At 47.6% G+C, this 230,838-nt stretch overlaps 5 protein-coding genes, 4 long non-coding RNA genes and 1 pseudogene across 12 annotated transcripts; 5 read left to right on the top strand and 5 right to left on the bottom strand.

Annotated features, from left to right (window-relative positions):
• The first annotated feature begins 5,231 nt into the window (after positions 1–5,231).
• ANP32B (acidic nuclear phosphoprotein 32 family member B) lies at positions 5,232–30,401 on the top strand. The gene is made up of 7 exons (XM_086683578.1): positions 5,232–5,588; positions 15,331–15,480; positions 19,012–19,134; positions 24,525–24,714; positions 27,299–27,423; positions 28,896–28,965; positions 29,952–30,401. The coding sequence occupies exons 1-7, from the start codon at positions 5,535–5,537 to the stop codon at positions 30,017–30,019; spliced, it is 780 nt and encodes a 259-aa protein (XP_086539704.1). The 5' UTR covers positions 5,232–5,534; the 3' UTR covers positions 30,020–30,401.
• Positions 28,896–44,241, bottom strand: LOC147574925 (uncharacterized). The gene is made up of 3 exons (XR_015242861.1): positions 43,918–44,241; positions 41,480–41,598; positions 28,896–28,994 (listed from the first exon to the last, which is right to left on the bottom strand). It is a non-coding gene; the product is annotated as an uncharacterized LOC147574925 (long non-coding RNA).
• LOC147574926 (uncharacterized) lies at positions 31,148–33,134 on the top strand. Its single transcript, XR_015242862.1, has 2 exons — positions 31,148–32,318; positions 32,744–33,134. It is a non-coding gene; the product is annotated as an uncharacterized LOC147574926 (long non-coding RNA).
• Positions 44,242–44,250: 9 nt separating the features above from the next.
• Positions 44,251–66,884, top strand: NANS (N-acetylneuraminate synthase). 3 transcript variants are annotated; one of them, XM_086683577.1, is made up of 6 exons: positions 44,251–44,464; positions 48,903–49,118; positions 61,091–61,190; positions 62,002–62,156; positions 64,635–64,901; positions 65,640–66,639. In XM_086683577.1, the coding sequence occupies exons 1-6, from the start codon at positions 44,333–44,335 to the stop codon at positions 65,688–65,690; spliced, it is 921 nt and encodes a 306-aa protein (XP_086539703.1). In that variant the 5' UTR covers positions 44,251–44,332; the 3' UTR covers positions 65,691–66,639. The 3 variants fall into 3 exon arrangements, with proteins under 3 accessions (XP_086539703.1, XP_025791158.1, XP_086539701.1); XM_025935373.2 differs by lacking the exon at positions 65,640–66,639 and adding an exon at positions 66,654–66,884 and having other exon boundaries at positions 44,252–44,464; XM_086683575.1 differs by lacking the exons at positions 44,251–44,464; positions 65,640–66,639 and adding exons at positions 47,643–47,667; positions 66,654–66,884.
• A 2,211-nt stretch (positions 66,885–69,095) lies between these two features.
• On the bottom strand, positions 69,096–99,155 carry TRIM14 (tripartite motif containing 14). 2 transcript variants are annotated; one of them, XM_025912368.2, is made up of 6 exons: positions 98,680–99,155; positions 96,082–96,192; positions 84,562–84,795; positions 80,126–80,288; positions 75,948–76,040; positions 69,096–72,754 (listed from the first exon to the last, which is right to left on the bottom strand). In XM_025912368.2, exons 1-6 carry the CDS (start codon positions 98,893–98,895, stop codon positions 72,219–72,221), a joined length of 1,353 nt encoding a protein of 450 aa, XP_025768153.1. In that variant the 5' UTR covers positions 98,896–99,155; the 3' UTR covers positions 69,096–72,218. The 2 variants fall into 2 exon arrangements, with proteins under 2 accessions (XP_025768153.1, XP_086539700.1); XM_086683574.1 differs by having other exon boundaries at positions 96,082–96,177; positions 98,680–99,153.
• Positions 77,788–80,116, bottom strand: LOC147574927 (small ribosomal subunit protein eS1 pseudogene; annotated as a pseudogene).
• Positions 97,891–100,360, top strand: LOC147574928 (uncharacterized). The gene is made up of 2 exons (XR_015242860.1): positions 97,891–98,109; positions 98,419–100,360. It is a non-coding gene; the product is annotated as an uncharacterized LOC147574928 (long non-coding RNA).
• Positions 100,361–103,396: 3,036 nt separating this feature from the next.
• Positions 103,397–157,076, bottom strand: CORO2A (coronin 2A). The gene is made up of 12 exons (XM_086683572.1): positions 156,920–157,076; positions 129,209–129,409; positions 114,514–114,630; positions 111,872–112,021; positions 110,121–110,300; positions 109,244–109,360; positions 108,341–108,445; positions 107,513–107,609; positions 106,624–106,736; positions 106,185–106,275; positions 105,002–105,255; positions 103,397–103,748 (listed from the first exon to the last, which is right to left on the bottom strand). The coding sequence occupies exons 2-12, from the start codon at positions 129,407–129,409 to the stop codon at positions 103,617–103,619; spliced, it is 1,557 nt and encodes a 518-aa protein (XP_086539698.1). The 5' UTR covers positions 156,920–157,076; the 3' UTR covers positions 103,397–103,616.
• Positions 157,077–162,255: 5,179 nt separating this feature from the next.
• Positions 162,256–217,738, bottom strand: TBC1D2 (TBC1 domain family member 2). Its single transcript, XM_086683579.1, has 13 exons — positions 217,182–217,738; positions 212,698–212,839; positions 206,676–206,823; positions 197,709–197,842; positions 192,910–193,100; positions 184,317–184,709; positions 177,068–177,178; positions 171,707–171,894; positions 170,100–170,576; positions 166,098–166,218; positions 164,399–164,584; positions 163,515–163,636; positions 162,256–162,817 (listed from the first exon to the last, which is right to left on the bottom strand). The coding sequence occupies exons 1-13, from the start codon at positions 217,545–217,547 to the stop codon at positions 162,610–162,612; spliced, it is 2,787 nt and encodes a 928-aa protein (XP_086539705.1). The 5' UTR covers positions 217,548–217,738; the 3' UTR covers positions 162,256–162,609.
• On the top strand, positions 181,223–183,029 carry LOC147574929 (uncharacterized). The gene is made up of 2 exons (XR_015242863.1): positions 181,223–181,261; positions 182,474–183,029. It is a non-coding gene; the product is annotated as an uncharacterized LOC147574929 (long non-coding RNA).
• Positions 217,739–230,838: the final 13,100 nt, after the last annotated feature.

Consider the following 230,838-nt stretch of genomic DNA (forward strand, 5'->3'; position numbering starts at 1 on the left):
ATATTCAGAAAAAGAAAAGCTATTTTCATTTTGTAGAAGAATGTCCTCAAGGAATGTATATTGTGGAAGACTCTTCAGTTGCATGGAAATGTGTTCATAATATATTATTGTTAACCAAAAAAAGCAGGTTACAGTATCATCCCACTTATCAAAAAATTTTAATGTAATATATACAGCATTTCCTAGATACTATGATTTTTTTTTCACTATTTGCCATTTCTGAAATAAGGATGTCTCTCATAATCAATATGAATATTTAATGTAGTAGGCTCCCCCCTCTTCACCCTCCTTAAAAGCTGTTATTAATGAGACGATGCTTCTGGCAATCTGAGACTTTAGAAAATGCCATATGTGTGTAGAGAAAAGACTGGAGGAATAGACACCAAAACATGAGCAGTGCTTAGCCCTGAATTGAGATTTTAATTTTTTCTTTTCGTTAAATATAGTTTCCAAGTTTTCTATAGTGTGTACATAGATAAACATTAAAAAAAAAAAATAAGCCACCCAGGAACCTGACTGCTCTGCTTTTCAAGGAAGAAGTAGAGTGGGACTTACGGCCTTTACCAAAAAAAAAAAAAAAAAAAAAAAAAAAAAATCCTAGCAAACTAGGGAACACATATACTGCCAGAGTAGTGTCAGAGTCTAGAGTGAGGGAGGGAGGGAGGAGTACCTTGCGTGCCCACCAAGGGGCCCTGGCCAGGCAGGAGCTGGCAAAGCAAGCTTCAGAACAGATGGAAAGTTCAATCAACAGGAACAGGACTCTGAGATCAGTCTTAGTACTGTGTGGACAAGGAAATCCCTGTGAGGTAGAGGAGAGGGTCCAGATGGTGGGGACGCTGGCTAATTATGGAGAGGGATGCCCAACACTGTGGGGCCACTCAGATATTTTCCAGGCTAGCTCAGGGACATGTTCCCAATTCCTCACGAGAGACCAAGGACTGAGTCAAACAGAAAATAAGTCCACCCCCTTTGAGAGTGAAAACTTATGTAGGTTTGGGTGAGCCCTTCTCTCAGCCAAAGGCACAGGGTCCCTTCAGGAGATGAAGGACATGGAGCAGAGGTGAAGGACTGAAGGCCACAGCAGAACTTCAACAGCCTCTGAGGAGGCCAGCAAGCTCTGGGTCTCTGTTTAGGGTAAGGGAGGGACTTGGGCTTTGGGTGACTTGTGCCCGGGACACAGAGGAGAATGCCAGGCATTGTGCCAGGTAGGAGCTTCACCTACACGATCAGGTCTAATCCTCACAACAGTCCCCTGATGAGCAACCTGAGGCTCAGAGAGGTTATGTGGTTTGTTCAAAGGCACACAGCCAATAAGTGATAGAACACGATTCCCAACTCAATGGAGTCCCTCTCTGAAAAGGGAAAAACTGAGCAGAATTAATACTCATACTAAATATAGTTTGTTTACAAAAAATATGAATACACAGGTGGACAAACGCTGCAAGGATATATGCCTTAATGGTGGAATGGTGGATATGTCTCAGTGGTAGGAATTTAAATTTTAAATTTTATTGTCTGGGCTTTGGTGTTTTGACTTTTTTTTCTTTTTTACTTTTTTTTTTCCTTTCCACCTCCTCCATGATGAGCATGTAAATCTTCTTAAAGCAGAGAAAACAAAAACTTTTTTCAGAAGCAGTTGTGAGGACTAGTGGATCAAAGTAACAAGAGTGAATTATAGTGAGACCTTAATGACAGAGAAATCCAGGTTCTTACTGGCTACGTGAGTTCCACTTGGCTTCACTGAACCTGTTTCCTAAACAATGAAAGGGGATCATAATCTTGTCCCAGTGAGCTGTTGCCAGGATTAACTGAGATGCAATGTACATGAAAGTCCCAAGCACAGTACTTGGCATAAGGATGGTGTTTAATAAATATTAAACTTGACGAGTCATAGCTCTTCATGCTGCACCAGGAAGGCCTAGCACTTACAGCTGTTTCAGAGAGCAGAAAGGAATCTGGTTTCTTTGGCAGGGGCCCCTTACTAGACCTGCAGCTGCCTACACACCTGACACTCTTCTCCTTCTCTGTTGTTACCATCTGGAGACTAATAGGATCTCATTCCTTACCCCATTTTCATCTAACTGTTTGCCTCTTTCTCACTTTGTTTCAAGAATCTCAGCTGCCTAGACAGTATTTTTGAATACATGTGACATTCTTTTCAACATAACACACATTTGCAGAGCACCTGTGTCCTAAAGATGGCCCCAGATTTCTACTCTCCATACCCTCAGAAATACTTGAGCTCATAGTCTATTTGTATGAGCTCATAGTCTATTTGAGAATCTAGATCCTTCGACTCCCATTTGGGGTCTGACTGCTGTAGCAGGTACACACAGGGTGTTGTGGAAACCCAAAAGGCAGATTTGCCAGTGTACACACATATCCATGGGAGAGCAGGGGGAGAATAGAAGTATTCAGTATTTAAAGAACAATGATTTCTATATCACACGTCACACGTCCGCTTCATATAGTATCTTCACTAAAGAGAAAACGTGCCCATTCTGCTAAACTGGCTTCAAAGCCAGTCACACCAATGCTCGAGTGGGGCTGTTTCCTCCCGTCTTCAGATTTATTCAATTCTGTTCACAGCCACAAAGTTTGTGGAAGGCTCCGGTCATCTGATGATGTTGCTGAGGCAGTGGGGTGGAACAGGGCCAAGGAGTTACAAACTAGCTCAGAGTGTTCTTCTCGGACATTTTGGAGCTTATTGGAACACACATTCTGATTAACGGGCAGTTCTAGGACTCAAATGAGTGCCCAAACCGGGCATTATTTGACAGATTTTTAAAAACTTATTAGGCAAATGTTAACGTTAATGGGAGCAAAAAGAGATTCACCCATAGTACAGACTCCCTAAGAAACTAAGTGGTTTTCACTTTTGCTTATTCTCTTCCGGCCCTTGTTCAAATCCGTAAATTCCTGGACATGGTAATCATGGTAGATTAGATACAATTATATATTCTACTTCTTTCTTACACCCAGATGCATACTCAGAATGACGTTAAGTACAGCAACACTCAAAACTAGGGCACTGTGACAACAGCCCCTTCAGGCCTGTGGACTGACCGTCCAGTGGAAGATGTTGGCAGGGCAATGAGACACACCCTGTTCTGCCTGTGTTATTTATGCCTCTGGCAGTGAAGCCCCTGACAAAGAAGCATGTCACTGGAACACATGCTCTTTGTTCACAGAGGTGCATGCCAGCACCGGCTGTGTCAGAAGGGACAGTACCGGGTTTGTAGTCTCTCCTCCTTTGGCTCTTTTGCTTTCTTTTTATTTGCTTGCACATTGTGGCTATGTTTATTAATTACTTTGTAGCTTAATCTTATAAAACAGACATTTATCCTGTGAGCTATGTAGCATGGGGAAAGAGGCCTTCATAGCCTTGCGTTGGTTATAAAGAGAGGACAGGATCTCAAGATTTGCCCCTTTTCTCCCCAAGGATCAATACCACCTCTCCCATGGGCCACCAGGTTACTACCACTCTCTCTGGCACAGAGCTACCACGTTCCAGTCTCCTTCAGCATCTCTCCTTTGCCTGTGACATGGACACTTGCATGCTCCGTTTGGTGTTAAAGGCTGGCTACAATTGCTCTCAACCTCCTGTTCAAAGCAGGCCCCATGCTATGAGTTCATTTCAGTTGGACTGATGGTGTAACAGAAAAAAGATGGCAGACTTTGGAGTCAGACTCCTCTGGGTTTAAATCTTAGCTCTGCCTCTTAAGCCATGCAGCTTAAGGACCCAGAGCTTCAGTTCCTCATCTGTAAAATGATTAAAACAGTCCACTTCATAGGGTTTGAAGATTACATGAGACAGAACATATTCAAGCCCTAAAAGTGAATAGCTCAATTATTGCTTGTTAGCTCATGTAACTGATTTGCTAGTTTTTCATAAAAGCCTTTATTTTATGGCCCTGTGGTTTTCATAACCTTATAGTTACAGACCTCCTGTGCCATCCTGAAGACTACTTCCCTCACAGATTTTCCCGTCACAGAGATGTCTGCTAAGACTAACATTTTACATACAACACTCAAGAAGCAACGTACTAAAAAGTTTTTGCCTTTTCCCAAAATGCTTCTAAAACTTTTTTTGCTTTGAAATTTTAATTCGATACTTTAAAAATTGGTATAGGTGGTTTCGTTTGCCACTAAACGAACTCAGGTAAAATGGAAGAAAACTTCAAGAAAACTTTGTTAATGCATAGAATTGTGCATTTTTCTCCATTCATAAGTTGTTGTCAATCTTTGGAGTCTGTCTATTAAGATTGTATCTGACTTGACCCATGACATATTTACTTATTTTAAGCTGAATACACCCTGAAGTGACTCCCCGGAGGTCTGCAAAACAAACTTAGTGCTCTAACCTTGGCTCTCAGGGTGCTGTCTGAGCCAGACGATTACAAAGGCTACCTGCCAAGGTTCCCCGAAACGCAGCCCAGCAGCCCATCGAGAATTACACACCTCGCAGGGGTACCCTGAGGAATAAATGAGATAAAAGTGTGCGGAAAAACTTCGTAAAACTTCGAGACACCATTAGAAATGCTAATTGCTGCCTTGCTAGCCTATGTTTAAATGTTAGGAAACCCAGGGAGATTCTCCCAAACTCGGGGACGCTCGGTCCCTCTGTGGCTCGGGCCGGCGCCAGGGATGCCCTGTGTCCACAGGCCGCGAGGGCCAATTCCGCCCGGTGCCGCGCGGTGCAACGCGGGACGGCCGCTATTCCGCCCCCGACGGGGGTCCCCGCAGCACTGGCCTCCCGCCTCCAGGCCAAGGGGTGTGGGGTTCGGGCTGTTGGCTTCGCACCGTATGAGGGAGAGGAAAGCGAACCCGAAAGCCCCTGTCCCGCGCTCCCTTCACGTCTCCCGACTTCGCGGGCGTCGGGCCGGCCTGGTGGAGCCTCCCTGGACAGACTAGGCTTTAAAGACCCCCGCAGCCCTCCGGGCAAACGTCCAAGGGCGGGCCGGAGACCCGCCTCCCGGCGCGGCGAGGTGGGGCCGGGGGGGGGGGGGGGGTCTCACATCGGTTGCGGGCGGGGAAGCCCCCGAGGAAGGTCTTACATCAGCCACCCCACGTGCAGTCGGAGGGAGGGAGGAAGTCGCTCCAGTCCCCGGGGCTGCGCCTTTCCCCCCCGGCCTCCGCCCCTCCCGCCGCGCGTCTCCCCGCCCCGTCCTTGGTGCAGCCGCGGCCGCCGAGCCGAGCAGCGCCGCGCGGGGCCGAGTCGAGCCGAGCAGCCGCCCGCGCCGCGTCGCCGGTTTAAGCGCAGTGCGGGGCCGCGGCCGGGGGCGGCGGTAGTGAGACCAGCGCTGCGCTCCAGCCCCCTTTTCCCTCCATGGTTTCTCTCCGCTCCCGTGAGTAACTTGGCTCCGGGGGCTCCGCTCGCCTGCCCGCACGCCGCCCGCCTCCTGGGACCGCGCCGCCGGCCTCTGCCGCCAGCAGACCCCTTCCGACGGCCCTCGCTGCGCAGGCCGGGACGCCTCTCCCCCCTCCGCCCCCGCCGCGGAAAGTTAAGTTTGAAGAGGGGGGAAGAGGGAAACATGGACATGAAGAGGAGGATCCACCTGGAGCTGAGGAACCGGACTCCGGCAGCTGTAAGCAGAGACCCCGTCGGGCGCCCTCTCCCCCCGATGACTTGCATGTAATGGTGGCCACCTGCGGGGCCCGGGCCGCGGGTTCGCCAGCCCCGGCTCGTAGAAGGGCGCAGCTCGCGGGCTCGGACAGGGAAGGCGGGCGGGTTGGCGGGCGTGGAGGGGGGGAGCGAGCGCGCGGGGATTAACTCTTTGGCGCCCGCGGGCCCCCGCGGCCGTCTGGGGAAGGCAGTGGGGTGGGGGAAAGCAAACTTTGAGCTCTTCGCCCGCCGGGGTCCTTCCCCGGAGGAGCGCGTGTGCGTGTGGCCGGCGGCGAGGGAGGGAGGAGGGGGTTGTGTAACGCTGGGAGCCATGTTTGCAGCCTCCCGGGATGCGCGGCCGGGCGGAGGCCGGGCCTGCCGAGGAGCCGCGCGGCTAGCCGGGGCTGGGCCGCCCGGGCTCCGAGCGCTCCCGGACGGCCTGGGAAGGGGCTCGGGCGGGGCGGGGACTTCTCCGGTCAGGCCTCACGGTTGGCGCCGGCCGGGCTGAGGGCCGGGGCCGTGGGGGTGGGGGGGGGCTGTCGGCCTCCGAGGGGGGCAAGGAGCCCCCTCGCGCGTCCGGGGGGCTTGGGCGGGCGCGGCCTCGCGCGCGCGGAGCGGGGGAGGGGCGAGCGGGGCGGCGGAGGTGGCGCAACCGCCGCCCCTCCCGAGGCCAAGTTTGAAAAAAGGACGCGGTTCCCGCCATTTTTCAAGCCTAAAAATAAAACTTTCTCCCCCATTTCTTTCGCTCCTCTTTCGTCCTCCGGGCCTTCCCCACTCCCGGTCTCCCGGGACGCGCCCCGTTCGGCCCAGGCCAGCCGTGGTGGCGGCGGCGACGGCTTCGCCTTTACTCCTCGCCGCGGTGGCGGAGCCCGGGGCCCCTGCCCGGAGTCTGGCCCCTCGGTGTGGGCGGGCTGCGGCTCCTCGCGCCAGCCGGGGCGCGCCACGGTCCGACGCAGCGCCATGTTGGCGGGCGCCCGTCTCCCTCCGCTGCGTACACCGGCCTGTGGGTTCGAGCCGCTGCTCCCGGGCCCAGACCGTGGTTTGTTTTGCGCCCGCTTCGCCGGGGCTCGGCTCGTACTGGCGGGAGCCGCGCGCTCCGGCCGCCGCCGACTCCTCCGGCTCGACTCCTCCGGCTCGACTCCTCTCGGGCGCGCTGCCGTCCCCCTCCCCCGTTCTTAAAAGGGCAACGCCAGGCGGCCGCCTCCGCCCGGGCTAGGCAGCGGGGGTACGGGCGGGCCTCGGCTGGGTTCGCGGGCCGCGCAGTCCCGGCGGCTTCTGCCCCCGCACGTGCTCCAGGGAGGCCGGCACCCGCCGCGGCGGCTGCGTGAGCGGCGAGCGGGGCTTTGAGAATCGCCTCTTTCTTCTCCACTCCTGCCCTCGCGGCGGCCGGGCGCGGGGCCATGTTCCCCGGCGCCCGCGCGGTGTGGCCTTGCCTCCGCCAGACCGGGGCCTCGGTGAGTGGCGTTCCCTGGCCTTGGGGAAGCCCAGGGGAAGTCCTCCCACCCTGCCCCAGTCGAGCGATGGGCGCGCTTCGTGGAGGCAGGTAGCTGTGGGTAATAAGTTGCTAACTTGTGGAAATTCGTCAACCAGGGTTTGCCTGGTGTGCCCACAAACGGGGTACCGGGCGGGCCGCCCCGCAAGCCCCCCCCCCCCCCCAGCGTCCCCGGAGGATATGAGGGAGTTGGGCGTCTCAGCTCAGCACTCTGGGTTTTAAGGTTGAGGTTTGACCAGGGCCGTCCCTTCCGTCCACAGTCAGACATTTTGTGTCGGCCACGTGCTAGTGTAATGAACGGTTAAGCCTCCTCGCACCCTAAAACTTGAAGAGTGGTGTTCCCATTTTGTGGAGTTGTTAATTTCATACTTTTGCGTTATTACTGCGTAGCTGCACGTCAGTGCAATGTGTAGTAGTTAGATTTAGCCAACATTTCTAAAAGTATGCACATGGGACTTCAAAGCGCTTTAAAATCTGGAATTTGAATTCTTTGTCCGCAAACTAAAGTGCTGTTAAAGTAGTAAACTAAAGTAAGAGCAGTGTTCTTCCTATCAGGGAAGCACAGCTGGGATGATGTTCCCACTATATGGAATTTTTTCCTATGCGATATCTAATATGTTACTTCTTAGAAATGGGTATATAGGTGTAGGTTTTAACTTTTCAGGTAATCCTCTTAGGCCTTACACTCTTGCCAAAGACAGGTCAGAGTCAGGTGATTGTTTCATCAACGTTAAAAGTCAGTTTATCTTTGGCACTGTCCACATTTCAAGGGTTCAAAAGCAGCAGGTGATTAGTGGCTACTGTGTTGGACAGGACTAGCCTACAGCAGTCCACTGGTTTATTAAATAAATATTTGAGTACCAGCATTATGGCAGGGCCTGGAAAAGCAGGGTGAAGTAGAGAGCAGCCTCCTCCATTCTGAAGCCTCAGAACCCGGTGGTGCCTATTGCACTGGTGCGATTTAGGGGCTTTGGGAGCATCCTGGGAGCCTGCCAAGGTTGGGGGATAGGCAAAGAAAGGCTGCCCTAGGGAACCTGAGGAGGAGACAGAGACAGCAGGAGTCAGGTTCTTAGGAAAGCTTTGACCTTAAACTGGAGGCTTTTCAGGAAAAAAAATGCAGTGGATTTTGAAGGAAATTCTAAAAGAGGAGTTAAACAGTGTTTTGCGCAAAAGAATCATCCTTGCGGCAAATGAAAAGTTTGAAGATGATTCCTTTAAAACCAAACTCAGTCACATGGCTATTTTTGTTTGTTGTGGGGCCAGCAGTTACAGAGCAGACTTGGCCTCTGGGACCCTTGTCATTTGGGAAAAGAAAAAGAACCCTTTCTTCACTGAATGTATAACATGGACAGGAGCTCTTAAATGCATACATGCATCCCATAGTTGACCTTAAAATCATCAAATGAGAACTAAGACTTTGAGGAGGGTGAAGGTTTAATCACATTTTTTTTCTTTGTTTAGACCAGATGGGCTTTTATTGTGCCCATGGCTGTTTTTTTTGTTCGTTTGTTTTTGTTTTTGAGGTTTGAGTATGACCCTGGTAACACTTTTACCTTCTTAGGTTCCTTGCCAGAATACATGAGACCAAGATAATAGGTTTAGTTCACCTATTACCATATCCTTATTCCTTAAAACAAGTATGGACATTTCTTTAAGAGGGTACTTGCAAAGAAATGTATAATTCGTTTTTTTTCTAAGACCAAAAGAGCTCTTCACATCAGGTGTGTTTTCATAGTGGAAAAAATGGCTAAGATGGCATTTAAAAATAATCTACATAAAGAATGGAGATCACCATTTAAAACTATAGGCGAAGGTAAGAAATACTTTATGCAAAATATTTGTATTGTTAGTTACTTCACTGAGAGCAAATTGTGCAGTGCTGGAACATACCGTATACACTACAGAAATTGGTATTTTCAGATGTGAAATGAGACGCTGGCATTCAATAGTGAGATGTAATTTAGTTATATTCTAAAATTGGAAAAAATACGTGTTCTTTATGTGAGGCTCTCATCCTTCCATTACACCAAACATGACACTCTTTTCCAGCACACTTAGCCTTGATGTTAGCTGTTTTTGAGTTTTCCATTCAAAGTTAGAAAGCCCAGCAGTTCTGTGGTTCACAGTAGATGTCCATGTGGGACCCTGGTGGGCTGTGTGCGAAGACTAGGCACTTCTCACCCATCATAAGAATTGTCTTTCCTTAAGAGACGCATCTCCAGTTTCCCCACTTTTATGCCTTTTAAAATTTTTTCCCCAACTTTTGCCATCTTGTGTCTATTAATGTAATTTTGAGCACAATGGGGTATTCTGATTGGTTGCATAGCCAACTAATTGTTGGGGTTTTTTTTTTTCATTTTATAAGTAATCTAAATTGAAGAAAAAATTAGATACAGATAAGCCAAAAATCCTGGATATAGATAAACAGAAATAAAATAGGGTGGGCAGGTGTGTGTGAGATTTTTATCTAGGCATTCTGGTGTATGGTCTACCAGAATGTCTGTTTTTTTCCAAAGTCAAATTCTGTTAATGCATATATTATCTTATTACATAAATAGAGTAAGCTTCTTTATCTCTCTGTCACTATTATTTTACAGTCTTATTGTTAATGTCTGCATGGATCATAACTTATGGGGTGGTTAGAAGGGTTTTTGCCATTTTAAATAGTACTGAAATGAACTTCTTGTAATGTGAATCTTCTGTCAAATTGCTGTTTAGAATGGTTCATTTCTTTACCTACCCACCAATAGGATATGAGTGTTTCCTTCTCTCATGTTGACAGTTCTGTCACCTAAACACAGCTGAGAACCACTGATCTAAATTTGTTCTGTCATTTTGAAAACATTATTTTAAAATAATGGTAAGGAAAAAGTTGAACATTGGTTAACTCAGAAGAATGGAAATTGGCAAGGATGACAGAAGTTACTTATTCTACATTTTTGGATGATTTCACTTTCTGCAATAACCATGTATTACTTTTTTTTTTTTTTTAATTTTTTTTTTTTCGACGTTTATTTATTTTTGGGACAGAGAGAGACAGAGCATGAATGGGGGAGGGGCAGAGAGAGAGGGAGACACAGAATCGGAAACAGGCTCCAGGCTCCGAGCCATCAGCCCAGAGCCCGATGCGGGGCTCGAACTCACGGACCGCGAGATCGTGACCTGGCTGAAGTCGGACGCTTAACCGACTGCACCACCCAGGCGCCCCCATGTATTACTTTTCTAATTAAAAGAATTGGTAACTCTGTAATTCTTCCATGTTTCCCCCTCCTAACTTATAACTGAGGAAGATCACCCAAGCAATTTAAACCAGGTAGGTTTTGTTTTGTTTTGTTTTGTTTTTAAGTAGCCAGGAGAACGGGAAGTGAGAGCAAGTTGGAGAGGGTGAAAGGAAAATTGCTTGATTTTTCTCTGTGACCCCTAGCACCAATCGCCATAACTTGGCTACGGTATAGTTCAGATTTTTCAGTGAAAAAGTATTAGAAAACAGTACTGTTTTACTGATAGTTGCAGGAAACAAAAACACGAGTTAAATAGGAAATAATATGGATTGCTTTCAGTTAAGTGTTTATCCTGAATTCATGTTTGAAAAAAATATATATAGTTTAATTAGAAAATGGTGCTGATGAGTGAATTGACCTTAAAAGTCCCATCCATCTTCAAGCAGAAGTCCAGTTAACTTCATCTTGGACCAAACAGCTCCCTGACTTGTACACACAAATGTACAAGTGCCTGCCCATCCTTACCTCCTTAGATAGTAGCTCTGGGAGGATTTGGAACATCCAAAGGAGAAGCTGGGACCATTCTTTTCTTGGTTAGAATCCCTCATTTATTGAGAGGTCACGGGATTATCTATCCCCAACTCCCTCCCCACTGTCCCCTCTTCTGCAGTTGTTATCTCCCTTGCAAGTGAGTCAGGATCCCTTCATAGTCAAGGTGTAGAGGTGGAGGAGGCTTAGTTTTCTCAAATGCTGCTGACCCCATGCCTGAGAGCCGACACCTTTTGCCATGCTCTTGTTTAGAGCTTTAAACGGGCTGGAGGAAGGCTGCTGAGGGTTGACTTTCCAGACCTGTTATCCTGGGCACAGCCCCAAGTGGAACCCTCCTGTGACCTCTGCTTTCTCCAGTAATTCCCACTCTGCTCTGCATATTCCTCAGTGGCTGATCCTCCTACTGTGCCTGTGGCACTCTGTTCTAGCAGATAGCATGCTTTACTACATCTTCAGCTTCCTGGAAAGGTCAAGGGGCATGCCTTCTCTGCTGAGCCATACAGTCCTCTGCCCTACTACCCCCCCCCCCCCCCCCCCCCCCAGTAAATTCTGTTACCTTCTACTCATGGAGAAAATTAAAGGTCTCCAGTGTGCATTCCCTGAACTTCTTGCTCTCCCGGTTAGAAACTCCCCTACACCTGTATCCATCCTGACCTCTGTAGGAAGAGCTCCCTGCCTCCAACAAGAGTAGAATGATCTAATTTTTAATATGTATTTATTGTTGTAGTTGAACATCAGTTTTTTAATGTGATCTGTATTTTTTATGGCTTGTCTGTTTTTTGTCCATGCTTCTTTTGAGTTATTTTTTTTCTCACTTAGGGTAAAAACCGTATCCTTGAGCAAAAGATAAATAAATGCAAATACCTAAAATTTTCATATATCCAGAAAGGTCACATTCTGGATATATGTTTAAATACTTAAAGTATTTAACAGACGGGTTGGTTGCCATTTTAAGTTAGGAACTCAGAACTCAGTAACAGAGACTCGAATGTCTGTATTCTTTCATCTAGCAACAGATTGTGAGGAGAGAATCCTAATTACAAAAGAAATTTTACATGAAGGTATTGTGCCATTATTATGATAGGCAAAATTAGAAATATATTCAACAGGGAGGATTGTGAAGTAATTTTTGGTACATCCATATACTCTAATGTTTTTAGTCATTTAAAAAATATTCAGAGTTGTTAAAATAAGCTAAGTAATAGAGTTTTATTTCACTACATTTGAAATATACAAAGAGACTGAACTAATATACCAAAATCTTCATAGTGACAAACATAAATATTACTTGCATTGATGTGATTATGCTTGTGATCAGAAAGAGGTTCTCTTTATATCCCAAGTTTTCTATTGTATCATCTACTCAGTCCCCTACAATCCTGACACAAATCCCAATACAGTACTCTGACAAGCCTGTGACCAGTTTTCCTCATTTAACAGTTGTGAAAACTCTTTCTCATACTGAGATATAGTGGTAACTAAAGTAGACATCACCCTGCCCATCATGAAACTTGAAGTCTAGCAATGACTTTTAAAATTGTTATACTTGTAATAAGTTAACATTATCACCACTGAAATGCTAAATAAGGTTATGCAGAGCAAGCTCTCTCCACCACTCAGTTTCTCTTCCTGAGAGATTTTCTGTACATAGAAGAAAGTGTGTGGTCTATAGCATAAAGGATAATACCCATTCTGCACATTTTTCATCCCACAGTGTATCTTGGAAATATGTCCCTTGTTGATGGGCCTTTAAGTTGTTTTCTAATTTTTCAGTCCTTTTTCAATAACTTCTCATGCTTTATTTCCATAAGCCTTTACACGTGTTTGAAACTAATACTTCACCATTGGTACCACTCTCAGTTTTTCTTAGGTCTTTCTTGCAGGTTCCTCAGGGTTCTGTCGTTGGCCCTCTTCTTAGGGATTCCATCCTTCCACTATTGTCTCTGCCCTGATGACTCCAAATACAGAACTGACAACCCACCTCTATTCCAAACCACATTACCAAGGGAACCTTAAAGTCAGTAGCCTTCATGGTATTCATTACATCCACCCCTCAGAAAGCCATTCCCTGCTTATTTCCATCTAGCTACATGGCTCCCATTTTTGTAAGCCAGAACCTCAACTCCCCTCCACCATCTTTCATACCCAGCAACTAAACCTGCAGATTTGAACCATTTAACATTTTTTTTCTCCCAGTTCCTTCCTCTTGATTCCTGTTTTGCTGTTTGGTTCAACAAACCAGTTGAAAGAAATATCCAAAAGGTGATTTCACCCAGTGACCTGGGAGGCAATATGGCTAAATCTAACTCGTCCTCATTTGGCTTTTGGCATATAAGTGTTACTCTGTATAATTTGGATCCTCTGTCAGATAGTCATAGAAAATCCCCCAAACCAAGTGAGAACATTTTAGTTGTAGTGCTGTATTAGGTGTGTGGGCAATTACAGTTGACTTTATTTTTATGGTTTGTTGGTTTTACTTTTTTTTTTTTTTAATTTTTTTTTTCAACGTTCATTTATTTTTGGGACAGAGAGAGACAGAGCATGAACGGGGGAGGGGCAGAGAGAGAGGGAGACACAGAATCGGAAACAGGCTCCAGGCTCTGAGCCATCAGCCCAGAGCCTGACGCGGGGCTCGAACTCACGGACCGCGAGATCGTGACCTGGCTGAAGTCGGACGCTTAACCGACTGCGCCACCCAGGCGCCCCTTACTTTTTTTTTTAATACAAAAGAAATACATGCTTATAAAAACCTCATTACAAATATGAATAAACAGCAGAGGTAGGTCCCTGTCATACCCCTACTCCCTTTCCCCAGAAGTTACTTTTTTAGCACTCAGTATGTTCCAGGTGCTATTCCTCTGCAACTCCATGCGGTGAGTACTGTTATCTTCACTTTGCAGATGAGGAACCTGAGACACAGAGAGGTTAGGTGAGTCTTCTGAGATCACACAGGTTGTAAGTGGTAGAGCCAGGAGGATATGACTTCAGGCATCTGTTTGTAGAGCCCACCTCTCCTCATTTGACACCTTAAGTTTTCAGAAATACTTATTTTCCGTAAAAAGGGGGGAAATGGCAGAGATGTGTGAAAAAATGTGGAATGAAGGAAAGAAAGACTTAAAGGTGTAATAGGCCTGCATGCATCCTAACTGAAACCAGGGCTTATGAGGAGGAAGTAGACAGGGTAGTGAGAAGTAGTGAAGAAGCAACTGAGAAGTTGTGTTGTGTGTATCACGACTCTAAATCTGTTTCCTTCTCTGTAAATGGGGGGAGGGTGTTGTGGTGCAAAGAATAATGAGTAAGTTCTCTGTAAATGATAGCAATTACCAGAATACTATCCTTGGATTTTGCACTGGAGGATGAAGACATTATTAGCTCATATTTTTTAGAACTATGAGTATCTTACTTCCATGTACCTGCTTGATTAATGCTATCAAACATGGTAGATTCACCACAAGAATGCCTTTGGCCGTTACTGCCGTTAATTCTAATTTGCATCACTGTAAATTGACCAAAATGTGTTAAAAGTTGCAAGTTTCAGAGTCAACCACAGAACAGGAATGGAATAGGGATTATCATGGTAGATATTCACAGACTGTTTATTAATTGATCAGTATTTAAAATCATGGGGCACCTGGCTGGCTGAGTCAATAGAGCATGCAACCCTTGATCTCAGGGTCGTGACTTCAAGCCCCACGTTGGGCTTAGAGTTTAAATAAATAAATAAATAAACAAACAAACAAACTAAAATCTTCAGATGTGATACCCTTGGACAGATTGGAATTCTGAATTTCAGGATCCACAAAGGAGATTCTATGGCCTGAAAAATCTAATTTAATGTTTAACAGTTTTCTCCCCTGGAAATATCTTCATCACATGTAACCCAAATTGATCCTTGTTTTGAATTAAGGCCTCTTGTGTCTTGACCCCTTCTATTGTCAAGATAATCTTAGTAAAGATGAGTAAATGTATAGTGCAGAAACGTGTTGCCAAAATCTCTTAGCGATCTTGTTGGGAAAAGCAAATGTTTCCTCTTTTCCTGTGTCCATCTCCTGGGCGTTGAGGGAGACTCAGCCCTGGAAGGGGTGGGGTGGTCTTCTCTGCATTTATAGTTAAAGCCTCGCCTTGGGAGAATAGACTTGGGAAAAGGAATGAGGGAGATAATAGTTTCTTCACCTGTATCTTAAGAACTGTAGTTTCTGTCTCTGGAAAGTAAAGCGTTTAAATCTTTTTTATACCATGGTGTAACATTCCATCCTTGATATCTAGTAGTATATTGTTACTAAAGGCTTAATCATTTTTCATTTATTTATAACTGTGATCTTGGTTTAAGTAGAGGCTGCCCCTGTATGTGGGTGTTTTTGCTCCATGTTTATGGTTGTAGTTTTTGCTTTGTTCTTTGTTTTATGTATGTTTTTGAAAGCTTGGTTTTGTTTGTTTTCTTTTTTCCCCTTTGTCATTCACAGGTTCGAGAACTTGTTCTGGACAATTGCAAATCAAATGATGGGAAAATTGAGGGCTTAACAGCTGAATTTGTGAACTTAGAGTTCCTCAGTTTAATAAATGTAGGCTTGATTTCAGTTTCAAATCTCCCCAAACTACCTAAATTGAAAAAGGTAAGTACTTTTTCTTCAGCAGTAAAAGAGAGAACATTATGAGAAGGGAAACATAGGTGATTTTACTTGTAAGGAAGCATTTAGTGTAGCAGAAAGCACATGGCCTTTGGAACTGGGCATATCTGGGATTGAATTCCAGCTCTATCATTTCCCTGATGGGTAATCTTCCGCAGGTTACTTAATCTCTCTAAGGCTCAATTTCCTCACCTGTAAACTGGTGCTACCACCTGACCTTACAGAATTGCTGTGATGTTTGGAAATAATACATGTTGGATGATCAATAAATAGTTATGAAGAATAATTATTTTGTGAATAAGTTACTAATTGCTATAAATTTGTTGATATGTTAGCTATGTGTTTTTTCTTAGTATGCTCTGGTTTAGGAACCACAGGGGTCTCTCTTCATATTTTGTTTGTTGATTAAGGGTGAGTTTCAGTAAAGACTTCAGATTTGTAATCTATGATAATTCAAACCCATTACGAATTCTTAATGATTAGAAAGAAAGTTTAAAATGTGTTGTGATTAGGCGCACCTGGGTGGCTCAGTTAGTTAAGCATCTGACTCTTGATTTTGGGCTCAGGTCATGATCTCCCAGTTCATGGGTTCGAGCTCCACATCGGGCTTTGTGCCGACAGTGCAGAACCTGGTTGGGATTCCCTCTCTCCCTCTCTGTGTGTGTGCCCTGCTTGCACAAGCACATTTGCACTCTTTTTCTCTTTCTCTCCTTCAGAAAAAAAAAATTAATTAAAAAAAATAAAATGTGACTGCATGAAATCACTGTAATGAAGCTACTGTATTTCCCTATCCTAATTGATGGCTCATTGTTCATATTTTATTGGTCTAATTATAAACCAATCAGACCCCCCCAACTACCAATAAAAAACCCTCAAGGAAAATGTTTTCTCATGTCCTTACCCATGTAACTGTCACTAAGCTCCAGAATGTAAAAACTGGAAGAAACTTTGCTCTTCTAGTCCCTTATTTTATAAGCATAGCAATAGACCCAGAAAGGTATAGTAATTTGCCTAAAGCCACCTACAAAAGAGGTTTGTACTAGAGCCAAAACTAGAATCCATATCTCCTATTTCCTAAACCATGCTTTTCTTATTATATAATAAAAGATACGTGGTCACATAAATATTGCAGAATTTTCCAGTTTCGGTGTTCACGTTATTAGGGATTTTAAGCAGAACTGTCATCCAAAAGTACACATTGAAGTCTGGAATCAGAATTAGACAAAATGCAAATAGGCTGTTCCTGTAGTCTGTTTGAGTCCTGAGAGGAACTTGTTTTGGGTTAAGTATATGAATTAAAAACCAGAAATGTTTACTTATTTGCCTTAGTTAGGTAGTAAGTGTTCAGGCAGTCCTCATGAGTTTCAGGTAACTTAGCTTCCTATCAGGAAGAATAATCATGTTATATTTAAATTGGTAAATAGTTCCCTTTCTTCTGTTAAGCATCTACTTTAGAGGTTCAAGTATAATCTTTTTATATTTACATGGTTATTGGTGACATTGGGAGCTCTGATTAGCCCATTAAACAACTGGTGGCTTTCTGGCATGTATCTACATAAACTTGATGCTAGTATGATTCTAGTGTGTATTTTGTGTTGTTTTCCTAGCATCCTGGTACATTTTCCTGATGTACTGTGGTCTGTGTGCTGTCAGACTTAACTCAGAAGAGGAGTGAATCAGTGACCATCTATATAGGCTTTATCAAATTCTTCTGAAGTCTTGTTAATCACTTCCTTGCAGAGTTAGGGAGGAATGGAGAGATCCTACAAATCAAACTTAAAGGCAGATAAGATGTTCTCACAACTGATACAGACCTTATTTTCTTTCTGTCCTAGAGCACAGATTATTTTTTAACAAGAAACAGGTTCTGAAAGAAATTTTGTTGTACGAATGTCACAGGTTTCCTAAATTTACACATTGATTTCATTTCAAAATAAACATGTCACTAAATGCTTTGGCAGATTGCCTTGTTTCTCTGCTTCCTAAGATAGTCATGTTGAAAGGATACGAACATTACATAATGTGTGATATTCCAACTAACCAAGAGAAATGGTCTCTTTGTTTTGATTTACTAAAATCTCAGTAAAGCTAACACTTGAGTCTTTGTTGATTATAGACTTGTATTTTTAAATGTAGACCATGACTAGATAATCTGACTGGAATATCCCATGGGAAGGAAGAAATGTTTTGAAATGTTGCAGTTTCATCTTCTGAAATATTTAATAACACCTAAGTTGTTGAAGACTTGAGTTGTCATTTCAAGTCATTCTTCCAACAAATATTGAAGTTTTTAAAAGTTCCCTGTTCTGCATCATGTAGTTTATTTCATAGCATGCCAAAGACCAAATTACATGAAGTTTTCATGCTATTCTTTGTACGTAACATGGTGGGAAAGGCAAATTCTTCTGAAGCTAGCCTGCCTGGCTTCAGAATCCTCAGTCACCACCAGAGCTACTTTGTGATCTTGGCCAAGTTTTAGAGTCGTCTTTGTAGTTCATTTTTCCTCATCTGTAAATGCAGGTAATAATTCTACCCTACCCCATAGGGTTAGTAAAAGTAAATGAGTTCGTGTATCTCTAGTGCTTCAAACATTGCCTGGCACTTAGGTACTGTGTAAGAGTTAGATGTGGTTACCGTTGTTGTTGGCACTTAAAATAGAGAATTGAAACCAGTTGTATAGCCTAAGTTTTCTCATCTGCAAACTGAAGAGTTTGAATTATATGCTCTCAACTGTCTAACTTTTCCAGGCTCCAATTTCTTTCACTTCCCATTCTGATTCCTTGGTGAAGGCTCTTTCTTCATTGGCACACGGCTTGCTGTGCTACTTGACCTGCAGCTAAGAAATAAGAGTAGGTTCTTATAAAGGCTAGTGCGGCTTAATGCAAGAAGTGGCCTCTGGGGAGTTGGTTTCAGCAACCCTGAAGCTGTTGCTTCACTCACTTTTCTGAGGTCATGGAGCTTCTTTAAGGGCTTGTTTTGGGGCCTATCCCACTCCTGTAGCCTTCAGAGCAACATTCCCTGGTGGCTTCCAGGTATAGAACCCTACAATGTGTCAGAACTCTACAGACCAAATTAGGTTTCGAGTCGCCATAGTGAGCTTTGTTTGGCACACGGAATAAGCTGCTTAGAATGCACAGACCATTTACCCTTCCTGGCAGGTATAGAGTATTACAACTTCTCAAAGAATTCTAATTTGCTTTGACCCACTTTTTAGGTTAGAAAATGAATTCACTGATATTAGGAGCCAGATCTTGAGCAGACTATTACAATTAGCAACTGGTTAAGGAACTCTTAACTTCTAACACAGCTCTTCTTATCCATCCTGTTTCTCCTCTTCCCCTGAAATGCTCTTGGAATCTATAAACTATTTATCTGTGTTTAATCAAATAGAGCGAACAAACATGCCCTGATAGGAACAGAGATTATTTGATCTTGATAAATATTTAAAAACTGTATTTGGTACTTAAAAGTGTTTCTCTGTGTGTATTTGTGTGTATATTGTATATTCTCTTGCAGCTTGAGCTCAGTGACAATAGAATCTTTGGAGGTCTGGACATGTTAGCAGAAAAACTTCCAAATCTCACACATCTAAACTTAAGTGGAAATAAGCTGAAAGATATCAGCACCTTGGAACCTTTGGTAAGTATGTGAGAATTTGGAAACCAGGACTTATTGGTCATTTTCATTTTCATATTTCTTTATACTGAGGGAAATGCTTGGAAATAGTAATTGATCAAGAAAGTGGTGGTTCTTACTATAATACTTTCTAGAGAAGTTGTAAAGATCAGGGCCTTTCTAGTTCTGTGTTCAATGGCTTTGCTCTCCCTACCTGATACTGCGCTGGTGTCCTTTCACAGGGGAATTCTTTTCTTTTTTGTCTTTTTTGAGTTTCATATATTGACCATAGCCTTAAACATTTATCTTAATTTTTTTCCCCCCAGACTGGCCAGGCTATTCTATACTGTTATACTTTTATAGAAAAAGCTATTCATACTGGTGGCATATCTGAGTTGTAGGTGGAACAGTCCAAGGACAGCTGCAGTAAGTTTTAGGTCTTCTAATTGATTTTGTGCCCCAGCTGGATTGCTGTTGGCTAAAGTTTTGCATGGGAACCGCAAAATCCTTCTCAGTCTTACATACTAGGATAAGCTATGAAAAGATAAGTTTAAGTGTCAGTTGGGTTGCAGGCTCGCTGTGTGACCTTGGGCAAATTGTTTCTTCTCCCTGGGCCTCAGTTTCCTCACTTATGAAGCAGGAAGGCTAATAATCTCTGCCTTACCTTACTTAGAAGTTCTGAGAATAAAATAAGGTAATACGCTTAACTCTGCTTTGTAAGTCGGGAAACTGTACTAATGGGGGTCCAGTCCATGTGGAGATTGTAGGCCAAAAAAGAGCTGGAGAGAGAGGTTAATGCAAGGTATGGGGCAGCCTCCCAAGCTGTTCTGTTTGGCTGCCACCTGGAAATTTCTATGAATTTAAGATTGTTAAGTGACTGATTTCTCTAAATATGATACTCTGTAAATTTGGCATATATACAGAATTCCATTTTAATATGGCTAATGGAACTCCAGCTTGTTTCATACTATCCAAAGAAGCCTGTGGCTTCTTACTGTTTTTACGTATACATAAAGTCAAGTGTTTCCATTTGACTCACCTTACAAATGTTAATTGGAAGAGGTTTATGTAAGCATATAGGAGGTGTCTCAAGATCTGGAAGAGCAGAACCCAAGAGGATAAGGCATCTTTCTCTACTATCTCTTTCGATTCTGATGTCACAATACATTAAAATATTTGGGTTTCACATCACTTGTACAGAATGCTTTGTTAGTATTTCAAGGAAGGGAAGGTAGTTAAATTGTGACTTCTTTTAACAAAGGATTTCCTGCCAGAATTACAGCATCTTTTCCCTTCTAATCAATAATTAAGGCTCTACTCCAATGTAGGCTAAATTGCCTTTTATTGAGTCCCTTTATTTTTATGTTTCATTAAGTGGACCACATTTAGCTCATATTTCTCAAATGTTAGGAGCCTGTTTCTTAGCTTTGCTTCATGAATTTTGTCCCCTTTTCTGTTATAGGTACACCCCAGGTACTTGGGCTCCTTCCTTTTTTACTGGTTCTATTCTTTTCCTCCAAACCAATCCCCATTTCCAATATTTAAGCAAACATTTATTGAGTTTTGCTGTATTCGAGGACACTAACATTTGCCCAATGTGTCCTCCTAGAACCCAGAGAAAAGAGAAGAGCTGTACCTCTTTTAGAGATGAGGAAACCAAGTTTAGAGAGTTTAAATAATTACTCAGTGGCCACATATCTAGCAATTCAAATCCAACTCTGCCATTCTTTCCACTGCCTTTGGGACCTATTCTTTTTACCTACAAATTTATTTCATACCCAAATTGACCTTAAACTGGGAATTCCAACAGGAGTACTAAAGTAAGTGCTGGTGTCTCCCAGTTGACAGGCTACACCAAGCCTTTATTGTTTATGTGTCAATGATAGGCCTATCGATTCACAGTCATTGTGAGCGTAAGAACACCTTTTTTCTAGAACAGAGTGCCACACAGTACCTTCTCATGCTGGATGACTGGCTGTTGCCTAATTCTTATGCCAACTGGAGTCCTCTTTGATGTTTCACCAGAAGCCTTTGTCAGTGTCCTAGCACACAGAGGCAGAGCAGAAGCAAACCTTGTATGGGATTTGTTTTCTTGGGTGTTCTGACCTGGTCATTGATGAATGAGGGCCATTTGGTGGTTGTGAAAGTCTCAGTCCCCAAGGACAGTGAAGAATAAGAAATAATCATAATTGTATTTACCGTTTTTAGAGGATCTGTTACGTATCATACACTGTAGTAGATGCTTTATGTGTGTTGTCTCATTAGTATTCCTCAAAAAATATTTCTACAAATAGAATAGAAATAACGTGGCCCTCATTTTACATATGAGGAAGCTGAGGCTTGGGAGAGTCTGAATCCCTTGTCCAGAGTCACACACTTGGCTAGCCAGTGACAGAGCCACAGTGCTGCACACCCCGCGTGGAAAAGCCTGGGCTCCTGCCATTCTCCTGAACTTGTTGTTCACATTCCTAGGGGTGTTAGGGTAGGTCTCCGGAAGTTATATCCCGGAATAAAAAAAAAAGCTGTAGGAGAAGGTGAAGGGGGGGAATGTTGGGTCCATTTTGTCTTCTGAAAGTTTTCTTCAATGGGAAAAACACCATCCTCATCCTCATTAACCACGTACATTTTGAACACCGTCTACTTTGAGCCCAGTTCTTACAGTCAATGCAATGATTGTGAATGCCTCTGCTTGCTACAGGGACATTAATCGAGAGACAAAGAAGGCATCAATTCAAACTTCCTTGGACACCTTTTTTAAGAGACCTGGGCCATCCAAACCATCCCCCAAAGCCCTTCTAAATTCTAAGAAGGCAAGCAAAATTATTGTTAATAAAATGTTTAATGTTTATTATGGCTAGCCTATTAGTTTTAGGCCAAATTTCTGGTATGGTAGCATTCTGATTTTTGGGTTTCTTTTTTGTTTTTGTTTTTTTTTAGCAGTATTTACACATTACATTGGGGTCCTGAATAATCTGTGGGTAGTATATTTGGGGCCTTAAAGCACAATTTTAATATTTTAAGCAATTCTGGAGTACTACAATTACTTGGAATTTTGTTATTTGCTTTCACTTCGTTTTCTAGCATACTGTTTGGCATGTTTGAATTATTCATAATGGGTCCTTTTCTTAAGTAGCCAAAAACCTCACAGATACATGGAGTTTCAGTAATAGGTGAGCCTTGGAGGCCTGTCTACTGTGATAGTAGATGGAATTAGAGAAAGGGCTTGAGGCACTGTAGAACATTAAAGATTAGGGGTTGTATGTATTTTTATGCATCCATTTCCCGAGTATAATTTTGAGAAGTGAATGGCTCGTTCCTTGAGTAAAGAATTTTTAGACTTTGGGAAAGCTGCCTAAATTTACTTGTGGTTATATCTTAGCTGGTATAGAGTCAACCTTTTTGTGACGAGAAAAGAGTTCCCAGTGTGTCAGCTAGTTGTCTGGGGTGGTATTTCGACATTTTTTTCCTCTTTGGCAAGAAGTCCTACCTGGGATTCTGGAGGTCAGGGCCTGCCCAGTGGGGAACCTAATCTGAAAGCTACACAACATAAAAGCAGCTCTCCCTGTCATTAGAAGTTCGGGGACAGCTTTCTTATGACCTCAGGGGACTAACTTACATAAGCACATTATTTGATCCATAAACTCTTGGATCATTGTACATTGGTGTTTTGAGAAGTGTATTTGCCTGTTGCCGTAACCCTGTTCGGTGTTCCCTGCCTGGCTGTCTGTTCCCAAGGGCTGCTCAGTGAAAATAAAACACGTGTAGGAACCTCTTTGACCAGGAAGATGAAGATTCTGTAAGTGCAGGGGTCAGCCACCCTTTCCTCTACAGGGCCAGATAGTAGATCTGTTGGGCTTCTGAGGCCATACAGTCTCTGTTGCAACTACTCAGCTTTGCCGTGATTGTGGCACAAAAGAAGCTGTACATAATACATGGCCGAGTTACAATGAAACGTGTTTTACAAAAACAGGCAGTGGACCAGGATGGGCCAGTTGACTTTTGCCAAGCCCTGCTTTAGGGCAAAGATTTTTAAATAATTTTGTAACTCTCCAGAATTAGTCAGATACCTCAACTCCTGATGACAAGGTTTTTTTCATCTACATTTCTTCCCAGGTTCTTGTAAATGTTGAAATAGTTTTCCCAATAAAACATCAAAGCCTTCAAACGATGTTTATGTTTTCCAACAACTCAACTTTACACAGAGATCCTCTTAGTTTTTTTGTGTTAGTACTACTTTCTCAGAGAATACTAAGCTTTTTCTCCTGATTCAGAACCATTAAAAGTGACATTTATGAAGCTATATGTCATATGCCCTCCGGGCTTATTGGCCATATTCTAGAGGGCTCCAGGCTACATGCTGCTTCATGTTTTATGTTTGCTTTTTAAACACTTGTCCCTCTTCTCCTTCCTAAGAGGCTCTGCTGTACTTCTTCTGCTCTTTCCTTACTTGCCTATAATATACTACCTCTGCCCTCCCAATGTCTTCTTTCACCTTGAGTCACAACTTAGTAGAGCTGGGATAGAAATACTAGTACACAGTTGTAATAACAAATGAATCTCTGAGTAAAACAAATGGACAGTTTCTTATCTGCTTTGGCTACTCAGAGCACTTTCCTTGGCCCAAGCTTTAAATCTCAATTATTTTGTATTTCAGATAGAAGACAAAGTTCTAAACAAATGAGGTATTGCCACAAAATTTCAGGGTATGGTAAAATCAGAAGAATTTTATATCAGAAAGCTCTGGTAATAGTATTGATCTCCCCACCTCCCCCCAAATTAAAAAAGAGTAATGTTCCTCTCCTGAAGTTTCAACTCTGCGTGCCCCCCACCCTTTCCCCAGCCTGTACTGCCTCCTCTCTTCCTGGAGAGTAACCGTATCACTACACTTTGTGCTTTATTATATTCCGTTCTCTAGTGTTTCACATCTGTGTCTTTGAATAGAAATCTCAACTACCTTAAGATTGAATTGATTGATTGAGTGAATTTTTTTTCCCATCCTGTCACCCCAGAGCTTTGAAGACTAGGCTTGATATCCATCAAGTTCTTACTGACTATTGGGTTACTTAGATGTTAAAACTTAAGTTTTGAACCAAATTTATTGAACCTGTTTGATTTGTCTCATACAGTGAAAAGATCTAGTTTAAATTTTTTCAAATTTATTTTTCTTAAAACTACTAATGCTGCCAGAAAAAGACCATTCTCTGAGAAGGTAGATGTAGAAGGTAAATTGTAGAAGGTAAAATCTGGTGACTTACTATAAAGGTTGCAAAGGACTTGAAATGTTTTCCTGAGTATAAAACTGAGTCGGTAGCAGCTAACTGAACAGAGCCTAGAATTTTACCTCTTTGAGAGATGGGTTTTGTTGCTTATGTTCCTTTGGTTTAGAAAGTATGTTTTTTGATCCTTTTCTTCAGAAAAAGTTGGAATATCTGAAAAGCCTGGATCTGTTTAACTGTGAGGTTACTAACCTGAATGACTACCGAGAGAGTGTCTTTAAACTCCTGCCTCAGTTGACCTACCTGGATGGCTATGACCGAGAGGATCGGGAAGCGCCTGACTCAGATGCCGAGGTGGATGGTGTGGATGAAGAAGAGGAGGATGAAGGTGAGTGGCCATAACATCCAGTGAACCTAATTTTTGCCTTTCAAAGGTCATGAGGAAGCTCCAGAATGTTGTTGTTATGGAGAAAAATAGTATGCATGTGTATAGGCATTCCATTAATTTGGGATTAGGACTTCTGTTGAATTTTAAGAAGCCCTTGGGACATTGAAGCCTTCAAATGATTCGAAATAAAAATGGCTTGTTAGCTAGTTAGTCTTGAATTTGGAGAGATCATAGACTGTGCCCTAACATATTGAAGTAATTGTGGTTTACCCTTAACTAAAAGGACCATCATCTCTCATGTCTCCCTGCCTGTTCTAGTTATTCCCCTTTCTTGGTTACTGTCTGACTTAATCCTCACAAATTACGCTCTGTCAGCACTTCCAGATTGCACTTCCTGATGCCCGTGAGCTAGGTTAGGTTTCTGTGCATGCTAAAGCATCCCCTCATTTACTTCTTTCATAACCTGTCTCTCTGCTGTTCTTTGAGCTATGCTATTACGATCTTCTTGGGTAGGAACTATCTTTTTCATCTTTATTCACAAGGCCTACCACTTCGTAGATACTAGGTACATGTCCGTTATATCCAAATGTAAATAAAGCAGCTTTCCTTGCATGGTGACCCACTGATTCTGAGCCACTTAGGATAGTTTCTCGCCTCTCCACTGGCTTAAAAGGAAGCAGAGCGATCACTTTTCACATAAGTCAGCATGAAGAAAACTTACTCTCAGAATTCCTGATGTTGCTGGAATTTGGTATTACTGTATTTGAAGCATTATTTTAAATGTATTTTTCTTTAAAGATAAAAATCCACAAAAAGAAATGGGCAAGAAAAGTAGAGAAGGAAATCTATCAGGCAGCTTGGGTACAAATTAATAGTGTAGTACTCTGGTAGCACTTTTGCAGTTTTATGGCAGATTTGAGACAAGGTAATAAAGGATGGGATGTAGGTTGTAAAGTGGACACAGAATAGGACATCTCCCTTTGTTCCAGATGTTCACTTACTCCCTTCACTTGCAGGTTCTCCGTTATTCCTGAAAACCATTTGTGCCTTTTTGTCTATTTAATTAAGCTCACTTTAAACAGGTTGAATGGCTGTGTGTGCAGGAGCATGTAAGGAAATTACTTGGAGGGTGGAGAGCAGCTCCTGAGAGGGAGTATCAGTCAGGCAACAAATTTGTGCATTTCTTAGGTGTCGGGCACTGAGGTATATAGTTCTGAAGGTAAAAACCAGACTTGGTCCCTGTCTTCTTGGTGCTTACTGTCTACTGAGAAGAGAAATGTTAAATAATCACAAGTGAGTAAAGCATGAGGTAAGGAGAAGCATCAGGTGCTTCTGTAAGAGCTTGTGAGCTGGGATTAGGAGGTCTGGTGAGTCTACCTTGGAGAAGTGTGATGTTTAGGGGTGCCTGGGTGGCTCAGTTGAGCGCCCAATCCCCTGCTTTTTTTTTTTCCTTTTTTTATTTTTTTGAGAGAGATAGCAAGCAAGGGAGGGGCAGAAAGAGGGAGACAGAGAATCCTAAGTAGGCTCTGTGCTGTCATCACAGAGCCTGATGCAGGACTCAAACTCAGGAACTATGAGATTGTGTGACCCGAACTGAAACCAAGAGTCGGATGCTTAATCAACTCAGCCTCTGAGGCTCCCCGAGCGTCCAACTGTTGATTTCCGCTCAGATTGTGATCTCATGGTTTGGTGTTCAAGCCCCGTATTGGGCTCTGTCCTCACTGCTCAGAGCCTGCTTTGGATCCTGTCTCCCCCTTTCTGGCCCTCTCCTGTCCATATGCTGTCTCTTCAAAAGAAATAAACATTAAAAATCAATTAAGAAAAAAGTGATGTTTAACTGAGACCCAGGTGTTTGAATCAGTGTTAGCCAAGCAGAGAAGAAAGGGAAGAATATGCAGAGACTAGGAAGCAGGACAGCACAGCGAGCTTCAGGACCAGGAGAGGTAAGAACTGGTTGCCTAGAGGCCTGAGCCAAATGGAGTAGAGACACAGAGGGTGCAGGTACCTCTCAGCCTGCCTCTTATTTCCTTCCTCTCACAGGGTTATTACTCTCTTAGATTCCTCATCTGGCAGCTGGCTTTATGGTGATGCCCTTCCCTCAGAGAAGGAGCTCATTATTTATTTATTTATTTTGGGAGGGGGGGTAACTTTTTACTATGGAAAATTTCAGACCTAGACAAAGATAGGAATAATAGTAAAGTGAACTTTCATGTTCCCATCATTCAGCTTCAACAATCACTGATTTGTGGCTGATCTTATTTTATACATACACATCCCTACCCACTTCCCCCTTCCTTATTTTGAAGTAAATCCCAGAGATAATATCATTTCATCACTGACTGTTGTAGCATACATCTAGTCCGCCAGGACTCCTGGTCTCCAGATGTAATGGCATCATGATGGACAAAGGGACTGAGTTGCAGCAGCCTGGGAGAAAGGGGGCGACCAAGGGGCATGGGTTTCCTGGACGTTGGTGTAGCACAGCATTTGTTCTGTGGCTCAACCTGAAGTGCCCCAGTACTTTAGCAGGTGTGCCTTATGGGCCATCAAGGGTGTTTAATGAATTCCTTTGGACTGTTTTCAGAAGGAGAAGATGAGGAGGACGAGGAGGATGAGGATGGTGAGGAGGAAGAGTTTGATGATGAAGACGATGAAGATGAAGACGAAGATGTAGAAGGGGAAGATGATGAAGACGAAGTCAGTGGGGAGGTTGGTGCAACTATGTTTGCTGCTCTGTTTCCTATTTGTAGTTAAAAATGTGGGTGATTTTATTTTGTATTGTTTTTAAGAAAAAGGAAAGAAAAAGGACTTCCAATGCAATTAGTAAACTTGTAAATAGACCATTAACAGTTTGATGGTTAATTCCTGTTCCCCCCTTTTAGTAAATACTAAGTGAAATGCTTGGCTCTGTGGATTTATCAGTCTTGACCCTTTAACTTATTGGGAGGAAGTAGTGAGTTGGGTGTTCATTCCATAGGATGAGAAAACTGGAAATGTTGAGAGCTGATGTATGGTCTGTCCCTTCTGTTGTGTTGAAGAAGGGACGGGAGGGTATGTTTACCAAGTCTGAACTTGTTCCTGTATGTTGAGCCTAATTCGGTAAATACGTTCTACGATTGCCGTTTTCAAGATTTGGGGATGTAAAGTTAAACAAGAATGTGGTCCTGCCTTGAAAGAGCAGGTAGTCTAGTTTATGGGACACCCAGTAATATAGTATCTTTGAGGAGCTGACTGCCAAGGAGGACAGGAGAAAGGATTGACCTAACTTTGACAGACCTCAGGGAGGTTGTGAAGATAGGCAAAGAAAATGAAATGTCATCAAAAAGCATGTTCTTTGTAGTACAAAAAAAGTAAGGCTGAGCATTTATGTAATCTCACAGGTATTTAATGAAATTAAGTTCCTAAAAGGTTTTTATAAGGATGGGAATACAGAGAGTTTTGTCTGAACCTGTTCTAAAATTAAAAATTTTTAGGGGCGCCTCTGTAGCTCAGTCGGTTAAGCATCCGACTTCAGCTCAGATCATGATCTCACAGTTCGTGGGTTTGAGCCCGCAGCCTGCTTTGGATTCTGTGTCTCCCTCTCTCTGTACCCCTCCTTGTGCTGTCTCTCTGTTTCTTGAGGGGAAAAAAATGAATAAACATTAAAAAAATAAAAAAAAATTTTTAATCATTTCTCGAATTATCCATTATAAATAGTATATTAAATAAACATGTCTGGCAAATAAAATGCTTACTTCTGAAAAGCAGTTTTTTTTTTGTTTTTTTTTTTAATTTTTCAACGTTTTTTATTTTATTTTTGGGACAGAGAGAAACAGAGCATGAACGGGGGAGGGGCAGAGAGAGAGGGAGATACAGCATCGGAAACAGGCTCCAAGCTCCGAGCCATCAGCCCAGAGCCTGACGCGGGGCTCGAACTCACGGACCGCGAGATCGTGACCTGGCTGAAGTCGGACGCTTAACCGACTGCGCCACCCAGGCGCCCCTGAAAAGCAGTTTTTAAAGAAAATTTTAATTCATTTATTCAGAAAAACGAACAGATCTCAGAACATTAAAGTAGATAAAGATAATATTAAAGTTTTCTCCTTGGTGAATTTTTACATTTATTGGCAAGTTATTTTTCTCTTTGTACGTCTCAGCTTGGCAGATCAGCCTAATAGTGGTTGCTATTTACTGTTCTTTAGGAAGAAGAATTTGGACACGATGGAGAAGTTGATGAAGATGAAGACGAGGAGGATGAAGATGAAGATGAAGGTGGGTCTGATGCACGCATGTTGGTCCTCCTAAGTTAAAAGTCATGGGGAAATGTCCATGAATTTAGAATTTTAAAACTACAGGGAACAAAATAAAATTCCCTTTGCCCTGGTGGTCTTCACAGGGGCTTATATAGCCCTGTCAGTGAGCCTGTGCTGGTACAGGCCTCCTGCTCTACAGTGATTAATAATGCCTGTCTGCAGGCAGGAGGCTGGCCTTCAGTCCTGCACTTTAAATGTGTTTTTAGACCCCATCATTTGGGTTACTGCCACACAGGAGATTTCTGGTTTTGGAATTCTCTTTTGACAAAAAGTCTTTCTAATTGGATCATAATTTTTGCAGAGTATATAAATAGTACCTTTCCAGTTTTATTACAGTTAATTCTTTTTCCCTACCACAGCCAAAACCAGTGAAACACCTGTTTATTACTCATTGAGAGTATAGATTCTCCTACCTGTATAGGTTTCAGTGTACCAGATTATTTGCTCTGCTTTCCATTGGTTCATACTTTCTCAACATCTGCTCTCTGTGCCAGGTACTGGACCAGATTTTACATTGAATACAAGAGTTGGGGTCCAGTGCCTGCCTTCAAGGAGCTTTCTGAAACATAATGCAAATTTAAGTAATTTTATTGACATAGCCATGAATTTTTACTAATTGGAAAGAACAGGATGATGTATAGGTCTTTTTGGCTCAAATACCTAAGAATTCTAAGAAATACGTTTTGAGTTAATATTAACTTGCTACAATTTGAGTCATCTTTTAGATGGCAGCTTAAAGTTGAGAAAACTGGGTTAACCTTGCTGTCATTTGAAATGCTGCTGTGCATTTTGTCCTTCTTAAAACCGACAACCTACCAATTTGATCAGTCTTAACATTTTTTTCATCTCCCAACCATCAGAAGTTCATTGTTGTTACCTCCATTAGCAGTAACTTAGACAAATGCCTTTCCCATTGTCTTAAAGTGAATTTTTGTTATTGTACAGAGGAGGAAGAAAGTGGGAAAGGTGAAAAGAGGAAGAGAGAAACAGACGATGAAGGAGAAGATGATTAAGACCCCAAATAACTTGCAAAAAAAGAACTGTTCAGTATTGGTTGGACTGCTCATACGGATTTGGTAGCTGTTTAAAAAAAAAAAAGGTAGCTGTGATACAAACCCCAGGATACCCACCCACCCAAAGAGCCAAAGAATAGTTCCTGTGACATTCCACCTTCCTCCATTTAGTCCCTCTTGGAAATTCACCACCAAGCTTGGGGACTTCACCCCAACAAAATTGTAAGCGTTTGTTAGGTTTTCGTGTAAGACTCTTGCTGTAGCGTGGATAGCTGTGATTGGTGAGTCAACCGTCTGTGGCTACCAGTTACACCGAGACTGTAACAGCATTTTTACTTTCTGTACAACAAAGAAGCTTTGTAAATAAAATCTTAACATTTTGGGTCTGTTTTTTCATGCTTTTCTTTTCTTTTTAATGAGATTTTTTTTTACATTAGGACATTTTGTGTGTCAACTGCCAAAAAAGTATTTTTAAGAATTTAAGTGAAATAAACACGTTCCTCTTTGGTAAAGCCTAGTTGTATGCTTACATTTTTAAATTAGACTTTAATTGTAAGCTCATGTTAAAACACTACAGAACTGGTTTTTCTGGCATTTGTATGTATTAGGTGGTGGTTGAGAGGAAATGCACAAGTGTATAGGATCTTTGAACACTTAAATTTGATTCTCATTTCTCTACTGTGGGAGTAGACTATTACTTATTTGTTTATAAATTTTCATTTTTGAGAGAGAGAGCATACACAAGTGGGGGAGGGTAAGAGAGAGGGAGACAGAGAGAGGATCCTAAGCAGGCTCTGCACTGAGAGCAGAGAGCCGGACGCAGGGCTCAAACTCATGAACCATGAGGTTATGACCTTAGCCAAAGTCAGCCGCTTATCCAACTGAGCAACCCAGGCAGGTGCCCTGGGAGTAGACTGGTTTTTTTTTTTTTTAATCGTTTGTTTATTTTTAAGAGAGAGAGCATGAGTGGGGGAGGGGCAGAAAGAGGGTGAGACACAGAATCCTAAGCAGGCTCCAGGCTCTGAGCTGTCAGCACAGAACCCAACATGGCACTCAAACCCACAAACCATGAGATCATGACCTGGGCTGAAATCAGACGCTTAACCGATTGAGCCACCCAGGCACCCCTAGACTTTTTTAAAACAACATTTGAAATTCAGTGCTCTGGAGTCCCTGAAAGCCAATAAAAAATGTAAGGTTCAAGTAACAGGTGAGTTAAGAAAAAAAAAAAAAGTATAAAGGGAAAAGCCTTACTCAGGGTTCTGGGAGATCCTAATTCTAATTACTGCCTCTGCCAGTGGTTTTCTCTATAACCTTGTGTTGACCTCTGGATCACCTCCCAGTCTGTAAAATTGAGGGGGTGTGACCAAATGGCTTCTGAAGTCTCTTGTAGCACTGATGGTCTGTGACCCTCACTGACAGGAAGGTCTGAAGAAAAAAAATGGTCTTTGCATCAAGGCCAAAACATGTAGGGTTTGACTGACAAGTGAACAGAGTATGGTTTGTTATCAAGACAGGCGTGGTAAAGAGGAATGACATGTGAAAAGCCTTGCCAAGGAAGCGGGTAGGCACTGCCCAAGGTCAACTCAGCTTTTCCAGAAGATGGAAATTTTCTCTATTCTTAAAGATCCTAAAGGGATTTGGGGGAGGGGTAAGATGTTCGGCAGTCTGCGTGTTCAATGGCTCAACCATTTAATAGATACGTGACTTTGTTGTCAATGTTTTTTGTAGTAGAAGATTTGAGGATTCTTTTAGCAAATCTTAACACTATAAGCTACTGATATGAGTAGGGTTTTTATGCATAGAAGTAGTGTTAAAGATTGGAATCTGAGTGTGTAGAAAAAGTTACATAGTGTCAATGGTACTCCCAAATCGTGTACTTTAAAATTGAAGTCTCTAGGCTATAAAGTGGAGTTTGCTTCTTGCTAAGGAAATTCGAAAAAATTAAATTTTTATTTCTGGTTTAACAGGTACTACTATATATTCTTCAGCCTCAAGGCCTTTGCCATTTGGCAAATCTTCGAACATTATAAAGCAATTTCTTCCGTACCCAGGTTTTGCATATATTGCCAAATATCAAACAGTAACTTTGGATGATTGTTTTCCTGCCTCTTTAAGTTTACAGAATTTTTCCAGTATCTACTAAAGCACTTAGGCTGTGCCAGACACCCTAGCTGGACAAGTGGGAGAGGGCTGGGATGGAGACAAGCGAGCTGTTGGATATGCTCACAGTAACTAGTAGGGAAGAGAAGACAGATGCAGGAGTGATACTTAACTAGTACCTGCAGCTAGAGCTCCGGTAAGTGTGAGAGTAATACAGAGACTGGAAAGGTGGCATCCATCTAGAAGGATTGGGAATGTCTACTAGAAAAAATATTTCAGCTGTACATGCTGCCACTACAGGTTTACAAATAAAACGGTTTAGAAGAGGAATGGGGGAAGGAGGGAGGAGCATGATGAACAGGGGTCTGAGGTTGGTACCTGATTAAGTACCTTTAGATTCAAATGGGCAAGTTTGCCTAGAGGATGGGTAAGAATACAGGAATGGCAGGTGAGACTGCAGCACTAATTTGGGACTTCTAGGGGGCCTTTGAAGGTCATTCATTCTTGGGCATTCACTTTGTAAAATGTCAGTTTGACCTACTACATGTGGCCAGTAAAGATGTCTGGGAAATTACCAAGCCAGGTTTTCATTTCTATCATTTTTTTTTTTTTTTTAAATAGGGTTCTCCAGAAGTCTGCTGCCCTCTGGGAGGGCCTTGAGGCTCACCTGCTCTTGACTAAAGATTATTTTTAAATTGTTGACAAGCATTTTGGTGATGAGGCCACAGAGTGGACCCTATTTCTGGAGTTGTCTCCCATCTGAAGGAGACCCTCACTGAGCAGGTTTGCTTTCAGCTTTTGCAGTAAATGTGAGTTACCAACTGTCTAAGCTGGGTGGGAGCTGTATTGGGCTGGATGGCTGGTCTCACCTTGCTTGTGCGGGGCGTAGGTGGAGTGGGTCTCTTCCTCACACCTGCCCTCCAGCCACAGCAGCTGCTCTCTCCCTGTGTAATATGTTGGAATGTCTTGATTGCATCTGAAACATTTGTAAATAAAAAGGAACCAATACTCATTGTGGAGACGAGGAAACTGAGGCACAGGCAAGTGAATCAAGGACTAGCCCAAGGTTTCCTGGTGAAGTGAAAGAACCTGGCCTAGAAGCCACATGGCCCAGTTTTCAATTTGGTGCTCTTACCTTTAGTTTTCTCATTCTGCTCCAGGAATCCAAGCCCAAGAGTGCTGGCCACTTCTGACAGGAATGCAGAAGCATTGTGTAAGACGCTAGTCCCCACTCCTCACCAGCATGAGGACTCCTGACCAGTGCCCGCATGAGGGTAGTCAACGACAGTCCCATGTTTCCATTCTGGCATTCCTATTTGGGCTACACTACCCCCAGAGAAAGGTGAGACAGAACCATGAAGGTGGTTCTACCCTTAGGCCATGACCTTCCCTTTTCTCCAGCCCTGTCAAGTGGTGCTGACATCAATTTTAATGAGGCTGATGATACCGCTGTGCTGACAGTTTGAAAAGGGAGTCAAGTTACCAGCTGACTTAGACTTAAGCTTAGGTCGGCCAAACAGTTGCTCTGCAGGAAAACCACCAAGATTGCAGCAAGTGTAGAAATTCTTCCTAGAGCCAATTAGGTCAGCCTCATAATCTCTGACCAAGTATCTTATAACTTGTCCCAGAGGTATTGGGAGGGCATATAGAGAAAGAAAATTACCCTTGGAGCTATTCTGTCTGATGAAAGGGACTTTGCTCCAGGGCAGGAGGGATTTGTGAGGAGATGGGTATCCATTAAGGCACTGCCCCACCTCAACCCTAGAGAAGCAGGAGTGTTACTTGGTGAGGAAGGTTTCAGAATCCAGAGACCCTGTTTTAGCCCCAGCCTGGCCACTGGCTGGTATTTGGCCCCCTCCCCACAGCACTTCTTTCTATGAGTCTCCAGTTCCTCAGCTGAAATTACAGGGCCTGAACTAAAATGAGCTTACAGCTCTCTTCCAGCTGTACAGATCTGAATGGGGTACAATCCCAAGTTCTCTTCAGCAACAGGAATCCTTCAGTTACTCCTGCTTTACTCCGTTATCCCAGAGCCCTTCCGAGGAGTAGGTAAGGGTTTGAACTGATAGAAAATGTCAGCTTTGTTTTAGGCTGATGGAGTAAAAGGGATAGACCGGTAGCTGGAGACCAGTGAGGAGGCCAGATGTGGGCTGCACCTCTAGGACTGATGAGTGAGATGTCTTCCAAAAACTGCATTAGAAATACTAGCGGGACACCTGGGTGGCTCAGTTGGTTAAGCGTCCCACTTCGGCTCAGGTCATGATCTCAGTTTGAGCCCCGCATTGGGCTCTGCTGTCAGCACGGGGCCTGCTCCAGATCCTGAGTCTCCCCTACCTCTCCCTATCCCTACCCCCACTTGTTCTCTCTCTCTTTATCTTTCTCGCTCTCTCCCTTCCTCTCCCTCTCTCTCAAAATAAATAAACTTAAAAAAAAAAAAGAGAGAAAGAAAAATCCTGGTAAATCTGCCTTGACCAGTCCGACTACTCCGTGTTCTGGAAGTAACATTGCAGACTCATCAGCATGAGCAGGATGTATATCTGCCACTAGAGGGCACTAATGCTTCCAGTCAAGAAGCAGATGGCCATTTATTGCGAAAGGATTCTTTTTTTAATCCTCAAACCCTGTGAAATAATAAACTGTAATCTGCATTTTACAGATGTGGAAACTGAAGTAGCAGGAGGTGAAGTGCACTGGGGCACCTGGGTGGCCCAGTCCTCAAGGGTCTGACCCTTGATTTCGGCTCAGGTCATGATCTCAGGGTTTGGGATTGAGCCCTGTGTCAGGCTCCACACTGGGCATGAAGCCTACTTAAGGTTCTTCCCCTCTGCCCCTCTCCCCTGCTCCCATTCGCTCTCTCAAAACACACACACACACACACACACCAGAAGAGATGAAGTTCCTTAGCCAGAGTCATATAGCTAGTAAATAGCTAGCCTGGCTGGGATCCTAATCCAGCTATGCCCAAATCCAAAGCTTCTCCTCTCTATGAATGTGCCTCTTTAGGGCTCTCTGGCTCCAGACTCTGTTCTGGTAAGTGGGCATATTTCTTCCTCCTCACTCTGGGACAAAGTAGAGGCTGGCTAACCACACCCTGTTGGTTCCAGAGGTTCAGAACCGAGTGTAAGGTTTTCAGAGCTGGAGACGTAAAATGCTGGGGGGGGGGGGGGGGGGGGGCAGGCAGACTGAGCATTCTGCAAATACAGTCCCCATTTTTAACCATTTTGTGTTGTGGAAGGCAGTCCTGTCATATACCACTTTGGTGAACTTGCTAAAGACCCTTTGCAATCTTGGAATTCTGTTCTCCCATTTGTAAATTGTGCTTTGCTGTTCTCTCTGCTGAGTGAAAGTGCTCGATGCCCATGAGGGGTGACTTCTTCAGAAGACCTGGGAACAGCCTATGCCATTGGCCTCTGTTAGTGGTTGACTAAGCTAAGCGTGCATGTGACCAGCTGTGCACCTATGAGCTGCTGTAGCAGTTGAATGAGAAGCGGGCAGCTTAGCAGGGGGGTAGCCTGGCACTGAGGGATTCTGGGAGTGGATGGCAGGACCCTGGGGAAACTTGAGAAGTCCATAGGACCCCAGCCAGCTCCTGGGTTGGGAACTCCTGTCCAGCTCTTGGCTTTGTGCATTTCAGGGACCAGGTCATCTTCCACCTTGTCTCTGATTGGCCTTTAGGTTCCTCTCTTGCTGGGGCATCAGACCATTGTTTCCCTGCTTCCGGAGCCACCCAGTGCCCCCCAGGACTACCTGTCTAAATCCTACCAACAATCACCCTGCCACCCTGACCGGCTCCAGTCTGACCGGTCCTGAGCCCCACTTCTGACAAAAGAAATGCTGGCCCCAGTGTGTTCATGGCACACTACAATTTGTATGGCTCTTACATGCCCATTATCTTACTCAAGGAGGTAGCATGAGGATTCTGACCCCATCTTTCAGATGAGGGAATTGAGGCTCAGAGTGACTGTTGTAAGACCCCAGAGTGCAGAGCAAGACCGGCTTCTCTTCCCACTTTGTGCTCTTCCTGGAGAATAGCGGGCTGGTGTGAGAGAGCTGATGGGGGCTACTGGACCAGGTCCACTGGACTTGGGAGAAGGTCATGTGGGTGGTAACTTTTGAAATCCAGAGCTCTCAGTGATGCAGGTGCTTCAGTAGGTGGCAGATAGAGGGAAAAAGAAGAAATGAAGCTGAGGAAATCCATGTTCCCACGTCATGGGCCACTTGAGACCAATCTTTCAGTGTCCCACCCTGGACCTGTCATCTCTACGCTGCTCACCCCAGAGACACACACAAAACCTCCCCACCTTTCCAGCCTCACTCCCTGCCCCTCAGTCCCCACAAGTCCTTCCTGGCCCAGCCATCTGCATGTTCCTGCATGGGACTTGTTCATTCTTCCTCCACCTGCATGAGCAAAACCCACCCCATCTTCAAGAACCTCCACAAAGGTGTTAGCCTCCCCAGTGGCCTGCAGCCAGGGTTTCTTCCCTGGGGTCCTCATTTGATGGCCTTGGTGACTTGCTCTCACCATCCTGGCACTGGCTTCTCTGCTCCCTGTCTCCTTCCCTGCAGATAGTGGGTGCTTTGGCTACATGTGCACTAGCCATTGCTGTGCCTCACGCTGGCACTCCATGCACATTTCCTCAATGACCCAGTGTATTAGTGTCCTGGGGCCTCCATAATAAAATACCACAAACTAGGTGGCTTGAACAACAGAAATGTGTCATCTCACGGTTCTGGAGGCTAGAAATCCAAAATCAAGGTGTCAGCAGGGTTGATTCCTCCGACGGCAATGGGGAAAGGATTTGGTCCATGCCTCTCTCCTTGGCTTATAGACATCATCTCCTCCCTGTGCCTCTTTCCATGGAGTTCTCTTTCTGTACATGTTGGTGTGAAAATTCTCCTTTTTTATAAGGACACTAGTCACCTTGGATTAGGGCCCACCCTAATGACTTCATCTTAACTACTTGCATTTGCAAAGATGATATTTCCAAACAAGGTCACATTCTGAGGTGCTAGATGTTAGGACTTCAACAGACGCATTTGTGGAGGACACAATTCAATTCATAACACCAAATGAGTGAATTGTGAAAACCTCTGGGCAGAGAATGGCTGTCAGATGCTTAGTTCCCCCTCCCCCACCATCTCCCTTTGGGTGTTTGGATATACAAGCAATGTGATTAAAAGGAGGGCCTGAGAACTCTGGTTTTGAGAGCACAGTCAAACCCTGATTTGCCTCCCATCAATTTTGTGATCTTGTGTGACACTTATTTCAAACCACATTTCTCTTCCATATTAATTCACATTATTCAAACCATATTTCTCTTAAGCCGTATTAATTCACATTAATTATCTTACCCTCCTTTAAACCCAACCAGAAAAATGAGTATATTTTGAGGAACAGAGGGCCAAAGTGGCAGCAGATAATACAGATCAGTACAAGGAAGTCTTGTATTGACCCCAAAATCAGGGCCCACCAATCTGGAACTAACAAAGTTCTATCTCCAGACACCTATGGGAACCTAAAATGCCAAGAAATCCAAGCTCCCTAAAGTAGAAGAAACGAGATCTCTTCTACTTGAATCCCTCTGCTAATGCTGGAGCCCCCGCCTTGTAACATGCCTGACTTTAGTTGGATGCCTTGGTGATGGGGAGCTCACTCCTTATAAGCCAATATATTCCATCTTAGAAAAACAAAGTTCTTTATCTCTAGAATAATAAGGCATCTTTATCTTTTATTATTATTTAGTTAGGTAAGCAGACTTTGTAAAAAACTCCTAAGATTTAAAAAAAATTTTTTTTAATTTTTTGAGAGAGAGACAGAGCATGAGCGGGGAAGGGGGAGAGAGAGGGAGACACAGAATCTGAAGCAGGCTGTAGGCTCTGAGCTGTCAGCACAGAGCCCGATGCGGGGCTCGAACTCATGAACTGTGAGATCATGACCTGAGCCGAAGCTGGACGCTTAACCTACTGAGCCATCCAGGTGCCCCTATACAAAACTCTTGTTTTTCCAAATCTCTAACATTCTTGGGCCTATGGAGCCACCGGGGGGGGGGGGGGGGAACTAATCCAGCTTTTTCAGTGGAGTCCTGTAAATATTTGATGATATCCATCATGCCCCTGCAACATCCAACCTCTTTTCCCCAAAATTTATCTCATTTGAATGTTCTTGCAAGTTTCAACTAATGAATACCCCATGACGAGATCCCAGTGTCAGGTTCATCCATGTTATAGCATGCGTTAGTAGTTCATTCCTTTCTTTTCCCATAATATTCTATTGTATGGCTATATTACATTTTATTTATATTTGTGTAGACATGTTTTCATTTTCTTGGGTATATGTGAGGAGTGGAATTGCTGGGGCATATGTTTACTCTGTGTTTAACCTTCTGAAGAACTGCCAACTGTTTTCCAAAGCAACTGCACCATTTTACATTCCCAGCAGCAGTGTCTAAGGGTGCCTATGTCTCCATGTCCTTGTAATGATCTGTCTTTCTGATTCTAGACATCCTCATGAGTGTGAGTTGGAATCTCATTGTGGTTTTGTGGCTAATGATGTTGAGCATCTTTTCATGTGCTTATTTGCTGGAATAGTATCTTTTTTTTTTTAATTTTTTTAATGTTTATTTTTGAGAGAGAGAGACAGCATGAGTGGGGGAAGAGCAGAGAGAGAGGGAGACATAGAATCCAAAGCAGGCTCCAGGCTCTGAACTGTCAGCACAGAGCCTGACGCGGGGCTCGAACCCACGAACTGTAGATCATGACCTTAGCTGAAGTCAGATGCTTAACAGACTGAGCCACCCGGGTGCGCCTGGAATAGTATCTTTTTAAAAAAAATGTTTAGGGGCGCCTGGGTGGCGCAGTCGGTTGAGCGTCCAACTTCAGCCAGGTCACGATCTCACGGTCCGTGAGTTCGAGCCCCGCGTCGGGCTCTGGGCTGATGGCTCAGAGCCTGGAGCCTGTTTCTGATTCTGTGTCTCCCTCTCTCTCTCTGCCCCTCCCCCGTTCATGCTCTGTCTCTCTCTGTCCCAAAAATAAATAAACGTTGAAAAAAAAAATTAAAAAAAAATATTAAAAAAAATAAAAAAAATGTTTATTTGGGAGGGGGGAGAAGGGCAAAGAGAGAGAATTCTAGGTAGGCCCCATGCTGTTAGCACAAAGCCCAATGCAGGACTCAATTCCACAACCGTGAGATCATGACTTGAGCTGAAATCAGGAGTCAGCTGCTTAACCGACTAAACCACCCAGGCTCTCTAATATTTTTTTTTTTTTTTTGTAGTTTATTTATTTTGAGAGAGAGAGCAGGGGAGGAGCAGAGAGAGACAGGGAGGGAGAGAATCCCAAGCAGGCTCTGCGATGTCAGTGCAGAGCCCTATGAGGGGCTTGATCTCACAAACTGTGAGATCATGACCTGAGCTGAAACCAAGAGTATGATGCTTAACCATCTGAGCTTCCCAGACACCCCTGGGATAGTATCTTTTAGCATGTGTCTGGATCAATCTGGTTGTCCTCAGGTTGACAGTATCCATGGTTGAGACAGGGTTGCTATGGGGCATTCTGAGCTACTGGGCTGTTTTTAGAAATGGCTGTGAGCTGAGCAGACAACCAGGGAGAAGACTCTGTCTGGGCTGGTGATGAATGTCTGGGAGTTGCCCATGAGGACACATGAGATCTTAAAACCCAGTGAAGAGATAAGATTGCCAACATCTCTAAGTGTGAGGGGAGAAGAATTAAAGTTCTTAAAGCTTTGGGGACTCTTGGAAGTTAAAGGTGAGAAGAGCAAGTAGAGACACATCGTAGAGATCCACTATCCTAATTTGGGAGATAAGGCTGCTGACTGTCCGGATGAGGTCTGAGGGTAGGGAAGGTCCCAGGAGGCCACAGGCAGTGGAAACAGACCAGGGAATCAGAGTTCAGGAATGAGACCACTATCTGGGTGGACAGGTCTGGGTTGTTAGGGGTCTCACACATTTCTTCTGCTGCAATCCTCACTCCTGCCCTCTGGTGGTGTTTGCCTGCCTGTGGCAGGAAGTTGAAAAGTTCTTCCTCTGGAAGGGGCAGAGCTGAGAGTGGAACCCAGGCCTGACTTATTCCAAACCCTGTTTGGAATGTCCTGCTTTTTCCAGGACAATGTTCTGTCTCAGTCTCATGTGGTGACCCGACACAGGAAGAGATTGTTATCATTTGGAAGGAATTTGGGATGGGGGTTTTCACCTTAAATGTCAACTCTTCAGAAAGACTCTTCCTGGGTGTGCCTTGGTGGCTCATTTGGTTGAGTGTCCCCATCTTGATTTAGGCTTGGGTCATGATGTCACAGTCATGGGATCGGGCTCCGTGTGGAGTATGAAGCCTTCTTGAGATTCTCTCTCTCCCTCTCCCTCTGTCCCTCCCTCCTCCACTTTGCACTCTCTCTCTCTCTCTCTCTCTCTCTCTCAAAAAAAAAAAAGACTCTTTATGACTCCCCATGCAAAGAAGCCCCTCCCCTTGTTAGTCTTACCAGCACTCAACTTGTTTTTTTCATTGCCCTTATTATTATAATTCATGATTTTATATTGTTAAATAAAGAAAACCATAGGCCCCACATGGTGTCACATAGACCAAGTTCCCAAACCAGGGCTTAGTACCCAATCTAATTGCAGTTTCAAACCCTCCCCCACCCCCCACTGAAATATGGTCTTAACAGGTCAGGAAATTTTTCTTTCCATGAGAGGCAATGAAATCTGCCACCTGGGTTCTCTCCATCCCCCAAAGAAAGATGAGGTGATCGGCACGATAAGATACCTTGTTTTTCCCTAGCAAGCAGCCTTCTCTGGAGCAATCCTTTTCTTTCATGAGTACCTTTCTTGCCCCACTCTGTCTAGAAAAACCTTTCATTTTGTATAATTCCTCTACTTGCTAGAGGGAGTGCTGCCCAATTCATGAACCGTTTCATAAACCCCGGTAGATCTTCAAATTTACTTTTTAAAGATCTTTATTGTAAACTACAAGTTGCAAGAAAACTCTTTGTTCCCCATTTTATTCCTGGTGCCTGGCGAGGTGCCTGACATACTAGGCACTCAGAAATTATTTGTTGAATGGGGGGTGAGGTCGCATTTGGAAAACGGAGGCAGGTAAGATGTGTATACACAGGTCAAAATTCTCTGAGGGAGTCAGGATGAGCTGACTTCTACCTTCCATACCCCCCAGGGTGTGATGGTGGGCTTATTTTCTCAGGGACAGTAGAAAAATGATGTTTATGTCACAGGGATGGGGACCAAGGTTGAGGGAGCAGGAAGTAGGTGTGGGTGGGAGTGTGACTAGCAAGGGTGCCTGTAAATGGAACAACTGAGAAACTTGGGAGTATCAGACACTTTGGCCACTTACCACCAGGTCCTTGGCGGCTGGGGTTGGGAAACTTGGGTGGATCAACAATTCACTTCTTCCTCAGAGGAACTTTCCAGAAGGCTGACTTCAGGAGCAACCCAGGGAACAGTCATGTTTGCCTAAGATTGAATGTGGCCCGAGGAATAAACATATGAAGTCAGCTATGCCTCAGTATTCATGCCATCTTTCCTTTTCTGCACCTGGACACTGAGAAAATATTTATTGGCACCTATTAAGTGCTAAGAAATTGTGTGCTTGGTGCTAGGGATATAGTCAGAAACAGTCCAGGTCTGCTCTCAAGGAGCTCCTGGCCCTGCAGGACACTTATAATTCAAGGAAGGATCTAAGCAACATATGGGCAGAGGTATGGACTATCTTGTTCACCATGGTATCCCTAGGCTATTCGTGCTGAGCAGGTGCTCCAAATGGTTCCCAACCCAAAGAAGTTCACAATCTAAAGAGAAGACAGACGAGACGAGGCGCAGTTACCATAAGAGATAATAAGTGGGCAAATAAGAGTCTTTTGGGAGCCCAGAGAAGATTGTTGGGGAGACCCGAGAAGAATCTGAGAGGAAGTGACTTCTATATTAATGGACCAGAAGGTGGTCAGTCATGGCTCAGTACATGGAGGTGGAGGAGTGGGAAGCCTACAGGCTCAGAAAACAGCCTATGCCAAGGCCTGGAGGTAAGAAAACATGATGCTTTAGGGGAACCCAAAATAGTTCAGTGTAGCTAGAGCACAGAATGGCAAATGATTAGGTAGTATTACCACGTGGTAGGATGCTTTATAGGCACCAACTTAAGAAGGGGCTTAGCATAGTAGGGCTGACTCCTGGAGCCTCAGACCCAGGGGTCTCAGGTCTGGGAACTGGGTCTCCCTCCTTTACCTTGATCCCCATGACCCAGCACTCTGGGTTACCCCAGTTTCTGCAAAGCTAAGTTCTTCCTTGCCCTCTCTTGCCAATAACAGGAAAAAAAAAAATCCCTCATTGGTTTTAATTTGTTTTTAAGACCTTCCCACATGCTCTCACCCATTTCTATATATTGAACATTGATTCATTACCCAAGCAGAAAATGCCTCAGAAAGCTCTGGAAACTGGCTTTTTAAAAAGGGAGAATGAAATAAAAAATTTGTCTTTTTCTCCTTACTCTAGTAAGTTATATAGCACTACTTTAATTTACTGAAGGCTTTTATGTCATCACAAATGACATCAGCCTAATTTGCTTTTGTGGCGTGGTTGTATTTTTAAATGTGGTTTCACCTTTTTTCCCTTTAATTTTCACTTATTCACAAAGTATTCAAAACCATAATGGTTTTCTTTAGCACGAAGTTCCTGAGTTACTTTAGCGCTGCGTTTAATTTTCTCTGTAGTCAGGGTCTGTTGCTCAGCCTCACCCAGAGGTTGACTGTCAGTTAAACTTGACAGAACACATGTGCCATCCGGTCTAGCACACCCACATATCACGGATGAGTGAACCCCTCTTTCCTTTGGTTGCTTCCTCCTGGCCTCCAAAGGTGCACTTCTTCAAAACCCTTCAACTCTGGGACCCTGTTTAGCCCAGGGTCTATTTGCCATCTGCTTTAACAACCAATGTGACTCAGAAAAGGTCTATTTTTGTCCTGTCTGCTTCCTCACCTCCCTTGGCCAACAAATCTGCTATCTCCAGCAGATCCCCAAGTCTCCTGGTCTCTTCTTCCTTATTCTCCTGGACTGCACTGGGCCTTTGACCCTGTGGGTCTCCCCACCTCAGGACCACCCTAGTTCTATCACCTGTTTCTAGTCTCTTTTCTCCATTCCTGCCTTCCCATCTGCCCAGGCTCATTCCTCTGTACGCTCTCTCCGCCAGCAGTCTAACTACCCTTGGTCTTGGTCTTGCTCTGAATGGCTCAGGTTTATCTCTGGCCCAGACCGCTACTCTGAGCCTCAGCCCTGCCTTTCCTCCTACCTGGAAAGCAGTTTCACCTGCATATTTATACTAACATGTCTTCTCGCCTTCCACCTGGAGGTGCCACCTCCTTACCTTTCTCTTAGTGTTACTTTGCTCATCAGTTCTGGTAAGTCAAGCTGGAAATCAGTGTTTTTTTTCTTTTCTCCAAACTGCCTCTTATTTCTGAACTTTGTCTGCAACTTAACAACATACTGCAACAGCCCTAGACTGAGAGGTAGTCCAGGGTCCTGGTCCCAGCTCTGCTCAGGCTTTCCGGGTGGCTTTGGGCAAGTCAGTGGAACTTTTTGAACCTGTTGCCTCTCATATAACAGGAATGTAGACCACTTACTGAAACCTTACTACAGGCCAAGTACCGTGAGCAGGGCTTTCTATACATCATCTCACGAATCTATATCATTTTCCCATTTCATGGAAAAAAGAAAACGTTCAGAGAGACTATTCACGATCAAGAGCCGGTTAGTGGGAGGGGCTGTGCTCAAACCACCCACCTCAGTAAGTCCACCTCCAGAATCTGTTTTTTCCATTACACCGCAGGGCTCACTCTCCCCACGCCCAAGGCAGCCGTCACCTCCCCAACCCCTCTTCGGGAATATTTGCTAACGGGTGTACGCAGGGACGCTGCAACCAGGAGTGGGGGCCCTGGTTTCCTTGCCGTGAGCCTAGAGCCCAGATCTCGCGAACAGAGCCTGCTGGGTTTTCCCTTCCCACCGCAACGCCTATCTTACGGGTGGCTCCGCCCCCTGCCTCGATTGGCTGGCGGGATCGAGGTGGGGCCCGCGGATTGGCTGCGCGGCGGCGGGCTGACGTGGCGGAGCTGACGTGCCTGGGCAGGCCTGTGGTCCCAGCTGGGCTGCGGACCGGACTCGCGGCTGGCAGTGCGGCGCCGGAGCGCAAGCCGCCGCCATGCCGCTGGAACTGGAGCTGTGTCCCGGGCGCTGGGTGGGCGGGCAGCACCCGTGCTTCATCATTGCCGAGATCGGCCAGAACCACCAGGGCGACCTGGACGTGGCCAAGCGCATGATCCGCACGGCCAAGGTAAGGGCAGAGCCCGCGAAATAGAGGGCGGGGATCGGGGGCGGGGCCGCGGGAGAGCTGTCGGCGGGGAACCCGGACCACGTTCCTGTGCCTCTCGGTGCACCGTGTGCGACCTGGCGTCCAGCTTGCAGTTGCGTTTCTGAATCTTTGGAATTCTCATCCCTCTCCACGCTCCTGACTGCATTACAGCAGTTGCCTCCTAACCCGACCTAACCCCCTTCTGATGGCACCGTGATCTTTCTAAAACACAGGTTTGATCAGGTCATACCCCTGCCTCACAACTTCACGGGCTCCCCGTTGACCGCGGGTAGAGTCGAAACCCTTTAACATAGACTTCAAGACCTTAATGACCTGGTTCCTTCCTGCCTATCATTTTTCATCTCTGATATCTTTCAGCGACAGTGAATTACTTCCAGGAAGTTCTAGAAGTTCCTGGAAGTTGCTTTGGTCTCTCTCACTTGCCATTCTTTGTGTTTGGAATATGAAAGGGTTAAAATGCTAGGACTTTGGGTTCAAATTTGGACGCCACCACTTATCAGCTGTGTGAACATGGGTTAACGGTTACTTAACCTCTGTGATTCTCAGATTCATCATTTGAAAATCGGCTTGGTAATAGTACTTAACCTCAGAGTGGTAAGGATCAAATGAGATGATTTATGTTAAGCTCTTAGCACAGTACTTGGCACAGAGGACTCAATAAATGTAGCGATAGGAGGTTTATGCATATTATTAACTGCTCCCTCTTGGCAAATTTCTACCTCTGTACAGATCTACTTGGATACTTTTTCCAACCCTTCCCCTCAAGGATGGGCCCCTATCCTTGTTCCCACCAGATTGCATTGCCGTTGTCTAAGTTTCTTTCTCTCTTGTCTTAGATTGTGAGACACTTGAGTGGGGGGACTGTGGTGTTTTCATTGTGATTCTAGCCCCCAGCATGAGGTCTGCACTGTGATTCCTTGGTTTAGAGATTGCTCACTGCATCTGGTTTTTTTTTCCTCTTCCCTTCAGTCAAAGCTGTTCACCTGATGTCATCATTTGTGATTAGGTTTTCCCTTACTCTTCTTTGCAGAGTAACTCTGCTTTTATGGAAGTCTACTGAATCATAAAAACAGTTTCTTTTAAGCTTATTTATTTGTTTTTGAGAGAGACAGCAAGCGGGGTAGGGGGCAGAGAGAGAGGGGAGAGAGAATCCCAAGCAGGTTCTGCACCATCCGCGCAGAGCCCCATGTGGGGTTCGAACTCACGAACTGTGAGATCATTACTTGAGCCAAAATCAAGAGTCAGATGCTAACTGACTGAGTCACCCAGGCGTCCCCATAAAAAACACTTTTAAAGAGTGACAACTGCTGATGTTTTTGAGTGCTTACCCTATCAGATACTGGGCTAAATGCTTTAAATGCACCATCTCATTTCATTCCCACAATACAATATACATGGTAGATGCTGTTGGTCTCATTAAAAATTTTTTTTAATGTTTATTTTTGTCAGAGAGAGACAGAGCGTGAGTGGGGAGGGGCAGAGAGAGAGGGAGACACAGAATATGAAGCAGGCTCCAGGCCCTGAGCTGTCAGCAGCACAGAGCCCCACGCAGGGCTCGAACTCACAGACTGCGATATCATGACCTGAGCCGAAGTCGGTCGCTCAACCTACTGAACCACCTAGGTGCCCGTGTTGGTCTCATTTTAAAGGCTCAGAGAAATGACTTGCCTAAGGGCACACAGCTAGTAAATGTTACATTGCATAGCTTTGCTCCTAGCCAGAGGGCTCTAGCCTTTGTGCTATAACATTGTTTTCTAGAGGGAAAATTCCTGCTCTTAATTTAGGGAACAACCTGTTTGTGGAGATGTGACCTCTGAATGCTAAAGTTGTAAAAATACCTAGAGATGTTGAGGCCATGGAAAGAACAGAGTTGTTGTTGTTGTTGTTTTCCTGCTCTTTTAATTTTGGAGGTTAGTTTTGGGACGGGGGAGGAGAATGAAGAGGTTGAGGCTTTGGTGTAGTGGAAAGAACACTGGACTGGAGTCAAGAGAACCATTTACTAGCTGAATATTCTTGGGCGGGTGACTCCTCTCTAAGCTTCAGTGTCACTTGTTTCATAGCGTGTGCTTGTTTTTGTGTTTAAATTTACAGTAGTGGAATCTTTTGAAATCTTTTGTATTTTAGGATTTTTTTAAGTCTTTGTTGCCAAATAAAGTCACATTCCATGTTTAGTTACCCAGAGTTGCTCAGACCAAGAAAGAAACTTAGACAACGGCAATGCAATCTGGTGGGAATCTATTTGCAATATTAAAAGTTGAGTTCATTCAATTATTTTTGTTTTCTTACAGCAAAATATTATTGTAATTATATGCTATATATAAAATATAAATGTATTATAATTAGAGGTTGCCTAATTGAATGTACTTTTAATTGCCAAATTTTGCTGCAAATGGAGCATCACACCTTGGCCCGTCTGGAGTTCTGCCGCTTGTCATTTGCCAGGAGAGAATCCATAAAACCTTGAACAGAGAAACCATCAACATTTTAGTAAAACAGGCACGGGGATTGTGTTTTCTGAACCTGGAGTTCACCATAGAATTAAACAGTTAAAAGACGTCGCTCAGTTTTAGGAAAGAAGCTGAGGAAAGCAGAGGAAGGCCCTGCTCTCCTCCTGATACAACTGCTGTCTTGTGGAATGTGGTAGAACTTTCTCTGACCTCTTGTCTTTAGTAGTCTCTGCCACTTTACTTTTCTCATCTTGCTGTAAAGGAAACGTTTGCCCAGAGCAGACAAGCTATTTCACTTCTTGAAGGTAAGTCCACTCCTTGAGGTAGAGCTGAGAAGCAAAGGAGGCAGGAAGCAGTGCTCTGTGGGGCCCTACCCCCTAGCTTGCTGGAGGCCTGGCTGTCCCAGCGAGATCCAGGTTGCAGTCAGGTTGCAGTCGTGAGCCAGGAGACAGACCTGTCCTGCAGCCTTAGGGAAGCAGTCTGTCCAGTCCAGCCAGAGACTCGCTGTGCAGCTATACTCGGGTCACTCTGGGCCTGGGGATCTTCTGTGGACAATGAGAGCTCTGTTGCCCAAGGTCACTTTCAGTTCTGTGTTTTGAATCTTCCTGACCATGCCATCTTGTGGTCTTTCCAGGAGTGGGAGCAGAACTGTTAGCACAGATATTTCTGGAGCTGAGGTTTTCAGCAGCGTGAATAACTCTGTCTCCCTAAATGTCCGTGAGTTGAGACTTCAGAGGGTTTTCCTTCATCTTTCTATTGAGTAGTTTTTAAAAGCAATTTTTTTTTTCAACGTTTTATTTATTTTTGGGACAGAGAGAGACAGAGCATGAACGGGGGAGGGGCAGAGAGAGAGGGAGACACAGAATCGGAAACAGGCTCCAGGCTCTGAGCCATCAGCCCAGAGCCCGACGCGGGGCTCGAACTCCCGGACCGTGAGATCGTGACCTGGCTGAAGTCGGACGCCCAACCGACTGCGCCACCCAGGCGCCCCTTTAAAAGCAATTTTAAGAGCTTGGGGGCTGTGTGGCAATAGAATTATGACTTTTAGAGTCGGACAGTCCAGATTTTATGTTATAGCTTCTGATCAGTAAGACTGGAACTTAGTTCTAAGTCTTGTTTGTTTGCTTTTTGCTCCAGAACCTCTTGTTCAAACAAGATGCCATGCAAAACGCACAAGTGCAAAACAGCTAAAGCAGAGCTGTCTGTTTCCTGCCCCATAAGGGGCTCGTCAGAACGGTGAAGGGTCCTGGCGCTGGCCCAGAGCTGCTGTTTATGTAGATGGAGACGCCGAGTCCAGAGACAGGAAGTGATTTCTCCAAGGGTTAGCAGATTCTGACTTCCCCTCAATTCTGGCCTAGGGCTCATTTTGCTATCCTCTGCTGAGTTACCCAACTTAAAATCTTCTTTAGCTCTTGAATTATTTTCAATATTCTAATATAAAATAAAATTTAAAAAGCCTTCATTTTTTCCTTTTTGCATTTTAAGGGGGAAAAATAGGGGGAAGCTCCATCCCCAGCCTTTGTTTCAAGATTTTCTTCCTTCTGCCCCTTTTGCCACTGTCAGTCAACCTTATTTTTTTTAAATACTTACTTACTTACTTACTTACTTACTTATTTATTTATTTATTTATTTATTTATTTATGTATTTATTTATTTATGGAAGAGCACAAGCAGGGGAGGGGCAGAGAGAGGGAGGACAGAGGATCTGAAGCGGGCTCTGTGCCAGCAGGCTGGCAGCAGTGAGCCCGATGTGGGGCTCGAACTCACGAACCACGAGATCATGACCTGAGCTGAAGTCTGATGCTCAACCACGCAACTGACTGAGCCACCCAGGTGCCCCTCAGTCAATCTTTATATTTAAAGTTACTGATGTCAGAGCAGTTGCCCCAACATTTCTCTCCTCTGTGAGAATCCAGGACAAGTCACTGAAGGAGCCCTGTTGTGTGTTGCAGGAGTGTGGGGCCGATTGTGCCAAGTTCCAGAAGAGTGAGCTGGAGTACAAGTTTAATCGGAAAGCCTTGGAGAGGCCCTACACGTCGAAGCATTCCTGGGGGAAGACGTATGGGGAGCACAAGCGCCACCTGGAGTTCAGCCATGCCCAGTACAGGGAGCTGCAGAGATACGCCCAGGAGATTGGCATCTTCTTCACTGCCTCTGGAATGGATGAGGTGAGTCCTCATGATTCCCACTCTGTTACTTGCCACTTTAGCAGACTCAGGGGACAGCAGGCGGCCTGGTGGCTTTTGGCCTAGAGTCGGCTCCAGCCCTTGCTTGAGACTTTTGTGCTTTCTGGACCTAGAGCTCCCCATCACATTAACCATATCAATGCCCCACTAAATGGGAAGCCAGTGGGAGCAGAGGCCCAGTGAGGTTTTGTGGGAGGAATACCAGAAGTTTCCAAACCAGTTGTCTTTGGGAGTGGGGGCAGCCACACCGGAATCCCTGAGTCCCTCAAAGCTTGTGGGAGACCCATGCCAGACCAGCTTTCTCCCAGTGGAAAATGGCCTGGACTAGGAATCAGGAAACCTCCATTCTGATAGGGGTCCGGCACTTGCTGAGTGGCCTTTGGTGATTTGGATGGGGGACATTGGTGTCATCCTGTGTTGCTCACAGAATGGCATGCTGACATCCTGGAAAAGTCCAGCTGGTGCCAATTCTCAGGTCCCATCTGCTTTGTGACCTGCCTCTGTGAGATTCTTTCATGAATTCTTTTTTGAATGTAAAAACTGTAATTGTAAAAATAATAGATAATCACAGAAAGTTTAGAAAACTGACCCATAATCCCTATAGGGTGGTTCTCTTTGTAGATTTCCTCCTGAAGTCTTTTATATACATGTTTCATTGCCTGGTTGCTACATTTGTGAATATTTAGTTGTGCATGCTTTTCCCATTTACCATTATATCACCAGCTTTTACCCATATCTTGTTTTTTCTTTTTTCCAACTTTATTGAGATATAATTGACATATAAATCCCCACATCTTGTGCTTAAAATTTTTAATAGCAATACAGTGCTTCTTTTGAGGATTTATAATGTACCTAACCGTTTCTCTACTTTTGGACATGTGGGTCAGTTCTTTGTGCTTATAAATAATGCTGGACGTGGACGTGGACATCGTTTTTCTGTGTTTTGTGTTGTTTGCTCGGGATAGCTTTGCAGACATGGATCATTAGATGAAACCTATGAGCATTTTTATGACTCGAAACATCTGGAATTCTTTCAGTTGATCAGAATATTTGAAACACTTCCATTTCATTCTGTGGGCCTCTCTGACCATTTGTGCCACTGTTCCAACCCCAAAACAGGGCTGCAAATTGAGCTGAAAAGAAACGGAAGTCTAGCGTAGGCTGTTGGTAGTTTTTTTTTTTTTTTTTTAATGTTTATTTATTTTGAGAGAGCGAGCAAGTGAGCATGAGCAGGGGAGGGCCAGAGACAGAGGGAGAGAGAGAGAATCGCAAGCAGGCTCCTCACAGTCAGTGCAGAGCTCAATGTGGGGCTTGAACTCACGAACCTTGAGATCGTGACCTGTGCCAAAATCAAGAGTCAGACGCTTAATCAGCTGAGCCACCCAGGCGCCCCACCTGTTGGTAGTTTTAACAAGGGTGGGGAGGCAGAGAACCTAGGCATCTGTGGGAAATGACACATCCAGGCTTCAGTTCAGTGGCCCAAATTCATCCCTTAATTTGCAGCTTTCATAAGCATGACATTCTTCAGCTCCAGTTGTGCATTTGATAATCATAATTTTCTACTTTTGAGTTATATGTTACGGCTTACAGAGCATCTTCCCGTCCAGTAAATATATTTTATCCCTACTGTGCCCCATTCTGCAGATGAAGAAATAGAGGCTCTGAGGGGCTGGGAGGTTTGTGCAAAGTCACACAGCTAGGAAATGGGTCTTGAAGGCAGATCTGATGTGTGGTACCATGTGCTTTCTCTGGTCCTTCAGTTCTGCCTGGGCATCCGTGCAGGTGTGTGTGGTTTTGCAGAGCTCAGCAGAGCCTTTGGGCATCTCCCTTGCTCTTCGCCGCCTTGATGTTGATGGCCTGAGAGTCTCTAAGCCCAAAAGCTTTCCTGGGGACAAGGGGAGAGATTTTTTTATGGAAAATGTTCCTAAAGAGGTTGCTGGGCATTTTTCTGATCCCAGTTTATTTTTTTTTTAACTTTTTTTTAATGTTTTATTTGTTTTTGAGACCGAGAGAGACAGAGCATGAACAGGGGAGGGGCAGAGAGAGAGAGGGAGACAAAGAATCCAAAACAGGCTCCAGGCTCTGAGCTGTCAGCACAGAGCCTGATGCGGGGCTTGAACTCACAGACCATGAGATCATGACCTGAGCCGAAGTCAGACACTCAACCGACTGAGCCACCCAGGCGCCCCTTTCTGATCCCAGTTTAAAGAGCACTTCCTCTAGGAATTCTTCCTGTTCACTGGCTTGATTCAGGCCCCTCCAGATGTATTCTTCTGGTACTCTTGTAATTGCGTACTCTTGTGTGTGTACTCTTGTGTGTTAACTCCTCCCTACTAAACTCCGAGCCCCACAGCATCCCTGGTGCCTGGCGTGCAGCAGGTGGTTGGGAAATACTTGTTGAAGGAATAAATGAATGAACCAAACAAAAAGGGTTAGTGGAGTTTTTTTTGTTTGGTCTTTTTTAATAGTTCATTTTTGAGAGAGAGACAGAGCACGAGTTGGGGAGGGGCAGAGAGAGTGGGAGACACAGAATCCAAAGCAGGCTCCAGGCTCTGAGCTGTCAGCATAGAGCTCGACATGGGACTCACACTCATGAATGTTGAGATCATGATCTGAGCTGAAGTCGGCCTCTTAACCAACTGAGCTACCCAGGCGCCCTAGTGGATTTTTTTTTAATTAATTTTTTAATTTTATTTAAATCCAAGTTAGTTAACATATAGTGTAATAATGATTTCAGGAGTAGAATTTAGTTACTCATCACTTACATAGTTTTTATCAGATTCTTAAACGATCTGTAAATTAAAAAAGTTTAAGCAGGAAAGAATGTGGGCTTTAGGATCTGAAAGACTTGGGTGTTGTTTTTGGTTTTACTATTAGCTAACATTTCTTGAGTATTTACAATGTACCAAGTTCTGTGCTAGGTATTTTAAAAATATCAATTCATTTACTCCTCTTAGCCTCTTCAGATAGGACAATTTTTAAAAAAAAATAGTTATTCATTTTTGAGAGAGCATGAATGAGGGAGGGGAAGAGAGAGGAGGACAAAGGATCCAAAGCAAGCTCTGAGCTGACAGCAGCCAGCCCATGTAGGGCTTGAACTCCCAAATCATGAGATCATGACCCGAACTGAAGTCAGACACTCAACCGACTGAGCCACCCAGGCGCCCCGGGTAGGATAGTTATTATCCCCATTTCACAGGGAGGGTGTCAGTAGTTACGGATCAGCTAAGCCAGGCCGACTCCAGAGCCCTCCTGCCTGACCACACTCTCCTTTCATCTCTCTGGGCCTGTTTCCTCTTAAGTAAAGGGCCACGCATTGATTAAAATACAGAACATGCAGGCCTTGTTTTCTGGAACTGGTGAGACCGTATGTGTACAGCACACGTCTCAAGGCAGGACTAGGTCTGTGTGTTCACCGTGAACTCAGATCCTGACGTAGTGATCCTGGTACATGCCAGTACCTGCTTAGTCGGTGCCTTGGTGAAAGGAAGCTCACACCTAGAAAGTGACATTTGTTTTCATAACATGCCTGTTTCGCATTACTGCGGGTTCGTGGCATTTTGGGATTGCCCTTTAGCAGTCCCTAGGACTCAGGCACTCAGAGACAACTGAGCCCCGTCCTCAGAGGGCAGGTTTGGCTTCAGGAAACTACTCATCCTTCCTGTGCTAAACGTGAAACTTTTGGTCTGATTGACTTAGTAACAAGTCAGTAATGGGCAGGTTTGTTTCTGTAGGGCCCACAGAGCTCTGGAGAGAATTTCCAAAGAAGATTATAACAAATATTTTGGATCCCTAGTGTTGTCTTTGCAATAAGCACACAGCCTTTCCCAGAGTGGCTACTTTAAGAAGCACTGGCATTTGGAGGACTGAGTCCTGCCTGATCTTTTTGTTAAAACTAATTAGCCTCGGGGGTGTACTTGCCCCCCTCCTCCACCACATAATTGCTTCCCCAGGACAGTTTTCCTAAAACCTGACTGTATCCAATATTGAGTCCACAGAAGGGGGAAGTGGAAGAAAGGTCATTTGGGAATTCCGCAGCAGTGACACCTGAGACCAACAATAACACATGAGAGTAACGGGAAGAGTGTGGCGGCAGTTCTCAAAGTGTGGTCCAGGAACCGTGGGGGAATCGTGAGACCTTTCAGAAGCTCCACCAGGTCCAGACTATTTTCGTAGTGATACTCAAATGTGATTTGCCTTTTTCACTGTCATACTCTCCAACGTGTATAGTGGAGTTTTCCAGAAGCTGCATGATGTTCGATGACGCCATTCCGCTGGCAGTACCTGAGGAAAGGTATGCTGTATGCTCTGTTTTAGTAACATCTCTTTTCACAGACCATACAATTCACCAATTAAAGCTTACTTTACAATTCATTTGTCTTTATTGTTTTTTTAATGTTTATTTTTAAGAGCGAGAAAGTGAGCAAGTGAGTGGGTAAGGGCAGAGAGAGAGAGAGACACAGAATCTGAAGCAGGCTCCAGGCTCCGAGCTGCCAGTGCAGAGCCCCATGCAGGGCTTGAACTCACAAACCATGAGATCATGACCTGAACTGAAGTCAGACGCTCAAGTGACGGAGCCACCCAGGTGCCCCCAGTTGTTTCTCGCATATTCACAGAGTTGTGACTATCACCGCAATTGATTTTGGCGCTTTTTTATCATGTACCCGTAAACAGCCATTTCTCAATCCCCCCCAATTCCCTCAGGCCTAGGCAACCACTAATCTGCTTTCTGTCTCTATAAATTTGCCTTTTCTGGACATTGCATATAAACAGAACGAGACAATATGTGGTCCTGTGTGTCTGGCTTCATTCACACAGTAACATGTTCAAGGTTCGGCCGTGTTGTAGCGTGTATTAGTACCTCACTCCTTGTTATTGATGAGTAATATTCAGTATTATGGATATAGACTACTTTTTATTTACCCATTTGTCAGTTGATGGACATTTGGATTGTTTCTACTTTTTGGCTAGCGTGACTAATGCTTCCATGAACATTCCTGTACAGGTTTTAGGGACATGTTTTCATTTCTCTCCAGGATATATGGTAACTCTGTGTTTAATTTGTGAGCAATTGCCAGACTGTTTTTTTTCCAAAGTGACATTACCTACAATCCTCCTAGCAGTATATGAGGGTTCCGGTGTCTCCACATCCTCACCAACATTTGATATGATCTGACTTTCTGATTCTAGATATCCTAGCAAGTGTGAAATAGTATCTGGTCGTGGTTTTGATTTGCATTTCCCTGATGGCTGATCATGTTGAGCATCTTTTCATATGCCTATTAGCCATCTGTATACCTTCTTCGGAAGAATATCTGTCAGATCCTTTGCCAATTTTTAATTGGGTTATTTGTCTTTATATATTCTAGATAGGAGTCCCTAGTCAGATACAGATTTGTGGAAATGTTTTCCATTCTCTGGATCGTCTTTTCACTTTTTGATGATATCCTTTGAAGCACAAACATATTTAATTATGATGCTGTCCAATTCATCTTTTTTTGTGTGTGTGTGCTTGTCTGTTCTTATGATTTAAAAATTTCTCAATTTTAAACCACATTGTGGTCTTGCTACATAGCTGTGAGTCTGGCTAAAGCAAAAAGTGACAATAACACCAAAGGTGGGAAGGACGCAGAGAAAATGGATCATTCATACATAGCTGGAGGGAATGTAGAACAGTATAATCACTCTAGAAAATATGGGGCGCCTGGGTGGCGCAGTCGGTTAACGTCCGACTTCAGCCAGGTCACGATCTCGCGGTCCGTGAGTTCGAGCCCCGCATCGGGCTCTGGGCTGATGGCTCAGAGCCTGGAGCCTGTTTCTGATTCTGTGTCTCCCTCTCTCTCTGCCCCTCCCCCGTTCATGCTCTGTCTCTCTCTGTCCCAAAAAAATAAACATTAAAAAAAAAAAAAAAAAAAGAAAATAATATGGTAGTCTCCTTTTTTTTTTTTTTTTAATGTTTATTTATTTTTGAGAGAGAAAGAGAGACAGAGCACGAGCAGGGAAGGGCTCGAGAGACAGGGAGACACAGAATCCCAAGCAGGCTCCAGGCTCTGAGCTGTCAGCACAGGGCCTGACATGGGACTCAAACTCATGAACCACAAGATCCTGACCTGAGCTGAAGTCGGGTGCTTAACCGACTGAGCCACCCAGGTGCCCCGGTAGTCTCCTTGTTTTAAAAACAACTCTATTTTAATACAATTCACATATGGTGTCATATCACAATTCACTCACTTAAAGGATACTGGTAGTTTCTTATAAAACCGGACATGTAAAAGAATTTTGTACCTATGTGTGGGGATGGGTTATGACTGAACTAACCATTTCATAATATATATGTATATCAAATCATGTTGTACACTCAGAACTAATACATTGCTCTGTGTCCATTTTATCTCAGTAAAAAATAACCATTTATTGCATACCTGAAAAAAACACTACCACAAACTAGATGTGTGCTCATCATGTTGCTTGCCATGCGTCATTTGGTAATTTCTCCCAAAAGAAATGAAAACGTGCATTGACATAGAAAGCTGTACATGCATGTCCATAACAACTTTATTTGTAACAGCCCCCAAACTAGAATAACCCAGATAGTTCTCTGGTAGGTAGGTGAATGAACGGTTCCAGCCATAAAAAGGAGTGAACTGCTGATACATGTTGTGGCTTGGATATATCTCCAGGGTATTACGTTGAGTGAAAAAGCCTGTCTCAGAAGGTTGCATACTATACCGTTCATTTTATGGAGTAATCTTGAACTGACGAAATTACAAAGGTGGAGAGCAGAGGAAGGGTTATCGGGGTTAGGGAGGGGAAGGAAGGCAAGGGGATGTGGCTGTAAAAGTGTAATACATGGGATACTTGGAGTGATGGCACAGTTTTGGATTGTGACTGGTAGTCATGAGTCTGTGCACATGGTAAAACTGCATAAAATTAAATACACACACACACAAATGAATACATGTAAAAATGGTGAAATCTGAGTAAGATCGGTAGACTCTTCTCAATGTCAATTTCCCGGTTGTGATTTTGTGTTCTAGTTTTGCAAGATATCACCATAGGGGACAACTGGGTGAAGCGTACATAGGAATTCTCTGTATTATTTCTTAGAGCTTCCTGTTAAGCTAAATTATCTCAAAATTAAAAGTTTAAAGTTAAAAAAGCCCAAATTCCTTAGTTTTAATTTTAATTCAATAAATATAAGTAGCTAGAACCTACATAAACAAAAGCCCTGTAGAGTCCATAGTAATTTTAAAGAGTGTAAACCTTTGAGACCCCATGCCGAATGTCACATACCCAGGCCATTTGATCTCATGGTTAAGTGCATGGACTCTGGGGTCAGATTTTGAGTTTGAATGTGGTTCCGCCTGTCATTCTGTGTGGAGGTTGTTGAACCTCTTTGTGCTCCTGTTCCTTCGGCTGCTAAGTAGGGTTAGTACCTGAACCCATCTTGCAAGGTTGTTGTGAGGATGAAACCTGATTGTTGATATACAGCATAGCACACAGCCAGCACTTAGCAAACATTAGCTACGGTGAAGGTAGGCAACCTGCGCCGAGTGTCAGGATGCCTGGCTTCTTAGCCTGACTCTGCTCTGAGTTGATCTCAAGTGTGAGCTTGTGGAGACCCTTCCCTCTCTGGGTCTCTGTTTCCTTTCGAGTGTGAACCCGCTGCCGTCCAGGGGCTCTCCCAGCCGGAGAAGAGGTCCCTAAGGGCACTTACACCTGGAATGAGGACTTTCCTTCTCAGTCCGTGTTGCCAGGCATGTGAGCTCCAGGATGTGGACTCTGAAGGAGAGAGGGCACCTCCTTGCATCTGTGAGGCTGCCTGGGAAAAGTCACCTCTTTAGATCTTTAGATCGTTCGCTCGTAGGTGGCTTGGAGCTAGAAGCAGGAGCAGCCGGGGAGATGGAGGAGAGCCCGGGGATTGGTGGGCGGGGATTGGTGGGCGGCATCTGCCTCTCAGCCTTTCCCTTCGGTTCCTGTCCCTCTGCTCCCCAGGAAGCCCTTCTGTGTGTGTGTGTGCAGCGCGTGCTCTGCAGCCACACTGCCTGAGTTCAGGTTCTCAAGTTGACACTTTGTGGGTTCAGGTGCCTCATGTGACCTTTTTGAGCTGCAGGTGTCCCATCCGTAAAAACAGGATAATAAAGGTGCCCGCCCCACGTGGCAGTGGCGAGGTGTTGGGTGCGAGGGCCGTGCCAGACCTGCATCCACCGAATGATGGCCATTCTGTTATGCAGAACCCTTTGGGGTTGTTCTGTTTCACACTGTGTGGACAAAGAGGCTTCTCTGCCTTGGGAATGCCATTTGTTCCCAAGGATCCTCCCAGCTGACCTGGGCGAAGGCAGTGAGGGGAAATGCATTCTTAAGAGCCTTTACAAGAGTTCATTTGTTTTGCTTACCAGGTCCCTTTGCTGAACCTGCACATCCTGTCTGCCTGGCTGTTGGAAATAGGTTGGTCCCTTGTTCTGTGTTTACCTGGCAGGTGGCTCTGAGTATTTACCCACCTTAACTTCCTTGTGGACAGTAGCCATTTGTGGCGTGCCTGTTTTCTCCACTCTTTGTGCTGTCCCGAGGTGTTCTTCATATGCTGAGGAGAGGTTGTGATGTCGTGGAATTTTATTAAGGCTGAGAAAACTACCAGGGCACCTGGCCAAAGCTGCAGAGAGGCTCGTGGGATGGGGCTGAGATGAGTAGAGTTTCTTTGGTCTAAATGGAGAGTTCTATTGAGAAAGCAAATGGAGGCCATGATGGTCGAGGTGGCTCCTGAAGGACGTGCTGCCCTCACACACAGGCGCCCCATCCTAGCAGAGGTGCCCTTTGAGGCGCCCTCTTTCCTCCTCTCTTCTTTCCTTTGCCACCTCCACCAGCAGGGCACCCCCCTGCCCAAGCCGTGATGCACTCTGACAGGGCCACGGGGAGTCTCACATCCCATGCTTCCCCCCCCCCATCATTCTGTCACGCTGGGCAGCTTGCCAGGACCCCGTTCTCCATGACTCATCACTCTGGGCTGCTTTTTCCTTTTCCACAGGATCCAAAAGCTGAGAGCAGGGGAAGGGGCTTTAGAAAAATCCCAACTCCTCTTCTTGCTTTGGTTACCCCTCAGATCTGTGGGCCATGATGCAGAAAGGGGACTCTGTGGGCACACATTATCGATCCTCGTTGATAATAATTATTACCAATTAATTCTTGGTAATAAAGCCTCCCCCCCCCCCCCAATAAGCAAGGTTCTGAGTTGAATAAGTTTGGGAAGCACTGGAATTAAAACAATAAAATGCTAGACAAGTGATTTCTTGGGACTCTGTAAGAGGGAGCTCTGGCAGTGCAGCATTTCACTGAAACCAGGTTGCTGGTTGGGCCCTTTTCTGTGTATTAAGCCAGCTGGATGCCCAGGGAAGGTTTTGTCAGCAGAATTCCTTCCAGACAGACTGAAAGCCTTTGTGCTGCGGGGTGGGAGGGAGATGTGAGGCTGCCTGGCCTCGCTGTACCCCTAGATGAAAAGGGGATGGACAGCAGGGTGGGCAGGACTAGGGGAAGCCAGGGAGTCCCTGGAGAACGGGGTGGGTGGGGGGGAGGTGGCACCGGTGCTAACCTAGCCTCAGGGGGCCTGGGCACGGCAAGACAGCCTCAGGATGGAAGGGTAGGATCTTCCCCATTACTGAGGTTGGCACCCTTTTTGCAGAGATGAAGCCACAGTGGCAGTGTTCGGAGTGACCGCTAGGTGGGACTGGTTCTCCGGGAGGACTGCAGACAGGCCCCTTTCCCTTTGGAGAGGAATTTGTCCCCTTTCTTCACTTGAAAACTAGAATTCCAAGCAGACTTTCCAGCCTTCGTAGGTAAGCTTCTGCAAAGTGTGTTCTCCTGCATTTGGTTTTTCCTCGCTCCTGCTTGCCCTGTACCTCTCCTGAGTGGGCTCATCCTCTGTGCCCTTGGGGGCTTTTTCATCAGGAGCCATTTCTCTTAGAAGTTGAACATTATAGGGGCACCTGGGTGGCGCAGTCGGTTAAGCGTCCGACTTCAGCCAGGTCACGATCTCGCGGTCCGTGAGTTCAAGCCCCGCGTCAGGCTCTGGGCTGATGGCTCAGAGCCTGGAGCCTGTTTCTGATTCTGTGTCTCCCTCTCTCTCTGCCCCTCCCCCATTCATGCTCTGTCTCTCTCTGTCCCAAAAATAAATAAACGTTGAAAAAAAAATTAAAAAAAAAAAAAGAAGTTGAACATTATAAAGAAGAAAACTTAGCATAGGGTTTTCCCTCTTACAATAGAAAACACTCTATCTGCCAGATAGAATGAGAAAAGTGGGGGAAGTCAACTTTGTTCAATAAACACTTTAGAAGGAATGTTTTTCATCCTCCATCATAGGGCTGGTCAGCAGTGTGAGAGACACGTGAGCAGGAGAGGCCAGGTGGAACAACATGGAAGGGAGAAGAGCGGTGAGGAAGAAATATAGCAGAGGGAAGACCGTGAGAACCGCAGTACAGGTAGTTTAGCAGGCTTGGAAGTGAGTGGAACTCAGACCACACTGGATGGCGTCTGTTGGACCCAGGGGGTTGTGAACTGCCTTTGAACTGTTCACTGGCTGGTTACGCACCGGGTGTGGCTTTCTGGTGGCTCTAACCTTCACGATATTAGAGGATTTACAGATGAGGAAAGTTAGTCTCTGATTGCAGCCAGTGATTGGAGTAACTTATCACCTGCCGACAAGATGGAAGGAAGCTCAGGCAGCAGCGAGTTGACCTAAAGCGCCTGCTGGCCGAATGACCTCATGCTGTTCCTGGCCACCCTATGCCCTCTGGATTTTCAGGCACGGTGACCTAGCTCCTTGTAAAATAGGGTTCACGGAGCAGCCGCGGCGGTCTTACCCGAGAACTTAATGGAAACACAGACCCTCAGGCCCCACCTTAACCCAGCAGAGTCAGAATTTGCGTTTCATCTGAGCAAGATCCCCAGGAGATTGGCATCCCATATTAAAGTGTGAGAAGCAGTGACGTAGCTGATCAGGCCTTCCAAACCTACTTCTGAAACGCAGGCAGCATTTTACAATAGATCAAACTTAGATATAGGGAAACATTCTGAGATATTGATTCTCCCCACTTCTGATTTCCTACTTCAATTTTTAAAAATAGTAAAAAATGTAGTTTTTTGGGGTTTTTGTAATTTGATGACCAACTGAGACTTTTACTCTTAAAACTTGTGGCCCACTGATTCCTTTAGCAAGCGTTCACTGACACTTGCCAGTTTCCTGATCCTGAGTCTTACTGATGAATCCCAGTGGAGGTGAACGATGGTAAAGGGCCCTCCACAGGTAACCTCAAGCAGTGACGTTGTGTCAAAAAAAGTGGATGAGGTTTGTTTTTCCTGGGGGCAGCATGGTTTGGGGCTGAGAGGGTTTGGGTTTGATGGGCCCTGCCAGCTGTGGACCACTATGTCAGGCCTGGGCCATAAAATGCTTCATTTTTTCCCCGCTTTTGGCAAGGATTGAAATGGCCTCATTTCCTGGCTATTTGGTTTTGAGTAAAGGGTGAGGCCTTTGGGAGCCATTCAACTTTCTCGCCACCCAGTTTCCTGGGTCAGGATTAGGTTGTTCAACCCTTTTCCAGTTGTTCACTGGGCCCTGGGTCCCTTGGAAGGCAGCTCTTCTCACCACTATACCACCAACACACACTCCCTGGGTCCCTTGGGAAGGGACGTCTCGCCTGGGGTCTGAATCTTTGGCAGATCTCATCACCAGTACAGGCCAGCATGCAGTGTTGTTGGACAGATGGATGGGTGGCTAGGAATGAAAGAAGGTTTGAATGTGAATGAAAGGACTGGTAACACATCTTTGCCTGCTTTCAGGTTGTTGCGAGAGTCCCTCTTGCTGGGCAAGACCAGGGGGGTTTTCTGTTTGTGGCTCCTCGCCTGACCCGAGGGCAGTAATTTTGAACGGTGGTGAGAAAGAGCTCCTTCTTTGGTTTTTATAGATGGCAGTTGAATTTCTGCATGAGCTGAATGTTCCGTTTTTCAAAGTTGGATCTGGGGACACTAACAATTTTCCTTATCTGGAAAAGACCGCCAAAAAAGGTAAGTGTTTAATTTTTGCCCTAAAATGAGGGAGTCCAAACCTTCCCATTTTTATTCCTTTAGTAGAACCCGCTAATGAAGTCTCCTGAAGACAGACTTTAGAAACCTCTTTTCAGTTAGCATATACTTCCACAGTTGCATGTGCTGACTTGAAAGAAATTAAGAATAAGTCAGTTTTGATAAGAACTTTTAAAATTAAAAATTATTTTATTGTGTTGATTTATATGAAATTGAGGATATGGCAGTACAGAGGAAGTTCTGACTTTGAGAAATAGTCTTGATCTTGTAGAGTATCTACCCTCCTCCATTATGGTTTGGAAAGTGGGTTTGCAACCTGAATCATCTCGTTTGATTCTCATAGCAGCCCTGGGACTGAAGTTGGTTATTTGATTTTGATGCTTCATACTACTTCATAGATGAGGCATGCGAGGCCACACAGCTGGGAGGCGGCCGCTCCGGGGCTCACACATCTGCTCTCGAGTCGGGGGCAGTGCTCACCCGACCATGCTGTGCACACTCTTACCCCAATGAGATGCTCACCTTTCTCTGAGGAGTGTGAAATTCCTCTGCCTCCTTGATTCAGTTCACTTTGCTAAACAGTAATATTGAGGGTGAGGGGAGTCTCCATTTCCTCTGGGTTGAGGGCAAGAATCCACCAAGCTCCCCTCTCACCACGCAGCGGCTGGCACAGTGTTGGAGAGATGTCTGTGGAGTTCATTTGAATGATGAGACCAGCAATTGGGGTATGCTTGAGGGACAGTCAGAACCCCTAAAGAGAAAGTCATGATGGTGTTGGCGTTGGGTCACTCAGGCCGCCCAATGGTGATCTCTAGCGGGATGCAGTCGATGGACACCATGAAGCAAGTCTATCAGATTGTGAAGCCCCTCAACCCCAACTTCTGCTTCCTCCAGTGTACCAGTGCGTACCCGCTCTCCCCCGAGGACGTCAACCTACGCATCATCACGGTGAGCAAGCCGTTGTCTGACTGGGCCTTTTCTTGGGTCACTTACTGTGGGAAAGAGGGGGCCTTTGTTGTAACCAAAATTCTAACCCATCTTGACATGCTTTGTGTAATTTGACCCTCCATTCACAATCTCATAGTTATAGAATTAAATTAGAACCAACTGTGCAGTTAAGGAAGCAGATACATTCTAAAGAGGGTGATTATAAATTAAATTTTCTGAAAATCAATCTTAATTTTTCCCACTATGAAATTTTAGGTGTGAGTCCTCATAATTGCCTCTCTATATTTTCTGTATCATGTGTATTGGCCATTAGAGGTCCCTCTTCTGTAAACTGCTGGTTCATACCCTTTATTAGTACGTTATCTTTGGTGTCTATGTGTGTGGCAAGATACAAGATTTCCCATTTTAACCGTTTTTAAGTGTACAGTTCAGTGGCATTAAGTACATCCACACCGTTGTGCGACCATCACCGCCATCCATCTCCAGAACTTTTTCATCTTCCCAAACTGAAACTCTGTCCCAGTTAAACACGAACTCCCCATTCCCTTTACCCCCGGCCCCTGGCAGCCACCATTCTGCTTTCTGTCTCCATGAATTTGACTCCTGTAGAGACCTCATCTAAGTGCAATCCTACAATATGTGTCCTTTGTGTCTGTCTTTTTGCACTTAATATAATGTCTGCGAGGTTCATCCATATTGTAGCGTGTGCCAGTATTTCACTGCTTGCTGAGGCTGAAGAATATTCCATTGTGTGTATGTACTGCGTGTTGTTTACCCATCTGTCCGTCGATGGACATTTGGGATGTTGCCACCTTTTGGCTATTGCGAGTAATGCTGGTAGGAACACTGGTGTACAAATATCTGTCCGGTTTTCTTCATACTGAGTTGTAGGAGACCTTCTTGAAACTTCTGGCTTTTCCTTCTCTGCGCTGCTTGCCAGCTCTGTTGTTTTCTACCTATAATCCTGAGCCTCCCTGAGGCCCAGATGGGTTACAGTGACAGACTTGAGGGAGCTTTCTCTCTCCCAGGATTTGGTCTATCCACCTCAGTCATCTTACAGATGGTGAAATCCGGTCCCAGAGGGAAAAGGACTCTTGCCTGAGCTTTCACAGCGTCGTGGTGCAAAGCTGGGACTACAACCCTTTGTTTCTTGTTGTCTCAGGCCATCTCCATCCCTACGTGCTTTCGCCTCGTAGCACCTGAAGCTCCACTTAATTAGAAACATGTATATGTAATTATCATACAAAAACGCTGTAGTGATATTAGTGGAATTGCAAATATACACAGACACACAGTTAATTTTGATACTGCAATTAACCAGTGTCCTTTTATATTTTCCTTTTAGTAACAGTATTTGACATTCTGGCTTTTTCCACGAGAGTATAAACTTTTGTGCATGTTGCTACACAGTCTTCATATTTAACTTAAAAAAAAAAAATTAGCCTTTTTTGAAAACGGACACTGCTGTCTCTTTACCTAAATTTGTGTCTCTCCCAGTTGGTGGTTTTTTCTCCATTTCTAGCTTATCTCTAAACCATGTTATTTTAAAAATTTAAACATGGTTTTTAAAAAAAACTCAAACAGCTCTGAAAACATAATCTAGAAAGTAAACGTGCTCTGGAATCCCATCCCACAGAGATCACTATAATGGGCAGTTTACTGTTTGAGACTCCAGATATTTTCCTTGATTTTCTTTCTCTGTGGAGTGTGGCCCCTCTTTCCATTCTCACCCAGGCTGCCGTCATGGCCTCTCTCGATACCAGGGCACAGTGAGGATTCAGTTGCCCGCTTGCCCCGTCCCGGGCCCGGTACAACCATGTCAGAGCAGTCTGACCCCGTCACCTGCATTCCTGTGTTCATTATGCACCCTACAGCCTGGTTTTCGGGGCCTTTGCCACTCAGCTGCCCTAATCTTATATCAAACCCCATCTGGGTCTTCCTACTACTCTTAAGCTTTCTGGTCACCCTCAATGACAAGACTCACTTGACGAATGTCTTTTGTTACATTCAGTGAATTCTAGATCACAGATTAGTTAATTATTTAGCATTTCCACCAAAGGATTGTTTCGAGATTGGGCTGCATATATTATTGATGACGATGTGTGTGCATACAGCACACTTGCTTTCAGCAGCTCAGGCTAATTAAATGTGACGGCTGCTTTTTGAATGAGTTTCGGCAATCGGCCATGATTCTGTTATTCCTGGTGGTTCGCGCGGCGTGAAGCATTCCTGGAGTGCATTCTTGATAACGGTAGCCATTATTTTGGCAGCATTCCAGCGCGCTGAGTGCTTTTCGTGCATCTGGAGCAGCCCTGGACAGGTACCACTATTATCCCAGGAAGGAGAAGCTCAGAGAACCTCAGCATCTTGCCTGTAGTTGCACAGAGTGAGCAGCTCAACTGGGACTCCAACCTAGCTCTTCCTGACTCTGCACTGTATGCATAATTTAGCCTTTTCTCTTTTTTTTCTATTTTAAAGGAATATCAGAAGCTCTTTCCTGACATTCCCATAGGGTATTCTGGCCACGAAACAGGCATAGCGATATCTGTGGCTGCAGTGGCTCTGGGCGCCAAGGTTTTGGAGCGCCACATAACTTTGGACAAGACCTGGAAGGGGAGTGACCACTCTGCCTCGCTGGAGCCTGGAGAGCTGGCCGAGCTGGTGCGGTCCGTGCGCCTTGTGGAAAGGGCCATGGGCTCCCCGACCAAGCAGCTGCTGCCCTGTGAGATGGCCTGCAACGAGAAGGTGGGTTCTGCACAACTCTGCCAGGCTGCACTGCTCTGAGTGGGGCCGCAGTGGGCTTACGTGCCAGGGGAGTCAGTACCAACCCTGCCTGAGCCCGGGCCGACCGTCTGAGTGTCTCTGGGCTCATATCAGCCGCAGGAGAAGCTTGTCACTTAAGGGAGCCTCAGCAGTTTCTCCGGCCTCCTAGAATCACGTTACGGTTTCCCACCAAGTCTCTGAAGCTTGTGGCGCCAGTGCTGCAGACACCAGGAGATGTAAGGGGGTGGGGGTAGAAGGCACCTGGGTGGTCAAGCCTGGGGTCCCTTGGAGTAGGTAAGCCTTGAGAAACAGTTGGGCCGAGGGGTTCCGTGAGGCACTGGGAGAAGGGCCTGTGATACACGGAGGCACCCCTAAACGGAGGAGGCCCTAGATGGACAGGGCCATGTGTGGTGCAGGGGTTTGGCGAGGGGGGGGGGGGGGGGGGGGGGGCGGTGCGCGAATCTTCCCTCAGGAGCAGTGTGAGCTGTGCAGCATTGACCTTCAGACAGAGGGGACGCTGAGGCCAAGGACTGCCTGGTTTGCTGACCACCTGGGCTTCTTGGAAGCTGTGGCCTAGACCTGTCCTGGCCTCTAGTCATACAGCCCAGTGTCCTGGGGCTGCCAGGACTGCAGCCGCTCCTGATCTGCTGTGGCTGTCTGGGTCGAGGCAAAGACCAAACACCAGGCATGCGTGAAGAACGTTTTCATCTTTTATTCTAGTGGGGCCTGATTGCCTCCCTCAAATTAAAGATGCGAAGTACCAAGAGATGAAAATAACAGTAAAAGGAAACACACTGCCTCGCAGAAGAAAAAGAGAGAGAATCACACCAGAAATGCGGGAGAGTTGCGCCCTTACTTTGGTTTTGAGCCTCTTGGCTCCCTGGGCAAACAGCGATGGATGGTGGGATGCGTGATCGGATAACATCCGCTGACAGACCTTTTGTCCTGGCACTTACTTTTAGAATTGACTCCTTGGCCCTCACATGGTGCAGTGATTTGTTCAACAACATTTAGGGACAAGACATAGAAAGGCTGGTCATGAGCTTCTGGTACCCTTCATTCCCCTCGGCTGCCTGTCCTGCCTGTCCCTTCGTAGGCGGCCCCTTTTCCCGTCCACTGAATAACGGCACACTCGGTCTTTTGTGAGCCCTCCATATTCTTATTTTACCGAGCATGGTGGCTGTAAGGTTTGTGTCCCTTAAGAGCAGTGGGCCAGGAGTCAGAATCCCAGTTTCTTGCAACTTTGGCCAAGTTTTCTGCCCTCTATGGATCTCAGTTTAGTTTCTCCGCGTTTAAAATGAGATGTTGAACTGAATGATGACAAATCATAATGTTCACGTACTGGGAGCATGTTCCAGGTAGATGACATATATTATTACCACTAATTCTTGTAGTCGTCTGACATGCTGGAGGCACTATTATTTCCCATCTTACAGAGAAACTCAGGCACGGCTTGTACCCACCTGAAGGGAATTTGGACCTGGTTCTGTTTGGCTGTATAATCTGAGCCCTTTCCTTTACACTTTATTGTTAAGGCCCCTCTCTGAGTCTCTAAGTTCACCCCACACTGGCTAAGTCCCCACTCTGTGTGAGGTTCTGTTCTAGGCACCAGTGGGAGAACAAAGTCCCTGCTCCCAGGGTACCTGTGAAGACTGGTCAGGGACCTTGGGTATAAAACAACATGTTCCAGTTAACTTCTGGGAGGCTGGCACTGAGTCTTAATTTTATCCACAGCTGGGCAAGTCCGTGGTGGCCAAAGTGAAAATTCCAGAAGGCACTGTTCTGACGTTGGACATGCTTACTGTGAAGGTCGGTGAGCCCAAAGGCTGCCCTCCTGAAGACATCTTTAGTCTGGTGGGCAAGAAGGTCCTGGTCACTGTTGAAGAAGATGACACCATCCTGGAAGAATCGGTAGAAAATCATGGCAAAAAAATCAAGTCTTAAAATAAAGTGCCGTTCTCTGAATTCTGAATTGCCTTGCTCGTACTGTCGGGGGAGGTGGGGCAGGAGTGATGGTCTCCAGAAACCTGGCTTTCATCTACTCCTCCTCCCTAGACACACAGTTTTGGGCCAGGCCCTGTCTCAATCCCGTAGGAGGGATACAAAGAGCAAACATGTCAGTCTCTGCTTCATGTTGGCTGGCCCAGAAGGGGAGGTGGGCTCAAAAGCAAATCATTGTTGTCCAGCTGCTGTGTGGGTACACAGGGGCGAAAGCTCACCATACAAGGCCCTCTTCTTTAAGCCTTCTTTCATCCTGCCTATAAAGCCAGTCCACATGACCCCAGATCTCCCTTCCGTCCTGACCTCCAGCTGTCTCTTCGCCGTTGCCCTTATTCTCTCCCTGCCCTGGGCCTCTGTATCCAGTGAGCTGTATAGTGATTGGTGGGCATCAGAGAAGGGGTTGGTCAAGCATCTTGCAGGCAGAGAAATGTTAAAAGCCTGCATATATCTGTGAGCGAAGAGAGAGAAATGATGTTCATTCCTTTCAACAATATGGAGGTTCTGCTCTGTGCCAGGCCCTGCTTTAGGTACTGGGATTCAGCGGTGAGCAGCCCACATTTCTTCATGGAACTTCACTCAGATGGGGATAGATGCACAGCAAACCGTAAGCATAGTAAGTAAATCACGGTAAGTTAGAAGGTGCTATGTGCAGTGGGGGCGGGGGAGTGGGGAATAGGGCTGGGTAAGGGAGATGGGGGTGTGGGGCTTGGTGTATTTGTAGCTTGTGGTGATTTTTTAATACAGTGGTAATGCTGAAATCAGCCCTTCCCTAATCCATAATGAAACCCAGCTAACAAGAAAGATTCTCACTGCTTCATTGAACAACCGCATGACCCTTTCATAGGGAGTCCATATCGGACTCTCCTTTGTTCTTTTGAATGAGTGCTAAGATGAACAGTTCTTTTCAAATGTATTTCCAGATTCCTAATCTTTGTTCATATTTCTTTGACGTTGTTCACTATCACTTCTTGTTTCAAAGTGTATCCTTGAGTCTCTTTCCAGATGCATATAATTAGCCTTTTGAAGTTTCTTTAGAGTTTAGGGCCTCCCTCTCCTGTGGATCCCAAATCAGTTTCTGGAAAGGCACTGATGTTCGTAAGTGTGGGTGGGGTGGGGTGGGAATCCTGGGTTGTACTCATGTGTAAAAGAGAATGCGTCAAATTGATGTGCTAAGAATTGAAGTGCGATAGTATCAATTTCTGGCCGGTGTTTACTTCATTTCTCCCTATAAGCAGCCTTGAGAAGATCATCAGTGTTTCCGATTCCATAACCTTTTCCTCTACAGCAGCAGAGAAGGTGACATTTAGGCAAATATCTGAGACTTTCCTAGCAAGAAGAGACATGGGATGGTAGTAGAGGGATATTCCGGGGCCTGGAAACAGGATGTGGGTCTGGGAGGGAGGGAGGGATGGGCCTGACTTGGGCTCTAGCTGAGAATGTGGAGCATCTAGTTTCCAACAGGGACCCAGTCAGTTGCCTCTAGGTCCTGGCAGACATTCGGAGTGTTAAAAGGGTGGCCCAGGAAGCTCTGTAAACGTCAGCTGGATTTCCCTCAGAGCAGGAACCAGTAAGGCTCAGACCTGGAAGAGCCACTGAGGTCATGAGTCTTAACTCTGCCTTTTGTGTGGAGGACTGGATCGCGTGTTGGAGAGAGTTGCGGGGTGGGGGGGGGGGGGGGTCTGGAACACACTTCCTGTTGGGACACGTAGAAAAGATAATCACCTGTGTGTGACATGGGTGGGTAGACTCGGCGTGCCAAGTAGAGGGTAGAGGGACCACGCTGTGTACCCTCTGCTAGGCTGACATCACAGTCACTGCTCCTTGACAGAGTGGAATCGCAGAAACAAGAGATGCAGTAGGCAAGGAAGGGTCCCCGAAATCTCTAAATATTAGTGACCACAGGTGGCGTCAATGTGAAGATGAAAGATGCCAAAAGCGACATGGTATTTTCTTGGATAGAATAGCTGGAAAGTAGGACTTGTTTGTACATAGGGAAGAATTTCATAAGTTATCTTCAGAAGTGGTGAACTCCCCATCCCTGGCACTATTGAACCTGGGACCAGCGGAGCTGACTCCCACAAAAAAGTTGTGGAGGGGACGTGAGGTGAGTGAGGCCCTGTCCAGGCCTAGGTGCTGTGTACTTGAGGCAGCACGAACTCCCAATGAAGAGCATGGTTACAAGGTACAGTATTCATCTTTATTAAGACAAATCACATAATAGAAAATTAAGGTCATTTAAAAATATCTGCAGGCAGTTTGCTGTATTAAGAAATTTCTGATGGGGCGCCTGGGTGACTTAGTTAATTAAGCATCCGACTTCAGCTCAGGTCATGATCTCATGGTCTGTGAGTTCGAGCCTCGTGTCGGGCTCCGTGCTGACAGCTCAGAGCCTGGAGCCTGCTTCGGATTCTGTGTCTCGTTCTCTCTCTGCCCCTCCCCTGCTCACGCCTCTGTCTCTTCTCTTTCTCAAAAGTAAAAACATTAAAAAAAAATTTTTTTAATTTCTGCAAGTTCATATCTGAGAGAGATTTAGGTAAGTGACTTTATAGTCATAGACCCCAAGGAAGCTTTAGTCCTGTATGAGGAATAGTCAGGGAGGTTCCCGCTACTGCCGGATGGCTGCTGGGAGCTTCTGTTGCCCCCACACTATGCCAGGCACGACAGGAATTCCACTGGGGATGCTAATGGGTCCTGACATGGTCCAGTGCTGTATGGTTTTTAAAGCAAGTTCAAAACCGTTGGCTCTTTTGAGCCTCCCAGCACTAGGCAGGGTCATTACTCCCATTTTACAAATGATCCTCTGAGAGGTAAAACGACTAGCCTAAGGTCACTAGATTGTGTACCGAAACTGCAGTTTTCTGGCTAGTGCAAGTCTTGATACAGAGTAGGCGTTTGAGAAGAGCCAGTTTTTGTCCTTTATAATCCAGCTCTGTCTCTGATACATGAATTCCAAACTCTCAAGTTCCTCTCTGGGTGCAGGACCTCATCTCAGCCCAAGGAAAATAATCCAAAGCTAGGCCCACGTCCCACAGAGTAACTAGGCCAAAGCCAAGTATCACAGGCAAAACAGGCGGGAGCGAGCAGGCATTGGCCAGAGACTAGCTGTGTTCACCCAGAGAGTATGGCCTGATGGACCTGAGCATAGACCCCAACTCCACCACTGGCTGTGTGACCTTGGGCAAGTTACTCACTCTGTATCTCAATTTTGCCATGTGTAGAATTGGGGTAACTTTCCACCTCCTAGGGATGATGTAAGGATCAAATGAGTTAATAGTCGTAAAGCATCAGAACCGTGCCTGACAAAATAGCAGGTGCTGTTAGTGCTTGGCCCTGGCCGCCATGGGTCTGGGAATGTCTTTGCAGGGAGAGACACAGTATATCCATCTCCTTCTGTCAGGAATGCCCTGTCAGAATTCAGATCTGGCTCATCCCCAGTAGAATTCTTTTTTCAGGATTCCTGGAGCAATGTGCTTAGACATTCTGCTGTTTATCCAGCTAGTGTCTTAAGTGATTTAGTTAGAACTGAAGGCACTCTTAAGGTTCCTTCTGCCTTGTATCCTACTTATATTTCATTGCCCTATATGAAAGTGGCATTTTTAGGTCAGAAACTGTTAGAAATTGTCAGTTTTATGTGGTTCAAGCTAATTAATACCCTGAAACCGTAAGTAGGTTTCACCTTTGCATTTTCTTCACTCTGCCACTGCCCTCTTGCCAAGCACCTAAGAAGACACTTTAACACAGGATGGTTTCAAAACCATCTAGGGAATTGGACAAATAATGATGCTAAGTCTTCAGAGCTGAGGCACAGACCCAAGAAAGATGCTTTTCCCTTCCTGTTAGAGAAGCTGGCCTGCGAGGTCCTGCTGGTTTGGCCTTCTCTATTTCTGTCACTTCTCTTTTGGAAAGTGGTTCTCTGGGTTCTCTGGGTTTCCGTGGCAACACCTGGAACTGAGGGGCCTGAGGAGCATGGGGATGTCTGGACTGTCCAAACCTTACTTTCAGCTCCTCTTCTTTTGGTTCCAAGACAGTTGGGAAAACTGCCTATGGTTGCTAAGCAGCAGTCACCTGCTGGTTTTCTTCCCAACATCCCCTGAGGAATGAATAAGCAGTAAAAGCTCTCAGATCAAGAGCTGGGACAGGGACCAAGTAAGACACTTGCCTGGGGGCTGGAGCGGGGCATGGCCCAGCCCTTAATCACCGAGGGGGACTTTAAGCAACGTTCTTTCAGGACCTTGGTCTCCCCACATGTACAGTGAGGTCAGGCTGGGTGGTTCATGTGGACTTCTCAGCTCAACTGCTGAGTCAATGATAGCTGGCTGCTGGTCATTGCCTGCCTGGGAGGAACGGAACATTCTGAACTTTTCAGGGTGGGGAGAGTGTAGGACACAGCTGCCCTTGGGAAACTTCCAATCTAGTTGGAAAGCAAGGTCCCAGACTTGTGGTTCTAATAGTAAGAGAGATTCCTGTGGCTTGGGGAGAGACTTCCTGGGGCAGTTAAGCCAGGGGAAGCCTCAAACAGGCAAAGGAAGATGAAAGGGCTTTTCTGCATAAATGAGTGTATGGGGCCAGTAGCAGAGGGCAAAGGTGTAGACAGCTCTAATTGGAGGGTCTCTGAAAAGAGCCGTAGAAGCCAGATGAGGCATAAAAGTTCTGGGCATACTAGAAAGGCCTTGAATGCTAAGGGAAAGTGCCTGCTTTTCTCCCTGTAGTCCTTAGGAACCCATGGTAGTTCTAAGGTTAAGCGAAGTTTTAGGCACATGCCTCTGGCCTTACAGTGGAGGATGAGGACGGGAGAGGGTTCAGGCCATGAGGTGTTAAGATGCTCCTGCAGCTGCTCTGAAGGTAAGTGACATGGATAAGCTGAAGCAGAGCGGAGAGGAGGAGGCAGATCAAAGGGACATTAAGGGAGAAAGAGCTGGATGACTCTCACATATTTATTGTGCGCCTACTAAGTGCCAGGTATTGCTGACTGCTGAATGAGGGAGAGGTCCGAGGCCGAAGATAATGTATTCTGACACGGTCAGGATGCTTAGGGCTCACGTGTGGGTGGCACCCGGACTAAAAGCAGTGTAGTGTAAGTGCCCTGGTGGTGGGAAGGTCCGAGGAGACAGTCCCGGCAGAGGATCTGTGTGTGGGGCATGTTTGAAACCAACCTAGGAGAGGAGACCTTCAAAGCACCTGTGCATGACTGGCGGGGGAGATGATAGGCGTGCTTAGGGAGCAGGCAGACCAGCCGCATCGAGGTCGGGTGACACCACAGCGGCCGAAGGCCTAGGGCAGCCACTCCAGTCTCAGCCCCTAGGGCAGCCTGGAGATGCTGATGGCCCCTTCCCAGAGCCGCAGGGCCGGGTAGAGCGGCTCCTGGAAAGTGGCGCGGAAGGTGTGCAGGTGGCTCATGCCGCCAGACACGTCGTAGAAGGCGAGGACGCCGGCCTCGTAATCCAGGAAGACACCGAGACGGTCGGGGTCGTCGCGGGGCCGCAGTCGGCTGCGCTGGCCGTCGTGGAAGGCCCAGTACTCGAGGTCGTAGCGCTTGAGACACCAGGACTGGCGATTGCAGCCGAGGCGGGCGGCGGCCGAGGACCCGCAGCGCCGCAGGGAGGCGTAGGCCGCGCCCACCCACCAGCCGACGCCCGCCTCCTGCACGTCCACTTCCCAGTAGTGGCGTCCGGCGGCGAAGCAGTCGCGACCCAGCACCTGCCACAGCTTGTCAAAGCGCAGCTCGGGCGTGGGTCCCAGGCGGCCCAGCAGTCCACAGCGCACCGTCAGGCGGTCGGCGGACAGGCGCAGGCGTGCGTGCATGGTGTCCGGCTCCAGAGTGGGCGTGCGCGCGTCTGCAGGGGGCGGGGACACCGGGGCGACACGTAGTGGGAGGGGCAGCGCGGTGCCCCGACCCGGCAACCGACCAGGCTCGCACCCGCAGCCCAGATTGGGAATCACCAAAAGATAAATGAAAAACCACCCTTGTAACCCTGCCTGCCTCTGGGGAGGTGGCTGGGCCACAAGTGAAGGAGTGAAAATGTCACTGAATTTTGTATCCATGGAATTTGTTGCTGATGTCTAAAAATTTTAAAATCCTATCCCTTGTAACACGGGTGTATATCCTTCCAGTTTTTATCTTGCCATTTTATAGTTTTTCTTAACATTATCATGCCATACATGCTCTTGGGTAATCTTTTTATAATTTATTGACATACTTAAGGACATTTTACCCTGTCAAATAATATTCTTTCATCAGAACACTTTAATGGCAACCCTAAGATTTTGATGTATTGGATGTATTATAATTTAACCTATCCCTCCCCCTTTCCCATATTTAGGCTTTAAAAAAAGCTTCTGAAAATATTAATTACATCTTTATGTATCTGATTATTTCTTTAGGCTACATTCCTAAAAGAGGAATTGCTGGGTCAACATGGATAATTTTGCTTTTAAGGACTTTGGTAAATACTGCCAAATTGTGTTCCAGAAATGTGGTGCTAACTTAAATCCCCAATAATCGTTCTCAGTGCATTATACCACATATGCAGACATGAAGTGAAAAAAACAAAGTCTACGTGGTAGGATACATAGATGTTCCAGCTTTACTAGATACTGCCAAATTGTTTTCTTAGTAAAGTTCTGAAGTTTCCTGTAGTGAGGTTTTTGCAAGTCTTTTGTTAGATTTATTCCTGGTTTTTAAAAAGTGTTACTGAAAATAATATTTTTAAAAATTCAGTTTCTAGGGGCGCCTGGGTGGCTCAGTCAGTTAAGCGTCCAACTTCAGCTCAGGTCATGATCTCACAGTCCGAGTTGGAGCCTTGCGTCGGGCTCTGTGCTGACAGCTCAGAGCCTGGAGCCTGCTTCAGATTCTGTGTCTCGCTCTCTCTCTGCCCCTCCCCTGCTCATGCTCTGTCTCTGTCTCAAAAATAAATAAAAACATTAAAAAAATTTTAATTCAGTTTCTAGGGGCGCCTGGGTGGCTCAGTCAGTTAAGCATCTGATGGCTCAGGTTCATGAGATCGAGCCAACACTGCTTGGGATTCTCTCTCTCCCTCCTTCTCTGACCCTCCCCTGTTCATGCTCTCTACTCTCTCTGTCTCTCAAAATAAATAAATAACCTTAAAAAAAAGAAAAACATTCATTTTCTAATTGTTTACTGCCAATATATAGATATATGATTTTTGTATAATGATATTACATCCAACAGTTATTCTAAATACACTTAGTAGTAATTGTAATTTACCTTTTGATTATTTTAGATTTTCTGTAATCATGTCATCTGTGAATAATGATCTTTTTTCCTTCCTTTTCCAATCCTTATAGCTTTCGTTTCTTTTTCTTACCTCAAGGCACTGTCTAGGACATCTAGAATAATGTTGCATAGAAGTGGTTATAGTAGGCATCCTTTTCTCCCCCTCCTGGGTAAATACCCAACAGAAATGCATACATAACGTGCATCAAAAGACATGCACGGGAATGTTCATAGCAACATCATTCACTACAGGCTAAACCGGAAATAATCCAAAATGTCCTTCAACAGTGCTATATTCATACAATGGAATACTAAATACAGTAGTGAAAATGAACAAACTACTACTCTGCACAATAATATGGATAAATCTCCCAAATGTTATGTTGAGTGACAGAAGACACAAAAAAGTACAGTTTGAATGATCTAGTTATATCAAGGTCAAAGACAGGCAAAACTAACCTACAGTGTCAGAAATCAGGAGAGTAGTTAACCCTTCGGGAGTAGTGAATAGAAGGCCACAAAAAGGGTGCCTGGGTGGCTCAGTCAGTAAGTGTCAGTTTGGTTCAGGTCATGGTCTCTCGGTTAGGTTCTTGAGATTGAGTCCCCCCCCCCCCCCCCCCCCGTCAGTCTGTGCACTGACAGCGGGGAGCCAGAGTCTTGGAAGAGCCTGCTTGGGATTCTCTCTGCCTCTCTCTCTGCCCCTCCCCCACTCTTGCACACAGGTGTGTGAGCTCACATGCTCTCTTTCTCTCTCTCAAAATAAACTTAAAAAAAAAAAAGGCCACATGAGGAAGGCTTCTGGGGAGCTGGAAATTTCCATTTCTTGGTCCGAAGGAGGTTATAGAGTGTTTACTTTTTAAAAATAATTGAGCGGCACCCCTTTGACTTTTGTGCTTTTCTTTATGTATATTTCAAAGTTTACTTTAAAAAGTACATGCCCAGTAATTCCCCTTTTGAGAAATTTACTCCTATAGAATAATCCAAAAATGAGCTAAGGTGTATCCATTCAATTATTCATTAATGCAGCTAACATGTATAAGAGTGTTTATTATAGCATTGTTCATAGAAATGAAAATATAAAGCAGCCTAAATGCACAGCATTATGAATTGGTTAAATATAGCATATTCATTCAATGGAATACTATGCATCCTTTAAAAATAAAGATGATATTTAAATCTATTGAAACAAAACTGTTCAAGCTACACTGTTAAATAAAAAATTTACAAAAGAGTATCATATGATCCCAGTTAAAAAAAATCTGTACACGTGTGCTTTTAAAATGTCTGAAAAAATGTATGCCAAAATATTAATAGCATTTATCTTTGGGGAAGCAACGGTTTTCTTTTTGTGTAACTGTAATTTCTAATTTTCTGTAAGAAGCATGCATTACCTGTATAATTTTTTTAAGGGAACAGAGATTTTCACAACATATCCATAAATGAAAACAGGTTACAAAACAGTAGGTATAGGTGATACCATGTTTGTAAAAAACAATATATTAAATATATCCTTGTATGTATATATAAATAAACCAAAAAAAGCTAACAGGGCAAATAATACTAGTAGTTATCTATGAGAAAGTGATGGTCTTTAAAAAATTGTTTTTGTTTTCTAATTTTTCTACAATGAGTATGTATTATTTCTGTATTTAAAAACTAATAATAAAGGTTAAAAAACCCCAAGTTGGGTCTGTTAGGAAAAAAGGGGGGCCTCTATTTCTATGACCCTCTGTCTCCACTCCCACGCACCCAGCCCTCTCCACCCTCTCTTCGCTCCCACTCCTGGGGCTTACATTTTAGGAAGAGTGATCGCTCTGGTGAGGGGCTTGTTTTCAACAAGGAAACTAGCTTGGTGCTGGAGGAGCCTGAGAGCTGGCAGTTCAGGTCTGTAACAGATTGTGAGAAATGAGTGCCTGGTGCTCATCTAAGCAAGAGCAAACTACAAAACATACTAAAAATATTACAAAACTGGAGAGTCGCATAATCTCTCCCAAGAACCACATACAAATGTAAGCAGTTAATGCAAATTCAGGAATTTGCAACAGGAATACTCTAGGATAATACTTGGATCTAAGGAGAAGTGTACTTCTGAGGGTGGGAAGTGAATTCGGGCCAGGGTGAATGAGCCCTGAACCTGGGGAAGAGACCACAGGATCAAGGATGATCACGAGAATCAACTATGTGTTCAAATAGTTGAGAATGGGGCGACCACATGGCGGAAATGCAAATTCCAGGATAAGATGGAAAACAAGAAATGAAGTCATCAGAAAGGTCATGTTGGTGTCTCATTTGAGTGGGAGGGGGTTCAGGGGGAAACCCAAGCCATGGTCCCTGTCTTCAACAGTTCTGTCAGGTAAATGAGGTGCGCTCACTTGAGCTACCAGCCAAGGCACAGAGGGAAGAGAGGTGAATCAAGGGAGACATCATGGAGGAGGAAGCACCTTAGCTGGCCCTTAAAGGATCGGGAAGATTTGGACATCCAGAAAAAAGGATAGGAGGCTTTCCCAACAAGAGGGTACAGCAGGAGCACAGACATTAATTAAAGGCAGGTGCTAGGAGTGGCATGTAAACAGCAGGGAGCCACGGAAGGCATCTATGGGTAGACAGACGCAGAATTTCCAGAGATCTCTCTGGTGGGGGATAGATGGGGCAGGGTGAGCATGGAGGCAGCGGCCCTGCTAGGAGGCTTGGGCCTGAAGTGGGGCAATAGGGATGGAAGAGGGGGCTGGGTTAAGGAAATCTGCAATGGCAGAAGTGCCAGGCTTAACTGTTTACTGGGAGTAGACTGGAGTCAAGCAGCAGCAGACTGGGGGGAAGATGCTGGGTTCTTTTTTTTTTTTTTTTTTTTTAAAGTAGACTTCATGCCCAGTGCAGAGCCCAACATGGGGCTTGGACTCACGACTCTAAGATCAAGACCTGAGCTGAGACTAAGAGGCGCACACTTAACCGACTGAGCCACCCAGGTGCCCCAAGATGCTGGATTCTGTTCGGCCCTGTGAAGCCTACAGTGTCTGTGGAAAATACAGGGGGGGGGGGGGGTGGGGCACCGGAAGGGCAGTGGTGCTGCAAGACCCCTGTCTCCTTGTGTCCTTCCTGGGAGAGCACCTCTCAGTATTACTTGTGATCATGAGAGTGATGATCTCATTTGGAGGTCGGTGAGGGGTGATGGCCTGGAGGAAGCAAGGTAGGGGGCAGGAATCAGAACACAGACCCTGGGGTCAGAGTCTGTTTGAATTCTGCCTCTACCGCCTACCAGCTATGCAAGGTAAGGCTAATCAGTTAACCTCTCTGAGCCTCAGCTCCCTCATCTGTAAAATGGAAATAATAAAGGCATCCCCCACTCCCCCTCCCTGCCCCGACCCTGACACGATAGTGGTGAGGAGTTGCTGGATTTATCTGTAAAATGCTCAGAACAATGCCTGGCACGGAGCAAGCGTTATCATGGACTCAGCAGGCACCACTGGTTCTTTGGGAATGGGCCACTGAGAATGTAAATGTGAACTGCATTTGGGGTCCATCTGAGTAACATCTTGTGGTGGTTGGGGACATACCAGTGCCCACTTGCTGAAAACTGACAAGCCCAAAGATTCCTAAAACTGACTGCTAAGATTCTTTTTTTTCCTTTTTTTCATATTTGGCTATTTATTATTCTTTTTAAACATTTAGATATATTGACTGCTACGATTCTGACATGTGGTTTTATTTTTAATTGATTTCATCTTAAAATGTTTTCAAAATTCCAGTGGAAGTTATGAGCAAAGAGAACATCATCTATAGATTTAAAATCTGCTTTAACAAACCAGCTTGGAAAATCAAACAACAAAAGACTACCGCTCAGCCTTGCTACACACTTCACAGTGTCCCAAACAGGCTGCAGCCTTCTCTTGACTCAGTTTGAAATGCCTTTCCCTGTTTTCTCCCACTCTGGAAGCCTTAGTGGTTCATCAAGGCCCAGCTGATGTGCCACCTCCTTCAAGAGGGCTTCCTGGTTTTCCACCAGAATCACTCTCTCCTTCCTCTGGGTGCTGCTACCTCCTGTGTCTCTGTTACTCACCCATGAGGTTGGCTGGCACTGTAGCCAGGGCTTGGCCTCCCCTCTGTCCGTTTCCCGGAGGGGGCTGAATGGGTGCCTGTAGCACTTCCTCTCGCCCTTTCCTCTCCTAATCTCCTGCCACTGCCCTGCCAGGCCCCATTTGACCAGGTGGCATCCGACTTCCTCCACTTCATCACGCAGTTTCTGCCCTGAATGTCCTCAGTAGTTGGCCTCAATTTTCTAAATTTAATTTCATCATTCTGCAACAAAGCTCAATTCAAACATGCAACCCGTGAGGCCACCAGATGCGATTTTGGTTCCTTGAGTTCTCGTGACCTGCGTTTTGCCACTATTTCTTACACTGAACATAGCTGGTGCTTTCACATCACACCGATCATCCTGAGAAAATGCATCAACCACTTTCTTCTTGGCTCCCCTTCTGTCATCCTACATCAGGTGTTTGTTCTTGCAAACTACCATGGTGTTGCTCAGAGAACCAAAAGGGCCATTGCCTGCAATTCTAAATGCTCCTCCTTCCCATCTCAGAAAAGGGCAACTTTCTTCTCCCAATTGCTCAGACCAAAGTCCTTGGAGTCTCCTTGGTTTCTCTCTCTCTGTCTCTCTCTCTCTTCTTCCCTCCTCGCACCCACATTCACTCCTGTTGACCCCTTTGCTGTTCCTTCAACATGCCAAACTACTCTTTATTGTGCCTCAGGACACTTGCACTTGTGTCTCCCTCTGCCCCAAAAGAACTTTCCCTCAGATGGACCGACTACAGCAACAATAATAGCTAATGCTTACATACTGCTTATTATGCCTGAACACGGTTCTAAGCAGCTTATGTATGAGATGTTAATTCTTACACAACCCTATGAGAGGGGACTTTATTATTCTCTCCGTTGATGTGGAAACAGAGGCACAGAAAACTTAGGTGCCTTGCCTAAGAAAGGAGGCTTAGGAAGTGGTGGACCTGGGATAGGTACCCAGGCAGCCTGGCTCCAGAGTCCACGCATGTAACCACTACACTGAACTTCAGCCCTTCAGACCTGCAGAGCTTGCTGGGGACTTCCTTCGGCCATCTTGCATATCCCCTTCCCAGAGATGCCTTCTCCACTTCGCCATAAGAAATAGCTCCTCCTCCTAGTCACCCAGTGTTCTCCTCGCCCTGCTGTATTTTTCTTCAGAGCACTTACCGCTGACATACTGTTCTACGTGACTTTCTCCCAGAACAATGAACACCATAAAGGTAAGACCTTTGTTTTGTACCCTGCCATTGCTAACAGAGAAAAGGGGCTCAGTAAATGTTGAGTGAATCATAAGAACAGAGGTAAATGAATGGAAAAAAGGTATTTCTGAGCATCTGCTTTATACCAGGCCCTTCAGGGACCTCAGAGCAGGACTCGTAGTGGTTCTTGCCTTTGCGGCATTTATGAGGGGCAGGGAGAGGTTCATGGATCCAGCTCACGCACAGCCCCAGGCAGGAGATCGGCCAGGGTCTGGAGGGGGGAAAGGCAGAGGGGGAGATGGCCAGCAGAGCCAGCCCAGGCTGGTGTGGAAAGGACTCCCAGGTAAGGGCCCTGGGCTCACTGCAGGGATGGTGGGACTTGGCTAGACAGAGCAAGGGGAGGAGGGAGAGCTGGCTACTCCAGCAGGGAGCCCAAAGCAGGCAAATATAAAGTGTGACAGAATCCCGGGAGTGACTCAGGGGCAGAAGCACAGTGGTATACTTGTGAGAGGCAGGACAGGGTCTCAGAAAGGGAAGGAGGTGAAATCTGAAGGGTGGGTGGGGCCTAGGCCCAGGAGTCCTTGACTGCCCAGCCAAGGGCCTCTGTGTGGAAAAGGTATGACTGAGATCACCATTTGGGTCTTTGCCGTTGTCTCTGGGTGAAAGGGCACTAGGGGAGTTAAGGACACAAGGCTGGCCACGCAGCGACTTACTTTCCTTGAGGCGAACGTCCAGTGGTGTCTGTAACATGCTCTGCATGGCCTCCACGAGGCCCTTGAAGAAGCTCTTGGCGGGCTCGAAGGACAGGGGCACGGGGTAGCACAGCTCTCCCAGGCTCATCTGCTGCTGCATCTGCTGCTCAGCGGCCACGTACTCCTGCCAGGATGGGCGGGGGTCAGGGCGGCTCTGGGAACTGTGGGTGCTGTCCCAGCCTCCACCGCTGCACCCCGGAACAAACCCAGGCCAGCAAGTACAGGCCCCACCCTGCCCCAGCAACTGGGACCGGCCCATGCTGGGCCCCCGGGAACAGAGCTCTGAAGAGACCACACAGCCGGCCCCGGGGCGGCAGACACGCAGAGGTCCAGTTTTCGGGCCTACACTGTTGATTTCTTCCTCCCCTCCATGTTCACTGAGCTCTACTCTGTGCTAGGCGTTCGGGGCAGAGGAAGGAGGGAGGCTGGCTGATTGCACCTGCCCTTAACTTGCTCACCGCCTTGCAAGGGACCCTGAAGCTTTACAGACACTGCGACGGGTCTGCTGGAGGTACAAGGGAACAAAAGGGATGAGGGGCCAGTTTTTCTGGGGAAAGAGCCCTTTGGGCATGTCCAAAGGAGGGAGCAAGAAACCATGTTCCAAGAAGGAAGCCAAGGACCCTGAAAGTTCAACCGGAATGCCAGCTGAGGGGGAGGGCCCACCACTGGGGGGACCTGACCTGTTTTCTGCCTGGACTTCACCCTTTAAATAGCCTTCCCATGTTAAGTGTTGCTTTCCTAAGTAGAAGTTAGAAAACTCCCTCTCCCAGCCTTCTTTGCACCTAGGTGCAGGCCTGTGACCGATCTAAGGCCTGGATGTGGAAGTGACCATGAGGCAGTGGCAGCAGCATGTAGCTGTCAGGGACAGCAGGGCTGGAGGCTTCAGGGGCAGTGCCTGGGTCAGTGGCCCAGCAGAGACGCAGCGGGGTCTATGCTGGAGCACCCCCGTGCTGTGGCCTGGACTTTCCTCCTGTCACCTGGTCTTCATCCTAACTTTCAGGCCCTCCTGGAGATCCTGTGACCTGCCAAATACTCGTTCTTTCATAAACTCCTTTCCTGCTTGAAACGGCTACAGTGGACTCTCTTGTTGGCAGGTAGGAGCCCACTTTGCGCTCTTTCAAGGGCTGTCCTGGGCAAGGAGTGCCTTGAGTGAGCAGGCCCTGGTTAGTGGGCGGTGCTGCTCAGGGCAAGATGGGCAGATGGACGCCTCAGGAGGGAGCACGGCCTGGCCCTCTGCCGTTAGGCTAACAGCAAAACCACCAGGCAGGATGGTGGACCTCAGGAGAACCTCAGGTCAGGAGGCTGGTCCTAGGCCCTGTGCAGCCTAGGAGGTGCCAGTCTGGACTCTATCCGCATTTGGTGGGGAAGAAGGTAACTGTGGGGAACCAGGCCTAAGGTCACTCCCAGGAATAGAGCTGGCCAGGGAGTCAGAACACTAACATGGGGGCCAGGGTGCCACTCTGCAACAGGAGGGTGGCTCAGAGGGCAGATGGGTGGAATGGGATGGGGGAGAGAGGGTGAAGGACAAATGCCACCACCTGGTACCTCCAGCTCCAGCATCTAGCACAAGGTGTGACACATAGTAGGTTCTCGGTAAATATTTATGATAGAATAAGGAATGGAATTGAGCACACCTGCTTCTCAGCTTTGCCAACTCAGGCAACAGCTCTCTAGCCACCCATCCATCTTCCTTCCTTCCTTCCTTCCTTCCTTCCTTCCTTCCTTCCTTCCTTCCTCTCCCTTCCTTCTTTCCTCCCTCCCCTCCTTCCCTCCTTCCTTCCTTCCTCCCTTCTTTCCTCCCTCCCTCCCTCCCTCCCTCCCTCCCCTCCTTCCCTCCTTCCCTCCTTCCTTCCTTCCCTCCCTCCCTTCAATATTTTACTTGTTTTTGAGAGAGCACAAGAGTGGGGGGCAGAGAGAGAGAGAGAGGGACAGAGAATCCAAAGCAGTCTCTGCGCTGCCAGCAGCAAGCCTGATGTGGGGCTTGAACTCACGAACCATGAGATCATGACCTGGGGCGAAGTCAGACGCTCAACCAACTGAGCGTCCTATCTTTCGAGCAGAGGCTGGGCATCATCTTGCATCTCCCCCCCTCCCCCACCACTTCCAATCACCAATCCCGTTGCATCTCTCAAACCTGCCTGCCTCTTCCCATCCTGACACCCTTCCACTGGCCCAGGCCACCTCAGTCCATCCTCCACTCTGTCACCAAAGTGACCTTCCAAAAGCATTAAACCAACCAGGTCGTTCCCCAGTTCACAACACTCCTCACGTATCTTTACAGGACAGTCTAAACCGCATGACCCGGCACATATGGCCCTTGGCTAACTAGCCCTGGCTTCCTGGTCCAGCTGCATCTCCCAACACCCCCTCCTCCCTCGTATCCCTGCCCGGCTGAACCCCCGCTGCTGCCCAGCCTGCCAGGCTCTCACATGCACATGATTCCTTCCTGTCTGGGATGTCCTCTCTGCTCTGTCCCTCTGTATATCCCCAGTGGCCTCTCCTCATGCTCCCACACTGAGCTCCACTGTCACCTTCCCTTAGAAGTCTTCCCTGACCCCCATACAGAATTGGACATTTCTCGGACATACTTTTGATAGCTTACTTGGGCTGCATTGTAAATAAATGTTTCTGAGTATGTCTCCTGACCCATGAGCTCTTAATGTCAAGCAGGGGCCTGGTGTGAACAGGTTGCTCAGTATGTATTTGATGAATACGTGAATGAGCAAATAGAAGGGAGGAATGACAAATGACGAATATCAGTAGTTCTGGCACCAGAGAATAAAGAAAGAAGATGGCAAAGCCCTGAAACTGTATCTATGATAAAAGAATGGGGCGCCTGGGTGGCTCAGTCGCTTGGGCATCCGACTTTGGCTCAGGTCATGATCTCACGATCCGTGAGTTCGAGCCCCGCGTCAGGCTCTGTGCTGACAGCTCAGAGCCTGGAGCCTGTTTCCGATTCTGTGTCTCCCTCTCTCTGACCCTCCCCCGTTCATGCTCTGTCTCTCTCTGTCTCAAAAATGAATAAATGTTAAAAAAAAATTTTTTTAAAGAGAAACATTCTTCTCCACAGAAGCATCCTTTTGTGTTAGATATCCCTACAAAGTACCATTATTTAAAAAACAAACAAATGTACCCCACTGTGCATCTAGCCCCTCTTAAGGCATAATATCCACTGTGCCTAGGAAAGCACCTCACCCAGAATTTTTCTTAGATTTAGTTTTTTGCTAGCTAACAATGACACACGGAAGCCAAACTGACCAAGGCCACATAAAGGCACAAGACTAGAAATATTTGACAGGGACTGGCTTAACTGGTTTTGTACTGAATGATTGATTTGTCTGTCTTATTTTCCAGCCACAGTCTAATCTGTGATTACACTCCAGGACACCTTTAGTTATGCCTTGCCTTCTCCCACAAGCCTGTAAAGAATCTCATGAAGGCTATCTAATACTGTAAGATTTTCCTTTATAATCAGGAAAATTAGGTGAAGAGAACGCCAGGATAAGAACATAAGCTGGAAGCCAGAGTGAGACGAGGAACAAGATATATGCCACCAAGTCTTAGCCAAGCTGTTTGAAACATATTTAGCTCTGAGATTCCCAGAAGCCTTGGCAAGGAAGGAAACAGGAAGAGTTCCACGAGGAGGAAAGCAATCCAAGCACACTGGAGGCTGCATGGGAGCACTGGCGCGAGAAGGAAGTTTCTTCCGTGGTTCCTTGAAAACACGAACATCACTCACAACAACATGTGTTCACTAATACAGCAATGAATCACAGGGGCTATTTCTTAGACTCTCCCTCGGTATAAGGGAAGAGTCTCCAACAAAGCCCAGTGGCCAAGGAGTAGGATCCTTCTCTTCCCTTTGAGCAAACTGTGATTCACCTCGTGGAGCCTGCTCAGGAGCTGAAAGGATACCTGCCCTTCCAGGAGGGGGAGGGTCTCTAATAAGACTCTACAGGCAGAGGGCCAGGCAGTGGGGCCTCGTGGCTCTGCAGTCAGGCAGACCTGGGCTCTGATCACAGCTCTGCCACCTACCAGCTGTGTGACCTCAGACAAGTCACTTCACCCTCCCTGAGCCTCAATTTCTCATTCATAAAATGGGGTGAGAATATCCACGTTGCAGACTTCTAGTAAATATTAGAGCTAAGATACACAAAGTGATGGGAACATAGAGCCCCTCCCCTGCCCCCAAATGGTGGCTGTTAATGTTATTTAATTAGTCCAGGATGTATACACTGTTCCTAACAAAGCATATTTTCTTCCCACTGGTGTAGGGGCAAGAAAACTTGCGTGCTGATTCTCTGTGTATTTACTTGGAGTGTAAATACTGTGTTCCAGTGACCAACGTGAAATGCTGGTGGCAGGGATCCACCGTGAGGGCAGAAATTCAGCATTACCTGCAGCAGCTGGACAGGACTGGGCTCCTGGCTGATCCTCCAGACCCTGCCGGAGAGTTTGTTCATGATGTCTATTTGCTCTCCACAAGACTCGATTTGCTCCCTGTACACCTGGAGGGTAAGCTGCATGTTTTTATCAATGAATTTCTTTGCCAGCACTTCCTCTTCATCAAGTAGCAATCTGAGTTCAGTGAATTTTCCCGTCAGCCAGGTTTTACTCGACTCTGCATGAGCCTAAAAAGAAACCAGTTACAGATGACATCATTGCCAACCAGGAAATCCGGAATAGTCAACATGAAAAAAATTGTAACTTCTAAAACGTGAGTTCAGCAAGGTGGCTGGGCAAGTAGAAGATCAGCTTGTTAAAACTCAAGCTTTCCAAAGTGCCAGCTATCACCAATTGGAAAATACATGGGGAAATAAAGATGGTCGGGGAAAAAAAAATAGGACAACACCTAAAAATAAATCTAACAAAAATTGTAATGACTACATAAAGAGAAGAATAAAATTGTATTGGAAGACATTTAAAAAACAAAACAAAACACCAAACCTCTGAATGTGTAGAACAAAAAACCATTATCTGTGGCTAGAGATGCTACTTGTCTCCAAATTGGTCTACAAATTCACTGTAATCCCAAAGTCTTAATTAACAATGCAGATTAAACAAGTATTAAATTATGGTAGGGAAGAATAAGCACAAGAAAAGCCAAAAATTTTTAAAAAGATCAATGAAGGATGAGCTGCCTTATTAAATATGAAAACAAGGGTGCCTGGGTGGCTCAGCAGGTTAGGTGGTCTGACTTCCACTCAGGTCATGATCTCACAGTTCATAGATTCAAGCCCCGTGTCAGGCTCTGTGCTGACAGCTCGGAGCCTGAGGCCTAGTTCAGATTCTTTGTCTCCCTTCCCCACTTGTGCTCTCTCTGTCTCTCAAAAATAAATAAAAACATTAAAACAATTTTTTTTTCAACGTTTATTTATTTTTGGGACAGAGAGAGACAGAGCATGAACAGGGGAGGGTCAGAGAGAGAGGGAGACACAGAATCGGAAACAGGCTCCAGGCTCTGAGCCATCAGCCCAGAGCCCGACGTGGGGCTCGAACTCACGGACCGCGAGATCGTGACCTGGCTGAAGTCGGCCGCTTAACCGACTGCGCCACCCAGGCGCCCCTAAAACAATTTTTAAAAAAAGTGAAAATTTTCCTAAGAGGGAAGGTTCTGTACAACCACATGACAAGTAACAAACTACACAGGTTTATTATCCATAACTTATAGTAAAAAAAAGAAATCATTTGATTGAAAATGGACCAAATACATGCCAGTGCCAATAACTGTATGAAGAGGTACTCAGCCTCTCAAACAATCAAGGAAGTGAGCAATGTAAGCAGAAAATATTTTCTGGCCATCAGACTGGAGGAATCTTAACTGATGGACAATAGCAGAGTCTGAAATGGTGTGGGGAGTAGGCACTCACATACATGGTGGGTGGTAGCATCTGTTGGCAATGCACTTTTAGGGCAATGTGACAATATCCATATTTTAAATGCATATGTCCTTTGATGCAGCAATTCCTCTTGCAGGAATTGATCCTAGAAAACATTTTCACATGTGCATGAAGGTTTGTGTACCAAGATGCTCATACAGCATTGTCGGTGATAAAGTTGGGCAAAATTTTCATTTTGGGAAATACATGTATGTTTATTATACACATTATGAGGCATTCATGCAACGATAATATGTAGTGATTAAAAAGAATGCAGTGTTCTGATACGTGCTACAATTGGATGACCCGGGAAGATATGTTAAGTGAAATAAGCCAGACACAAAAGGACAAATATTGTATGATTTCCTTTCACAAAATATCCACAATACACCAGTTCACAGAGACAGGAAATAGATTAGAGTTTGCCAGGGGCTGTTGGGAAGGGAAGTATTGCTTATTGGTTAGAGTTTATATTTAAGATAGTGAAAACTTTTTGGAAACAGATAGTGGTTATGAGTGTACAACACTGTAAATGCAGTTAGTCCCACTGAATTTTACACTTAAAAATGGCTAAAATCATAACTTTTATGTTATGTATATTTTAACACACACACACACACACACACACACACACACACACACACACACACACCCTGCACAAAGAATTCAGGGGATCCATATGTCCTGGCACTGAAAACTCTCCAAGACACCACATGAAAAAGAGCAAGTTACACAATAATATATACAGGATGGTCCTATTTATATAAAAGATAACTAAATAAAAATTATATATGGATACAGGTATGCCTGCTTTCTGCAAGTCTGCGTTAGTCCACTTTGACCTTACGAAATCTACATTAGTGTGGTAATAGTTTTTGTCCCAAAAGTGAAAACGTTCTTCAGATTTCTTTTGGTTAGAAAACAGGCATTAATGTAGGTCTTTTGTAAAAGTGAAGTGGTTTTACTCAAACGTTTGAAAAGCGGGAGATGCTCTTTACTTTATGCCATTTCTACCTACAGAATGTTTCACAGAACACTCTACTTTTGGATAGCAGGGGAAACCTGTATAGCCATCTATATGTCTGCAAGTGCATTCCAATGTCTGTTAGTTCTGGTCATGTTTGGGAAGAGGTGTGAAGATTAGGGGGATGGCGAAGAGGAACTCCCACTTTGTAGTTTCTATAGTTCTATACTATATTCTAATATACTATGATTAACATTTAAAAAAATGAACATGTGTTCATACACTACTAGTACAATTAAAAGATAAAACAGAAAATCATTAAAAAAAAATAAAAGCAAAACATAGGCCTCTTTCCTACACCCAACAGAATAGCGGCCCTTGGTACTTGGGGAGGCACCGGAGGTGGGGGGGATGCGGTGTGGACAGGCTCCCCGTGATGTCATGTTCTCTTAGTGGGGCAGGAACATGTGGTTTGGCATGATCTGTGGGATGAGTTCCTGAAGTCCCGTTTCCTATACAGTGCTCTAGGCAGTGGTTAGGTTCTGAGGCTAGCTTATACCAACCATATGCAACATAGGTTAAATTGCCATTGGGCTAGCCTGGGAATTAGCCTACACTTACAACAGGGTTTCTATGGGCCAGTGAACCTGGACACAAATATATCTCTACTGAATGACCCAAATGAAGGAAAGAAAATGTGTTCCAAACTCTTGATTTATAAACACATTTTGGAGGCAATGTAAGTAATTGGAAGACCTTTCTATAGAAACTAAGAGAGCAAATAATTTCCCGATGAAGCTATGCTCCAAGCAGTTTCTATAGCTCTAATTTTTTTTAAAGATTTTTTTATAAGTAATCTCCCATCCAACGTGGGGCTCGAACTTAAACCCCGAGATCAAGAGTCACATGCTCTAACAACTAAGCCAGCCAGATGCCCTCTAAAACTCTACTTTATAAACACATTGTTATAACTCTCACTCCAGGAATAACTGTTTGAAAACATCCACAAGAAAACTTATTTTTTTATTTTTTAAAGTTTTTTTTTTTTTTAAGTTTATTTATTTATTTTGAAAGGGTGGGGAGGGGCACAGGGAGAGAGAATCCCAAGCAGGCTCTACCCTGCCAGCATGGAGCCCAATGAGGGCCTAGAACTTGTGAACCACAAGATCATGACCTGAGCCAAAACCAAGAGTCAGATGCTTAACCAATTGAACCACCCAGGCACCCCTCTATAAGAAAACTTAAGGTGTAAGCAGATGAGGCTGATTATGCAAATGGTTAAAAAGAATTTGGCTCAGGTCATGATCCCAGGGCTGTGGGATTGAGCCCTGAGTCAGGCCCCGTGCCAAGTGTGGAGTCTGCTTGAGATTCTCTCTCTCCCTCTGCCCCTCTCCCCAACTCATGTTGTCTCTCTGAAAAAAAAAAAAAAAAAAAAAGAACAAGAGAGACAGAGTGAGAGAGAGAGACACACAAAGACTGGGAGGGAGAGGGAGAGAAGTGGGAGGGAATTCTGGCAAGGAGATAAGGAAGTATGTGTCTGGTTTGGGCCATGTTGGTTCAAAGTGAAACTGTAGCTCGCACTGGAGCGGGTGGGGCTGGGTGAGCGCCTGACAGTCTAGTTGGGAAGGTAACAGGCTGGGGAGGGAAGGCACTTGGGCAGTGATGAAGCGCACTCATGGGAGGGTGGGGGATTTTGCACATGGAGTGCTGGCTGCTATGTGACTCCATCTCTGCCCAGGGCCCTGGAGGCCTGTCTGGGTCCCGTGGAGGGTGAGGAGCCTGTGAGGAAAACGGAAAGAGCTGTTTTGCTGATAATTCAGTAGGACTTTGGACAATGCTTCTATGGGCACCTGTCAGGGGCATCCCACTGGGGAAGGCAGGCGTGCTCTCCACCCCTGCCCTCTCCACTACGCCGTCCCGACCACTCTGATATGTGGCAGTGGCTTGCAGGAAGAAGCAGAGGGGAGGCCATGCTCAGCAGGGGTGGCAGAGACCGGTGGCATCGTCAGTGTCAACAGCAGCATGGCTGAGTCTACATCTTCCCGTTCCCTCTCTGGCAAAGGCCGCTTTCTGTCACATCACTGGTCCCCTGACTCTAATCTGTGGTTCAGGCTCTGCAGCTCTGTGGGTCACAGGGAAAGGCATAAAGCCAGGAATGGAGGCTGTTTATTTCCCTGCCCAGGGAGCCAGTCTAGGCCCATGTGACTCAGGTCCATTTCCTGTCCTTCCCCCAGCACTACTCCAGAGGGAGAGGGGCTGACTCCTGGATTTCTAGGATCTTCCTTCAGGCTGGGTCTGACCAATGGGAGGAGGGACTAGAAGGAGGCAAGAGAAGGCAGCAGCCAGGGTGTCCCTCCCACCAGGGTGGTTTTTCCACAAGAAGGTGTATTCCTGCATCCCTTCTACCCTCCAGCTTCCACAGGACAGGCCCACTCTGGTTCCAGTTCCTGCAAAGGTATCTTGGCCCCTGCCCCCGGTTATCCCATCTTTTCCCTTGGCCTTGCCAGCCAGATATAAAGGTGCCTCCTGCTGATGCTACTGCCTCGCTGCCCCCTGGCTGGTTTCTCCACCTTTCCCACGCTGGCCTCCATTCCCTGCATTCATCCCCTCGAAGTGGCTTCTGTCTTCCTGGATGGGCCTTGATGGATACAGCTGTGGCCCCAGGTCCACCTCTGCCTTCCTGTGTGACTGGTGGTAAGTCACTTCTCTTCCTGGGCGGCCCCATCTCCAAGGGCCTTTCAGCTCTGGAAGTCTGTGCCCATCCTAACTTCCTACCTAGGTCTGGATGTGACAGACAGTAATCAAACTTAACTACATATTTATCTATATAGTATATATATTTATATGCTCCCCCCTCCTTATAACGGTATCAAAAGTTCCCTGGAATAAAGTGGGAAGATTCAGAAAGAACATAAGCACTCCCATCCCTGTTGAGTTAGGGTAGCAGGTAAGTGTTGAGTTTTCCGTCCACCTGCAGGTACTGGCCCTCTGAGGAGCCACAAAGGGGAAGCAAACAGCCTACCAACAAGGATGTCAGAGAAAATCATTTAATGGGTGTTGGTTGAGGATTAATGAGGAAGGTCCTCTTGATTGTTCTCTGGGAAGAAGGGGTTAGTTGGGCGTGATCATTGGTTTGTAGACAATGGGCTTTGGACCGTGTATAAACTTTACTGTTTTTAGTTTGTTGACAAAGGTGTTTTATGGATTAATTTTCAGGTGAATGACCTTTCCCTAGTAATTCCTCTAGGAAAGCAAGTACAGAGCGGCATGGTTTCCCTTGAGCTTTCTTCCACACACCACACTAGCCACAGTTCAGCAGAATGCCTGAGAGTCCTTATAAACATTTGTGCCTACTGAGCCAGACGAATCATTTCCAGGAATGCGTCTGAAGAGAATAAGTAAAAAATGTTCACTGCAGTGTTATTTTACATTAATGGAAAACTGGAAATGATCTAAATGTTCAACACTGGGGAAATGGCTTAATCATGGTAGATCCATATAATGGAATATACAACCTCTAATACTGACATTGATAAAGAACTTTTTTTTTTTTTTCAACGTTTATTTTTATTTTTGGGATAGAGAGAGACACAGCATGAACGGGGGAGGGGCAGAGAGAGAGGGAGACACAGAATCAGAAACAGGCTCCAGGCTCTGAGCCATCAGCCCAGAGCCCGACGCGGGGCTCGAACTCACGGACCGCGAGATCGTGACCTGGCTGAAGCCGGACACTTAACCGACTGCGCCACCCAGGCGCCCCGATAAAGAACTTTTAATGACACAGGGAAGTGTTATGATCTTAAGCAAAAACAAAAACCCTGTATGTAAAACGACATATAGTTTTGGTCAATAAGAGAGAAGGAGCTGATGTGGAAAATCCCCCTTCCTAGTTCAAAGACATAGAAATGCTGATAAAATGAGCACATTTTTAAATTCCACGACCAAGCTCAAAAACCAAAACCAGACCTACAAACAAACAAGAAACAACAGAAACCCCTAGTTGCCCGAAACAAAGAGGGAACCTGCTGTAAGAGCTGCGCAGAAGCTGAGCTGAGTGACCCCAGGAAGGGCAGAGGAGCGTATGACAGCCACACCACACTGGGGGCCTGGTCGTCTCAGAGGATGCTCTGGGCACCTGTCACCTGCACCAAGTCAGGTGCACAGACAGCCCCTCCATCCAGGAATGAGGCACTGGGAAAACTCCACCCATTGGCCTGAGGAAGGGGCAAGGAATCTTCTCATCCATCAAGGGTCATGGGTGAAAAAGAGAGTCATCGGCAAAACACATAAACCAAACAACAGGCTTGTATTGAGAAGAATTCAAGTCCTAGTTCATACACCCTCAAAACTGCAAAATTCATATATAAAAACAGGTCTGTAACTACTGAAACTGATAAGAGTACATTGCAGATGCTCTGGCCTCAGGGTTCTGAAGGCGAGCTCCCACAACCCAGGGGTACAGGACACCATGCAAAACACCTACTGAGGGCAGCAAGGTGAAGATACAAATAGCAAACTACACAAGGAAACGAGCCAACGTGCCTTAGCTCCAAAGTGGGTATATGATATTAGAATTGTGTAGAGGATATGTCTCAAACTATATCAATGCGTATACATGTACAGAGAAAAAAATATCAAAATGTGAACAGTAGTTGGCTTGAAGTGTGGCTGAATCTTTAAAAATTCCAGTAAAATTAATGTACAGTGTTAAGTTAGTTTCAGGTACAATACAGTGATTCAACAATTCTATACATTACTCAGTGCTCATCAGTACAGGCATATTCTTAATCCCCCATCACCTAGTTAAGTACGGCTGAATTTTTAAACCTCTGGTTTTTTTTATGTCTATTTATTTGAGAGAGAGAGAGACAGAGACAGAGACAGAGCATGAGCGGGGAGGTGCAGAGAGAGAGAGAGAGACAGAGACAGAGACAGAATTCAAAGCAGGCTCCAGGCTCTGAGCTGTCAGCACGGAGCCTGATGTGGGGCTCGAACCCAGGAACCGCGAGATCATGGCCTGAGCAGGAAGTCAGAACCTTAACTGAGCCATGCAGGAGCCCCTAAACCTCTGTTTCTTGACCAGCAATGGAAATATAAATGCCCCCAGGAGCCAGACTGGTAACACAGTGAGGGAGGTGCTCAGGTGGGGGCTGGGAGACTTGGAGACAGGTGTCCTTCCAGTGGGAGCACCTAATCAGCTCTGACAGCTCCCGTGTAGGAGTGCAGGCGTAGGACGGCCACATCTTCATACTTTTTTACATCTAAATTTTTATACAGATCAACCAATCAACCAATCAACCCGTTTCAGCTTTAAAATGCTGACCACGGCGGCACATGGGTGGCTCAGTTGGTTGAGTGTCTGACTTCGGCTCAGGTCATGATCTCATAGTTCGTGGATTCAAGCTCCAGGTCAGGCTCTGTGCTGACAGCTCAGAGCCTGGGGCCTGCTTTGAATTCTGTGTCTCCCTCTCTCTCTGCGGTTTCCCTGCTTGCACTCTGTCTCTCTCTCAAAAATAAACAAACATTAAAAAAAAATTAAAATGCTGACCATTAATCTCATTCTTTTTATTATCTTTTTTTAGGTTTATTTATTTATTTTATTTTTACATATTTTTATTTTTTTTAACGTTTATTTATTTTTATTTATTTATTTATTTTTTTATTATTTTTAAAAAAAATTTTTTTTTTTTTCAACGTTTATTTATTTTTGGGACAGAGAGAGACAGAGCATGAACGGGGGAGGGGCAGAGAGAGAGGGAGACACAGAATCGGAAACAGGCTCCAGGCTCTGAGCCATCAGCCCAGAGCCCGACGCGGGGCTCGAACTCACGGACCGCGAGATCGTGACCTGGCTGAAGTCGGACGCTTAACCAACTGCGCCACCCAGGCGCCCCTAACGTTTATTTATTTTTGAGAGACAGAGCATGAATGGGGGAGGGTCAGAGAGAGGGAGACACAGAATCTGAAACAGGCTCCAGGCTCTGAGCTGTCAGCACAGAGCCCGACGCGGGACTCGAACTCACGGACCGCGAGATCATGACCCGAGCCGAAGTCAGCCGCTCAACCGACTGAGCCACCCAGGCACCCCTATTTATTTATTTTAAAAGAGAGAGAGACTGCGTGCACATGAACAGGGGAGGGGCAGAGAGAGAGTCAGGAGAGAATCCTAAGCAGGCTCCAAGCTGCCAGCCCAGAGCCCAAGGCGGGGCTGAACCTATGAACCATGAGATCATGACCTGAGCTGAAATCAAGAGTTGGACACTCACCTGACTGAGCCACCCAGGTTCCCCTTCTTATTACCTTCTGAGGGCCACTGAGCTGTACGTCCAATAAACCATATACAGATTTGCATGCTGAAAACTACAAAATGCTGACAACCCCCCCAAATCTAAATAAATGAAGAGGGGTGTGGTCACAGACTGTAAGATAACATAGTAAAGATGTCAGCTCTCTCCAATTTGATAAACATGCTGAACACAATTCCTACCAAAATCCCAACAAAGCAGAGAAGATCATTCTCAAACTTAAATGGAAAGGCAAAGGAACTAGAATAGCTAAAACAATTTTGAAAAAGAATCCAGCAGGAGGTATCAGTTATTTCAGGACTTCTCACCTCTAGCAATCAAGACCACGTGATGGTAGAGGGATAGACTTGTGGATCAATGGAGCCGAATAGAGGATCCAGAAATAGCCTCAGCCAACTATGGCCAGCTGACTTTTGACAAAAGCAATTCCATGGAGAAAACACAGTCTTTTCAACAAACAGTGCTGGAGGAATTGGATATCCGTAAGGAAAAAAAAAAAGACCTTTGAGCTAAATCTCACACCTTATGCAAAAATTAGCTTGACAAGAATCATGGACTTCAATGTAAAATTATAAAACTTTTCGGAAAAAAAAAAAAAAAAAACCCAAGGCGGAAATCTTTGGGATCTAGGACTAGCCAAAGAATCTCAGTCATGACAGCAAGAGCACAATCCATACAAGAACACAATGGATACCCTGGACTTTTTTTTTTTTTTTCTTAACGTTCATTTACTTACTTATGAAAGAGTGAGCGAGCGAGCATAAGCAGGGGAGGGACACAACGGGAGGGGGAGGCACAGAATCCGAAGCAGGCTCCAGGCTCTGAGCTGTCAGCACAGAGCCTGTTGCAGGGCTCAAACTTACAAACTGTGAGATCGTGACCTGAGCCGAAACCAAGGGTTGGATGCTTAACCAACTGAGCCACCCAGACGCCCCTGTCAATTCTGGTTTTGATACTGCGCTGTATGTATGTAAGATCTAACCTGTGGGGCAAACTAGGTGGAAGGTACACAAGGCTTCTCTGTACTACCTTTGCAACATCCTATGAATTTGGAAGTATTTCAAAATGAAAGTTTAAAAGTTGGAGGAGAAGACTAAAAGAAAGTAAATTCCATTCCTTAGAGGAAGCTGAAACGGGCCCCCTTAGACTCTCCACATGGGTCCTAACTCTTTCCTGGGGAGCCCCCAACCATACGTGCTCAGAGATTTGCAGACAGTGAATCTGTATCCCAATTCTGTTCTAGCTGCACAGCCCAAAGCACTTCCCCCATCCCTTGCCAAATCTTTTCAAACCAGTACTGGTCTGAGCCCGGAGAAATGCTCTTGAAGACATGAGCATCACTATTAATAATGAAGCTGGGGCCACAGGTATAAACCACAACTGTCCCCAGCACACTCGGGCATGCAGTCACAGACAGTGGATGCTGGGCCAACAGGAGGTCAATTCTGTGGCCTGGCCTGGGTCTTGGCCTCTACACTCTGCTGTGGGCCTGGCCCAGAAAGTCCTGGGTGCCAGCTACTCCCTTGGTAGGAGCCAGTCTCTCTGCCTGACTTGTGAGGGGTCAGTCCAGGGTTTACAGAGCCCTCAGGGGCAGAGACCCTGGGCAGGCATCCCACCCTAGCCCTCATTTCCAGGAGGGGCCAGCTGAGGGTGAAAGGGGAAGGGACCAGTTCAGTTCACATAAAAGGACCAGAAGACCCAGCAACTTTTTTAGTCAGATGGCAACTCCCAATACCGTCAGCCCCAACTTCCCATTTCAAGCCCACAAAAGAATCCATGTAAATAAACACTGCTATGAAAGGAGAAGCCTGGGGGCGCCTGGGTGGCGCAGTCGGTTAAGCATCCGACTTCAGCCAGGTCACGATCTCGCGGTCCGTGAGTTCCAGCCCCGCGTCAGGCTCTGCGCTGATGGCTCGGAGCCTGGAGCCTGTTTCTGATTCTGTGTCTCCCTCTCTCTCTGCCCCTCCCCCGTTCATGCTCTGTCTCTCTCTGTCCCAAAAATAAATAAAAAACGTTGGAAAAAAAAAAAAAAGGAGAAGATTGAAGAAAGTATTTATTTATTGAATACATTGATACCCTATTTTCTTTCTTTCAACAAAGCAGTAAAACCCAAAGAGCTGTTTGCATGCTCCTTATGCTGCATTTTGCTTTGTTTAAGGTGATTTGGGGTGCAGGGGATGGATGACTGGTCCCTCTAAGAGAATGGCCTTGGCAGTTGCCAGAAGGAAAGGCTGTTCCTCCATTTTGTGAGCTGCCACGGGGCAAGGCTAAGGTGCTGGGCAGAAGTGGATTCACATAAAGCTAACACAACAGAAGCTTAAGGTTCCTCATTAGCCAGGGCCCTTCATGGTCTTGCACCTGATTTTGTGTCATTTTTCTTTCTTTTTTTTTTTTAAGTTTATTTATTTTTGAGAGAGACAGAGGCAGTGTGAGTGGGGGAGGGGCAAAGAGGGAGACAGAGAATCCCAAGCAGGCCCCTCGCCATCAGTGCAGAGCCCAACGTGGGGCTTGAACCCACGAAACCGTGATATCGTGACCTGAGCTGAAACCAAGAGTCGGATGCCTAACTGACTGAGCCATCCAGGCGCCCCTTGTGTCATTTTCCTTAAAAAGAGTCCCCTACATTATAGAAGTCCCAAGCCCCATCAAACCTGATCTGCCCCTTTGAGGTTAGTTTTGATCTTCCCTTGGCTCCATATTGAGGAGAGCCTTGTGTACCAGGGGAAGTGTGAACATCTCAACTAGAACAAGGAAGAAATGTCCACTTGCCTTGAGCTTCTCGGCAGCTTCTTCTATCTGGGTTATGTTGCCAACTTGCTGCTGCTTCTTGGCTTCCAACTGCTTTAAACATTCTTGGATGCGTTTCTGTATGTGAAAGAGCTAGGAAAAATTAATACTTAATACTGTGACTTTTGAGATAACAAGCCACCCCAGGGATCATCTCCTCCCCCTGTATTTTGTTTTTGTTTTGTTTCAGCTGAGGTATCTGAGACTCAGAGGTGAGGTGACTGGCCCAGAGTCACGTGGCAAATTGGAGGATGAGCCGGAATGAGGGTCCCTCTGATCCTCAGAATCCCACATCAGATATTCTTCCAACCTTGATCCCCCCTCCCTTTTTTTCTAGAACAATTCCTGCTTATGGCCTGGTTTTTCACCCTTTCAAATAGGACCTTAAGGCAAGCAGCTTGGGGACAGGAGAAGAGCATTTCACTTATGGAGTCAGTATTAACTAAGCACCTATTACATGCCAGGGAGCCTGTGGCCCTTTGGCTTGAACTGGGGTTCAGAAGACCTGCATGGGTGAGGTCTGTGGGGGTTCATGCTCCCTTCTCCCTCCCACCTGAAATGGCTCCCTTCCAGAGTTCCTTGTTTTGCAATTGCCATTTTCCCAAAGGCCTGCTCTGTGAGCCTCTTCCCCACAGGTTTGAGCTTGCCTCTATCCGGATCTTCTTACAGCTGGCCTTACACACAGCTGCTGGCCCCAGGTCTGGCTGCCCCGTCAACTGGGAGCTCCCTGAGGGCAGGCTTGCTCCATTCCCAGCTCTGCCATGGGGATCACGGGGTGACCCAGAAGTGTTTGCTGAATCAAACACAATGACCAAGGGCTGCCAGCTTCAAGTGGAGAGCTGGAGCCACCCAGCAAGCTGTTATGAGCATAAGCCCCAGAAGGACAGGCGGCTTCCTAGGTCTGATTCCTGGCCCTCCTTTCATGTGACCTGGACAAGTGACCTCACTTCTCTAAACCTGTTTCTTTAGCCATAAACATGGGGATAACCGCATCGCGTTGCTGTAGAGAGTGAAAAGTACACGAAGTGCTTGGTGCAGTGTTTGGCAGGCAGTAAGTACTCAACAGGTATAGCTCTTACTGTTATTGTAACACCCAACAAGCATCTGCTACTGTGTGCAGTTGTATCCTAGGTCGTGGCTGGGGGTGAGGACACAATGGTAACCCAGGTAGAAGCCACAGCCTCAAATTCGGGGAGCACATTTTCTACCCCACTGTGATTTCTAAGCCATCAAGTCTAGCTGCTGTCACCCAAAGATAACCCAGCCTCCTGGTGCCTGGGCCTCCCAGTCACATGGTGCTGCACCTGTCATGCTACCTGGTGGAATCCTACTCATCCTTCAAGGACAGTTCCAATGGCACTCCTCTGGAAAGTCTTCCTGCACTCCCTGCTCCTAGTTCATACTGTCTTCTCTCTGGCTCCCCAATTACGATACTTATCACACCGTATTGTCACTATTTGTTCTCACCTCACCAGCCAGGAAATTCCTGATCAGGGAAGAATTGATCTGTTCCTTAACTCGTGGCACAAGGTGTGTGCCGAATGAATGTTTGATGAATGGATGGAAGGATGATGGATAAACAGGTAAGTGGGTAGGTGTGTGAACACAAAATGAGTGTGTTGGTAGGTAGGTGGGTGGACCTGCCTATGAGACGCCCAAGCCCTATCTCTGGAAGCAGCCATGTTAATTCTGGAAACAGCCTTCTGAGGAGCTATTATTATTACAGTTATTTTACAGATAAGAAAGGCCTCAAACCCAAGACTCCCCTCTCCCCCCCCCCCCCCCCCCATTCTCACCTTGGAGCTCCAAGGTTGTCACAATGTGAGGAAAAAGGTCATTAATCACCAAAAACTGCTGGCAAGAGGAAGTGGTAGAATCAACATCCGCCAGAAACGGGCGGGCCTGCCTATCTCAGGGAGGCAGAGGATTTGACCAGAGTCACAGAACAAGTTGGCCCTAAGGCCGGAACAAGAGTCGGGAGCCCCTGACCACTATTAGGATTATGCACAGGTGAGGGCTCCAAGGTGGGAATGGGCCAGTGGAAGCAATCCAGCTGTGGAGTGCTGGGTTCAAAGCCAGCCTCGACTTCCAGAGCCTTTCTTTTCTTATCAATAAAATGGCTGTCATAGCTCCCCACCTGGCTGTTAAATGCGTGGAATGGGCACGTGCGTGGAGGAGAAGGGCGGAGTCGGTGGCTGGAGGCCGCTCCTAGGGCAGGCAGTCAGGCAGTCCTCAGCCCCTGTCGGTGAACTCCAGGAGAGAAAACCAGAGATGCCTGTGTGGCTTTTCAACTTTCTCTAAAGGCAGACTTTCTTTCAGGCCAAGGGCGGTGTGGTGGACCCACCGTGGTGGACGAGGTCAAAGACATCTGCGGATCAGTCGGGGCGCCTAAGTTTTCACTCCCGAAACCCACCTCTTCTGAAGCTTAACTGATCCTTGGCGACAGCAGGTGGGCCGCCTACAGGTCCTCTGGGCCGCCCTTCGGTTGCAAACCAAACCGAAAGAAACGGCCGGCCCACCCGACACGCCCCACCGACTCCGTTGCGGGCACCCGCCTCCGCGCGCCGCCCGCGTTCCCACCTGCACGTGCGCCGCCTCGTCCAGCGCCAGGCCCACCGGGTGGCCGCGGTGCGCGCCCAGTACCGGGCAGAGTGCGCACACGCAGCGGCGGCAGCGGCGACAGAAGAGCTCGACCACGCGGTCGCTATGCTCCGGGCAGCGCCAGCAGCTCGTGTCCTCGAGCTTCGCGGGGCCCGGCCCCCCCGGTGTCCCGCTTTGCGCCCCTGCGTCCGCCATTTAGCCCTCGGGTTCGGGCCGCGGTGTCGGGGAGGGGCTCCAGCGGAGAATCGAAACCCTGAGCGGTGGGGCGGGGCGGGGCGGCCCAGCTCCGGGGAGGAAGGGAGGCGGGCGCGCCTCCCGCCGGGTAGCGGCGGCCATCAGTGCCCTGCGGCCCCGCGGGGTGCCCTCCCCCGCTGCGCCTGTTCCGGCAGCTTCACTGGCTCTGAGGGGGCCGCCGCCGAAATGGGGTTCGCTCCTCGTGGGCTGACTGAAAGGAGGTAGGCTTCCCGGCTCAGTGATGCGAGTCCAGTCATGCTCAGAAAACTGCAGCCCTGTGGGTGGGGCCAAAGTTGGCGGAGGCCTCCCCAGGTGATGTGCGTTACCGACACTTTTCACTTTCCCTGGATTGTCTCTGCGCTTTCCCCAGGAGAAATCACCATTTCCACAACTGGCAGAATCACACTGGAAACTCCCGTTGCCCCCAGGCTGTCTCCCAGTCCACCCGTGTAAATTCGTACAGCCATCATGGAAAACAGTATGGAGGTTGCTCAAAAAATTAAAAATGGAACTACCGTATGATCCAGCAATCTCCCTTTTGGGTACATATACCGAAAGATTATGAAGTCAGTAACTGAAAGAGATATCTGCACTGGTGGGCACCTTGCAAAATTATTCACAATAACCGAGACGTGGAAATAACCAATGTCCTTCCATGAATGAATGGATAACGATGTGCTGTGTGTATATACCGTGAAATGTTATTCAGACCCAAAAAAAGGAAATCCTGCCAGTTGCCACATGGGTGGGCTTGGAGGACATTATGCTAAGTGAAATAAGCCAGACAGAAAAACAAATACTATTTGGTTTCGCTTATGTGGAATCTAAAAAAACCAAAAACAAACAGCTGAACTCCTAAAAACAGAGCAGAAAGGCGGTTGCCAGGGGTTGGGAGGGGGGGGGGGGGGAAGGGTACAAACTTTTAGTTATAAGATGCCTAAGTTTGGGGCGCCTGGGTGGCTCAGTCGGTTGAGTGTCAGACTTTGGCTCAGGTCATGACCTCGCTGTCCCTGAGTTCAAGACCCGCGTGGGGCTCTGTGCTGACAGCTCAGAGCCTGGAGCCTGTTTCAGATTCTGTGTCTCCCTCTCTCTCTGCCCCTCCCCTGCTCATGCTCTGTCTCTCTGTCGAAAATAAACATTAAAAAAAATAAGATGCTTATGTTCGGGGGATCTAATGTATAGCATGGTGACTATAGTTAGTAATACTGTACTGTATACTTGAAATTTGTTGAGAGTAGATCTCATGTTCTCACCACACACAAAAAATGGTAACTATGTGATATAACAGATATGTTAATTACCTTGAATGTGGTTATCATTTCATAAGGTATACATATATTAAATCATCACGCTTGTACACCTTAAAAAATCACATGCAACCTAAATATATACAACTTGTCAATAAAATTGGAATATCTCAATAAAATTGGAAAAAATTCTCATTTCCTATCCTTGGCTCTTAATACCCTTGATCCCTGCCCTGTCTGTACTCCACCCTTCACTTGTTTTCAGACCAGGGAATAGGCAGTTTTCTCTGTTTGGGATCTCTCTTTCCCAAATACCTTTTGCCCTGCTTGCTTCTATTTATCTTTCAGGGGTCTGCCGAAATATCACCTCCCCCAGGAAGCCTTCCTTGCTTCTCCTCCCAAAGCAGCCCACACTTTCCCTATCCTGGCCCTCCCCTTCCCTCCAACCATGACTGAAAACTTCAGAGGGCAGGGACCAAGTCCGTTTCCTGTTGTATCTGTTTCCCAGCCTGGTCTCTGGCCCAAACAAGGAGATACTTAATTGGTATTTGTGGAACCAGTCAAGAAAAGGAAAGCTCCATGTATTAAAATATTTAGGCAGATGTTGTTTATTATTTTGTTACATTCTTGCCATTGCACGATTTCACATCTATTTTCACTTTTATTTCTTAATTTTTTTTTTACAAAGGTAAAAGGAGTTTCAGAAACAACATTAAAACAATCAAACTATTTCAGGCACGGGTTCATATTAAAAGCATAGATCTATTTTTGACTTCCTTCTTCCCTCTATGATACAATCAGGAAGAATAATTATCATAGAGCTAAGGTGGGTAGCCCTCAATGCTCATCTCCCAGTGCTGTCTTCGTTCTCAGAAAGTTCCTGAGTCAACAGGGGGCTCCCAGAGTATGGAGTAAAGAAATGAGTGCACATTCTACTAGCCCTGAGTGTGAGGGCCCGACCCTGCAGATGCTGGGCAAGTTCTACTTCATCAGTCAAGAATATAAACAAAAACACAATTTTAAAAAAATGGCTTAAAAAAATATTTGATAAAAATTACCTGTCCCTCTCCCTTGCTGTGAAATCGCTTAAATTCATTTAAATAATCCTAGTTGTAAAAACAAAACAAAACAACCCAAAAACAGTTTTGTTCATGGATGCCTTCATATTGTTTTTAAGCATGAGGTCTGGGTCCCTGAGGGGTAGGGAGAGCTCGAGAAGGTTATGTGCAGAGGAGGCATTCGGGTCCCTCCCCGGGCTCAGCCCCACCTCCAGCTCTTTGCAGCCAGTGCCTGTGGGCACGATGCTTCTTCATTCTCTGACAAGGACATGGGGATAGTATCATTATTCTGACCACGGGAATTATTCTGGCCCATGTTAGAATTAGAGTTAGATGTGCCAGTGAGTGGAGGTGGGAGGGCTTTGTAAACTGTGAAGTGCTGGCCACAAATGAGGTGGGAGAGGTAACCCCATCCAGTGGAGCTCTGCTTCCCTGGCAGTGCCTGGGATTTGGCCTTCGGCGAGCCCCAGTGACTGAGTAAACAAGATAGGGAACGTGGGCATCTGGGGCGTGCAGTCGGGCAAGGGGACCAAGCCATGGCTAGGGGAGGGGGCACTCGGGCACAGAAACGTCATCGAGTTGCAGCTGGGGGGCCCAGAGAGATGTGGGATGATGCTTCCAACCCGGACTTAGAGGGTGGGGTTGGAGTCCCAGAGCCTATCTGGTGCTCCTTGTCCCCCTCTGTACCACACATAGGTACAGATGGGCTAACGCAGTGGGTCTCCAGCCTCAGAGTATTGCAGAATCACCTGGGAACTTCTAAAAACATACACAAAGCCAGGCCCTGCTCTGGAGATTCAGCTTCAGCTGGTCTAGGGCTGGGACGGGGCATCTGTATTTCTCGAACACTCTCAAGAGGACCCTAATGTACAGCTTGGGTTGAAACCTACCAGGCCAGGTGGGCTCCTGCAGTCCCCATCTTAGCTCCACGATCACCTTGTCCAGTGGGCAAAACCCATCATCTGCACCTGCTCGGTAAGGTTGGGGGGGGGGGGTGGCATTTGACTTCCAACGTTCCCCATTTCTAGCTGGGCTGCTGTACTGACCACCGAGAAAGAACCTTAGAGAACAGGCTCAGAACACAGGTTCACAAAGGAGGGACACTAAAAACTCTCAGGCTGGCAGGGGACTTCAAGGCCATTTGGCCCTACTTCCTTGCCTAATGCAGTCATCCCTCTCCAGAAGCCCGCATGAGTGGGTGGCCAGAGACTCTGCTGGCATCCTGCCAAGTGTTGGGGCTTCCTACCTCTTGGACTGAAGCCTGCCTGTACCCTCCTGGAGCAGGCAGGCTCTGGGACCTGAGGGCTTTGGTGGTGGCAGTCAGTGGTCATAGGCACCACCCTGATGTCTGCTTCCCCACACGAGGGATAGTGTCTGCCCACATTTGGCTGATTCTGGTTCAAGAGAGGACGGTTTTGGTCTCCTATCCGTGTTCTAGAACTGGGCCAAACCTTGACTTATTTCCCAGAGGTTAAACTCCCTCTGCCCTTTCACCAAGGTCTTGTGAGTTCCTATAGCAGACCCAGATCATCACCTTATATAGGTAGTTTTCCTCAGGTCAAGACCAAGGTTTCTTGTCTCAGGAGGCAGATCCTGTAGAGGGCAGCACATGCCAGGGTCCCCTAGTTCAGATGGAGAAATTGAGACCAGAGAGGGAGTAACTTGAAAGAGGTACAGAGCGAGTCAGGGGCACAGAAGAGGCCAGAACAGATGGATTTCTGCCCTGTGGGCTGAGGGCTGCTTCAGACTAGAAGCAGCAGAAAGACCGACCCAACAGACCAGAAGCTTGACCCAGCCCTGCCATGAACCCTCTGCAGACGCTGATCACTTGCCCCTCTCTGGGCCTCAGTTTCCCCACCTGTAAAATGAGGAAGTTGGGCCAGATCACAGTTTTTCAAACTTCTAAATGTTTTTTCAGAAGCAGAATTATGTATTCCATAGAAGCCAATATATAAATCAGAGAGAAGGGGAGCTGTGTGGTTGGAACGGGGTGGGGGGGAGCACAGCCCTCCTGCCTAGCCTTCCTCTCGTTCTATGGACCCCGGTTTGAAAATCTCCTAGGGCCTTCCAGCTCTAACTTTGTACAATGTTCTTTCCCTTGAGAAGTTACAGCTCATCGTGGACCCTTAAAAACAGAATTAACCAGAAGGCAAGATATCGTCTACAAAGAGTCGATTCAGACAGTGTTGTTTTGAGAAGGCAAATAGAAAAACGGCACCACGTCCCTCCCACTAGAATCTTCCAGCGACCGAGAGTTTCATTTTCTGGTAAAAAATATAGAAATAGTGGTTGTTGTTGGGGGACTTGTGGTTTGGTTCTGGACCTCCCCATGGAGCCGAGTGGTGTCCCTGAGGGCGAGGAGGGCAGACATCTCCGCTCAGAACCTCTCTGAGCCCATCCGCAAGTTTTTGATCTCCAGTTCCAACTGTTTGGCCTGGACCTCGCGCTGGGTCACCAGCTCCCGGAGCCTCCGGATCTCCTCCTGTTGCCGATAAAACATCTGCAGCAGCTGGGAAAGTACAGAACAGAGAGAAATGTCACTCGGTGCCCCAGGATGGGAGGGGCCAGAACACCAGCAGGAAGGACAAAATGTTGCTCCCTTTTCACTCAGAAAGATGGAGGTGATTACCACGGCTGAGGCCTGAGGGAGCAACCATTGCACAGATCTTTTATAAAACCTTGTCTGGGGTGCCTGGGTGGCTCAGTCAGTTAAGCGTTCGATCCACATGTTTGTGGTCATGATCCACAGTTTGTGAGTTTAAGCCCCACGTCGGGCTCTGTGCTGACGGCTCAGAGCCTGGAGCCTGCTTTGGATTCTGTGTCTTCCTCTGTCTCGGCCCTTCCCTGGCTCACACTCTGTTTCTTTCTCTCTCTCAAAAATAAATAAACATTAAAAAAAAATTTTAAAAACCTTGTCTTTACCCAAGAAATGAAACTTTAAAAGACTTGATCTTTCAGACTTTTTTTTTTTTTTTTTTTTTTTTGCATCCTTAGACCCCCTGTGGCACAGAGAAAAGGATACTTGGCCCCGAAGTCTGGAGATTGGACTTTTCACCACTGCTAAAATCGGTGGCCTCAGGCAAGTTACTTACCCTCCCTGAGCTTCAATTTCCTCCTCTAGGAACTAGGGGGCCAGAAAACTAAGTTCGGCATTAACATAGTTGCTGCGCTGTATAGAATGCAACTGGACGTTGGGTGCCCCCCACCTAAGGATCTCCGGATGCCACTGGATGCTCATGACACCCCCTCCGAGGGGGGTGTCAGCACTCCATTGTACCACTGTGGGGACTGAGGCTAAGAGAGACTCGGCCCCTGGGTCTGAGGTCCTACAGTCAGTACTTAGCAGAGCCAGGATCAGAATTCCGCTGTGAGATGCCAGTCCCTGTGTTTTCACCCACTACCTACTGACTCCCAGGGCTCTGGAGAGAATTCAGGGAGGTTATATACCACAGTGCCTACTGCAGGACCCAGCACACGGTAGGCACTTAACACAAGTTGACTCCGAAAGCACAGAAAATCCTAGTGTCAGAACTGGAAAGGACTTTGATGCCAGATCAAACCCTCTGCATTTCATAGATGGTCTTCCACTATCATCTATATGCAAACCCACCGTCTTGGCATACAGATGGCGCTCACTGCCTGTCTGCTGAATGAATTAACAAAGTGAGTTAAGTGGCCAGGCCAGGGCACACAGCTGGTTGTTTTTCTCACCCCTCATTTTCTCCCCCACTTCCAAGCACAGCCCCCACCCCTCGTTCACACCTCGTTCTCTGTCTTTGGTGGGGGACACTCGAAGACGTCAAAGCCGTTTGTGAGGTTTGTGAGCCGGGTTTTCTTCTCTTCCAGCCTGTGTTCTGCTGCCCTCCTTGGCATCTTCCCCTCCGGCAGGGAGAAGGGCCTCTGGCCATCTTCTAAAACCAACTGTTTTGTCCGGTTGAGGGAGGGGGGTCTCTCTGGGAGTGGTGGCTGGGAGCTCAGCTCCTCGGAGCCTGGCCTTAGGGACACCAGGACCGGCCCTGGGAGGGAAGCAAAGGGCTGCATGAGGACTGAGTGTCCATGAGCAGATGCTGCCACACGCAGACACGCACAGTCACGTGATGGAAATGGAGCTCTGGCCACACGCAGACACCAGCCTGCACACCAGGGCACCAGGAGAGCACACACACACACACATACGCACACGTGTGATCATCTAGGTGATGCCCGGTTTGTAGGAGCAGCACAGTGCACACCCTGGAGCTGCCCCTAAACACCGTGAGTGCCTCCAGTGAAGCTCTGCCCTTGCTCTGTGGGCACAGTCCCACACGCATTGTGCTCTGCCGTCTACCAGTTCATGAATCCTCCCAGCAGCCCTGAGAAGCAGGGGAGGCAGGTATCACAGTCACAGAGGAGGCAACAGGCCCAGAGAGCAGCAGAGCAAGTGTTGCCCAAAGCGGAGAGGCAGAAGGACAGGGACGTCCCAGTCATACAGGCAGCTGCTGGGGCAGGGCTAGGGACCACACACAGCCTCCCCTGGGCTGGCCCTCAGGTGGAGAGAACAGGGAGGGTGTCAGCACAGGGAAGGAGGGCCTGAGGTGGGGTGGGGCAGCTGCTGCCCAGAGGGTCTCTCAGGTCGAAGAGCAATGCACCCATGTGGATGGGAGGAAAGGCAGGGGCATCGGCTGAGACTCTCCAGTCACTCTGCACAGCCTGGAGTTTCAAGAAGTTTTCCATGGAACAAAATTCCTTGATTTGGAAGAGTTTCCTGAGCCACTTGGGGCAACGCCTCCCTTCTCGGACCATCCTAGTCCCTGGGGACCAACTGTCGAGGACCACCTGTCCAGGGTTACGGGCGAACACAACTAGAGGCCAGACCCCGCTCAGCTAGACACTCTAGCTGAGCTCAGCCACTAGACACTCTATTTCCCCGCACGTTTGCCCCGGGCCTCTTCTCAGCCTCCCTCACCTTTATTCATCCCACAGAGCCACTCCTGGGCCGACAGAGAGGGCTGGGTTCCTGCCGTGGGTGGGTAGATGTCCTCTTGGTAAGACTCCGACTGCAGGAGAAGCCAGGACAGTGAGGGCTGGGATGGCAAAGGGGCTGCCCAGACGGGAGGGCCCTTAGGGAGCTGGGGTCCGGGCTTTCCCCACCTGTGAGTTGAGGAAACCAAGGCCCAGAGAGCAAAGGGGCATGGCCAAGGTCACACAGCAACTCAAGAGCAGAGATAGGGCGAGGCTTAGGCAGCAACACTGCACTGACAATGAGGAAGGCCTTCCCCTTGAGGAGTGGCCCTCAGCCTCCCTGCTGTTGCCCCAGGGGCCTGGGCTCCGGGCTCCAGGTCCGGGGCCTGTTCTCTCCAGGAGGGGTTCCTGCCTCCCTCACAGATGGCTGCCACCACCCTTACCCGCCGGGGTACAATCATGGATACAGGCTCGATGAGGTTTTTGGTTGTAATCAGCTTATAGAAGCGGAAGATCTCGCAGGAGGACACGTCGAGACCTCTCTTTGGCATGACACCTGCAGGCAGATGGTCAAGGAGGGCTAAGAGGTTCTGGCTGGGCTGCGGTCACAGGGGCCCCGGTGTGAGTGGCAAAGCCAGGTCGCACACCCGGACGTGAGCAGAGTACCCTCCTCCCGCCACCGTTCCCTCTACAAACAGTTCATGAACGAATACCTACACGGTGCTGGGGAAATGAGACTCTGTCCTCACCTTCAAGGACTTCGCGGTGATTTTAGCTTGGCTTTTATAGGAAGCATGCTCTGCTCAAGGCCCTCCGTGACCACCCCCACAGCTTGGCCCCAGCTGCTCTGAACAGAGCTCTACCCCCGTTTTCTGATTAGTGTTAGCGTGGTCTCTTTCTCCTTCCCTCTGCACTCAATCTGTGTCTTCATGTTGAAGTGGATTTCTTATAGCCCACATATAGTCGCATCTTGTTTTGTCTTTTTGCAAACACACTTAAAAAGTAGGGGCTCTCCTAGGTCAGTCTCTCTTACATCCTGGCTACTGTTGTAACTGTTCTACCTCGGCCTACAACACCTTCATGCTCTCCCCATGCTGTGCTCTGTTCTCCCTTTGACTCCTCAAGTATTGCCTCCTCTGAGAAGCCCTCCTTGACTTCCCGCTGCACATTCCCGGAGGACCTCCTGTACACCTCCATCAGGCCTCCCGTAGAGTCAGTGTTGATCTATCATCTCCCCTCCCAGATGTGGGCCCCTCCAGGGCAGGCCCCTCCTCTGACTCGTTCCTGTCTCCCCAGGTCCCACGTGGCCTCAGTGCGCCACACCACACTCACCAATCCCCTTCTGGGGGTTGTAGGAGCGGTATTCCGTCAGGTAGTTCAGGTGAGGTTTGTCGGCACTCACTTCATAGTAGCGGATGTTTCCATCTCCCTGAGGAGCAGGAGGGTGCGCTCAGAGCCAGTTCCCACCGGCCCGCTCCTGACCCCTGTCGCCACGCAGCGGTGAGCTGGCAAAGCCTCTTCACACAAGAAAACACCAGGGGACTATCGCCAAGGCACTGGGGGGCCTCATTGTGACATCCCATCCCCCCAACCATGATCCAAAGCCCACCCATGCGCCTCCAAGGCAGAAGCTCGGTGGGGGAGCACAGGCAGGAATCTCACTGCCAGCCTCACAAAAAGGTCAGAAGTGGCAGGCGCTGAGGCCATCAGGCGGGTCTTGGTGCCCTGGGGCACTTCTGGTGGTTGTTGTCATAATAACTGGGGAGGGTGGAGGCTGCTCCTGGCATTGGCGGGTAGGAGCTGGGATGCCAAATGATGGTCCTACCTAATGAAGACCTGCTCCACCCCAAATTTGAAGATGCCCTTATTGAGGAACACCAACTGGTCCCTCGTCATCTGGATCCAGAGCTGAAGAGGGACAAGCTTGGGGTGTCTGACCAAAGCCATGGCCCTAGGTGTTCCTAGAGAGCCAGGAAGGTGGGCCAGGTGCTGTGCTCACCAGAGGGCCAGAGTGTGCGGTACCTCCCACCTGTCCCTATCCCTGCCCTGCAGGCTGAGGGCGCCAGGCTGCTGTCTGGCTACGGGCAGGGCCGCGCTGGGGTAGTTCTGCTTCCTGCCTCAGCGGTGCAGGCAGCCACCTCCCTCCCAAGACAGGCTGACCTTCCCCACCACGTAGAGCATGCTGGTGTCTGCGTCGTAGAAGGGAAACAGCACACCCGAGGAGCCATCCAGGTCCTCCTCTGAGAGAGGCACGGAGAGGTTGTCCTGTAAGGGAAGGGAAGTCAGAAAGGCCTGTGGGTCGCTCCTGGGGAGGGTGGAGATGAGAATCCCTGTCAAGGGGCTCTGGATGTGTGTGTGTATATGTGTGTGTGTGTGTGTGTGTGTGTGTGTGTGTGTGTGTGTGTGTGCGCGCGCGAGAGAGAGAGAGAGAGAGAGAGAGAGAGAGAGAGAAAGAGAGAGAGGGAGGGAGACCACCCCTTTTCTTTTGCCGGCATTTTGCCTTTCACAGATCGCTTCTCACATGCCTGATCACACACCAGCCCTCCCCTGCTTGTTTTATGATTTGTTGTGAAAGATGATGGAGATGTAGAGAGAGAAAGTGATTTGTCTAGTCTTTGAAACTCTAGCCAAGTGATCCTTCCAATCAATACTGCTTGGCCTGGCCCTCACCCTCACCCCCCTCAGCTGCTCCTTCTGCCCACATGCCTTGGTGTTTCCTTCCAAGCCCTTGCTCCAGCTGTTTCCTCTGCCCAGAAGGTCATCTCCTTTCTCTCCCCCCAGCCCCTGCCCTGTCCTGGTTCCAGAAGTGGCCACCTCCCTCCACCCCCTACACCACGGCCACTGTCTCCTTGAACGAGAAGATGCACAAGGTCTGGGCTCGCCCCACCAGCTGCTGGCATCTCCCTGTTATTCATCCCTGGGTCCTTCACACCAGGCAGGCTGTGCTAAGTAAGTGCTTGAGAAATGAGCAAGGGAATGAATGAATGAATGAATGAATGAAGCCAGCACTCAGCTGAAGGGTGATGGTGAGGGGCAGGGTGAGGGCTCACACAGGAGACTCACCTGGTCCCACACGGCCATCTGACGGTGGTTCCACCGGGATGTGCCTGTGGACAGCAGCTTCTTCAGGTTCCCCAGAAACAGCACTTTGTTGGCCCGGTGCCCCTTGTAGCTGGCTTCCTGGACAGTATGTACAGTCAGGGACTCCCGGGCAGCAAGCAGCTAGGGTCTCTGGCTTCCCTGCCTTTGCTTGTGCTGTGGCAGGACCTGGAATGCCTTCCTTGTTCACTCCAGCTCTTAGAGAATCTTTCCAGAGGGACCACCTCCAGGAAGCCTTCCAGAGACCCCCCCCCCCCCCCACTCCCACCCCATCCACATTGAGTCTCTCCTGTTATTTTTGGTGAGAGTTCTTTTTTCTGAGCCAGGATAGAGGCAAACTTCTGCTCAGCTCCATGCTCTTTCTGAAAGTTGACTGAGCACTCTATCACTGTATGCAAGGCATGAGGCTGGGCGGGCACTGTCATCTGGATTATCTCATGTAGTCCTCCAAGAGGAAAGACTAATGGTCCATTGTTGTAGATAAGGAAACAGTGGCCCACAGAATGGGAAGTGCCTGCCTAAGGTCACACAGTGGACAGACAGTCGTGTCATGCCTCTTGACAGAGCTAAGGCACATTGACAAGCTCTGGAGTTAGACCAGGGTCAAAGCTCAGCTTTCAGTGTGGCCACGTCACCTTACCTCTCTTCAGCCTCAGTTTTTTCATCTGAAGATTGGGGGTGACATCCGCTACCTCCCAGCAGGGGGGACAGAAGCTATAGCACATGTGAAGGCTTGGCCAGAATGCTGATGGCATTACCACCCTGTTCTCTGAAGCCTCCCCCAGCCCCTCACCACTCCTTGCTCCTCTGTCCCCAAGCCCGATCCCAACCCAGCACACACCTGGAGGACGGTCCCTGCCCGGGGGTCGAGAATCCGAATCTTGCGGTCTTTACAGGTGGTGGCCAGCAGGCTGCCACTGGGGTTGAAGGACATGGAAAGGATCACGTCTTGGTGGCAGCAAATTGTCCTCACGGGGTTATTGATTACAGAGTCCGTTGTGTCCAGGTTCCAGACCATCACCTGTATGGCAATGAGCTGGCTCTGAGCACGGTGTTGCCCCGCCCCTGGCTCCCACAGTCGCAAGCCCGGCAGGCTGCAGTGAAACATGGTATCCCCAGGAGGGAAGACACAGATGGCAGTCTGGCCAAGAAGCCTTGGGTGGGAGGATGGATCTGCCGGCTGAAGCTGCCACGTGGCAAAAGGGGAAGCCGGGAGTCAGGCTGTCTGGTGGTGAAAAGAAAACACCATCTGCTTTGGAGCAACAAAACATCCATGGCTGGAGGACCGTAGGGGATGAGCTAGACCAGGGGGTTTCAAACAGTTATTAGTAGCAGTTTCCACCTCACACAGATAAACAGGACTGCCATGTTTAGCTGCATAGGTTGTGCACTGCACAGCTCCAGGGCAATCCATTCTCATAGCCCATGGTATGAATTGCACCCCCTGGAGCTGTGTGCAGAATAATGTGCACAATCATCGCAGCGCCCTGTACACTCACCCTACATAAACAGAAAAAAGAGCACTTCTGATCAGGAGGGAAGAGACCCTGGGGCGCCTGGGTGGCTCAGTCAGTTAACTGTCCGACTTCGGCTCAGGTCATGATCTCCGTGGTTCGTGGGCTTGAGCCCCGCATCAGGCACTGTGCTGACAGCTCAGGGCCTGGAGCCTGCTTCAGATTCTGTGTCTCCCTCTCTCTCTGCCCCTCCCCTGCTTGCTCTCTGTCTCTCTGTCTCAAAAATAAAAATAAACATTAAAAAATTTAAAGAAAACAAGAAGGGAAGAGGCCCTGCCAGCCACTCCTATCCCACCCTTTCTTCATCACAGAAGCCCCCAAAGTGCCTCTGTGAAGCCCCATGTCGTGAAGGGATGAGTTTAAAAGCCATGGCTATGGTCACACCAACTCCATTTGTGTACAGATAGAGAAACTGAGGCCTAGAGAAGACAAGGGACTTTCCCAGTTCATACTGCAAGGCAGAAACTTAGTTGGAATAGAATCTAGGGCTCCTATCCTGTGAATTTTCCCAATCCACAGGCCCACAGACTTCCAGCTTGGCTGTCAACGGGGCAATGGGAAGCTTCTCTGGCCAGGGCCCAGCCCAACCCATCCCCTCCGAGCAGATTAATGGGTTAACAGTGTACTCCACCCCCCACCCCCCCCCCCCCCCCCCCGCCCAACCCCAAATTCAGGTCCACCTGGAGCCTCAGAATGTGACCTTATTAGGAAACAGGATCTTTGCAGATGTAATCAATTATGATAAGGTCATACCGGATTAGCATGGGCCCTACAACCAATGACTGGTGTCATTATAAGAAGAGCAAAGGACACACAGAAACACAGAGAAGGCCATGTAAAGCTGGAGGCAGGTTGAAGTGATACAGCTCCAGGCCAAGGAATGCGTGGAGCCACCAGAAGTCCCAAGAGGCATGGGAGGATTCTTCGCTAAGATCTTAGGACAGAGCGTGGCCCTCCTGATGCCTTGATTTCAGATTTCTGGTCTCCAGAACAATGTAAAAATAAAGTTCTGTTGTCTTAAGCTGCCCAGTTTGGTCATCTGGTAGGGTGGCCCCAGAAACTGAGTACATGGACCCACCTTGTAGTCATAGCCAGAGCTGAAGAGGATGTTGGCGGCCGTGGGGTGCCACTCCACCAGGCCCACCCTGCGGGCATGGCCCATCAGCTCCTTCCTGAAGACTGTGAGGTTCTTCGTCAGCAGCTGCGTGGGGATGTCCCAGATCTTAATCTTTCAGGGGAGACACAGCCGGTGGGGGAGTGTTGTTAGCCAGGGTCACCTTGGCACCCCAGCCACCCTAAGCCACAGAGCTGGCAGTGCCCAGCAGAAGGGCCAGGGGAGCACTCTCTGTATCCATCTCTCACTCAGTGGAGGGGCAGGGAACCCTTAGAGGGACAGAGGCTTTGCCAAGGTCTTCCAGCCCAAACAGGGGCTGACATTGCCAGAGCTGAGCCCAGACCTCCAGATCTCCCTCTTGGTAATCCTTGCCATCCTAATGACCTGAGTTGTGGGGAGCTGGGTGGGCCATAGGCCTGACTCCCAGGCTGATGTCAGAGCAAATCCGACTCCCAGCCTAGACTATCTCTCAGAGTACACTGGTCTACCCCTTCCTTGTCCCAAAGGTGTAGGCTAGGAGGAAGGCTCAAATGCCAGGAGGAGGAGTTTGTGCTATATTGTCAGGGCACTAGGGAGCCAGTGCAGTCTCTGGAGCAGGATAGGGTAGGGAGAAGCTCTTTCCTTTGGAGTGCCCCCCTTGGATGGCCTGGAAGAGGAAAGATGAAGGGTCAGAAGGCCAGGCTGCAGGGGGTCACAGCCTGTATTCCACAGTAAGGGCCTGGGAGGAGGGGCTGGGGCCTCCTTCCAGAGCAGTGTTGTTGAGGATGGAAGGCGCTTCCTTGGTAGAAAGCTCCCGGTTACGGAGGGGATGGCCAGTAACCTGATATTCTTTGTTGTCCTTTGGGGTTCTCAGGCCCCTATGTGATTGTATGTCCGTTTTCCCTCAGAGATACCCAGGGTTTTCAGGTAGACTTTGTTTTCGATTCGACAAATATTTATTTCCTGGTCATCTGGATTTAAAACCAGGAAGGCAGCCCCATGAGGCGAGTGCCAGGTGCTCTAGACGACGAGTTGGGTGAATCCTATTACTGCACAGAACTGGCCCCTGATGGAGGACGGACTTTGGGCAGACCTGTGTGGGAGGGGCAGAGACCACCCCCCAGACTCCTCAGAGCTACAGGGTCATCCCTGCCCCACAGGGTGGGGACAGGAAGGAGACAGCTGAACACTCTACATGGGAGGGCCTGAGGTTAGGCACTGCCACGCCTGATACTTGTGTGCACTCTTTCTGCCCCCGGGGGCATCTGGGAAGGAACTGGTGGCAGGAGATGAGAAGAGCTAGGAATTTCATGAAGATCTTGTAGGGAGTCTTCAAAGCAGGCCTGAAAAGGCAAGTATTTCAGGACTCAGAGTCAGAGTCAGGGGACAGAGTCAGATATTCAACATCCCACCATTGGAGGCAAAGCCAATTCTCACAGGGCCTGACTGCCCCTTCAGTGAAACCATCCTGGCAGATACTGTCCTTTACGCTCCTCGGCAACCCCTATATGCGACTGGCACAAGTCTTCTGAGAATTTTCCACTTGCTTCTCCTGACGAACTGGTCTGTTTCCTTTTAATCAGACACTAAAGGCTTCTGCAATACATTCTATTTCCCTTTTTGCCTCGACTGCCAGGCAGCTCTGAGTTAAACCTGGAACTCTACGCTTGTAACCCTTCAAAACCAACATTCTGAGTATTATTTCCTCACTTCCTCCATCTGTGGCTGCTGCCACTTAGGGAAGTGGCATAGCTCAGTGAAAACATACTGGGCTCTAGAATCAAGCCTCAGCCTGAAGCCTTGCTCAGACTGTGTGACTTTGGACAAACTGCTTCACCTCTCAGATCCTCAGTTTCTCCATAAAAAAAAAAAAAAAAAAAAAAAAAAAAAATCTTACCTCGTGGGGCTGCCAGGAAGCCAGATTGAAATGGTAACGTGTAGTTGAGAGTCAGGAACACAATGGGCACAAAATAAACTGTCACTGTGCCCTTCATCCTTATTTTAATCATCTTATCATATCTGTGTCTTTTGTTTTAAGCCACACTCACGGCATTTTTGAAGTGGGAACAGAAGAAATTATCAATAAGTAACACTGAACATTGTGGGTAGCAGGGATTATGACCCTGATCCAGAACAGGGGCTCAAAAAAGTTGGTGGGGCTAAGGCTTTTGGGAAAGTTGTGGTGCCCATATTCATCTAAGGATCCCATTCTTATCCTTTTAAAGCTCCCCTCCCCACTGTCTGTGAGATTAAGTGTCACAATATTTTCTGACTACAATAAAAAATGCTCCTTAAAGCATTTTATAGTTCCCCCAAAAGATGGGCTTTTCCACTGGAATAGGAGTCTCTGTGGATCTTCATTAGCTGCTTGGGGGCTATTATGTCCATTCTATAAGTGGGGGGAACTAAGTCCCAGATAGGAGGCCTAAAGGTGTGGTGCTCCAAGTCCCAGAGCCCAGAACTTCTCCCACTCAATCTCACTAAGCCCCTCCCCACACAGTGACCTCACCTCATGAAGGATCAGCGGGTCAGGAGCATCAGAGCCAAGTACAGACACTATTCCATCTCCCTGTGCCCCAATCCCACTCATTTCGGGAAAGGGAACCGCCTTATGTGCTGATACTCACTGTGGTATCTTCAGAACAGGAGGCGATCTCAAAATCATTAAAAGGATTCCACTTGATGTCTAAGACGTTCCCTTTGTGCCCGCAGACCTTTGGGTAGTGGGGGTCCAACTTTCCTGTCTGCAAAACAGTGCCCAGGAGTGTTGGAGAGAAGAGGGGACTAATTCCACTTAAGCAGTCAGTCGGGCAGTCAGCAATCACTGAGTAGACTGGAAAATGTAAGGGACAGAACGGAGTGTGAATCTAGGCACCACCACTATTCTCTGTGTGATGCTGGGGGAGTCACATCACTTGTCTGAGCTTCAGCGCTGTCCTCAGTATGTTTATAAGGTTCGTGTTGAGTATCATAGATGAGGTGTGGAAAGGGTCTAGCACAGTGCCTAGCACGTAGTAGGTGTTCAGTAAAAGGATATTTCCCTTCACACACTGCTGATGGGAATGAAAAAATGGGGCAGCCACTTTGGAAAACAGTCTGGCAGTTCCTTAAAGGGTTAGACATAGAGTTACCATGTGACCTAGCGATTCCACTCCTAGGTATATCCCCATGAAAAATGAAAACACAAGCCTACGAAGAACCTGAACACCGATGTTTGTAGCAGCATTATTCATAATAGCCAAAAGGTGGAAACAACCCAAATGTCAATCAATGGATGAATGGCTATGCAAAATGTAGTATATCATACAATGGAGTATTACTTCAGCCAAAGAGGGAATGTAGAACTGACACACACTGAAACATGGATGAACCCTGGAAACATGCTGAGGGAAAGAAGTCAGACGTAAAAAGTCACACTTTGCATGATTCCACATAAATGATGGACCAGATGTGGTTTCATCATTAGAGCACATTGATACATCTTCTGGTGCCCAGTATTCAGAACCCTGAAAAATCCAGAGCAGGTAAATCCATAGAGACTGAGAGCAGATTAGTGGTTGCCCAGGACCCGGGGGGTGTGGGGGGGGAGGGGGCAATAAGGAGTGACTGCTAAGGGGTGTGGAGTTTCTTTGTGAGGTGATGAAATTGTTATGAAATCAGACAGTGGTGATGTTTGCACAACATGTGACTACCTTACAACCCCACTGAATCATATATCTTATTTTTTTTATTTTTTTAAATTTGTATTTTATTATTGATACTTCAATTTCCTATTCATTTATTTGTTTATTTAGAGAGAGAGAGAGAGAGAGAGAGAGAATGCATGAGTGGGAGAGAGGGGCAGAGGGAGAGAGAGAGAATCTTAAGCAGGCTCTGTGCTCAGAAAGCCTGATGCAGGGCTCAATCCTATGACCCTGGGATCCTGACCTGAGCCAAAATCAAGAGTCCAACGCCCAACAAATGAGCCACTGAGGTGCTCCTGAATTGTATACTTTATTTTATTAAAAAATTTTTTTTAATGTTTATTTATTTTTGAGAGAGAGAGAGAGAGAGAGAGAGAGAGAGAGAGAGAGAGCACAAGCGGGGCAGGGGCAGAGAGAGAGAGAGAAAGGGACAGAGGATCTGAAGCAGGCTCTGTGCTGACAGGGACTCGAACTCATGAACCGTGAGATCATGACCTGAGCCGAAATCAGGTGCTTAACTGACTGAGCCACCCAGGTGCCCCTGAACTGTACATTTTAAAATGGTGAGGGATGCCTGGGTGGCTTGGTCAATTGAGCATCTGACTCTTGGTTACAGCTCAGGTCATGATCTCACAGTTTGTGAGACTGAACACTGAGCCCTGTGTTGGGCTCTGTGCTGACAGCGTGGAGCCTGTTTGGGATTCTCGCTCTCCCTTTCTCTCTGGCCCTTTCCTGCTTGTGCACACACAGGTGCGCTCTCTCTCAAAATAAATAAATAAACTTTAAAAAAAAAGGTGAATTTTATGGAATGTGAATTATACTTCAAATAAAAAGAAAAAAAAAAAAAGAGCATTTTCTTCCCTTTCCACTTTGCCTGCTGAGAATTGCTGTCTGGGCACTGGGGGGACACAGGTCCCAAGCTGAGACTTCTTGACCCGCACACGGACCTGGGTTTCCTGGGCCATGGCACAAGCGTGTCGGTTCAGTTATAGAAACCTGGAGCTGGCAGCGACCGGCACACTCATGTCACACATCATATATGTCACACATCACATCGCACAGCTCGGCAGAACAGGCCCCAGGCCCTCTGCCTGCCAAAGCAGGCTTCGTCCACATCCACCATCCAACTTCAGATGCCGAAACACCACCCCCGCCCCCACCAGAATGCTCTGCAGTCCAGTTTTCCGTTCCCGAGGTAGAGACAGCTGAGAAGAAAAATGGCCTACATCCATTCATTCAGCAAATCTACATGACATATGTAGGGACAGGCCCCATGCGAGGGGCTGGGGAGCACAGGATGTACTATTTGACCCCGCAGGATCAATGCTCTCCAGGATCTTTACAAAAGGTCTTTCAAGAACAGAGTGGGCTCAAGGAACACCCACCGCCTCTCCTAACCTCACCTCCCCAACTCTGTAGAAACCACTGAGACCCTGCCTAGTTGAGATCCAGCAAAGATGCAGAAGCATCTCGGACCTGGCTTAGTAAGACTGCAGCTGCTATGGGAAAAGACACAGGGCTTCTGGGTCACTCTGGCAAACTAGCAAACACAGACACTGAGACCCTGGCTTATGGAGGCTTTATGCATGCATCTTAGTAGTTGTGCAAACAGAGGTAGTGGTCCTGGGCTCCCCTTCAGACATACTCTGCCCAATTCAGCTCTTACCTCTCGGGAAAGGGTATTAGACACCTCACCCTTGACTGGATCCCATACTGGAGGGGGAACTCTATACAGGACATTATTTGATAAATTGGAACATGAAAGGTAGATTAAAGTATTGTTACAATGTTAAACTTTGTGAAGTTGATAACGTGATATGGTTATATAAGAGAATATTCGTACTTTGAGGAAACACTCAAGTATTTAGGGGTAAAGGTCAAAGGTATAGGTAATGTATCCTCGAATGGTTAGGAAAAGAAAATTATACCCTCATATATACATTCAGACAGAGAAAAGCAAAGAACTTGGACATGTGTCATTTGTTAGTGATGTGTGAGTTCCATTTGGGCTTCTCAACAAGAAGAGGGGTGCATGCTCCCTGCTCCTGGGGCCAGTGTCCTGGAGGGAGAACGTGACCCTATAGGCCCTGCCCAGGTCTTGACAGGACCACCGCTCCGGCCAGCGATCTCTTGCCTCGCCTCCAGGCCATTCTGCCCGCTGTTGTCGGTGAGCTTTCAAAAATTAAAATCTGATCGTGTCCTGCACCTGCTCAAATTTTGCAAGCTCCTTTTTCCTCATGTGTAAAATGTGAATAATAATCTCTTCCTTACAGGGCTGTTATGAGGGTAAAATGAAATATTGTGCGTGAAAAGCCGAACAGTGGTGCCCTAGAGTAAGTGCTTAAAAAAGAGGAGCTGTTATTATGTGTATACATGTGTGTATGCATACCCACGTGTGTATAAAAAATGAGGGAAAAAAGACTGGAAGGAAAGGCACCAAAATGTTATTCATGGTTATTTGTAGACAGTGGGATAAATGGTAGTTTTATCATCTGTGTTTCTTTTTTTAAATTTTTGCAAACTTTCTATAAAACAGTGTGGATTTTGCAATAAACGAAAGACATTTGTTAACACAAAACTCTAAACTTTCTGAAAAGATGGGTCCTTCCAGGATCGGCCAAAAATGTGTTATAAAACTGCAAATCTTTTTTTTTTTTTTTTAAGTTGATTTATTTATTTTGAGAGAGAAAGAGCGAGAAGCAGGTGAGGGGCAGAGAGAGAGGGAGATAGAATTCCAAGCAGGATCAGTGCTGTTAAGGGAGAAGCCCAATGTGGGGCTCAAACTCACAAATCATGAGATCACCACCTGAGCCAGGATCAAGAGTCAGACGCTCAACCAACTGAGCCACCCAGGCACCCCTAAAACTGCAGATCTTGAAGGGCTCTCAAAGACCAGGACCAGTAAAAACCCTTCGAACTCTCTTACCTGCCCCCATGGCAGGCATCACTAATGGATTACAGCTCTCTCGCTGGCCCCAAACTGGAGGGACTTGCTCAGGGTCACAGAGAATGTGGAGGGCAGAGTGGGCTGCAGCCCAGGGCTCTGGCTCCCAGGTGTATCTGTGCTGTACTTGATGTGCTTGAGGGCTCTCAGCCCTCTTTGAGTCAGTGTCCTGCCCCACTTATGCACACAGCCTTTCCTTCTCTTAGCTCATTTCCTGGGTCAAAGGGCATGAACAGTGCTCGGTCTTTCGTTACGGCACACCCAGTTGCTCTCTGGCCCAGAGCCCTGCCACAATTTTGTCCTGAAGGTTTCTGGGAAGAGCTGATCGTCAGGCTGGCCTTGGCTGACAGGAGGCAAGCTGCCCAGGAGCTCCATTCAGACCACTGTGGGTGGAGGCTCAGCTGATCCTCAGACTCAGGAGGTGCCTGGGGGGCCAGGCATGGCTCAGATGGGGCAGCGCTCCTCCCAGGCCTCCCAAAGCAGAGACCCCAGCCCCAGACAACTTCTCTTCCTTCTCAGAGAACAAGGGATGGCTCGTTCTCCCCTGGGGCCAGCAGGTTGCTCTGCCTAACAGGGTTTTATGCTGAGGTCTGACATTAATGGACATTATTAGCCAGCCTGATGGGCTATTGACCGAGCTGCTAAAAGCCCTGTCATGACAGGGACATTTAGAATCAGGAGGCCACTTCTGCCTTTCAGTCCACTAGTCCAGCAGTCAGCCAGGGCCAGGCCTCTGATTTATGGGGGACGCAGCTCTAAATCAGGGGAGGTACACCCGCCCTCCTCGCAGACTGCAGGGAACGCTGGCTTGGGTGCAGAAGCTGGCTGCTCAGCCCGGAGAGATGCCACTTCCAAGTCTTGGTGGGGCTGCCCTGAGTGGGTGGAACTGTGGGACCCGGAAGGCTGAGCTAGGCAGGTGGAGGACACTCTGGGGCAGGCAGACCTCAGCTGCTGGGATGGGACAGCGGTGCGGCCGTCCCCACAACACCCAGCACTCAACAGGGTGCGGCCATTCCCACAACAGTGTCACGACCTCCAGGAACCCTTCCAACAGCCCAGGGTGGACATGGGAGGCAGGGGTGGTAGGCACGAGTACAGGTGGAGGTAGGCTGCATAGTGTAGAAGAGGTTAGGCAGGCACGCTGACTCAGGCTTCCTGTGTTTGAGTCCCTGCTACGGCACTTAACAACCGTGTGACCCTGGGCAAGAGACCTCAGCTGTCTGTGCCTCAGTTTCCTCATCTACAAAATGGCAACAGTAGTAGGACTTCGCAGGGTGCGAGTGATTACATGAGCTCATACAAGTAAAGCACTTTAAGACAGTGCCTGGTACATGGTAGGCTCTCAGTAAATTCACCAGCGTAAGTTTGTCAGAGCTAATCACAGTGACCCAGTGATTACAGTGATTACAGTGACACAGTGACACAGTGACAGTAAAAACTGTCACTCAAAATGCTTCAGGGGCCCAAGGATGTGCTCAGTGTGAGTCCCAACTGTTCCACAGGGGACTCCCATCTCTCCCTGCACAACTGATGGGTGACTGAGCCAGGGTGCCCTCCGTGAATAAAGTGATGCCTAGATCGTATTCCAATGAGTGAACTTGAACGAGCACATCCTCATGCCTGTAAGGAATAGGGCTGTAAATGCTGTTCTTTAGAAACCATAATTTAGGGGGCCATTTATGTGCCAGGCCCATGCTTCGTGCTTCGCTCACATTATTTGATTTAGCTCCCAACCACCCCGGGGAAAATCACCATTTAAGGTGCAGCAGTCGGGGAGCAGAGAGGTTGACAGTCATGTGCTAAGGGCCACGGAGCCAGTCTGCAGCAGAGCCCTGAGAACTGGGAATCTTTCCTCTCGCTCCCTGCTCTGCCGTTTGCCCCCCTCTCCCTGTAGTTATCATTGGCATTGGGCACGACTCTCACTGAGGACCTCCCTGGAACTGAAGAGACTTTCAAAAACAAAACAAAACAAACAAAACAGGAAGCAACATGTCATACTAGCCCACCCCCTACATTTCCAGAAAGACAATCTGAGTGTGGAGGGAACAAATGTGTTCCACGGAAGGTTGGAGGTTCAACATGTTGGCTGGGACAGAGACAGAAGCCTGATGAGGAAGGCAGGATTCGTCTGCAGGCAATGGGGAGCTCTGGGAGGGGACCGAGCAGGGGAGTGACAGGGTCAGACACAAGCTTGAGAATCAGTGGGGCCTCTACTGGCACAGCAGAGAGGCGCCCCTCCCCTTCTCCCGGGCACCACAGTGTCAGTCTGACTCCTCTGATCTGGTCCACTCCCAGGGCCCATCCCCAGGGTTCTGCCTGCCCTTGTTTTCAGTTCTCCCCACCTACCACACCTCATGGCAAAGTCCACCCTGCACACCCCCAGGGGTGGCTTTGATGCAGGCCAGGCCCCAGGCTCAGGAGCCCAACCTGGCCTGTCCCCAGGCTCTGGGCGGGCCTGTCTCCACACCTTCCTGTTCCCTGAGCACAGCCCTTGTTGCCCAGGCTGCCAGAGTCTCTCTCCAAACAGTCTTGCCCTGGGTCACAGTGAGAGGAAGGAGCCTGCCTGCAGAATCACCCAGTACCTGGGGCTGCCTAGTCCATCTGAGAATACATTCTAGGACGCTGTGGCGAGGTCAGGCACCTTCCGATACTTATGCTCCTGTTTACACTCCATTAAATAATTAGCTAGTTTGTACCTCTGTTCCTTCTCATGGCTCTAGTTTACTGACACCTTTCTGTGCCTGGCTGGGATGTCATTCCTGGTATCTGACCAGCAGCCCATATAAACCAGAGCCCAAGCTGAGAAGCAGCACACAGACGAATTAAGCAAGAACAGGGCCCTGTGGCCACATCCAGGTCTGGGCCACATTCCAGTCCTTACCCTCAGGGTTCAGGGTCCTTGGGGAAGTCATCTCCCTGAGCCTCGGCATCCTCATCTGTACAATGGGGCAATACTTCCTACAGAAGGAGTTAAGGAAGAGATTGGCATAAGCACCGTCCTTGGTCACCACGTGAAAAAGGGCCCTACAGGCCTGTCTGTCTGGAAGTGCTGCATCAAAGGCCCAGCATGCGTGTCCTCTCCCACTCTCCTCTGGTCCTACTCGAGCAGGCTGCCTGTGGTTACCTAAGAAAATATCAACCGAATGCAATGCGTGGATCTTTCTGGACCCTGATTCAAAGCAACCAAACGCAAAGAGGCATTTATAAGGCAATCAGGGACGTATCCACATGCACTGGGAATAAGGTGACACAGAAGATATTGTCAATGCTGCAATCCTGGCCCTGCACTTATGTCAGAAAATGTCTCTAGGTTTTAGAATTGCATGCTGGAATTTATAGGGGTAAAATGACAAAATGTCTAGGATTGGTTTAAAATACCTCAGGGGGGAAAAAAAACATGGACGAACCAAGATGAGCAAAGTCTTTAAAATTCTAGAATCTGGGTAAGAAGAGTCATACTATTGTTTTTATCTACTCTTGTGTTTGAAATTCTTTCATAATTACAAAAAGAACTAGATTAGAGACTAGCGACTGAAAATGTAGTTTATAAACCAGCAGCGTCAGCATCACCTGGGAGTATGGATGTCAGAATCAATGCATAAAAATACAGGATGCCCAGGGATATTTAAATTTCAGATAAATGACAAAAAAGTTTTCAGTATAAGTATGCTCTGTGCAATATTTCATTTGTACTAAAAAATACCTTGGCAGTTTCTTACAAACCCAAACATGTAAAGCTACTTGAGGACCTAGCAACTGCACTCGTGGGCATTTACCCAGAGAAACGGAGACTTATCTTCATACAGAAATCTATATATGCCTAAAGCCCCAAATTGGAAACAATCTTGGTGGCTTTCAATGGGTGTCTGGTTAAACAAATGGTGTGCACCCACACCACAGAACATTACTCAGCAATGGAAAAGAGTGAGCAATTGATCCATGCAACAACCTGGATGGATTTCCAGGAAATTACTCTGAGTGACCAAAGCTAAGCCCAAAAGGTTACATACTGTATGGTTCCATCTATGTGACATTCTTAAAATGGCCCAAGGATACAGAAAACATGAATAGACACTTCTCTAAAGAAGACATCCGGATGGCCAACAGGCACATGAAAAGATGCTCTACGTCGCTCCTCATCAGGGAAATACAAATCAAAACCACACTCAGATATCACCTCACGCCAGTCAGAGTGGCCAAAATGAACAAATCAGGAGACTATAGATGCTGGAGAGGATGTGGAGAAATGGGAACCCTCTTGCACTGTTGGTGGGAATGCAAATTGGTGCAGCCACCCTGGAAAACAGTGTGGAGGTTCCTCAAAAAATTTAAAATAGACCTACCCTATGACCCGGCAATAGCACTGCTAGGAATTTACCCAAGGGATACAGGAGTGCTGATGCATAGGGACACTTGTACCCCAATGTTTATAGCAGCACTCTCAACAATAGCCAAATTGTGGAAAGAGCCTAAATGTCCATCAACTGATGAATGGATAAAGAAATTGTGGTATATATACACAATGGAATACTACTTGGCAATGAGAAAGAGTGAAATATGGCCTTTTGTAGCAACGTGGATGGAACTGGAGAGTGTTATGCTAAGTGAAATAAGCCATACAGAGAAAGACAGATACCGTATGTTTTCACTCTTATGTGGATCCTGAGAAACTTAACAGAAGACCATGGGGAGGGGAAGGAAGAAAAAAAAAAGTTAGAGAGGGAGGGAGCCAAACCATAAGAGACTTAAAAACTGAGAATAAACTGAGGGTTGATGGGGGGTGGGAGGGAGGGGATGGTGGGTGATGGGCATTGAGGAGGGCACCTGTTGGGATGAGCACTGGGTGTTGTATGGAAACCAATTTGAGAATAAATTTCATATTATAAATAAATAAATAAATAAATAAATAAATAAATACATACATACATACATACATACATACATACATAAATAAATACATAAATACATAACATAAAATGGCCCAAGGATAGAAACAGAGAACATGAACTTCTGATTTCGGCTCAGGCCATGATCTCACCATTCGTGAGTTCGAGCCCTGCGTCGGGCTCTGTGCTGACAGCTTGGAGCCTGGACCGTACTTTGGATTCTGTGTCTCCCTCTCTTCTCTGCCCCTCGCCTGCTCACACTCTTTCTCTCTCAAAAATAAATAAACATTAAAAAAAAAAAAAAAGAAATCAGAGAACAGATTAGTGGTTGTCAGGGGTTATAGAGAGAGTGGGGGTGGAGGGAAGTGGCTAGAGCAACAGTAGGGATCTTTGTGGTGGTGGCAATGTTCTGTATCTAGACTGTACCTATGTCAATATCTTGGTTTTGATATTGTACTCTAGTCTTGCAAGATGTTACCTTTGGGGGAAACTGGGTAAAGGGTTCACAGAATCTCTATGTTATTCTTAAAACTGCATGTGGAATCTACAATGATCTCAAAACAAAAAAGTTTAATCAAAAAGAAAAAAAATAAGCCAAAAAAAGTTACTCGGTGTTTATTTGAAATTCAAGTTTGGGGGCCCCTGGTGGCTCAGTCAGTTAAGCAGCTGACTCTTGATTTCAGCTCAGGTCGTGAGATCGAGGCCTGTGTGGGGTTCTGCACTGGGCACATAGCCTGCTTGAGATTCTCTCTCTCCCTCTCCCTCTGCCCCTCCCCCACTCGTGCAAGGGTGCACACGCGCTCGCTCTTTCTCCCTCTCTCTCTCTAAAAAAAGAAAGAGAGAGAGAGAGTCAAGTTTAACTGGGCATTCTGTGTTTTATCTGGCAACTCTGGAGCTTGTTGGAACGCAAATTCCCCAGCTCCACTTCTGACCCGTGGAATCAGAGTCTGTGTTGTGACACTCAGGTGTGAGCTCTAATTAGTGGCTTCCACCTCCTGTTGTGCTTGGATTCCTAAGAGTCTGTGATAAAAGCAATTAACATGTGTCCTTGGGCTATTTACGATATTTCAAAAAGGCCAAAAGGAATCACACATTTTACCCAGGATCAGGCTGTACAGGACAAGTGGGTTTCAACTCTCCAGTGGCTTCTCACTGGACTCAGAATAGGCAGACTCCTGCCCTGGCCTCCAAGGCCTTCACAGTCCTAACGCTGCTCCCCTCTCTGACCTTACCTCCCATTGCTCTTGCCCCTGTGACACTGTACCAGTTTGTGTCTCAAACACACCAAAGCCAGAGCCCACACCAAACCCATTTCCACCCCAGGGCCTTTGCACTTGCTATTCACTCTGCCCGAATACCCCACTTCTAGAGTTTCAGGTGGCTCTCTGCTCAAATGTTGCCTCCCCAGAAAGACCTTCTCTGATCATCCTATCTTTCTAAACCAGGTCCACCCTCCCCACCCAGGTAACACTCCAACACATCATACCAACTTATTTTCTTAAATCAGTTGTTAGTGCCTACTTATACTCAGTAGTTCACTGAGTTAGAAATTTAGTTCTGGGGGTGCGTGGCTCAGTTAGTTAAGCATCTGACTCTTGATTTTGGCTCAGGTCATGATCTCATGGTTTGTGGGTTTGAGTCCCATGTTGGGCTCTGTGATGACAAGTGCGGAGCCTGCTGGGGATTCTTTCTCTTTGGGGATTCTCTCTCTCTGCCCCTCCCCCACTAGCATGCTCACCCTCTCTGTCTCTGTCTCTCTCAAAAATAAATAAATAAAACATTAAAAAAAGAAACAGACATTTCTGAAAAAGACCGAGTAATAAAAATCTGAAAAACACATTAATATAGAGTCTGTTTAGTGGATAGAATCTTAAAAAAAAACTTTTTTCAATGTTTATTTATTTTTGAGAGACAGAGAGAGACAGAGTGTGAGTGGGGAAGGGGCATAGAGAGAGGGAGACACAGAATCCAAAGCAGGCTCCAGGCTCTGAGCTGTCAGCACAGAGCCTGACATGGGGCTTGAACTCACAAGCCACAAGATCATGACCTGAGTAGGAGTTGGATGCTTAACCAACTGAGCCACCCAGGTGCCCCTGGATAGAGCCTTTTAAAAGCACCCAGAGCTTGAGAAAAACAAGTGGTTAAATGGGTCATCCCTAGGAGACCTTTGAGCTCTGACCTTTAAGTCTTTCCATAAATTCCATTTTATACTTGTCCCTCCCCAGCATGAAAAATTTCGGCTCTAGAATACAGTTCACACTTCTCATCCTGGCATTCAAGGCCCTTCTAATCTGGCCCCATCCAGGTCCCCAGGGTACTTCCCTTCCTCCCCTTCAACACAGACTGTTCATTTGTTCTGGCCAGACTGTTCTCTGCATTATTATCTGGTCACTCCGTGTACAGTCCCACCTCTATGCCTTTGCTGATGCCATTCCTTTTGCCAACGACACCCTCCCTATTTATTTAGATGAACAATCATTGGGTAATTTGTTCAACCAATGAAAATTTATGAGCACCAACTGCATGCCCACATGTGATATTTAGGTCAACACAGTAGCCATTCTCCGCTCCCCCCATTCCAAGTGCATTAGGAGGTACTAGCAGAAGAACACAAATAACTCTAATTCAAAGTAATCAGGGTGTGGTATCCTAAGAAAGGAATATGCTGTAGACTACATCCAAAAAAGAAGAATGCCTTGGAGATTTGGGAGAGGGAGAAAGAGAGGCCATTCATGAACATGGTATACATTTCCATTTATTTAGGTGATCTTTAATACTAGTTTTTCAATAATGCTCTGTATTTTCCTCCTTTTGTTTGTTCATTCCTATATATCTAATCTTATTGCACTGCAAATGTTTACATATTGTAAGTGTTCTTAGTATATAAAAATGCAATTCATTTTTGTATTCTGATTTTTTTGTATCCAGCCACCTTCCAAAAACCCTTATTATTTTTCTAATAATTTGACCATATATTCTTTTGGGTTTCTATGTAGGCAATCATACCTATAAAGAAGAGTGATTTTATGTCTTCCATTTCAATCCTTCTACCTTAACTTATTTTTCAGCTTTACTGTGCAGGCCAGGACCTTTACCTCACTGCTGATTTTAAAGGGATGTTTCTAACATTCCATCTTTATGAATGTTTGCATCATGTTAACAAAGAGATTGAATATCACTGATACCACCAATAATGGGACAAACTGACAACATGTGTCACAAGACATATGAACTGAGGATTCAACACCATTTGTTTAATATTCTTACCCAAAATGTATAATATAAATCTAATCATGAGAAAACAATTTCAAAAATCCAAATTTTAAAATATTCTACAAAATAGCTGTCCTTTACCTGCTTAAAAATGTTAGTATCATGAAACGAAGTAGACTAAGACACATGACAAAATACAATGAAGGGTCCTGAGTTGGGGGACCAGACCCCAACTGGTCCAGACATAAAATTTCTATACATACACATATGGAGAGGAAGATATAAAAGAGATAAAAAGTAACCCTGGCAGAATGTTAGCAACGGGTGAATCTAAATAAAAGTTTTTAAAAATTCTGTTTATGTTAGTGAAATGCTCTTTTCCCAATTTGCTAAGAATTTATATCATGAATGGGTACTGAGCTTTATCAAATGATTTTTCTGCATTTATGGAGATGACTGTATGGCTTTCTCCCTTCATTTGTTAATGTAATGATTTACATTTCTAGATTTATTAATATTAAACTGTCCTTAGTTTCTGGAATAAATCCAGCTTGGTTAGAATGCATCCTTTTTTAAATTCACTGCTGGACTTTGTTTGCTAGCCATTCTGCATACATCTTGAGTGAGACTGCACTGTCATTTTCCTTTCTTGTTTTCTCCTTATCTGGTTTTGGAATCAAAGTTACATTGGCTCATAGAACAAGGACGGGAGAAGTCCCTCTTTTTCTTCTCTCTAGATGTGTTTGCAAAATATTGGAATAATCAGTTCCTTGGAAGTTATATAGAAACTGCCTGTAAAACCACATGAACATCGTATCATCCTTATGTACGTGTTTGTATAAAATATAGCATATAAAAAAAGGCATGAAATGCAAGTGTTCAGCTTAATGAATTGCTGGAAAATAAATTACCCATACATCTGCCATCTTCTCAGGTTAAGACATGAACTATCACCACACAAAGAAGACGCCCCCCTTCCATGGATATTCTCCAGTCATAACTACTTCCCTCCCTCAGGGAGTGATAATCGTCCTGGATTTCATGACAGTCCTTTGCTTGCTCTTCCTGAAAATTGTTCTACTTACTAATACATCCCTTCAGGTAGAATTTAATTTAGTCTGTACCTATCTTTAGGTAAAGAGAGTGAGATCGTTTGTAATTTGTTGGTTTCTTTTCCTCAAAATTGTCATTAAGATTCATCCATGTTGTGGTACGTATGTATGTATACTTTGTTCCTTTTCATGACTGTGCAGATTCCCTATTATGGAGATATTATCATTTATTTATTCAATTATTGGACATTTGAGTTTTTGCAGTTTTGTGATAATATTAACAACACTCCTATGCACATTCTTGTATTTGCGTCCTGATGCACGTAAACACATTGCATGGGATATACCAAGGAGTGGAATCTCTGGGTCAGAACGTATGTGTATTTTCCTCTTTACTAGAAGCTGTCACGTTTTGCTTCAAAACACATGTGACAAAAAACCAAAAAAACACACCAAAAAAACCCCCAAAAAACCACGTGTGACAGTTGACACTGTCACCAGAAGTGTCTGAGAGTTTACACTGTTCCATGTCCTTGCCACAACTTCCTATTGTTAGATTTCTACATCTTTGCCAATTCTGTGGTTGTGGTGGTATCTCATTGTGGTCTCCTGGTGAGATACTAGTGGATGGGAGTTGAAAATGTATCGTTCGATGTCGATTTCTAATTCAATTCCGTTGGGATCAGAAAACCTGGTCTATGAGATTCCATTTTGTATTTATGACTTTAATTTCTGAAGTCCTTTGTGGGGGGGGGGGGTCTAAGTCTGTAGTTTGTTGTGCTGACTCTTCCTCGTGGTGGCTCACATGCTTGGTGATCTCAGATTACAAATTTCCCTGATCTGACTCTGTAGGAGTCCTGTCCACATCGGGGATGCCTTCCTCTGGAGAAACTTCCTATCTGCCTCTGCTGTGAGCCAGAGGCACTACCAACCGGGATCTCTCTAGCTCTTCTGCAGGTTCAGCCTTAAGAAGATTCAGGCTCGGTATCCTGACAAGGTCTGCTATTAAGTTAAGCTATACAAAATTACCACTTCTGGGTTAAAAAACTATTAAGTATCAGCAATTGCATATGGTCTAACCTATACTGTTAACATGTGCCGGCAGGACAAGCTTGTTCTTTCTGTTTGCTTACTGCTTACCTCTCCCAGTTAGATTTTTTGGCTCAAGATTTGTTTCTTTTTGCTGGGGAGGGGAAGTGGCCTTGGAGATTTCCCCAACATCTTGTGAGCCCAGCAATGCATCACAAATTACATTTTATTCAGGAGTGAATCATTTCGCAGTGAGGGAGTAGTCCTAGGAGTAGCTAGAAGCTAGCTAGGTAGCTTCAGCTAGAAGCTGAAATCCCAGGATAGGTATTTTCTTTTCTCAATGAGGAAACCAAAGCTCAAGGAAGTGAAACGACTCAAGGTCACATGGCTGGTAATAAGCAGGGTTAGGATTCGAATCCACATAAGAGACCAGAACCCAGGCTCTTTCTACTTCCCCTCTGTCTGTACAGCCTCCAGAGGGCTGCTTGGACCTGGGGCTTAGCAGGCAGCCTTACCTGGCTCAAGGGAATGACGAGGAAGGCTCCCCCACCAGCGCACTCGGTCACGACTGCAATGAAACGGGGGTTCACGGCGCAGAAGTGATTGTCGTGGACGCTGTGGGTGATGGGCACCGAGTCGTAGCAATTCTCCTTGCTGGCTGGTTTGCCAAAGACGTGGCGGAACTTGGAGCTCCGGTACTGGGGATGCCATGACATCTGCGGGAGACAAACAGGACAAAAGTGGCATGAGGCTCGCTGCCCTGATGGTGGGACACTCAGGGAGCTCACCTTCAGCGGGCACGACCAGCACAGTGGTCAGTTCTGGGTGGACAATGTGCTATGAAAGGCAACCAAACGAACCGACTGTTATTGTGGCTACTTCTGTGGATCTGGTGAGACGGTGTATGGTTATTGCTGGCCTGTTTGCTTGTCATTTCTTCAAGCGTAAGAACAAAAGGCAGAAACGCAAGAGACAGAACTCACCACCTTCCCCCCATCTCCACCATCTCAGCAGGTACCCCAGCCGTGCCACGCCACTCAGCCCAGCTAAGTGGGTCACATTGTGTCCTCTGGAGCCAGCCTGCCTGGGCTCCAATCCCAGCTCTGCCACTTACCAGCTGGGCGAGCAAGTGACTTAAGTCTGAGTTCTCAGTTTCCTCATCTGTAAAATGGGGATAACAAAATCATCTGTCTCATAGACTTGTCATGAGGACTAAATTACATGATACATTAAGGTCCCTTGATCTACAGTAGTAATTACTCCCAATATTATCATCCAGGCATCTTGAACTTCTCCAGATCCTCATCCAGCCCTGTATTTGTTCACTCTGTCTACTGAGCACCACTGGACGACTGGGCCCCGTGCCTGGCACTGGGGGTTGGAGAGAATAAGCATGAGCCCATCCTTACAGGAGTGAAGAATCCTGTGAGCGAGGCCACTACAGGAGTCCGGGCCACTGGGACCCAGTGTACTCTAGGCAATAATGGAGATTTGTACATGGCAGTCAGGGAAGGCTTCCCGGGGGAAGTGACATGTGAGCTGTGATTTGAAGGATGAGGAAGAGTTGGCTATGTTGACAGGACAGTGGTAAGGTGGGGGGAAGATATCCCCGGCAGATGGAACAGCCTAAGCAAAGGCCCAGAGACAGAAGCAAACATGGAATGTTTGGGAAACTACATGTGGTTTAGTAAGATTAGCAAGGTGATGTTAAACACACACACACACACACACACACACACACACACACACGTAAACTGGATGATATGAGTGAGGAGAACACAGCTAGAGGGGTGAGCAGGGCTAGATCATGAATGGCAGAAGAGGGTCTCGGCCTCATCAGTGGCCAAACACACGACACACGTGGCCTCTCAGCCCTGCTGATGCCCAGGTCAAGCCCCTGACCCCAGTCTCTGACCCCACCGGGCCTTCTTGTCCACGTTCCTCATCTAGGCCAGAGAGATCCTTCTGGACCAAGCCTGGATGTATTCCTCACCACCCTCCTGAGGTCACCCTTGGATGCTCCTGATTTACTGCCGCCCTGCAGGAGCAAGGCCAAACCCAGCCTGGCATTTAAGGCCTTCTGGTGAGGTCCTGCCCCATATTCCGAGATTCAACTTTCCTTGCTCATCTTCTAAAGGGTACTTTCCAGATAAAGAACCCCCAGCTTCCCTGAACCTGCTTTTGCATTTCCAGTCCTCTGGACCCTCCCCCTTGCTTTCCCCTCTGCTTGGCCTGCCCTTCCCCACCCCGTATCCCCTGTCTCCCCATCTCCCCATCTCCACCTTCCCTTCTCCAGCTCCCACGTCCTCCTCTGGAGTCTTCCACGACACCACAAGTAGCAGATCTCTGGTTCTCCTCTCCTCTCTCTCACCCCAACCTGCCATGTCTCCTTGCTGCCCTCAGGCTCTTGACACTCTTGGCTCTGATTCCTGAGTCTGGTGTCAGGTCTCATCTCCTCTGCTGCTTGCAGGCTCCTCAGAGAAAGGCCTGGTGCTCTGCTCCAGGAGTGCCCAGCCCAGAGCTCTGTCCACCCCGGGCCCTAGGAACTTCCCAAGGGCAGGCATGTGTGTGCTGGGCACCCACAGGGTCAGGACCAAAGAAGGCACTTGCTCTGTGTTCAGTTCAAAGGCACAAGATTAGACTGTTGACCTCAAGAGGTCATGGTGATCAGGGGTCTGACCCGTGAGCCAAACTCTTTACAGGGAAGCCCATCAGCCTCACGGGACAGGTCTGTCCTGTGAAGCTCAGACATTTTAACTTTCCTTTTAGGAGCTGCATTTGCCAGAGCTACAGGAAGCAGCACAGAATGCAGGGACAAACTAATTAATGTCCATCTGATCCCAGAAAGGGTGTAAGAAGCTGTATAGAAATGGAAAGCACACAAGATAGGAGCAAATGGAAAAGCCTTGGCAAGGAAATGGGGACAAGGGAAAATGCAGGGACACAGAGATCGCCTGATATTTGGAGGTAGTTAAGCTACTGAACATGTGTTACCAGGTCCTCCACACAGTGCAGGTGCACTTCAGACTCGGCTCCAAGCTTCCTAGTGGCCAATTCGATAAGGGAAACAGAATCACAAAGGGATTTAGCCAGCCACCACTTGCTAAGGAGCAGCACAGCTTTTCTCTGCAGGGGGTCCTGAGGGAAATGAGTCCTGGGGGTCCTCACAGAAAGAAATCACGAGGACTGAGATGTCCCTAGGGTCTTGGTAATTAGATGGCAGCGGAGGAACTGCCTTGGGCCAGGGCTGGGGTTAGGAAAGTAGGGGGGCACGTCAGCAGGCTCAGCTCCAGGCCTCCCAACTCTGCCTCACCTTCAGCAGCTGCCATGGTGGGGCGGAGGGGACACCCGTCTGTGGCCAATGGTGGGGCTCATCAGACATTCTATTGCTCCCTTCACGTTCCTACCTCCTTGCTGTTGGGCAGTCACGGAACTGATTCTAGCACCAATGGATCAGGGACAGCAGTGGTGTGTGCCACTTTCAGGCTGAAACATGGAAGACCTGCCTGTGACCCTCCAGAACTCTTGTCCTTGGTTGAAGGGATGAAAAGGCCACATGTTCTGCATGATGTGGCTTCCATCATCCTGGGTCCCCAAGGGATCCTGTGGAACAGAGGATCTCCCCCTAACGAAGTCCCTGCCTCTGTCATAGCGTGACAGAGAAATAAACCTGCAGAGCAAACCAGTTAGAAAGTGGGGCCATTTGTCCCAGAGCTGAGCCTACTGTCCTGACTAACACACTGCCCCCATGCAGCCCCAACCAACGGTAAACTGGGAAATGGCTGCCTGTGCTTAGTGTGGCTGGGGCACAGGAACCTGCGGGAAAGAGATGGGCGAGGAGGCAGGACCCAGATCACCTCAGGAGCCGTGTAAAAGAACTCAGACTCTGAAGGCAATGAGGAGTCGCTGAGGCGATTAAAACAGGGGATCGAGCAGAGCTCACTTTTAGGAGGACTGTCTTGATTGCCAAGAGCAAGAAAGGGTGGGACAGGTGACAGGTGAGGATCACCTGGGCTGAAACAGGGCAGAGGAGATAGAGAAGAGGAGACATGTCAGTGAGAAACCAAGCAGGGGAGATAAGCCAGCTTTTGGGCTCAAGTGCTGTGGGCTGTCGGGTGAGAGGGTCCATCACGGCTGCAGAAATCCACATGACTGACCATTAGCATCAGTCCTGGCCCCTGTGGCCATTCTTGGTGCCCTCCCTTCACAGCCTGGGGCTTGGCCCCACACCTGAGGGATGGCTCTCAGCCCAGGGTCAGGGTCAGGGGGCCTCAAGAGGCATGGTCAATGACTGTCCTTCAGCTCAGTCACTTCCTGGGCAATGACAACTCACAGTTTTTGGGTGCTTGCTATGTGCCAGGTGCCATTCCCAGCATGAATTTAACAGGTAGGTACTACTTTGCTCCCCATTACAGATGTGGAGGTGGAGGCAGAGAAGGGAAGTAACCCACCCAAGGGTGCACAGCTTGTAAACCGTGGAGCTGGGGGCAGGGACGCAGTCCTGCCCCCAGAGCCTCCATCTCCAGGTTCCTGCAGATAGCGACCGTGATGAGGAAATCTCCTTCACACCCATTCACCCTGGATCTCCTCTCAGCCCAGAAGAGGAGACATCATGACCATTATCACCCCCAAGTTACAGAAAAGTAAAACAGGGGTGCCTGGGTGGCTCAGTAAGTTGAGCATATGACTCTTGATTTCGGCTCAGGTTATGATCTCACAGTCATGAGTTCAAGCCCCGTGTCACCTACTTAAGATTCTCTTTCTCTCTCCTTCTGCACACCTCCCCACCAAAATTAAAAAAAAAAAAAAAAAACAACTAACTAATTAAAACATGGCTCAGGAAGCTACGTGGACACCTTTTGAAAAGAGGGCTGTTTGCCTCCATTGATGAAGCCAGCGGCTGTGAAACAGTGACAGAAAACTAAAACTCTGTGTCAGCGACCTTCTGTCCCTCTGCCCCCAACACCTCTCCCCACTCTACCCCGCCCTACCCCGCCCAGCACCTTATCTCCACAGCCAAGTTTCTTCCAGATCTGTTGTCATGGAAGGAAACTTAGAGAAGTGGGGGATGGGGCCAAACCAGGCAGGCCATCTCTCTCTCTGTGCCCACGGGATGGGCATGTGCACACATATATGTGGGTGAACTTTGTGCAAAGGTGTATGCGCTGGGTGTGCATGTCTGTGCATGAGCACTGCTCTCATCCTATGTGCCCGCGTACTCCTGTGCATGCATGTGTGCGTCTCTTTGGGTATTCAATTGCATCTGTGCCTGGATGTGTGTATCTGTGCATGCGTGAATCTAAGGACTCAGCAATTCAGAGAGCGAGAGTTTCCCCTGCTCATTTCCCCCACAAGCAGGCACTTGCCTGGAAATGCAGCCTGTAGCGGGCCCTCAGCACTGCAAGGGCCCTCACCCATGGGCTGGGCCAGAACGGCTGATCTGGGCCAGATTTATCCCATGCCACCAGTCCCATCCTGCCTGGTGCCAGGCTGGGCCCACATCAAAGTCGCAGCATGCCTTCTTAGGTGTGGCGGGCCAGCCCGCTGGGGCACAAAGCAGGGGTGGCATCACTTCCACTGCTGCTGCTATCCCATGCGTGTTTAGCCATGGGATTAGGCTTTGTGGACTCCGAATTCCCTGCCCCCACTACTAAAAAAGATTTAGTCATCTCTGGGTTTAACATCCTACTGAGTTTACTTCTTAATGCCTGACAGTGGAATGGCTTGCTCCCTGCCCCATCCCTTCCAGCTCTCCTGCAGGTGAGTGGAGATAGTTGTTTCATTTGATGAGGGCAAAAGTGAGGTGCCAGGGAAGCGATTTGACCAAGATCATATTAATAGGGGCAGTGGAGGCGGGAAGCAGAAGCCGAGGCTTGACCCAGGGGTCCCTCTTCCTGCCACATGCTCCTCTCCGACATGTAGAGAAAGATGGAGAGACACACACAGACAGAGACTGTCCCGCCTGCCCCCAAAGGCCTGTCTTCGCAGCCCAGCCCTGCAACATTACAGGACGAGGGTAAGCTGCAGGGTGAATGAAACCAAACCCAAATTGGGTGTGGTACGAACCAGCATAATAGATTATTCACTAATTGTCTGTTCCTGGCCTCAGGGAAAGAATGAAATTATCTAATTTGGTTTTAGCCATCGGAGGTGGGTAGGAGCCTGGTGCTGCTGGCTACCCTTGTCCCTTTGTAAGTTTGGGGTTCCACATCTAATATTTGGAGTTTTACTTTCTTTCTCTTAAAACCTGACCTTGTGGCCAGTGAGCTGCCCCCATATTGCCTTGGGAGAAGGTCTAAACCACCATATTTGTATCAGTGCAGTTAATAGAGGGGAATTAGAACCACAGTTTCTTAGGTTTAAAAACTGAAAAGATTACTGTAAGAGTAAAGAACACTCTATTTGAAGGTGATCTATAAAGACCAAGAGTTAACACAACACACAGCTGATTATGGGCGGGTCCCTCATCTTGACTCCAATCTTTGACCAACTACTACCCATCCATAGGGCTTGTCCTGATCCTGACCTTGGCTCCAAACTTGCCTGGAAACCATTCTCTTTTGTCCTGAATCCTTATCAGGGCCTGTGACCCACCCCAGAAGTGGGATATCTGGTTCCGGAAACAAGGCCCAGCTGAGGTCAAGGCCCCTGTGGCTGACATAGGTCTCTGCTTAACCAGCCATTCACCTGGAGGCGTCCTTCCCACCAGGCAGAAAGAAGAAACCACAGGTCTTGGCGACTTCCTGCTAGTGAGAATTTTATCCACAGTCATTTCTGCTTGTCTGAGGCCACGCCCTGTTGTACTTGTCACTCCTTGGCACAAAGTGTCTATTTTCGTCTTCCACAGGCCAGTAAAAGGGTCTGCAGTGAAAGGTTGGGACGCAGGGACGTGGAGCCTCAGGGTCTCACTTTGCAGGCTTAGTTTTCCTCCCTTTCTTCAGAGCAAGAAGAGGCCTTGTTGCTCTCCACAGAACTTGGGGGACCCCCTGTCCTGGTTTGCCTAAGGTGTAGGGTATGGGACAGGGGCATATTCCCAATGTAGGACTTTCAGTGCTAAAATAAGGAAAGTCCCAGGCAAATGGGGACAAGTTGGTCACCCTCCACCCCCCACCAACCACAGAGATCTCCAGAGAACCATTATCTGATTCACATGCGATGATTTTTTTTTTTTTTAAGTAGGCTCGATGTCCAGTGTGGAGCCCAATGTGGGGTTTGAACTTATGGACCCCGAGAGCAAGGCCTGAGCTGAGATCAAGAGTCTGATGCTTAAGCAACTGAGCCACCCAGGTGTCCCACATGCAATGATTCTATTCTAAGTCACTCATAACCTTGACTCTGGCAATTTGCTGTGTGGAAGAGAAGGCTCTAGAACCAATTTCCTAAAGAGCCCAACATCCTGAACCAGAGCATAGAACATTTCAAAGCAGAAAAATACAAGGTTTGTAAAGGGAGGTGAACCTAGCTTAATTCAATCAGCAATCTCCACTCGCTATTGGCTTAGTGCTTATTCTGGGCCAGGCCCCGTGTTGGGATTGAGACGGGGCAGCGAGGGCTGGGCCGTTCTGTCACTGCTCTCCACATGTTTACACCTCTTGAGGAAATGGCTGAGAGCAGGAAGACAGGACATGGCACGATCTTAGACTGGTAAAGCACAGGGCTGTGGACTGTGACCTCAAATGCACATGAGAATCATTTACATCGGATCACTGGGTGTGGGACCTCTGCACCAGTTCTGTCCAACACGGGGGTCTCGTGGCTTCTAAATTAAAGTCAAAGTGATTAAAAGAGGGGCGCCTGGGTGGTTCAGTGGGTTAAGCGTCTGACTTCCACTCAGGTCATGATCTCACAGTTCGTGAGTTCCAGCCCCGCATTGGGCTCTGTGCTGACAGTTCAGAGCCTGGAGCCTCCTTCCGATTCTGTGTCTCCCTCTCTCTCTCTGCCCCTCCCCTGCTCATGCTCAGCTCTCTCTATCAAAAATAAATAAACACTAAAAAAAATATATAAAATGCACCTCCTCAATCACATTACCAACATTTTAAGTGCTCAATAGCCACATGTGGCTACTGGGTACTCAATTAACAGTGTATTGACAGATCATGTACACCACACCTGTGTGACTTTGGGCAGGCTAACTTAATGTATCTATTTCCTCACCAGTAAAATCAGGCACAGTAATAGATAATAGTTAACTTACTTGCTTACTATGTATGAAGTATGTTCTATGTACTAACTTAATCCTCATGGCAAGTACTATTATCCCCCCATTTTTACAGATGAGACAACTGGGGGCTCAGAGAGGCAAAGCAACTTGTCCAAAATCACACAGCTAGCAGGCGGCTGAGCTGGAATTTGAAGCCAAGCTGTTTAGTCCTGGATCCACACTCTTTCACAGGGCTGTCCAGATGATTAAATGAGAGAATCCACACAGCACATGGAGTGATGCTGGGTGCGTACTTAGTGCTCTACACGTTTGCTGTTAAGACTGTTGTGGTCCCTTTGGGTGCCTGGGTGGCTCAGTCAATTGAGCGTCCGACTTCAGCTCAGGTCATGATCTCGCAGTTCATGGGTCTGAGCCCCGCATAGGACTCTGTGCTGACAGCACAGAGCCTGGAGCCCTCTCTCTCTCCCTTCCCCCACCTCTCTAAAAAATGAATAAATAAACATTAAGAAAAAAATACTGTTGTGGTCCCAATGTTTACAGGACACTAAGATTTGATTTAGTATATGATAGGTACGTGTTGAAGGCCCAACATTTGGGGGATCTAAGTAAAAATCCCAAACCAGAAAGTGCAAAACAGACGCGAGGCATAGAGTTCTCATCCCCAGGGCTCACCACGTTGATGGAGGGAACAGACAAGCACCCATGAAAAGCTAACCAATAATCCATCTTAGTCAAGAAGAACCCGACGAGTGTATGTGTGCGTCTCTGTGGCAGGACTCTTGGGGTGGAAACCAGCCACCTAGCTCAGCCGCATGCTGAGGTGGCCGCTGGGGGAGGGGGGGGAGGCTCTCGGTGGGGGTGGAAGGGAAGACAGGGGCAGCCCTTGGTTCTCTCCATTAACATAGGCCACAGAGGATACTGGGGACACTGCTTCAGGGCAACCCCCCACCAGACTTCCTCCGGGGTCGTTTCAGCAGTGAAGGCAGGGGTTCCTGCAGCTAGAAGTAAAAACAGTCCTATCTCCATGTTTTCTCTGCCATGCATACCCTCCTCTGCTCCCATCTCCCTTCCTCCAGGTCTCCGGTCCTTCTGGTCCAGCATGGATGGCTCCCCGCAGGCCCCAGGAAATACAGATTGAGTCAGAGAGAGAACCAAGAAAATGCCTCTCTCCTCCTGATAAGATTAGGCCTGAAGAAGCCCCTCCTCCTGACAGCTGACACTCCCCAGAGCCAGGTCCCTGGCACCGAAGAGAGGCAGGCCACCTCCTGAGATGGCCTCACCTCCCCTGCCCCACAGCCCCCAGCTGTTCTCCCCCTCCCTCAAGCCTTGCAAAGCATGGGCAGCCTTTTCTCTGGGCGACTCCATTTCTCCCCCAGCCCAGCCCAGGGCTCCTTTCCTGCCCTCACTCTGACACTGTCATTTCCCTTAAGGCCCACCTTAGGTCCTCTCTGTCCTTAGGAGAAAGCTCTCTGCTGGACTAGGGTTGTGGGGCCCCACATTCTGCCTTCACTGCCCCCCCTCATCTCCACATCTGCTTGCTTCTCCTCATCTCCACAGACTCACCCTTTAGCCAAACTGGTTTATCTGCTTTCCCCTCAAAGCATAGTGTTTTCCCAGACATGCCACCTTTGATCACGCCCCCTTCGCTCTGCCTCGAACTTAATCAGCCCAGGTTGCCTCGAACTTAATCAGCCCAGGTAAGCGCATGGTTGGCACTTAGCTGGGCTCCTAGGATGCCCTTCCTGTCACTCCCACTTCCTGGGCCCAGTTCAAATAGTACCACCACCAGGGAGGAGCGCTCTCTCTCCTGTGAGGCTGCCCAGGGCAGGAAAAGAGAAGAATCAGGTTGAAATCCTGGACCTCCACTTGTCTCTGGGCCTCAGCATCCACATCTGTAAAAGGGTACCCTAATATCTACCTCACAGAGTCTTGCCAAGGATTAAATGAGATAATGGCTGCAAACTATCTTGCAAACGTCTAGTACCAAGTTAAGAGCTCGGCTATGGTTGCCCTCTTCCGTTCTCTGGTCCTGCTGCCTGTGTTTCTTCCTACTTTTCTCCATGCATTCATCCAGCCACTCACCCATCAGACCCCCAAGTCCGAAGGGTCTTCCCCTCTGCTTTGCCCACACTCAGGTCAGATTCCACAAGCAGGCACCCAGGGGGAGACCGACCTGGCTCCTGGGCCAGCTTCCACTTATGCTACCAGCCTCTCCTGAACCCCCTCTGGGCATTTGGGGGAGGGGGCTGGGCCTGTCACTTTCATAGCAGGCATGCTGGTCAGGTTGGAGAGTCTTGATTCTGATGTCAATTTACTCCATGACCTTGAGCAGATCTCATCCCCTCTCGGGTTTTGTTTTCTCAGGCAGGTAATATTCCTACCTTGCCTGTCTGTGAGGACCGTCTACTGAGGGCTCTCCAGTCCACACACACCAAAGCCCAGGACTGTGAGGGTGACAGAGCTGTCACCTATCAGCTAGGGCCTATCAGCTGTCCCAGTCCTTAGTTTCAGCCTCGTACCCTTCTTGCCTGGCTCCTCTGGAGACAAAGAACACAGCTTCTTCCTATTTATTCCCCCAAATCAGGCCCAGACCAAAACTCCATGCAGATTTATTGCCCCACAATCTCCTTATCTGAGAGTTTCAAGGGACAAGGGTCACTGGGGACTTTCTAAACCCACCTTCAGGAGGTTGAAAATCTGGAGTCTCTACTTCCTCCTCACCATCCATTCCCCAGCAAAGCTTCTGAATTTGTCTTTGGACAGAGAGGGACACTGAGGCCCAGACAGGGAGAGTGCCTGGCTCAGGGTTCCACAGTGAGCAGAAGCCCTACAGTCCAAGTTCTGAAATGGCACCTGCCAGGGGTCCTGAATTCTATTGTCACTGGCCCTCGCCTCTGGCCCACCAGTCAGCTCCCACCTGCCCTGTGGCAGGGACCGGGGGCCTGAAGGGTGACTTCAACCTGCATTACTGGGGCCCTCCCGAAGCCTGACCTGTGCTGGGCACTGTGTGGGACAAGGCAAGGATAACCCTGGCAGGGGCTTCTGCCCCTCAGGGCTGAGGTTGATGGGAGAGGCCGACATGCAACCAGCGAGCACAGTTCAGGGTGAATGGGACTGAGCAGGCTGCAGCAAGGAGGTGGAAATCCCAGGAGTCGGTGAACGGCCTCTGGGCAGGTCTGTTTGAGCCCAGTCTCAAATGCTGAGTAGAGGGAGCTGAGTCCAGAGTGAAGGGAGGGCATTCCAGGTGGAAGGGGGTGCGTGGCGTGGGAACCACAAAGGTGGAGTCTGGCCGGGGTCTGGGCAAGCGCAAGGGAGCAGTGAGGGCCAGGCCAGCAAGGTGCCAGCAAGGGCTCTGAATACCGGCTCAAGGACTTGGCCCTTGAGACCACGGGAGGATGTCAAAGTTTGTAACCAGGGGTGTGGTGAGGTGAGAGGTGCTGTGTATTTAGCTCCTCCTATTAGGTAGTTAGAATGTTTGGCTGGAGAAAGTATTTTCTTTCCTCCACTTTGGGCTTGTGTCTAAGGAAGAAATAAGTGTGTGAAGTGGGTTTTATTTCCCGCCCGGCTCCAGTTGGCTGGAGGGGCTATGGAACACGGTGAAGAGGAAGAGGGTGATGGTTCTGAGACTCGGGAGGAGGCGCCTGGGTGGCTCAGTCAGTGAAGCGTCCGACTCTTGGTTTCAGCTCAGGACATGATCTCATGTTCCTGGGTTCGAATCCTGCGCTGTCAGCACAGAGGTCTGCTTGGAATTCTCTCTCTTCCTCTCTTTCTGCCTCTCCCCTGCTTGTGTTCTCTCTCTCTCTCTCATTCTGAGGCGGTGGGGGGGAGGGAGGAGAAGGTCATGCCTGATTAGGGGAGCGTGCAGAGCCACCGATTTGCTGGCCAGGAGTCAAACTCGGCTCTGCCTCCCCAGGTCTTAGCAATTTGATTCAGCAGTGGAGCCAGGAGGCCACATCTCAGCAGCTGGGGTTTTACCTCAGGAGATAGCTTCCTTTCTTCCCTCAACCCATTTCGCTGTGCTAAGAGTCTCCAGATATGACTGAGGGGCTGCCTGTTTCCTGCACATGCTGGGACAGCCCAGGACTCCATTTCCCAGCTCAGCCACACACATTGGAGCCGCACACATTGGGCAATTCCTTCCTGCTTCTCCCTCCCCTACTTATTGACATGGGGATAAACGCTCAGACTTAATCAATTCTTCAGGTACTGGCTGCAACAGTGGCCAGGAGAGGACCGTGAGGCCACCGTCTCCCCGTTTCCAGCCTCCCTGAGCTCCCCCCAATCATTTGTTCAGACTGGGCCTGTGGGCCAGGGAGCACAGGAGTGAGGGTGAAGGGGACAGGAAAGATGTCAGCATCCCAGGCTGAAGACGTGCTTCTGGCCCAAGACTAACTCTCTGCGGGGACCGGTGACAGTATCTCAATTTACACTTTGTGGGATGATGTCTAGTAGTGGGTCTCCACCTGAGAGTTCATCAGAATCACCTGGAAAGCTGATTAACTTCCAGACTGCTGTGCCCATCCTAGAGTTTCTGATTTAGCAATTCGGCAGTGGAGCCTGAGAACCTGCATTTCTAACAATTTCCCAGGTGACAATGATGCAGCTGGTCCAGGGACCACTTCTGAGAGCCACCGCTCTACAACCCTGCTCAACGATCTGCACAGTCCTTCCCTTTCACTGCTCAATTCATTTCCACCTTGCAGGGGAGGCAGAATTTACATCCGCCTGAGGGTGGGGAGAAGTACCCCCATCTCATGGATGCAACAAGCTGTGCTCAGCTCAGAGCAATTTTCTGAGGTTACACAAATACACAAAGATTCCATGAACACACAGCCACTTCCTAGCTCAGGGCCACTTGGGGCTGTGATTCTTGGCTTTCTACCGCTCACATATTCTCAATATACAAACATGGGCTGAGGCCAGCACTCAAGAACCAGGCGGGTATTATGATGACAGCTTCACTGTCTCAACAGCAGGCACCGAGGCCTGCTGGTCAAGACACAGGCTTCTGAGTCAGAGACCCAGATATAAACCCAGACTTGCTTTCTGTATATCTTGGAACCACACAGGCACTTACCTCTTCGCCAGGTTGCTATGAAATGGGGCCAAGGCTGAACAGAGCAGCGAGCCTTGCACACAGTGAGTCCTCAATAAACGGTAGTGACCGGTGGGCCCAGACAAGAGCCAGGGAGGGATTTGGGGATAGATACTAAACCTCTCTGTCTTCTCATCTGTAAACTGGGGTCAGTAACAGAACCTAACTTATAGGGAAATTGCAAGGATTCAATGAATTTATTAATTTAAAATGCCTCAAAGCCATGCCTGGCATGGGGGAAGCTCCTACACATGGTCCTTTTTGTCAAGTATGATAATTTTAGCACCTAACGCACACTTTTCATTAATACGTGTCAGCAAAACCATTAAAGAATACATTAGGCTATTGTGACGTCAAAATTTAAAAACCAGGGACTCCAGGGTTGGCTCAGTCAGTTAAGCGTCCAACTTCGGCTCAGGTCATGATCTCGAGGTTTGTGAGTTCGAGCCCCGCGTGGGGCCCGGTGCTGACAGCTCAGAGCCTGGAGCCCGCTTCGGATTGGATTCTGTGTCTCCCTCTCTCTCTGCCCCTCCCCCCCGCTCGCTCTCTGTCTCTCTCCCTCTCAAAAATAAATAAACATTAAAAAAATTAAAAATAAAACAAAAATCCTAGTGGTGCTGGTTGTACAACAGTGTGAATGTGCTCCATGTCACAGAACTGAAGACGGTTACAATGTTAAATTTTATGCTATGCATATTCTGCCACAGTGAAAAAGGAAGAAGAGAGCCAGCAGCACCTAGGTATCACGGCCAGGCTCTCGGCACACCTTTGGCCAGCTCCACCTCTGCTTCTGCTACACCTTCCCTGACGGGAGTGGGGGGTGGGGCTGGTCCTCCTGCCCCAGTGGAGGTCACATTCTTTCACTCCTGGCCACTCACGGCAGAAGGGGTGCTGTAGGGTGCCTCATGGCTCTCCCAGGTGCTCTCAAGAAGGGTCCGGAGGACCATTCCCTGGGCAGAGGGGTGGCTCTTGCCATCCACTTCCCTCCTGCTCACTGTCCCTCTGTGGAGCCAGCTCCAGCTGCTCCTGGTGAAGGAAAACTCCTTGTGGGAGCAGTGCCTGCAACCGGGACTCCCTCCGGTTTCAGCTGGGAGCTCCGCTCTGTGCAGGGAAGGTACACAGACATTCTGAGACCAGGGGCCCCGCTCCAGGATGCTCTGCCCCCATTTGCCGTGTGACCCCACTCACGTCATTGTCCCTCTCTGGGCCCTGGTGCTTGTCTGTGCAATGGGAATGTGTGTCCCTGCTTGTCACCCTCCTGAGGCCTTGGGGAGGCTCTGCAGGGGGAGCGGAGGCAAAGGTGTTTTGTTTCTTTATTGCACGATGTGACCACACGGAGAGGCAGCAGGGATGGTGACAGACATGGTCGGGGACCACCTACTGGGCTCGAACACCGGTCTCACCACACACCCAGGTGGGACACCTTGGGCGGCTCATCAACCTCTCCAGGCCTCAGGTTTTGTCATCATGAAGCGGGATGGTAATAGGAAATGAGTTCATATCTGACAAGTACTTAGAACACTGCCTGGCACATGGCAAGTTCAAGATAAATTTAAAATAAGTAATAATAGCAACTTCTACTGAGTACTCACTGTGAGCTGGGCACTGTTCTAAGGTATTTGACTGTATTGAGGGATTGAAATGAACCTTTAGCAAAAATGAATAAGGTGAACAGGACTTACAGACTAAACCAGAAACACAAAGCGTCCGTGTCCTTTCTTTCTCCTCTAAGTGGCAATACTTAAAGATCTAAGTATTAGATCTTCACAGTCTGGAAACAGAGACAGCCTTGTGTCCCTCTGCCACCCGCTGCGTGCTGATTTAGAGTCTAAAGCTCTAATTCTTATCTAATCTAATTCTTAGCCAGGCACACTAACTCCCTCTCTCAAATGATTTTATTACATTTGGGGCAAAAAACAGATCAAATATTTCAAGACTGCCCAGTGTCAGGGACCCAGGTGGGCATCCAGCCCAGCTCTGTCTCCCTTTCCACACCACTCTGTCTGAAAAGTCTGAGGGTCCTGGCTTGTACCATTCTAGCGATGGAAAGCTCACTCCTTCCGGCGACAGAGCAACTCAACTGTTTGTTACACTTCCTCCTTCTACAAAGAGGAAATCCACAATTTCCCCTACTGCCCTCCTTCCATCCCTTGAGCCCCGCCAACCACATCCTTTGCCTTTGCCCCACGCCAACCCTTCAGAGATCTGAGGCCCCTGACCACGTGCCTCTGGGATGGTTCTACTCAGGTTGGGGAGGTTTTTGTGTGGCTAAGTTTCCTAACTAGTCCCCATTTTGGTCACCTCCCCGTTATGCTCCAGTGGGGAGCTCTCCATCTCTCACCCAGCTCAGAGCCCAGACTGTACTCAAATCCTCCAGATGGCGGCTGAGAAACACTCAGAAGAGCAGGTCCCCCCAAAGATCCCAGATTCACTTCTTAGAATAGCAGCACTGGCCAGACCCCAAGAACTCATGGGGTGCAGAAAGAGAAACTGAGTCAGCTTGCCCAGGGCCATCCATACAGGGAAGAACCAGGAATGGGATTCAGATTTCTGGCACCCGAGCCCAGGAGAGTCCTCTAAAACATGAAACGGTTTCCTTTGATCCTGTGTCTGGATACCGCACCAAATATTTTGTTCCTTATCTGTGTTGCTGTCCTCAGAGGGACAAATTCCAAGGATGACAGGGGAAGAAAAATCTAATTGTGAAGCTGGGGGGTCATTCACCCTAGCTGGACCCTCCTGGAGGTCAGACTTTTGGAATGTGGGCTATATTCCTCCAGTGTGTGGTTTAGGCTAAGAAAGATGGGGCTCCTTAGGTTCAGGAGAGAAGACAGACCCCCAAGTCTTTGCTGCTAGAAAGGTCAACACGGCAACAGCCCCACAGTGGGAAAGGTAAATCGGGGCACATCGACTCACCCTACATTTTCCATGTCTCCAGCTGGAGACAGACCCTGTGCTGGCATCCGTGGGCTCAAAGGTAGCCATGGGGTGGCTGCCCTGGGAATGGGTAGAAAAACGGAGAAATCACACCCCACTTGAACAAAGTTTGATCAAAAATGTGGTGGTTTGTGAGAAGTGGCAGCTGCATAGAAAAGGAGCAGGAGGTTAGAGCAGGGGGACTTTTTTTTTTTTTTTTTTTTTTAATCATATGCTCCTTTCAAAGAGAAAAGAAAATGAGTCCCCACCCCTGCCAATATTTTATATTATACATGAGTAACTACCATTGGGAACTGTGAGGCACAACATACAGATGAAACAAGATTCATCATTAATCAGAGTGACTGCAAATTTCAAATAATGTCCCTCAAATTTAAAAACACCTTGGGCTGACTTCTCATCAGACTTGATTAGCTTGTCATTGTTTTTTTTTCCTCTTATCTGTGGCTGCCAATGGAATCTTGCTGGAAACCCAAGGGTTAACCTCTTGTCAGCTCTTACTGGTATTATTAGAACCACCACCAACCAACCCACTGTTCAGATAGGAATCTTCTAAAACCACTTGTCCGTTTTGTGAGGTTTCGTTTAGTTAAAACTGGTTAGTATAATCCATAAATCCAATCTGGATTAATTAGTCTGGATTAACCTGGATTCATTAACCAGGTTAAATTAATTGTAATAAACTGCTGAAAACAAATCAAAGAGTAGGGGTCATCCTTTCTTAGAGGGCTTTCCCCCTCTCTCCCGAGACTTCTGGAGACATGAGGCATGAGGCTGTCTGACACCCTGAGTGGCGTCAGCAGGTGTAAACCTGGGAAACATGAGCAAAGCTGAGTGATTTTCCCATCAGATATTATTTTTTTCCTGCACCCCAATGAGCATGCACACCTCACTTTGGAGGCCACCAGAACAGAAGCTGGGGAAACTATCAGAGAGGATTTTCAGGCCTCATAGGACGGTAGAGATCATCTGGTCTAACCTCACTTTTCAGATGAAGATACAAGGATTCTGGAAGGGATGTAACTTGTCCAAGGTCACCTGGCTGGTCAGTAGCAGATCCCAGAGAGAACGCAAATCTCTAGTTCTTGATGCTAACACTGGATGCTTCCCTGTCCTGGCCACAGTCCAGCCTCTTACTGGGCCATTCGCAGGTCCCTGCACCTCTCAGCCCTCTATAGTTGTGTCCCCTGTGGCATGAATCACTTGCTGGCTCTGAGGGTGGAGTGCGTCCCAGCAAAGTCACAAGTGCTGGCACAACGGAGGGACGTGTTGCTGTCGGCAGGCCACGGTTCCAGGAGTTACTATGTCTCAGTCTGAAGCCTTGGTTCTGCATCTGTGAAATGGGACCCATCAAACCCAGCTCACGGACTGCTGTTTGGGTACCCCATGAGGTCCTGCTGACATCTGCAGGCTGGGTAGTAGCCCCTGAGGGGTGTTACTTCTGTCCTTACACTCTGGAAGGTTTTGTTTAGGGGGCTGAGATCTGGAGCCTGAGAATTCTGCCTCTGACTGCTAGCTACAGCCCTGGATACCGCAGGACCTGGAGCCTCTGCAGCCCAGTGGCCCCCCAGGTGTGCCCGCCCGGGCCTGGTGTGGTGGCAGACAGCTGTGGATCTGGGTCCTGGGCCTTCTGGGGCATGCCTGAAATCCCGCTCCTGTCTCTACGGCTCTCTTCCCCCCTACTCTCATCCTCCCCACCTCCCATAACCTTCTTGCCTCCTTCAGACTGTCCTTCTAATCCCTCTCTCTGACTTCCCCTATGCTGAGTCCTCCCTGGGCTACCATGAGACGGAAGCATCCCCTATTCCAAAACCTTCAGTGGCTTCTCAGTTGGGCATTCAAAGCTGAGATCTGAGGGGTAAACCCAGAAGAGAGGTGGGGCAAGGTGGGGAGAGAAAATGGGGGGGACAAGGGCAGTAGGCCTGGGTGCAGACAATAGGGGGTGCATTTTCTATACAGAACTTAAAAACAATAAGACCGACTAAAAGTCTGACTTTTTATTATCATGATATGCCTGCAACTCTAAACAGTGTCAATGAAAAAACACTCCTCCCTGCCAGGGCAGGCTGCTCCCACCTCCCTGCCCTTGGCAACTGGCCAGTACCTGATACTATTCCCTAGACTGAGCCAAACTGGACCATATGTTCGCTACATCCCCAATAGGCTCAGTATCCGCCCCTTCGCCAGCCCTCGGCCTGTGCGGCTTCTTTTGCCAAAAAGTCCCTCCCTCCTCTCTGCACGTTCAGCTGCTACAAGGCTCAGCTTAGCTGCTCCCTCTTTCAGAGGCTCCCCGCACACCTTCCCTCCTGCCTGGCCACGACCCCCTGCCTAGGCCTCCTGACACCCAGCCCAGGGTGTAGACTCAGCAGCAGTCTCCCCGTGGAAGACCGAGGAAAGGAACTACCCTCTGAAATCTGGGACCCACAGCACAGCACACCAGGAGAGCCACTTCCTCGCTGTGTGACCTCAGACAAGTCCCAGATCCTCTCCAGCCTCAGTCTCCCCCTGTACAAGGACCATATCATCTCCAAATGACCTTCTTTCCTTGTCCTCAGTCACGCCTTCTCTTGGCCATACCCTGCACTCTGTCATCATGTGAAAATGTGCCACCCGCTTCCATAGTCACTAATTCGAGTGCTCCCTTGCTGGCCACAACCTCCCCACCTTCAGCCTCCTGTCACCTGCCAGATGTGAGCAGGCTTTCGTCAGCACCCCTGTTAGGTGCTGGTTCAGGCCCAAGGAGAGAGCCCGGGACCACAGACCGCTCTCCAGAGAGACATAAGCCATTTGGCTCTGCCTTGACTCTGCCACCAAGCTTGGATCCAGCGTTTCTGAAAGGCCAGCTCCCGGGATGGTGTCTGGGCCATGGGACATCCATCTGCCATGATGCCTGCTTCCTGTGCCCAGTAATGCGGGACACCGTCCTACAGCCTGCACCTGAGAGACGACCCGTCACTGGCCCCCCTCTACCTCCTCCCCACCTGTCTCCTCCTCTCTCCTCCCACAGGTGCCACGGCCCATCACCTCACCCTCACCCTGAAACCTTCCCCTCCCCCCACCCCCACCCCGCCGCTGACTTCTTTCCCCATTATCCGGCACAACTCTGGTGCCGGACAAACCAGCATACCTACTTAGGGCTGGGGAAAAAACAGACAAAACCCAAACAGGAAGTGCCAAATGGGGTGACGGCTTTCCCAGCGCAGCTCTTCTCTCTCCAGTGCCCTTCCTCTGCAAGCCAGGTCTTGTGAGGGCAAGGGTGCAGCCAGGCAAGCCAGATCCCAGGGGTCGCCTGTGTGGCCTCCTCCTCCTTGTACTCAGAGCCAATCCATCACTAATGCCACCCCTCCCAAACCTTTTAAACCATCCACTTATCTCCACTCCCACTGCTAACAGCTGCTCTCACCTGCACACTTAGTCTTACCTACCAATCATTTTTCCCCCCAAAGATGTCAATCTGAGCATGCCACTCCATGGCCATTACTCCAGGACCCAAAGGGTCTGGCCCACTCCACCTCTCCAGCCTCCTGTGCCCAGGAATCAGAGCTGTAGACACTCCGTGCTCTTAATTCCTCAAAGGTCCACTCCCTTCAGCCTCGGGGCTGTTTCTTCTGTCTGGCATGCTCCCCTTCCCACCTCCACCTGATTACTCGTATTCATCCTTCAGATCTCAGCTCAAAAGTCCTTCCCTTAGAATAGCGTTCTGCAGTGACCCTGAATTACACACATTCTTGGCTCGGCAAGCTTTGATACCCTCCCTTCTCCCCCAGGCACCTGTTCCAGGTTTTGTGGGACTTTAGGATTACTGCTCATCTTCTCTGGTCTGTGAGCCTACCCGGGCAATACCTGTGTCTGTTTTGCTCTGCTCCGTATCCCTCGCACTCAGTAACCAATACACGAATAAAGATCTCATTTAAAAAAGTTAATTGAAAAATAACTTTGTAGGAAATGAACGAATGGGCCTTTCTGGGTAGAAAGAGACTCCAGGATAATCTGTGTGGGGCAGGTCTCTGTGGTCTTTCTCCAGGCGCGTGGGCCATAGGTCAACCTACTCCTCCTGGTAATGGTTGTAACAAGGAGGAGGCTAATGAACCAGCCAAAAAGCTCTCAAAGCTCTTTCCTGTCCATTATCTCCCGAGTTCCCCTCTAGGACTCCCCCATCACTCATAGCCCTGGGCGTTAATGACCAGTCCACTGGGGCATTTCTGAACTGGAATATGTTTACTGTGCAGTGTGAACACTTTCTTTTCTCAAGGGCCAGGACTCAGGAGCCTTTTCTTTGTGGGGTGGGATGAGGAAAAGGTGATGGAGTCTAGTTAGAGCAGGGTTCAGATCCCAGTGGCTGTGTGACCTTGCAAAAGTCACTTAACCTCTCTGGGACCCCTGTCTTCTTATCTGTAAAAAGAGGGCAAAACTATCTAGCCAGGAGGTTGATACAGGATTAAATGGATATATGCACATTAAGAGCCTAGTTTGGGGCCTCCTGCATGTCATATCTAATTGATTCTAAGACACACAGTTTTTTAACATGTAACATCTCTGAAACTGGGATGCAATTTATAGTTTAACTGTCTGCTGTTTTTCTTTCTTAATGGATTTTAAAATAATGGTATATCTCATAACAGAAGGTACTCTGCATTTAACAAAACATGACAATAGCTTAGTTTCTTTATTTCCTTTGCAAAGAGATGGGAAGGTGTGTGAGCGCCCCATGGACCAAAGACCAAGAAAGTGCATCATTGAGGGAAAAGGGTCTGCTGGGGTCTGGCATACTGAGGCGGGGCCCTGAAGCATCACAAACTCTGAAGATAGGCCCCTCCCTAGCCAGCTGGCCCTCCAGATCTGTCCCTGCTGTCCCGGTCCCACTCAGGGGGTGGCCCAAACTCCAGTAGAATCCTAACCTTTCTGGATCTGACCCTGTGCTCCTGCTGATGTAGCCTGCGGTCCCTGGCTTGTGCAGTCTGGTCACAGTCCTAACAGTGCTTACGGCTGCCTAAAACCCCCAGTCTTTGTCCCAAAGAATCCTGGAACCTACCCCAGAGACTTCTTCTTCTGTGACTCCTTCATCAAGCCATCCCTGGACTCTGCTCTCAACTGTCCTAGAAGGCCAGCAGGGGAGTGTGATTCAGGCCTCATCCAAGTCCTTGGGTGCCTCGGTAAACCCTCCAGCCTGGTGAGGTCAGACTGTTATACTATCTACATTATATTGTAACATATATTACATACAGACAAATTGCTCTAGAAATGAATGTCAAATAGCACATAAAAATTTCAAATGTAGAAAAGACAAAAGTGAGAGTGATAATCAACCAGCTTGATGTGTGTCCATCTGTATCCGTAGTCACGGTGCACAGATATATTCTTCTCCCACATTCAAACCCTAACAGGCTCAGTCCCCACACACAGTTCTCTTCCTTGCTTTTCCAGTTAACGCAACCTTGCAGACCACCCTCCACATGGACGGGTTTCTTCTCAGTGATCTCACGGCACTCCCCTGTCCTCCATCCCTTCCCTTGGCAGGTGCCTTAGTCCACCTCAGCCAGGTCCCCGAGGCCCGGCCCATGCTCATGGCCTCATGGCTTTCTGCAGATACTTGTCCCCCTTCGATGGGAAAGGGCTGTGATTGGGTCACGGCTGCCCTCAGGCCTCCTGGAAGCAAAGCCACACCCCAGTACAGAAATACTCTTGAGCTCTTAAATCAAGGGGTGCGAGGTAAACGGAAGCTGTCTGTCCCTGTTGGACTTCGACTGGAGGCCTGTTAAAACAGACCAGATGTCCTCTGAGACCCCGAAGGATGCTGGCCCTGTACTTCCTAACCCCAGTGGGCTCCAGACATCACAATAAAGAACAATGAACAGGTGCTTGGGGCATTTTATAGTTCAAAAGCACTTCCATGCTCTTTATCCAATTTTGAGACTCACAACCACCCTAAAAATTAGGCAAAGCAGGTATTGACATTTGAGCCATTTTACAGATGAAGAGACTGAGGCTCAGAGAGGTGGGCCATTTACCCAATGACCTTCTTTGCTTTCCTCCCCTCCAGAGTCTGGCTGACTCTAATCCCACTAACAACCCAGCTCAGACATCACCTCTTCCAGGAGCCTTCCCCACCTCCAGCCTCACCCCAGGCTAGGTCAGATGCCCCTTTGAGGGCCCACAGCTCCTGGGTTTCCAGGAGGGGGGGTGAAATACTCTCCTCACTTTATGGGTGAGAACAAGGGGCATAAAGAAGGGTCAGGACTTGCCTACAGAGCACGTTACTGGCCAGGTCAGGTCTCCCTCCTCAGAGGTATGGCTTCTTTCGTTCCACTGCGTCTTTTGTTGTCTGCAATCTTGGACTCCAAGCCACTGCCCGAGGTTCATTTCCGTCTCCTCGTGCGCTGGCTGGGCCTTACCTGGTTCAGCCAGGTGTGAAGGGGAGTGTCGTGGAGGGGGATCTGGTTGGGGCAGGCTCAATTCCCCAGCCTGAGCCAACACCCTGGGGTAGCCTTAGAAATAGCAACAGCGGTTGGCATCTACTGAGCACCTCCGTGTGCCCGCACTTTCCATCGACACCTCACTTCATCCTGCAGCTGGCACCATTATGATGCTGTTTTGCAGGTGGGGCGGGGTGGGCAAGCCCCTAGCCCAAGGCTCACCTGGTAGCTGTGCTGGGACTGGATGCCAGGACTGCATCCCTAGCAGCGGGCGGCCCCAGGAGTTTGCTGGCACCAGAGCCAGAAATAAATGCACAGTCAGAGTACAAGAGACAACTCCCAGGGGGCCTGCAGGCCTGGCACAGCCCCAGCCTCTCCCTCCCCATCCCCTGGCCACCTCCCATCCAGGGCCGGCTGGAGGGATGAGACTCTTGAGCTCAGGGAACACAGGCCTGCCCTGGCAGTCCTCGGCACTCCCTCTGGGCAGGGTCACGCCGCTTGCCAGCCCCCTGCAAGCTCTAGGCTCAAGGCCAGGCTGAAGGCAGCTGTCACATCAACCCTGCACAAGTTCTCAGCATCCTATTTCTTATTCGAATGGGACCTCACATATCTGCTCCCAACTGGGTGAGAGATGCTGAGCAAGGCCCTGCCTTTCACTGGGCCTCACTTTCCCCATCTGTGAAATATGCTGGGGTGGGGTGAGTGTGGGGTGGGTGTGTCTCAGTGGAACCCCCCAACTGACATTCCAGGTAGCACAGCACAGTGATTAAGACCCTGGACACTGTAGTCCGATGACACGTGTTCAAATGTCGTACTCTGTGCAAACTGCCCAGCCTCTCTGGGCCCCAGTGTCCTCATCTGTAAAATGGGGATAGTGGTAGAAAAAAGACAAAGTAAATACACCAAAATATTTATATTGATTACCTGAGATGAAAAGAGAAGATATGAGTAATTTATTTTCTGTTTTCCTTTTTTTCTAAATTCTCCATCACCATCAAGTATTTATGATAGAAAAAAACAAATATACTTTCTTTGTAAATTAACTTTATTGACAATATAATATGCCCATTTTAAAAAGTAGTAATAATAATGAGACCATCTACCCTCTAAGATGCTTTGAGGATTGAATGAGTTAATGTATGTCAAATTTTAGATGGTACCTAGAGCATAAGAAGTGCTATTAAATGTTTATTACATAAATAAGCCTAGGACCAGCCTGGCTTCCTCCTCCTCCTCCTGCTCACCTGGGCTGGACCCCCCTTCTCACTCCCAGCACTGAGCTCGCGGATCCTCTGCCCCTACATTCACTGGTTCACTGCCGGGGCCCAACTCATCACCCTGGGTCTGGATTATTTCCACAGCCTTCTCTCTGTACCCCAGAGGAATCGCACTGACACTCAAATTTGGCCATGCTCTTGCCTTGGCCTCCCATGGCTCCTCAATGCCCTCTACTAAAAGATCTAGCTCCTTTGTGAGACACTGTCTTAGCAAGCTACTTAATGTCTCTGTATCTGTGTATTCTAAACTGAAAAAAGGAGCAAAAGAGTACCCGCCTTGGGGCACCTGGCTGGCTCAGTCGGGAGAGCATGTGACTCTTGATCTCAGGGTCGTGAGTTTGAGCCCCACTTGTCAAACCCCTACGGTTTACTTAGGCCTATTTATTTAACAACACCCACCCCCCACCCCCTCACAAACTTAGAGGATTCCTTGATGTACAGGGCAGGGTCCACAACCTGACCATCAGTGGTGCCTCTTACCAGTCTCCTCTGTCTTCTCTGTCACTCTGTTCTAGTCTGCTCTTCCATGAACATACCAGGCATGGTCCTACCTCAGGGCTTTTGCACTGGCTGTTCCCTCCACCTGGATGGCTCCTCCTCCAGAAATCAGCCCAGCTCACTTTCTCACCTCCTTCCAGACTTTGCCCAAAAGTTACCTTCTCAATGATCCCCCCAGCCACCCTACTTAAAATCGCAACCCCCTCCTTCCATTCCTTGTCACACACTCGAAACATACTCTGTGTTTTACTTGTCCTGTCCCACTTATCACCTGCTGCTTTACTTTTTGCTCACTGTGTCTTTTTTCTGTATTAGATTTTAGGTTTCTTTAGGATAGATTTTTTGGTCTATTTTATTTACGATCAAGACTCCTGCTCCCACCCCAGAGAATACCTAGCACAATGTAGATGCTTAATAAAAGAACAGTTGAATAACTAAATGAATGAATATAAACCACTTAGGAGAGAATCAGGCCAGTGGTAAGTACTCAATGAATACTAGCTGTTATTACTCTTATTGATTCTTCAAGGCGAGGTTCCCATGCCCTTCCTCCTGGACATCTCCAAGCTCAAAATCATACTTTCCTAGTCTCCACGGTATCCTGCCAATCTCTCGATTATGGCAGGGAGCACAGTGCTCTTCAATGATCTCTTTTTCCATTTAGGCTGAAGTGAATGAAATTGCCATTTCTTGTAAGTCAAAAGCAGGCAGATATTGGCCATTTCACATAGTTCAACCTAATATATTTCTCATGGCAGCCTGCAGGACTCTGGGGGGCACCTCAAGACCTAGTACTCAGTAGGTACCCCATAAATGTTTGTCCAAAAAGTGAAGTCACCTATTCCTGGCCCTTCATACTAGGTGGGACTGCAAACACCTCCAATCCAGTCTGAAGGAGAGCAGGCACAGCCTATAGACTTAAAGTAGCCAACAGAGGATCTTGCTGCATTATCTCCTGGTCCTCCGGAAAAATCTCTGTCCCCTGATATCTGGCAAAGAAAGTAAAAGCAAAGCTATGCTATATTCTAAAACAATCCAGGTTCTGGCCATTCAGAACTAATAAAAGTCTAAGGTTGGATTAAGCCCCGTCCCGGGTGGAAAAGGCTAGCTGCTCACCTCTAAGGGGATTCATTTAATGATGGGGGAGGAAGGCCAGAACATTCTTTGGTTATCACCATGTTCACTGTTCCAATACAGGATTCAGTTACAGAGGTCTGTTAGGTCCAGAAGGCAGGTTGTCAGAGCTGAAAGAAATTCAGCAATCCCTCAACCTACCCCATTTCACAGATGGGGAGAGTGAGGTCCAGAAAGGGAAAGGGACTGACTCAAGGTCACACAGTGGGGTACATGAAGAGTTCATCCTGGTATCTATGCCTGCTGACGTTAGTCTTGTGGTCTCTCCTCTGGACCACACTGCTTTTACGTTGGCCAGACGCCGGCAATGTAAGCTTTAGTGTTACTATTTTTTAAGCTGTACTTTTCAAATGAAATGTTTATTAAACCTCAGATAAAACACCAAGAGCTCCACTATAAGAAAACTGTTATAAATATCAGCACTACATTTATCATTCTACATAGTTACTTCCTTGGGGTAAAGTCCTCAAAGTAGAAGTCTAGGGGCAAAGGGCAGTTAGGATCATTTTCACAGACTTTTGTAACAGGCTGCCAGATTGCCCTGCAAAATTAAATGCTGCTGGAGAATCCCCACAAAGAGGTTTAACCTTTTGCATTTATTTTTGCTAATTCTATAGGAATAAATACAGGCTGCTTTCACTTACCATATACATGGTATGCGTTTCCTAACAAATAAACAAATACTCTGGGCTTAAAATCAGGATCCCTGGGCTTGGCTACTAGTTTGCTGTGTGAACTTTGACAAGTCACATCCCCTCTGGGGCTAGGGGATGCCTATCTAGACAAAGAGGGGTTTGGAGAGATGATCTCTTAAGATCCCTTTCCGCTTGGATATTCCACAATTCCACAGTACATTTTCAGTTATTAGCATAGGATGACTTTTTAATAGCCAGAATTTGCCATGCCCCTAAATCAGGCCAAAATGGGTGCCTCTTTGCACTAGCTGAGCAGGAAAACAGAGCCCAGATCATACAGACCTAGAGATGAGAGGAGACTTAGGTAGCACTTAAGTGTGTGCATTGGAGCTATGTTCGAGTGACAGCACATATACTTAGTCTGTTTTTACAAGGGGGTAATAATACTCATTTGTGGTCTAGCTCCAGGTTCTGTGAGGCTCCACCATGACCAGAAGGCACAGTCACGGTCACTCTCAGTTGGCCCGAGAATCCCAGACTTGCAGTCAAAGGTAGCTCAACTCCAGCAAGTGCTCATCCAGTCTCTGCTCACATAACCTCTGATGACACAGAGCTCACCACCTGCCCAGGCAGCCTCTCCTTACTTTTGGCAGTAAGAAAGCTCTTGGGCGGGGGGCAGGTCACGAAGTGGATGAGAGAGACCAGACGTGGTTCTCAGAAACTACTCCTTCAGTCAGGGCAGGCAACAGGAGAAGATGGGGAAGAGGCACTGGAGGCAGGGAGGCCTGGAGAGGGGCTTCTCTGGCCCTTCCTCTCACTCCAGACCTCTAAGGCAGCTGCTAACCCAAAGGTGCTCTAGAAGTGCAGGGAATGCAGGGGACACATTCCAGTCCTGATGCAGGTGGGTTCTGAACAAGCCCCAGGCTGACCACTACTTGCTCTGGGGCAGACACCTCAGCTCCTGCCTCTTGCCTTTGCGCGCTTTGGCTCTGGCAACAGAAAGAGTGCTGGGCCTGGGGCTGGTCAGCCTGGAAGCGAGCAGATTTAAGCCAAATGATACGCCCAGGGTGGAGGAAGAGGAGTAAGATGTGATCTGTAAGCCCAGAGCAGGACGAGAAGCTTCCTGCTGTTTACAGCTAGTAAGATCCCCATCATAAGAGGTGTGCAATGGGGAAGCAAGACCTTCCAGAGGGGATCTTACCGAGCCACTGAGCCAGAGGCCAGAGATCTTTTTCACCCGGAGAGCCTAGGGCCACAGTCCTTCATACACATACTCTGTCCCAGACCCAACCCCACCCAGACACAGCTCTCTTGGCACTGTCACGCCTCTGAGGTCCCCCCCCCCCCCCCCCCCCCCCCCCCCCCGCCACACCAACGTGATCCAGCCCTAGCATACCTGGTGGGGCAATGGAAGGGGAAGAGGACGTGCCACTCCATTCTCTAAATCCAGGTTGGTTCATGGGTCTAGCCCAGGCAAGTCTGCAGCTGATGGTCCCATCGCCCCCCAGTGAGGCCTCCCCCCAGCAAGGCCGACTTGGCGGGCCGACACTGACCGCCCCACCCTGCACGCCCAGGCGGGCTCCATAGGTATCTCCGGCGGTCGCCCCCTCCTGTTTCCCGTATGGGGAAGCTGAAGCCCTGCAGGTCACCTAGTCAGGAGGGGGAGAGTCCAGACAGGGTTCCAGAGAGGCACCCAAGCCACAAGGGAGGCCTGTTGGGACCGGCTCGCCACACCCAGGGTGAGCGGCCCTCACAGCGGGCGGGAGGGGTGGGCGGGTGCAAAGGGTGCAGATCCCGGCCCCTCAGCCGTCGGGAGCATGGACCTCAGGGCGGCCTCTCCCAACGGCGCGGCGCGGAAGGAGCCACCATTGCGCCCGCTATCCCAGTGGGGAAACTGAGGCCTGGTGCTTTGTAAGCTCACGCGGAGGTGCTGGAAGTCTCGTCCCCCGCGCCCCACCGGGTCCCCCGCGGCTCGCCCAGCCCAGCATCCCTCCCAGGGCGCTGCAGCCGGGAGGCGCAGCGCGCACACATCGCGTACCGCGGGAAGGCACGGCTGGCGGCGCGGGGCCGCCCTACCTTGATGACGGCAGCGCAGGTGGCGGTGGCGGCGGCGGCGTCCGGCTCCGGCTCCGGCTCCGCGCTCCTCACCGCCCGCGAGTCCCCACGCGCAGCTCCGCCGCCTCTTCCCCCCCACCGGCAGCCGGGAGGGCGGGGCCGATGGGCGGGGCCGGGGCCCGGCACTAGTCCCGCCCGTGCGCCCCGGGTCCGGGCGCACCCCTCCTTCCCCACCCTCCGGACCGCGCTCCTGGCCCGCGGGGCTGGTCTTGGGGCGCGCGCACGCGCACAGAACAGGCGCGCACACGCCGCAGAGATTGGGGCGGGCTGCCCGGCGACCAGGCGGAGGCTGGGGACCGGCGGACCCACCGCTCCCTCGCTTCACGGCACGGGGCAGGGGACTCGACCTCCCGAGCTTCCGTTTCCCCCTAGGTGAAATGGAAACAGTAACTGTTCCTGCCTTCGAGTGCTGTTTGAGAATTAGATGAGACGACTTAATTTACCGGCCGGCAAAGTGAGCGCACAGAGCCCGCTCCCCCGCCCCCCACGGGGGTGGCGCTTGGTAGAGCCCGGCTGGTAGCGAAATTCTTGAGGCTTCCCTTTCGGTGGGAAGCAAAGAGCAAACAGGGAGGGAGGTTCTGTAACAGGAGGACTCCGTTCTCTCGGCAGCCAGGAGGGGGCGCTGCCGCCCAGGCCCGCTGGCTCTCGGGTTCTGAGCACACTAGGCAATGGGAGAAGGTGAGGCCCCTCCTTTTAATAATACTACCACCTAACACTTACTAAGACAGGCACTGTGCTAGGCACCGTAAATGAATTACCTCACCTCACCGTCATACAAGCCTATGAGGTTACACTATTACCAATTTTACAAATAAGAAAGTTGAGGCACAGATGAAGTACCTCGCTTAAGATCACGCAGCTATTAATTCAGCCCCAGGCAGCACGGCTCCCAAGTCCAAGCTCATAGCCACTTCACCACAGCAGCCCTCTTGAGAAGAGCTCTTTGTTTTGTTCAGTCGTGTAACTCGGAGCACCTAGAACAGTATCCTGCTCAATTTTTGAGTGAACGACAGAGCATACTGTGTACTTTACATATATTATTTCACTTAATCCTAGTAACCCTTTTATTTAGCCGCTATTATTACCCCCATTTTACACGTAAGAAGATTGAGACTTAGAGTGGCTAAGTAAGTCCGGGCTCGGCGATATATCCTTGGCAAGAATAGCCAGGGCCAAAGCCTGCAACTTATTCAGTTCACTGGGCCACTCTCCCATCCCGAGTCCCCTCCCCACTCCCCCCCCCCCCCCAGTGTGGCCTTCAAAGCCAACCCCCCTGTGGCCCTGACCCAGGCTTCTCAGAGCTGGACTATTCAGTAGGCGGAATATTCAGTAGCGGAATGCGGAATGCGTGCTTCAGGTATCAGCAAGAGAGTCAGATATTTGATGTTTCAGAAAAGCATATGGAGAAACCAGAATGTTGTAGGAGTTCCTTATGGCTCAATATTGCCTTTATCTTTAATTACTCCTGGTTGTGGGCACCACAGCCTCTCCAAGGCTAAGGCATCTGAATGTCCTAATTCATCTCACCTGCATTCCCCTCCCCTCCCCCCCACACATACCTCTGTGTCTTTGCTCACATGGTCCCCTCTGCTAGGAATTCTCTTCCTGCATCATCTCCCCCTGTCTAAACCGACACATCCTTCCTTGCACGTTCATCACCGACACACCTCCCCAGATGCCCTGTGGATGTGCCCTCCCGGCCTTGTGCCTGCATCTCTCCATCCTGTGCCATGATGATGGGTGGCTGGGACTGTTTGGGAAAGGCTGGTTTGACAGCGACCCCTGGGGGCCATGGGCATGTGGACTGATAGGAAGTCATTGGAAGCCTCTGCAACAGACACAACCTGGGATCCTTTCTGGGGATGCTGCATGTGTGTGCACCTGTGTGTGTGGGGGGGGGTGGGGGGGGGCAGGGGGAGGGGGTGGTGGTGGTGGTGTCCTCATTCTCCTGCTCCTTCCCCCCCCCCCAGCATTGGTCCATTTGAGGAAGGCTAACCCTTGATCATCTTCTGAATTGCACACATGGGGAAACTGAGGCCAGAGCAAGGGTAGCCTGCCCAGGGGCCCCTAGTTAGAAAACTACACAGTAGGTTTGGCTTCAAAGTTGGGCCCATCTGCCAGCACCTTACATTGGGCCTTACTGTTGATTGGGATAGCCAGGAGACCAATGCCCCCTTCCTTCCCTATATGTCAGCATGGCCAGCTTTGTTTAATCTACTGTGTTGGGTAAATGCCTTGTGCAGGACCAGACTATTTGTGAGGAAGGATGGCAAATTCTTCATCTACCTGCCCTGCCTGGAGCTTTCTGGGCAATATGGCTCGTGCCCTGGGAGATTGAACTAAGAATGAGGGAACAGGGGCACCTGGGTGATTCAGTTGGTTAAGTGTCTGACTCTTGATTTCTGCTTGGGTCATGATCTCACCGTTTGTGAGTTTGAGCCCTGCGTCGGGATTCTGCGATGGCAGCATGGAGGGAAAAACTGCTTGGGATTCTTTCCCTACCCCTCTCTATCCCTCCCTTGCTTGTGCCGGCACTCACTCTCTCTCTAAACAAAACCAAACCAAACCAACAAACCTTTTTCTTAAAAAAAAAAAAAAAAAAAAAAAATGAAGGAACGAATAGCAGTGCCTGAGAGGTGAGGTTCCAAGTGTGGGGGATAGTAGCCTGGAGTGCAGGTGTTCTGCAGAAGTCAGTGTACATCTCCCACTTTGGGGTGGATGTGGGGGGAGTCTTCCAAACAGCCCTCCAGGCCCTTCCTTCTCCTTTGAGGAGACCCTTTATTCTTGGCGATATTGCTCCAGGGAGGTTCCCTGAGTAACTCCTGTCCCCTCCTCTACACAATGCTTGGGGCCTAGTGTCTGCTTTGAGTGGAGAGGTCCCATCCCCTGGGGTAGGAAGGTGGGGCTGTGAGGGATCAGATCCTCCAGCCCTAGAAGGTAGCAGCCCCTGGGGATGGGGGGGGGGGCGACAGCTGTGGTGCGAGGCCAGGAATCTGACACCAGGGGTGGGCCCCAAACGCTCTTTAGGAAGAAGGGGGAGGGAGGGAAGACAGCAGCAGCAGCAGCCACAGCCCTTCTCGAGGTGTCACACCCCCCACACACCCCCATCTCCACCAGTCCCTGTTAGAGCCTCCCTGTCAGGTGGAAGGTTCTTCCTTCCATCTTCCTTTGCCTGGAGCTATCCCACAGGGCCCTACATCACTCAGGGAGCTATAGGCCAGGCCCCCTCTTTCCAATGAATCCTTCTGTGTTCTAGGCTCCAGGGACATTGAGGTGAGCTGGAACTAACCCTCCTTAGTCTTACAGTTAGCACCTCTAAGGCTTGAGCATGACTTAACACTTAGCAGCTGTGTGACTTTGGGCAAGTTAGTTAACTCCTCTGAGGCTTCATCTCCTCATTCCTAAACTGAGTTTGGCCTGGGGTGAGCAATGCTCCAGGACAGGCAGTTCTCATTCCTGGCTCCAGCATCTCATTTTAGGGCTGGAGGAGGCCGGACCAGAGTCGGTCCTGTGATCTCCAACCCTCCTGGTGTATCAGAACGCCCAGGCCCCACAAAAGGCTGTGTCGGCCTGGCACCAATATTCTTTAAAAGCTGCTTAGGTGATTCTGTGGTGTAAACCAGAGGTTACAGTGCTGGGTCAATGGCAAAGCACCTGCCTTCCCCCAGCCCAGGAGGGGCAAGGTGTGGTGCTCAGCTCTGAGCAGAGCTTCTCTGCCTGGGGGTGGGGAGGGGAGAGGAGGAAGGGAGAAGAGGGGACAAAGGAAGAAGGGTGAGAACAGGCAGAAGGAGGGGGGGAAGAGGAGGGAGGAGGGAGGAGAGGGGAGGGAGAGCAAAGAGGCAGAGGAAGCAGGGGAGAGATAGGAAGGGAAGAAGGGAAAGGGGTTTGCCATTTATCAGACAGCCCCTGTCTGATCAGGTATTGTCCCCCCCCCCCCCCCCCCCACCTCCCCGGCTGGGGAGGGAATTTGAATTTCAGGGCTGGAGCTGAAGGACCAGCTGGGCCTTTCCTGGAGCCTTGGGCCTTTTTGAAGCCCTCTGGGTAGTTTTTCTATAAAAAGGTAACTCCCTGCTGCTGGTGGTGCTTTACTCTTGCCAGGCACCAGCTCATCTCCTGGGAGCTCTGAGAGGCTAGACCCCTTGTCTCCCCAGTGATAGCCCTTAAAGGGTAGAGCACCCAGCCTGTTGGGGGTGCAGCTAGGACCCCCGCCGGCCACCATCACGCCTCACAGATGCCCTTTGGTGGTGAAAGGATCTCAGCAGAGGTAAAAGTTCAGCAAAAATGAGGAAGGTTATCAAGACACTATGTGGAGTGTTAATGGGAAACCCGGGGCCCTGGGGTCAGCTAGTAGCCCATGTCATGTGGGAGGAAAGAACTCTGAGTGCCTCTTCCCCAGAGCTGTGTACACGGTGTGGGTGAACTGGGTGCCTGGTGCACCAGTCCCTCTAAGTTCACACTTGTGGGTGAGCAGGCCGGTTCCAGGTCCCCAGTGACAGGAACCTCTGATCAGAGCTGGAAGTTTCCTGCTGGAGAACCACACACCGGCCCCCCCACCCCCACTCCTTCCTGCCAGAGACTGCCCAGCTTGAGCCTGTACTGACACAGTGAAGGGTTTGTTGAGAAATGAGCTGCCCAAATCACTTATACAGCCTTGACTCCCTGCCTAGAGGGGAATGGGGGAGGTGGCGGACTGCTGAGGAAGGGCCCGGAAGAACCCAGAAAAACTGAAACTGAGTTCCTGCATGCAGTGGGTGCCAGAAGAGACAGCCCTGACTTGGTGACAGGCTATACCTATGTCCCTCTCAACACCTCTTCCTCACCCTCCAGCCACCCATTTTTCAGAGAAGAGGTGACTCTTCTTGCCTGGGCCTGTGAAGTTGGTAGAGGGAAGCCAGCCGTTGGGTGCCTGACCCAGGGTTCTCTGCCCAACACCCACACCAAGTTCCTTTTGGTACAGGCAGGGGTTTTCCCTGGGAACCTCTTCCCCCCAAACGGGCTGTGAATGGAGAGGAGACCACAGGTGCAGGGCTCAGGAAAAAGGCCTTGGTAGATGGGAGCTGGGCCTGGGACAGACGCCTAACCAACACTGGGGAGGCACTGTCACCCAGGAAGACACACCCTGCATGCATAGGACTCTAGCTCCTCAGGGACCCAGGAGGGGGGCTGGCCCTGCAGAGACATCCAAGGAAACAGAATCCACGGATGTCCCACGCCGGGTAGGCCCTAGTGATGGGACACCCTGGAGACCTGGGCCCAGCCAGGAAGTCGGTTACTGGGAATCATTAAGCTTCCAAAGCTTGTCAATTAATTCTAATGTTTATATTGTTTTATATAGATAAAATTTAAGGAATGTTCAAGGTTACCCTAGAAGACAGCATTCTTGCTCGTCTATGTGCTAAAGTGCTCTGTGGAAGAAGCAAGAAAGGGCTGGCATCCCTGGGTATGTGCTCATGAGGGGATGACCCAACCAAAGGCTTCCCAGCAGACAATGTTCTGTTGGGGAGACCGAGGCCCAGAGAGGGGAAGGGACTTGCCCAGCACGACGTGGTGATGGGGCTCACGGGCTGGACCACCACTCCATGGCCATCCATCCTCCTGGGGGCCTGCCAGCCAAGAGGGAAAAAGGGCTTTGGGGAGGGCAGGTGGCCAAGTCAGGCCTCGCCCTCCACCTCGTCCTCACTGGCGCAGTCCTCCGGCACCGCTGGGGCTTGTGAGTTCCGGGTCTCCAGGTACTCGGCCTTCAGCCGCTCCAGCTCACGCAGCTCAGGCTCCAGCCGCTCCCGGTGGGCCGTCCGCAGCTGCCGCAGCTGTTTCATAGGAAAAGGGTTCATGTCGTTGAAGGCGATGTTCATCAGCTTCCTGTGGGGGAGAGCACAGTCAGCCCAGAGCCCAGCGCCCCACTGGGCCTACATTCACCCGGCCTTCCCAGGCACCCTGGCATTCATTCTGTCCACGTGGCTGAGGCCCTGGCCCCCGCCTGCAGGGAGCTCACCTTCCAGGAAGGAAACAGTGAATAAGAAGCCAACTTCCACCCAGAGTGATGTGTACTGAGGCAGGAGAAAGCTTAGGACTATGGGAGCTCTAACCCAGTAAGGAAAGGTTGGTCAAGGAAGGCTTCTTGGAAGAGGTGACATGTGAGCTGAATTTTGAAGAATGAATAGAAGTTGGCCAGGCAAATGTGGTGGTGGTGCAGGTAGCAGGAAGGCATTCTAAGCAGAAGAAACTGCAAGACCAAAAAGCCCGGAGGTGGCTGTTGTCCTAGGAACTCAAATAATTCTGTTTGGCAGGATTGTAGGGCATGGCAAGTATTAGGGGCAGGAAAAGGTGGGAAGGAAGTGAAATTGCATGGAGGCTTTGAATGCCATGTTAAGGGGCAGACAGACGCCTGAGGCAGTGGACCGTCCCTAAAGATTTCTAAGCCGTAAGGGAGCATCAGCAGCCCTAACGAATCGGCACTCAGCAAACACCAGCATACCCTCTGCTACGTGTCCTGGGGGCATGTGAGGGTGGGAGGACTGCTGGACCGGCAGGGGTGGGGGCAGAAAAGGGTTCTCACTGGCTGTTGCAAATGGTCTTGGTGAAGAAGCGCAGGTACTGGTAGATCTCTAGGCCATCATGCAGCCTCAGGATCTCCTCCTCGTTGTACTTGAAAATGGCCAAGGCATAGCGGAATACCACCTGGGGGCAAAGCGGGGGGGCTCAGGTGGGGCACGGGGGGGGGGGGGGGCAGGTAATCCCCAGGGGGAGGAGAACCCACATACCCAGACAGTGTGGGGCTCCCAGGACAGGCTTCAGGGTTGAAAGCCTGGAGGCAACATGTGTGCAGGGAGGCCAAAGGGGGTGGGCAGACTGGAGACCCCAAGGGGAGAGAGCACAGCTTAGAATCCGGGGACGGGGACGGAGACGGAGTCCTGGCTCTGTCCTGACTTGTCCCGGGACCCTGGGTGAGCTGCTACCCTGTTGGACCTGAGGGGGGTGATACTGTCTCTACATGGGGCATCAGCAGGAATTGACTGGACTAACAGATCCAAAGGTGCTCTGTAATCTGCAGTGTGGTATGTCATCAACCAGCATGGGGACACTGGGGTGGGGCGTGGGGAGGGCCTGCCTAGGGTCTCCTAGAAAGGTGAGGGGCAAAGCTGGGACCACACCCAAATATGGGGGGAGAGAAGGGAGGACCCACATGACTGGATGGGCAGTGGATGGAATAGGGATGGGCCTCCCGGATCATGGTCGTGCCTCCTCCCTCGGGAAAGGAAATCCCCCCAACTTCTCTTCTCCTCACGTGTGCAAAACACTTTAGTTTACAAAGCCATGCTCCCACGAGGGGTCCTCAACAGCCCTGACAGGGGAGCACCGTCTTCCCATTCTCCGGGGGCAGAACTGAGCCCAAGAGGGCCTTGCTCGGGACTGTCCTGCTCACCCCTGGCAGCGCCCCACCTTGATGCCCTCATACAGGAAGGCGTCCCAGACCCGGAGAAGGATGTTGCTGATGAGACTGTCTGCAAAGACCACGAGGAACCAGTTGAAGGTGATGAAGGAGAGATCCACGCGGTGCTGCGCCAGGTGAGCCATCAGCCTGGGCAGCTTCTCCGAAAGTAGGTCCTGGAGCACCCGCTGGTCCACCTGGGAGCCGGGAGACAGGGCTCGTTGGCCGCCACCCTAGGGAAGGGGCCGCCGCCCTCCCTAGAGAGCCAGTCCACACACAGTCGTGGAGTCACCCCCCACCGGCCCGGAGGCGCGAGTGCCTGGACGGGCCGGAGCCCTCCGTGGCCAGGAGACGGGCACGCGGCACACCACTCTGCTGCTCCCAGCACAGGCAGGCAGTCTTCCGAGCTGGAGCGCTGGGCTTTGACACGGAGGTCTCTGTGGGCTATGTTCTTGGCCAGTAAACCTGAAGCCCTCCTGAACCTGAGGCCAAGCAGTTCAGGCTTGTATTGGCCTCAACGCTACATCCATTTGAAGTCTGACACACAAGGTGCTCGGTGCGTCCAGCTCCAGACCTCAGGTAACTCACTGAGCCTAAGGAGCCACTGAACCTGAAGGACTCCTAGATCAAAGGATGTGACGTCTGGGATTTGTCTCACCAGGGATGGGTGGGAGTAGAGACGGAACAGCACGTGGGTGCCTGTGTTGATAATTATTCAAACTAGGTCATAGATACACGGAGGTTCATATACTATTTTCTCTATTTGTTGTACATTCGAAATTTTCTTTTCTTTTCTTTTCTTTTTTAACTTTTACATTTCATGAGATAGTGGAGCAAAGTGAGGTTTTTGCATTTGAAATTTTCTATACAGAGAGAGAGAGAGAGAGAGAAACCCTCCAACAACCCCACCACAGCACACTGGTTACACAACACACCTTGATTTCGGAGGTGTTAAAACATGAAAATAAAATATGGAACATTTCCCAGCCTGCCTTGCGGCAAGCGGTGCCTTGTGATAGAGTTCTGACCAATAAGGTATAACCAGCAACTGCTGGGCGGGAGCTGTTTGTAGGGGAGACAGCCCTTGCCTTCCACCCTCTGCTTCTTCTAGAGCTGGACCATGGCTTCAGTGCCAGAGGTGGTGCGGCTGTCTTGTGACCACGAGGGTACAGCCATCTTGTGACCATGAGCAGGGGGCTGAGAGCAATATGCCAGGGATGGCAAAGCAGAGAGCTTGAAGGGGACTTCAAGAAAGAAGGAAGGGAGGGAGGAAGGGAGGAAGGGAGGAAGGGAGGGAAGGAGGGAGGGAGGGAGGGAAGGAGGGAGGGAGGGAGGGAAGGAGGGAGGAAGGAAGGAAGGAAGGAAGGAAGGAAGGAAGGAAGGAAGGAAGGAAGGAAGGAAGGAAAGAAAGAAAGAAAGAAAGAAAGAAAGAAAGAAAGAAAGAAAAAGACAGACTAACCATTCCTAGTGACATCGTGTCACCACTGGAATAACAAGTCTGTCCCGTGGGCAGGGCCCCAACAACTCTAAAGGCCATCACCTCACCAGAGCCTCCCAGGAGTCCCAGGGAGGGCTTACTGGCCCCTGTACAGAGGGAGAAATGGAGGTCTGAGAGGTTCCTGATTTTTCTGATTCACTGGCTTGAAGGAACCACTCAAGGAGCACCAACCTGTGTGGCCTCCAAGTCCCGTCTGCCCCTGCTCTGCTCACCTGGGATGATGTGAGTGTCTTGCTGTAGTAGTCAGCTGGCATGATGGTCTCCACAATGGCCACCAGGCACCAGAAGGCACACTCCTCTTCCTCCAGGACCAGCAGAGCAATGGCCGCTAGCCTGGAAGGGGAAGAAAGGAGGCCTAGGGTGATGTGCAGAAGTCACAGCCAGGCAGAGGGTGGCAGAGGTCGCTTCCCGGATCCCAGGGGGTTGTCGTGTCTAACCCTAACCAGTCTAGTGTTCTGGCACCTGGGGTGAGAAGAACTTGCTTTTGGGGACTACACAGGGATTTCCAGAGCAATGGGGAGATCTGAGTCTCTAGGGAGGGGCTCTGGAGTCCTGTTGCCTAGGTGTGATTCTGCACCTGCTGCTTGCTTCCTTGCTGGAAGCAAGTTCCTAAACCTCTTTGAGCCTCAACCTCTTCATAATAATCACAGGACTATTACGAGGGTGAATGATGTTAACAAGAGATGAATGCCCAGCATAGCACCTGACATGTAGTGGAGCACTTTATGAATGTTAGTTATCCTTATCTTAATATCCACAGGCTTTGAGACCTTGGCAAGCGTGCTAACTAACCTCTCTGAGCCTTACTTTGATCATCTGTAAAGTGGGATTAACAATTTCTACCTCCTAGGGCTGTGAGGCATTTTGAGCAAGAAGACAGAATTACAGTGTCTTGCTAACCGTCTGGCATATAGCAGGTGCTCATTACACAAAATTCTTTCTCTCATTTGCTTCCCCTCCCCCGAAAGTTACCATGAAGCTCTAATGAGATCATGGGAAGAAAGGAAAAAGTCCACAGTGCTGAGCAGGGATGTCAGCCTGGAAGAAGTATTGTTTTCTCTACCTCTCCCATCCTTCCTGGCAGGGCTCACCCAGGGCCAATCCAGGAATACATTTTCCAAGATGCAATGGTCTCTCAAGATGCTAGGTGAACACAAGGTCCCAAATTCAAAGATGTTTGGGAAATGCTGCATACTCTAGCCCCTTTTTAGAGGCCAATGATATACAACATCTTAGTAAAAGCCTCTTAGAAATTCTGCAGTGACAAAACCCCATGTGACCCTAGCCCAGGACTGTCCATTGGGGCTGTGGAGCCCCTTTTGTACAGTGCACCCACTGAACACCCTTAGGGAGATGCCACCTTACAGCATCATGAAACCTCACACACTTGATGGGCTTAAAAAACACATTTCATTGTCTACCTATTTATCCTTCTCTGAGCTCTTACAAGATTGGATTCATGACCTCCAACCTCTTCTGAGGTTCATATTGTTTAGAGAAATAAGGTCAATTCTCAAAAGAAAAAAGAAACCCCTTTTCTCTCCCCAATAGATTGGGAAGGAATTTCTTTTCACTCTGGCTAAACCATCTGTACAAATCCTCCTGAGTCTAAGCTGAGTGGATGAAGAGAAGAGTCAAAGGTCTTTTTGGAAATAGGAAGCTCTGCCCTCTCAGAGCTGGGGAAGGGGTGCCTTCTGAGGTCATTTAGTTCAGGGATAGCAAACGTGTGAAACACTGGCCACCACTCTTTAGTCTATGCCCAGAGCAGACATAACTAATCAATCATGACAACATTCCCTTTGTCTATGCCCAGGGCAGACATAACTAATTCATCATTGTTCTCTTTCCCACTGACTCTGGAGGCTGCCTCAGAAACTCTCACCAGAGAAGGCTCTAGACAGATGCTTCCTACTGGTCATCCTGGGTCTAGATACACTTATTGCAGAGATGGGAAGACCCAAGTCCTGGAAAGGAGAAATGACTTGCTCAGGGTCACATAGTCAGCTGGTGGTAGAGTGGCTCCCAAAGTCCCAGCCTGGTTGGTGTTCTCTCCACCCTACCCCATTCCACTGGAGCCTCAGGACATGCTCAGTCCAGGAGCTGGCTGCTGGCACCAGCTTAGATCTCTCTACACATTAAAAGGTCAGTAATGAGAGGATGTTGGTGCCAATTAGGGCCCACCAAGTGCTCAGGGCTACAACCAGACTCCGACTTAAGGCCTTCAGGCTCAAGTGGGTCTGCAAAGGAAGTAGCATGGTGATGTGGGAAACAGCTACTTTTAAAGCACTCCATTTATGTCCTAAAGGGAAATAGCTTTAACGTTTTTGCCCTAAATCTGCAGTGTATTATTACCATGATACCTGTCACCCTCTAAACAGGTTGATTTGTTGCATAGAAGAGGGTGTGTCCTCTTTTGACACCATGCATGCAGTTCTATCAGTTGCCACTAGATGGTGGCAGTCAGACAAGTGAAAGGGGCTTGCAAGGTGGGGTTTAAGGGCCGCACTCTCCACGTATGAAAGGGGCTCTTCCCATTACAAATAACTTTCGATTTTAAGCAATAATATGGATGTGTGCCTAAACACTAACTATCAGTGAGAAAAAAAAGTATTCAAAGAAAGAGTTAAAGAAATATTCTTGGGTGTCACCTCCTTCTCCATCTGTTATTCCTACATACCCCTCCACAGCCTTTGTGCTGCCTCCATCCACACAGGGAACAGTTTCTTTCCTTCTAGGTTTATCTCAAGATCCTTCCCACTATAGGATTTCCCCCACCCCTTCAGTGCAGATTAGCTGTGATGTGGTTTAACTCTGAATTCCCAGTAACTGAACATATATATATGCTCAATTTCACCCAATTTAGGCTGGAAATCAAGTATCAAAAATATCTACCCTTAGGAACCATTCAAATTTGAGTAGGGACGCTGTGACTGTTTATTCTGTGTTAAAGAAATGTCACACACCACCTCTTTTGAAAAAAACACCAGAAGGTCTTATGTAAATTTTGCTCCAGTGTATGCGTGTTTAAATTAAATTGAGTCAAAGGGGTGCCTGTGTGGCTCCGTCCATTGAGTTTTTAACTTTGGCTCAGGTCGTGATCTCACAGTTTGTGAGTGCCAGCCCCACATTGGACTCTCTGCTGTCAGTGCAAAGCCCACTTCGAATCCTCTGTCCCCCTCTCTGTGCCCCTCCCCCACTCACACTCTCTCTCTGTCTCTCAAAAATAAACCTTAAAAAAAAAACTTTAAAAATAAATAGAGTCAAAACTTGCTTTGGGAAATATCTGAGATTACATAACCTCTATCGGGATAGCTAAGGGCATCCATGAGAGTCCTCCACAGTCCTGAAGGGGGCAGCCCTACCAGTCAGCACCCCCCCCTCCACCCCCAATCCCTTATCTCCTGCTGTTGCACCAGAAGCAGAACCGACTCCAGGCTGGCCCGGCTGCATTCTTTCCTTTGGGAATTTAGGCCTGCGGCAAGAGGGTATTGCAAGAGGGTATTGCCAAGTGGGATGACATGCTGACAAAGCTCCAGACTCAGGGACTGAGTTCTCCGTTCTGAACAGCCTCAATGGGCCTTAAATGTCCAAAGAATGATGGACCAAGGCTGGTCTGCTGAAAGCAAGAGAGTCCAGAGACTGTGAGGCCCCGTAAAGGCTGCAGAAGAGTAGGGTGTGGTGCTGCACAGTGTCGGGACCTGGCCCCATGGACTATGGCGCGATTGGCACCCCTGGGGTTGTGTGGTGCTGTGGCCCTGCTAGAGACAGGAGATGCCGCGGTTTCTAATGACCATGGGGTCTCGTCCTCTCTTTTCTTTTCCTGGTTGTTAGGAGCTTCCCTGTAACATTTACAAATTCTCTTTCTCTTGGGTCTGAATGGATTTTGTCTGAGGCAAATGAGCCTTGACCCACAGTTCTGCAATGTGTGAGCTGAGCTGTGCACACTACAAAATCCCAGGAGACCATTCGCGATGCTTTCTACATGGGTGGCCCCACCCTGAGCACGGATCAAAGCAGAGAGCACGGCATGAGGAGCTACCGTGGTCTTGAACCTGTCCTTGTCCCCATCTTGAACATGTCCATATTGTCCTCATCTGTACAGTGGGAATCAAGCCTCCTGGGCTCCCCTCTCCATGTTCCTGGGAGACTCCAAAGAGACAGAGAGGTGCTCTAGAGAACAAGGGCTGTGCCCTCACTAGAGCCATGATGCTCACCTGTTGAGGCCCTGGCAGTAGCCGATTGTGGGGTTTTGCCAGGAGAAGGCCAGCAGCACCCGGCGTAGCTTGTCGGGGTAGCTGGAGGCGGGGCAGGTGAAGTGCTTGTTGTTGGGGAAGGTGCGGTTCAGGTCCAGCTCAATTTGGCGGGCTGCAGGGTGTTCGTGAGCCTGACCCCGGCTCAGCAGCTCCTGGTAGCGGCCGGGGCTCCACAGGTGCTGGACGCGGAGGTGGACCAGCCACCTCCAGACACGCGGCCGGTGCTCTCGGGGCACACCTGCCCGCAGCAGCTGCTTGAGCTCGACCGAGGGCGTGAGATCACCCAGGGCAGCCCAACGCTCCCGTAGCGGCCGCTCCACAGCCTCATGGGCCAGCAGGTGGTGGGAGTGCACCTCTAGTGCCTGGATCTTGGCCAGCAGCTTCAGGTCTTCCATCTCGTAGTTGGGCACCGTCAGGAAGCCATACTCGTCATACTCGCTGCCAGCAAAAATGCACATTAGCAACACCTTGCAGAGTCCTTCCCCGGAGAAGGGGCAGTGGGCAGGGGCTGGACCCCAGGCAAGGTTCTTGCCGGGGCTTCACTGCGGGTTAGCCATGCAGCTTTGGGCAGGTGACTTCAGTTCTCCGAACTTCAGTTTGCTCATCTGTACAAGGGGTATAATTCCTGCTCTGCCCCATGGAGACCCATTGACATTGACATCCCCTGTTGTAAAATGCTGGGGGCCTAGACAGTGTCTGGGACATAGTAAGTGCATAATAAGTGGATTCTGTGCAGATATAAAGAACCCTCTTCTTACCCCATGAGGCCTTAGGCTCAAGGAGTCCTGCACTGATGATATAGAATCCCACTCCCACAAGACAGTAAGCCCAAGGATGGATGGGGAACAGACAGCATCACTGACAAGCAAGACGGGTGAGCTGGGGATCCATTCCACATAGCTTTTCATTGATCTAACATTTATTTGCCCTGTGTGCTCTGCATGTGCGGTCTCATTTGGTCCTACTGATCCTGCAAAGCAGCAATCTTAGCCCACATCTGATGGAGGCTGTCTATGTGGCCCAGAAAGGTAAAGTGACTTGTCCAAGGTCACATGGTGACACTGCCAGGCGTGGCTCCAAAGCCTGGGCTCTTTCCACCGAGCCTCCCAGCCTCGGGGGTCTTTGGACCCCAGCCACAGCCCCTTTTGTTATATTTAACTGCCCATGTCCACTGGGCTCAGCAAGGGCTTTGCTTGGGGAAGGCAGCTGGCTTGTCTCTCCTCCTCCCCTCTCTGACCAAAGTATCTCTGGGAGCCCGGAGAAGTGGAGAAAACAGAGCTTCAGAGGCAGACCCAGGTCAGCTGCACTAATATGCTGCATGGCCTTGGGGAAGGGGCTGCCTCCTCTGAGCCTACACCACCTCGTCTTACAGCTGAGGTGTAAGTGTAAGTGACGCCACCTCAACCGTAAGAGGGGGCTCATCGCAACCACATGCTCAATACCTGAAGATACGAGAAAGTAAGGGATGCACAGTGCTCGTACACGGTCAGCAGGAACCAGCAGCAGAGCAGCTGGGGCTCCCCAGATCAGGCAGACCAAGACCTGCCCTTGCTGCCTGCGGGGCTCACCTGATAGGGCTCAGCTCCACGCCTTCTGCCGAGGCCTCCCTGGCCTCCCACTGCAGTGCCTCCTGGATGAGCTGCCTCAGCAGCTCTGAGCAGTCATTGGCCTCGCTCCCCATGGTCTCCTGCAGCCTCCGCAGCCCCGCCAGGTACTTGCTCTCTACCTGGCAGTTCTTGGCTTGGAGGTAGGCACACTGTGGAGGGAGGGGTGGGGCTGTCAGGCCACCTGGTTGGGCTTGGGCCACCCTAGAGGCCTGAGCAGCTACAGGCAGCAAAGCTCTTCTCCCATCTCATCTTGCATCCCCTCCCCACCCCCCAGCCCATCGTATAAGGGAAAGGAGATGGGCCCCAAACCCAAGGGTTTATAGCAAGGCAGTGAAGGCTTCAGGCAAGAGAGCCAGGCCCAGGGCTGGGCTGGATTCAGAAGAAAGAGAGGAAAGGTGGGGAGGGGCAGTGCAGGTTCTTGCATAGCCTGAAGTCCCATCCTGGTTCGGCCACTGCTGGCTGGGTGAGCTATGGCAAGTTACTTAACCGCTCTGTGCCCTAGCTTGTTCATTTAACCAATGGAAATCATATGGATTCTGGTGAGGATTACATGAGCTGATGTGTGTAAAGTCCCTCTCAGGGCACCTAGCCTAGAGCAGTTCTCTGAAGGTGGTATTACTGAGCAGCACCCAGGAGATGGCCATGAGGCTCCGGACACTGCCCTTGGGCCTCCTGCTGCCACAACACTGGCTCCTTCCATTCCTGCTACGTATCATTCTCTCCCATCGGTGGCCTTGCTGCACGCTCCCTGCCCCTCCCTGCCCGTCTTGAACTTTTGTATTTCTATTTACACAAACTGAGTGTTCTGAACAAGTCTCGTCACTTTCCTAGGCCCATTTTCCTTCTCTGTAAGCTGGACAGGAAAAATCGGCCTCATAGTATTGCTGTGACCTCGGGGCCAGCCTGGCTCCTGTTTCATCCCGGGGTGGCAGAGTGGGAGCTTCCTGGCCAAGGGTGCCCATCCGCTGCACCTCTGCCCAGATTACCGTCTCCAAACGTTGGCTAAGCACCAACTCCAGGCCATCGGGTGAGCCTGCCCTCCTCCCCAACACAGGCGGCTCCCACTTCCATGTCCCTCTGCCTGCAAGGCTGCTTCCCGAGTCCCCTCCCAGTAGTCTTCTCAGGCACTTCTGAGACCCCCAAATCTCCTGCTCTCCAGCCCACCTCTGTAAGCCCAATGAGCCCCTGGCTTTCTCAAAACATAAGTCTGATTGAGCACCACCACCGCCCCCCCCCGACTGCCCCACTCAAAACCCTTCTACAACTGCCAGTTTCCTCAGAGAACGTCCCAACATTTCCCCCCTTCAGCCTCACGTCTCCTTTCTCACCTTTCCCCTTCCTCTCAATCCATAGGTCTTGACCATGCTGTCTGTTTTCTTGGAAGGCCTTTCTCCACTGTTTGCTTGGATAACACCAACTCACTTTTAGGACTCAGCTCAAGAAGGCACCTCCACCAGGAAGTCCTCCCTGACTTTCTTTCCTCCTTTGGATGCCAAAGAATCCTGTGTGCCCAACTGCATCTTGATTGTGTTTGATCCTCACTAGTCTGCACACACCCTCTTTGAAAAGTCTTAGAAGGCCTTTTGTTAGTTCTTTAAATGTTCATTAGAATCCATCAGTAAAGCCATCAGGTCCAGGGCTTTTCTTTGTTGAGAGATTTCTGATTGCTAACTCAGTCTCCTTACTAGTTATACAGGCCATTCAGGTTTTCTATTTCTTCATGATTTAGTCTTGGTAGGCTTTATGTTTCCAGGGATTTGTCCATTTCATTTGGTGATTCAATTTGTTGGTATACAACTGTTCACAGTACTTTTTTAAAAATTTATTTTTATTTTTTTATTAAAAATTTTTTTAATGTTTATTTTTGAGAGAGAGAGAGAGAGAGCGAGCATGAGAGCATGAGTGGGGGAGGAGCTGAGAGGAAGACACAGAATCCGAAGCAGGCTCCAAGCTCTGAGCTGTCAGCACAGAGCCTAGCGCGGGGCTCAAACCCATGAGCTGTGAAATCATGACTTGAGCTGAAGTCACATGCTTAACCAACCGAGCCACCCAGGCGCCTCTGTTCATAGTACTCTTATAATCCTTTTTATTTCTGTAAAATCAGTAGTAATGTTCCCACTTTCATTTCTGATTTTGAATTTTCTTTTTTTCCTTAGTTCACTTAGCTCAAGGTTTGTCAATTTTGTTCATTTTTTCAAAAAAATCACTTTTGGTTTCATCGATTTTCTCTATTACTTTTCTGTTATCTATTTCATTTATTTCTGCTCTAATCTTTATTATTTTCTCCTATCAGCCAGCTTGGGTTTAGTTCTTCTAGTTCCTCAAGTTGTAAAGTTAGGCTGTTGATTTGAGATCTTTCTTGTTTTTTAAAGAAAGTGTTTATAGCTATAAATTCCCTCCTCAGCTCAGAGCCTGGAGTCTGCTTTGGATTCTGTCTCACTCTCTCTCTGCCCCTCCCTGCTCATGCTCTGTCTCTCTTGCTCTCAAAAATAAACATAAAAAAAAATTTCTTCCTCAGCATGGCTTTTGCTGTGCCCCATAAGTTTTGACATGTCTTCTTTTTCATTTGCCTTTAAGTATTTTCGAATTTTCCTTGTAATTTCTTCTTTGATTCATTGTTTCAAAGTATGTTGCTTAATTTCTACAAGTTTGTGAATTTTCCAGTTTGACTTTGGTTTTTGGTTTCTAGCTTCATCCCATTCCAGTTGGAGAAGATACCTGTCTCTTTAAATCTACTGAGATATAATTTGTGGCCTAACATATGGTTTGTCCTGGAAAATGAGGAGAATGCGTGTGCTGTTGTCGCTGGGTAGAGTATTCTGTGTTATACCTGTTAGATCTAGTTGGTGTATTGTGTTGTTCAAGGCCACGAGTTCCTTACTTATCATCTGTCTGGTTATTTTACCCATTACTGAGAGTGGGGTACTAAAGTTTACAACTATTATTGTAGAATTATCTATTTCTTCCTTCAGTTCTGTCATTTTTGGTTCCTATAGTTTGCTGGTCTGTTATCAGGTATATAAATGTTTATAATTGCTGTATCTTCTCACTGTCTTGAACCTTTTATTAACATATAATGTCTTTCTTGGTCTCTCGTAACTTTAAAAACTTTAAAGTCACTCCAGTCTGATATTAGCAAAGCCACCCTGCTCTCTGTTGGTTATTATTTCATGGAATATCTTTTTCCAACCTTTCATTTTCAATCTATTTGTGTCTCTGAATATAAAGCGAGTCTCCTGTACACAGTATATAGTTGGATCTTTTTTTTTTTATCCATTTTGTCAAACTCTTTTAATTGGAGAGTTTAACCCATTTACATTTAAAGTAATTATTGATAAGGGATGTCTGTCCTTTTGCTATTTATTTGCTGACTTATACCATTTTTGTCCCTTGTTTCCTGCATTGTGTTTTTTTGTGGTGAAATGTTTAAATTCCTGTTCTGTTTCCTTTTGTGTATATTCTATAGCTTCTTTCTTTGTGGTTACCATGGGGATTAATTTAAAATTCTAAAGTTATAACATTCTAATTTGAATTTATATCAGCTTAACTTCAATAACATGCAGAAACTCTGTTCCTTTATAGTTCCATCCCTACCCTTTTGGTTGTTGATGTCACAAAATTACATCTTTATACATCGTGAGCCCCAAAACATAACGTAATGATTCTTTTAAATGCAAAATTAGGTGGAAAACAAAATGTGGAATTATAAACCAAAGTTGTAATAATACTAGCTTTTAGATTAATCATTAAAAAATGTATTAGTCTCTTAAATCATATAGAAAACAAAAGTGGAATTATAAACCATTTTTACCATAATACTAGGTTTTATAATTGCCCATGTATTTACCTCTACTGAGATTTGTATACCTTCAAACACCTCTGAGTTACTGCCTAGTGTACCTCCATTGCACCCCGCAGGACTGTGCAAGCACTTCTTGTGGGCAGATCTAGTGGGAATGAAGTTTCTCAACTTTTGTTTCTCTGAATTTCTCCCTCATTTTTGGAAGAAGGCTTTGCCAGATACAAATTCTTTTGCTTTGCTTTTTGTTTGTCTTTGTTTTTAGCATTTTGGCCTCCAAGGTTTCTGATGAGAAATCTGCTCATAATCTTCTTGAGGATTCCTTGTATGTGATGAGTTACTTCTCTTTCTGCTTGCAAGCAGTCGCTTTGTATTTGGCATTCAAAAGATTGATAGTGATGTGTCTCAGTGTAGATCTCTTTGAATTTATTTTACTTGATGTTTGTTGAGCTTCTTGGACATTTTTATTCATGTCTTTCATCAAATTTGGGAAATTTTCAGCCTTTATTCACATATTCTCTCTGCCCCCCTCTCTCTCTCTCTTCTCCTTCTGGGACTCCCCTACTATAATGGGTATGTTGGTCTGCTTAACGGTGTCTCACACATCACTTAGGCTCTGTCCACTTTTCTTCCATCTTTTTTTCTTTCTGTTTCTCAGACTTAATAATTTTCACTATCCTATTTTCAAGTCCACTGATTCCTTCTGCCTGCTTGAATCTACCTCTGAATCCCTCTGGTGGATTTTTCATTTGGGTATTGTTCTTTTCAATTCCAGAATTTCTTCTTGATTTCTTTGTACGTGTTCTATCTCTTTATTGATATTTCTGTTTTCTTCACACATTGCTTTCTTGACTCTCTACATCTTCCCTTAGTTCTCTGAACATCTTTAAGACAACTGTTTTAAAATCTTTGTCTCGTATTATCTAGCATCAGGTCTTTGTCAGGGGCAGTTTCTACTAATTTATGTTTTTCCTTTGAATGGGCCATACTTTTATATATCTTTGTACGCCTTGTGATTATTATGTTGAAAACTAGACATCTGAATCTAATAATGTGGTAGTAGTGGAATCAGATTCTCCCAATTTAAGAAAAAATTGTTTTTGTTTTTTGGCTGTTATAGGCTGTCTCTGGGCCAAGAGAGGTCATCTCTTTTCTGAGTCCTTCCCTGGGTGTGCATGGCCACTTTCTAATTTCCTCACCTATGCAGTTGTGTTTGAATGTCTAGTCTTCAAGCTCTAGCTCCCACAAGGGGAAAAGAGAAAAATGAAGTGGGGCAGCCCTTTGAATATTCTGGCAGTTACTCTAACCCGGAGGGGAGGTATGACAATGGCCGCCTGTCCCTTCCTCTGTACTTCTGTGATCAGACGCAGCAATCAGAGCACAGATGCCTGAGGCAGAAAGGCAGTTTGTAAATGGCACAGTCCAGAGGCAGGGCAGGCAGGTGATAAGGACAGAGCGATACAGGGCTGAGAAGGTAAGGGGCTGAAGGGTGACTGGGCATGTAGACGGACTCTGCCTCTTACCTTCATCAGGAGGGCCCTCTCCTTCTCAGCCACCCTTCTCCAGATCTTTGTGACTTGGTGGATCTCGGAGTTTAGGAAGCGGTTCTGGGTCCGATATGCTTCTATGTCATCCTGGAGAAGAGAGCAAAGCATCTGATGAACTGCCATCTCCCTGATCCTCACCCTCCGCATGAGCTGTTGGTGCCAACACTTCCTTCCTTTAGAAATTTCTAACGACAACAGAAAAGAAAGTCTTCGAGAAGTAGTATTACAGACAGTCCCCTTCTCTAGTCTTGATCCCAACATGATACAGTAGAGAGAGCATCAAGTCTGGAGTTCACATCTTGGCTCTGACTTCCTGGATACGAGGCTTCACTGAACAACTGTGACCCTCTGTTTTGTCATCTGTAAAAGGGGCAAATACTAACTATTCCACTAGGCAGCTGGGAGACTATGTGAGGTAACACGTCTCATAACATTAAATACAGAGACCAGGGGTGCCTGGGTGGCTCAGTCAGTTAAGCGTCCGACTTCAGCTCAGGTCATGATCTCACGGTTAGTGGGTTCGAGCCCTGCACCAGGCTCTGTGCTGACAGCTCAGAGCCGGGAGCCTGCTTCAGATTCTGTGTCTTCCTCTCTCTGTTCCTCCCCCGCTTGCACTTTGTCTCTCTCTCTCTCAAAAATAAAGATTAAAAAAATTAAAAAAAAAAAAGTACAGAGACCAAAACAAACATCCAAGTAGTGTTTGTTTTAAAAATAAACATATGTTGTTATATATTTGCAATCATACTGAACAATTTTGGGTGGAAAATTTTTATTTAAGTCACTTTGTAACTTAACCCTTTGTTACCACTTTGTAACTTTGACCCTTCAACAACCCTGGGGTTTGGGCACCAACCCCCCTGCATAGTTAAAAATCTGTGTATAACTTTTGACTCCCTCCAAATTTAACTGCTAATAACTTGCTGTTGACTGAAGTCTTACTGATAACATAAAGAGCACCTATTTCATATGCCATGTATATTATATACCGTATTCTTACAATAAAGTAAGCTAGAGAAAATACATTTACATTACTATACTGTATTTATCAGAAAAACTCTGCATGTAAGTGGACCCATGCAGTTCAAACCCGTGTTGTTCAAGGGTCCACTGTACTTTTCTATGTTGCTACATAAACTTCCCAACGATCATTCTTAATGTCTGATGACTATTCTGTTGGGTGAATTTATTATAACATAGTTATAATCCCTGTTATTTTTTATTTGAGCCCTGAGTGTTTTTGGTTTGTTTTTGATTATGAATAATGCTGTGATGCACATCTCTGAGCCTAGAGTTTTCCTTTTGCAAGCTGTCCAGTGACAGAGTATGATCATGCTGCTGCGGCATTCGAGGAGAAGCTGGCCAAGTGCTGGGGAGGTTCAAGCAGGAGCCTGAGCCTCAGAAAGGAGCAGACACAGCACTGGCTCTCAACCTTCATTCTGCTGGGATGGACATTACAGAAGCAACGGCCAGCACACGCTCACAGCTATACCTACCAATTCCAGGACATTCACTAGCTGAAACTCAACCCCTTTTGCTCCCACTCTAGCAATGTGCTGGGCTGTAGGTGAATGTGAGAGACACTATTGCGGGCATGACTTTGGATAGGCCCTGATTTATCTGGAAATTAAGAGCATCACGCCTGTGATGCCCGTGGCACCTCATTAGCAGGGGTGTGTCACTTGTGCACAGCTCACAGGCCATCCTGACCCTCCCTGGGTGGGCCTGCATTCTGGCCAAGATCCTTCCCAGCCCAGAAGCTCCAATTCATACCCAGGCTCTACTGCCTTCTCCCTAGATGGTTGACACAGCGGGAGGGCCACACACTCCCAGGGCTCCTTAGCTGGAAATCAAAGTCCCAGGCTGACTGCATCCCTTGGCTTGTCACCACTCAGCTGGGGCTCTCTGGCTCTTCGTGGGGTCTCTAACCCCAGACACGCCTGCTTTCGCACCCTCCCCGCCCCCCCTCCCCCCCCAACTGTGTCCAGGGCTGCAAGGCTGTGTGTACTCAGGCTGAGTTTGCTTCTGTTCTCTCTGCCTGGCCTGGACCCAGGTAGTTCCAACTCCCCAGCCTGTACTTCCTCCTACACTCCAACTGTGTCTGTCCTACAGCAAACTCTGGGCTCCCTTTTCTCAGGGGGTACCAGCTGCTGTTTTGCACAAGTGTCCACCTGCTTCCTCTCCATGACCCCCATTTCCTTATCCTTATGTGGAGGGGCAGTGAGCTTGGTGCGAATCTGCATGTTTGCAGCATGAGGACCAACCTCCTATGAACATCAGAATTCTCCAGGGCCGCTCTCGCTGCCTGCGATATTCTTCCGTTTTGGTGTCCGGAGATTTGGTAGACTTATGAACACAGAGGCTGTGTGGGCTCCCTGCACCATCATCACCCCCTGCCTCCACCCCGCACTGAGCACACCATCCCATTCAATCCCTCCAGTGGTCCTGAAAGTCTCAGAGGCTCTGAAAAGGACAAGCCCGTTGCCTGAGGTCACACAGCTGTACTAGACAGGGTGTGACTGAGCCCAGGGCTGTCGGATTCGGATTCGAAAGCCAAGTCCAAGCACTGCACTTACTGCCTAGACATTCCCTATGCTCTGTCCCCGCTGCGATCCACCCGGACGCCAAAACTCTAGTCCATCCTTCAAGGGTTGGGATCAGTAGTCTGGCTGAGCGTGCATAGGCTTGTCTGACCTCTCCGGCTCAAGTTTAATCACAACACATCAAAGATGCAGGCGTTGCCGAGTGCCGGCGTTGCCTGGTGGTCAGGGGGTGGACTCTGGGGCCGTGCTGCCTGGATATAAACCCTGCCTCCACCGCTGAGCCCCAGCACAAGTGCCTCATCCCCTCATCTGGAAGTCAGAGTAACAGTGCTGCCTCAGGCACTGCTGGGAGTCAGTGCTGCAAAGGCTGAGGATGGTGGGCCAAGTGGTGAATACAAAGCAGGCGTCACCTCCTTATCCAGGCTCTCACCCACTGCCTTCCTCCTGCGTTCTGAGACACTTCCCACCGCTGCTCTTGTGCCTTCTTCCCAAATGCCTGGGAGAATACAACAAGCTTCTGGGAGAATACAACAAGCTTCCAGGCACGGGAGGAATAGAGCTACCAGTCATTGCCCGAGTCCCTACTATGGCCAGACCCGTTTCCCATACACACGTCACTGCGTGTAATTTATCCGCACAATGCTGTGGGATGGGTACTAAAGTACTATTGTTCCCATTTTACAGACGAGGAAACAGTACAGAGAGGGTAAGTCCTCCTCGTCATGGGCTAGAACACAAGAGAGGCGGGATCCAAATCCAGGTGTGTTCACCAGGTGTGTTCAGCAGGAATCGAAAACTACTGCTGGGTGAAAGTGCACCACCACCTTTCTGCCTCCTGGCACCGTCCCTCTTTCCTCAGTCCAGGCCCAGAAGATGCTCACTGGCCTCTCCAAGGCTTTGGACATGTTGCGTGGGGCAGCCTGCCTCCAGCCCAGTCAGGGAGGGTGGGAGTGCGCACCCTTGGAGCGGCAGTGGGGTGGCCTCTGGGCAGCACCTTCCCATTCGGCTTGTCGCCCTACCTTGAGTGTTCTTCTTGGCTCAGAACTGTAGGGAGGAAAAAGAGAGAGCTCAGAGAAGAGAATGCCACACGACAGTCGCCAATAAGCAAAGGAGGAAAACACAACTGGAGAAAGGGGACAGGAAGAAGAGAGTCTGCCTGTTTGCCTTCACAGGGATCAGGAGCCTGGGAATTTTCTCTGGGAAATGCTGCATGGACTAGCCCTTGTGCTAGTGGGGAAGACAGTGGGTCGGGTGTGGGGAGACCTGGGGTCTAGCCCAAACCTGCTGCTTGGGTTGTGTGGGCCGGTCCTTTCCCCTGTCCAGGGGTCAGCCGTCCCTGGCAGAAAATGAGGGGGCAGACTAGATCTCTGCATCTCCCAGCTCTGCTACTCAAGAGGTTGATGATTCTGTTCTCAAATTGACACCTTCAACAAGGGGGCACTTTGTTAAAGTTGCATGTCACATGGCAAGCAAGTGAACATGCTCTGTCCCCAGACTGAAAGACAGTGGATTTTTGATGAGTGTTCTATTTTTTTCTAGATCAGACACGTTAAAGGCTAACAAATGAGGAATTCTAGAACTTGCAATTCTTTCTAGCACAAATGCTGGGCCTCTGAGGATCAGCTACAAGGTACAGTTGGTTGATTGTGAATCTCCCCATATCTGGGCTCACTGATAAATTCCTGAACATGCAAATCCAGGGGCATTCTCAGTCTCTTAGGTGAGTCCACGCTTCCAGTCAACTCTCGGGGGCAGTCTAGAGACACCCAACGGATCTATTTCTCTGACCCTGGAGCTGCTTTATAGGGTCTTCAACTGTAGATCCCTGCAAGATGGGCACAGAGAAGACTCTTAGCAGGGTGGAGGAGGGTAGGGAAGCAATCTTTTTTTTTAATATGAATTTATTGTCAAATTGGTTTCCATACAACACCCAGTGCTCATCCCAACAGGTGCCCTCCTCAATGCCCATCACCCATCCTCCCCTCTCTCCCACCCCCCATCAACCCTCAGTTTGTTCTCAGTTTTTAAGAGTCTCTTATGGTTTGGCTCCCTCCCTCTCTAACTTTTTTTTTTCTTCCCCCTCCCCCATCCATGGTGTTCTGTTAAGTTTCTCAGGATCCACATAAGAGTGAAAACATATGGTATGTCTTTCTCTGCCTGACTTATTTCACTTAGCATAACACTCTCCAGTTCCATCCACATTTGCTACAAAGGGCCATATTTCATTCTTTCTCATTGCCACGTAGTATTCTATTGTGTATATAAACCACAATTTCTTTATCCATTCATCAGTTGATGGACATTTAGGCTCTTTCAATAATTTGGCTATTGTTGAAAGTGTTGCTATAAACATTGGGGTACAAGTGCCCCTAGGCATCAGTACTCCTGTATCCCTTGGGTAAATTCCTAGCACTGCTATTGCTGGGTCATAGGGTAGATCTATTTTAAATTTTTTGAGGAACCTCCACACTGTCTTCCAGAGAGGCTGCACCAGTTTGCATTCCCACCAACAGTGCAAGAGGGTTCCCATTTCTCCACATCCTCGCCAGCATCTATAGTCTCCTGATTTGTTCATTTTGGCCACTCTGACTGGTGTGAGGTGATATCTGAGTGTGGTTTTGATTTGTATTTCCCTGATGAGGAGTGACGTTAAGCATCTTTTCATGTGCCTGTTGGCCATCTGGATGTCTTCTTTAGAGAAGTGTCTATTCATGTTTTCTGCCTATTTCTTCACTGGATTATTTGTTTTTCGGGTGTGGAGTTTGGTGAGTTCTTTATAGATTTTGGATACTAGCCCTTTGTCTGAGATATCATTTGCAAATATCTTTTCCCATTCCGTCAGTTGCCTTTACAATCCCAGACTTCAGCCTCTACTACAAAGCTGTAATCAAGACAGCATGGTATTGGCACAAAAACAGACATATAGGCCAATGGAATAGAATAGAGACTCCAGAATTGGACCCACAAAAGTATGGCCAACTAATCTTTGACAAAGCAGGAAAGAATATCCAATGGAAAAAAGACAATCTCTTTAACAAATGGTGCTGGGAGAACTGGACAGCAACATGCAGAAGAATGAAACTAGACCACTTTCTTACACCATTCACAAAAATAAACAAAATGAATAAAGGACCTGAATGTGAGACAGGAAACCATCAAAACCCTAGAGGAGAAAGCAGGAAAAAACCTCTCTGACCTCAGCTGCAGCAATTTCTTACTTGACACATCTCCAAAGGCAAGGGAATTAAAAGCAAAAATGAACTACTGGGACCTCATCAAAATAAAAAGCTTCTACACTGCAAAGGAAACAATCAACAAAGCTAAGAGGGTAGGGAAGCAATCTGATGGAAACAATTTCCCAGCCCTGAGAGCATTCTAACAACTTCAGTCCATCTGCATTTGAAAAGATTTTGTTTTCATTCTGAACTCAAAAGAATCTCTGGTCTTAAAGGAAAAAGATTCAGAGACTGGTTATGTGGTTTGTTCATGCTGAAGGAAACTGGAAGGGAATCTGGGTTTCATGTTATCTTCCTTTACCCTGCCATCAACCATGTGAGTAAGAACAGTTAGGCCATTTTTTAGGGAGGTGAGGGGACCTACCCAAGGTCAAGGTCACATAGCTAGTAAGAGGCAGAGCCTGGATCCAAACACAGGTTTGCCTGACTTCAGAGCTGGGGCAGGGACCACTGTACCACTGCCCACTGGTCTTGCAAAAGCTTCTGGATTTTTCTTTTTTCCTTCTGTTTTCCCTCTTCCAGTAGCAGTGCTTCGGTCCCATGGCATAGGAGCCCCCACAGTTATACACGTGTGGCTGTGTGTGGCGGGTGTGGGGCAGGACTGGCCCCGGTTATACAGCTGCCTTTAAGGACAGTGGGGGCTATGAGCGCCGATCCCCAGCCTCAGGCCCCTGGGAGGTCTGGCAGCTCCTGTCACCATGTCCTGGAGAGGACACCGCAGTCCACGGCAGGCATCACACCTAAAATCAAGTTCCTGCTCCCTGCGCCACAGTGGGTCTCTGTGGGAGCCACAAGCCTGGGTAAGGAAGGCAGGAAGGGTGGCAATAGCTGAAAGGCCCAAAGAGACCAGAAGGCAGCAGAACAGACACTAGTCAGAGAGTTCCATGTTCACACCTCCTCAGCACGGGGCCCCTTCTCAGCCTCAGCCTTCGTGCACGCGGTGGGGGGCAGAGTGACAGCCTCACAGGGCTGATAGAGCATCAGGTGAGGTGACGCAAGCAGGGCACTTGGGATAGTGGCCGCCACACAACAGACAGTCTCACAGAGGAGCAGCGAGTACTGCCATCGTTATGAGCAAGTCACAGCCAGCCACACATTACACACACCTACTGTGTGCCGGGGGAGGCCACCAGGCACCTTGGGGGCTTCTGAGGGCGTCACCGTGGCACTTAGCTGCCCTGGCACTCAGGAGTTCTGACCTCATCTTGTGCTCTTCCATCGCTAATGATAATCTCGAGATCCCTTCCCTTTCCAGCCTGGGATATCAGGAAGAGGTCAAATTGCACAGGGCCTTCTGGTTAAGAAAGAAACAGCAATATTTCCACCAAGATCTATTTCAAACACGAATATTCCAGTATTGAGGGCTATCCCTGCTCTATCTAGGAAACCCTCAGGGTTGCGAACAGTGCCCTCCCAGAGGGCCCAGGGCCTGGGGGGAGGGGCCCCTACCTTCAGGTGCTCCATCTTCTCCTGCTGGCTCAGGACGTCTCTGTCGGCAGTCCCTGAGGGCACAGAGGGCTGGGGAGGCGGGCGCATGAAGGTCTGGGTGACCTGCTCAGAGAGCTTGCAGATGACCTGCTGTCTGGCCTGGTTCTTGTCCATGAGCAGCTGCACGTGCTGCTGCAGCTCCCGCACCTGCTGTTCCTGCAGGCTTGCTGTCTGTGCCAGGCTCTCCCGCTCCCGCTCCAGGGCCTCCAGCCGCCTGCCCAGCTCTGCGATCTGCCGCACTTGGTGCCGCACCAGCTCCAGCCGGTCCTTGTCCTCGGCCGCCAGGTACGCACTGGACGCCCTCTTCTCCTGCTGGGCAGCCTCTAGCGCCTTGTGCAGGATCCTCACCAGCTCCTGGGTGGGGGAAGGGAAGCACTCTGTGAACTCGGGGAAGGCCCATGAGGTGCCAGAGACTCGGCACTGGCTACCCCCGGTTCTCCTAACAGCCCCGGGCGGTGGCTAGCATCATCCTCTCGGCCACCTCATTTTCTCTTTTTCTGTCCAAGAAAGTTTTACCCAGACACATGGTTCCCCAGCTAAAGGCTATGTTCGTAGCCAGGCTTATGGCTAAGTGTAGCCTAGCATCTGTTCCGCCTAAGCGCGATTTAAGAAATTAGGTGGGTGGCTTGTGGGTCCTGCCTTTGAAACCACTACCCATGTGCTCCCCTGGTCTGGGTGCCCTTTCTTCTGGCTGGGAAATGGCAAGAGCTAGAGCAGCCACCTTGGGCTCATAAGCGGATGGTGGATGTTGAGGACGGCAGTTGCCCTACCAGCTCAGGATTGCTCACTTCCCTCTCTGGATTCTTCTGTGAGAAGACAGGAGAGAAATAAACTTCCAAACTGTTTTAGGCCATAGTGGTCTGAGGCTTCTCTGTTACAGCAGCCGAGCCTGTGCCCTGACTAATTAATACAAGTCCATTTCAGAAGTGAGAAAACGGATGTCCTGCAGAGTAGGCTGCAGTTTCATCCCAAATCCTAAGTCTGCACTTGGTCAGTAATGAAGGCAGGGGCGGCAGCAAAGTGACAGGCCAGCACTTCTCTCTCTCGCTCCCAGGCAGACCTTACTAATTAATCTCCCTATTCCTTCCTGCTAAGCCTCACTGAGGCCTCAGAATCCTGAATACAGCAAACAGTAGTCACTACCAATGGAGCTGGGAAAGCACTGGGGAGGAAACACATGGGCAATCCTCACACTAAACCACACAGAGAGCCTCATTCAGTCCACTGTGCCCGGCCTCTTAGGCCACCAAGCAATGCCTGGAGGGCTGGTGCAAGAAAGCCTGAGAGAGCTCAGAAGCAAAGACCTCTATTGATCCCGTGAAGGGGCACTGGACTCAGAATGAAACTCAAGGTCTGCTTGGCTCCCCACATCTTCAAGCCCCCAATCTCCCCAGGACCTGTGCTGCCCCAAAGCTAGGATATGGATTCATTTAAGACCAGGATCAGAATATCCGAAGCCAGGAGGCCCAGTGGCCAGTCCCATGTGAACCTCAGAGCCTGGTAGGCAGGGGAGGGGTTTGGGGCCGTTGCTATGCTCTATGCCAGTCTCATCTGGAAAAACATGGTTTCCAGAGACCAGTTACCTGTATCCATGCCAAAGTATTTAACTAGATGAATCAGCTGGATAGGATTACTGCTGAGAACAATTCCATTTTGGAAGCGAACTGCACCAAACCATGGCTTCATATGAGAAATTAATGGCGAGATCAAATTAGCACGCATCTTCTGAAACCTCAGAACTGTGGACTGTCTCTCTTCTGGTTCTCTCCCTTCCCTCCCTCCATCCAAACTTTATGAAGCCCTACTCAGTGCCAGGCCCTGGGGTGGGTGCTGGGGCTTAGAGGGGGATTGGTCAAGAACCACCAAGGCTGGTGGGAGTGAAGGTGAAACACTGTAATGCAGTGATTTACTACAAGAGGGAAGCAAGGGTGTTTGTGGGGATACAGAGCAGACAGCAAGGACTTTTGCCTGGGGTGGAGGTGGGGAAAGACCAGTATATTCTACAGAAAGGCAGAACAGTTTGAACTCATTCGTGAAAAATAAGAAGGGCCAGAGACGGCCAAGCAGCAAGTAGGAGATGAGGGTCGGAAGGGCTTTCCACACTTGCTGAGTCAACAGCTCAAGCAAAGGCCCACAGGAAGGAAAGAGCCCGTGTGGGGCTGTGGGCATCGTTGGGTGTGGCTGGAAGGTGGGTGGGGAGGTGGTTGCAAACCAAATCGGAATGTTTGGAATGAATTAGCTTCTCAGGCTCTGCGGAGAGAGCTCACCGTTCCTGTGGTTCCAGGATAACTGAGAAGCTGAAACCATTTTCTGGTTCGGCTGAGATGTGGAGATTACCCTGGGAACTGCCGGGTGAAATAACCAGCAGACCACTGTTCAGACTTGTCTGAGGCTCAGAATCAGGCAGGTATCCTTCTGCCAACTTTGGGAGAGTCAACTCTGAAGCCCATTTCATTATATCCAGGTGCCTCCCCATTCCTACTTCCAGCCCAGGAGGCCCTCCGTCCACCCCAGAATCCCCACAACAGAATGAGACAGGGAGAAAGGAACCAGGGAAGGGACAGAGTGGGAGCAGGAAGCACAAGATGAGGAGTGTGAATGGACCTTGGAATCAGAAAACTTGGAGGCTGGCAGGCCTGGGGGAGACCACCTGGTCAGGTCGCCTTGCTGTCATGTGAGAGCACTAAAGACCAAGAAAGGAGAAAGAAGAGGACTAAAGGGACTTGGTGGATCCCCACAGGTGGGAAAACACACCGTGAGGACCCCCAACTCCTAATCTAGGGTCTTCCACTTCTCCATGATGGGTAGTTAATAGATTTTGCACTGAAACACTTCTTCCAATTTCCTTAAAAATAGAAATAGCCCATGTTCGTAGGAGCATTATTCCCCCAGCACCCAAGAGATTAGGAATAACCCATATGCCCACTGACGGTGAGCGGGTAAACAAAATGTTGCATATACGTATGATGGAATAAACTCTGCCTGAAAAAGTGAGGAAATCCTGTTATAGGCTACCTCATGGACGAACCTGGGGCCATTATGTCACAAAAATGTACATACATACTACATAGAAATATTAAAAACAAAAACGGAAGCTTGTGATACCTCTTCTTCTGAAGCTTCTCTGGGCCTTATGATATGCTACGGCACCTCTCCAAGCTGTCAGTATGGAGCAACACCATCACTTGCAACAGTGCAAGGGTACTCCTTGTATGGACACACAATTCCCTTATCCCACCCGCAAGGAGGGACATCCAGGTTGTTTCCAATTCCCACAATTATAAGCAGTGCTTTAGAACCAATTCTTGGAAATAGAAGAGCTGATCAAATGGCACTTTTAATATACATACATAGTTTATTTTTTCAGAGAGAGATAGAGAGCGTGGAGGGGAGGGGCAGAGAGAGAGGGAGAGAAAGAGAATCCCAGGCAGGCTCTGCACTGTCAGTGCAGAGCCCAATGTAGGGCTCAAACTCACCAACCGTGAGATTATGACCTGAGCTGAAATCAAGAGTCGGATGCTTAACCGACTGAGCCACCCAGGCACTCTGCTACTTAAAAAAAAAAAAAAATTAATGTTTATTTATTTGAGAGAGAGAGAGAGAGAGAGCAGGGAGGGGAAGAGAGAGTGAGACACAGAATCCGAAGCAGGCGCCAGGCTCTGAGCTGTCAGTGCAGAGCCCGACGCGGGGCTCGAACTCACAGACTGTGAGATCATGACCTGAGCCGAAGTCGGACGCTCAATTGACTGAGCCACCCAGGCGCCCTATTTTTTTTTTTTAATGTTTATTTACTTTTGAGAGAGAGAGAGAAAGAGAGCATGAGCAGGGAAGGGGCAGAGAGAGACAGAGACACAGAATACGAAGCAGGCTTCAGGCTCCAAGCCGTCGGCACAGAACCCGATGCGGAGCTCAAACTCACTAACCATGAGATCATGACCTAAGCCAGAGTCAGAGGCTCAACTGACTGAGCCACCCTGGTGCCCTGCCCTGCTTTTAATATTTCTTAATCAAATCAATGTTTGGTCCATTTCAGACTTTGATAACTGGCTGCAAGTTGTCATTCTATTAAAAAAAATTTTTTTTAATTGCAGGAGAGTTGATTGTTTAAATTTTTAAGATCCAACAAATCATCTTTTAAAAAAGTAATCCTTTACCTTATTAAATAATGAGCTGATACTTTCATCACTCGCTAAAATCAAGGTGGATGGGCCCAACATTGCTGGGGAAAGACCACTGGACTGAGAGTCTGGCACTCCAGCCACTGACCCTTAAGAGGCTGGGCGCTAACAGGGTGCAGATGAAGGAGCACTGGAGTCACAGAGGCCTTGGCTCTATTCCAGGTCCATGGAGGGGTATCTAATGAGGGTGTTTCAGAAAAATGAACTTTGGCTTTGTCATATGTAAAGTGGAGATCATGATCCCTACACCTCGGAGAGCCTCTTAAAGGATGAGAGAAAAAGGGTGGCAAGTGTCCCTCCCCAAGCGGAAGCTACAGCCAGGGTCCCTCTCGACCCTCCCTCTACGCTGAAATCTTTGAACTCTGTACTCTGTGTAAGGGGAGTGTACATTGAGGTTTCTGGCTGGGGTTCTAGGGAAGTACATGGTTGCACTTTGCCCCCAACAAGTTTTCTAAACAAATTACCCTGAGGGAGCTAAGTTGACCCCAGATGGGGCCTGGGAGGGGTTCATCATTCCCGGCAGTCGACAGATGGCCAACATCACTACAAACAATGGGCTTCCCTCTGCCAGAGCAGACAGCCTTCAGGCTGGGTGCAGTTTTGTGAACTCTGAGAGCCACCCGGCCAACCAGCCATCTGGTGCTATCTCCCAGAGTCCAAATCTCTTGTGGGGCCAGCTACAAGGGCCTGGGACAGATAATAGCTCAACAGGTACTGGAGTGGCCCTATAGTTTAATATGACACCAGATACAAGGACTGTGTTCATATTTTCTGAAGAGCTCTCATGCTGGACTATACCTGGAGAACATGGAGGAGGTGGTTGGGCTGGGATGAGTCCTGGATCGGGGGAAGGAGGCCAGGGTCTCAGTCTTGGCTCCTTCAGCTGTGTGACCTTAGGCCGGTCACCTACCTTCTCTGAGATCCTTAAGCATGGCATGGTAAAAAGGGAAAAATCTCTAGAAGCAGACAGACCAGAGTGTGAAATCTATCTTGGCCGCTGGGAGACCCTGGGCATTCAGAACCTCTCAGAACCTCAGTTTCCTCTTCGGGAAAAGGGGGCTAATAACTGTAGTATTAGAGATAATGCATGCAAAGCCCCAGCACAGAGCTGTGGCCACACTTAACACCAGTCATGCGTGCTCTTATCTGCTCTTTGTTACCCAAGGGCAGGGATACCTCTGTGTCCTCCACGGCGTCCAACAGACTTTGAGAATTTGAGATACAAATTCTTTTATTTTTTTTTTATTTTTTTTTTCAATGTTTATTTTTGGGACAGAGAGAGACAGAGCATGAACGGGGGAGGGGCAGAGAGAGAGGGAGACACAGAATCGGAAACAGGCTCCAGGCTCTGAGCCATCAGCCCAGAGCCCGACGCGGGGCTCGAACTCACGGACCGCGAGATCGTGACCTGGTTGAAGTCGGACGCTTAACCGACTGCGCCACCCAGGCGCCCCGAGATACAAATTCTTAAAGAATCACAATTGCTATTGGCAATGGCCACCTTGGTGGCTGAGCCAGGACAAGACCCACTTCCCCCTTCCAGTTCCCACATCCTCCTGCACCCTCAGGCAGAAAGAGAGTACCTCCCAAGAAGAGACACAGGAAAGCATCTTGCAGATGTGAGCCCAGGACATCCAAGGGGCTGCTTCCCCAGCTGAAGAACTGGGCTCAGAGAGTCTCAGATGGACAGTGGCCCTCTGATTGGCATTTCTGCGTGTCCGGGGCACTGCTGGGTGCCCCGAGGTTTTGCAGGCCTCCTCTATCCTACCTCTGGGCCAAGAATTGATCTTTTCTCCTTCCCCTCTTTGGTTTTGGTATCTGGGCTGGAGTTAAAAACCTGAGTTGGTAAAGCTGGGGCTCCCCCCGCCTGATGTGGGGTTAAGACTTGACCCTCGCCTATCACTGCTAGGCCACTCACTTCTTGGAGGTCCTCATGGGTGCCTGTCTGTCTTCCCAGGGCCCTTCAGAGGAAAGTGTCACTTCTTGTAAGGCCATTAGGAATCAATAAGGAGGGCAGGGAATGCTGCAGTAACAGCCCAAACCAACAAAGCCTGCATCTGCTGGGCGGCTGCTGGCTGCCAGACACCGGGCTTTACAAATCCGGACACAGGCCTCTCCAGTAAGCCCAGCTGTACATGTACAGAGGAGGAAGCTGAGGCTATGCAAGGTTAAGAAACTTCTTCGGCCAGAACTGCGGCCTATACCTTCTGTGCTCAGTCTCCCACGTTGGGGAGATGGGCAGGAGAACACAGAAACCACTCATCCCATGAGTCAAAAGTGAAACTGCAAGACTCTCTCCTTCTGATTGTCTGTCCCAGGCCAGGAAAGTGAACAGTAAGAAAGTCCAGGTTCTTGGGGGTGGCTGGGTGGCTCAGTGGGTTGAGCGTCCAACTTCGTCTCAGGTCATGATCTCGCAATTTGTGAGTTAGAGCCCTGCATTAGGCTCTGTGCTGACAGCTCAGAGTCTGCAGCCTGCTTTGGATCCTGTGTCTCCCTCTCTCTCTGCCCCTGCCCTGCTCGCACTCTGTCTCTCCCTCTCAAAAATAAATAAATACTAAAAAAAAAAGAAATAAAGTCCAGGTCCTTTAATGCTTGAACAACTTCCTCCTGCCATTTTCACTCTGATGGCAGGGGAGCTGTCAGCAGCCTGGGTGGGCCTTACTGATCTCCAAGAGCTTAACTTCATTTACTGAAGAATGCCACATTCTCCAGGGTAGCACAGATGTTGGGGGCAAACCTCACTGAAACCTAGGTCTCCCGGGCCTCTCTCCTTCATTCAATGATTCCTGACGCCTTCAAAGCAAAGGCCAAGCCACAGGAGGCTGCCCATATTTCCTAGAAAGAAGGGGAAGGTGTGCTGAAGGGAGAGGCAGAGGTCACATCCAGATTTCTTTTCCTGGCCAGGTTCAGCCTGGAACTTATGCTGTACTGGTCCAGGGATCAGGCAGCTGCTCCCACCCAGCTGCATGCTCTCTTAGCTCTCAGGACCGCCGGCCACCCCGCGACGGGAACGGGGGACGATGGGAGGAGAAGAGAGGTGGGCTGCTAAGTGACAGCGGAGGGGACTTCACACGCCATGATGATGTATGTGGGTGCTCGCGGGCTTACCGCCTGTCTCTGCCACAAAATGTAAGCCCTGCAGGGGCGGGGCCTGCGTCTCTTCTCACTGTCCCCAGCACCTAGAATACCGCGTGCACGCCACAGGTCCTCAACAAGGCCTTGACACAAAAACAAATGGACTGAGAACATGTAAACGGATGAGCTTCCTCCCTTGAGAACTTCAGTCAAGGCCTGCTTCATTAAATGTATCCGCTGACCTGCCAGGAGTGAAGCCTCTGCTACTTGCCTTGGTATCAGCTTAGGGCAAGAAAGGGCAGAGGAGGGGCAAAATTAGGCAGGGAGAGCATTTTTCTAGGCTGTCTTCTTCAAACATAGAGCAGCAGAAAGGAGAAGACATGTGAAAGGAGACTATTCAGAGGTAAATACAGTGTACCCCCCTCTTCCCCAGAAGCAAGAGCCGGGAGATAAAGCAGAAAAAGACTCAGGGCAGCCAAAGCACAAACATGAAAACTTAGGCCTTCTTCTCGGAGGAAGAGAAGTGTGGGTTCTCAGTGGGGCCCAGTGAGGCATCACCAGGCACCACCCTTGAGGTTTTCAGTAACGACTGCACTAACTTAACCACTTTTATTGTGCCAAAAAGAGCCCAGTGTTGCAGTCCCTCTCACCCCCTGCCTTGGGACTCTCACTACTTCACAGAGTCACCCCAGAATGTGAACACGACTTACTCTCTGGGTTGTAGGATTTGGGAATGATTTGAATGTCTGTGTATGTGTGCGATCTGTGTTCTACAATGACCATGTGACTCTTTCCTTTCTTAACTGCTATAATTAATTTCTCTACTAAGCCTAAAGTCTTCCTCATCACTGTCCTCTTTCGGGCCTGCTTGAGCCCTAGAGCCACGCAGACCTGCCTGCTCTCTCTCTGTCCTCTGACAGTCATTCAGGGAGCTGCACCGTTACCAGCTGCCAGTTCCTTCAGCAGCCCCTCCCAGGACCTTGCATCCAGACCCCCCTCCTCCGAATGCTATCCCCCTTCAGTGTGGGGATGGGCCATGCACAGTCCTTCAGGAGGAGTCCAAGAGCAATTACAAAGTAAGTTCCAGAGATCTGCCCTTGAGGGTCTTCCGTCACCTAGTCTGAGTGTCCACATGTCCCTTAGTAATTAACAGCACAGCATTTTCAACCACTAGCAGTTTGGCTGGTAAGGACCACAGACGGGCATATGCCTGGCTGGGCTGATGTGCCGGGTCTAGTTCAAAGGCTCCAGGCCCAGAGGGGTCCACTGGAGCCTGGGGCCTCTCTGGGGACAGAGCTCACCTTCTGAGACTTTAACTCCTTGGTGAGCATCAGAACCTGCTGCTCCAAGGCCAACACTTTTTCCTGGGCAGTTCGGTTCCGTGTGAGTCCTTCGGCAAAGAGTGGGAAGGTGTTGTTCTGGCGCTTGGCTTTCTGAAGGAGATTGGCAGTCAGAGAAGACTTGGGCGTAGGCTTTGGAGAATCCGCTGGATCTTTCAAAAGGAGGAACACAGAGGTTATGATCAGTGGCCTCAGTGGTTCTCAAACTTGAGCTTGCTGCAGAAGCACCTGGAGGGCTTGCTAAATCACAGACTGTGGGACCCTACTCCCAGACTTTTCATCAACAGGCCTGGGGTAGGGCTTGATAATTTGCATTTCTAAGACATTCCTAGGTGATGCCGATGCAACTTGCCCAGGGCTCACACTTTGAGAACCATCTGACTCTAAAAACATTATTTACACTGTACTGGCTGGTCCTTCAGCCCATCCTCTAAAGTGTGCCTGTCCTGTGCTCTTGGATCCCCGCCTGCATGGGTGATCTCCTAGGACACCACTGGTGCAGGCGGCCATCTCCTCAGGCACAAGCCCTGGCAGGATGTCTTGCTTCTTATCTCAGGATCCCACCTCTACCCTGTGGGCAAGTTCCAAAGTACACACAACTGTTCAAGATAGGAGTATGGAGTATCTGTACTCTGCATTCTTGCCCCAGAGAGTAACTCAAACTCTTGCTTGACTCCTTTTAATTAATTCATTATTTGAGAGAGAGAGAGAGAGAGAGAGAGAGCAAGCGAGCAATGAGCAGGGGAGAGGCAGAGGGAGAGAAAGAGAGAATCTTAAGCAGGCTCCACGCTCCGTGTGGAGCTGGACACAGGGCTTGGTCCCACGACCCTGGAATCATGACCTGAGCCAAAATCAAGAGTCAGACGCTCAACCAACGGAGCCACCCACGTGCCCCTCTTGTTTGATTCCTATTACAAGCTAGGTTAGGACACATATTTCCCATAGTTGATCATCCCAAGGCTGCACAGTTCTTTTATTTCCTATTTCCTCTACATACATGTCAAACACTGGCTCATAGGCCAAATCTAATCTACAGGCCAAATCTAGCCCACAGCCTGCTTCTGTAAATAAAGTTTTACTGGAACATGGCCACACTCATTTGTTTGTGCATTGTCTGTGCTGCTTTCACTCCATAAGGGCAGAGTTGAGTGTGGCAATGGAGACCATATGTCCCACAACGCCTCCAACATTTACTTTCTGGCCCTTTGTAGAAAACATTTGCCAACCATTGCTGAATTTCTTATTTCATTTGATTTTTATCTTATTTTATTCTTCATTCAAATCCAACATCAGAGTCATTCACCCATGCTGCCTTGTTTTGTCTTATCTATCCTTTAGTAAAGGATCTGTCATCAGCCTGCATCCAGGGACATTTTTCTTTTTCAATGTTTTATTTATTTATTTTGTTTATTTATTTATTATGTTCACTTATTATTTATTATATAAGTCCATTATCTTTAAATGAATTGATATATAAATACTTAATATTTTCTCAGTTGTAATTTCTAGTACAGTGAATAACAGTAGATACAACCCACATTAACAAAAGCTCTTTGGGGTCTTCAGTTACTTTCTTTTTTTTGTTGTTTCTATTTTTTTTTTTTTTTTTAATTTACATCCAAATTAGTTAGCATATAGTGCAACAATGATTTCAGGAGTAGATTCCTTAGTGTCCCTTAGCCAACCCCCTCCCACAACCCCTCCAGTAACCCTCAGTTTGTTCTCCATATTTATGAGTCTCTTGTTTTGTCCCCCTCCCTGTTTTTATTTTTGTTTCCCTTCCCTTAGGTTCATCTGTTTTGTCTCTTAAAGTTCTCATATGAGTGAAGTCATATGATTTTTGTCTTTTGTCTTTCTCTGACTAATTTTGCTTAGCATAATACCCTCCAGTTCCATTCACGGAGTTGCAAATGGCAAGATTTCATTCGTTTTGATTGCCGAGTAATACTCCATTGTATATATATACCACATCTTCTTTGCCCATTCATCCATCGATGGACATTTGGGCTCTTTCCATACTTTGGCTATTGTTGATAGTGCTGCTATAAACATGGGGGTGCATGTGTCCCTTCGAAACAGCACACCTGTATCCCTTGGATAAATGCCTAGTAGTACAATTGCTGGGTCGTAGGGTAGTTCTATTTTTAGTTTTTTGAGGAACCTCCATACTGTTTTCCAGAGTGGCTGCACCAGCTTGCATTCCCAATGTTTTATTTATTTTTGAGAGAGTGCAAGCAGAAAAGGGACAGAGAGAGAGGGACAGGGCAGAGAGAGAGGGACAGAGGATCTGAAGCAGGCTCTGTGCTGACAGCAGCGAGCCCAGTGTGGGGCTCGAACTCACGAACGGTGAGATCATGACCCGAGCTGAAGTCGGATGCTCTACCAACTGAGCCATCCACAGCTCTCAGTGCCAGAAAAGGTTTGCTTCTTCCAAGAAAATATATGTTTATTCTTAGGGATGCTGGAAATCATCTAACACTTGCATTTCCCTCTTTGCCTTGGCTGCTGAGAAGCTCAGACACACTGCTGCCCACTCTTTGCTCCTCTATAGGATATCTTGATCTTATTTAAATTTCCTAACCCAGATGACTCATTTTCTTTACCCTGATGTGTATTTTAATAAGCTATCCCCGATCCTTTTGGGACTAGTGTGTTAAATATAAGGACGTGGTATGGGATCCCAGGTGAGGGCTTAGAGGATGAGCCGAATAATTTACCACGTTTCTTCTGGGGCCAGCCAAACAATCTTGAACAGATAAAAAACTGCTCGAGTAGGTGACGGGAACCAGAAACTCCCTGACCTTGTTGGGTACAAGAACAGAATGGTCTTGTTCTAGACTTGAAAGAAATCTGGTTGCACTGCGTACAACAGACCGCAGAGCTCCGAAAAATGCAGTGCCTCTTTCTCTTTCCTGCCACGGGGTATAGAAGAGCAGGGGGGCTCGCTGTAGCCCTGTTGCCCTCTGATAACAATACTGCCCACTCACCCTGAGGGCAGGCAAGGTAGGGGTCACTATGCCCATTTCACAGTTGGAGAAAATGAGGCCCAGGAGGGTGGTTTTTCAATCAGTGCTGTAGGATTTCATGGGAGTGTGGCAGAGCTGACTGGGAGGGACGGGTGGGGAGCCAAGGGGAGCCCAGACTCCCACCTCTGCCTCAAGTCTGCTGTGGTCTGCATTGTATATTAGATTTTGTTTATGGGGGTCAAGGAGTCATGGCGAGAAAAATGTAGTCTGAAAAATCACCGCTTTAGAAAATGAGGCTTGAGGTGGTGGTATGGGGCCAGAGTGCTGGACCTGAACCCTAGTTCTGCACCCACTATGCGGCCATGAGTGAGTCACTCCACTTTTCCATCCTCAGTTCCCTCATTTAGTAAACGAGAACAACAATGGTATCTAGTAACTGCTCAGGATGTTGGAAGGGTTAAAGAGGTTAATGCAGGTGCTCAGTGCACGTGGAAGAAGATTCTGGTAAGTGACAGGGGCCAGTCCTGAAGGACCAGATATTTCAGATTCCATTTATATGAACGATCCAGAGCAGGCAAATCTACAGAGACAGAAAGTCGAACGGTAGTTGCCTAGAGCTGGAGAATGCAAGGTTTCTTGTTGGGATAATAAGCATGCTCTAAAATTGATTATGGTGAGGGGCGCCTGGCTGGCTCAGTCAGTGAAGCCTCTGACTCTTGAGTTCCACTCAGGTCATGATCTTATGGTTCATGGGTTTGAGGCCAGCATCGAGCTCCATGCTGACAGTGCAGAGCCTGCTTGGGATTCTCTTTCTCTGTCTCTCTCTCTATCCCACCCCATTCATGCTCTTCCTGTCTGTCTTTCAAAATAAATAAATAAACTTTAAAAAATAAAGTAAAATAGATTATGGCGAACTGTATACTTCGAATGGGTGAATTGTCTGATATGTGAATTATCTCTTAATAAAACCATTACCAAAGGGAAAAAAGTGCTTAGAGTAGCCCTGGCACAGAGTAGGTGCTAGATGTGGGTGCTGGTTTTATTACCGTTGATTTGAGAGAGCACCGGTCCCCTCTCAGACTGTTCACATGACCTGCGCGGCCTCACGAGACGCTGCTCCAAAGGGGAGATTTCTCTGGAGGCACTGCTCCACAGGGCAGGGGTCCCCCCCTGCCAGAAGCCCCCACAGGGCTGCCTCAGCTGGTTTTCTTCCATTTCTAGGTTACAGTATGTCTTGGGTGGGGGGGCACCCATGCTAATTGCAAAAGAAGCCCAACCCCCACGGCGGTGTGGGCCACTCACATTTTGTGCAATAATTAAGTGCTATGGAGGAGCCGGGATAGACACGCAGAGGTCATCTGCTCTGCTTCTTCAGGCAGAGATCTGATTTTGCTCAGCCCACACAGGCATTTTCATATCCTTTCCTTATAAATTAAAAAAAGTAAGAAAGAAGAAGTGAGAGATATTTTCATTACTTTAAGAATCACTGCAGGAGTGTCAGTTTGGGAAGACGGGGAAGAGTTCTGGAGGTGGGTGATGGCAGTGGTCGACGTGAGTGTGCATAATGCTACTGCACTATACACTTAAAATGGGTTAATGTGGTAAATTTTATGTATATTTTACCACAACGCTATTACTAAAAAAAGGAGTCACTGCTACCAGACCCATAGAAACAAGGAGTGACCCGGAGAGTGTCCTATTGGACACACACAAGCGTAGATGTTGGTTTTGGGGGAGGAAAGAGGGCACTCGCTTGGCCTCTAAAGGCCCAGCTCAAACCTGGGCAGAGCTCACCTGGGGTGCTGGGGTCAGAGGGCAAAGGCTGCTCCGCCCTCGGAGGCTCCCCGCTCAGTGGAGAATCTTCCCCTGGAGGTCCGTGGCCTGTTCCTGAGGCCTGCCTGTTGCCCCGAATATTGTACATCGTGTTTCTGAAAGGAAAACAGAGGAGCATGAGGCTGCCATCCTCAGCCCCAGTCATGCCCGGAGCGGTCTGCCACACTCCAGGCACCCTGGATGCATCCCGCCCGAGCGCTCCCCACCCGCCTCGCCCGTCTTTTCATGTTCTCATTGTACTTCCCGCCTTCCACACATGATATTGCTAATAACAGAAGCTTGATTCCCCCACCCCCAAACCCACTGCTGGAGTGTAAGTTCTCTTGAGTGCAGGGATGTTTGCCTGTTCTGTTCATTAAGATATTTTGTGTTTTTGTGTGTGTGTTTTTTAAATGTTTATTTATTTTTGAGAGACAGAGAGAGACAGACCGTGAGCAGGGGAGGGGCAGAGAGAGAGGGAGACACAGAATCCAAAGCAGGCTCCAGACTCTGAGCTGTCAGCACAGAGCCCAGGGCTCAAACTCATGAACCATGAGATCTTGACCTGAGCCAAAGTAGGATGCTCAACTGACTGAGCCACCCAGGTGTCCTGTAATATTTTGTGTTTTTTGAGTTTATTTATGTTTGGGAGAGAGAGAGAGCACACGTGTGCATGTGCATGAATATGGGCAGGGGAGGGGCACAGGAAGGGGAGGGGCAGAGAGAGGGAGAGAGAGAGAGAATCCCAAGGAGACTCTGCACTGTCAGTGCAGAACCCAACACGGGGTTCGATCCCACGAACTGTGAGATCATGACCTGAGCTGAAATCAAGAGTCAGACGCTCAACAGACTGAGCCACCCAGGCGCCCCCATGCATGCCTAGCATAGCGCCTGCAGCATTGAGGGCGCTTACAGTATATGTGCTGAATGAATGCTGAATGAACTTGCCAAAGGAACTTCCTGAAACTTTCATCTGGTTTTATAACTACTTGCTCAAAAATCATCAGTAGCTCCCTACTTCTGCTGAGCAAAGTTCCAAACTGCTCCTGGATCCTTCTCCCCTTGCACTCTTTCCCCACTTAGATCTGTTCTCCCTTGAGGCCTTCACTAATCATCTGGTCTCCAAGGAGTTTACTGCACTTTGTGAATGGGCTACCCTTTGACCAAGTACTTGTCTAGGCTGAATAATGGTGTCATTTCTTCAAGAGCTGGACAGTAACCTACCTGCATGTCTGTGGCACCTGGTACTGGGCTGCACATGCCCAGTGTGCAGGCTCAATACACTTGGGTTTGTAGGAGGGAACTAGGTAGCACCAAAGGCTGGCCTAGGACCAACAGCCACAGAAAAATTCATAATGAGGCAGATAAAAGGACATTCAACTGAGTTTATTTTCCCTTTGCAAAGATACAAAAGTAGATGTATTCCAAAAATTTTTTTTTTTTTTTGAGAGGGAGAGAATGTGAGCAGGGGAGAGGCAGAGAGAGAGAAGAGAGAGAGAATCCCAAGCAGGTTCCACACTCAGCACAGAGCCTGATGTGGGGCTCAGTCCCATGACTGTGAGATCATGACCTGAGCTGAAATCAAGAGTCAGACACTTAACTGACTGAGCCACCCAGGTGCCCCAACATATTCCAAAATTAACAAGGAAGAGAAAATGATTAAAAGAGTTCACCAGGTCAGTGTTTCTGAATGGCAGGTTCTGAACTATTAGTAGATTATAAAATCATTTTAGTATCATAACCAGCATTTAAAATATGGAATGGAAAATATCAGAATGCACCTCACTTTGAAAGAGTTAATATTTTGTAAGTTTTACTGAGCTATATATGTGTACTGAGCTATAAAACTCACAGTTTGAAAACAATGCACTAGGGGGTCATTTACTTAAAAGGCAGCAATAGCGTGGTCAAAAAAGAAGGGGACATGAAGGTTACAGATCTGTGATGGAGTCCTGGCTCTGCTGTCATCTCTATGTACAACATATACTTCTAGCAGTAAGATGGAAAAATTACCCTGAAAAACCCTTATTCACAAACACCTAGATGCTAGGTAAACACCAAGCATATTTCAAAAACATTTAGCTAAATTTCCAAGAAAGGAAGGGAAATTCTTGGGGCCTAAACGTGAATTCAAGTGAGAAGGTGACTATGTAGATTAGATTAGTCCTCAGCAAACATTCACTCCTTTCCCACCACCTCCGCAGGAGCAGAGTACTTCTTCCCTCTCCTGTGGGCTCAGGCAAGGCATGTGATTTGCTTTGGCCAAAGGGAGGTTAGCAGATGTGATCTAAACACAGGCTTAAAACGTCCTTGCATATAGGGCTAGTCCTCTTCAAGAACGAGTCTCAGGCAGCTGCTGGTCTGTGGCAGATAAGAAATACGAAAAGTAGACCTAGATCTTACCAACAGCTTAGAGTTAAGACCAAGTGAACCTAGCCTGTATCAGCTGAATCCAGATGTGTGAGAAATGATCATATGACACTGAATTCTGAAGTGTGTTTGCAACATTATTGCTATGAAAATTGACTTAGGATATGAGTTTGCTCTGGGGTCAACTGTTTTGTTTTTTTGAGATATAACTGACAGACACATAACATTCATTTCAGGTGTACGACAGATTTATCCAATCTAGTGTGAAATTATCACCACGATACGTCTATTGAAGATCCATCACCACGCATGGCCACAAGATGTTTTTCATAGATCAACTGTTGATTCCAGATGCCTAGAACCTTGGCTGTTGCACGAGAGGAAAGAAAGCATTTGGACCCAGAGTGCAGAGTTGAAATTGAAATTCTTACATACAGCTGAGAGTCCCAAGATGAGGTGAGTTAGGAAAAAACATGCCTGCTGGCAAAATCAACACAAGGAAATTCTAGGTGAAGGCTTTGGGCATTCAAAAATTTTTCTTGTGATATCTTTGTTAGGTTTTGGTATCAAGATAATATTGGCCTGACAGAATGAATTGGGGAAGTGTTCCCTCCTCTTCTTTTTTGGAAGGAAGATTTTGTGAAGAATTGGTATTGGTTCTTTTTTTAAATGTTTGGTAGAATTCACTAGTGAAGTTATCTGGTCCTAGGGTTTTTCGTCTGTATGGGCGGGGGGTAGTTTTTTTTTTTATTATTATTATTAATTTAATCTGCTTACATGGCATAGGTCTATTCAGATTTTCTCTTTCCTCTTGCATCGGTTTTGGTAATTTGTGTCTTTCTAAGAATTTGTCCCTTTCTTCATTTGTTGGCATAAAACTGTTCATAGTATCCCTTTATAATGTTTTTTATTTCTGTTAGCTTGGTAGTAATGTTCCATCTTTTGATCCTGACTTCAGTAATTTTAGTCTCATGTCTTTTTCTTGGTCTGTCTGGCTAGAGGGTTGTCAATTTTGTTGATCTTTTCAAAGAACCATCATTTGATCTGAAATTTGTTTTTAAAACAAAATCCAGTCTTTTGGTATAGTTGGGTCCACAATAAGATAGAAAATTGTACTTTAATGGAGAGTATAGCTGACTGATGGAGGGAAAATCAATCTGTTAAGTTAAGAACTAAGAAGAAATTAGAACTCAGCATTCCAAATGCTTGACTTTGAAATTTGGTCTTTGATTGCTTTTGCTCTGTTGTTGTTGTTATTATTAAGTTTTATTTGTTCATTCTGAGAGAGAGTGAGAGAGAGCATGAGCAAAGGGACAGAGAGAGAGGGAGAGAGAAGATCCCAAGCAGGCTCTGCATCATCAGCCCAGAGCCTGACAAGGGGCTAGAACCCACAAACTGAGAGTGTGTGAGCCAAAATCAAGAGCTAGATGCCCAACTGAGTCACTCAGGCCCCCTCTTGTCTGTTGTTATTAAGATTCTATTGTAAGATGCCTCTGACTCTTTGACTTAGTCACCTCCCCTTCCCAGTTCTTACTTTCCTCATCTACAAATGAAAGGGTAGTGGTCATATTAAAAAGAAAATGGTGGTCCTGAGGAGCACTATTTACTGAGTACCACTTAGTGCTGGGTCCTGTGCTGAGCCCCATTACATGCATCTCACAAATCACAGCCACATAATTGGAGAGGACTCAGGAACACATTCCTATAGCCAGAGGCGCTCGCTGGGTGGGTGACCATCATTGCTGCCTACATGTCCCCTTGCCTCCCCTATGTGTCTAGGGGCTCACAAGAGTCATTCCTGGGGTAGGGGAGGGTACAGAAACCCTGACTCCGGGGCAGCAAAGGGCCTCCTAAGCTCTAGCACACATCACCTCTGGAGATAGATGCTCATTAACTACTGACACAGCCCAGGTGGCCACTACCTAGCCGAACTATTGCACTTGGAAGAGGTATCTCCATTTCATAAATTTATTGACCTTGTATGGAGCAGTTCATAGGTCGTTTTCTGTGTAGGATTAGCTCCAGGTCTGAAGGGCCTGGTCAGCATGGGCGGAGCGGTCATAAAGACTTGCTCTGGGAGGATAACCTTGGGCAAGCCATTTATCCTCCCAGAGGCTGGCTTTCCTTGTCTGCAATGGGGATGAGGAACATGTCCACAACAGACAATGACTGGACCCTTCCATGGGCCAGACGCCAAGCTAACACTAGTAATTCAACTCATTTAATCCTCCCCACAGCCCAGTGAAGTACTAGTACCACCTCCATTGTAGAGAGAGGAGAAATGAGATTTGGCAAGGATAAGTAACCAAATCATAGAGCCAGTGAGCGGAGGGACTGAGCATTAGACCTGGACGTCTAACTCCATGGTCTGAGAACTTAGCCATTCTGACACCACCTCACAGGCTTGTTCAGACAACTCAGAGCCAGTGCCACGCACCTAGCACAGCGCTCTGGAATACCCTGACTTCCTTTCCCAGAGTATGACTCGGGCTCATGGCAGAGCTCACAGCAAGCTGTAAGAACAGCCAGGGCCCAGGCTGCGGGAGACAAAAGCAACCCCAATCTTATGGGGGCTCGCAACAGCCCAGGGCAAGAAGCCCATTTCTTGCACTTTTCCCTCACGTTTTCTGTGGGTTATTACAAATGTCAGGACGGAAGTCACCAACTGATCCTCTGAAACTTCCTTCCCTTCTGTCTCTGCATGTTCTCTCTTCCACTTCTGCTGTTTGTGGCCTTCATCAGGCACTGATCTGGCTTAAGCTTGGTGAGACCCCCCTGGATACACCCTGGCTGGATGGCTGGACTTCTCGCCACCCCTCCCCGACCCCCCAGAAGGCTCCCAGCACATCCAGTTCCCTCCAGCTCCCCCTGAGGGAAAATCCCCTGCAGGCCACCTTCTTTGTCTACTCACACCAGGGGGCTCACCCATGCCACCTCCTAAGTCTCTCTCTGAAGCTGATATCTCTCTCCTGAGTTTCCAGCTCCTTCCATCCAAATGTCTCTTGGGCCACTTTTACCTCCAGCCAGCAGGCCTAGAGGACACTTACCGTCTTTCCCCTAAAACCTGCTTCTGTCCTGGGATCAGTATCACTACACTCCTAGTTACTTGAGCGAATTCAAACGCTGAAGCCGACAGGGAAATTCTGTAAAGGAGCCACACAGAGCCAGGGGTCTCTAATCCAAGTCCAGGGAACAATCTAGTCTGCTTCCTAAGACATCCCTGTCTGTCTGAAGTCCACACAGAAAATAAGCACCACAACAGATCAGTATTGGATACAGTATGAATTCCCAAAAGCTTCCTTCTCTTTGGTTAGATAAATGGTAATAGCAGCATGTAGGGGATAAGCTTAGGAATTCCTTGGGCTTACACCAATGGGTTAACAAGACATAAAGAAATACAAAGTCATAAAACGCTCAATCCTGAGTTTGGGCAACTCAGACTGGCACCCCAAGAATAGGAAGGTATAAACGCACCCTGAGAATAGGAAGGTGCAAAGGTGCCAGGAATAGGAAGGTGCAAAGGCACCCCAAAATAGACAGGGGGTGCAGAGCCCCCAGAATAGAGAGGGAGAGGCAAAGGCCTAAAATAGGAATGGCGCAAAGATGCCCAATACATAGGTATATGAAATAAACAAGATTAGATATTCAGGGTGGAAGCACCCCAATTTAGTACTATAGCAGAAAAGCTGCTTTCACGGGAGAACAGGGCCAGTTAGGTAAATCGGTGAATTGGACTATGGACCACTGCGTTGCAGACAAAGCAGCCCAGAATGGAGATGGTTAACAAAAGAAGTACCTTACTAACCCTGAGGTTACTCCCCCTACCTGTCTCATCCCCTAGGCTAAGATAAACAGAGGTGCACCCTCCTGTCTGCTGTAAACAACCTTCCTCCTGGTACCCAGATTTTGTTTTGTATTAACCCAAACCCCTCACCCCAAATATCCTCAAGACTCCCTTTCCCTCATGTCCACAAGTTATTGTCCCTTTGTGCACGTCCATCGCCATGTTTGTAAGCCTTCTGATCCTAATAAAAACGGGGCAAGGACCCTTATTCGGGGCTCTTGTCTTTTCCCAGACATTAGCCACCTCTCGCTTTAATCCTACATCCTGCTTTTTTGCTAGACAAGAGAGAACTTTAGACCCAGAGTCTATGACAGCAGCAAACAATATTTATAAAGTACTAAGCACAGTTCTAAAGCAGTTTGCATGCATTAACCCATTTAACTCCCACACTAATCTTGTAGGGCAAGCACTATTGTATTCACTTTTACTAACAACTTAAGTGAAACAGAGAAATCAAACAAGATGCTTAGGACAGCACAGCCCATGACTGGTGGAGCCAGGATACAAATCCATGCAGTCAGCCTCTAAAGTTCAGGCCATATTACTATCTTCTTAAAAACTATTTAAATCAAATCCTGCTAGCGGGAAATTGTATATACAATACATGAATAATAAATGAAAAAGTAGCTGAGAAATGATCAACATACAGTAAATTAAACATATTAAAATTGAATTAAAAAAAAACTAAAGATATGAAATTCCAGACTTCAAGTTTTATTACAAAGTGGCAACAATTAAAACAGTATGGTACTGGCATAAAAATAGACACATAGATCAATGGAACAGAATAGAAAACCCAGAAAGAAACCCACAGTTATATGGTCAATTAATCTTCAACAAAGAATGAATGAGTATACAATGGGAAAAAGACAGTCTCTTCAACAAATAGTGTTGGAAAAACTGGACTGCTACATGTCAAGGAATGAAACTGGATCACTGAATTAAAGACCTAAATGTGAGACCTGAAACCATAAAAATCCTTGAAGAGAGCACAAGCAGTAATCTCTCTGACATTGGCTGTAACAACATTTTTCTAGATATGTCTCCTGAGGCAAGGGAAATAAAAGCAAAAATAAACTATTGGTACTATATCAAGACAAAAAGCTTCTGCACAGTGAAGGAAACAATCAACAAAACTAAAAGGCAACCTATGGAAGGTACTTGAGAAGATACTTGCAAATGGCATATCCAATAAAGGATTGGTATCCAAAACATATAAAGAACAGATACAACTCAATACCCCAAAACCAAATAATCCTATTAAAAATGGCAGAAGACATGACACTTCTCCAAAGAAGACATCCAGATGTCCAACAGACACATGAAAAGATGCTCAACATCAGTGATTATCAGGGAAATGCAAATCAAAATTACAATAAGATATCACCTCACAAGCCTGTCAGAATGGCTAAAATAAAAAACACAAGAAATAAGTGTTGGTGAGGATGTGGAGAAAAAGGAACCCTCTTGTGCTGCTGGTGGGAATATAAACCGGTACAGCCACTGTGGAAGACAGTATAGAGTTTCCTCAAGAAATTAAAAATAGAACTACCCTACAATCTAGTAATCACACTACTAGGTATTTACCCAAAAAAAATACAAAAACATTAATTCAAAGGGATACATGCACCCCTATATTTATTGCAACATTATTTACCAAATTACGGAAGTAGACCAAGTATCCATCAATAGATGAATGGATAAATGAGAGGCGGTACACACACACACACACACACACACACACACAATGGAATATTATTCAGCCATAAGAAGAATGAAGTCTTGCCATTTGCAATAAGATGGATGGAGCTAGAGAGTATAATGCTAAGTGAAATAAATCAGTCAGAGAAAGACAAATGCCATATGATTTCACTCATATGTTTAAGAAACAAAACAAATGAGCAAAGGGAAAAAAGAGAGAGAAAGACAAACCAAGAAATAGACTGTTAACTATAGAAAACAAACTGACGGTTACCAGAGGGGAGAAGCGGGGGGTGGGGGGAGGGGAATGGGTGAAATAGGGGATGGAGATTAAAGAGTACACTTATCGAGATGAAAAATAAAATGAAACTCAGGTAAAAAATTTTTAAAAAGTAGGTTGCAGGGGCGCCTGGGTGGCTCAGTCAGTTAAGTATGCCACTTTTGATTTCCACTCAGGTCATGATCTCATGGATTCGTGAGTTTAAGCTCCACATCAGGTTCTGCATTGGCAGCACGGAGCCTGCTTGGGATTCCTTCTCTCCCTCTCTCTCTCTGACCCTCCCCCGCTGTGCATGTGCAAATTCTCTCTTAAATAAATTTTAAAAAAGTAGGTCGTATACAATCACTCTGGAAAAAAAAAAGTTAACAACTTGATGCGTTTCACATATGAGGACACTTGTGACACGATCATCACATTACATTCAATATGATCTCAGTTATGCATATACATGTATCGACAATGAAGAGGAAAGAGATATACCACATGCTAAGAACGCTGTCTGGGAGGCAGGATCATGGGTAACTGAAAACCTATACCTTTCTAGATGTTTCTAATTTCCTACAAAGAATATGCACTATTTTAACAATCAGAAGCACAAATGTAGTATTTAAAGAAATGATGTGACGAATTAAAAATAAAGCCCCTCACCCTCTCCCCAGGACCACATCCCTGCAGGGATCACACCAGATCACTGTAAGCTCCAAAGAAGGGGCTGTCTGCAACGTGGCCGGCCCCTCGGTCCCACTGCACTTACTGTATTTCGGTTCCCAGATGCTTCAGGGAAATATTCTGAAGGGCTAAGGGCATGGCAGGCACCGGCTGCAAGGCGGCTGCCACACCCACGAGCCCAGGGGGCGTTTGCACAGGGCACAGGAACTCCTCCAGCTCCACTTCCTCTTGCTCTGTGGAACAGAGAAACAGGGTAATCACCCACGTGGGTCGCTGCACTTGTACATACGAGACAGAGGCGCACTGGGCTGGGTTCCCACTGGGAGCAGGTGGGAGTCAGTGGGCTGCCTGAGCAAGCCTTCTTTGGCAGGTTAAGAGCAGCCAAAGAGGCAGGCTTTTCATTAAATGTTCTTCCAGGAAAATGATGCATCTTACTGAGAAAGTCTTCCTGAAAACCTCGTTAAAATATGCAGAACTGCTGATACTTCTACATCTGAGAATCTACCCTAAAAACGTTACCTGACATGCAGACAAAGCTTTATGAGCCAAGAGGTTCATCCTGGCACCGTCTGTCCTCACACTGGAAATAACTCCCTCAAACTAGAAGTAAAGTTCTGGGGAGGGGTTAAACAAATCATGATGCCTTCTGAAAATAGGATATTACTCAGCCGTTTAAAACAACACTAATGAAGAATGCTTAAAATCATGAGGAACAGGTGTGGGATATAAAAACAGCTAGTAAAAAAATTGGGTTAGAGCATCATGATCGCAACTGTAGAGAAAGTCTCACAGAAATACACTCTGTGGTATGGACAGAGGTCAGAAGTGCATGGTGGGATCAGAAGCAGGCTGCCTTCATTATCGCTTCGTGTTTTTGCCCAAATTGTCTATGCTAAACATGCGTTATTTTTTATAAACAGAAAGATAATGTATACTCATCAAAAGTAGAAGTTTATAAACAGATTTTATAACATGGAGGCATTAGGGTCACAATACGTAGTACCGTAGAGCAAGGTAGGGTGTTTGTATTATTATATGATCTGAAATACGTTTAAATAAAAGGCAAGCGGGGGTCATTATGTAATGTGAACATTGGCTGTCTCTGGGCGACGGGATTATGGCTACTTTTTCTTCCACTTTTCTACTTTTTGTAAATGGTCTGCAACGATTCTTATACGGTGCGTGCTTCAAAACACTTAACATTAAGGAACGTTTTGAGGCTAAGGTAACATTATTTGAAGTATAAGAGAGAGGAGGTGAAATACTCAGAAGTTAGTTTTGAGTGTTACAAAAAGCAGGGGAGGATTAAGACCACCTATTGGGCAGCAGGATCTGGATCAGGCAGCTCCTGAGACATGGAGGGCAGCAGGCACCTTCCACCGGAGCCCTTTTACTGAGAGGGTGAAATGTAGGGGAAGAAGGAATTTTACCTTTGCACTCCATTTTCAAACAGGGTGCAGGTGCAAAAACATTGACTACAACCGCAGGGGCGGGAGAGCTGTTCCATCTACTCACAAACAGACTTTGCAATCAATATATTTAATTCCTAATAGGCCCTGTCACATCCGGGCCACGACTTGGCCCAAGTCATTCTTTTGAGCTCCCTCTCTTCAATTCACTCTCTCACCAAACACTTCTGGCATCTGCCCTGAGGTTTCTGGTGGAGCTGGAGAAAGTTAGATAATCAAAGGCATAGGAAGCTCCCAGCTTAAGGAGCAGGGAGAAGTGTGCACTTCAGGAAGACCAAGTGAGTAGAAGCTGGAGGGCAGGCCAGGCAAGGTGCAGGCGAGTTCTGGGAGATGAAGACAGATTGTTTCACCGCAAGTCAGGAAAGGCTTTCTGGAGGAAGGGCACTGGAGCAGGGCCCAGAGGGCTGGAAAGGAGTTTGAACTGCTAAAGGAGTGAAGGAGGATGCCAGGAGGGAACAGAGGAGATGGGGCTGGGAAGGACAAATGGGCGGGAGGGGGCTAATAGGGGATCTCATCTGGCTGGACCCACGGGACCCCTGAGGGTTTCAGCAAAAGCTCCAAAGAACCTGGGTTACAGCTGTGGTGTTGGAAGAACCGAAGCCAATCCACGTTTCTGTTAGAAGGGTGCTGTGACCAGACTGGAAATCGCATTTTCTCTTCTGGCCCCAGGTTCCACATTTTTAAATTAAAAAAAAAATTTTTTTTTAATGTTTATTTATTTTTGAGAGACAGAGAGAGCGAGCAAGCTGGGGAGGGGCAGACACAGAATCCGAAGCAGGCTCCAGGCTCTGAGCAGTCAGCAGAGAGCTGGATGCGGGGCTCGAACCCACAAACGATGAGATCATGACCTGGGCTGAAGTCAGATGCTCAACTGACTGAGCCACTCGGGCACCGCATGGTTCCACATTTTTAAAATGGGAAGGATACTCTCCATCCTGTCTCCTCCGGAGGTAAAGTATATCAAAATATTTAGGAAACCATAAAAGCCCCATTCTGTGGACTTGCATCTTTCAAAAGTAGTCTTTAATCCAGACTTTGAGCTGATTCAAAATAATTACGGTTTTCTTGTTTATCAATACTTTAACCATCTTTATCCTCCCTCATGCAGAAGAAACAAAAAATGTACAATTTGCCTAAGATTTTTAATGTCTTGGCAGGTACTTCCCTAACTGCCAATATCTGTTCTCCTTTAATGTCCACCTTTGGCCCTAAATCCACCCTGAGGCCACACGAACTAAGCCTTGGGGGTGAATGTCACCCACTGGCTGGATTCGCCAGTGAGGAAACAGTGGCTCAGGGGGATTTTCGTGGCCAGGGTCACACAGCCGGTAGCAGAGTCATGCACTCAAACACAGTTCCTTGCTTGTCCACTAAAACCACGTGGCTTGTCAGAGCAGGTTTTGTGGCAGGTGGACGGTTCCCAGATGAGAGGGGCTGCCCGGGAAGGCCCAGTGGGAAGGCCCCCAGCGCGAGGAGGTGTTTGAGAGATGGGTGGCACGTGACAGTGATGTCACAGTGAAGGTTAGCACTTCCCGTGGATAAGAGGATTGGTCTGGGGCCTCTGGGCCTCCCTCCAAGGCCGCACAAGGAATTCTCAGCAGCGTTCATCCGAACGCTTTGCCTGAGCTGCAGGGGCTGCTCCACCACCAGTAGGAAGTCATTGACCAACCAAAGGGCCTGGGCCAGACAGTCACTTCCCTGCAGGGCCCTGGACATGGCGGTGGCCTCCTCAGCATAAGGAGGGGGTTATGAGCCTGCAGATTCGGGTTCAAATTTCAGTGCGGACATTTTCTTGCTCTGCTACCTTGACCAGGTAGGTCCACTGGCCTCTGGGGGTCTCAGTTTCTTCTTCTGTAAAATGGGTACGACACTACTTCATAAGATTGATGTGAGGATTAGATGACATGAAAGAAGCACGTAAAGTGTTAGAAACAGTGTCAGTGGTATGCATATTTTTACAACAATATATTCTTACCTAAGTGCTATTTTGTGTAAATCGTGTCCTACTTTGGCAACATATTATCATTAATCTGCTGGTTTGCCCTTGATCTTTCTCAGCTCTTGTGGAGACCAACGTTTAGGTAAAGCATAAAATAAAGGTGTAAACGCTTAAAAGCTGCAGACAACGTGCCTTGCAGATTGCTCAACAGCAGTGATAGGACACTTTTTACCAGATGAAGTGTCTGTGACTCAAAGGCAGATGTGAGTCAGTTGGCTTTCAGTGTCCCGGAGCCGGCTCTGCTTCCTCCCAGAAAGGGTGGGGACTGGCTGTGGGGCAACCTGCTCCAGACAGCAAATCCAGGTCGCTCACAACTCCACAAATGTCCTTCTGGGTGGGCCGGGAAAGGTTCGCAGGGGACATGATCCGGAGGGTGAAGGCCCACATCCCAGCTTCCTGCATCTCCTACCAGGGTCCTCCTTGGGAGACTGGTGTCCTGGTCATTATGACAACTGCTCTCTCCCTCCTCCACCCCCTGGCCCCCGGCCACGTCTCCAGTAGGAGCTGGCCCCGGAGAGGCTCACTAAATGTACTAAACCAAAGCCACAGAATTCAAGAACCTGGAAAGGATTCAGCACAGCAGAAGAACCTGTGGGATCCCAAAGCCATTTCAGTTCCAATTTCAGTTCCGGACACACCAGAATTCTGTCATCAGGAGGGTTTCTTGTCACTGCAAATCTGAGGCTGATCTCGGCCAATTGTGCCAACTTAGGCTGCAGTTTCCCACACCAGGCAGGGCTGTCTGGCTCTCTGGTGGAGAGAGGGTGGGTTGCAAGTGCAGACGCACAAACAAACCCTTCCCCAGAGAAAGCCCTTACTCACATGAAACACCCAGAAGGTTCTTGGAAGAAATGACTGATAATTACTATTAACAACTGAAAAGAACAGTTATGTTAAGAGTAGTAATGTACACATACACATATAACAACAAGTTACTAGAACAGTTACTATGTATTGAGCACTTACTGTGTGCCTGGCATTAGTCTAAGGGCTTTACCTTCCTTTCCTCATTTAATTATAGAATCCAATGCAATCGCTCACAAATATCCAATGTGCCAGGTAGGGCACCTGGTACTGGGACACAAGTGACAAAGATACGGTCCCCACCCGAGGGCAGGGACCGACAAGGATGCTGTGAAGAGAACACAGCGTGACAGGCCTTGTTAGAACCATGCGAAAAAAGCGTCGAGGGCTCATACAGAGTCCAGCCGGCATAGCACTGGGAGGCTTCCAAGGGGAGCCTGGCAGGAGTAGGAGGCGACACTGGAGCGTGGCTATGAAGAATAAGCGGGAATTTGCCAGGCAGACAAGCTTCTGGTGCTGCTGAAGCGCACACGGCGTGAGGCGGGCACTGGGGGAGCAGGCAGAGGTGAGCCGAGGGAGGATGAGCCCTGGGCACCGGGCTAAAAAGCGGGGCCTCGGTCACGGGTGGGTGGGTCTCCAGCGCTCACTTTAGAAAGTCCGCTCGGCCTGCAGTGGGGAGGATGGGTCTGAGGTGGCGGGCCGGTTCACGGGCACGGGTGAGGAGGCTACTGTGGTTTTCCAGCCAGGGGCCATGAGGCCAGAGCCAAGGTACAGCAGCGAGGAGGGGCTGGCCTGGTGCGGACGCCAGAGGGCAGACACGGCCAACATGGTGACCGACCGGCCTGGCCAGCCCAGACTGCCGAATGGGTGAGGGCAGCGCCCTGTTACCGGACAGCCGGGTGAATAAAAGGCCATTTAACGATGGGAAAGAAACCGGGGGAGCAGATGGTCAAGGGCAGAAGAGCTCGGTTTGGGACACGGAAAACACATGGGTACAGAGTTCTAGAGGTGCCTGGCTACAAGTCGTCCCCTCGCCTATTCGGTCTCCCTGCTAACCGAGGATGAGGTGTTACAGACATGCTGCAGCTCTGAGCTGGGACAAGGCTCCGAGCCCTTACAGGGGCAGCTGGGGGTGGTCTGTCCTGATTCTCTACCTGCCAACCATATGGCTGGCTGCAGCGTGGGGGTGGGAGGGTGTGATCTCCAGGACTCCTCCATACTTGGATGTTCTAGGATTTGGGATCAAGCAACTTCCTTTGTAGGCCACGTGGAGGTGAAGGATTCTGCCTTAAGGGAATACTACGGGTAAAATCACTGACCTACCCAACGCACACACAGAAGCATTTGTGTAGGAGGCAGCAACAATAACTGCGTGTTCTCATTACCCTTCTGCACAGCAACCCCGTGAGAGTCTCATTTCTTCGGACCTTCCCATGGCGGTCATCGTAACCGTAGCTGACGCTTACTGCGCTCTGACAATGTGCGGCATGCTTCCAACCACTTAAGGTGCATGGATTCATTTGATTCTCATAACAACCCTAAGAAGTAGGTATAGTTTATCACGCTCATTTTATACGGAAGGAAACGGAAGCTCAGGAAGATCAAGCAACTGACTTTTAAGACCACACAGGATTAGGATTTGAACCCAGACGTCCTGGCCTCAGGGCCCGTATTCTTGCCCTTGACACTACACCGTGCCCTAACTGATCCTGAGTCACATCCCTGGCTCTTTGCTTCTTTACCAGAGGCTCCTCCCACTCACTCCCAACAGGAGGGGAAACGCTTGGTCACCAAGACCCCTGGGTGTGTGTGCAGGAGGCGAACCCATTGGGTACCTAGCTCGAGGCGCAGGGCGGGCCCATTCCCAGCCAGGGTGGCATCAGGGGCGACGGGAGGTGCAGGCGGGCTGTTGTGGAACTCCCAGCGCTTCATCTGCAGCTGCTGCAGCCAGTACAGCATCACTTGCTTGGTGGCGGCCTGAGAAGCACAGGGGTTAATTGGTATGGCCCTGTGCCCTATGCGTGGCACTGGGTGTGGGGTGCAGGAAGGTCACGGGAGGCTTAGTGACTCTCTCCCTCCCAGAGAAAACAACTATCACTGCAGATGGGTGCCTGCTTCTGAAACACCACCTGCTTCTTGGCCACAGAAGAGAATCAGGCATCAGTCCCAAACTTAGAGGTTCCTTAACCTTTCTGGGTCTCAGTTTTCCCATCTGTACTATGGTGAAGATACCATTCAGGTCCTGGGGCAGTTATGAGAATGAAATGAGGTAAGGGAAGTGAAATGCCCAGCATAGTACCAGACACACTGGAGGTGCTCAAAATGTGCTCACTGGACAAAGGAATTTGGAGGGGATAAGAGAGGGAAAGAACTTTGAAATTCTGACCTGAGTGGGGCCCCAGCACCTCACTGTGCAACATTGCAATGTCTTAACTGACTGTGATATTGCGATTTATAAGAAACATATATTTGATCATTCAAATGACCCAGATATATTTCTCATATGTATTTGATCTTTGTCCATGGTTTCTGGCTCACAGCTCCTAAAGCCCTTGGAACTTCCTGGGATAAGGGCGATAAAGCTGACTTTTGTTGTGTTCATACGTTAACTCTTAGAAAGCCCTTAGGGAACCTAATGAGGGGGGCTGGTTGCCAGGAGAACCAAACATGTGATTAGAGGCTTGGAACTTTCAGTAGGTTTTATACCCTGCATAGAGCCCAACTCAGACCTTGAACTCAGGACCCTGAGATCAAGACCTGAGCCGAGATCAAGAATCAGATGCTTAATCCATTGAGCCACCCTGAAGTGCCCCAAGGCTTGGAACTTTCAGTCCCACCCCTATCCCCCAGAAAGAAAGAGGCTGAACCAGAGAATAGCCAATGACTTAGTCAGTCATGACTATGTAATGAAGCCTCCATAAAAACCCAAAGGACTGGGTTTGGAGAGCTTTTGAGTTGGTGAACATGGAGATGTGGGGAGAGTGGCATAGCTGGAGAGGGCATGGAAGCTCCTACCCCTTCCCCATACCTTGCCCAATACACTTCTTCATCTGGCTATTGATTGGTATCCTTTATCATATCCTTTAATAAACTGGTAAACATAAGTGTTACCCTGGGGGTTCTGGGAGCCCCTCTAGCAAAATAATCAAACCTAAGGAGGAGGTCACTGGAAACTCCAATTTGTAGCCTGCTGTCAGCAGCACAAGTAACAGCCTGGGGCTTGTGACTGGCATCTGAAGTGAGGTGTGGAAGTGAGGTGGGAAGTCTCGTAGGACTGAGCCCTTAACCCATGGAATCTGATGCTGTCTCCAGGTAGACAGTGTTAGAATTAAGTTGAATTCTTGGACACCAGCTGGTGCCTGCGAATTGCTTGGTGTTGTGGGGGGATCCATGCCCCATGTTTGAATTGGGTCCAAGAATCCTAAAAGACTGACTTTTTATGGAACAGAGAGAATCCTTCCTCTGCTTTGGGGATACACTGAAATCATGGATTTGGTTGGGGACTGGAAAGCCATATGCACACAGTAACAACATAGTGGCACCCTCCAGGCACCCCAAACAAGGTAATGGTTGATACTGGTCATTCGTTTCCCAGCACTGGATGGTCCAAATACCTACTTTCACATCTATTACATTGTTGGATCCTCCAGGAGGGAGGCAGGGCAGGAGTGATCAGCCTTCAACAGATGGAGAAACTAAGGCTCTGAAGTTGCCCAGGCAGGTGGTGGTAGAGCTGGTCCCAGAACCCGCGTCTCCCCCTTTAGACCAGAGCTTTGTGGCAATTTATGGCCAGGGGACTGTGGCTTACACAGAGAAGGGCTGGGATCACCTGGGCCACAGCAGCCGGGCAGCTCGCTGGGAGTGGATGGTGAACTTCACAGAGTCGCCCACAATCAAGGCCAGGTGAGAACACCAGCAGGCAGCAGGCTATGGGCAACCAGGGCAAAGCTCCCCCTTCTAAGTGATCCACAGATGATGTGTGCATGAGGCCAGGGGCTCCATGAGAGAGGACCTGGGCCTGTCAGGAGGTGCCACATGAGATAAAATGATGCCTACCAGTCTTCTCTTTCCATACACTCTCCCTAAGAGACCTCAGTGCTACCCAGGGCTTCACCATGACCCTGTGCTGACAAGCTCCCAGCCCATACCCAAATACCTCATTTTAGTAATTCACTGGACAAGTGTATATTGAGCACCTACTATTCATGTCATGGCCCCATCCTCTTAGAACTTAAGAGTCTACCAAAGGGGTGTCCTAAGGCCTCCCCAGCCTGGGTTCCCTAGGTCGTGGCTGGCCCGACTAAGCAGTCAGCCACCCCTCCCTTGCGTTCCTCCTCCCTCATATCCCTAGTCACCCCCATCGGTCTTCCTCCCCTGTCACAGCTCTAGCTCAGCCACCATTCTCTCTCAATTACCTCCAGATGGACTCCCTGCTCAGCAACCTTGCCTTCTCATTTTTTCTCTACCCAACAGCCACACTGAACCTTCTAAACATTCTAATCTCGCAGGGCTTCCTTGCTTAAAGTTCCTCAACAATCTCCCACAACCCACAGGACAAAGTCCAAGCTCCCAGGCCTACCTCACAAATGCTCCACACTTGGGCCTCCACTCTCCCACTCCATCTTTTGGGCCCCTCTGTACCCCAGGCTCCTGTGATCTGCCTGGACACTCTGGGCTGTATCCTGTTTCTTGTCTTTGCTCCTGGGGCTCTCTCGGCCAGGAATGCCCTTCTTCCTCTTGTCTGTTCATAGAAAACCGAATCCCTTTTTCAGGACTCAGATGTCATCCCCTCTGTGCTGCGCTCCTGGATGGACCCTTCCACTCAGTGGAACTGACCCTCCTGTTCACCATACTTGTCTGGTACAGACTTATCAGGGCATCTCTAAGGAACATTTCATGTTTGTGCCAGGCCCCCTGTGAGTTCTCTCACCAGACCTTAAGCTGTTTGAGAACCAGGGGGCAGGTCTGATTTGGCTCCATACCCTGGTGCTTAGCACCGAGCCAGGCACACACATAGATCAATGGAACAGTAAAAGCCATGTGTTCAAGACTCTGTAGACAGCAGTTAGCCTGTGGGAGGAAACACATGACCCGTAAACCACCTGATCTCTAAAATGCCTGCCTTCCCTGGCCTGGAATTCCTGGTTTGCATTATTTTGTCTGATTTTCCCAGCCTGGTCACTGGCCAGGCCCAGCCATTAAAGGGGAACTGAAGCTGTGGGCTACATACAGGGCGCTCAGTAGATTTCCAGTTGGCTGGAAGTGGGGGTCGAGGAGCAGGAAGACGGGGTGGGGTTGGGGAGGCTGTCTCCTGGCACACTCTTCTCTGGGGCATGTGAATCTTGGAATTCTTAACCCAGATCTGTCTTTCCACTTAAGTTCTGGGGCAACTCCTCCGGAAATGAACATTAGGGCCTCAGTTCTATTACCATGTGGGTTCATTAAACAAACATTTATGGAGCACCCACTCGGTGCTAGGCTGTATTCTAGATGCTGGGATTAATTCAACAATTTGTAGGTCCTGGATGTTTACATATCTTGTTTTAAATCTCACAAACTACCTAGATTCTGGGAGATTAAGTAACTAGCCCAGGGTTACACAGCTAGTTAATAGTAGCTGATGTAAAATTTGAATCCAAGCCTGTCTGATTTCAAAGCATGTTGCCTTACCACTGTTTCAGGCATTCTCAGTTAAAGATGATAATAAAACAAAACCTACTAATGGTGAAACACATTGAGATAAGCCTCTATGAACATTCTAGGCTGATCAGTGAAACCTAAGTATTTTATCTCCCAATCCCTGCCAATGTTTGCTCAGCATTCAATTCCCTCCGCCAAAATATCAAGAAAAGTGATTCAGAGTCCTGGTCTTGAGAGGACTGCACAGCTCATATCTTTACTATCCTTCGGCCCCAAGTAAGAAAGTTAATGTAACTGCATTGTTAAGGCACACCAAAAAGTAAAAGTTTTGAAACAGTACTGAGAGGTACAAAGACTAAGGGATTTCAAGTGTGGGTTACACCACTCACTAGATGCCTGACCTCTTAAGTAACTGGCTGGTTACTTCATCTCTCCAAGACTCTGTTTCTTGATTCTAATGTGGGTACATCATTCCTGCCTGTTATGGGAGCTCAATGAGAACATGGGTGCAAATGCATCTTGGAATGCACTAAATCCTGGGCACCCACGGTTCACTGGGGGAGATCAGAGTCTGTAATACTCGTTCCAGTAAATTTACTGTGACCACCCACACGTGCCAGGCTGTGCCCTGGGAACTCATCCCGGCTTTAAAAGGAAAAAAAAAACCTGCCCCATTTACCTTCAGGGTAATAATCCGGCTGGGAGTCTTGATTTCAAAAGTCCCCTCCTCGGCGTCTGCCTTGCAGTCAAAGACCGCACTGGAGAGGTCGATGCTGTCCAAGGGATTGGCATCCTGCGCGGTCCGTGAATAATACAGGCGACGTTTCTTCTCGTCGTAGAAGAACCAGCGGGATTTCCAACCCCGGATGGGCCCTTTGCCGCCAAATTTATTTAAATAACCACAGAGTTTCTTGGGGGCCGCCTCCAGGGAACGGGAGCAGCTCTTCGACTCCTCCGGAGGCAACACCTCGGGGCCCCTGGCAGGCTCTTCGGACCTGAGGACCGAGGAGCTAGACTCTGCGGGGTTCTCCTGGGCGCCCTCCATCTCCACTAAAGACCGTCGAGGCACTGGAAGTCCGCAGCCAACTCTGGCCAAATCCCAGAGACTCAGCGGGTACCTCCCGAGAGCGAGAAATCTGGGCGGGGGCGGGGCCACTGGTGACGCGCCCCCCAGTAGACCGCAGGAATGCGGATGGCTACAGTTAACCTTTGACGGCGAACCCAGGTGGGGCGATGACCACGCCCCTCCCAAGCTCTCCGCAGCCAGGCCACACCCCGACACGCCCTCGGCCGGCTCTTCCCATCCCACCCGCTTCCGGCTTTCACGCTCCGCCAGTCAGCCATATTTAGTGAGGCAGCTGCAGGGCGTGAGGGGGCCCTCAGGTTGAAAACACGGTGACACTGAGCAAAGTTAACTGGCGGCAGGGAAGCGGGAAGAGATGCTCGTCTCTGACTAGACTGCCTTGGCAACTCGTGTAATAAGGTGGAAGGATGGTTCTTCTTGCGTCTTATGGGCAGTCCGCCTTTACCCCGCAGGTGCCGCGCGGGTTACCGTCGGACGGCGCATTCCGGGGCCATTGGCTGAGAGGGACGCCGGCTCGGTGACGTCACTTCCGGTGCAGCCCCGGGCGCTCTAGGTCTAGGGCTCCTTCCGCAGGCTTGTATCCCGCGTTACTTTAGCGCCGCGGTGACTCCCAGCTGACTTTCCCGGCTTACCCCGGTACTGTTCCCAACTTCCACTCACCACCCAGCGGCTCTGGTCGCATTGTGTAGGGCGATCAGGCTTGGCTGCTGCTAAATAATGATGCTAAAATCCTAAATAAAATATTTACAAATCAATTCTAGTATTTTACGAAGAATTATATACTACACCTAGAAGGAGTTATTTTAGGGATACAGGGATATTTTAATAACAATAAAAAAATTACACCTGCAGTGCAAAAAATATGAGCATCTTAATATTTTCTAAAAAGGTATTTGATCAAATTCAACATCATTTCTGAAGTTTAACACTATTATTATGGAAATAATGTTTCAAAATTTCTTAAGATAAATCAGACATCTTGTTCTAGATTTTCTAGCTAAATAATGATAGATATTCGAAGGAATAATTATAATAATTTCAAATATATGCCTTACATCTGAAAAACCAAAGAGGTCTTCCCACTAATGTTACAGGAGCTAATCCAGGATTCCACATTTGCTCATCATGTTTCCTTAGTCTCCTGTGAACTATGACATACTTCAGTTTTTCCTTGTTTTTTATGACCTGACAGTTTTGAAGGGTATTAGTCAACTATTTTGTAGAATACTGTGAATTTGGGTTTGTCTGGTGTTTTCTCATGATGAGAGGGGGGTGATAGGTTTTGAAGGAGACCAGGACAGAGGGGAAGTGCCTCTCTCATCACCTAATATCCAACTATGTGATACACACATGGTGATGGTAACTTCTGTCCCTTGGTTAAGATGGTTTCTGCCAGATTCCTTGGCTACAAAGTTACCATTTTCCCCTTTCAACACTCTGTTCCTTGGAATAGAGTCCCTAAGTCTCTACCACAAGAAGCTCCACCTTCTGGGGGGTGGGGACGGTTGGTAGCATTTTAATTTTGTATAGCTTATTAGAATGATTCTGAACCTTATTTCCAAGAGTGAGCAGGTGAGAATAGCCAAAAAAATTTTTTTTAATTTTTTTTTTTACATTTATTTATTTGTGAGAGACAGAGAGACAGCATGAGCAGGGGAGGGGCAGAGAGAGAGGGAGGGACAGAATCAGAAGCAGGGTCCAGGCTCCAAGCTGTCAGCACAGAGCCCAATGTGGGGCTCAAACGCATGAACCGTGAGATCGTGACCTGAGCCGAAGTCAGACGCTTAACCGACTGAGCCACCCAGGTGCCCCAAGAATAGCCAAAATTTTGAAGAAAAAGAGCAATTAGGATTTGGCCTACTACGTACACAAATTTATTGATTCAACCAAAAAGTATTTAGTGGGCACCTTCTGCCAGGTACCATTTAAAATACAGGGCTGCAGTGATGAATGGGACAAGGTCCCAGATCCCATGGGGCTGTCACCATAGTCCAAGGAGACAGGCCATAGACAGGTAAGCAAGTAAATGAACATGGTGACTTCAGATTCTCATACTTTCTGGGAAGAAAATAAACAGAATTATAAGAACAACAGAATGCAGTATTTCTGGTCCAGGGGCAGGCACATAAATGGAGCAAAGTAAATTCAGAAAAACATACAAATAAGTGTAGAAATGTAGCACAGGGAAGGGTTTCAAACTTTTTTTTTTTTCAGTTATTATCCCTAAAGGAGCCTTTTCAGGCTTTTCCCCCTGATCATCACCTCCTGTAAAATTTTAACACCATAAATATAATATGAATCTCTTCATGAACTGCATGTATATCTGTGATTTATATATACAAAGAGTAGGATTTTTCTTTTGTATCCCAAGAACCAATTTTGAACTCCTTGGGGTGATATTGTCCTTATTGAGAATGCATGTGATTAGTATAAGATAAAGTTAGAATTTCAAAACATTGGGGAACATGATAAGCTATTTATTTAGTAAGTTAGTTTAGGTATTCACCTAATATTGTGTATAAAAATAGTGTTTATGTAGATTAGAACATAATGCATAAAAATGAAACAATAATATATACACAATGGAGTGTTATTCAGCCTTAAAAAGGAAGAAAATTCTGATATGTGCTATAACACGGATTAACCTTGAAAATATTCTGCTAAGTGAAATAAACAAGACCCCAAAGGGCAAATGTTGCATAGTTCCACTTACATGAGGTATCTAGAAAAGGAAAATGCACGGAGAAAGAAAGTATAATTGAAATTACTAGGGGTTGGGGAAGGGAGAAATGGGGAATTATTGTTTAATGGGTACAGAGTTTCTGTTTGGGATGATGAAAAACTTCTAGAAATGTAGAGTGATGATGGTTGTAGAATACTGTGAATATACTTGAGGCCATTGAATTGTACACTTAAAAATAGTTAGAATGGTAAATTTTATTATGTATAATTTTACCACAATAAAATTTTTTAAGTGAAACCATAAGTATTTGAAGAAAATAAAGGCAAATATATATGTAATCTTGGTTTGAGGGAAGGAAACCTTTATAAGCATAACAAGAAAAAGAGCACACAGAAAGCTAAAGATTGCTAGACTGTCCTTAGACATATTCCAAATGTGTGTACCAGAAAATATCAGGAACCACCTGAAAAGACAAGTGCAAAGTGAGAAAATTATCTGAAACACATTTGTAATACATATGATGCAGGGTTAATATTTATAAGCTGCACACACAAGTCAGTAAGTCAAAGAAGCAATGAAAATAATGGACAAATCAACAATCCATTCACAAAAGAAAAGACTAAATGTGTAAAGAGCAAAACCTTTTAACCACTCCAGTAATTTTGACCTATAATTAATATTGGTCAGCTTTTTTTTTTTTTTTTTTTTTTGTATGTAATCTGTCCCTTGAATGGGGGCACATCAGTCTCCTAGAGGAGGGATCAGAGGAGAGTGATGTAAATTGGGACAAGGAACACAGAAAATAACTTGGCAGCTGGGTCAAAAGTCCTGGAACTTTGTGTGTCCTGTGGTTTAAAGTTCCATCTCTAAGAATTTGTCATAAGAAAAAAATCATACATGCTTACAAATATGTTCATCACAGTGTTACTTATTACTTCAAAAATTTGAAGCAATATAAATGTCCAAAAATCTGAAGTTGGTTAGGTAACTGATTAATTACTTTTGTCAGGAGGATGTGAAATGATATGGAAAATATTAGGTTAGGGGCTCCTGGGTGGCTTAGTTGGTTAAGCATCCGACTTCAGCGTGGTCCGTGAGTGCAAGCCCCGTGTCAGGCTCTGTGCTGACAGCTCGGAGCCTGGAACCTGCTTTGGATTCTGTGTCTCCCTCTCTCTGACCCTCCCCTGTTCATGCTCTGTCTCTATCTCAAAAATAAATAAACGTAAAAAAAAAAAATTAAAAAAAAGGAAAATATTAGGTTAACAAAGCAGACCACAAAACCATTCTCACAAAACTTACTATTGGTAAAAATGTATATATATATTACATATTTACATATGTATGGTGTATTATGTATATGTATAAAAGATTGGAAACATGATGCATAATATTAGTAGCATTTTCTCTAGGGGTGGGATTAAAAATAATTTTCATTTTCTTCTTTTTTGCTTTTCTGTATTTTCCACAGTTAAAAAAATATGTAATTTAAATCTTAAAAAAATGTACTTGTGGGGCACCTGGGTGGCTCAGTCTGTTGAGTATCCGACTCTTGATCTCTGCTCAGGTCATGATCTCATGGTTCGTGAGTTGGAGCCCTGCATAGGGCTCTGCACTAACAGTGTGGAGCCTGCTTGGGATTCTCTCTCTCCCTCTCTCTCTGCCTCTCTCCTGCTCTCTCTTTCAAAATAAATAAACTTCAAAAAAATGTACTTGTAGGTGCACAACTGTTCCTGTTTTTAAGTTGCTCCAAAGTTGAATATAATTTCTTACTTGAGGAACGGGGATCATACAGACTTCTGGATGTAAAATAAAGAAGTCCCAGGGATGGAAGTACAGTATGGGGAATATCATCAATAGTGTTGTAATAACTTTGTATGCTGACACATGGTAACTACCCTTATTGTGGAGAGCATTAAAGAAAAAAGTAAAAGAATGGAGGTCATAAACCTTTTCTTCGAGCTCCACTCCCATAGGAAACAATCAAGAAAATTACATACAAAAAGAAGATTAATTAAGGAGCTTTCTAGAGAAAGAAATACATAACATCCAACTCTCCACAGTTGTAGCCTAAGGGCACACACTAGTACACTATCATTGTCATGGTCAAGAGTTGGAAGGGGTAACGCAGGTTTCTCAACTTTTCCACTCTGTTACAGATTGAATTGTATCTCCTCTAAATTCACATGTTGAGGCCCTAACCGCTCCCTCCCCCAGTACCTCAGAATGTGACTATTTTTGAAGACAGGGCCCTTAAAGAGGTAATTAAAGTAAAATGAGGTGCCAATACGAAGAGAAGATTAGGACACAGACACAGACAGGGGGAAGACCATGTGAAGACAGAGAGAAGACCTCTAGCCATCTACAAAGGAGGGAGAGGCCTCAGACAAAACCAGCCCTGTCGACACCTTGATCTTGGATTTCTAGCCTCCAGAACTGTGAGAACATAAATTTCTGTGGTTTAAACCACCCCCACTATACTTTGTTTGGCAGCCCTAACAAACAAATACACATTCCTAACAACAAAATGAGCCTCTTTGTAAACCCATCTGAGACACAGCTCAAAGTGGCTTAGAGCACCCAGGAAAACTCTCAGAAGCCTTATTTTATAAACATAATCAAATGCAAATTCATATCAGACAGTTTTATATAAACTATTTACACTAATTTCCAAAAAGCAAAATAGTCACTCCCTACTCCCAACCATCTACACTCTGAGGGATGTGGGGAGAGGCAGGGCATACAGTTCCCAGTTAGGGGTGGTGGGTGTCAGGAGGCCGGGCCACTGGAATTTTCATTGGCTAATTACAACCTTTCTGGGCTTTGGTTTCTTCTCCGGTAAGACAGGGATCATAATTTGTCCCCAGGACATCCCACCGAATGCTTTTGAAGACCAAAAGGTAATGACAGAAAATTTTCTCATCAGTATTCTTCATCTTTAATAATACCAACAGGCTTAGGGTTGCCCCAGGGGAAAAGAAAATAAAAAGGAAAAAAAAAAAAAACGATTGAAGTTTCGGTGTAGGGAAACTTCTGTTGATCTAGACATATTGTTTGTTATGCATTCTAGTAAGTGCACTTCTGGTTATTACATCAAAATATAGTTAACATCTCTCCCCCGCCCTCCCTTCCCCACAAGAATATTGTTAGCTGCAAAGCAAGAGGTTGTCAGAAAGCGACCCCTTGTGGCCTTTATTCTATACTGCCCTTGGGTATGTTGAGTGTTCTCAATTTTGTCAAAGGGCTTACTTAAAAGAGGCACCAAACAATATTGCCTTCCCCCACATCATATCCCAAACAGGCATGTTAATACTTTGACATCCTTAAAGGGAATATATTTTACATGTTCCTTCGACCCATTTATTTAGTGAACGCGAGAGAAATGAATATCTGTCAACGAAATCATGTCTTTCTTTGTGTTCAATATAAGGGCTTATTACATGCACTAATGAACATTATGCCTCAAGTTATTTGGAGTTGTCTTCCTTGTCAAATTTTTTCCGTCTTACTAGGGGATAGTTTTAGCTCTCTTATTAAGGAAGGAGTACAGTCTTATTGAAAATACATTTTTAAAACTCTAGGTGTTCTGGTCAGCAAAACATCATCATATGCTTTCTAATAGACCTATTTTTGAGTAATATAATTTCCAATTGATAATAAGCCCAAAGGATTCAAGTTTACTTGGGGCATATGATTTTTAAATACATATTTTTTAAAGGGAATTAGGTTCACTTAAACCCACAAGTCATTTGCAAATAGGATTCTCATTGGCAGTTTTCCTGCAAAATACTGAATTATGCAAACAGAGAGATAGTGTTTAGTTTTGCATGGATATGTCATCATATAATATAACCTCAGAGGTCAAAACAGCTCGTTAGTTACCTGGAAGGATCACCATAAAGAGTATCCATCTCTCAGCTAAGGTCTGCATGATTGAACATAACGGAGGTTTGGCTCCACACGTCAAGCCCAAGTTTGACAGCGTTTAGCTATAGAATCTGGAAGGAATGACTGGATACTGCAGACATTGAATGCTCTAATTTTTTTTTTATTAAATAAAATGATTTATTAATATCATTAGTTCCCTTTATTTTTCAGTTTTTTCTTTTTATTTAATAAGATCAAACTATATATATTGCCCATCTTATTTTTTTCACTTAACATTTATTTTATTTTTTTAAATTTACATCCAAATTAGTGTATAGTTCAACAATGATTTCAGGAGGAGGTACCTTAATGCTCCTTACCCGTTAGCCCATCCCCCCCCCACCCCTTCCAGTAACTCTCTGTTCTCCATATTTATGAGTCTCTTCTGCTTTGTCCCCCTCCCTGTTTTTATATTTTTGTTTCCCTTCCCTTATGTCCATCTGTTTTGTCTCTTAAAGTCCTCATATGAGTGAAGTCATATTTGTCTTTCTCTGACTAATTTCACTTAGCATAATACCCTCCAGTTCTATCCACGTAGTTGCAAATGGCAAGATTTCATTCTTTTTGGTTGGATATATATACAATCCATTGTATATATATACCACATCTTCTTTATCCATTCATCCATTGATGGACATTTGGGCTCTTTCCATACTTTGGCTATTGTCGATAGTGCTGCTATAAACATGGGGGTGCATGTGTCCCTTCGAAACAGCACACCTGTATCCCGTGGATAAATGCCTAGTAGTGCAATTGCTGGATCGTAGGGTAGTTCTATTTTTAGTTTTTTGAGGAACCTCCATACTGTTTTCCAGAGTGGCTGCACCAGCTTGCATTCCCAGAATGCTCTTCTATTTTATATTCCATTTCAAATTCTTTGAATTTGAACGTGAATCAAATTCTGCCAAAGGAACTCTGATCCCGGGGAAACTTGCTTTTTAATTCATTTTTTAAAATCTAGGGGCGCCTGGGTGGCGCAGTCGGTTAAGCGTCCGACTTCAGCCAGGTCACGATCTCGCGGTCCATGAGTTCGAGCCCCGCGTCAGGCTCTGGGCTGATGGCTCGGAGCCTGGAGCCTGTTTCCGATTCTGTGTCTCCCTCTCTCTCTGCCCCTCCCCCGTTCATGCTCTGTCTCTCTCTGTCCCAAAAATAAATAAACGTTGAAAAAAAAAATTAAAAAAATAAAATAAAATCTTATTTATTTATTTATTTATATTTGAGAGAGAGAAAAAGAGCACAAGAGGGGGAAAGGGACAGGAGAGAGAGAGAGAGAGAGAGCGCAAGCGAATACCAAGCAGGCTCCATGCTCAGCATGGAGCCTGATGCGGGGCTCGATCCCACAACCCTGGGATCAAGACCTGAGCTGAAATCAAGAGTTGGACACTCAATCGCCTGAGCCACCTAGGCGTCCCACTTTTTAATTTATTTTATATTTTAAAATCAAATAACACGGAGGAATATTTTTAGTTTAATGTTCACAACTTTATAAGCCAGAGAAAAGAAAACGAGACTTTTGTGTTTTATGTTCCTGGTATGCTTGGTAAGAAATGTAGCAACATCATTTAATGGGTGGGGAGAGGAACTCCCATTGGGACATTACGTATCAAATCTTGGTGGTACTTTAATCACTTCTTCTCCTGTCTTTGGAGTTAGATGGTCTGGACTTGAATTCTGGCTCCATCATCCCTAGATGTGTGACCTTGGACAAGTTACTTAACCTCTCTGTGCCTGAATTTCTTCATCTATATAACTGAAGATAATCATAATACCTCTCCTGCAGTGTTATTACACAATTATGGGAGATATTCCATGTAAAGTGCTTACATAGTATCTGGCTATAGAAAGAATTTAAGAAGAGCTAGCTACTAATATTAGTAAGAATTCTAAGAATCATAGGTCCTTTATAAGCTAATAGGGAACTCCCAACATGCATTTGATCCAGGTCATTGTCCAAACTCTCTTATTTTTATTCCAAGCTAGCAGACAAAAAAGTTTTCCTGTTTCTCACTGGTTTCATTAAGTAACAGAGGTCTCTGAGCTCTTCTAAATGGAGTCAACTAGATAGTAATGTTCCTTCAATGAGGAATAATGTCTCTTTATGATTCTTATTTTTTTAAGTTTATTTTCATTTTGAGAGAGATATAGAGCAAAAGTGGGGGAGAGGCAGAGAGAGAGGGAGAAAGAATCCCAAGCAGGCTCTGTGCTGTCAGCACAGAGCCTGATGTGGGGCTTCAACTCACAAACCATCAGATCATGACCTGAGCCAAAATCAAGAGTCAGATGCCTAACTGATGGAGCCACCCGACGCCCCCTAATGTTTCTTTAAAAATGGAAAATGGCCACTGTCCTGAAGACGTGGTGTGGCTTCATGATCCACCAGTGGAAGCATACCCCAGGAATTGCCTTTCTTCTTTCCACTGAGTTACTGGGAGCTACTAGGTCCAGGGCTGGGTGAATATGGCATTTTGGTGACTTCCTGTCCTGTTCACATGCGCTGCAAACCTTCAGTGAACATGGGGAGAGAGGGAGAATTGAGATGAACGTAGCTCTATACCATTGTTTCAAATGAAGGTTGAGAGCCATAGCATTTAACAAAGATCATCCACTCAAATGCCTATGGAGAGAAGGCAGGTAATAATATATATGAGTTAAGTAGCTTGGGTGTAAGGAAAAAAACCCCAGAGTACAAGCAGGATGGTAAATGTCAATTGACACTTGGCTTTGATGTAGTATAATAATAGGGAACAGTGCGGCTATGGTGAATTAAAGAACATATGACCTATATAAAAGAGTACCTCTACTCAGCTGTATTCTACTTCTCAAAAGAAACTGGAAATGCAGATTTTATTTAAATAAAAAATTTGAATAAAAAAATCACTTCGTAGGCAAACGTTGCGCTAACAAAAGCAAACGCATGTTTGCCCCAACATGACATGTGCGTTGTCCATTTGCAAACTGAAACACAGGTCTTCAGACTTATCCATTTCAACCTCTGATCCAGTGGAAGAATTCCCTCTCCAGCCTCCTGATTTGAATGAATCCTTGTGGAGATGGAGCGGCCACTTTCTCTTGAGGCTCTCTATTCCATTATGTAAACTGTTATGTTTGCCGAGCCAAAACTGTCTTCCTGGAACTTACTGCAGTCCGTCCTCCTTTGTCACTTTGATGCAATAAGGAGGAGGATGGCACATTTTATATGTGACTGCTTCCCACAGAAGGTAATTGTTGTCATGCCATGCTTTCCCATTCTCCCCGTGACATGATTTCTAGGCTTGTCACTAATTAGTTCCCCCTCCTCCAGAACTGCCCCTTCAGAAAGCGCATGGCCAGAACTGGAGGTGTGACGGCAGGGAGATAAATGCAGACCCCTGGTAACTTTCATCTCCAAGATGCTAAGCAAATGGGGACATCTGCCCTGCTGAGTCACATCTTCCCCCTTTGACATATATTTTAAAGAGATCAGACAATGGGGAAAGGAAAGATCTCACTTTCTGCAAAGCCATGTGGAAAAGTGGAAGGATTTTACTGGGGACGGAGTTTCCTTGGAGATGACCATGGAATTCTTAATGACACTGCATTTGTGTTTAACCTGGGGCCTCGGGACGCTCTAAGGACAGCAAGGAGATACAGCAGCCTGCTCTGGAAGCTCAGCCCTCTTCTTTCTCTTCAGCCTGCCCACTGGCAGACCACTCCTTAGCCTCTTTTAAGATGAATGAACCCCTCGCAATCTTCCTTAGTGTTCAGTCACCCCATGGGAAACTCACGTCTCCTGCCAAGCCACACGGGGAGTGCTGCTGGCCACCCTCAGACCCCTCCTCTCCTCAGCTGGGCCATCTTCTTCTGGCTCCTTTCTCCACACCCCAGCAGCATCAGCCCTGGGCATCAGACCAGTGGTTCTGAAGTTTTTGGCTAAAGGGCATTGTGAATCCCTTACTTGGTGGTGGGGAAAGGGTACGTAGGAATACTCTGGGTACCCCTAATCTCACGGGGGAAGAGAACTTGTCTAATGCCCACCCTGTTCCCCAAGGGATGAGAAAGCGAGGCTGCTGATCCGTGAACTTCACATTCTCTTGCTTCCTCTAACTTTGACCCACAAAGCCTACCTCGCCCCCACCTTCAGGCTGTACGTACAGGGTTGGGGGTGAGTGAAGGTGGATGTTGCAGGTCTTTTCTGCAGATATCATATGAAATCATGACTTCCTGTGGGCCCTGCACTGAGATAACAGCCTCACATCTGGTAGTCCTTAGAACTCAGAGCGGAGGCTCTGAAACCCAATCCAGAAACACTGGTAACATTCCAGTGGCTTTCCTGCTGTGGAGTTAAAATTGACTCCCAAAGCGGCCTTCTGCATGGATGCTGGGAAGAGGCTGGCCCGAAGGTGCTCTCCTCCCTGACTCTTGCCCACACAGTGGAAACTGAGTTTTTAGGAGTGTGCATGAGACTTCTCTAGTTTCCAGAAGGTAGAATTGTCATATGGCTTTCTCCTTACTGGGTGGGCTATTGTAGCAAGAAATTAGGAGGGAAGGAGTTAAATGCATGGCCTTCTGACTCTACCTTGATCCCAGAATCTTCCCTCCGTGCCTTCCCTCTCTCCCTTCTCTCCTTTTCTTCTCAGCCCATTGCCTCACCAATTTATCTATAAATCTACTTTGTCTCACAGAAACCTGGTTTTACTGTTTTTTTTTTTTTCCTTGAGACTACAGATTGAATGAGATTTGACATTCACTTCTGCTTCTTACAGGAAATCTTTTCCCAAAGCACATTCAGGTTTAGCGTATTGTGTGCTGTTTGTCTTTTTTTTTTTTTTTGAGAGAGAGAGAGAAAGAGAGAGAGAATCTTAAGCAGGTTCCACTCTCAGCGTGGAGCCCAACGTGGGGCTCGATCCCATGACCCTGGGATCATGACCTGAGCTGAAATCAAGAATCAGATGCTCAACTGAGCCATGCAGGCGCACCTGTGTGCTGTTTGTCTGTCTTCATGCTGCAGAATCTTCATAGGTTCTACATTGATTTTTTTTCCTGCCCAGGAAGAGGCATATTTTATTGAGGTATATACTTATGATGTGTGATTATAGACATTTGTGTGTGTGATTATATGCATATGTGTATATATGTGTAATCACACATCATAAGTGTACAGATCAAAGAATTTTCATGAAGTGAACACAGGCCTGTAACCAGTGCTCAGACCAAGAACTTGAACATTACCAGCACCCAGAGGTCTTCCTCATATCATCTTTCTCACTACCTATCCCCACCAAGGGTAACCACTATTCTCATGTCTAATAGATGAGCTTTGCTTGTTTTTGAACTTGATATTAATGGGATCTTACAGTACGTCCTCTTTCTGTCTGACTTCTTTCAGTCTGCATGTTTTTCAGATTCTTTCATATTATCACACGTAGTGGTAGTTTTTCCCGTTATTACTATATAATATTCCACTCTGAATATATTATATCACATTTTATTTTTGTTCTGTTGATAGCGTTTGATTATTTTCCAGTTTATTACCAGCCTAATCATTTAAAAAAATTTTTTTGGGGGCGCCTGGGTGGCGCAGTCAGTTAAGCATCCGACTTCAGCCAGGTCACGATCTCGCGGTCCGTGAGTTCGAGCCCCGCGTTGGGCTCTGGGCTGATGGCTCAGAGCCTGGAGCCTGTTTCCGATTCTGTGTCTCCCTCTCTCTCTGCCCCTCCCCCGTTCATGCTCTGTCTCTCTCTGTCCCAAAAATATATAAACGTTGAAAAAAAAATTTTTTTTTAATGTTTACTTTTGAGAGAGAGAGAGAGAGAGAGAGAGAGAGAGAGACAGAGCATGAGCAGGGGAGGGGCAGACAGCAAGGGAGACACAGAATCCGAAGCAGGCTCCAGGCTCTGAGCTGTCAGCACAGAGCCCAATGTGGGGCTTGAACTCACAAACCGTGAGATCATGACCTAAGCTGAAGTTGGTTACTCAACCGACTGAGCCACCCTGGCACTTCCAGCCTGATCATTTTAAGCAGTGAATATCATATCCAAGGCCGGCATTTCTCCCCAAAAGGGTGAGCATCTGCTATCTTGCTTCCTCTGCCCTGGGCTGGGCAGAGTCTTGCCAGATCTGGGAGAACTGAGCTCCTGATTCAGTGATCAGGGACGGGGGATGGGGGGGATGGGGGGTCTGGCCAACGGGCAACTCGGGCCGAGTTCTGTCTCTGCTGTAGCTTCTTCCATGTTATTGGCTTGCCTGGGCTTCCACATGGTGAGGGTTTTCCCTGTTCACCTTGTCCAGGCCAGAGGCGCTCAGACTGGTGTTTCAGAGCCTCAGGCGATGCCACGGGTGAATCTCAGAGGTATGCAAATCCATAAAATTTAAAAAGATTGAATTTTTATTTCAAGAGAATCTAAAAACAAATTAAATAGGCATCTTCCAGGCCATCGGAATCCAGTTCCTCCCGATGAGGCGGTTTTAGGAAGTGGTAAAGAGGGTATGTTCTGGCATTGTTCCTGTTCAAATTCCCTCTCTACATCTCAGCTGCGAGACTCGGGACAGCACTCATCCTCTATGCCTGAGTGCCTTTAGCTACAAAAGGGCCGCACTAATCATTCCTACTCTGGGGTCCCTGTGAGATCTAAATGAGATTATGCCTGCAAAGCACTTCGCCTGGTG

Source organism: Puma concolor, chromosome D4 (genome assembly GCF_028749965.1).
Source record: "Puma concolor isolate L17-30 chromosome D4, mPumCon1.1.hap2, whole genome shotgun sequence".
Lineage (NCBI taxonomy): Eukaryota > Metazoa > Chordata > Mammalia > Carnivora > Felidae > Puma > Puma concolor.

Coding starts and splice junctions, on each gene's coding strand:
- ANP32B (XM_086683578.1), top strand. CDS start 5,535: ATGGACATGAAGAGGAGGATCCACCTGGAGCTGAGGAACCGGACTCCG. Junction 15,481..19,011: donor AACTACCTAAATTGAAAAAG/GTAAGTACTTTT, acceptor ATTCTCTTGCAG/CTTGAGCTCAGTGACAATAG. Junction 27,424..28,895: donor AAGACGAAGTCAGTGGGGAG/GTTGGTGCAACT, acceptor ACTGTTCTTTAG/GAAGAAGAATTTGGACACGA.
- NANS (XM_025935373.2), top strand. CDS start 44,333: ATGCCGCTGGAACTGGAGCTGTGTCCCGGGCGCTGGGTGGGCGGGCAG. Junction 44,465..48,902: donor GCATGATCCGCACGGCCAAG/GTAAGGGCAGAG, acceptor TGTGTGTTGCAG/GAGTGTGGGGCCGATTGTGC. Junction 49,119..61,090: donor CTGCCTCTGGAATGGATGAG/GTGAGTCCTCAT, acceptor TGGTTTTTATAG/ATGGCAGTTGAATTTCTGCA.
- CORO2A (XM_086683572.1), bottom strand. CDS start 129,409: ATGTCATGGCATCCCCAGTACCGGAGCTCCAAGTTCCGCCACGTCTTT. Junction 107,610..108,340: donor TGCTCTACGTGGTGGGGAAG/GTCAGCCTGTCT, acceptor CCTGCTCCTCAG/GGAGATGGAAACATCCGCTA. Junction 106,276..106,623: donor CCATGATTGTACCCCGGCGG/GTAAGGGTGGTG, acceptor CTTCTCCTGCAG/TCGGAGTCTTACCAAGAGGA.
- TRIM14 (XM_025912368.2), bottom strand. CDS start 98,895: ATGGCGGACGCAGGGGCGCAAAGCGGGACACCGGGGGGGCCGGGCCCC. Junction 76,041..80,125: donor GGACGTTCGCCTCAAGGAAA/GTAAGTCGCTGC, acceptor AATCTGTTACAG/ACCTGAACTGCCAGCTCTCA. Junction 72,755..75,947: donor GCGATCACTCTTCCTAAAAT/GTAAGCCCCAGG, acceptor CGCCCCCTGCAG/ACGCGCGCACGCCCACTCTG.
- TBC1D2 (XM_086683579.1), bottom strand. CDS start 217,547: ATGGAGGGCGCCCAGGAGAACCCCGCAGAGTCTAGCTCCTCGGTCCTC. Junction 164,585..166,097: donor AGACACTCACATCATCCCAG/GTGAGCAGAGCA, acceptor CCCGGCTCCCAG/GTGGACCAGCGGGTGCTCCA. Junction 163,637..164,398: donor TCCTGTATGAGGGCATCAAG/GTGGGGCGCTGC, acceptor CTTTGCCCCCAG/GTGGTATTCCGCTATGCCTT.